This window comes from Scyliorhinus torazame, chromosome 7 (assembly GCF_047496885.1).
Source record: "Scyliorhinus torazame isolate Kashiwa2021f chromosome 7, sScyTor2.1, whole genome shotgun sequence".
Lineage (NCBI taxonomy): Eukaryota > Metazoa > Chordata > Chondrichthyes > Carcharhiniformes > Scyliorhinidae > Scyliorhinus > Scyliorhinus torazame.
Window position 1 is genome coordinate 265656559 of NC_092713.1, and position 288358 is coordinate 265944916.

Below are 288358 nucleotides of genomic sequence, written 5' to 3' on the forward strand. Positions count from 1 at the left end.
AGTTTTTGGTCTTCTGTGACCCGGCCGGTGGCCGTTCTGAGGTAGGCCTCGAAACAAGTCTGCCAGTGCTTGAACGCTGCTGCTGCGTTCACTGCGTGGGGGCTGATCCTCAGGCATTCCGGGATGATCCTGAGCTCCATAGTCTTTTAGTCACGCTTAATAAATTGTAGCGCACAAAGACTCCGAGAGACGAATAGAGTGAAGTCGATGAGGCTTTATTAAGCGTGACTGTTCCCCCGCAGTTCAGTAGTAGACTGCCTGCGGGGGAGGACTCCAGGTACTTATATTTCGCCTTCAGGGCGGAGCTAGAGGTCAACGTCCAACCAGGACCCGGGATCTGTCAGCCAATGACATCACGGCTTCACAGTCCCACATGACCCCTAATGCATACTACCACACACCCCTAATGCAGGGGTGTTAGATCTATTCCCCCATTTTACTAAACCTATTAATTTTGCCCTTACAATGACCACTTACCAGGATGTTAGCATTCCAAAATGAAGAACCACAATCTTTGATCTCACCCAAGAAGCATGGTGGTGTGTCTTCTGGATTTTTGGTCTCAACCTCATGGATTACCTTTGGGTTATCTGTGTGGTTCTAGGATTTTAACTTGTAGTTTTCCAAAGTAATAATAATCTTTATTATTATTACAGGTGGGCTGACATTAACAATACAATGAAGTTACTGTGAAAATCCCCTAGTCACCACACTATGGGGCCTGTTCGGGTACACGGAGGGAGAATTCAGAATGTCCAATTCACCTAACAGCACGTCTTTCGGGACTTGTGGGAGGAAACCGGAGCACCTGGAGGAAACCAATGAAGACACGGGAAGAACATGCAGACTCCGCACAGACAGTGACCCAAGCAGGAATCGAACCTGGGACCCTGGCGCTGTGAAGCAACAGTGCTGTTGCAGTGGAAGCATTGGGCTGTACTTGCAGGACACTGATCCCTCCTGTGAGGGCACATCAAACCGCAGCAGTGGCAAGGTCATTCTGCTGGGCGGTCAGGAATTGCTTTTCTTTACTTAAATTGTGCCTGCTGACCTGATAATCTCGACTGAGGGTAGGCTTCTGCCCCATGTTGTATTCTCTCCCCTTTGCATTGTCCTGCATTGTTCACGTAGCTCAGACAGTCTAACTATCTGGATTGCCTTGTCTTTTTTTAAAATATTTCATTGAAAATTTTTAATTTTTGGTCGACCATCACAGTACATTGTGTATCCTTCACACAATGATATAACAGTATAAGTAACAATGACCTGTTTTATAAACAAAGAATAAATAATATATAACAAAAACGAAAACTAAAACTAAATGGCAACTGCCTTGTCTCAGATAAACACTCTCCAAAAATATGATTTAACAGTCCAATATACAATTATTTATAGCAACGACCTATACATATTATACATATATATTAATAACCCTGAGACTCCTTCTGGTTCCTCCCCCCCCCCCCCCCCCCCCCGGGCTGCTGCTGCTGCCTTCTTCTTTTCCATTCCCTCTATCTTTCTGTGAGGTATTCGACGAACGGTTGCCACCGCCTGGTGAACCCTTGAGCCGATCCCCTTAGGACGAACTTAATCCGTTCCAGCTTTATAAACCCTGCCATGTCATTTATCCAGGTCTCCACCCCCGGGGGCTTGGCTTCCTTCCACATCAACAGTATCCTGCGCCGAGCTACTAGGGACGCAAAGGCCAAAACATCGGCCTCTCTCGCCTCCTGCACTCCCGGCTCTTGTGCAACCCCAAATATAGCCAACCCCCAGCTTGGTTCGACCTGGACCCCCACTACTTTCGAAAGCACCTTTGTCACCCCCACCCAGAACCCCTGTAGTGCCGGACATGACCAGAACATGTGGGTGTGATTCGCTGGGCTTCTCGAGCATCTCGCACACCTATCCTCTACCCCAAAAAATTTACTGAGCCGTGGTCCAGCCATATGCGCCCTGTGTAACACCTTAAATTGAATCAGGCTTAGCCTGGCACACGAGGACGATGAGTTTACCCTACTTAGGGCATCCGCCCACAGCCCCTCCTCAATCTCCTCCCCCAGCTCTTCTTCCCATTTCCCTTTCAGCTCATCTACCATAATCTCCCCCTCGTCCCTCATTTCCCTATATATATCTGACACTTTACCGTCCCCCACCCATGTCTTTGAGATTACTCTGTCCTGCACCTCATGCGTCGGGAGCTGCGGGAATTCCCTCACCTGCTGCCTCGCAAAAGCCCTCAGTTGCATATATCGGAATGCATTCCCTTGGGGCAACCCATATTTCTCGGTCAGCGCTCCCAGACTTGCGAACTTCCCATCTACAAACAGATCTTGCAGTTGCGTTACTCCTGCTCTTTGCCATATTCCAAATCCCCCATCCATTCTCCCCGGGGCAAACCTGTGGTTATTTCTTATCGGGGACCCCACCAAGGCTCCCGTCTTTCCCCTATGCCGTCTCCACTGTCCCCAAATTTTCAAAGTCGCCACCACCACCGGGCTTGTGGTGTATTTCTTCGGTGAGAACGGCAATGGGGCCGTCACCATAGCTTGTAGGCTAGTCCCCCTACAGGACGCCCTCTCCAATCTCTTCCACGCCGCTCCCTCCTCTTCTCCCATCCACTTACTCACCATTGAGATATTGGCGGCCCAGTAGTACTCACTTAGGCTCGGTAGTGCCAGCCCCCCCCCCTATCCCTACTACGCTGTAAGAATCCCTTCCTCACTCTCGGGGTCTTCCCGGCCCACACAAAACTCATGATACTCTTTTCGATCCTTTTGAAGAAAGCCTTCGTGATCACCACCGGGAGGCCCTGAAACACAAAGAGGAATCTCTGGAGGACTACCATTTTAACCGCCTGCACCCTCCCTGCCAGTGACAGGGATACCATGTCCCATCTTTTGAAGTCCTCCTCCATTTGTTCCACCAATCGCGTTAAATTTAACCTATGCAATGTACCCCAATTCTTAGCTATCTGGATCCCCAAGTAACGAAAGTCCCTTGTTACCTTCCTCAGCGGAAAGTCCTCTATTTCTCTGCTCTGCTCCCCTGGATGCTCCACAAACAACTCACTTTTCCCCATGTTCAGTTTATATCCTGAGAATTCTCCAAACTCCCGAAGTGTCCGCATTATCTCTGGCATCCCCTCCGCCGGGTCCGCTACATATAACAACAAATCATCCTCATACAGAGATACCCGGTGTTCTTCTCCTCCTCTAAGTATTCCCCTCCACTTCTTGGAACCCTTCAATGCTATTGCCAGGCGCTCAATCGCCAGTGCAAACAGTAATGGGGACAGAGGGCATCCCTGCCTTGTCCCTCTATGGAGCCGAAAGTATGCAGATCCCCGTCCATTCGTGACCACACTCGCCACTGGGGCCCTATACAACAGCTGCACCCATCCAACATACTCATCTCCAAAACCAAATCTCCTCAGCACCTCCCACAAATAGTCCCACTCCACTCTATCAAATGTTTTCTCGGCATCCATCGCCACCACTATCTCCGCTTCCCCCTCTGGTGGGGGCATCATCATTACCCCTAGCAGCCTCCGTATATTCTTATTCAGCTGTCTCCCCTTCACAAACCCGGTTTGGTCCTCATGGACCACCCTCGGGACACAATCCTCTATCTTCATTGCCATTACCTTGGCCAGAATCTTAGCGTCTACATTTAGGAGGGAAATAGGTCTATAGGACCTGCATTGCAGCGGGTCCTTTTCCTTCTTTAGGAGAAGCGATATCGTTGCCTCAGACATAGTCGGGGGCAGCTGTCCCCTTTCCTTTGCCTCATTAAAGGTCCTCATCAGTAGCGGGGCGAGCAAGTCCACATATTTCCTGTAAAATTCAACTGGGAATCCATGCGGTCCCGGAGCCTTCCCCGCCTGCATGCTCCTAATTCCTTTCACTACTTCCTCTATTTCAATCTGTGCTCCCAGTCCCACCCTTTCCTGCTCCTCCACCTTGGGAAATTCCAGCCGGTCCATAAAGCCCATCATTCTCTCCCTCCCATCCGGGGGTTGAGCTTCGTATAATTTTTTATAAAATGTCTTGAACACTCCATTCACTCTCTCCGCTCCCCGCTCCATCTCTCCTTCCTCATCCCTCACTCCCCCTATTTCCCTTGCTGCTCCCCTCTTCCTCAATTGGTGGGCCAGCAACCTGCTCGCCTTCTCCCCATATTCGTACTGTACACCCTGTGCCTTCCTCCACTGTGCCTCTGCAGTACCCGTTGTCAGCAAGTCAAATTCTACGTGTAGCCTTTGCCTTTCCCTGTACAGTCCCTCCTCCGGTGCCTCCGCATATTGCCTGTCCACCCTCAGAAGTTCTTGCAGCAACCGCTCCCGTTCCCTACTCTCCTGCTTTCCTTTACGTGCCCTTATTGATATCAGCTCCCCTCTAACCACTGCCTTCAGCGCCTCCCAGACCACTCCCACCTGGACCTCCCCATTATCATTGAGTTCCAAGTACTTTTCAATGCACCCCCTCACCCTTAGACACACACCCTCATCTGCCATTAGTCCCATGTCCATTCTCCAGGGTGGGCGCCCTTCTGTTTCCTCCCCTATCTCCAAGTCCACCCAATGTGGAGCGTGATCCGAAATGGCTATAGCCGTATACTCCGTTCCCCTCACCTTCGGGATCAAAGCCCTTCCCAAAACAAAAAAGTCTATTCGCGAATAGACTTTGTGGACATAGGAGAAAAACGAAAGCTCCTTACTCCTAGGTCTGCTAAATCTCCACGGGTCTACTCCTCCCATCTGCTCCATAAAATCTTTAAGCACCTTGGCTGCTGCCGGCCTCCTTCCAGTCCTGGACCTCGACCTGTCCAGCCCTGGTTCCAACACCGTATTGAAATCTCCCCCCATTACCAACTTTCCCACCTCTAGGTCCGGGATGCGTCCTAGCATACGCCTCATAAAATTGGCATCATCCCAGTTCGGGGCATATACGTTTACCAAAACCACCGTCTCCCCCTGTAGTTTGCCACTCACCATCACGTATCTGCCCCCGCTATCCGCCACTGTAGTCTTTGCCTCAAACATCACCCGCTTCCCCACTAATATAGCCACCTCCCTGTTTTTCGCATCTAGCCCCGAATGGAACACCTGCCCCACCTTTGCGTAGTCTCACCTGGTCTATCAGTTTCAAGTGCGTTTCCTGTAACATTACCACGTCTGCCTTAAGTTTCTTAAGGTGTGCGAGTACCCGTGCCCTCTTTATCGGCCCGTTCAGCCCTCTCACGTTCCACGTGATCAGCATGGTTGGGGGGTTTTTTACCCCCCCCCCCTTGTCGATTAGCCATCCCCTTTTTCCAGCTCCTCACCCGGTTCCCACGCAGCTGTGTCCCCCCCAGGCGGTGCCCCCCCGCCCATCCCACCCCATACCAGCTCCCCCCTCTCCCCAGCAGCAGCAGCCCAATAATTCCCCCCTCCCACCCCCCCCCCCCGCTAGATCCCCCACTAGCGTAGTTACACCCCCCATGTTGCTCCCAGAAGTCAGCAAACTCTGGCCGACCTCGGCTTCCCCCCGTGACCTCGGCTCGCACCGTGCGACGCCCCCTCCTTCCTGCTTCCCTATTCCCGCCATGATTATCATAGCGCGGGAGCCGAGCCCGCGCTTCCCCCTTGGCCCCGCCCCCAATGGCCAACGCCCCATCTCTTCCACCTCCTTTCCTCCCCCCACCACCTGTGGAAGAGAGAAAAGTTACCACATCGCAGGATTAATAACATAAAACTCCTCTTTCCCCCCTTTTTGCCCCCCTCTTCGCCCCCCATACTCGCCCCACCACTTTGTTTCAAACGTTCTTTTTTTTAATAACCCGCTCATTCCAATTTTTCTTCCACGATAAAAGTCCATGCCTCATCCGCCGTCTCAAAGTAGTGGTGCCTCCCTTGATATGTGACCCACAGTCTTGCCGGCTGCAGCATTCCGAATTTTATCTTCTTATTGTGAAGCACCGCCTTGGCCCGATTAAAGCTTGCCCTCCTTCACGCCACCTCCGCACTCCAGTCTTGGTATACGCGGATCACCGCGTTCTCCCACTTACTGCTCCGAGTTTTCTTTGCCCATCTAAGAACCATCTCTCTGTCCTTAAAACGGAGGAATCTCACCACTATGGCTCTAGGAATTTCTCCTGCTCTCGGTCCTCGCGCCATCACTCGGTATGCTCCCTCCACCTCCAGCGGACCCGCCGGGGCCTCCGCTCCCATTAACGAGTGCAGCATCGTGCTCACATATGCCCCGACGTCCGCTCCCTCCGCACCTTCAGGAAGACCAAGAATCCTTCGGTTGTTCCTCCTCGCGTTGTTCTCCAGCGCCTCCAGCACTTCCACACATCGTTTATGGTGTGCCTCGTGCATCTCCGTCTTCACCACCAGGCCCTGTATGTCGTCCTCATTCTCGGCAGCCTTTGCTTTCACGACCCGAAGCTCCCGCTCCTGGGTCTTTTGCTCCTCCTTTAGCCCTTCGATCGCCTGTAATATCGGGGCCAACAGCTCCTTCTTCAATTCCTTTTTGAGTTCTTCCACGCAGCGTTTCAAAAACTCCTGTTGTTCAGGGCCCCATATTAAACTGCCACCTCCGACGCCATCTTGGTTTTTGCTTGCCTTCCTTGCCGCTGCTCTAAAGGATCCACCGCAATCCGGCCACCTTCCTCTCCTTTTTTCATCCGTATCCAGGGGGGATTCCCTTCTGGTTCACCGCACAGTACTTTTAGCCGTTAAAATTGCCGTTGGGGCTCTTATTAAGAGCCCAAAAGTCCGTTCCAACGGGAGCTGCCGAAACGTGCGACTCAGCTGGTCATCGCCGCACCCGGAAGTTTCTGGATTGCCTTGTCTAGGGAAAGATCATCTTTAGCTTGGAGGAGGCAAGATAGTGAATTGTCTGCAATATCCACCCTGATTGTGTCTGGATGAGCTCAATCTTTAACTCTCCATATTCCCATCTATCTGCCAGCATACAGAAACCATTACTGAAGGAATTGACAGGTCCGCAAGGCAGTTGGACTCTGTTATTGAATTTAGCACTTTCCAATATTCTGTTGGATCTCAAGTTTAAACAAACATCCAAAGATTTTAAATCCACCTCAAATTTCCCAGATGACTCATCAATATTCTGTTGTGCAATGATGAGATCTGCAATTGAGCAAAGACGTGTGTTTACTTATTCTGTTTCTGATTTTTAAAATTTAAACCTGAAGAAATGCTGTATCTTAAAAAATATTTTCACAGAGTCACAAATAATACAGTGCAGAAGACACCCTTCGGCCCATTTAGTCTTCACCAACACACAAAAAATACCTGACCTACCTACGTAATCCCATTTGCCAGCACTTGGCCAATAGCCTTGAATGGTATAACGTGCCAAGTGTGCATCCAGGTACTTTTTAAAGGTTGTGAAACAACCTGTCTCTACCATCCTCCCAGGCAGTGCATTCCAGACCGTCACCATCCTCTGGTTAAAAAGATTTTTCCTCAAATCCCCCTTAAACCTGCTGCCCCTCACCTTGAACTTGTGTCTGCTCGTGACTGACCCTTCAACTAAGGGGAACAGCTGCTCCCTACCCACCCTCTCCACGCTTCTCATAATCTTGTACACCTCGATCAGGTCACCCTCAGTCTTCTCTGCTCTAACAAAAACACCCCAAGCCTATCCAACCTCTCTTCATAATTTAAATGTTCCATCCCAGGCAACATCCTGGTGAATCTCCTTTGCATCCCTCCAGTGCAATCACATCCTTCCAATAATGTGGCAACCAGAATTGCACACAGTATTCCAGTTGTGGCCTCACCAAAGTCTTATACAACTCCAACATGACCTTCCTGCTTTTGTAATCTATGCGTCAATTGATAAAGGCAAGTGTGACATGTGCCTTTTCATCGCTGCCCTCCCGCCTTCAAAGAGGCGCTTTTCACAGTAATGTCATTGCAGTGTTAATGTAAGCCTACTTGTGACAATAAAGATTATTATTATTATATCTGTCCATTTTACCTGTTTGTATCTTCCTGTAACCCAAGACACTCAATCTCACTGTTAACCACCTGGCCAATCTTTGTGTCATCCGAAAATTAATTATGCTATCCCACACATAGTTATCTATGTTGTTTATATAGATGACAAATAATAGGGGACCAAGCATAGATCCCTGCGGTATGCCACTGGACACTGGCTTCCAGTAACTAAAGCAGGTATCTGTCATCGCCCTCTGTCTCCTACAAGCCTTATCAAATTACCCTGAATCCCATGTGCATTGCCTTCTTTTTAAGTCTCCCATGTGGGACCTTGTCAAAGGCTTTGCTGAAATCCATATAAACTACATCAACTGCACTACCCTTATCTACACACCTGGTCAGCTCCTCAGAAAATTCAATCAAATTTTTCAGGCATGACCTCCCTCTGACAAAGCCATGCTGACTATCTCTGATCAAACCTTGCCTCTCCAACTGGAGATAGATTCTCCCTTTCAGAATTTTTTCCAATAGTTTCCCTATCACTGACGTGAGAATCACTGGCCTGTAGTTCCCTCGCTTATCTCTACAATCATTCTTAAACAGTGGTACGACATTAATTATTCTCTAGTCATCTGGCACCTCCCCTTGGCCAGAGAGGAATTAAAAATTTTGGTCAGAGCCCCTGCAACCTCCTCCCAAAGCAGCCTGGGGCACAATTTATCTGGGCTTGGAGGTTTGTCCACTTATAAACCTGCCAACACCTCCAATACCTTGTCACTCCCTATGTCAATTTCCTCAAGAACCTCACAGTCTCTCTCCCTGAGTTCCATATCGACATCCTCATTCTCTTGGGTGAAGACAGATGTGAATTATTCATTCAACACCCTACCAATGTCTGAAGGCTCCACCCACAGATTCCTCCATTGGTCCCTAATGGGCCCTACTCTTTCCCTGGTTATTCTCTTCTTATTGATGTACTTAAAGAATATCTTGGGATTTTTCTTACTTTTACCAGCCGGAGCTTTCTCATATCCTTTTTTTTGCTCTCCTAATTGATTTCTTAAGTTCCATCTTGCGTTTTCTGTACTCCATTAATGCCTCTGCTGATTTGCTCCCCTTCTACTTGTTCAAAACCTCTCTTTTCATTCTCATCCAATCCTGAATATCACTGGTCATCCATGGTTCTCTGGGCTTGTTACACCTTCCTATCACCCTGGGTAACATGTTGGGCCTGTGCCCTCCCCATTTCCTTTTTGAACGCCCCCCCCCCCCCCCAACTGCTCGTCTGTAGATTTCTCCACAAGTAACTCTTCCCAGTCTAGCTTGGTCAGATCCTGCCTTATTTCACTAAAATCCTCTCTCCCCCAATCCAAAACCTTTTTTTGCAACTTGTCTGTTTCTTCATCCATAAAATGCTTTAATTGTACCATGTTGTGGTCGCAAAGACTCCAATTTTGTGACTGGTCTGGACCTTTTGTTAGTCCCAGTGGAGTTCCAAGTGTGGAATTGTGAAGATTTTTAAAGTGTGGGTCGCCTTTAAGAGCTTACAGGCTTACAAGATGGCATAATTTTTCACTGCAAATCAATGAATTTCCCGTGCTTGCTGGTTTTGGTGGACTTTGCAAATTGGCGGCCGCATGCTTTGGGAACAAAAATATTCAACAATGCCTGCATGTGTCAGCGTCTGCACACTTGATTTATTCAGTGGTGTAATGTTGTGAGATGGGAGGCATTTAAATGAACCGCAGGCTTGCTATTTCTGGATTTGGAAAGTTGGAAGGTTCCCAAGCGTTGGATAAGTTAATTTTTGTTTCTGTTCAACTTGGAGGCCACACGTTGAGGCTTGGAGTCGGGGATCTGGATTAGCGACAGGTTTCATTCAAATGACGCCCCTGACTGAATTAATAAGAGGGTCTTCTCAGGACAGGCTACAGCCTGGAAGTTAAACGGCTTTAACTCACCTTTGAAGACTGTGAACTCTGCATGCTGAAGCTGGGCTTCCAAGGGAGATCATAAGGAGTCTTTTGCTGCCTTTAGCTTCCAGGAAAGTTTTCTGGTGAATCTACACAGCATCTGTAGCTCCAGTCGGTAGCTTCTATCAGTCCAGAACCTCTGTGAGGTTGAGAGTTTTTGATTCGGAGCTGTAATGATGTTGGAACTGTATTTGTTATAAAACGTATCTGTTAAAGAAGTCTTTGTAGCCTTCTGTATGCTTTTTTATCTTAAAAAAATTCTAATTAAGGAGCAATTTAGCATGGCCAATCCACCTACCCTGCACATCTTTGGGTTGTGGGGGTGGGACCCATGCAGACACGGTGGGAATGTGCAAACTCCAAGTCTTGTGTATATTAACAGAAAGTCTTTATTAACTATTTGGAACTATAAACAAATATATAGTTAATGGTAATATATAGTTAGTTTTACAGGAATGGAGCTATATCCATGTTTAGCTCTTAAAACATCTCTGGCCAACACCATACTGATCCTAGGTCTAGGTCATGTGCCTTCTTACAATACTTTGAGGGCAGTGCTGTACCCAGTTCCACATTAACCCTATATGTACCAGGCCCTTCGATTACATATATAAGGTATAAACAAAGGTGTATTTTATATATATATAAAAGATAAAGTATCACATCAAAGGTTACGACACATGATAAGAGCACATGATGTAGGGGGTAACATGTTCACATGTATGAAGGATTGGCTGGCTTACAGGAAGCAGAGAGTTGGGATAAATGGGTCTTTTTCACATTGGCAAGCTGTAGCTATTGGAGTGCCACAAGGACCCGTGCTGAGGCCTCAATTACTTACAATCTATATCAATGATTTGGATGAAGGATCTGAATATATGCAAGCTAAATTTGCCGATGACACCAAGATAGGTAGGTAAATAAGTTGTCAAAAGGAAGTAGTGAGTCTGCAAAGGCACATAGACAGGTGAAATGAGTGGACATAAAATTGGCAGATGGAATATAATGTGGGTAAATGTGAATTTGTTCACTTTGGCAGGAAGATGAGATCGTATACTGTTTCAATAGAGAGAGACAGCAGAACTCTGTGGTACAGAGGAATCTAGGTGTCCCATTACGTGAATCACAGAACATTAGTATGTAGTGACAGTAATTGATTAGGAAGGCAAATGAAATGTTGTTTTTATTGCAAGGGAATGGAATATTAAAAGTAGGGAAGTTTTACTGGGTCTGTACAGCGCTTTGGTGAGATTCCTGGCATGATTCAGTAGAAATAAATCTAACTTTTGGGCTTGTTTGACGGGGTGCTTCTCAGTGGCTGCAGTGCCTAGATTCACCCTGCTATTCACCAGCACTTTGCCAGTTTGTTGGGCTGTTGCTAACTTTTGGTTGGTTCTTAATTTGGCTCAATTTAATTACTTTTGCTCAAGAGTCGCCAGGTATCTTTCGACACCGCCACAAGGTTCAGAACCGAATACTGATCAATGACTTGATATACCAGTTAGTAAGTTCAAAAGCAATGCTCATTTATTTACACACAGTCAAATCTGCTCGTGCATAAACTCTACAAACTAAACTACCACGATTACGAAAGCCTATACTTAGCTTCGGGTGCCCACTCAGTCAGAGGAACAATGGCCGTTGCTCGGTTCTGAGGCTGCTGGGTTGAGCTGTTTACAGGGTAGCAACTAGGAGCGTCTATCTCGTAGCGTGCGTTGACTTGGCACTTACTTGGTCTGATGCAGCTGCTAGGCAGGTCTCTCTCTTCGGTGAGAGCCAAAGCCAAAGGAGGAAGATTCTCCCTTGGGTGATTCCTCTTATACTGCAAAGGGCTTTGTGCTCTTTTGGGTGGACCTTGAACTTGGCCTCAACTAATTGGGTCTTTCCCAATCATCTCTATCGATTTTCCTCCAATAGAGGGGTGGTTCCCTGATCGCTGGGCGTGTCCTGGTGACTGTCAGTCAGCTATGTCTTAGCTTCTTCTGGTGCCGGGGAGGCTGTCCTAACATTGTGTATCTAAATGTTTCCCTTTTGCCCCCGGAGATGGCTCATTAGTATGTAAATCGTTTGGTAGTTTCTGTCCCGTCTGAGCGTTTAAGGTTCTAATCAACAGACAGAGCTTGCACCTGCTTGTTTCTTAGCATTGTCCAATTTTCCCTGCATTCTTTGCGGGTGTCCATTTTGTAATCGGGACGTGGCCATCCCAGGTGGCTACACATCCTCCTTGTGATCCTCAATGCGAAGCGTGAAGGAATCACATTACCAAGGCGTCTTCATCCTCTGATCTCTGGGGCACCCATGCTTAGGCTCTACACTGTCCTATCCTATGCAACACAATTTTACCTAAACCATTTTAAATACATTCATTATCATAAAATTCTACGGGGCGCTATGACATTAATAGATGCATTACAGAAAAATAAAAAAACTGGAACCTCTAACTATTCTCAATAAACTATCCTCATTTAAACAATCCAAAAATACAAACAATACAAAAATAATCTAGACATTTTAAACAAAATAGCAGCACACAAATTTCTCTGGCCTGGCAGTCAGACTCAGAGGTTTACATCTCTTTATTCCATAGAATACATGAAACAAAATGGATGCTCTTTAATCCGTCCCAATGGGTTCGGGGGTCTGGTGAAATCTGAAAATGTGGGACCTAAATCTGTATACCGGGGTGCGGGAGCGATATGCTTTGTTTCACCATTTCCTGACTCTAAACGTTTGCACGACACTGCAAAGTATCACCAGCACTAAGAGTGCTTCGACTACATATGAGAGTGAGTACCAGGTGATAAACTTTTCACACCAGGTCGGGGTATTGCTAGCTGTCGCTGGGCTAGTTATCTCGGGGTTCCGTGTATTGCAGGGGGTGAGAGTCATTTACGGTTTGTGTGGTAGGGGTCAGGGGGGTAGCGTCCGCGCGCAACTGAAGGGATCCCGCTAAGATCCATGTGAACACGAAGGCTGTCTTCATCTTTGTCGGTCTACTTCTTTGCCTTCCTCTGGGGTTCGTGGGTTTCTGAGTTCTGTGAACACAAGCATAATTTCTGTTATTATCTTGCTTAAGATCTCGTATGTCTGTCTGTCTGTCCTTTATTGCCAATTTCCCTTTATCATTGGTCACCATCTGTGACTCCCTCATTTTAAAAAAAAAACGAATATTTGGACTAGATATCTAAGAAAATACTACCATACTGCAAGCCATCTCGCAGCCTGTGTGATTTACCATCCCAGCGTTTGAGGATGTAAATAACATAGGGAAGCAACCTAAGGGTTGCCAAAACCAAACAAAAGAATTTAGAATGTAACAAATCAAAATGGGGTGCGTATGGGCCGCGGCGGGTAAGAAATGGGTGGAATCCCCGGGTAGGACAGTGATCAATGCCGTATGTGCTCTACCCGAGTGTAGCTGACCAGAGGGGGGTCCTCAGGCAGGTTGGAGACCAATGCCGTTTCTCCACTGCCTGAGCAACTGGCAAGAACGGGTAAGAATGTGGTCGTCGCGGGGGGCTGCCTCACAAATTAGGAGAGCAACTATGAGTTGGGTTCTGTCGACAGACTAGTTCCTCTGAACTATTGTCTGGGACAAACTTGTTCCATTAACAAGTTTCTGGGGACAAACTAGTTCCTCTAACAGCCATTGGGCGTCAAAGGGGGTGGTGAAGTGGGGCCGTGAAAACTTTCCGAGTTTACACACAACACTTAACGATAACACTAACGAACAAACATTCAACAAACATGGTGCAGGTTCCATCAGAAAGGACACCATTTCTCTCCATCGGTTCCTTTTTTTCTCCATCATCTGGACACCTCACTGTTCAATAGCGAACAGGGTCGCAAAGGGATTCGTTTGGTGGGAGTCAGACTCTAAGTCATCATCTTCTCCCGGCTGCCAAACTCTTCTCTGTAGTAACCGTGCTAAAGCTGCTTGGGGCGAATTGGGGTCCATCTCACCACTAAACACAACACAGGCCCATTTATTCCCAAAACACCCCCCAGGAAAACAGGTAGTACACCCCAGAGACCCCAGCCCACAGACACGTGCGCACCCCTAAGGATTTATGTGGATGGCTCATCCACAGTGTTAAATGGAGAGAGAATTACCGGTTGCGGCATATATGTAGAGGACACGCAGGGACGAGCTCTAGATGAAATTTCCTTAAAGTTACCATGAGTGATCACTGTTCCTAAGTAAATCACTTTTTCTTTCAGAATCTGGGCCTTCTTGGTGTTGACTTTACAACCAATTTCTTTTAGGAGTGCTAGGAGTTCGGCGAGAAGCAAAATGTGCTCTCCCTTTGTGTCTGTCTGTAGTGACAAGTCGTCTACATACTGGACCAGACAATCGGGGCGGGAAATGTTTGCTAATCCATTTGCCAGCTGTTGGTGGAAAATGGAGGGGGAGTTGTGGAAGCCTTCTGGAAGACACGTCCACGTGTATTGTTGCCCTTGGAATGTAAAGGTGAATTTGTACTGGCACGCTTTAGCCAATGGAATGGACCAGAAGCCATTACTAATATCCAAAACCGAAAGAAATTGTGACTGGAGTCCCTGTTTGAGCATGGTCTTGGGACTCGTGGCTACGGTGGGGGTTGCTGCTGGGGTTGCTTTGTTCAGTTCCCGGGAATCAATGGTCAGTCGCCATGATCCACCCGGTTTCCTGACGGGCAAAATCGGTGCGTTGCTTGTGGAGGCTACTGGTCTGAGTATACCTTGATCCAACAAACTCTCTATTACTTTGGAGATTTCTCCCTCTGCTTCCTGGGGAATTCTGTACTGCTTCTGGGGTTTAGGGTGGGTACCTGTAACGTTCACTAAGCCAGTCAAACTGCAACAGTCGTGCTTGTGCTGTGCAAATGCTGCTTTATGTTCCTGCAGGACTGCCCTAACTTGTTTGTCTGCACTAATGGCTCGAGGGTCAAACCAGAAGTCTCCTGCTGAGCTAATCCTGTTTACATACTCTCCTACTGTGAGCGTGGTGGGGGCCCGTGCTGCCTTTGCCATTTTCCATACACACTTGTTAACTGGATCAAAAGAAAGGTTATGGGAGCTCATGAAATCGATCCCAAGGATATGTTCTGCTGTCTGGGGCAGATCAACTAAAACTACGGGGTGCTTGGTTCCGATGTTCCCTATCTGTATTGCTAAAGGGGCTGTGATGGCCTGTAAAACCGCTGAGTGTAATGGTGTCTGTTGTGGGCCACGTGTCTCGCTGGAACATCGTGGAGAAATTGAGTGTGGTGCGGGTCCCTCCTGTGTCCCAAAGAGATTCTACGGGTTGTCCCCGAACCTTGCCTGCTGCTACCGGTCTACCGGACCTGTCCCAAAGGGTGTCGCAGACCCAAGTTGGGGAGCCCGAACACCGTCAGTCGGTGCCGTTCATGTCTATACTCTCTGAACGGGCGCTAAAGCTATGGATTGGCTTTGCCCTATTCTTGTTTAGGGTGCCTGTCTGTTGGTTTCTCTGCTGCTTCTGGGGCGCGTTGCACTCTCGTGCAAAGTGTCCCAGCTGTCCACAATTATAGCATTCTTGAGGTTTTCGCTGGGGTTGGCTGTTCCTGCCCTCATTTACCCATGCGGGGTTCTGGTGTGCTTTAACTGGGTTCATTTCTGCCTGCTCTTCATCGAGTGTTATAAATTTGCCTGCAATTGATTGCTCCCAAGCGTGGAACAATTTCTTCAAAACCCATTTTTCATTGTGGACCTCATCTGAGGGGGTCATAATTTGCGCAAGCTTTTCGTCCTGCTTCTGTGGCATGGAGACTAGAATTCGGGTCCATTTGGCCATATTATCTGGGGACAAATGGGCGCGCGCTAACTCTCCAAAAACTGCGGTAAAGTGAATCCACAAACGTCCAGCAAACGCTGTGGGGTGCTCTGTCTTCTTTTGCCTACACTTATTTAGGCCTTCTACGGGGTCTCCTCTGTTGAAGCCGATCGCATCAAGATTCGTTGTGTGCATCTCTTGAAGTGTGCCTCCTCCTACATTCTGTGGGTCGGGAAGGGCTGCTACGACTGAAGGGTCGAGGCTTAAAGCTGTGAGCTTCACTTGCTCCTTTTCGTCCAGGCCGTACATGGTAGCCTGTTGTCTGACTTTTGCGAAAAATTGGTGGGGGTCTGATGTGGGAAGGAACGGTGTAATCTTTCCACATGCGTCCCGTAATTGGGTCACGGTTAACAATGCCAAGGTGTCGGGGTGCCGGGGTAGTGCCAGATACTACCATGTCCCCAAACATCCGGAGGTCTGTAATGGCCTGCGAACCCCCCCGAGGTGCCGGCATGCCTTGTCGACGTTTGTGGAAACCAATGCTAAATGACGCCCAGTTGGCGCAGCTGTTGACTCCCAAGCACCGGGTGCATACGCCTCATTCAAATCTCATTATCTGGACCAGCTCCCAGCGAGGACGTGATCCAAATCGCGCTGGATAAGCGAGACACGTGACCCGCGATCAGCCAGGCGCGGACCTCGAATTGGGGCTTTGGCGGGATTCACCTGTTGCGCCCCGATCCACACTGGGCACAACGCAGTGGCTGAATCACGCTCCTCATCTGGAATACAATGTGCAGTTTTAGTGTCCTTATTTTAAAAAGGAAGATATCTTTGCTTTTGAAGCAGGACTCATTCCTGGATGAAGTGGTTGTCTTATGGAGAAAGGTTAAACAGATTAGGCCTTTACCCATTGGGGTTTAGAGGAATGAAAGATGATCTTATTCAAATACATATGATCCTGAGCAGACTTGATAGGGTCGCTACCTAAAGGATGCTTCCTTTTGTGGGGGAGACTAAAACTAGGGAACATCGATTACAAGAAGAGACCTCCCTTCTAAGACAGAGATAAGGAGATTTTTCTTTTCTCCCAAAGGGTTGTTGGTGTGTCAAATTCTCTTGCCCAGAATATAGTGAATTTGAGAGCAGCCGAGGGTGATAATTGCCAAAATGCACTGGTATCAAGACCGGAAAAGAATCCTGTGCTGGGCCAGGCAACCAAAGACCTGCAACTGGGCAGGGCACCAGATCAGGATCTACCAGGACATTGGGGTGGACCTGGCCAAGCGCTGGGAGAAGTCCAACAGAGCCAAGGTGCACTGTATAAAAACAATGTGAATTTTGGGATACTGTACCCGGCCAAACTCTGTGTCACATTCCAGGGGGTGGAGCACTACCTCAAGGTCCTGGCGGATCAGGACAAATTTGTCCAGGAGATCGGGCTGGGAAGACAGCAGCAAAATCAGAGGTGAGAAGAATAACAGGAAAGACTAAAAGGACTTGAGACACGCTTTGTGTGGTACTGTACTGCCTCGCTCTGAACTGGGGAACCAAAATGTAGGAAGGAAGGGGTGAGGGCAGCGGAGCGCAGGAAAGGGTGAGGAGGAGGGAGAAGAGATGTCACAGGCGAAGGAAGGGTAGTCTTAAACCAACCCAGGAGGGGGACCAGGACTCGCAGGAAAGCTAGCGCCATGAGGTACCAGTGAGACCGGGTGTCCACTGTGCGTCTCCTGCCGGGGATAGAGTGCCTGGTGACAGGGGGTACACACCACCAACTGGGGGTAGTTAAAGGGGCTAATGGGGGAGGATGAATGCAGGGGGGAATAAAAATAGTAAGGGAGAGGAAGGTATGGGGGGGAAACAAAACCATAAGGGAAACAGAGGGAAAGGGGGGGGGGGGGGGGGTGGGAAAGGGCTCTGGACTTGCTACAACAGGCCACACATAGTAACAAGAAGAAAAATGGCACTGCAAACAGCCACTTTGGAGGGTCCCCAAATAAAAGGAAACCCCGGAGTGCAGGGGCTCACCTCCATGATGTACACATAGCTGGCGGCCATGTGTACATGGACAAAGGGAAACCCCGGTGTCCTGGACGGGGCACCAGTGGTCCTGTAAGTGCCCAACTGGAACGATACGGAGTTTATAAAGAAGATCATGGTGGAAATCCATGACATACTGACTAATCTTGAGAGGGGACATCAACTGTGTACACGACCCACGGACGGACTGATCAAACCCCAAATCGAGGAAAACCGCAAAAATGGCGAAAGAACTGCTTACATTTATGAAACAGATGGGGGCAGTGGACCCGTGGAGATTCATACACCGGGGGGGAAGGAGTTCTCTTCCTTCTCCCAGGTGCACCGTCGTGTATCGACTTCTTTGTAGTATCAAAAGCGGTGCTTCCAGGGATAGTGAGAACGGAATATTTCGCGATCATAATCTCCAACTACGCTCCACGTTACATGGAAGTGAGGTTGAAGATGGGCCGTGCCCAACGCCGCCTGTGGGGGTTGGTCACGACCCTCCTTGCCGATAAGGCATTTTGCGAGAAAATATCCCAGCCTATAGACAGTACATTGCCAACATCCAGATTGGAGAGGTCTCACTCTCCACGTTCTGGGAGGCGCTGATAGTTGTGATCAAGGGTGAGATTATCGCTTACAAAGCACGCAGAGACAGGTAGGAAAGGACGGCCAGACAACAATTGGTCGACTCCATACTGGAGGTGGACCGGTGATACTCCGAGGCCCTGACCATAGAGCTTCTGGCGGGAAGGAAAAAGCTCCAAATGGACTTTGACCTGTTCCCCAACAGGAAAGCAGTGCACCAGCTCCACCAGACACAGTGAACCTTTTACCAACATGGAGACAAGACTAGCCTCCGGCTAGCACCTACAAATTAAAAACTTACTCTACAAGGAGAGGACATCATACCCACAGACGCCAAGCCACTCAATGATAGAGAAACTGTTGCACATGGGTGACCTAGGAAAGGGGAATTACGGGGACCTATATGTATCCACAAAAATGTGGAGACCATTCACCAACTTGATCCGGGACCAGTTTGTAGCCAACAGCCAATAGAGCGGGGGGAAAGGGAGAGGGAAAGGGAGGGGGGGCAGACTTTCGCGAGTCAAAAAAAGAGTAACTTCATTAGTTACTAAAAAAAAGTAACTTTTGATTAGTTACTAAAAGGAAAATAATAAAGACGCCACACACATGCATGCACATATACACAAATCACCTCTCGGCTTGTCTGTGAGCCGTAGATAGTGGTATGGTGGATAATTTTGGTAGAGCTGACTTTAGCAGATTCGCAGTCTGTTGAGATACTTGGCGTGTCCCAGTGAGGGAGATGACCTGGTTCCCTCTGCGGTGTTAGCTGAAGAGGTAGCCCTGTTTCTTTCTCTTGTGCTTGCTAGACAGCTTACCTCCAGCAAGAGAATGAAGGAGGTGCTGCTTGCTTCCTCTGCTTGTCACTGGTCATCAGCCAGATTTAAACACATTTTCCCTGTGTATTCTCAGGACGGGAAGCAGTCATGTCCTACATCCATCTCAGAAAAGTTTACACATTCCGAGAGGGAGATCAGCAGGTGTTTTTGGATGTCTGATGTGATGTATGAAACAGTCTCCATTTGTCCTTACAAACCCAAATGCCTTTTGCATTTTCCATACATTTTCCATACATTTCTTTCAGGTATCTCTGTTTGAAGTGGTCCTTCACACCTCTTCAGATGTGAAATTCCATGTCCTTCCAGGAAGGTCTGTCAGTATAATGCACGTACTAATTTTCCTGAAAGTGGTCACTCTGCAGAATCAGTCATCCTTTGGTCAGTGTTTTTAATTACTTCTTTAAAAAACAATGGGGGGAATCCCGAGCCTCCGCGCCGAAATCGTGCTCGGCACGGGGGGGGGGCGGAGAATGGGCATTAACCCGAGATTGGGTCCGACGCCGCTCCCATGATTCTCCAGACCCCAGAGAATTGCCGCCAATCGCGCGCGGTTGACGCGGCGCTGGTCGGGGGCCATTGAAAGAGGCCCCCGCGGCGATTCACCGAGTGCAGCTGGCCGAGTTCCCACCGGCGTGGTTCTCTCATGGTTCCACTCGGCATGGAGTCCGCAGCCGCCCTGGTGGTGGGCGGGGGGGGATCATTCACCGGGGGGAGGGGGGTCCTCCAGGACGGCCAGACTACTAATCAGGGGCCACCCATCCGCGGGCCCGCACGATCTGGGGGGGGGGCCTATCTTCTTGGTGCCGGTCTGCGGTGTGGGTTGGCCATGTCGCACGGGGCGGCTGACTCAGGCCGCCGCTGTGCGCATGCGCGGTTACACAAGTGGAAGTGCAGGGCCCCGTATCGTCAGCCGGAGCTGCAAGGAGCACTCCGGGGCCTTGCTAGCCCCCTACAAATCGGAGAAACACCCTGGACTTTCTCCAAGTAAGGCCAGAGTGATTCACGCGTGTTTTTTCACGGGCGAGGGGGCATAACCCCATTATTGGAGAATCCTGCCCAATAGTTTTCCTTGAACAGTTCAACATTCCTGTTATGGAAGCTGTAGTGCACTTTCATGTCATTTGTTTTATATTGCTTCTGTGAAGCAACTTAGGACATTTTATAGAATCTCTACAGTACAGAAGGAGGCCATTTGGCCCATCAGGTCTGCACCGACCCTGAGAAAGACCAAGCCCACTTTCCCGCCCTATCCGTCACCCTATCCCAAAAAAACCTGAACCTAACCTGCAAATCTTTGGACTGTGGCTGGAAAATGGAGCACCCGGAGGAAACCCATACAGCCATGGGGAGAAGGTGCAAATTCCACGCAGTCACCCAAGGCCGGAATTAAACCTGGGCCCCTGGTGCTGTGAGGCAGCAGTGCTAACCACTGTGCCACCCCATGTTTATGTGAAAGGCACTATATAAGTATAATTTTTTTTTGTGATTTGATCCTGACGTTGAAGCAGCAAATGAACCTCAATAACCTGTTCAGCATGGCCAAGCAAACTGTCATGCTGGAAGCAATTTATCTATCCATCTTTAGTTCTAAAACTCTTACAAGCATTGAAGAAATATGCTATTCCAATTCTTTAAACCATTAAACTAATAAGCGATTATTATTATATATGCGCAGCGACGGCCAACTGGTGTGTAGCAGTATCTTGAAATTTCATCTTTATATTTAAGTTAGGCACTTGCATAATTTCAGTAAGAGCTTCCTGCCACAAAGTCCCACCCAACTGGAAATGCCTGCCAAGTGCAGAGACTCCACAAATGTATTTTCTGACCTGATTTCCAACTCCCCTCCCCACATGCTGATGCTGCATATTACCACTAGAACTTGGCAACTATTTTAAGGGAATCAGAATTAATTAGCAGGGAAAAAGGATTATAGGTTTTATTCCGAAAAGCAGGAAAGGCAAAATGAGCAAATAACTGCAAGGAAAATAACAATTAAATATTACAGGGAAAAATATGAAAGTTAACAGAAAGACCAAAACAAATATTGCAATTTGTTGTTTGTAGCACAATCCCTATTGTACTGAAGCAGCTTAGATTTCTGTGTTTCTACAGTGTAACCTGTGCGCTTTGACCCACCGTTTTGGAAATGTAATCTTGGAACATTGCCAACTATGCAAAGCAGCAATAATTGTCCATTCCTAGCTGCCCTGAGTATATTAAAAGTCAACCTACATAGTGTAGGACTAGAGTCACATGTTGATTGATTTGATTTATTGTCACATGTATGGAAGCACAGTGAAAACTATTTTTCTGCGGCCAAGGGAACATACGAGTGCGTACATAGTAGATAAAAAGAATAATCGACAGAGTACCTTGACAAATAGTACATCGACAAGTAGTGATCGGTTACAGTGCGGAACAAGGGCCAAACAAAGCAAATACATGTAGCTTAGATCAGATACAGGTGGGTCATTCCTCTCCTTGAAGGACATTAGTAAATCAGTTGGGTTTTTCCAAGAATCTGGCAGCTTCATGATCACTTTCTAGTGTTGGCCCACAGACACCACATTTATTGAGTTGCGTTTTATAAGCTGCCATTATCTAATTGACTTTCAACCCGCAATGAGTGGGTTTCTAGTCCTGTATCACGACCATTAGGCTCGCATATCTGGAAGTTCCGAACATGGTATCGGACTGAAGCAATCCATGGAGTGCGTTGCCACATGAGCTTCTATCAGCAGTGAGTTGTCTGAAATTCCCCTTGGCATCAAAATAGTGAGAGGTAAAGACTAAGTTGAGGTGGTTACCAATTCTCACAAGCGATTCTAATTCAGAATGAGGTGTGGAGTTCCTCGGCAATCTGGTTCTCGGGAAGTGGAATTCCCAATGTTGAGCAGAGATCAACAGGATACATTGTAAAAAAAACAATCGCTACTGAAACGGAGTCATCAGTAAAGGGCATGAAGAAGCCGGAATGCTGAGAGAAACGTGTCCTTTTGCAACATTAGCTGATACACTGAAACACCAATCCCATAGAACAGATGGAATTTACAGCTAAAAATGTTTGCCTTACAGCACAATTCAACAGGTGATTATGACAAAATCCCTTAATTTTATTGGTAATGTGTAAAAATGTGTACCTATTTAATTGTAAGAAGCAACTTTACACCAAAGTTACATAAATATCAAATTTATTTTTCCAGCTGTCAAGCACAAATTCACACTTTTTCTGCATTGGCAATAAGGCAAGGGAATTAATTTGTTATTTAGAGTGCAACATTTATTTGATTCATCATGGAAATTATTTATTTTAAACAATACATTTAACTTATCAATTATGCTAAGTATTTCCAAGGCTTTTTTATCCTCTGTATGTTCCAGAGTTTATCAAATGTTTATTAATTTAGGCACTCGAGCTTGCTAATTAGAAGTTGAGCATGAATGAAATCAAGTCAAAATGCTTGTTTGCTTAATTACCATGTACATACATTGCATGTGTTCTGTAATATAATTATTTAACAATATTGAAATGTTGCAATTTAGCAAAGATACACATGATGAACTCAAATTATTTGCCATTGATTCCACTCCCCCTTCTAAGGCAGTCCCATAGAATTCCGGATGACTTCCCTTCACTCTGGTTCAATGAGTTCCAAGATGTTCATAATGTCCAATGCAAACTTTGCTGCACACAGGGGATAGTATGCTTGAAGAGCTGGCTGGATGGGTTGTTTGGAGGTTTGTGCAGTCCCTCTTAACAATTCCGCTCTGCAATCATGAGCGGCTAGCTACTCCATAAAGCCATTGATTGTTAACTATGGGCCTTTTATAATCCAATAGCTGTATCCCTACAGGCACGATCTAACCAAAAAAACTGAGTCTGTTGTGGGCAGGAATAGCGGGATTGTTCCTGGTGCTTATAGCTTTGGGAACGACCCTGCTATCTAACGACACTGTGTTGCTATTTCAGGCCTTGGCATGGGTAAAATGCCACCCTGACAGTGTCAGCCTGGAACCCTGGCAGCGCCCCTGCCAGCCTGCTAATTCCCCAGGTGGCACTGCCAGGGTGCCTTTCTGGCAGTGCCAAGGTGCCCAAATGGCTCTGCAGTGCAAGGATGCCATCCTGCCCAGAGGACGGCCACCCAGGGGCCTCCGATTGGCAGGGTAGCCCGCCAAGTGCCGAACCACCTGGTGTCCATTTGTGGGGATCAGTGCTAATTGCCACCTGGCTGGGGTCTCCTTGGTGAGGCCGGTAGATGCCGGGTGGTCACTCGATCTGGTGTCAGTACAGCTTGGTAGGTTTCTAAACTCATTTGACTGTGCGAGACCGAGCCCCAACCATTGTGGGCAGGACCCAGATTGCAACGTCTTGCGAAGTCTGGTTAGATCCCGCGAGGCATAACAACCGTCGTGAATCCTGGGAGAGACCGGGATCTACTGGCCACTTCTGCCATAATTCCAGCAGGACACGGCCAGTAAATCGTGCCCTAGAACTTAATTACATTGATGAGTTTGAGCAAGACACACATTTCCTTCCATTCTACAAAGAAAATGTTTTGTCACACCTTTTTGAAATTTTAAACTATTGCCACACCTTTCAAATGGAGCACCCACATAGTCACATGTTCTCTATTGCTACAGATACTTCTAAGAAATATGTGTCCTAAAAATCAGGTACTTCTATATAACTGGATGGTGCATCCAGAAAAGATAAAGAATTTAGGAGACAGATACTGAGTGAGACTCAAATTTACCAGGGCTCCACCCATTGTTCCATAGAATCTATAGAATCCCTACAATGCAGAAGGTGGCCATTCAGCCCATTGGGCTTTCACCTATCCTCTGAAAGAGCATCCTACCTACATCCACTCGCCTGCCCGAACTCTATAACCCTATAACCCCACCTAACCTGCATCTCTTTGGACTGTGGGAGGAAACCGGAGCACTCAGAGGAAACCCACGCAGACAAGGGGAAAACATGTAAACTCCACACAGGCTGTCACCCAAGGTGGGTATCCAGGTTATAGGATTTCTCATGGTGAGGGGGATGGACAGCTGTTGCTTGAGACCCTTAGTAGCCTGATACTATTAATGGAAATGGAACTATCTGAAATCATTCCTACTAGTCCAACCTCATCATTGGGCAATAGCGTCTCTACAAGAGTAATCTAGTTTGTTGTGATCGCCACATTTTGTAACCCCCCCAGGAGTAACCAAATCTGCTATCTACACTCAGACCCATCTCCCTATTCTTTAGCAAATCCACATCATCCAGTCTCACACTGGGACAAATTTCTCATTTTTGTAGCGTGATATCAATGCTTTCTACTTGCTTCCTTGAAACAGAAGATAAAAGAGTCTTCGAAGCCATGGAAAGTGTCTTAGACAATTGCTAGAGTCAAAAGAGAGATCCAGGCTCCAAAGATCTTGAAAAGAAAAGATATTAGATTCTTATTATTTGTAAATATTTATGACTTATAATTAAAATGGAAGCGGAGTAACGGAACAGAGCTCGACTAGTGCACCCAGGAAAACTAAGGGTCAGCACATCCCAGATGAAGATGAACAATGTCAGTTTTCATCACTGAAGGAAATAAGATTGATGCAGAGACATCATTATTGATATGATAATCAAAAATTTGAATAAAATAGGACTGTTGAAAGATTATGATGTTCAAAGTTTTTGAAATTAACTGCATTTATTTCGTGGAATGGATATGAGCCCAATACAGTTTCTCTTTCAGTTGCTTTTCACTATTTTCTCTGCTAATTGTCTGTTCTTCAACTTTGAAATGTTTTCCCTTTTGATTTGCCATTTTAATGATAAAGGTGAAGAATATTGCTGAGAAAAAAAACAAACACAAGCTTCTCATCAGGACACTTTACAAGAAAACCAATCTAAGGGGAAAACAACAATCTGTATGTACTGGAAGCTACATACATTAATACACAGACAGAAATAATGGGTGGGATTCTCCAAAACGGCGGCTAAGTATTGACGCCGGCGTAAATACCGGAGCGTTTCAAGCCAGTGTCAACGGGCTCCTTGGCCCAGCGATTCACTTACCTGAAGGGGGCCAGCAGGGCGCCGGAGTGCTCCGCGCAGCTCTGGCTGCCGATACGGGGTCCCGCATTTCTGGCCGGGGTCCGCGCAACATGGCGGACCCACACAGCGAACCGACCCCCACAAAGTAGGCCCCCTGAGATCACGCGTGCCCGCCGATCGGTGTCCCCCGATCGCGAGCCTGGCCGTCCTGGAGGCCCCACCAACAAAGGAACCCCCACCCCCCCACCAGGGCGGCCGCAGACTCAGCCCGCAGCCGCCACTCCGAGTACCTGCCGGATGGAACTATGTTAGAACCACGCCGGCGGGAACTCGGCCAGTTGTTGGCAGAGAATTGCCGCGGAGGCTTCTTTCAATGGCCGCCGGCCGGCGCCGCGTCGACCGCGTGCGCGATTGGTGCCGATTCTCCGGTGACCGGAGTGATTTTCATTTCATTTTTTCATTCCCCAGGACAATGTCTTGACCAATCTGGGTCAAGCTCCCTAGTTTAAATTTCAAACAATGCTTGGCAGTTATCTGTCAGTCACCATCAACTGGTGCATTCTCCATGGAAATGCCTATACTAATCAGAGCTGTTATATCTGTAAAACCTCAGAGACCTTCGACCAGTTCACTTACTCAAAAGTTTTACCTAGGTGTCTTTAATAACGAGGAGGCAAACCACAAACACAAATTCAAGTTCAACAATATTTATTATGCACAATTTAGCCCTATACTACCCACAAATATAATCTAAAGGTACCCAAGCTTGGTTTATACTACCCGTAAGGATGACTTGGTAGGTCGTGGATCTGATCCGTGAGCCCCTCTGGTTCGTCGTCACGGAGGTGAGTCTCGCACGCTGTTTCTTCCTTCCTTTTCTGCTCAGTTGTCTTGATTGCCTCTGTGTGGAGTCGCCGCTCCTGATGGCAGAACATAGAACATAGAACATTACAGCGCAGTACAGGCCCTTCGGCCCTCGATGTTGCGCCGGCCTGTGAAACCACTCTAAAGCCCATCTACACTATTCCGTTATCGTCCACATGTCTATCCAATGACCATTTGAATACCCTTAGTGTTGGCGAGTCCACTACTGTTGCAGGCAGGGCATTCCACGCCCTTACTACTCTCTGACTAAAGAACCTACCTCTGACATCTGTCCTATATCTATCTCCCCTCAACTTAAAGCTATGTCCCCTCGTGCTCGACATCACCATCCGAGGAAAAAGGCTCTCACTGTCCACCCTATCCAATCCTCTGATCATCTTGTATGCCTCAATTAAGTCACCTCTTAACCTTCTTCTCTCTAACGAAAACAGCCTCAAGTCCCTCAGCCTTTCCTCATAAGATCTTCCCTCCATACCAGGCAACATCCTGGTAAATCTCCTCTGCACCCTTTCCAATGCTTCCACATCCTTCCTATAATGCGGCGACCAGAATTGCATGCAATACTCCAAATGCGGCCGCACCAGAGTTTTGTACAGCTGCAACATGACCTCATGGCTCCAAAACTCAATCCCTCTACCAATAAAAGCTAACACACAGTACGCCTTCTTTTTTAAAAAAAAAATGTTTTATTAAGGTTTTCATAAAATATCAGTAACAAAATGAAAAATATATACACCCCCTCAGAACCCCCCCCAGTGTAAATAACAAAAACAAAAATAAAGTAAACCCCGCCCCACCCCCGAGTTGCTGCTGCCATTGACCAATGTCTACCGTTCTGCCAGGAAGTCTGAGAACAGTTGCCACCGCCTAACGAACCCTTGTACCGACCCTCGCAAGGCGAATTTCACCCTCTCCAACTTAATAAACCCCGCCATATCGTTGATCCAGGATTCCACGCTTGGGGGCCTCGCATCCTTCCACTGAAGAAGAATCCTCCACTGGACTACAAGGGACGCAAAGGCCAGAGTACCGGCCTCTTTCGCCTCCTGCACTCCCGGCTCCTCTGCCACCCCAAATATTGCGAGCCCCCAGCCCGGTTTGACCCTGGAACCTACCACCCTCGACACCGTCCTCGCTACACCCCTCCAAAATTCCTCCAGCGTGGGCATGCCCAGAACATATGGGTGTGATTCGCTGGGCTCCCCAAACATCTAACACACCTGTCCTCACCCCCAAAGAACCGGCTCATCCTTGTCCCGGTCATGTGTGCCCTGTGCAGCACCTTAAACTGTACGAGGCTGAGCCTCGCGCACGATGAGGAAGAGTTCACCCTCCCTAGGGCGTCTGCGCACGTCCCTTCCTGGATCTCCTCTCCCAACTCCTCCCACTTACCTTTCACCTCCACCACCGAGGCCTCCTCCTCCTCCTGCATCACCTGGTAAGTTTCCGAGATCTTCCCCACTCCCTCCGATCCCCCCCCCCCCCCCCCCCCCCCCCCGAGAGCACCCTGTCCTGTTCTGTGCGTAGCAGCAGCCACGGGAATTCCACCACCTGCCGCCTGGCAAACGCCCTTACCTGTAAGTACCTGAAGGTGTTCCCCGGGGGGGAGCCCATACGTCTCCTCCAGCTCACCCAGGCTCGCGAACTTCCCGTCCACAAACAGGTCTCCCAACCTTCGTATCCCTGCCCTGTGCCACCCCGAAAACCCTCCATCTGTTCTCCCTGTGACGAACCGGTGGTTCCCCCGTATTGGGGTCCACACCGAGGCCCCAACTTCCCCCCTGTGCCGTCTCCACTGCCCCCAGATTTTGAGGGCAGCCGCCACTACCGGGCTCGTGGTATACCTCCTTGGAGGGAACGGCAGTGGCGCCGTTGCCAGCGCCCCCAGACTCATACCCACTCAAGACGCCGTCTCCAGCCTCTTCCATGCAGCCCCCTCCCCCTCCATCACCCACTTGCGCACCATCGTCGCATTGGCGGCCCTGTAGTACCCACAGAGGTTGGGCAGCGCCAGCCCCCCCCCATCTCTACTCCGCTCCAGGAACACCCTTCTCACCCTCGAAGTCCCTCGCGCCCACACAAAACCCATTATACTCCTGTTAACCTGCCTGAAAAAAGCCTTTGGGATAAACACGGGGAGGCACTGGAACAGGAACAAAAACCTTGGGAGCACCGGCATTTTGACTGACTGCACCCTGCCCGCCAAGGACAGCGACAACGCGTCCCACCTCTTGAACTCCTCCTCCATTTGCTCCACCAGCCTTGTGAAATTATGTCTATGCAGGGCCCCCCAGCTCCTGGCCACTTGGACCCACAAATACCTGAAGCTCCTCTCCGCCCTTTTTAGTGGGAGCTCACCAATCCCCCTCTCCTGGTCCCCTAGCTGAACTACGAACAGCTCGCTCTTCCCCATGTTGAGCTTGTACCCCGAGACATCCCCGAATTCCCTGAGGATCCTCATTACCTCCGGCATTCCCCCCACTGGGTCCACCACATATAGCAGCAAGTCGCACCATACGCCTTCTTAACAACCCTCTCAACCTGGGTGGCAACTTTCAGGGATCTATGTACATGGACACCGAGATCTCTCTGCTCATCCACACTGCCAAGAATCTTACCATTAGCCCAATACTCTGTCTTCCTGTTATTCCTTCCAAAATGAATCACCTCACACTTTTCTGCGTTAAACTCCATTTGCCACCTCTCAGCCCAGCGCTGCAGCTTATCTATGTCCCTCTGTAACTTGTAACATCCTTCCGCACTGTCCACAACTCCACCGACTTTAATGTCATCTGCAAATTTACTCACCCATCCTTCCTCCAGGTCATTTATAAAAATGACAAACAGCAGTGGCCCCAAAACAGATCCTTGTAGTACACCACTAGTAACTGGACTCCAGTCTGAACATTTCCCATCAACCACCACCCTTTGTCTTCTTCCAGCTAGCCAATTTCTGATCCAAACTGCTAAATCACCCTGAATCCCATGCCTCCGTAATTTCTGCAGTAACCTACCGTGGGGAACCTTATCAAACGCTTTACTGAAATCCATATACACCACATCAACTGCTTTACCCTCATCCACCTGTTTGGTCACCTTCTCAAAGAACTCAATAAGGTTTGTGAGACCTACCCTTCACAAAACCGTGTTGACTATCTCTAATCAAATTATTCCTTTCCAGATGATTATACATCCTATCTCTTATAAACCTTTCCAAGATTTTGCCCACAACAGAAGTAAGTCTCATTGGTCTATAGTTACCGGGGTTGTCTCTACTCCCCTTCTTGAACAAGGGGACAACATTTGCTATCTGGCACTATTCCTATAGACAAAGATGACTTAAAGATCAAAGCCGAAGGCTCAGCAATCTCCTCCCTAGCATCCCAGAGAATCCTAGGATAAATCCCATCTGGCCCGGGGAACTACCTATTTTCACACTTTCCAGAATTGCTAACACCTCCTCCTTAAGAACCTCAAGCCCTTCTAGTCTAGTAGCCTGAATCTCAGTATTCTCCTCGACAACATTGTCTTTTTCCTGTGTGAATACTGACGAAAAATATTCATTTAGCACCTCTCCTATCTCCTCGGACTCCACGCACAACTTCCCACTACTGTCCTTGACTGGCCCTACTCTTACCCTCATCATTCTTTTATTCCTGACATATCTATAGAAAGCTTCAGGGTTATCCTGGATCCTACCTGCCAAAGACTTCTCATGTCCCCTCCTGGCTCTTCTTAGCTCTCTCTTTAGGTCCTTCCTAGCTAACTTGCCAAAGACTTCTCATGTCCCCTCCTGGCTCTACTTAGCTCTCTCTTTAGGTCCTTCCTAGCTAACTTGTAACTCTTGAGCGCACTAACTGAACCTTCATGTCTCATCTTTGCATAAGCCTCCTTCTTCCTCTTGACAAGTGTTTCGACTGCTTTAGTAAACCACGGTTCCCTCGCTCGACCACTTCCTCCCTGCCTGACAGGTACATACTTATTAAGGACACGCAGTAGCTGTTCCTTGAACAAGCTCCACATTTCCATTGTGCCCATCCCCTGCAGTTTTCCTCTCCACCCGATGCATCGCATCATAATTGCCTTTCCCCCAGATATAACTCTTGCCCTGCGGTATATACTTATCCCTTTCCATCACTAAAGTAAACATAATCGAATTGTGGTCACTATCACCAAAGTGCTCACCTACCTCCAAATCTAACACATGTCCTGGTTCATTATCCAGTACCAAATCCAATAAGGCCTCGCTTCTCGTTGGCCTACCTCCATACTGTGCCAGGAAACCCTCCTGCACACATTGGACAAAAATGGACCCATCTAAAGTACTCAAACTATAGCGTTTCCAGTCAATATTTGGAAAGTTAAAGTCCCCCATAACAACTACCCTGTTGCCTTTGCTCCAATCCAGAATCATCTTTGCAATCCTTTCCTCTACATCTCTGGAACTTTTCGGAGGCCTATAGAAAACCCCTAACAGGGTGACCTCTCCTTTCCTGTTTCTAACCTCAGCCCATACTACCTCAGTAGATGAGTCCTCATCAAACGTCCTTTCTGCCAATGTAACACTGTCCTTGACTAACAATGCCACCCCTCCCCCTCTTTTACCACCTTCCCTGAGCTTACTGAAATATCTAAACCTCGGCACCTGCAACAACCATTCTTGTCCCTGCTCTATCCATGTCTCCGAAATGGCCACAACATCGAAGTCCCAGGTACCAACCCATGCCACAAGTTCACCCACATTATTCTGGATGCTCCTGGCATTGAAGAAGACACACTTTAAACCTCCTTCCTGCCTGCCGGTACACTCCTGCAACTTTGAAACCTTACGCATGACCTCACTACTCTCAACCTCCTGTATACTGGAGCTACAATTCAGGTTCCCAGGCCTCTGCTGAACTAGCACGGTAGCACAGTTGCTTTACAGCTGCAGGGTTCCAGATTCAATTCCCGGCTTGGGTCACTCTCTCTGTGAAGTAAGCATGTTCTCCCCGTGTCTGCATGGGTTTCCTCTGGGTGCTCCGGTTTCCTTCCACAAGTCCCGAAAGACATGCTGTTAGGTAATTTGGACATTCTGAATTCTCCCTGTGTACCTGAACAGGTGCTGGAATGTGGCAACTAGGGGCTTTTCACAGTAACTTAATGACGCACGATCAATCACTACTGAAGCGAGATTGTAGTCCAATTGAAGGCTTTAATGAACAAGTAGTTACCCCAGCAGCTCCGGTACAGAATGACTGCTGTGGGTGAAACACAGACTCTTATGCTCCGCCTGCTGGGCGGAACCAGCTGGGTGGTTCCAGCACTCATACTACAGTATAAGGTACATCCCACCTAGGTACCGCGATACCCCTAATATCGCCTACCACACTTCACTACAGTGTACTTGTGACAAAAAAGATTATGTGCCTTGGGTGCGTTTGTATCCCTCTTTCTTCACGCCCTTTTGCCATTTCCTCTGGCTTTCTGCCAATGAGGCCTTGGGAGGTGGTCTCAGCACCCAATGGTCGGATTGATGACCATTTGACAGGACACTTGAGCCCGTCCCAGGTGTCCCATCTCTGGTGGTGTGGGCTGACATAACCTGTTCCCATATAAGGTAACAGCAGAAACTCTGGGTGACAGAAAGTCTGGCTCGATCTGGGCTACTGACAATAGGCCTGTGCATATCAATAACGTGTGATGATTTCCTGATTGATGATTGACGGGGCAGGTCCAGACATGTTCTGGCAGCTTGTCTGTAGGTTGTGTATTCGAACTTGGCCAGTTTGAATTCCCATGGAGCAGTGCCCAATTCTTTAATTTAAAATACCCAATTTTAATCGGGCCTAAAGCTAGGCCTTGCTAGGTTATCCACAGAGCCCACTTGCCAACCAATCAGAATTCTCTTCTCAAATATGAATTGTTTTTCCCTTATACTGGAATTCTTGTGAAGTGCCCTAATGAGTGCAGAACAAAAAGCGTCAAGTATTGCTGAAAGAAAAGACGTTAAGTTCTGTACTACCGACTGGCTGAAGATAAAGAATATAATTGTTTTGTGCACATTCTGCGTATTGAATATGGCATTCTTGGAAGGTTTAACCTCAAAGTTTTCTTTGTGTGTAAAATATGAATTTGATCTAATTAGAAAGATGAAACACATGAGGGAATCACACTTTTTGACATTCAACAGTATACAGACCTGCAATCACTGAACCAAATAAATCCACATTCTGAATTCTCTCTGTGTACCCGAACAGGTGCAGACTGTGGCGACTAGGGGCTTTTCACAGTAAATTCATTGTGGTGTTAATGTAAGCCTACTTGTGACAATAAAGATTATTATTACTTGTCTATGCACCTTATTAGAAGTTTTGCATATTTCCTTCAGATTGCTCACATTCAATGTAATTGAATAAATACTTTACTTCTAAGGAAGTGACAAAGTTAATTGATGAGGGAAGGGCTGTAGATGTCATATACATGCACTTCAGTAAGGTGTTTGATAAAGTTTCCCATGGCAGGTTGATGGAAAAAGTGAAGTCGTATGGGGTTCAGGGTGTACTAGCTAGATGGATAAAGAACTGGCTGGGCAACAGGAGACAGAGAATAGTGGTGGAAGGGAGTGTCTCAAAATGGAGAAAGGTGACTAGTGGTGTTCCACAGGGATCCGTGCTCGGACCACTGTTGTTTGTGATATACATAAATGATCTGGACGAAGGTATAGGTGGTCTGATTAGCAAGTTTGCAGATGATACTAAGATTGGTGGAGTTGCAGATAGTGAGGAGGACTGTCAGAGAATACAGCAAAATATAGATAGATTGGAGAGTTGGGCAGAGAAATGACAGATGGAGTACAATCCAGGCAAATGCGAGGTGATGCATTTTGGAAGATCTAATTCAAGAGCGGACTATACGGTCAATGGAAGAGTCCTGGGGAAAATTGATGTACAGAGAGATCTGGGAGTTCAGGTCCATTGTACCCTGAAGGTGGCAACGCAGGTCGATAGATGGTCAAGAAGGCATACAGCATGCTTGCTTTCATCGGACAGGGTATTGAGTACAAGAGTCGGCAGGTCATGTTACAGTTGTATAGGACTTTGGTTAGGCCATATTTGGAATACTGCGTGCAGTTCTGGTCGCCACATTACCAGAAGGATGTGGATGCTTTAGAGAGGGTGCAGAGGAGGTTCACCAGGGTGTTGCCTGGTATGGAAGATGCTAGCTATGAAGAAAGGTTGAGTAGATTAGGATTGTTTTCGTTGGAAAGACGGAGGTTGAGGGGGGACCTGATTAAGGTCTACAAAATTATGAGAGGTATGGACAGGGTGGATAGCAACAAGCTTTTTCCAAGAGTGGGGGTGTCAATAACAAGGGGTCACGATTTCAAGGTGAGAGGGGGAAAGTTTAAGGGAGATGTGCGTGGAAAGTTTTTTACGCAGAGGGTGGTGGGTGCCTGGAACGCTTTGCCAGCGGAGATGGTAGAGGCAGGCACGATAGCATCATTTAAGATGCATCTAGCCTTCTGGGAGGTGAGTATTTAGTTTAAAAACCCTTACCTTTGCAGGAGCAGCCCTTTGGATTTCGGCGGGAGCGGTGCGCAAGGGCCTTCTGGGAGGTGAGTATTTACTTTAAAAACACTTACCTGGTCCCGTTTATGTTCTTCTTTTCTGTTTTATTTTCTATTTTTTTTAAATATAAGGCGGGAACTGGAAGTTCGACCCGCGGACTTCTGGGAAGGCCCCCCCACCCCCCCAACCAATAAATTCTGGTGGAGAGGAAACCCGAGACACTAAACGTGTAGAGTCTCCCACCCACCCTCCTCCTCTAACCTAATAATAAGACCCATTGGTGTGAGGTAAGTGCCATATTATATTATTATTATATTTTAAATGTTTTTAAATTTATTTATTTATTAACCAGATCTTGGTTAGAAGTTAGAGGGATGGCAGGGAAGGGAGTGCAATGTTCCTCCTGCAGGATGTTTGAGGTGAGGGATGTCGTTAGTGCCCCTGCTGATTTTACCTGCAGGAAGTGCAGCCATCTCCAGCTCCTCCAAGACCGAGTTAGGGAACTGGAGCTGGAGTTGGATGAACTTCGGATAATTCGGGAGGCAGAGGGGGTCATAGATAGCAGCTTCAGGGAATTAGTTACACCAAAGATTGGAGATAGATGGGTAACTGTAAGAGGGACTGGGAAGAAGCAGTCAGTGCAGGGATCCCCTGCGGTCGTTCCCCTGAGAAACAAGTATACCGCTTTAGATACTTGTGGGGGGGATGACTTACCAGGGGTAAGCCATGGGGTACGGGCCTCTGGCACGGAGTCTGTCCCTGTTGCTCAGAAGGAAAGGGGGGAGAGGAGCAGAGCATTAGTAATTGGGGACTCGATAGTCAGGGGCACAGATAGGAGATTTTGTGGGAGCGAGAGCGACTCACGTTTGGTATGTTGCCTCCCAGGTGCAAGGGTACGTGATGTCTCGGATCGTGTTTTCTGGATCCTTAAGGGGGAGGGGGAGCAGCCCAAGTCGTGGTCCACATTGGCACGAACGACATAGGTAGGAAAGGGGACAAGGAAGTCAGGCAGGCTTTCAGGGAGCTAGGATGGAAGCTCAGAACGAGAACAAACAGAGTTGTTATCTCTGGGTTGTTGCCCGTGCCACGTGATAATGAGATGAGGAATAGGGAGAGAGAGCAATTAAACACGTGGCTACAGGGATGGTGCAGGCGGGAGGGATTCGGATTTCTGGATAACTGGGGAAGGTGGGACCTCTACAGACAGGATGGTCTACATCTGAACCTGAGGGGCACAAATATCCTGGGGGGGAGATTTGTTAGTGCTCTTTGGGGGGGGTTTAAACTAATGCAGCAGGGGCATGGGAACCTGGATTGTAGTTTTAGGGTACGAGAGATTGTGAGTATAGAGGTCAGGAGCACAGATTTGACTTCGCAGGAGGGGGCCAGTGTTCAGGTAGGTGGTTTGAAGTGTGTCTACTTCAATGCCAGGAGTATACGAAATAAGGTAGGGGAACTGGCAGCATGGGTTGGTACCTGGGACTTCGATGTTGTGGCCATTTCAGAGACATGGATAGAGCAGGGACAGGAATGGTTGTTGCAGGTTCCGGGGTTTAGGTGTTTTAGTAAGCTCAGAGAAGGAGGCAAAAGAGGGGGAGGTGTGGCGCTGCTAGTCCAAAACAGTATTACGGTGGCGGAGAGGATGCTAGATGGGGACTCTTCTTCGGAGGTAGTATGGGCTGAGGTTAGAAACAGGAAAGGAGAGGTCACCCTGTTGGGAGTTTTTTATAGGCCTCCTAATAGTTCTAGGGATGTAGAGGAAAGGATGGCGAAGATGATTCTGGAGAAGAGCGAAAGTAACAGGGTAGTTATTATGGGAGACTTTAACTTTCCAAATATTGACTGGAAAAGATATAGTTTGAGTACATTAGATGGGTCATTTTTTGTACAATGTGTGCAGAAGGGTTTCCTGACACAATATGTTGACAGGCCAACAAGAGGAGAGGCCACATTGGATTTGGTTTTGGGTAATGAACCAGGCCAGGTGTTAGATTTGGAGGTAGGTGAGCATTTTGGGGACAGTGACCACAATTCGGTGACGTTTATGTTAGTGATGGAAAGGGATAAGTATACCCCGCAGGGCAAGAGTTATAGCTGGGGGAAGGGCAATTATGATGCCATTAGACATGACTTGGGGGGGATAGGTTGGAGAAGTAGGCTGCAAGTGTTGGGCACACTGGATATGTGGAGCTTGTTCAAGGAACAGCTACTGCGTGTTCTTGATAAGTACGTACCGGTCAGGCAGGGAGGAAGGCGTCGAGCGAGGGAACCGTGGTTTACCAAAGAAGTGGAATCTCTTGTTAAGAGGAAGAAGGAGGCCTATGTGAAGATGAGGTGTGAAGTTTCAGTTGGGGCGCTTGATAGTTACAAGGTAGCGAGGAAGGATCTAAAGAGAGAGCTAAGACGAGCAAGGAGGGGACATGAGAAGTATTTGGCAGGTAGGATCAAGGAAAACCCAAAAGCTTTCTATAGGTATGTCAGGAATAAAAGAATGACTAGGGCCGGTCAAGGGCAGGGATGGGAAGTTGTGTGTGGAGTCAGGATAGGCGAGATACTAAATGAATATTTTTCGTCAGTATTCACTCAGGAAAGAGATAATGTTGTGGAGGAGAATGCTGAGACCCAGGCTATTAGAATAGATGGCATTGAGGTACGTAGGGAAGAGGTGTTGGCAATTCTGGACAGGCTGAAAATAGATAAGTCCCCGGGGCCTGATGGGATTTATCCTAGGATTCTCTGGGAAGCCAGGGAAGAGATTGTTGGGCCTTTGGCTTTGATTTTTATGTCACCATTGGCTACAGGAACAGTGCCCGAGGACTGGAGGATAGCAAATGTGGTCCCTTTGTTCAAGAAGCAACTATAGACCGGTGAGCCTCACGTCTGTTGTGGGTAAAGTCTTGGAGGGGATTATAAGAGACAACATTTATAATCATCTCGATAGGAATAATATGATTAGGGATAGTCAGCATGGCTTTGTGAAGGGTAGGTCATGCTTCACAAACCTTATCGAGTTCTTTGAGAAGGTGACTGAACAGGTAAACGAGGGTAGAGCAGTTGATGTGGTGTATATGTATTTCAGTAAAGCGTTTGATAAGTTTCCCCACGGTAGGCTATTGCAGAAAATACGGAGGCTGGGGATTGAGGGTGATTTAGAGATGTGGATCAGAAATTGGCTAGCTGAAAGAAGACAGAGGGTGGTGGTTGATGGGAAATGTTCAGAATGGAGTTCAGTTACAAGTGGTGTACCTCAAGGATCTGTTCTGGGGCCGTTGCTGTTTGTCATTTTTATAAATGACCTAGAGGAGGGCGCAGAAGGGTGGGTGAGTAAATTTGCAGACGACACTAAAGTCGGTGGTGTTGTCGACAGTGCGGAAGGATGTAGCAGGTTACAGAGGGACATAGATAAGCTGCAGAGCTGGGCTGAGAGGTGGCAAATGGAGTTTAATGTAGAGGAGTGTGAGGTGATTCACTTTGGAAGGAATAACAGGAATGCGGAATATTTGGCTAATGGTAAAGTTCTTGGAAGTGTGGATGAGCAGAGGGATCTAGGTGTCCATGTACATAGATCCCTGAAAGTTGCCATCCAGGTTGATAGGGTTGTGAAGAAGGCCTATGGAGTGTTGGCCTTTGTTGGTCGAGGGATTGAGTTCCGGAGTCATGAGGTCATGTTGCAGCTGTACAAAACTCTGGTACGGCCGCATTTGGAGTATTGCGTACAGTTCTGGTCACCGCATTATAGGAAGGACGTGTAAGCTTTGGAGCGGGTGCAGAGGAGATTTACCAGGTTGTTGCCTGGTATGGAGGGAAAATCTTATGAGGAAAGGCTGATGGACTTGAGGTTGTTTTCGTTAGAGAGAAGGTTAAGAGGAGACTTAATAGAGGCATACAAAATGATCAGGGGGTTAGATAGGGTGGACAGTGAGAGCCTTCTCCCGCGGATGGAAATGGCTAGCATGAGGGGACATAGCCTTAAACTGAGGGATAATAGATATAGGACAGAGGTCAGACGTAGGTTCTTTATGCAAAGAGTGGTGAGGCCGTGGAATGCCCTACCTGCAACAGTAGTGAACTCGCCAACATTGAGGGCGTTTAAAAGTTTATTGGATAAGCATATGGATGATAATGGCATAGTGTAGGTTAGATGGCTTTTGTTTTTTGTCTTCCCATGTCGGTGCAACATCGTGGGCCGAAGGGCCTGTACTGCGCTGTATCGTTCTATGTAGACAGATATATGAACGGGCGGGGAACAGAGGGAAGTAGATCCTTGGAAAATAGGCGACAGGTTTAGATAAAGAATCTGGATCGCGCAGGCTGGGAGGACCGAAGGGCCTGTTCCTGTGCAGTAATTTTCTTTGTTCTTGTAACACTTTCACTTTTCTCAACTTATCATTTCATCATTGTCTGTTTGTGACACTTTTTGCCACAATTTCTGACACTATTGGTGCTTCTTAAATTGCAACAGTGGCCACACTTGGGAATTCCTGATGTTGTGAAATGCACTATAATGCAAATCCTTATTTTCATTTGTTACAATAGTTCATATAGGTTTCTTAACTTGTAACAAATGCCTGGTCTGGTCTTGAAGTTGCATAACCTCCAGTCATTGGAAGCCCAAGAACTGCTGAACAATCCTATCAGTTATTTTTGTAACAATTCCATTTGCGTCTGCAGCTCCTCTTTTGTTGGATCTCAAAAAGTGTGATTCCCTCATGTGTTTCATCTTCCTATTTGCATGACCATTATTCGAAAAATAGTTTAAAATTCTTAAGACATGAAAATGAACAATTAATTCAGTCAGGCCACGAGACCTGCTTCCTGAGAATTAAATAAATAATTGAGAAAGCTTGAAATATATTTTTATCTGCTTCCACTATTTCTTCTTTTATTGAATCCCCCTGCCTAATTAAAAATAAATAACAATTCTACACAATCAATCCAGTCAAGCAACCATAACTCCCTCTTACTATTTAAATAAATAATAATTTCTTTGTGATGGAAATAATGAATATATTCCCAAAGCTTCAATTTATATTTGCGGAATTGCTATTTCTAGTCAAAGGCTGTGCTAGATGGAAATAATGTTACAAATGCAAAGTTTTACAAATTGTCATGTTTTGGGACTAGGTCTTTACTTCAGGGTAAAATGGGGGGTGGGGGGGGGGGGGGAGGGGGGGGGGGGGGCGAGGATGTGACATGTTCTGAAATCTGCCTGACAACAGGCCTGGGTGACATGGTTGTTAAAGATTAAAAGGAGGCCCGGGTTGTTTGCTGGAAACAAAGTGTAAGGTACACTGGGAAACAAGGTGTTGGGTACAATGGGAGACATTGACAGCAGCATCTATGTTTACAGTGGTTCGATTGCTGGTCTCCAAAGTCCCAGGAGATGCTGAGAATGTTGGGTTATAAAGATTATGCTTTAAACTGTCCATTCACTTCTAAGATAAAGAAGTTTGGGTCTCAAGGATAGCTATCCTGCATTTCTGCATGGATAAAAGGCCCAGGTGATTCACATTTCCAAAGAGTGGAAGGATTTTTAAGATATCCCTGAAATTTATAGACACAGGGACTCTGCCAGGAACCGGAAAGATAGAGCAGCTAGAAGCCAAATGTCTCTTTGGTTCATCATGCAGGAATGTGGGCGAGAGACTGTGCTTGGAGAGAAAATACCAAATTCGTAAGGATTTGAAAAAGGCTACATATTCATCTAGCTTGTGCTGAAGGGAGAATATCCAGGAGTCACCTTGAAAGACAGTTCTGGGGTTAAAAGTTACCAGGCTGGGAAAGGAAAGGAACAGAAGTAAATCCTCAGTAACGAAGAATCACATTAGACTAGGATTGAGTACCTACCTAAGGAACAGTAAAAAGTGTAATTGTGAATTGGGATTTTCAGTTGTGTTAGAAGGTTCTGTTTGGTATTTTAAAGGAGGGGTTTCCAAATTGGGGTCTGTGGAAAAGAGCAACCAATCAAATTCAGAGATAATTATTGCAATGCAATAGGCCATTTAGAGGTAGACCTCTTGGAGCACTTGTTGCTAATAGGCTGATGAGGCATGCCTGAGGGGGGGGGGGGGTCGAGCCAAAGATGTGTGCATGAGGGAGGTTTGCGTGTGAGGGGGAGAGTGGGTGCCTGTGCGAAAGAGGAGGGTGAGTGTGTGTGTGTGAAGGACAGGGGTCAATGTGTGAGGGGGGGGGGGTAAATGTGTGTGCGTGTGTGGGAGAGAGGGTGAGTGTGTGTGCAAGAGAGGGGGGTGAATGTGTGAGTGAGGGAGGGGGGTGAATGTGTGTGTGAGGGAGGGGGGTGAATGTGTGTATGAGGGGAGGGGTGAACATGTGTGAGTGAGAGAGGTGAGTGTGAGCATATGTGCATGAGGGAGAGAGAGGTGCTTGTGTCTGATATGCGAATCAGTTTTCCAACAATCATTCTTCCCATTAAAAATGACAGGTAAATAAGAGAACATTTTAATTGTTACCAGATGACCCACTCTTCCACCCGCCGCAAGATTGCCTCGGGTGGGACGCGGACCATGTAAAGGTCCATTTACATTGGGTGGGAATTTCCAGTTGCCGGAGAATCCCGCCCAAAGTAGAAGTTGCCTACACAAATGGTGTTAGTCAATGTTGCTCCTTGTTTGCTTGCTAAAAGTTAAAAAAAATTGAAATCTTGATTTGTCATCCTACAGCTATAACTGTAAATTCAATCTCCTTTTTTAAGGTTATCGGTCTCTACAGAGATTGTAACATTAGAATCATACAATAGTTACAGCTCAGAAGACCATTCAGCCTGTCATGGTCATGCCTCTATATTTATTAAAAATACTACATATGTACACTCTGTCAGTCTGCATCGCTTGGCTTCACATTGCTACATTTTTCCCACCAATTTTTCTTTTGCGCTAATGTTTTTCCATTCTGAATTGCAATGTTAACATTTGTTATTAATTTTACCTGTAAGAACATTACAACATGAGAAATAGGAGCAGGAATAGGTCTGATGGCCCTTTAAGCCTGATACACTATTCAATAAGGTCATGGTTGAACTTGTAATGGGGAAGTGCAGAGTATTTATTACATTAGATGGACAGTATTTACCAGTTCCATCTTTCTTTTAAGCATGGGTGCTTTGTGCAGGGCATTAATGAGATATCTGTCAATTAAACATTGGCAAAACCAAAGACATTTTCTTCCGTTCCTGTCACAGGTCTGCCTTGGCCACCGATTTTATCTTTTTCCCTGGCGATTGCCACATGCTGAACCAAATAGTTTTCAACCTTGCTGTTTCATTTGCTCTTGAGCTGTGCTTTTGACCCCATATCCTCTCCACCACAAAGATCAGCTACTCCCACCTACATATCAGGTTTTTGCACTGAGTGCTGAATTTGGTGCATTTGAGTGCGATAGTGAGAGTTTGGTGACCGAGGGAGTATAAGGCTTCATTTTTATCTAAAGTTTAGTCTTTCTTTTATTTAGTTAATTAACTTAAAAGTTGCTGTTTGGTTTAAAAGAAGGTGAATTTTCAATAAGCTTTAAACTGGCTTCTACTTGAAGGCACTTGCAGCTGGAGCTTGTTAATTAGTTAATTGGATTAGGCCAGGTTTTCAGAGGCTAGATTCACAGTATAAAAGTGATCCCCTACAGTGCAGACTTTGTTTGCACTGAGTGCTGAATTTGGTGCATTTGAGTGCGATAGTGAGAGTTTGGTGACCGAGGGAGTGCTGAATTTGGTGCATTTGAGTGCGATAGTGAGAGTTTGGTGACCGAGGGAGTGCTGAATTTGGTGCATTTGAGTGCGATAGTGAGAGTTTGGTGACCGAGGGAGTTAGGTGAGGAGGGAGTAAGGTGCTCCTTTCATTTTGTTTCCGACATTTCCGCAAAGAGTGCGAAGAGAGCCAGGAGTTTACAGAAAGTGTAGCTGACTGGGAGCAGGGTCGGAGGGCGGAGATCTAGTTAGTCCACAGGGCAGCTATATTCTGTCAGGTAAGAGGGGATGGAGGCTAGGCCAGTTACATGCTCCTCCTGTAGGATGTGGGTGGTGAGGGATACCACCGGTGTCCCCGCTGACTATACCTGCGGGAAGTGCACCCAACTTCAGCTCCTCAAAGACCGTGTTAGGGAACTGGAGCTGAAGCTGGATGAACTTCGGATCATCCGGGAGGCAGAGGGGGTGATTGAGAAGAGTTACAAGGAGGTAACCACACCCAAGGTACAGGACAAGAATAGCTGGGTTACAGTCAGGGGGAAAAAAACAAACAGGCAGAAAGTGCAGGGATCCCTCGTGGCCGTTCCCCTTCAAAACAAGTATACCGTTTTGGATGCTGTTGGGGGGGATGACCTACCGGGGGAAGGCCCTAGCGGCCAGGTCTCTGGCACTGAGTCTGGCTCTGGGGCTCAGAAGGGAAGGGGGGAGAATAGAAAAGCAATAGTTGTAGGAGATTCAATGGTTAGGGGAATAGATAGGAGATTCTGTGGTCGCGAGCGAGACTCCCGGAAGGTATGTTGCCTCCCGGGTGCCAGGGCCAGGGATGTCTCGGATCGTGCCTTCAGGATCCTTAAGGGGGAGGGTGAGCAGCCAGAAGTCGTGGTGCACATTGGTACCAACGACATAGGTAGGAAAAGGGGTGTGGAGGTAATAAACAAGTTTAGGGAGTTAGGCTGGAAGTTAAAAGCCAGGACAGACAGAGTTGTCATCTCTGGTTTGTTGCCGGTGCCACGTGATAGCGAGGCTAGGAATAGGGAGAGAGTGCAGTTGAACACGTGGCTGCAGGAATGGTGTAGGAGGGAGGGCTTCAGGTATTTGGATAATTGGAGCGCATTCTGGGGAAGGTGGGACCTGTACAAGCAGGACGGGTTGCATCTGAACCAGAGGGGCACCAATATCCTGGGAGGGAGGTTTTCTAGTACTCTTCGGGAGGGTTTAAACTAATTTGGAAGGGGAATGGGAACCGGATTTGTAGTCCAGCAACTAAGGTAGCCGATATTCAGGACTCCAAAGCGTGTAATGAGGCAGTGGGGAAGGGAACACTGACAAAGGAGAGTACTTGCAGGCACGGAGAGGGGTTGAAGTGTGTATACTTCAACGCAAGAAGCATCAGGAATAAGGTGGGTGAACTTAAGGCATGGATCGGTACTTGGGACTACGATGTGGTGGCCATCACGGAAACTTGGATAGAAGAGGGGCAGAAATGGTTGTTGGAGGTCCCTGGTTATAGATGTTTCAATAAGATTAGGGAGGGTGGTAAAAGAGCAGTCACCTTGTTAGGAGTTTTCTATAGGCCCCCCAATAGTAGCAGAGATGTGGAGGAACAGATTGGGAAACAGATTTTGGAAAGGTGCAGAAGTCATAGGGTAGTAGTCATGGGCGACTTTAACTTCCCAAATATTGAGTGGAAACTCTTTAGATCAAATAGTTTGGATGGGGTGGTGTTTGTGCAGTGTGTCCAGGAAGCTTTTCTAACGCAGTATGTAGATTGTCCGACCAGAGGAGGGGCAATATTGGATTTAGTACTGGGTAATGAGCCAGGGCAAGTGATAGATTTGTTAGTGGGGGAGCATTTTGGAGATAGTGACCACAATTCTGTGACTTTCACTTTAGTAATGGAGAGGGATAGGTACGTGCAACAGGGCAAGGTTTACAATTGGGGCAAGGGTAAATACGATGTTGTCAGACAAGAATTGAAGTGCATAAGTTGGGAACATAGGCTGGCAGGGAAGGACACAAATGAAATGTGGAACTTGTTCAAGGAACAGGTGCTACGTGTCCTTGATATGTATGTCCCTGTCAGGCAGGGAAGAGATGGTCGAGTGAGGGAACCATGGTTGACAAGAGAGGTTGAATGTCTTATTAAGAGGAAAAAGGTGACTTATGTAAGGCTGAGGAAACAAGGTTCAGACAGGGCATTGGAGGGATACAAGATAGCCAGGAGGGAACTGAAGAAAGGGATTAGGAGAGCTAAGAGAGGGCATGAACAATCTTTGGCGGGTAGGATCAAGGAAAACCCCAAGGCCTTTTACACATATGTGAGAAATATGAGAATGACTAGAGCGAGGGTAGGTCCGATCAAGGACAGTAGCGGGAGATTGTGTATTGAGTCTGAAGAGATAGGAGAGGTCTTGAACGAGTACTTTTCTTCTGTATTTACAAATGAGAGGGGCGATATTGTTGGAGAGGACAGTGTGAAACAGATTGGTAAGCTCGAGGAAATACTTGTTAGGAAGGAAGATGTGTTGGGCATTTTGAAAAACTTGAGGATAGACAAGTCCCCCGGGCCTGACGGGATATATCCAAGGATTCTATGGGAAGCAAGAGATGAAATTGCAGAGCCGTTGGCAATGATCTTTTCGTCCTCACTGTCAACAGGGGTGGTACCAGGGGATTGGAGAGTGGCGAATGCCGTGCCCCTGTTCAAAAAAGGGACTAGGGATAACCCTGGGAATTACAGGCCAGTTAGTCTTACTTCGGTGGTAGGCAAAGTAATGGAAAGGGTACTGAAGGATAGGATTTCTGAGCATCTGGAAAGACACTGCTTGATTAGGGATAGTCAGCACGGATTTGTGAGGGGTAGGTCTTGCCTTACAAATCTTATTGAATTCTTTGAGGAGGTGACCAAGCATGTGGATGAAGGTAAAGCAGTGGATGTAGTGTACATGGATTTTAGTAAGGCATTTGATAAAGTTCCCCATGGTAGGCTTATGCAGAAAGTAAGGAGGCATGTGATAGTGGGAAATTTGGCCAGTTGGATAACGAACTGGCTAACCGATAGAAGTCAGAGAGTGGTGGTGGATGGCAAATATTCAGCCTGGATCCCAGTTACCAGTGGCGTACCGCAGGGATCAGTTCTGGGTCCTCTGCTGTTTGTGATTTTCATTAATGACTTGGATGAGGGAGTTGAAGGGTGGGTCAGTAAATTTGCAGACGATACGAAGATTGGTGGAGTTGTGGATAGTAAGGAGGGCTGTTGTCGGCTGCAAAGAGACATAGATAGGATGCAGAGCTGGGCTGAGAAGTGGCAGATGGAGTTTAACCCTGAAAAGTGTGAGGTTGTCCATTTTGGAAGGACAAATATGAATGCGGAATACAGGGTTAACGGTAGAGTTCTTGGCAATGTGGAGGAGCAGAGAGATCTTGGGGTCTATGTTCATACATCTTTGAAAGTTGCCACTCAAGTGGATAGAGCTGTGAAGAAGGCCTATGGTGTGCTCGCGTTCATTAACAGAGGGATTGAATTTAAGAGCCGTGAGGTGATGATGCAGCTGTACAAAACTTTGGTAAGGCCACATTTGGAGTACTGTGTACAGTTCTGGTCGTCTCATTTTAGGAAGGATGTGGAAGCTTTGGAAAAGGTGCAAAGAAAATTTACCAGGATGTTGCCTGGAATGGAGAGTAGGTCTTACGAGGAAAGGTTGAGGGTGCTAGGCCTTTTCTCATTAGAACGGAGAAGGATGAGGGGCGACTTGATAGAGGTTTATAAGATGATCAGGGGAATAGATAGAGTAGACAGTCAGAGACTTTTTCCCCGGGTGGAACAAACCATTACAAGGGGACATAAATTTAAGGTGAAAGGTGGAAGATATAGGAGGGATATCAGAGGTAGGTTCTTTACCCAGAGAGTAGTGGGGGCATGGAATGCACTGCCTGTGGAAGTAGTTGAGTCGGAAACATTAGGGACCTTCAAGCAGCTATTGGATAGGTACATGGATTATGGTTAAATGATATAGTGTAGATTTATTTGTTCTCAAGGGCAGCACGGTAGCTTTGTGGATAGCACAATTGCTTCACAGCTCCAGGGTCCCAGGTTCGATTCCGGCTTGGGTCAGTGACTGTGCGGAGTCTGCATGTCCTCCCCGTGGGTTTCCTCCAGGTGCTCCGGTTTCCTCCCACAATCCAAAGATGTGCGGGTTAGGTGAATTGGCCAATGATAAATTGCCCTTAATGTCCAAATTGCCCTTGGTGTTGGGTGAAGGTGTTGAGTTTGGGTAGGGTGCTCTTTCCAAGAGCCGGTGCAGACTCAAAGGGCCGAATGGCCTCCTTCTGCACTGTAAATTCAATGATAATCTATGATTAATCTAGGACAAAGGTTCGGCACAACATCGTGGGCCGAAGGGCCTGTTCTGTGCTGTATTTTCTATGTTCTATGTTCTATATCATCAGTTTCTCTGCCCCTGCTTAAACTGTTTCAGGAACCTTCATCCATGCTTCTGCCAGCTCCAGGTCAGAAGGCCATTCAGCCTGTCATGTCTGTGCCGCTCACTCAAAGACCCAGCTAATCCCACTTCTCTGCCTTTTCCCTGTGATTCTGCAACTTTTTCTCTCCAAGTGCTTACCCAATCCCTTTTGGAAGCCCCGATTGTCTCTACCTCCACTATACTCTCAAATAGTGCATTCAGGTCTGAACGACTCACTGTGTAAAAGATTTTTGTGCTGTTTTTGCCAATGACCTTAATTCATGTCCTCTGATACTTGATCTTCCACCAACGGGAACAGTTTCTATCTATGTGGAGTCCTGATTTTAAAGTTGTTTACGCTGGTGTTCAAATCTATTTGCTCACCCGTCCCTATTTCTGTAACCTCTTCCAGCCCTAAAACCCTTTTAAGAACTTTACGTTCCTTTAACTTTTGCTTTGCACAACCCCCACTCCCTTTATCTCACCATTAATGGCTATGCCTTCAGCCACCCAGACCTTTAATAGAATTCCCTCCCTAATTCTTGCCGCCTCACCATCCTCTTTTAACACCCTGCTTAAAACCCATTTCTTTGGTCAAGATTTTAGTCACCCATAAACATGTTCTTCTTCGGTGCAGTGTCAGTTTTGACCCAATATGCTATTTGAAGCATCTTGAATAATTTTTGTACTGAAGGCACAATATAAATTTAATTTGCTGTTGTTGAGATTATGTGGGCTGATGGACTTTCTTCATTAAAATGATCCTGCAATCTGTTGCAGCCACAGAAGTTTAAATAGTTAGCACATAGGCTCAATATAACGTACTGTGAATTGATTTCAAGTTTGCTAGAGCAATGGGCTGTAGGATGATCAAAACTTTACCGGTTACTTTCAATAAAAATTCAGGATTTCAGAAGGGCTGCTTCAAGCACAGGAACAGGAAAAGGAAATACAGTAATTATCTGGAAGCAAATTAAATCCCCAAAAGATCGAGCACACTGAAAAATCAGTTTTTGAAACTAGCTTTGCATCCACACAGGTTTGTCTTAGATTTTATGTTTCTCTTTGGAGATCATTGTCATTGGGGAGACGCCATCCAAGCATCTTGTTTGTTTTCATTCAAAGGAACTAGACCACCCACTGGTCATTCACACCAAGTTTTATGTAAACCATCAGAATAATTACTTATTTAGCTCTATTTGACTATGGATCAATTATTTATTCAACACTGTGGACAATTGTTTATATACTGAGCCAGATCATATTTTACTTATTTATTAAGACTGTTAATTATTTATGTCAAATATATTTATTAGTATCAATTATTTATATCTTAAACTAGGCAGCATGGTTTGATTTTACATATATCCCAATTTATGAGGAAATCTCTCTCAGGTGGTTACTAATAAATGAAGTCCACGGTGCTAAAGTAAAAGATGTGTTGTAATCAGTATCCATAGCGAAAAATCAGAGCAGGGATTCCAGTACTCAAGCAAAGCATCAGTTCAGCATCCTTTTAAAAATATTTTTTATTCTCCTCCTTTTTCACATTTTCTATCAGTTCAGTATCAATGTTTCAGCAAGGTTCTCGGGGTGGGGAGGACAGTTAGGAAACGGAAAGATCTGGTCAAAGCAGTGATCATTTGTGCAAGGGTATTTAGATAGAAGCATGGATGCAGTGTACCAGAGCATTCTGTGGCAATAGAATATCTTCCAATAACAGGGCCATTGGCAAGTACCTCGTGCCTGGCTACTCTAATCAATTTAACATCCACAGTTAATATTTCAGTTGTTCATTCTTGGATGTATTGTTGGCAAAGCCAGCATTTATTGCCTCGCCCTAAATACCACTGGGAAGGTGGTGATGAGCCCTCTTCTTGAATCACTGCAGTCTGTGTGGTAGGTACCCCCAGATTGCTTTTAGGGAGGAGTTCCAGGATTTGACCCTTTCTGTTGTGCATTTGAATTTTTCAACAAAAAAAAAAAGAAAAAAAAAGGAGTTTGACAAAATATCAAATTATCATGGTGGTTAGCATTGCTGCCTCACAGCGCCAGTGACCCGGGTTCGATTCTGACCTTGGGCGATTGTCTGTGTGGAGTTTGCCCATTCTTCCCCGTGTCTGCGTGGGTTTCCTTCCACAGTCCAAATTTGTGCAGGTTTGGTGGATTGGCTAGACTAAATTGCCCCTTAGTGTCAAAAAGGTTAGGTGGGGTTACAGGGATAGGGTTGGGGCATAGGCCTAGGTAGGATTGGTGTAGATTCAATGGGCCAAATGGCCTCCTTCTGCATTGTAGGGATTCTATGATCACATAATACACTTGTTCACAAAATTAGTCCATAAGATTAGAATCATAGAATTTACAGTGCAGGAGGCCATTTGGCCCATCGAGGCGGCACCGGCCCTTGGAAAGAGCACCGTCTAAGCCCACACCTCCACCCTATCCCCGTAACCCCACATAACCTTCTTTGGACACGAAGGGCAATTTAGCCGAGCCAATCCACCTAACCTGCACATCTTTGGACTGTGGGAGGAAACCGGAGCACCCGGAGGAAACCCACGTAGGCGTGGGGAGAGCGTGCAGACTCCGCACCGACAGTGACCCAAGCCGGGAATCGAACCTGTGACCCTGGAGCTGTGAAGCAACTGTGCTAACCATTGCACTGTGCTGCCCAGTGGAAATATAGATACAAAATTGGCTAAAGGACAAGGAACAGTTGTTTTCCAAAACTGGATGGTTGCATACAATGGTTTATCGAGTGGTAGGTAGTAGGACAACTGTTCTATTTGTTTTTTTTTCTTGTTGTTCCTTAATACGGTGTTTTTTAAATTATATATAGCTGAGTGGTTGCCAAGACATTTCAGAGGGCAATTGATATACTTGTGGGCATGTCACATATAGGCCAGGCTGTATGATTATGTTACTAGACTAGTGATGCAGGGTCCTCAACGGATAATCCAGAAATGTGCTGGAAACACAAGTCAGACAGAATATGTGGAAACAACATTTCAAGTCAGAAGATCTTTCATCAGAAGTTCTCTTTGCAACATACGTGATCAAAAGAGGCTTGACAGGGTAGACACCGAGAGGCTCTTTCTGCTGGCTGGGGAATGTAGAACATGGGGAGGGGGGGCCGTGAAACACAGTTGGTTGGGGAACTACGATAGTTGGCTGGGGAATCTAGAACATGGAGGTGGGGCAGTTGGCTGAGGAATCTAGAACAGGGCGGCACAGTAGTTAGCACTGCTGCCTCACAGCTCCACGGTTCAATCCCGGTCTCGGGCGACTTTATGTAAAGCTTGCACTTTCTCCCTGTGTCTGCGTGGGTTTCCTCCGGGTGCTCCGGTTTCCTCCCATAGACCAAAGATGTGCAAGTTAGGTGGATTGGCCATGCTAAATTGCCCCTTAGTGAACAAAATGTTAGGTGGGTTTATTGGATTACAGGAATAGGATGGAGGCGTGGGGTGCTCTTTCCAGGGGCGGTGTAGACTCAATGGGCCGAATGGCCTCCTTCTGCACTGTAAATTCTACAGGGGAACAGTCTAAAGACAAGTAGCCAATCATTTAGGACTGAGATGCAGAGAAATTTATTTCACTTAAGGCTTGCAAATCTTTGGAATTCTCTATCCCAGATTTGTAGATGCTCCGTCATTACGCAGGTCAAGGAGACACAGCCTGAGTGAGTGAGACACAGACAGAGTGAGAATTTGGTAATTTGGTGCAGTGCGGTAATTCGGTGAAGAGTGGGAGAAGGTGCTTTTTCCCGACTGTTTTGTTCTCTCTCTTTCTTCGGGCCTAATTTTGGGAGCCGTTCGGAGGAGGAGAAGCAGTCTCTGTGAGTATGAAAACGGTAACTTCCTGTTTTAGTTTTTTTTCTTCCAAAAGTGACGTCAGAGGGAAGCTGTGATCTGATCGGTTGATAGCAAATCTGCCCCAAATTTTTTTAAAAACACAGCTAAACTCGTAAACTTAAATTAAACTAATTAATTAATTAGTGATGGCTGGTCAGGTGATGTGCTTGAGCTGCTTGATGTGGGAGCTGGCAGATCCCATTGCGAGCTGCAGCGACCACATCTGCAGTAAGTGTTGGCTGCTCGAAGAGCTCCGGCTCAGAGTTGATGAGCTGGAGTCTGAGCTTCAAACACTGAGGCACATCCGGGAGGGGGAGACTTACCTGGACACTGTTTCAGGAGGCAGTCACACCTGTCAGAGTAAGTAGTTTAAATCCTGCCAGTGGCCAGGGACAGCAGGGTGTGACTGCAAGTCAGGAAGGTAAAGGGAACCAGCAGTCAGGAACTCAGGAGCCTCAGCCCTTGACCCTGTCCAACAGGTATGAGGCACTTGCTCCCTGTGTGGATGGCGAACAGGGCTGCAGGAAGGATGAGTCAGCTGACCAAGGCACCATGGTTCAGCAGGCCATTCAAGGGGAGGGAGTAAATAGGCAAGTTGTAGTTGTAGGGGATTCTATTATCAGGGGGATAGATAGTATCCTTTGTGAGCAGGATAAAGAGTCACGCATGATATGTTGCCTGCCCGGTGCTAGGGTGCAGGACATCTCTGACCGGCTTGAAAGGATACTGGAGAGGGAGGGGGAGGATCCAGTTGTTGTGGTCCATGTCGGTACCAACAACATAGGCAAGTCTAGAAAAGAGGACCTGTTTAGAGATTATAAAGAGCTAGGATTCAAATTAAAAAACAGGTCCTCAAGGGTCATAATCTCCGGATTACTGCCTGAGCCACGTGCAAATTGGCATAGGGAGGCAAGAATAAGGGAAGTTAACACGTGGCTGAAAGAGTGGTGTGGGAAAGAGGGGTTCCTTTTCATGGGACACTGGCATCAGTTTTGGGACAGGGGGGTACCTATACCGTTGGGATGGTCTCCACCTGAACCGAGCTGGGACCAGTGTTCTGGCGAAAAGAGTAAATAGGGTGGTCAATAGGACTTTAAACTAGAGAGTGGGGGGGAAGGGAAAGTCAGGGAACCAAGAGGTGAAGTAATCAGTGGGAAGCGTAGCTACTTAGGAATACAAAAAAGCACGAAAAGACAACTCAGGAGAGGTTACGATAGTCCCAATCCCACAAAATATGACACAGTGTATGGAAAGGCTCAGTAAACCAAGGTCCACCACACTAAGAAAACAAAAAGGGACGGTCAATAGAGAATTAAAGGTGCTATATTTAAATGTGCGCAGTGTACGGAACAAGGTAGATGAGCTTGTGGCCCAGATTGTGACTGGCAGGTATGATGTGGTAGGCATCACAGAGACGTGGTTGCAGGGGGTTCAGAACTGGCATTTAAACATCCAGGGATTCACAACCTATCGAAAAGTCAGAGGTGGAGGGGTTGCCTTGTTAATTAGGAATGAAATTAAATCAATATCACTAAACGACATAGGGTCAGATGATGTGGAGTCTGTGTGGGTAGAGTTGAGGAACCACAAAGGCAAAAAAACCATAATGGGAGTTATGTACAGGCCTCCCAACAGTGGTCAGGACCAGGGGCACAAAATGCACCACAAAATAGAAAGTGCATGTCAGAAAGGCAAGGTCACAGTGATCATGGGAGACTTCAATATGCAGGTGGACTGGGTAAATAATGCTGCCAGTGGACCCAAGGAAAGGGAATTCATTGAATGTTTACAGGAGGGCTTTTTGGAACAGCTTGTGATGGAGCCCACGCGGGAACAGGCCATTCTGGACTTAGTGCTATGTAATGAGCCAGACTTGATTAAAGATCTTAAAGTAAGGGAACACTTAGGAGGCAGTGATCATAATATGGTAGTATTCAATCTCCAATTTGAAAGAAAGGTAGAATCAGATGTAAAGGTGTTACAGTTAAATAAAGGTAACTACAGGGGCATGAGGGAGGAACTGACGAAAATCGACTGAGAGCAGAGCCTAGTGGGAAAGACAGTAGAACAGCAATGGCAGGAGTTTCTGGGAGTAATTGAGGACACAGTACAGAGGTTCATCCCAAAGAAAAGAAAGGTTATCAGAGGGGGGATTAGGCAGCCATGGCTGACAAAGGAAGTCAGGGAATGCATCAAAGCAAAAGAGAAAGCATATAATGTGGCAAAGAGTAGTGGGAAGTCAGAAGATTGGGAAGTCTACAAAAACAAACAGAGGATAACAAAGAGAGAAATAAGGAAAGAGAGGATCAAATATGAAGGTAGGCTAGCCAGTAACATTAGGAATGATAGTAAAAGTTTATTTAAATACATTAAAAACAAACGGGAGGCAAAAGTAGACATTGGGCCGCTCCAAAATGACGCTGGTAATCTAGTGATGGGAGACCAGGAAATAGCTGAGGAACTAAATAAGTACTTTGCGTCAGTCTTCACAGTAGAAGACATGAGTAATATCCCAACAATTCAGGAGAGTCAGGGGGCAGAGTTGAATATGGTAGCCATCACAAAGGAGAAAGTGCTAGAGAAACTAAGAGGTCTAAAAATTGATAAATCTCCAGGCCCAGATGGGCTACATCCTGGAGTTCTAAAGGAGATAGCTGAAGAAATAGTGGAGGCGTTAGTTATGATCTTTCAAAAGTCACTGGAGTCAGGGAAAGTCCCAGAGGATTGGAAAATCGCTGTTGTAACTCCCCTCTTCAAGAAGGGAACAAGGAAAAAGATGGAAAATTATAAGCCAATTAGCCTAACCTCGGTTGTTGGCAAGATTCTAGAATCCATAATTAAGGATGAGATTTCTAAATTCTTGGAAGTGCAGGGTCGGATTAGGACAAGTCAGCATGGATTTAGTAAGGGGAGGTCGTGCCTGACAAACCTGTTAAGAGTTCTTTGAAGAGATAACAACAGGTTAGACCAAGGAGAGCCAATGGATGTTATCTATATTGACTTCCAAAAGGCCTTTGATAAGGTGCCTCACGGGAGACTGCTGAGTAAAATAAGGGCCCATGGTATTCGAGGCAAGGTACTAACATGGATTGACGATTGGCTGTCAGGCAGAAGGCAGAGAGTTGGGATAAAAGGTTCTTTTTTGGAATGGCAACCGGTGTCCCGCAGGGTTCAGTGTTGGGGCCACAGCTGTTCTCTTTATATATTAACGATCTAGATGATGGGACTGGGGGCATTCTGGCTAAGTTTGCCGATGATACAAAGATAGGTGGAGGGGCAGGTAGTATGGAGGAGGTGGGGAGGCTGCAGAAAGATTTAGACAGTTTAGGAGAGTGGTCCAAGAAATGGCTGATGAAATTCAACGGGGGCAAGTGCGAGGTCTTGCACTTTGGAAAAAAGAATAGAGGCATGGACTATTTTCTAAACGGTGACAAAATTCATAATGCTGAAGTGCAAAGGGACTTGGGAGTCCTAGTCCAGGATTCTCTAAAGGTAAACTTGCAGGTTGGGTCCTTAATTAAGAAAGCAAATGCAATGTTGTCATTTATCTCAAGAGCCTTGGAATATAAAAGCAGGGATGTACTTCTGAAGCTTTATAAAGCATTAGTTAGGCCCCATTTAGAATACTGTGAGCAATTTTGGGCCCCACACCTCAGGAGCGGGTCCAGCGGAGATTCACACGGATGATACCAGGAATGGTAGGCCTAACATACGATGAATGTCTGAGGATCCTGGGATTATATTAATTGGAGTTTAGAAGGTTATGGGGAGATCTAATAGAAACTTACAAGATAATGAATGGCTTAGATCGGGTGAACGTAGGGAAGTTGTTTCCATTAGCAGGGGAGACTAGGACCCGGGGGCATAGCCTTAGAATAAAAGGGAGTCACTTTAGAACAGAGATGAGGAGAAATTTCTTCAGCCAGAGAGTGGTGGGTCTGTGGAATTCATTGCCACAGAGGGCGGTGGAGGCCGGGACGTTGAGTGTCTTTAAGACAGAAGTTGATAAATTCTTGATTTCTCGAGGAATTAAGGGCTATGGAGAGAGAGCGGGTAAATGGAATTGAAATCAGCCATGATTGAATGGTGGAGTGGACCCGATGGGCTGAATGGCCTTACTTCCACTCCTATGTCTTATGGTCTTTGGCTATATGCAAGGTTGGGATAGATGGATTTTTGGTCTCTCAGGGAATCAAAGGATATGGGGAGTGGGCAGGTAAGTGGAGTTGAAGCCCAAGATCAATCATTATCATATTGAATGGTGGAGCAGGCTTGGTGAGCTGTTTAGTCTACTTCTGCTCATACCTCTTGTGTTACGAATGCAGTTTCTCTCCAGATTCTGCCTGACTGGAGTATTTCCAGCATTTTCTTTTATTTTGAAAACTGTTCCCGTCATTCCTGTGTAACATACAGAGGACGTTGTCTTTCAGACGAGTTAACAGAATGCCCTGTCTACTTTTTTCAGATTGAAGTAAAAGATCCCCATGACACTATTCCGAAGTGGAGTAGGGAATTCTTCTGGTATCCTGACCAACTTTCATCCTTTACTCAGTCCCAAAAGAAGTTAACTAGAGACCAAATCCATTGCTGAGTGTGTGATACACATGTAGGCCATGATTTTCTACAGGACTACAAAATAATATCACTGCTGGAATGCCCAAGTAGGTGAAAGGGGCTATAAAAATGCAAGTATTTCTCTCCCCAAATAAAATGGATTTTCACTCAAAAATAGATTCTGCATGCAAAAATGAAGCAATGTAATGAGCCACTTTTACCGTTACTTTAAACCCAGTAGGATCAGAACAAAATGCTTGATGGCAACACAATGGTTATCACAAGAACTTCTCATACAAATTATAAGTTTGGTGATTCAATGAAGGAAGCCATAAAATTAAAGATAATATTCATTTATTTGACTTTCTTGACATTTTTGTATCCCAGCCTACAAAAGACAAGTTTATACACTTCAAAAGCATGAGCACTTTTTGTTCACATACAGCAAGTTGGATTTAGTAAAAGTTTAAACATTTCAACAGAAACTTATCCCCATTACTGCATTAGTTTCCAGAAATTCACAAGATGGATTCTACAGATTCTGTAGAATGGCTAAAAAGTATTTTCAAATGAACTCGTAATTTTAACATTATAGAGAGAATAAAATAAATCAATTAACCCACAATAATGGACTACCATCAAAATTGACTGTAGACATTGTATACAATTTACAGGTCGCCTACAAAACCTTATATCGTCCACGGTTGGTTGGCTGGTATGAGTTTTGCTGCAACAAAAAGCAAATATTTAATTTTTCAGTTAATAGACAAATGTATGACCACTAATAAAACACTGTTAATTGCTACCGTTTCCAAGCATTGCATATGTGCAAGTTACAGAATTATCTATCGTTGCCTGTTCGAAACATTTTTGGAACACAGACATTTAAGTTGCTGACAACCCGGCTTTTACCACCCTCTAAACCAGATTCCCTTTTCAAAACACCAAATGGCTAGTTCTCAAAGCAGTGAGCGTAATGAGGGGAATTTCCTCAGCTGTCAGCTATATGCAGTTTCTTGTGCAAGTGTGCATTTGTTAGAATACCAACCACAATTTTTGAACATTAGAAACAAACTCCATCCTGCATCATAAGGGAGCATAAAATTTCTAGGTGAAGGGAGGTTTGAAATTGGTCAATTCTCCTGCTGACAAAGAAAGGCAGGGAAGAGAAATTTCCAGAAGTGGGGTGAGTGCCCCAGCTACATGCTCCAGCAACTGGAAGTATGCCCGGTGAAGCTCGCCCTTGTTATGTCCACTGGAGACTATGCTCTCTGATAGGTGCCGGCTCTCCTTGTAAAGGCATCGAAAATGCAATTGCTGCCAGAAGGATCAACTATATTCCCGTTGATTTCTGGGAAAGGAATTTTTACCCCTATATCTTTGGTTCATTAACACCCTAAGGGTGTCTCTCTATTAGAACAACTGGGTTTCTTCTGGCAAGCCAGCAAGGCCCTCTCAAGAGCTTGGGCAGTCAACGGATGCAAAGTCTTGTCCTATTTTGGTTTTGGTGGCAGTGCAGAAATTTTGGGCCGGAGAGTTTAGCAGTTAGGTAACAGAAAGTTATTAATCGCTTCCCTTAACGCAAGATAAGAAGGTTTTTCATGAGAGACAAATCAATACCGGGGTTGAAGACATCAGTTTTTCCTATGACTGATGTATAGAATTTGCACCAAAGACTATTCCTACTGTTCAAATATTTTTTTTCATTGACCAGAAGGGACATTAAATCATTGTCCCTCAGCAATTTTGGATATCAACTTAGGTGCATTAACAGCCTAGAGGAGACATGAATCCTAGGGACCTTTTTTGTTACCAATTTACTTCCAACTGTGGCACTTCCTTTCGTAAAGTGCAAAGTAAGTACATTCCATTAATGAAAATAGTTACTGTAGTATTTTTAGAATGCTATGGATAAATGTAGTGTCTGGAAACCAAGTAAAATTGAAGGAGAGGGCTTACTGGGACTATCATAATTATTAGAAACACGAGAATGAGAAAGTTAAGAACAGGATAAGGAAAGCTAAAAGTATGAGGACAAGGTAAAAAACAAAGTATTCTAGAAGCCAAAAAACACACAGTATTCTGGAAGTCTATCAGTGAAAACAGAGCTATTGAAAGAAAAATGGGATCTCGGAGAGGAAGGGATTGTGAGCGCAAGATGTCATTTTAAAAAAATGTATTTCATTCGATGTGGGTATTGGTGGCAAGGCCAGCATTTGTTGCCTATCCTTAATTCCCTTGAACTGAGTGGCTTCATTTCAGAGGGCACTTAAGAGCCAACCACATTGCTGTGGGTCTGGAGTCACATGTAAACCAGATCAGACGGCAGATTTCTTTCCCGAAAGGACATTAGTGAACCAGATGGGCTTTTGTGCTAATCAATGGTAATTTCATGGTCACCATTACAGAGGCTAGATTTCAATCCAGCGTCTATTAATTGAATTTAAATTCCACTAGCTGCCATGGTCGGATTTGAAACTGTGTCAACAGGACATTAGCCTGGACCTCTGCATTACCAGCCCTATGCCACCATCACCCCATTGATTTTTACTAAAGAAAAGACAAATCCTGAAATGGTGACGAGTAATGAGCAACATGATGACACATAAAAGGATGAGGTTAGCTGAGTAGTTAAGCTAAAGGAAAGAAAGAGCTGCAGGTGCGTAGGATACATTCAAGGGCCCTGAAGGAAATGGAGATATTTCCTCCAATGCTTAATGTAATAATACTTAAGGAGGCAGTGCTGATCTGGGTAATTACAAAGCATTTAGCACATCTCACAAACCTCAGAATTTAACAGGGGATAAACATGGTAAAATGAGGCAAATGAATTTGGATATTTGACCATGACTGTAGAAAAAGCTTTGTCAAGGCACCACAGGAAACTGAAAAGTAATATTACACAGACAGAGACAATGGTGGGGGCTGGGGTGAGGGGGAGAAGATGGGTTATGAAGCGCTACTGATTTCAGCATCAGCAAGCGTGTTAAATCTTTAGCTCAAATCAAAGCAACACTTGTAACTATACTCTGAGTGGAAACAAGCTCAGTACTGTGGAAGAGCAGAGGGATTTGGGATATAAGCTCACCGGATATCAAAAGCAGCACCTCAGTTTGGTGAAGATGTAAAAATCCAATGGAATTTTAGGTGTTTAATTACAAGACATAGAATGCAAAAATTCATGAGGCACTGATAATACATAAAATCTTTACAACCTCAGTTAGGACACTAGAGAGGCGCTGTGCGCAGATTCATTAGGATATCACCTGGTAAGAAGAAATTGAAATACAAAGAAAGACGTGAAATATTGGGCGCTTTCATTAAAAGAGGAGATGGTAGGGCATTCTGATAGAAATGTTGATAAAAATGTTTAAATTGTTGAGAGGATGAAACAGGATAGATAGAAGTGAACCATCGGCAATAACTGAGGGGTTAGGAAGAGGTCATAGATGAAAGATTATATACAAGAGATTTAAAACAGAGGGCAGAAGAAACGTCTTTACACAATTGACTGTGGAATTCACTTGCAAGATTAGTTGAGATGGCAATGTAAGTCAAGATTTAAGATTAAGTTAAATAGCTAGATGAAGGAAAAGGGTTTAATGGATATGACAAAGGATGGGTAAATGTGATTAGAAGAGCGTATTTGCTTGTGTGGAGGATAAAGACTGACACAGACTGATGGGTAAAACAGACAGTTTCCAAGTTGTGTATTTCACTGTCCTTTTAATTACAAAATGCAGAATTCTTTCCTCTACTGAACTGTTCCAATCAATAAAAGTGAAACTTAACAATCATTCAGTCAATGTTTAATGTATAACCACGATAGGGTTTAGAAACAGACTTTTAAACTCACTCAAGAGATCATTTTACTGAAAGTGATTTTTGTGAATACTGGGTGGAGGGGATGAGTTTCAAAGAATTTCCATTAAGCTGCTTACCAGTCTAATGAGTTCTTCTTTAATAAGTCTTGTAATCTCAGCTTTAGCTTTCTGAACAGCCAGTTCACTGGCACCTGTTAAATAGCAAGAAAATATGTTACAAAGAATGAAAGCATATTAATAGTTTATAAAATTCAATAGCCCACAAGCCAAAATTGGAATATGCATTCTACATCTTAATGGTACATTACCATCTAATTCTAGAATGTAAATATAAAACATGCAAATAAAGCTTTAATGAAGCATCAAGGGGCATGAATTTCAAATATCAATTTTTTAAAAACAAGCAGCAATAACTGCAGTTTTTGGGCTTGATGCCTAAAGCAATGTTTTAGAATGTTACACTTCAAATACATTTCTCAATGCTTACTTTCTATAGCAAGGTAGATTTTCCGTTCGCCTTCTTTGGGCTCTTTCCCTGGAGGAAAGTAAGTGCCTCTAATAGTGATAGCAGCTTCTGAATATTCACTAATCCTCTGCAGAGCTTCCTTGGAGGTTACCTTCCACCTGGCCGTCTACAGTGTCAATTGCAAAAAATTGAAAGGCATGTCAGGTACTTAAAAATCTGTGTATGCTTATATTGTTTACATTACACAAAGGTTCTTCGTTTTTCAATTCTACTATACCTGGGCTTCAGACCAATAAAGCTTTTGGTATATTATTAGCATACTCACACTGACACCTTCCATACTGTAGGGATGCTATGATGCTATTAAAGTATCAAACCTCATCAGGAGCCCAGTTAATTTCCAACTTTCCACCCAGAAGATCCCCTCTCACCTGTGGGAAATCATTGATCTCGAGTTCTTCCTCATATCTTTTGAATGATTCCGTTTGGGCATTTTCTGGTTTCTCATCATCTTGCTTCTCTGCTGGCACATAATTGAGTTTGGCATTGATCTTCTCTGCTTTCTGCTCTGCAATTGTTTTAGCAGACACAGTTGGAGCTTGGAGAGTGCGGCCTCTCATAATAGCATTTGTAGCTTGCTGCATCACATCCTGAATTTAAAGGGGAAAATTAAATGTAATTAACAATGCAGGAAAAAAATGCAGCATAATTACTGGGAGCGCTGCAAATTCACATGTAGAATAACACAACTTATTAAGAGTCCACTTAGAATGAGGAAATGTTAAGTAAAACCATGCTCTGACCCATGGGAAGAGGGGTGAACACGTTCCTCTGGACCGGTCTTCAATTCGGTTTAATATTGTTTAGAAACAACACCCAAGATGTTCAGTCTGGAAGATCTTGTTTCTCAGTCTATATTCTAAGCCAGAGATGGTTGTTCACACAAGAGCCAGAAACCAAGACAGTACGTTAAAAAACAGAGTCCTGTTGCAATTTCTCAAGATTTATTTTGGGAGGGGGGGGGATTGAATGAAGAGTGGCTGGTCCAGTCCAATTTCTAGTCAATGGCAAACCCCAAGATGTTGATAGTGGGGGATTCAGCAATGGTAATGCTATTGATTGTCAAGAGGGGATGGTTGGATTCTCTCTTGACACTTGTGTGGTGTAAATGTTACTTGCCATTTATCAGCCCAAGCCGGAATCCTGTCCAGGTCTTGCTGCATATGGGCATGGACTGCATCAGTACCGGAGGAGTTGCAAATGGCGCAGAACATTGTACGATTATCAGCAAATATCGCCATTTCTAACCTTGTGGTGCAGAGAAAGACTCATTTTCACACAGGTACAACATTGGCATCTACCCAGCAATGTGGAAAATTGCCCAGTATGTCCTATACACAAGAAACAGGACAAATCCTACCCAGCCAATTACTGTCCCATCAGTCTACTCTCGATCATCAGTAAAGTGATGGAAGGGGTCATCAACAGTGCTATCAAGTGGCACTTACTCAGCAATAGCCTAATCATGGACACTCAGTTTTGGTTCTGCCAGGGTCATTAGCTCCTGACCTCATTACAGCTTTTGTTCCAACATGGACAAAAGAGCTGAATGCCGGAGGTGAGGCGAGAGTGACTGCCCTCGACATCAAGGCAGCATTTGACTAAGTATGGCTTCAAAGAGCCTGACAAAATTGAAGTCAATAAGAATCAGGGGGAAACGCCTCTGCTGGTTAGTCACACCTGGCACAAAAGGAAAATAGTTATGGTGATTGGAGATCAATCATCTCAGCTCCTGGACATCACTGCAGTTCCTCAGGGTAGTGACCCAGGCCCCACCACCTTCAGCTGCTTCATCAATGACCTTCCTTCCATCACAAGAGGTTATGTTCGCCGACAACTGCACAATGCTCAATACCACTCCTCAGATAACAACATAGTTAGTGTCCATATGGAGCAAGACCTGGGCAATATCTAGGCATGAACGTACAAGTGGCACTTAACATTCGCAGCACACAAGTGCCAGGCAATGACTATCTCCAACAAGAGAGAATCTAACCATCACCCTTGATATTCAATGGCATTATCATCTCTGAATCCCCCACAATCAACATTCTGGGGGTTACCATTGACCAGAAACTTAAATGGACTAGCCATCTAAATACTGTGGCCACCAGAGCAGGCCAAAGGCTAGGAATCCTGCAGCGAGTAACTCACCTCCTGACTTCTCAAAGCCCGTCCACCACCTACAAGGCACAAATAGGAGTGTGATGCAATACTCTCACTTGCCTGCTTGAGTGCAGCTCCAACACTCACGAAGTTTGACACCATCCAGGACAAAGCTTCCAACTTGAATTCTACCCCTTCCACGAACATTCAATACACCAGTGACGAACAATGGCAGGCATCTACCATCTAGAAGATGCTCTGCAGGAACTCACCAAGGTTCCTTAGGCAGCATCTTCCAAACTCATGACCGCTACCATCTAGAAGGACAAGAGCGGTAGATACCTGGAAACACCACCATCTGGAGGTTCCCCTCCAAGCTATTCCACATCCTGACTTGGAAGTATATCGCCATTCCTTCACTATCGCTGGGTCAAATTCCTGAACTTCCTCCCTAATAGCACTGTGGGCGTACCTACACCTCAGACTGTAACAGTCCAAGAAGGCAGTTCACCACCAACTTTTCAAGGGCAACTAGGGTGGGCAATAAATGCTGGTCTAGCCAGCCCCGTCCACATCCCATAAATGAATTAAAAAAAAAGCCTTTCATACAAAAATAGATTAGATTCGACTCGTATCTTTAACAGTTCTGAAACACAATTGAAACGTACAACACGGTAAATCATTCCATTGATTGTAGTTTTATAAAGCATCAATTCACTATACAGCAGGTAGCTGAACCATTATTCATTTACACCAAATAATGTGCTAAGAGGCGGATTAGCCATAAATACAAATTTAGCTGTAATCTTGGTTTGGAGCTTGCACATCACCTGTACTTTTAAAAAGTATTTGCTATAATAGAGACTAAGTAAATTTCATAGGTGGCAATTTTGCAGCTGAGAAACAAAGTCTTTTATGGTTACTAAGATTAATAAGAGTATGATAGTTGTCTACTGAAGTTCTTAAAGGAGTAAAGAGAGAGATTGGCAGTTTTCTGTCTAAGCTATTGATCCCAGTAGCATTGATCCAATGCAAAGAAAATGTTACGGTCTCACCGTTGGTTCAATGGTAGCCCTCTCCCCCAAGTCATAGTCATGGGCTCCAGCCCTACTGTAGATATTTTAGTGCATTAATCAACTTTGATTCTTCAATGTAATGCGGAGGTAGTGCTATATTTTCAGAGGTGATGTCTTTAGATGGATACAAAAGATTCCATGACACTATGTGATAGATGCTTGATGGCTGCTGTAGACATGATGGGCCAAAAGGCCATTTTCCATGCTGTAAAACTCCATGACTATTCAAAGAAGCCCCTTAACCAATATATGTCCCTCAATCAACATTATGAAAGCAGATTATCTGACTATTAACATCACTCCAGTTTCTGGTACCTCAATGTGCACAAACAGGCTTGTGTTTCCCTTATGTTACATCAGTGGTCACTACATCAATGGCAACATTTCAAAAGTACTTAATTGATGGTGGAGTGCTTTAGATTATCCAGAGGTCATGGAAGCACTATATAAATGCAAATTTTTGATCATTCTTTGGGTACAGTAGCATTGTGGTTATGTTACTAGATTCATAATCCAGAGGCCTGCACTGATGTTTAGAGACAGTAATTCAAATCCTACTATGGCTGCTGTGGAACTCAAAATACAGTTAATTTAAACAAATCTGGAATAAAGGCAAGTAACAGTAATGGCAACCATATAAGTACCAGATTGTTGTAAAAATGCATCTGATTTTTTAATCTCCTTTAGGGAAGAAAGTCTGTCATCCACACCCTTTCTCATCTATTTGTGACTCCAAGCAAAGTAGTTGACCCTCTGTCAATCTGAGGTCATCCAAACCTCTGTTGCTAGTGACCCAAGTCCTATTCTCCTATCACCTCTGTGCACATTGACCAACATTGGCTTCCTGTCAAGCAATATCTTGATTTTAAAATTCTCATCCTGGTTTCCAAATCTCTCCATGGTCTTGTCCCTCCCCCATCTCTGTAATCTCCCCCAGTCCCACAATCCTCTTGAGTTTTCCTAATCTTGCTACGTTGACTAGTCATGATCTCATCATCTGTGCCTCCAGAAGCTGAGGAACATGAGTCTACCCCTCTGCTGGTGATTGCATATAATGCTTGGCTGACTCCTCCAGGTCTCTGCTTCCTGTTCTGCTATTGAATGGAGCAGTCTTCCAGTTTTTTGCTCCTTTCCTCCTCAAGAGGTAATGTAAATATATAGTTCAATGTGCCATTCTAAATACGAGTCTTAAAATAGAAATGTGTTGACCACTTGGTAATGTGTTGCAGAATTCACAAACTTTAGTTGCAGTAATTTACAATCAAGATACCTCGGAATACCAGAAGTAAAGGCAAGCCTTTGAAGAGAGCAAGATTTTAAACAGACACCAGAAACAAAAAACGCCACTGCGTAAAAAAATTACTGCAACAAAAGTTTGTGAATTCTGCAACAACTTACCAAGTGGTCAACACATTTCTATTTTAAGAATTGCATGGAGAATGGCACATTGAACTAAATATTTACATTAGCTCTGGAGGAGAAAAGGAACAAAAAACTGAATAGACTGCTCCACTCAGTAACAGAACAGGAAGCAGAGACATGGAGGAGAGTCAGCCAAGCATTATATACACAGTCACCAGTAGAGGGATAGACTCAGGTTCCCCATAACCCAATGATGTGCAGGCTAGGTGGGTTGACCACACTAAATTGCCCCCTAATTGGAAAACAAAAAGAATTGGGTACTCTAAATTTAAACAAAAGAAACTGAAGGTTGAAAGGAGAAAAACTGTAGGAATGGTCCTTTCCTCGGGATTGTAAATTGTACAGCATAAAACTGTAAGAAACCCGAAAAGTGAGCTGCACTCAAAGTATGTTCTACCGTCTGTTCTCATGTAATTAGGCCTGATATATTCTAAATGTCTGGTGATGACATGAAGTATAAATATATTCAATATTTTAATTTAAATTGTGGCATTAGTGATTTACTGAAAAACAGTAAACAAATAGTTGAATATGTGATCCCACATCATTTGTTGGCTTACTTTTTATGAAAGGATGGCTGTTGATTCTCAGTGATCATCAAATACTTACTGCCTATTTTTTACTTATGCAACTGGTGTAGCATTCATGTGACAAAAAATAGAAGTGTGCTCTGGAAGCAGACATTCTCATTAACAGTGTGGACTGACATTGCTGTACCACAATACAAAGCAGAATATCTAATCATTCAGCACAACATGAAACACACATATTTGGGTAGATTTTCCATATTCATTCTTCAACAGTAATCTAGTTAGTATGGATCATATGCTCATTAAACAAGCTGCCACATTTATATCCATTAAAACCAAAGGAATGAAAATCAAGCTGGGTTTTATAAAAGATGGGGAATCCTTCCTGCCAGATTACTGCTCAAGAAGGTGAAAATAAAAATCTAACCCACTCAATCCCATTAAGGTAAATTTATCCTATTCACACAGAATTTTAATAATTGACAACTTTCTTTCATTTGTCCCCTGGAGATTTGACATCCACTGCAGTATGGCTTCATTGACAACCTCTGGTATCTCTCCTAGTCTTCACATTTTAATTGGCTGTCTATTCAATTTTGACACACGTTATGGCAGGTTCCAATAATGTCTCCCAGTGCATCCTCTACCTAGGATCTCTGAATAATGATCATAAGCAGGAACCAAGGCAGATTTCCCTCTGCCTAGAGGAGTATTGAGACAAAGTGCCTTTATGAAACGGTGTATGAAGTTCTGCTAGCAAGCACTTTTGCTAATTGATTTAAGATTCTGACCTCGCAACTAAGTAAATAAAACTACAATGGAAATTATTTTACACAACAAATCTTATCCATTATGATTTTTACTCACATTCTAATTCTTGCATCTATCTGACATTCCAGAAATGTTAAGTTAGCTGCTACTCCACATAAAATAGCTTGGTCTATGAAGAAGCATTAAAACTATTTTTACAAGTATTCTTTTGCATAATTTGGTTTGTATCAAGTTCTAAACCTCAATTTTATTACAAATACAATAAAACTTTATTATCAACTAATATTTCACACATAAAATCTGCTCAACTCCCCAAGGTTACATAAAGTACACTTAGGATGCAATAGTTTTTCAGTGATGTTATTTTTAGAGTGGGTAATGTAAATTTCCCCTAATCGCTATGCAATCTCCAAAGTAAATGCAAAACGGTCTTCAAAAATTGGAAGCTAATTTGTGTACGTTTTTGTTAGTGCCAGAGTGGTTTTCTTTTATTACAGTAAGAAATCACACTTGAAGGTAAAAGCAACTGAATAATTTGAAAAATTCTCTTACTTGCATGGTCATTTTTTTTGATAATAGTTCCAAATATAGCAATTTAGTTGTGAGATCAAATAACCAATTTGCCATACTACCAAAATGATGTGGCAAACGTGCTGCAACACAGATTAACTGGATGAAGGAAACAGGTCACACAAATTCAAAGAAGTGAGAAGGGAGTCACTTCATTTTAGATAAAATAACCGTGTATTAATAAATTCACAAAGTTATGCTGAATCACAGTAGCTTAAAACATTCCACTGGTTCACATTAGACATCTATTACCTGAGCTTCTGCACCGAGATTCTTCTGAGCATTGATCTTCAGTGCCAACCTCTTTGCAATCTCCAATTTCTCTGCATTACCAGCAGATGGCACTGGAACATTAGCAGCTCCTGGCATTGCCATGTCCTTTACACGCTTCTTGGAATTAAACATGCTCTCAATCTGTTCATCAATCTAAAGAAAACAAAATGTTACAGCAAATTACAGCATAATAAAATCATGATATCAAAAGCAATTTAGATGTATTCATTAATATAAATGATCAATGATGACAAAATTCAAATATGATACCAAGGTAGCTTAACAGAAGTGTGCATAGCAGCCCTTGCCCCAAATCCCAAAACCCTAGGCTTAGCTCACACTGTCTGCAATACTTACATCAACTGCAGTGTCCTCATCATCAGAATCCTGTAGGCCCAGAGCAGCTTTCTGTAGTTTCTTTCTTTCATTTGCTAGAACTTGTTCTGTCTCATCAAACTTAAAGCCTTTCCCAGAGAAGCCGCTGGACTTCTTAATAGTTTTTCCTTCCTTAGAAACACAAAGAAAATAAGTGGTTAACAAAATTAATGTGGTTGCTCCTTGTTATTCTAAAATCGGGTTAATTTCAAACAGCAATTCCATGTTGCAGAATATTAATATAAAAGGCAAAAAGACAATCCTTGAACCTAATCATGCAACATAATCACAACTACTACTTACTGCCTTTTGTTGTTCTTTGAAGTCATCCCACAATTTTTCCAGCTCAATTGGAACAGCATTTCCTGATAATTCTAAGGCTTTAATTATATCCCCCGCATAACGGACTTGATCTTCAGTAATGAACGTATAGGCATAACCCTACAAAACAATAGACAGCTACTGACAAATAGCAACTGCATTTAATCAAATCTAATACAGAGTACTTTATCAATGATCCAAGATAATTTTCAGTGTATTACTCACTTTGTTACCAGCTCTTCCAGTACGCCCCACTCGGTGTACATAATCTTCATAGTGATTGGGACAACTGTAGTTGATAACAAGAATCAGCTGTTTCACATCCAGTCCTCGTGCTGCTACTGATGTTGCCACAAGCAATCGGCACACTCCTGTCTTAAAATCATTGATTATACTGTCGCGGTCGTATTGGTCAATGCCTGCAACAAAATAATTTAAACTTTCTGCTGTTATTTTAAAGTAAACAATGTTGTTCTCAGGTTCAAGGCCCTGAAAATGAGGATGCTTAACTCTCCAACAATCAACATGTTACAATGTTTTTATAAACCAACCACAGAGCAAATGAGACAGCCATTTTATCAAATATGGCAGAACACATGCATTGTTCGTGTGGGTCGAAATGGATTGGCCATTCTAAATTGCCCCTTAGTGTCCAAAAGCTTAGGTGGGGTTATGGGGATAGGGCGGGGTCATGGGGCTGGGTAGGATGCTCTTTTAGAAGGTCTGTGCGTTCTCGATAGGCCAAATGGCCTCCTTCTACACTGTTGGGATTCTATGATCTTATGTACATAGTGCTTTTCTTTTATATCGCCACTTCCCTCAAGACCTTAATCAGTTGGGTTTGTATGTAAACATTTGGAACTTCAACTTAATTCCAAGAATATTAATTTCTGTTAATACTGCTAAAATTCAGATTTTATGCATTATCCAGTTACCAATCTGAAATAAGAATGTTCTGTAACTGTTCCATTTACTAGAAGTTCATCTCCCTTTTTAGACGGATCAAGATAGTAGAATGTCTGCAAGTTTTCCCCTCTTACTATCAATCTGCATGAAGAATTCCCCAGAAGTGCACACCATTGATTATATTCTATACAAAATTATATTGACACATTAACATTGCTTAATCTTATGAAACGTTCCCTTTCCCTCCCTAATTTCTCCCATACTACACATTACAATTTCCCACATCAATATTTTTGATTCTCAAGAGCAACACTATTACTGGTGCAAAAATCTAACAACTCACGAGATAGGAAGAACATACAAAATTAAGTTCTTAAAAATAAAAATTAGGTGAGGTATCACACAGGTCAGAAATCTAGGAGGACATATGGGCTACAATTGGTGTCTTTCTTCTTAAACCCAGATTTGCATACTTTAGGATTGAGCAAAGATATGGGGCGTCATTCTCCGACCCCCCGCCGGGTCGGAGAATGGCCGTTGGCCGCCGTGAATCCCGCCCCTGCCGAAGTCTCCGGTACCGGAGATTGGGCGGGGGCGGGAATCGGGCCGCGCCGGTTGGCGGGACCCCCCGCTGGATTCTCCGGCCCGAATGGGCCGAAGTCCCGCCCAGGAATTGCCTGTCCCGCCGACGTAAATCAAACCTGGTATTTACCGGTGGGACCAGGCGGCATGGGCGGGCTCCGGGGTCCTGGGGGGGGGGGGCACGGGGCGATCTGACCCCGGGGGGGGGGGGGGGGGGGGTGCCCCCACGGTGACCTGGCCCGCGATCGGGGCCCACCGATCGGCGGGCGGGCCTGTGCCGTGGGGGCACTCTTTCCCTTCCGCCTCCGCCACGGCCTCCACCATGGCGGAGGCGGAAGAGACTCTCCCCACTGCGCACGCGCGGGAAACTGACAGCGGCCGCTGACGCTCCCGCGCCGCATTTCCGCGCCAGCTGGCGGGGCAACAAACGCCATTTCCGCCAGCTGGCGGGGCGGAAATCCCTCCGGCGTCGGCCTAGCCCCTCAATGTTGGGGCTAGGCCGCCAAAGATGCGGAGCATTCCGCACCTTTGGGCCGGCGCGATGCCCGTCTGATTGGCGCCGTCTTTGGCGCCAGTCGGCGGACATCCCGCCGTTGGGGGGAGAATTTTGCCCCTGGTTTCTTCTATTTCAAAGGATTTACAAAGAAGGGAAGTTACAAATTTTATAAATAAGTTCAGGAACTTAATTTATTAGCAGTAAAAGTTTTACAACTGTTCTAGGAAAGTACCATATTTCCGAATTGCTTTTGAGATGGAAATATACAGCAAGGATGCACTATTTTACAGCAAGCAATTTTTTGTACAAAGATTAACATTCAGTTTCAAAAACAAATCAATACAAAACAAAGCAAGTATTGTTCATTCTAAACTCCTACTTATCCAATACTACTAACTCAGTTGGCTGGACGGCTGGTTTGTGATGCAGGGCAATGCTAATAGCGTGGGTTCAATTTCCGTACCGGCTGAGGTTATTCATGCCCTCTCAACCTTGACTCTTGCCTGAGGTGTGGTGACTCTCAGGTTAAATCACCACCAGTCAAGCTCTCTCTCTCAAAGCCATGATGTGGAGATGCTGGCGTTGGACTGGGGTGAGCACAGTAAGAAGTCTTACAACACCAGGTTAAAGTCCAACAGGTTTGTTTCAAATCACTAGCTTTCAGAGCACTGCTCCTTCCTCAGGTGAACAGCCTTCAGAACAGCGACCACGACACCACACAAATCTGCCATGGCAATCTCTGCAAGACGTGCCAGACCATCGACATGGGTACCACCATTACATGTGAGAACACCACCCACCAGGTACGTGGTACATACTCGTGCGACTTGGCCAATGTTGTCTACCTCATACGCTGCAGGAAAGGATGTCCCGAAGCGTGGTACATTGGCGAGACCATGCAGATGCTGCGACAACGGATGAACGGACATCGCGCGACAATCTCGCCTGGCAGGAATGTTCCCTTCCAGTCGGGGAACACTTCAGCAGTCAAGGGCATTCAGCCTCTGATCTCCGGGTAAGCGTTCTCCAAGGCGGCCTTCAGGATGCATGACAATGCAAAATCGGCGAGCAGAAACTTATAGCCAAGTTCCACACACATGAGCACGGCCTCAACCGGGACCTTGGATTCAGTTAACGACAAGGTTGACCAAGTTTTCCTCCTCATTGTCCAGCTCAGTGGCATTGTCGCGTTACATTCATCCCCCACCATCTGGCCTGGGCTTGCGAAATCCTACCAACTGCCCTGGCTTGAGACAATTCACACCTCTTTAAGCTGGGGTTACCCCTTCTCTCTGGACCTGTAAAGACTTAACTACCTGCAAATGCTCGCATTCAGAGTATCGTCTTGCATCTTTGACTTTGTCAATATATATATGTTTCTGGAACATACCTCTTCATTCACCTGAGGAAGGAGCAGTGCTCCGAAAACTAGTGATTTGGAACAAACCTGTTGGACTTTAACCTGGTGTTGTAAGACTTCTTACTGTGCTCACCTCAGTCCAACGCCAGTGTCTCCACATCATGCCTACAATACACATTGGATTTTGGTGGGGGTAAATGGGAACCAGTGGATTGGCCACCCATTATACACCGTCAGATTTTTATTCCCATTATTTCTGAAGAATTGCCATTGAGACTCAGAAAGTTACCTACTGATGCTCATTGAGCCTTCACACGGAGATGAAAATAGATTGTGGAAAAAAAATGAACATTGGGGATTATGTGGTACTGTACCTCCATGTAATGACATGCAGGGGTAGGCCGCCCTCATCAGGTCCTTCAATAAACCATCAGCATGCTCTTGCTTGTCCACAAACACTATAACAGAGCCAGTTTCTTGGTAATGACCCAAGAGTTCTAACAATTTCAAAAACTTGTTCTCCTCCTCTATGACAATCTGAGGGGATAAAAACAAAAATAACATGGAATTGGAGTTATTTTCATTATATATGTTCTTGGACTACAAATTACAGTTAATGACAAGGTTGACCAAGTTTTCCTCCTCATTGTCCAGCTCAGTGGGATTGCCCTCAAGGATGTGCCTGTAACATCCTCCTCATCTTCATATACACAGTGACCCATGACAACATTATTGGAAGATTTGCATTTAGGTTTCACAGGAATGTTAACAACACCCAGCTCTAACTTTTCACCAGCTGTCTCAATTATTCCACCTTCCATGACACTTTCATCAGACTGCTTGCACAGCATCTGGTCTTGGATGTACCTCAATGCATTCCAACCAACCACAGAAAGGACTGAAGCCAGCATCTTCGGTCCTGTCAAACTCTACACTGGTCAGAAATTCCACCCTAGCCCCACCCACCACTTTCTGTCTCAGGCTGTTCACAATCTTGGTGTCCCCGAGTAATGCTTCCAAATTCCTAATCTCTCTACCACAAAGACCAACTTCTGCAAAATTGCTCATCTCCCTTCACCTTAGTCCATCTATTGCTGAAACTCACACATGCCTCTGTTGCTTATAAATTTCACTACGCCAATACTATGCTGATTGATCACATATCCTCCAGCCTCTGAACATTCTGCTTCCCTCATTCTAGCTCACAAAATTACACACCCCCATCACCCCCTGCCATTCATGATCTACCACAGCCCCAGATACCATAATACCTCAAATTTAAAATTCTTCTTCTCTGGTCCTTTGTGGTCTTGTCCCTTGCTATTTCAGTAATGGTATCAGTCTCAAGTTCAAACTCCCACCCCCCCATGGGTCCTATTCATTTGGCGCCCGTCCACCCACCATTGACAGCTGTACCTTCAGCCATGTGACAGTATGCTCGGGCATTTCCTCTCTAAATCTTTTTTAAGATCCTCCTTAAAACCTTCATTTTGAGGAAACCATTGATCATCCTTCATTTTTCTCCACATGCCCTGATGAAGCGACATGGGATGTAAATCTATGCTGAAGGCACTTTATAAATGCAAATTGTTATTGTTGCAGATTATAAGCGAATAATCAACCGCACATTCTGCAAGTTATCTGTCAGTTGAATTTTTTTAGTATATTGATCAACTTTATTTCTTGTTCAATCTGCGCATGGGCCTGCAAATGTCTATGTAGCATGCAAACAGTGCACACACTGATCTTCCTATATCAAGCTTTTATGAGGAAAATTTGTCATGTCAGCACATCACAGTGAAAACACTGAAGTGAACGTTTATAGGGAGAAAATACCATTACACTACAATTTAACCTATCAAATCACTCAAAATTGGTTTACAAAAAATTCCAGCCATTACTTTTTCAACGTAATTGAAAATGGAAATTGGGCGGGGGCGGGAATCGGGCTGCGCCGGTTGGCGGGACCCCCCGCTGGATTCTCCAGCCCGGATGGGCCGAAGTCCCGCCCAGGAATTGCCTGTCCCGCCGACGTAAATCAAACCTGGTATTTACCGGTGGGACCAGGCGGCATGGGCGGGCTCCGGGGTCCTGGGGGGGGGGGGGGGCGCGGGGCGATCTGACCCCGGAGGGTGCCCCCACGGTGGCCTGGCCCGCGATCGGGGCCCACCGATCCGCGGGCGGGCCTGTGCCGTGGGGGCACTCTTTCCCTTCCGCCTCCGCTACGGCCTCCACCATGGCGGAGGCGGAAGAGACTCTCCCCACTGCGCATGCGCGGGAAACTGACAGCGGCCGCTGACGCTCCCGCGCATGCGCCGCATTTCCGCGCCAGCTGGCGGGGAAACAAACGCCATTTCCGCCAGCTGGCGGGGCGGAAATCCCTCCGGCGTCGGCCTAGCCCCTCAATGTTGGGGCTAGGCCGCCAAAGGTGCGGAGCCTTCCGCACCTTTGGGCCGGCGCGATGCCCGTCTGATTGGCGCCGGCTTTGGCGCCAGTCGACGGACATCCCGCCGTTGGGGGAGAATTTCGCCCCAGGTGTTAAACAAAATAAAAAAGAGGCATTTTACTCTAACATGACTAAATTTACCCACTGAACGTTCTTTTATGCTTTATACATTCTTCCTTAATTTTAGTTCAAGATCTCAGTTTATCTCAAACCTGAGATTTTGTTGTCTAACTTTACTTCAATGTAAAGGCAGCATTTGCAGAAGTTTGCAGTATTCAATTTGTGCATGGGCATGAATTGAGTAGTAAAGTGTGTTCCCTTATCCTGTGAGAATTTGGATTTCTTTATTATTCCCAAAAGACAAACAAACTAGAGACTGAATTCTATATCAGCTATAATGAAATTTAAATTTATTTGTTAAATCAATTGTTCACAGACAGAGAAGACTTGTTATAGCAGCTGTTTTCTTTATTGATGGAAAGAAATTTGATTTTTTTTAAATTATGAAATTTCTAGCTTTATCGTATCCCCTCTTTCTTTTAGTCAAAAATCCAATTAGAAAATGTCTCCCCTGAAAGAATTTTCAGCTTAGTGAGTTTTTCTGAAATCAAAAAACATGGAAAACTATGTAAACATCAATTGTTAAGCAATCATAAAGTAATTTCTGTACTTTATGAAAACATTATTTTTAAGACTGTTAATTTCACATTCACAAATGTAATTATGTACTAAACATCTTAAATTGGGAATGGAAAAACACGAGAAATAGGAGGAGTCTGCTCTGCTCCATCGAGCCTGCTCCGCCATTCAATAACGCCCGCTCCCAGTGTCCCTCGATTCCCTGAGACACCTAAAATCTGTCTATCTCAATCTTGTATCAAATAATAACCTTCTGAGGTGGAGAATTCTAATGATTCACAACCCTGAGTTAAGGAATTGCTCCTCATTTCAGTCCCCACATGATCGGATCCATATCCTGAGACACTGCTGGGCCACTCATTGCACCATTCTGGACAGATGGAGGCTTAATAAGAACAAGGTGGTTATGCCACATAGCATTAACAGAGCAGAAAACTGTTGTCCAACTTGGACCCCCCCCACCTCCAAAAATGTTCACAAACCCACTTTCCAGGACTTAGCTCGTGCAATCATGGGCTGTATCTTTTTTTTTTAAATTTAGAGTACTCAATTATTTTTTTCCAATTAAGGGGCAATTTAGCATGGCCATCCACCTACCCTGCACATCTTTGCGTTGTGGGGGTGAGACCCAGGAGACACGGAGAGAATGTGCAAACTCCACACGGACAGTGTCCTGGGGCCGGGATCGAACCTGGGTCCTCGGCGCCGCGAAGCAGCAGTGCTATCCAGAGCCACCGTGCTGCCCTTATGGGAGCCGTGGTTAAGTTTCCCGGACCTGTGGACCAATCTCTCAGCGTCTACCCTATCAAGCCTCTTCAGACTGTTGTATTTTCTTCTAAACTCAAGAAAATATAAGCCCTATTTACTCCGCCTTTCATCGTAGGTCAACCCCTTCATCCGGGGGGCCAATTTGGTGAATCTTTGCTGTACTGCCTCCACTACAAATATATCCTTCCTTAAATATGGAGACCAAAACTGCACATAGTATTCCAGGTGTGGTTCAGAACCGTCTGACCACTTGAACATCAGTGGCAAACTCCATGAGGAGAAAGAAAGGTCTGCAGTTGGGCAGTGGAGGAGGCCAACAGGAAGGAATAGAGGCTTGAGTGTAGCATTCCAAGGTCCAAAAGGACCAAACAGCTTTGGTCCTATTCTCCCAGGGTCCTTTTATCCACAAGGTTATTAGAATGTGCCCTTCACAGTCCATCGCAGCAATCACGTCAAATCTTGGCTCGCACGCTCCCAAACCCATTATTTTGGTTGGGCTCCAAGACCCACCGCTGCAAAGCTTTAAACATTACTGCCAGATCCTGAGTCCCACATGACCACACTTCCTCCAACTATATCCTCCCCACAGAAACAAATCCTCAAACCACACATTACCAGTCCTGACTCCAGAACATCCCTCAATTTGGGCAACACGGTAGCACAGTGGTTAGCACAGTTGCTTCACAGCTCCAGGGTTCCAGGTTCGATTCCCGGCTTGGGTCACTGTCTGTGCGGAGTCTGCACTTTCTCCCCGTGTCTGCGTGGGTTTCCTCTGGGTGCTCCGGTTTCCTCCCACAGTCCAAAGAGATGTGCAGGTTTGGTGGATTGGCCATGATAAATTGCCCTTAGTGTCCAAAAAAAAGGTTAGCTGGGGTTACTGGGTTACAGGGATAAGGTGCAGGTGTGTGTTTAAGTAGGGTGCTTTTTCCAAAAGACGGTGCAGACTCGATGGACCGCATGGCCTCCTTTCTGCACTGTAAATTCTATGATTCAATTTTCCCATAATCAGGTTTCCCTTACTCCCCAACACGCTCGGAAATCAGGATTTGCATCAGTGTTCCCACTTCTGCAATGCCCTTGGAACATCAGGATCCATCTCCCAGATTCTTCTCAGATACAGAGACTTAATCCGGTTCCATCAGACACTGGAAACCCCCTTCCTAAATCCCAGCACCAACTCTAATTATGATAAGTCCTGGAATCTTGTTAGACCTCCAGCTGTTCACAATAAAGTCATTGTTAGCTTCCTAGCATATTAAATGACTTATATATGGAGCACACATCATGCCCACATACACTTTCCATGTCACAAATTTTGATGCGCATAAAATGTAAAGTTTTACAATAGAAAGTCTCCAACTATCAAGTGGTGCAGGTTCAACTCAACTAGCTCTATTTTTCTTAGTGAGCAACTGGCCCCACCCTACTCCTGAGACCAATTTCCTGGATGAGTGCGACTCCAACAACCCTAGAAGCTCAACAATATCCAGGACAGAATAGTGTTTTGATTGGAACCTCATCCATAACCTTAAACATTCACTCCCTCCACTTTAGTAGAGCAAAGAAGGGTGCTTGGAAAAGCACCGGTGGGTAGAATTAGGGAGAATCCCAAGATATTCTAAAAATATGTTCAGGGGAAGAGGATAACCAGGGAAAGAGTGGAGCCCATTAGGGACCAAGCGGACAATCTGTTTGTGGAGCCAGAGGACATTGGGGGGTAAACAAGTACTTCACATCTGTCTTCACTCGGGAGAAAAAGAATGTAGGTACGGAATTGGCGGGGGAAGAGGTTCTTAAACAGTTTGACACAGGGAGTGAGGAGGGGGGTTTGGTGGACTTAAAGTGGACAAGCCTCCTCGGTCCGAATGAGTTGCATCCCAGGCTGCTGTGGGAGGCAAGGGAGGAAACGACAGGGGCTCTGACCCAAATGTTTAATTCCTTTCTCGTCACAGGGGAGGTGCCCGAGGATTGGAGGACCGTTAATGTGGTTCTACGTTTCAAGAATGTAGAGATAAAACAGGGAATTACATACCAATGAGTCTCACATCAGTGGTACGGAAACTGTTGGAGAAAATTAATCTCTACTTGCAAAGGCAAGGTTTGATCAGAGATAGTCAGCATGGCTTTGTCAGAGGGTGGTCTTGCTTAATGAATTTGATTGAATTTTGAGGTGTGGTGATCGGGTGTGTAGATGAGGGTAGCGCAGTTTATATGGATTTCAGTAAAGCCATTAACAAGGTCCCACCTGGGAAACTGATAAAGTAGGTAAAAACACATAGGATCCAAGGTAACTTGGCAAGTCGGATTCAAAAGTGGCTTGGTGGTTGGAGACAGGGTGGTAGTAGCTGGCTGTTTGAGAGACTGGAGGCCGGTGTCCAGTGGCATATTACAGGGATCAGTGCTAAGCCCCTTATTGTTTGTGATATATAAATAAACTACAAAGGGGGAGGGGGGGGGGGGGGGGGAAGAGATGATAAAGAAGTTTGTGGATGACACAAAGATTGGCAGTGAGGAAGAAGGTCTTATGTTGCACAAAGATATAGACGGATTGGTAAGATGGCCAGATCAGTAATATATAGAATTTAACCCTGAAAAGTACGAGGTGATGCACTTTGGAAGGAGTAACAAGACAAGGGAGTACTCAATGAATGGCAGAACATTAGGAAGCTCAGAGGGATCTTGGGATACTTGTTCATAGATCCCTGAAGCTGGCAGGACAGGTTAAAAAGGTAGTTGAGGAGGAATATGGGACACTTGCTTTCATTAGTCATGGCATAGATTACAAGAGCAGGGAGATTTTGTTGGCACTGTAAAAAAACAACTTTGGTTAGGCCACAGGTGGTGTGTGTAGTTCTGGTCGTCTCACCAAAGGTTGCCTAGGTTGGAGCATTTGAGTTATGGAGAGAGGCTGAATAGGTTTGGGTTGTTTACTTTAGAGCAGAGAAGGATTAGAGTACATTTGGTGTAGTTTTGTCAGTGCAGACAAAGGGCCTCTTCTGTACTGTGTGACTTGCTGCACACAGCAGCAGCAGTAGCTTGTACCATATACAAGATGTACTGCAACAACTCACCAAGTCTCCTTGAAAAGCACCTTCCAACTCGTGACCTCTTACCACCTAGGAGGATAACACCAGCAGAGGTATGGGACAACTACCACCTGCAAGTTTCCTTTACAAGCACATACCATCCTGACTTAGAATGATATTGCATTACCTTCACTGCTGCTGGGTCAATCCTGGAACTCCCTAACAACACCATGAGTGTACCTGCACCAGAGAGATTACAATGATTCAAGAAGGCACTGACCACCACCTTTTCTGGGCAATTTGGGATGGACAACAAATGTTTGCCGAGCCAGCGACACCCACGTCCCATAAAATAAAAAACTCCTATTGAATTCTGACCATCAGATTGTTGTGTATCGTCTCCTCTCATTTCACATCATTGTTAATTTTGGCCTAGTTTTCCCATCCCAGTTTATTCGAACATAGAAGTCCGACAGTGCAGAAGAAAGCCCTTCGGCCCATCGGGTTTACACTGACCATCTGAAAGAGCCCCCTGCCTAGGCCTACTCCCCCGCCCCAGGCCTACTTCCCCACGGACACGGGGGAGAAAATGCAAACTCCATAAACAGTCACCCAAGGCCTGAATTAAACCCAGGTCCCTGGCGCTATGGGGCAACAGTGCTAACCGTTATTCACTCCCTCCACTTTAGTAGAGCAAAGAAGGGTGCTTGGAAATTAAACCCAATTAAATTATACTGCCGCTATTTGATCTTCTCCAAACCTCATTTATCAATATCAGTTCAGCTCATTATCAAGTTTCTTCAACTTTGTTGGAAATGGTTACAGTGGTGTGGCTTCACTTAAGATGCACTAATGTAATGGTGGTAGTTTATATTTATATTGATTATATTTGTAATCCCTCAGAAACAGAAAGGTTTCACTTGGGTGACACATGGGGCGAAATTCTCCCCCAACGGCGGGATGTCCGCCGACTGGCGCCAAAGCCGGCGCCAATCAGACGGGCATCGCGCCGGCCCAAAGGTGCGGAAGGCTCCGCATCTTTGGCGGCCTAGCCCCAACATTGAGGGGCTAGGCCGACGCCGGAGGGATTTCCGCCCCGCCAGCTGGCGGAAATGGCGTTTGTTTCCCCGCCAGCTGGCGCGGAAATGCAGCGTATGCGCGGGAGCGTCAGCGGCCGCTGTCAGTTTCCTAGCGCATGCGCGGGAGCGTCAGCGGCCGCTGTCAGTTTCCCGCGCATGCGCAGTGGGGAGAGTCTCTTCCGCCTCCGCCATGGTGGAGGCCGTAGCGGAGGCGGAAGGGAAAGAGTGCCCCCACGGCACAGGCCCGCCCGCGGATCGGTGGGCCCCAATCGCGGGCCAGGCCACCGTTGGGGCACCCCCCGGGGTCAGATCGCCCCGCGCCCCCCCCAGGACCCCGGAGCCCGCCCACGCCGCCTGGTCCCGCCGGTAAATACCAGTTTTGATTTACGTCGGCGGGACAGGCAATTCCTGGGCGGGACTTTGGCCCATCCGGGCCGGAGAATCCAGCGGGGGGTCCCGCCAACCGGCGCGGCCGGACTCCCGCCCCCGCCCAATCTCCGGGAGCAGAGACTTCGGCGGGGGCGGGATTCACGGCGGCCAACAGCCATTCTCCGACCCGGCGGGAGGTCGGAGAATGACGCCCATGGTTAGCACTGCTGCCTCACAGCTCCAGGGACCCGGGTTCAATTCTGGCCTTGGATCACTGTGTGGAGTTTGTACATTCTCCCTGTGTTGCGTGGGTTTCCTCTAGGTGCTCCAGTTTACTCCCACAGTCCAAAGATGTACAGGTTAGGTGGATTGCCCATGACAAATTGCCCCTTAACTTCCAGGGATGTGAGGGTTAGGTTATGGAGTTACGGTGGTGGGTGGGTTGGATGGGCGAGTAGACATGGGTAGGGTACTCCTTCAAGGGTTCGGTGCAGACTCGATTAGCGAAATGGCCTCCTTCTGCACTGTAGGGATTCTATGATTCTAAGCAAAATTTAAAATTGGCAATAATAAAGTGCACTGCCACAATAGCAGCATTCGTTAAAAAAATGAAAATTTCTTGTCCAGACTATAGGGTTCCAGTTGGCAATACAAACCGTTCAACTGTGGAAATAAATTAACGAGTCCAACACCTACCACTTGTTGCTCAACATCAGAGCAAACGACACTCCTACTGCCTACTTGCACTTCAATAGGTTTTGTTAGTATTCGTCGTGCTAGGGCCTCCATTGCTCTGGGGAATGTAGCAGAAAACATAACAGTTTGTCGGTCTGGTCGAATGTTTTCTACTATTCGCATTACCTATAAATACACAAATAGAAATGGTGTTAATCTTTACAGCTTTTTGTCTTTCAGTAACAAACAGGTAAATTATAGTTTGGAAAGAAGAGTGTACACAATCCATCTCATGACGGCAGCAGCATCACTAAGAGAAACTGGTTCACTGGTGCGGGTGCCATTCTCCACCCCAGAGGAAGCCACTATTCAAGGGGGCAGAGACTCATAATAGTCATGGAGAGGGGGAAATTTAGGGAGGCAATCAAGCTGAGGGTAAGGCGACTGGCATCAGCCTGTGATTCTAACAAGCACCCCTACTGCTTCTCGCTCTACAATAGGAGAATTAAAAAAACTTTCATTCATCTTTTGGATGGCAGTCTCCAGTGGTCTCCAAGTCAAAGTACTGATGGTTAATTGGACAGACATGGAGAGAATGTTTTCACTTGTGGGAGGAGACCAAAAATAGTGGTCATAAATACAAGATAGTTACTGACATACGCATTAAGGACTTCAGTTTACCTAGAGAATGGTTAGAATGTAGAACTTGCTACATCAGGGAGTAGTTGAGGCAAGAAGCATAGATGGATTTAAGAGGAATCTGGATAACTGAATGAAGGAGAAAGTAATAATAAGATATACCGATCAGTTCAGATGAAATAAAATAGGAGACCATGAGGATCTAAAATAGAAGCCATGGAGCAGTTGTGGCCCATTTCTGCACATAATTTTTAAAAATTCATCAATGGGATGTGAGCTGCTTTCGTAAACCACTAGAATCTTTATGATGCAATTATATTGACAGTACTGTGGCAATAAATCAAATCACATCATTACTGTTAGGGAGGAAGTTCTAGGATTTTAGCCCAGACATGGTGAATGGCGATACATTTCCAAGTTGGGACGGCATGTGACTTGGAGGGGAAGTTGCTGCTTGGTGGTGTTCCCTTACTCTTGCATTTCTTGTTCTTCGATGGAAAGTTCTGAATTTCAATGCCATCACATATGTTGAAAAATATTCCTTTTCAGGGGAGAGCTAATCTCCATTAGGGCCCACAGGGAGAAGAGAGAGAGGAGGGAGAGGGAGAGGTTGGTGGGGGAGATTTTAAGGGTGGACAGGAGTTATGCAGAGGCCCCCGAGGAGGGGCTACTTAGGGGGCGATGGAACCTCCAGACGGAATTCGACCTGATGACCACGGGGAAAGCGGAGGCACAGTGGAGGAAAGCGCAAGGGGCGGTTTTGGAGTATGGGGAGAAGGCGAGTCGGATGCTGGCACATCAGCTTCGTAAGAGGGAGGCAGTGAGGGAGATTGGTGGAGTTAGGGATAGAGGGGGGAATACGGTGTGGAGTGCGGTGAGAACAAACAAGGTATTTAGGGACTTCTATGGGGATCTGTACAGGTCTGAGCTCCCAGCGGGGGAGGAGGGGATGCGACGATTCCTAGATCAGCTGAGGTTCCCAAGGGTGGAGGAGGAACAGGTGGCTGGTTTGGGTCGCCGATTGGGCTGGAGGAGCTGGCTAAAGGATTGGGGAACATGCAGGCGGGAAGGCCCTGGGGCCGGATGGGTTCCTGGTTGAATTTTATAGGAAATACGTGGACCTGTTGGGCCCGTTGCTAGTGAGGACTTTTAATAAGGCGAGGGAGGAGGGGACCTTGCCCCCGACAATGTCCAGGGCGCTGATTTCTTTGATCTTGAAGCGGGACAAGGATCCATTGCAATGTGGGTCGTATAGACCGATCTCGCTCCTCAATGTTGACGCTAAGTTGCTGGCGAAGGTGCTGGCTCCGAGAATTGAGGATTGTGTCCCGGGGGTGATTCAAGAGGACCAGACGGGATTTGTGAAGGGTAGGCAGCTAAATACAAATGTGCGGAGGCTCCTCAATGTGATTATGATGCTCTCGGTGGAGGGGGAAGCAGAGGTAGTGGCAGCTATGGATGCGGAGAAGGCCTTTGATCGGGTGGAGTGGGAGTATCTTTGGGAAGTGTTGCGGAGGTTTGGGTTCGGGGAGGGGTTCATCAGTTGGGTCAGACTGCTATATAGAGCCCCGGTGGCGAGTGTGGCTACGAACTGGCGGAGGTCGGAGTGCTTTCGGCTGTGGCAGGGGATGAGACAGGGGTTCCCCTTATCCCCCTTGTTGTTTGTACTGGCAATTGAGCCGCTGGCCATGGCACTGAGGGAGTCCAGGAAATGGAGGGGATTAGTTCGGGGGGGGAGGGGGGGGAAGAGAGAAAGAGGAACACCAGGTGTCGTTGTATGCCGATGACCTGTTGTTGTATGTGGCGGATCCAGTGGAGGGGATGGCAGAGGTCATGCGGATCCTTAGGGAGTTTGGGGACTTTTCGGGGTATAAACTCAACGTAGGGAAGAGTGAGCTCTTTGTGGTGCACTCAGGGGACCAGGGAAAGGGGATAGACGAGTTACCGCTGAAGAGGGCGGAAAGGAGCTTTCGGTACCTGGGGATCCAAGTAGCTAGGAGTTGGGGGACCCTGCACAAGCTTAATTTGACGCGGTTGGTGGAGCAGATGCAGGAGGACTTTAAAAGGTGGGATATGCTGCCACTCTCACTGGCGGGTAGGGTGCAGTCGGTAAAAATGACGGTCCTTCCGAGGTTTCTCTTTGTGTTCCAGTGCCTTCCCATTTTGAACCCCAAAGCCTTTTTCAAACGGGTAAGCAGGAGCATCATGGGATTTGTGTGGGCGAATAAGACCCCGAGGGTGAAGAGGGTGTTTTTGAGGCATAGCAGGAACAGAGGGAGGGGGGGGGCTGGCGCTGCCAAATGTGTGTGGCTATTATTGGGCAGCCAATGTGGCGATGATCCGTAAGTGGGTAATGGAGGGAGAGGGGGCGGAGTGGAAGGTTAGAGATGGCGTCCTGTGTGGGCACAAGCCGGAGGGCACTGGTGACGGCACTGCAGCCGCTCACGCCGACAAGGTACGCCACGTGTCCGGTGGTGGCAGCGATGCTGAAGATCTGGGGGCAGTGGAGGCGACACAGGTGCGAGGTGGGGGCCTCGGTTTGGTCCCCAATTCGGGAGAACCATCGGTTTGTCCCGGGACGGGTGGATGGGGGGTTTCGGAGCTGGCATCGGGCAGAGATTAGATGAATGGGGGACCTTTCATTGATGGGACGTTTGCGAGCCTAGGGGCGCTGGAGGAGAAGTTTGGGCTACCCCCGGGAAACGCTTTCAGGTACATGCAAGTGAGGGGCACCGTTTGTGAGGCGGCAGTTGAGGGAATTCCCGCTGCTTCCGGCACGTGGGATTCAGGACAGGGTGATTTCGGGTGTATGGGTTGGAGAAGGCAAGGTTTCGGCGATTTATCAGGAGCTGCAGGAAGAGGAGGAGGCCTCGGTGGAGGAGTTAAAGGGCAAGTGGGAGGAGGAGCTTGGGGAAGAGATAGATGAGGGTCTGTGGGCTGATGCCCTGAGTAGGCTTAATTCTTCCTCCTCTTGCGCCAGGCTCAGCCTAATACAGTTCAAGGTTACTCACAGAGCGCATAGGACAGGGGCGAGGTTGAGTAGGTTCTTTGGAGTGGAGGACAGATGTGGGAGGTGCTCGGGGAGCCCGGCAAATCACGTCCACATGTTCTGGTCGTGCCCGGCACTGGATGGGTTTTGGAGGGGTTTTGCGAGGACTATGTCCAAGGTGGTGAATGCCCGGGTCAAGCCGAGCTGGGGATTAGCATTATTTGGGGTATCGGACGATCCGGGAGTGCAGGAGGCGAAAGAGGCTGGTATTCAGGCCTTTGCGTCCCTGGTAGCCCGGCGGAGGATTTTGCTACTATGGAAGGATGCAAAGCCCCCTAGTGTGGAAGCTTGGATCAATGACATGGCAGGGTTCATCAAGCTGGAGAGGATAAAGTTTGCCTTTCGAAGGTCTGTGCAACCGTTCCGAGACTATCTCGCGGAGCGTTAGGAGGAGATCAGCAGCAGCAGCAGCCGAGGGGCAGGGGGTTCTCTTGGGGTGGCGTTTGGGTTAAGGTGTTTCCCCCCCCCCCCCCCTATTTGTGCTTTTTACTGTTATATGGGGGGTTACTGTATATGGGGGAAATCCAATGTATAATTTCTACTTGTTGTGTTCTTATTGCTTTCTTTTTGTTGGGGGGGGCGTTGTTGAAAATTTGTTGAAAAACTTGAATAAATATATTTAAAAAAAAAAAAGTAGCAGCTAAGCTGTGCCTGATATTTAAAAGCCAGTTCGTGTCTTGTGTACAGCAGTTTTTACAAGCGGTTCTCCCCCCCTCCCTTCCAGAGGCATGTTCTGTATCTCGGCTCCCCGCCCGCTGGGGGTGTTGTTCGGTGTTGGGGGCTGCCCCATATGCTTTGTTTTGTGCCTCTTTGGGATCCCTTCGCTCCCTTCCCCCATTCAGCCCTTGTCTTTTTTGTATGCCCTCCCTCGTCTTTCTCGCTCTCTTTCTCCCCCCCCAATCCCCCCTCTTCCTAGTCGCTGTTGACCTCGAACAGGTCTTGGAACAGGCTGATGAATGGCCCCCATACTTTGTGGAAGCCCTCGTCATGTGGGCATGGCTGACTGGGCCTCCCTGCACAGTTCACATTTGTCCTTCACCTCCGGGAATAACCTGCTCATTCGGGTTCTGGGTAGGTGGGCTCTGTGCGTCACTTTAAACTGCATAAGACTTAGCCTCGTGCAGGAGGTGGAGTCGGCCCTGTTCAGTAATCTCTCCAGAGTCCCAACTCATTTCCGTCCTCCGTTTCCGTCTAGTTTCGCCCAATGGTAGTCCTGCCCTGTCTACTAACCGTCCGTATATGTTCCCATAGGTCCCCCCATCCTTATTGTCTGTGTTGATTAGCTCCTTGATAGTAATCAACTATTTTCTAATAGGTAAAAAAGGCTATTTAAATGTAAATATTAAAGCCCAGTTTTAATACCCATTTTAAAATGAGGATTTCAGCACTCATAACCTCAGGCCATGACAAAACACATAACCTCAACAGAAGCACAAAAGCCTGACACATGCATAAACTAACTGTAGATTAAAACAACATTTTAGAACAAGCTATTGTTCTAATAAACAGATTTTCAAAGTCAGTTTGACATTAAGTAATAAGCTGTACCAGTAATCGAGTTCAAGGTCAAGTAAGCACCATAGCAATGTGAAGGCACCATTGTCCAGAATGTGGATAAAAGCAAAGTCAGCAGAAAACCAGTAGAAACCAGTCTTAATAATAGCACAAAATCGCATTCCATAGCATACACAAATATTCAAACATAAAACATTCAGAACTTATGTTACACATTGAGGATTGACAGTTAACCATCAAATCAAATGTTTTGATTCTCACCCAAACCAATTAGGACGACAGAGGTGTAGACAGATGGCTTCAGACTGATAAAATTCTCCTTAAATATGATGGTCCGTACGGCCATCTTTATTCCAGGATCATTCTATACTTTGATCGAACTATTCGCTATCTCTATTTTCATATTTTCACTTTTCCACTCTAACTCGTGAAGTAAATGCAAGCTGTTTTGCCGTAAGCAAGAAACCATTTCTGTATGAATTTGAAAGTTAAATTGTTCATAAGTTACTTCTCTTTAAGTCCTTTGCTAGCCGGACTTTATTGAGAATAGATTTAAGTTTCCCTCAACTGTAATCAAGTAGAGGCAATAGAAGATTCTTATTTGCATCCGAGACGTTTAACTCATATTTCTACTGAGTTTTAGTGTTGCAAGACTTCACTAGATCCGCATGGTAGGTCTCTTCAATTTGGCGTAGTTCGGCAAAAGGGGAGGAGCGCAGAGTCGGAGGAAATTGGAAGACCGAAGAAAGACCAGAAGGACGGAAGATTCAAAGACATCTATCAGAAAAACGGCTAGACCGGGGTAAGAGAACATCTTTTTCACCCATTAAAAGTCTGAATGCCGCATCAAGTAGTGCTCCGACCCCTTAGAAAGGACCTTTATTCAGACTGTTATTCAATCGGGTGCCGGTCGTTTAAACTCAAAATAACACGTGGCTGAAAGGTAAATAGTCGCGATAGTGTACCAAGATTATACATAACGTGGTTGGCGACCAAAAAATTGGGTGTAAGGCTGAATTTATGGCGGACATGACTCCTAAAATAGACTCAGAACCTTCAAATGGTAGAGAATTACATCCCACAACTTCCAAGGGAGGTCGCGCTGTACCGGATGTCTCTGTTGACGATATATTGGGAGATCTTAGCTCTTTGATTTATAGACATTTTGGACTGTCTGAAGTAGCCCCAAAAATTGAATCAAAATATGACATCCCCAAAGGGCAGTGGTCCCTCGATAACATCAAGAGGGCTTGGGGAAAAATCACACGCTCTTAAAAAGAGGAAAACGTATGAAATGGTCTTTTGCAGTAATGGCACAGCTCCGCAAACATCAAGAGACAATCGCAAAAACTAAATTAGATCATGACTTTAAGTCCACTAAAGGCCAACTACCAGCAGTTGTTGAAGAATTACAAGATGCAAAATCTAAACTTGAACAATGTGATCAGATTAAAACATTATTGGAAAATGAAACCTTTAAAGTTCAACAACAATCATTTCAAATTGGTGAATTAGAACGTAAAAATACTGACTCAGAATCCAAACTTCAACAGTTAATATCAGAAAATGATGGTCTTAAAAGTCAAAATTGCCAGTTACTTGAGGAAAAATGTACTTTGTAAAGTGATGTGGACACCATCAAATGTTGTAACAAATCACTGACAGACAAATTAACGCCTCAAAAGCCTTCAAATCTGTCTTTAAAACCTCAGCTCAACTCTCCAAAGCAAACAGCGCCACCAACAGCAAGAGTTGAAATGATTTTAGCTAAGGCCCAAGATGTACCAGCGGTATCTAAATCAAATCCTGCATTATTGCAAGCTGCTACTGACATGAAAACAATGAATACACTGATCGAAGTTCCACAGGGGCAGTCTGGCCAAATGGACTGTCTGTCTGTTCCGGGTTCAAGGACACTTTTACCTCAGAACAAACTGTTATCTTACTCTGAGACTGACCACAACATGCTGCTGGCCCCGATCCAAAAGCCTCTCATGGCAGCTTTAATTGACTGAGAGATTTAAAAAAAAAATTAAAATGTGTTTATTAAGAATTTTAAACAGAATTTTCAACCATATAAACAACCCCCCCCCCCCCCCCCGTTAACAAAAAAGAAGAAAAAACTCACCTAGCAAGACATAAACATGGCAGACTGAGAGATTTTTAAACAAGAAAAGCCTGTTTGGTTGAGCAACGAGCCTCGTGGCAAACAAAGTGTAGAACATAGAACATGGAACAATACAGCGCAGTACAGGCCCTTCGGCCCACGATGTTGCACCGAAACAAAAGCCATCTAACCTACACTATGCCATTATCATCCATATGTTTATCCAATAAACTTTTAAATGCCCTCAATGTTGGCGAGTTCACTACTGTAGCAGGTAGGGCATTCCACGGCCTCACTACTCTTTGCGTAAAGAACCTACCTCTGACCTCTGTCCTATATCTATTACCCCTCAGTTTAAAGTTATGTCCCCTCGTGCCAGCCATATCCATCCGCGGGAGAAGGCTCTCACTGTCCACCCTATCCAACCCCCTGATCATTTTGTATGCCTCTATTAAGTCTCCTTTTAACCTTCTTCTCTCCAACGAAAACAACCTCAAGTCCATCAGCCTTTCCTCATAAGATTTTCCCTCCATACCAGGCAACATCCTGGTAAATCTCCTCTGCACCCGCTCCAAAGCCTCCACGTCCTTCCTATAATGCGGTGACCAGAACTGTACGCAATACTCCAAATGCGGCCATACCAGAGTTCTGTACAGCTGCAACATGACCTCCCGACTCCGGAACTCAATCCCTCTACCAATAAAGGCCAGCACTCCATAGGCCTTCTTCACAACCCTATCAACCTGGGTGGCAACTTTCAGGGATCTATGTACATGGACACCTAGATCCCTCTGCTCATCCACACTTTCAAGAACTTTACCATTAGCCAAATATTCCGCATTCCTGTTATTCCTTCCAAAGTGAATCACCTCACACTTCTCTACATTAAACTCCATTTGCCACCTCTCAGCCCAGCTCTGCAGCTTATCTAATATCCCTCTGTAAACTGCTACATCCTTCCACACTATCGACAACACCACCAACTTTAGTATCGTCTGCAAATTTACTCACCCACTCTTCTGCGCCTTCCTCTAGGTCATTGATAAAAATGACAAACAGCAACGGCCCCAGAACAGATCCTTGTGGTACTCCACTTGTGACTGTACTCCATTCTGAACATTTCCCATCAACCACCACCCTCTGTCTTCTTTCAGCTAGCCAATTTCTGATCCACATCTCTAAATCACCCTCAATCCCCAGCCTCCGTATTTTCTGCAACAGCCTACCGTGGGGAACCTTATCAAACGCTTTGCTGAAATCCATATACACCACATCAACTGCTCTTCCCTCATCTACCTGTTCAGTCACCTTCTCAAAGAACTCAATAAGGTTTGTGAGGCATGACCTACCCTTCACAAAGCCATGCTGACTATCCCTGATCATATTATTCCTATCTAGATGATTATAAGTCTTGTCTCTTATAATCCCCTCCAAGACTTTACCCACTACAGACGTGAGGCTCACCGGTCTATAGTTGCCGGGGTTGTCTCTGCTCACCTTTTTGAACAAAGGGACCACATTTGCTGTCCTCCAGTCCTCTGGCACTATTCCTGCAGCCAATGATGACATACAAATCAAAGCCAAAGGTCCAGCAATCTCTTCCCTGGCCTCCCAGAGAATCCTAGGATTAATTCCATCAGGTCCCGGGGACTTATCTATTTTCAGCCTGTCCAGAATTGCCAACACCTCTTCCCTACGTACCTCAATGCCATCTATTCTATTAGCCTGGGGCTCAGCATTCTCCTCCACAACATTATCTTTTTCCTGAGTGAATACTGACGAAAAATATTCATTTAGTATCTCGCCTATCTCGTCAGACTCCACACACAATTTCCCATCCCTGTCCTTGACTGGTCCTACTCTTTCCCTAGTCATTCGCTTATTCCTGACATACCTATAGAAAGCTTTTGGGTTTTCCTTGATCCTTCCTGCCAAATACTTCTCATGTCCCCTCCTTGCTCGTCTTAGCTCTCTCTTTAGATCCTTCCTCGCTACCTTGTAACTCTCCATCGCCCCAACCAAAACTTCACACCTCATCTTCACATAGGCCTCCTTCTTCCTCTTAACAAGAGATTCCAGTTCCTTGGTAAACCACGGTTCCCTCGCTCGACGCCTTCCTCCCTGCCTGACCGGTACATACTTATCAAGAACACGCAGTAGCTGATCCTTGAACAAGCCCCACTTATCCAGTGTGCCCAACACTTGCAGCCTACTTCTCCACCTTATCCCCCCCAAGTCACGTCTAATGCCATCATAATTGCCCTTCCCCCAGCTATAACTCTTGCCCTGCGGTGTATACTTATCCCTTTCCATCATTAACGTAAACGTCACCGAATTGTGGTCACTGTCCCCAAAGTGCTCTCCTACCTCCAAATCCAACACCTGGCCTGGTTCATTACCCAAAACCAAATCCAACGTGGTCTCGCCTCTAGTTGGCCTGTCAACATATTGTTTCAGGAAACCCTCCTGCACACACTGTACAAAAAACGACCCATCTATTGTACTCGAACTATATCTTTTCCATTCAATATTTGGAAAGTTAAAGTCTCCCATAATAACTACTCTGTTACTTTCGCTCTTATCCAGAATCATCTTCGCCATCCTTTCCTCTACACCCCTAGAACTATTAGGAGGCCTATAAAAAACTCCCAACAGGGTGACCTCTCCTTTCCTGTTTCTAACTTCAGCCCATACTACCTCGGAAGAAGAGTCCCTATCTAGCATCCTCTCCGCCACCGTAATAGAACATAGAACATAGAAAATACAGCACAGAACAGGCCCTTCGGCCCACGATGTTGTGCCGAACCTTTGTCCTAGATTAATCATAGATTATCATTGAATTTACAGTGCAGAAGGAGGCCATTCGGCCCTTTGAGTCTGCACCGGCTCTTGGAAAGAGCACCATACCCAAACTCAACACCTCCACCCAACACCAAGGGCAATTTGGACATTAAGGGCAATTTATCATTGGCCAATTCACCTAACCCGCACATCTTTGGACTGTGGGAGGAAACCGGAGCACCCGGAGGAAACCCACGCAGACACGGGGAGGACGTGCAGACTCCGCACAGACAATGACCCAAGCCGGAATCGAACCTGGGACCATGGAGCTGTGAAGCAATTGCGCTATCCACAATGCTACCGTGCTGCCCTTAAGAACAAATAAATCCACACTATATCATTTTACCGTCATCCATGTACCTATCCAATAGCTGCTTGAAGGTCCCTAATGTTTCCGACTCAACTACTTCCACAGGCAGTGCATTCCATGCCCCCACTACTCTCTGGGTAAAGAACCTACCTCTGATATCCCTCCTATATCTTCCACCTTTCACCTTAAATTTATGTCCCCTTGTAATGGTGTGTTCCACCCGGGGAAAAAGTCTCTGACTGTCTACTCTATCTATTCCCCGATCATCTTATAAACCTCTATCAAGTCGCCCCTCATCCTTCTCCGCTCTAATGAGAAAAGGCCTAGCACCCTCAACCTTTCCTCGTAAGACCTACTCTCCATTCCAGGCAACATCCTGGTAAATCTTCTTTGCACCTTTTCCAGAGCTTCCACATCCTTCCTAAAATGAGGCGACCAGAACTGTACACAGTACTCCAAATGTGGCCTTACCAAAGTATTGTACAGCTGTATCATCACCTCACGGCTCTTAAATTCAATCCCTCTGTAAATGAACGCGAGCACACCATAGGCCTTCTTCACAGCTCTATCCACTTGAGTGGCAACTTTCAAAGATGTATGAACATAGACCCCAAGATCTCTCTGCTCCTCCACATTGCCAAGAACTCTACCGTTAACCCTATATTCCGCATTCATATTTGTGCTTCCAAAATGGACAACCTCACACTTTTCAGGGTTAAACTCCATCTGCCACTTCTCAGCCCAGCTCTGCATCCTATCTATGTCTCTTTGCAGCCGACAACAGCCCTCCTTACTATCCACAACTCCACCAATCTTCGTATCGTCTGCAAATTTACTGACCCACCCTTCAACTCCCTCATCCAAGTCATTAATGAAAATCACAAACAGCAGAGGGCCCAGAACTGATCCCTGCGGTACGCCACTGGTAACTGGGGTCCAGGCTGAATATTTGCCATCCACCACCACTCTCTGACTTCTATCGGTTAGCCAGTTCGTTATCCAACTGGCCAAATTTCCCACTATCCCATGCCTCCTTACTTTCTGCATAAGCCTACCATGGGGAACTTTATCAAATGCCTTACTAAAATCCATGTACACTACATCCACTGCTTTACCTTCATCCACATGCTTGGTCACCTCCTCAAAGAATTCAATAAGATTTGTAAGGCAAGACCTACCCCTCACAAATCCGTGCTGACTATCCCTAATCAAGCAGTGTCTTTCCAGATGCTCAGAAATCCTATCCTTCAGTACCCTTTCCATTACTTTGCCTACCACCGAAGTAAGACTAACTGGCCTGTAATTCCCAGGGTTATCCCTAGTTCCTTTTTTGAACAGGGGCACGACATTCGCCACTCTCCAATCCCCTGGTACCACCCCTGTTGACAGTGAGGACGAAAAGATCATTGCCAACGGCTCTGCAATTTCATCTCTTGCTTACCATAGAATCCTTGGATATATCCCGTCAGTCCCGGGGGACTTGTCTATCCTCAAGTTTTTCAAAATGCCCAACACATCTTCCTTCCTGACAAGTATTTCCTCGAGCTTACCAATCTGTTTCACACAGTCCTCTCCAACAATATCGCCCCTCTCATTTGTAAATACAGAAGAAAAATACTCATTCAAGACCTCTCCTATCTCTTCAGACTCAATACACAATCTCCCGCTACTGTCCTTGATCGGACCTACCCTCGCTCTAGTCATTCTCATATTTCTCACATATGTGTAAAAGGCCTTGGGGTTTTCCTTGATCCTACCCGCCAAAGATTGTTCATGCCCTCTCTTAGCTCTTCTAATCCCTTTCTTCAGTTCCCTCCTGGCTATCTTGTATCCCTCCAATGCCCTGTCTGAACCTTGTTTCCTCAGCCTTCCATAAGTCACCTTTTTCCTCTTAACAAGACATCCAACCTCTCTTGTCAACCATGGTTCCCTCACTCGACCATCTCTTCCCTGCCTGACAGGGACATACATATCAAGGACACGTAGCACCTGTTCCTTGAACAAGTTCCACATTTCACTTGTGTTCTTCCCTGCCAGCCTATGTTCCCAACTTATGCACTTAAATTCGTGTCTGACAACATCGTATTTACCCTTCCCCCAATTGTAAACCTTGCCCTGTTGCAAGTACCTATCCCTCTCCATTACTAAAGTGAAAGTCACAGAATTGTGGTCACTATCTCCGAAATGCTCCCCCACTAACAAATCTATCACTTGCCCTGGTTCATTGCCCAGTACTAAATCCAATATTGCCCCACCTCTGGTCGGACAATCTACATACTGTGTTAGAAAAGCATCCTGGACACACTGCACAAACACCACCCCATCCAAACTATTTGATCTAAGGAGTTTCCACTCAATATTTGGGAAGTTAAAGTCGCCCATGACTACTACCCTATGACTTCTGCACCTTTCCAAAATCTGTTTCCCAATCTGTTCCTCCACATCTCTGTTACTATTGGGGGGCCTATAGAAAACTCCTAACAAGGTGACTGCTCCTTTCCTATTTCTGACTTCAACCCATACTACCTCAATAGGGTGATACTCCTCGAACTGCCTTTCTGCAGCTGTTATACTATCTCTAATTAATAATGCCACCCCCCCACCTCTTTTACCACCCTCCCTAATCTTATTGAAACATCTATAACCAGGGACCTCCAACAACCATTTCTGCCCCTCTTCTATCCAAGTTTCCGTGATGGCCACCACATCGTAGTCCCAAGTACCGATCCATGCCTTAAGTTCACCCACCTTATTCCTGATGCTTCTTGCGTTGAAGTATACACACTTCAACCCATCTCCGTGCCTGCAAATACTCTCCTTTGTCAGTGTTCCCTTCCCCACTGCCTCATTACATGCTTTGGCGTCCTGAATATCGGCTACCTTAGTTGCTGGACTACAAATCCGGTTCCCATTCCCCTGCCAAATTAGTTTAAACCCTCCCGAAGAGTACTAGCAAACCTCCCTCCCAGGATATTGGTGCCCCTCTGGTTCAGATGCAACCCGTCCTGCTTGTACAGGTCCCACCTTCCCCAGAATGCGCTCCAATTATCCAAATACCTGAAGCCCTCCCTCCTACACCATTCCTGCAGCCACGTGTTCAACTGCACTCTCTCCCTATTCCTAGCCTCGCTATCACGTGGCACCGGCAACAAACCAGAGATGACAACTCTGTCTGTCCTGGCTTTCAACTTCCAGCCTAACTCCCTAAACTTGTTTATTACCTCCACACCCCTTTTCCTACCTATGTCGTTGGTACCAATGTGCACCACGACTTCTGGCTGTTCACCCTCCCCCTTAAGGATCCTGAAGACACGATCTGAGACATCCCTGGCCCTGGCACCCGGGAGACAACATACCTTCCGGGAGTCTCGCTCGCGACCACAGAATCTCCTATCTATTCCCCTAACCATTGAATCTCCTACAACTATTGCTTTTCTATTCTCCCCCCTTCCCTTCTGAGCCCCAGAGCCAGACTCCGTGCCAGAGACCTGACCGCTAGGGCCTTCCCCCGGTAGGTCATCCCCCCCAACAGCATCCAATACTGCTCTTTACTAGCAGCGCCACACCTCCCCCTCTTTTGCCTCCTTCTCTGAGCTTACTAAAACACCTAAACCCCAGAACCTGCAACATCCATTCCTGTCCCTGCTCTATCCATGTCTCCGAAATGGCCACAACATTCAAGTCCCAGGTACCAACCCATGCTGCCAGTTCCCCTACCTTGTTTCGTATACTCCTGGCATTGAAGTAGACACACTTCAAACCACCTACCTGAACACTGGCCCCCTCCTGCGACGTCAAATCTGTGCTCCTGACCTCTATACTCTCATTCTCCCTTACCCTAAAACTACAATCCAGGTTCCCATGCCCCTGCTGCATTAGTTTACATGTAATACAACTTAACCCATTAAGCACCAAACAGCTTGGAGTTGAAGTGATAAAGACAACAGCCTGGGTTTTAAACCATTTACAAGATCTATAATCTAAAACCCATTTTGTCACTGGTTTAAAACCAGAACTGTCTGTCGCTTTAAACTTGATCCTACCCAGACCTCAGTCCCAGTCTGAAACAGCAACTGCTAAAAACAGCACATCAATCGTTGCTTCTCCTCCTCCGATAATGACAAATCCGACCCCTGTACTCAAATCGGAAAAGAATTCCAGAAAAGATATGAAGTTCCTTTCTCGTGTTGAAGAAGGTAATTTTGCGAATTTCAGATTTCATGATTACAAACTGGACTCCACCGATGAAGGCCCGCCTCCTGGCTTCAGGGATACGCCCCAAGTCACGTATGACCAAAAAGTTGCTAAGAACTGTTAACTTGAGAAAATTGTCATTATTTTGAATGTTGCTTTATTAATTTTAAGAAATTAACAAATCTTGTTAGCTGTGCTTTCTTTAATAGAGCCGACAAATTCATCTACAGAAAACCAAGTTCATTCAGCACAAGATTGGTTCAGTCATATATTCAATAAGTTATTGTGTTTGATATTTTAAAATAAATGTTTAAAATTAGTTTGGAAATTAAAACTTCAGACAATGTGGAAGCTGTTTTTACAAAAAAAACCCAACTCTGATTAACAGCAAATCGACGTTTCAAGAGCACACTGTTCTAAGACAATTGATGAGCAGTAATTTGGCAGCAATCCAACTTTTACTCCCACATTTGAGTGACATATATAAAAAACGTTTAGAGATGCAAATGGCATCATTCCAAGTTATCCATCCACTATACGCCCTCTTTTTTCTGCAGGGAAATTAACCCTTTCAACAAGCATTTGTGTATAATCCAGAAGATGTCAAAGACTTGGCAATTCACATCTAATACAAAGTTTTAAAAAAACTTGACCAACCCTTTGATTACACTCTTTGGGGTTGGCTTTCCAATTGGTTGGGTGGCACAGGAATTAACATCATTTAGGGACTTTTCCTATTTTGCATATTTGGACTTATCATTTACGTACTAATGTTGCTGATCAGATACTTTGGCTATTGCATGCATTCTCATAGTGCCCCACCAATCCACATGGTTCATATTAATTCATCTACACCACTAGCCAATAACATCAAAATGGAAAGTTTCTGTTGAATTATTTACTGCATTATTATTCATTTATTAGCAAATTATTATTAATAATTTTATTACTGAATTGCATAGCCAATGTTGATAATTTTACCATTTATTACTAAATCATATACTCAACTTCAGTTATTTTACTGTATAATCATTTTATTTGTGTACATGAAATTATTATTAATTGTTTATTACTGAATTATGTAATCATGATATCAATTTTTAATCAGTATATCAATGTTTTAAGCAATACTAAGGAAAGAAAAGTTGGATCCACGCATCACGTGAAGCGCACGTGTAAGTATTACGATCTGTAAAATGTTTACCGTAATATTCATTTTCAGTTATTTGATTGGCTTTGTAAATGTTGTACCAGAACTGAATGAGAACACATTCCTTTACACATAGATCATAGAATTTACAGTGCAGAAGGAGGCCATTCGGCCCATCAAATCTAAGATATATGCTAAAAATGTCAACATTTCCAATTGTTGGGTATGCATTGCAGCCCCTACTAACTCAGGAGAAGGTATTCCTTTCTTAACTATTCCCTTTAATGCTTCAGAAATAGCAGAATGGTACATTTATCAGAGTGTCCCTCGCTCTGTAGTGGTCCGTTCTAGAGCATATTCATGTGAAAAAGGAAGGTTCAAGATTTATCTAAAGAAATTTATTAACTTATGGAAATCTGCAGGCTATCCACTAAACACCTTTTCAGGATGGCATCAGCTTAAATATAACCTGAACAAAAATCCTAAATATATTAGCCTTCCAACTAATATCAAACAAAAAGGATCAATATGCCTCACTAGTAATCACTCTAAAAAGAGATGAAAATGGGCAATAGTGTTTGTACTAATTATTTGAATGTTAATACAGCTTATAAATGTACGCAAAATTTATTACAAAGAACTGAACGGTCCTCAACAATAACAGGCATACACAACATCACAAATAACAAAACATTCTCAGATCATTGGTACTTATACTCTGCTTATAATGGAACTTATTTTATTTGTAATGACAAAGCATATTCCTGGCTCCCAAAATACTGGTCAGGATCTTGCTATTTAGGATACATAGTACCTGCCATCCATCATCTTCCTCATCTCTCTTATGTTTCAGAACCAGCCACTCAAAAGAAATAAACGTGCTATAACCTTACGAGACACAATCTATGCTAAAATTATTCCTTTTTATTGGGAGACAAGGGTTGCCAATTAATTAAATAAAGTAACAACCATCATACAATACGTAGCCAACTACACCGCCACTGCCCTGGATAGAATTTCTGACGAAATGCGAGCAATTTGAACTGTGGCATTACAAAATCGAATGGCAATTGACTATGTGCCAGCCGAAAAAGGTGGGACCTGTGCCCTGATTGGTGCGGAGTGTTGCACTTTTATTCCAGGTAACTCAAAGAAAGTTAAAGATCTGGCAGCACACATTGAAAAGGAAGTCAAGAAACTTGACTCACCCTCAGGTACCACTATCTGGGAGAAACTGCGGGTGGTTGGGACCCACAAGAATGTCCACAGTAAAAATAATCTTTTTCTTCTGTGTAGCAGGATTCATTATTTACATGAAATTCCTGGTAATCAAATGCATTAAACATCTATTCACTAAACTCAAGGGCCCAATGGTCAGAATGATTCACACTAACCCCACTGCACCACCATTAGATGAAATAGAACTGCAATATTATTGTTGAAATGTTACTGATCAATCAATTATTTGAATGTATTATCAACATATTGAATCAGTAGAATCAAATTTGATTAATTGATGCTTTATAATAATAATTCTTTAAGAATTATAATAATTTTTGCTGTAATGCTTGTAATGCAAAGCTTGCCCACTCTATTGTTGAAGATTGCAATGACAATATGAATGAGTTCCTCTTTGCGCTTTTACCTATCCTATCACATTTACTCCTTCATTTTATCTTATTGTAATATATCTCACTTAATCTTTCGATTTATCAAAGGGCAGACTGACAGTCATCAACTATTTTCAGATAGGTAAAAAGGCTATTTTAATGTAAATATTAAAGCTCAGTTTTAACACCCATTTTAAAATAAGTATTTCAGCACTCAATCTCAGGCCACGACATAACACATAACTTCAACAGAAGCACAAAAGCCTGACACATGCATAAACTAACTGTAGATTAAAACAACATTTTAGAACAAGCTATTGTTCTAATAAACAGATTTTCAAAGTCAGTTTGACATTAAGTAATAAGCTGTACCAGGAATCGAGATCAAGGTCAAGTAAGCACCATAGCAATATGAAGGCACCATTGTCCAGAATGTGGATAAAGCAAAGTCAGCAGAAAACCAGTAAAAACCAGTCTGGATAATAGCACAAAATCGCATTCCATAGCATACACAAATATTCAAACATAAAACATTCAGAACTTATGTTACACATTGAGGATTGACAGTTAACCATCAAATCAAATGTATTTGATTCTCACCCAAACCAATTAGGACGACAGAGGTGTAGACAGATGGCTTCAGACTGATAAAATTCTCCTTAAACATGATGGTCCGTACGGCCATCTTTATTCCAGGATCATTCTATACTTTGATCGAACTATTCGCTATCTCCATTTTCATATTTTCACTTTTCCACTCTAACTCGTGAAGTAAATGCAAGCTGTTTTGCCATTAGCAAGAAACCATTTCTGTATGAATTTGAAAGTTAAATTGTTCATAAGTTACTTCTCTTTAAGTCCTTTTGCTAGCCGGACTTTATTGAGAATAGATTTAAGTTTCCCTCAACTGTAATCAAGTAGAGGCAATAGAAGATTCTTATTTGCATCCGAGACGTTTAACTCATATTTCTACTGAGTTTTAGTGTTGCAAGACTTCACTAGATCCGCATGGTAGGTCTCTTCAATTTGGCGTAGTTCGGCAAAAAGGGGAGGAGCGCAGAGTCGGAGGAAATTGGAAGACCGAAGAAAGACCAGAAGGACGGAAGATCCAAAGACATCTATCAGAAAAACGGCTCGACTGGGGTAAGAGAACATCTTTTTCACCCATTAAAAGTCTGAATGCCGCATCAAATGGTGCTCCGGCCCCTTAGAAAGGACCTTTATTCTGACTGTGTTATTCAATCGGGTGCCGGTCGTTTAAACTCAAAATAACACGTGGCTGAAGGTAAATAGTCACGATAGTGTACCAAGATTATACATAACGTGGTTGGCGACCAAAAAATTGGGTGTAAGGCTGAATTTATGGCGGTTTTAGTGTTGCAAGACTTCACTAGATCCGCATGGTAGATCTCTTCACTCCTCTAGGAGCATGTCTCTCAGGGTCCTGGGGTACCTTGCCGCCTCCTTACTGAAAAAGTGTTTAATTTTGAAGTACCTCAGCTCCTGTCCCGTCAGTAGGTCCAGGTCCTCGTCAGTTCATCTAAGGTTGCAAATCTGACCCTATTAAGAGCCCCCCCCCCCCCCCCCCCCCCCCCGTTCTGTCTCCACTTTGTAAAGGTAGCGTCGAACATGGCCAGCGGAAAATTGTGGTTGCCGCAGATGGGGGCTGTCATGATATCCACATCAGCATATCATGGTGCAATCACACACACATACTGATGTGCAATCACACACAACTACACTGTGTGTAGTTGGACCAACCAACACACAAACATCGCAGCCAATCCCCAGTGAGAGCACACGCAATATAAAACAGGGAACACCACAGTTCCCGCTCATTCTACCAGGACATAGCTCAGAGCACAGAGCTCACAGCGTGCCACTCAGACATAGACCATGTGCTGAGTGCCTCACCAAGATAGTGACAGGGCTGGGTACACAGGTTAGCTGGTGAAGCACAAACCTAAACCAGCAGTTAGTAGTTGTCATTGTTTAAGACAATAAAACAGAGTTGTACCATCTACAGCCGTGTTGGGTCATTTGTGCATCGGAACACCCAACACGACATGATACCAGTAGTGGAAGCTAACCAGCGACCGTGAGACCTACCTGCACCCTTTCAGAAATCCGCCATCCTGCTCCATGGAAAACATCAGCTGCTCCGAATCGCTGGAAATCTTGGCGTCAACTGGAAGCTGTTTAAACAGCGCTTCCAGCTCTTCCTAGAAGCCACAGACAGGGAGAATGCATCGGACACCAGGAAGATCGCCCTCCTCCTCTCCACGGCGGGGCAACACGCCATCCACATCTACAACTCCCTGGCATTCGCGGAAGACAAGGACAAGACTAAATATAAGACGGTGCTTCTAAAGTTCGAGGAATACTTCAGCGTGGAAGTCAATGAGAGCTTCGAGAGCTACCTCTTCCAGCAGCGCCTGCAGGGTAAGGTTGAGCCTTTTCAATCTTACTTGACTCACCTCCGTATCCTCGCGCAGTCCTGCGACTATGAGGCCACCTGCGACTCCATGATACGGGATCAGATAGGTTTTGGGGTCACCTCGGACACCCTACGCAGCAGCTCCTCAAAATAAAGCGCCTCACCCTAGCGACTGCCATCGAGACCTGCGTCCTCCATGAGAACGCGACCAGCCGGTACTCCCAAATCCAGGAGGCCGAAACGGCACGGCACGGGTCCTACGAGGCGCAGCGGGTCCAGTCGATCGAGTTCCTCCCGGCCCGGACGAGGGCGGCCATTTCGCACGCTTTCCGAGGCCTCCCGCGCTTGTACGCGCCAAAAGAGGGGACGTTGACACAGAGGGGTGTGATGCGCAGGCGTGACGCCATGACGTGCGGCAACTGTGGCTCCGCCCACTTAAAGCGGCAATGTCCGGCCAAAGCACGACAATGCCTCCGCTGTGGCAGGATGGGCCACTGCGCTGCCTGCTGTCGAGCAACTCAACCCGCCAACTCCCAACAATTCTGCCAGCCTCGCACGGACGTGCGGGCAATTCAGCCCCCATACACTGAGTCATATCCTGACAGTATGCAGACCAGCGATACCGAAGACAGGGAGCCCTTCCGCGTTGCGGTAATCCACAAGAACCGGACGTCCCCAAGTCGGAACCACCAGCCGCTGCCAGTGCACAGCATTGATCCGGGCGATGAGTGGTGTGCCACCCTAACGGTCAACCGATCGCAGATCACATTTCGCTTGGACACTGGTGCCTCCGCCAATCTCCTCGCATGGTCAGCCTTCCAGACCTTGAAGGTTAAACCACCGATTCTGCCATCCCACTGTCAGCTGGTTGACTACAATGGAAACGTCATCCCGGCCACGGGGTCCTGCCAGCTCGAGGTTACACACAACTCACACAAAGCCACATTGTCGTTTGAAATAGTTGGATCCTCGAAGGACTCTCTGTTAGGCGCACAAGCATGCAAGATCCTCCACCACGTTCAGCGGGTACACACTCTGTCTCCAGAAGGCACGTCCGACTTCCCGGATGCAGACTTTAGGGCGCAGCTCCACTCACTCCTCGTGCACAACCAGGAGGTTTTCGAGGGCATGGGCACACTACCCTACACGTACAGAATACGGCTCAAACTCCGGCGAGCTCCGGATCTGTATCGACCCAAAAGATATGAATAACAACATTATGAGGGAACACTACCCCATATCCAAACGAGAAGAAATCACGAGCGAAATGGCTCGGGCAAAAATATTCACCAAGCTTGATGCCTCGAAGAGTTTTTGGCAGATTCAATTGGATCAGTCCAGCAGGAAGCTGTGCACTTTCAACACTCCATTTGGCAGATACTGCTACAAGAGGATGCCATTCGGCATCATCTCGGCCTCCGAAGCGTTCCATCGCATCATGGAACAGATGCTGGAGGGCATCGAAGGGGTACGCGTCTACGTAGACAACATTATCATCTGGTCCACCACACCGCAGGAGCACATCAGTCGTCTCCAGCGTGTCTTTGCATGGATACGAGATCAGGGCCTGCGCCTCAACCAAGCCAAGTGCTCTTTTGGCCAGACTGAGCTAAAGTTTTTGGGGGACCACATCTCCCGGTCAGGTGTGCGGCCGGATACCGACAAAGTGGCAGCCATCGCAGCCATGCAGCAGCCGTCAGATAAGAAGGCAGTGCTGCGCTTTCTCGGGATGGTCAACTTCCTGGGGAAGTTCATTCCTAACCTTGCCTCGCACACGACTGCTCTTCACCACCTGGTCAAAAAGACAATGGAATTCCAGTGGCTGCCCGCACACCAGAGTGAATGGGAGGAGCGAAAGGTCAAGCTCACCACCGCCCCGGTACTGGCGTTTTTCGATACCACACGGGAAACAAAGATCTCAACTGACGCCAGCCAGTCCGGCATTGGGGCGGTACTCCTGCAACGGGACGACATCGCATCATGGGCCCCGGTCGCCCATGCCCCCACAGAACAGCGCTATGCGCAGATTGTGAAGGAGTGCCTAGGCTTGTTGACCGGCATCGACAAATTTCACGATTATGTATATGGTCTTCCGCAGTTCACTGTGGAGACCGACCATCGCCCCCTGGTCAGCATCATTCAGAAGGACCTCAACGATATGACCCCTCACCTCCAGCGCATTCTGCTCAAGCTCCGGAGGTATGACTTCCAACTTGTCGACACCCCGGGGAAGGATCTCATCATCGCAGCTCTGTCCAGTGCGGTTAACACGTCGCCCGACTCGGAGGGGTTCGTTTGTCAGGTCGACGCACAAGTCGCCTTCACATCGGCCAATCTGCCGGCCACTGATGCACGTCTGGCCCACATTTGGCGTGAGACTGCAGCTGACCCCCTTCTACAGCGTGTAATGCGCCAAATGACGGAAGGGTGGTTCAAGGGGCAGTGCCCACAATTTTACAATGTCCAGGACAACATTGATGGTGTCCTCTTGAAGTTGGACCGGATCGTGATCCCACACAGCATGCACCGGCTTGTCCTCTAACAACTGCACGAAGGCCATCTCGGAGTTGAAAAGTGCAGGCGGAGAGGCTGTGTACTGGCCGGGCATCAGCGACGACATCGCCAACATGGTGCTCAAAGAAACCTTTGCTCGCCATGGAATTCCGCTCACCGTCATGTCTGACAACGGGCCTTGCTTTGCGAGCCAAGAATGGTCTTCCTTTGCTACTTCATACAACTTCACGTACGTGACGTCCAGTCCCTTGCATCCCCAGTTGAATGGCAAGGCGGAAAAGGGCATCCACATTGTGAAGCGGCTCCTCTGCAAGGCTGCTGATGCCGGATCGGACTTCTGTTTAGCCCTGCTGGCCTATCGCTCGACCCCACTGTCCACGGGCCTCTCACCAGCCCAGCTGTTGATGGGTCGCATCCTAAGGACCACTGTGCCGTCCATTTATGTTCCTGACCCCGACCATGCTCCAGCACTGCGAAGGATGCAACAACAGTGTGCTCAGCAGAAGGTGGCACATGACGCTCAGGTGACTGATCTTCCTGCCCTGGCGCCTGGAGACAACGTCCGCATACACCTACCGGAGGGTGGTTGGTCAGCAACCGCCGAAGTTCTCCACCACGTGGCTCCCCGCTCATTCCTGGTTCGCATGCCTGATGGCTCCATTCGCCGCCATAATCGGCGGGCCCTTCGCCTGGTTTCGCGCTCACTACGAGATCATGCACCGGTGCCACACCCTCCTTTTGTCCCTGATGTCGACTTCGTTGAGCTTCCTGCCACTCTGCCTCTTCCTCTCTCGCCCGTGGCCAGGCCCATTCCTCAGCCGGTGGATCCTGACCCACCCTGGAGGCGGTCAACCCAAATTCGTCGCCCACCTGAGAGACTTGACTTATGAGCCTGTTAGCACATTGGACTCACTGAATTGTTTTACAGTACTGTTAACGTGTTTCTTTCTTGTCGTTCATTGTTCCAGAAGTTCTCGCGTCGTTTGCTGATTGCATTTGTTCTATTATTGGTACAACCTCGCTGCTCTGTTGCACCTGACACCTTCCTCTGTATATAGTTTAGCCTCATGTACATGTTGTAAATATGTTGTAAATGTTGCACACACATACTCAGATGCACTCAGTACACATTTCTATTTATTAGCATGTAGGCAGATATCCTTGTGAAATAGGGGGGATGTCATGATATCCACATCAGAATATCATGGTGCAATCACACACACACTGATGGACAGGTAGTTGGACCAACCAACACACACACACATCGCAGCCAATCACCAGTGAGAGCATCCGCACTATAAACAGGGAACACCACAGTTCCCGCTCATTCTACTAGGAAATAGCTCAGAGCACAGAGCTCACAGCGTGCCACTCAGATATAGACCATGTGCTGAGTGCCTCACCAAGATAGTGATAGGGCTGGGTCCACAGGTTAGCTGGTGAAGCACAAACCTAAACCAGCAGTTAGTAGTTGTCATTGTTTAAGACAATAAAACAGAGTTGTACCATCTACAGCCATGTTGGATCATTTGTGCATCGGAACACCCAACACGACAGGGGCCATGGAGGATATCACTGTAAGGTCGAAATGTTGCCTCATTTGTATCCATATCTTCAATGCGGCTACCACCACTTGGCTGGATGTGTGCTTTGATATGGGGATGGGCGCGCTGCTGTGGCACATGCTTGGATAGTCGTTCACTTGCAGGAGGATTCCTCTAGCCTCAACCATTCCATGGTTGGCTCTCTTATCCATCCCCTCACCCTCTCAGCTGTGGCCGCCCAGTGGCAGTACTGTAGGTTTGATAAGGCGAGACCATACATGTTTTTCCTACTTTGTAGCGTTTACTTAAGAGATGCTCTCGTTCTTACCCCACCACACAAATGGCATAATCATTTTGTCTACTTTGTGGAAATAGGCCTTGGGGATAAAGATGGGTATGGATCTTAACAGGAAGAGGAACCTCAGCAGTACGTTCATTTTGATTGTCTGCACTCTCCTCGCCAGGGTAAGTGGGAGTGCATCCCATCTCTGTAGGTCCTTTTTTACTTCCTCCGCCAGGCTGGTCAGGTTCCACTTGTGGATCTGCATCCAGTCATGGGCTATCTGGATCCCTCGGTAGCAGAATTTGTTTTGGGCTAGTTTGAATGGTAGATCCTCCAGCTCTGTCCCTCCCCCGTTCGGGTTCACCAGGAATGCCTCGCTCTTGCCCTGGTTGAGTTTGTAGCCAGAGAAGGCTCCGAACTCTCATGATTGCTTTTAGGCCGTTCTGTGGGTCCGAGGCGTAGAGGAGCAGATCATCCGCATAGAGTGACACTCTGTGCTCTCTGCCTTATCTTTGTATGATGTGGAGATGCCGGCGTTGGGACTGGGGTGGGCACAGTAAGAAGTCGTATGAAAACAGGTTAAAGTCCAACAGGTTTATTTGGAATCACTAGCTTTCGGAGCATAGTTCCTTCATCAGGTGAGTGAAGAGGTGGGTTACACAAACACATATATAGACATAGCCAGGAGGAGCTGGAAGCACCAGTAGGACTGGGAGATGTCATGGAAAGTATCAGCTCCCAGCAGGCGGGGAAGGCGCCGGGACCCGACTGGTTCCCTGCGAATTTCGATAAGAAATTCCCACCAGCCCTGGCCCCGCACCTGCGGGACATGCTCACAGACTCGCTGGCGAGGGGCACCCTGCCTCCTACGCTAACACAGGCCAGGATATCGCTGATACCCAAAAAAGACAAGGACCCGTCGGAATGTGGATCATGTAGATCCATTTCACTGCTGAATGTAGGCACAAAGATACTCGCAAATGTCCTGGCCAAGAGACTGGAGAACTGCGTACTGGAGGTAGCCGTAGAGGACCAGACGAGCTTTGTCAAGGGTAGGCAGCTAACTACGAACATCAGGCGGCTGCTGAATGTAATAATGACCCCATCCGGGGAGAGAACACCAGAAGTAATCATCTCCCTCATCGCAGAAAAGGCCTTCGACCGAGTCGAATGGAAGTACCTCATCTAGGTGCTGGAGCGGTTTGGGATAGGGACAGGATTCACCTCATGGGTGAAACTCCTGTACAACGCCCCCAAGGCAAGCGTTCGCACCAACACCATCAACTCTGAGTACTTCAAGCTACACAGAGGCACAAGGCAGGGTTGCCCACTGTCCCTGCTCTTGTTCGCCCTGGCAATTGAACCACTATCGATCGCTCTGCGAGACGTGAAAAGCTAGAAGGGTGTACAAAGATGACAGTAAGACGTCTTACACCAGGTTCCACTCCATCGAGGAACATTTTAATCTTCGCATCCCCGTCGGGGGGTTCGGAGTATAGCCCTTGGTGGAATGTCACAAAACGATCAGTTGATCCCTTTTTGCTCGATTACCAGTCTGCCTCTGGTATCCTTTACCTATGCTATCTCCCTTGTGGTTGCCTGCTTTCTCAGCTGGTGAGCCAGTAGGCGGCCAGCCTTTTCTCCTGTGCTTGTCGAAGGTCCCGCGTCTGGCGGAGTTGGTGCACTGCTTTCCTGCTGGATAGCAAGTTAAAGTCCATTTGTAGCTTTTTCATCTCTGCCAGGTTTATTTGGAATCACTAGCTTTCGGAGCGTAGCTCCTTCATCAGGTGAGTGAAGAGGTGGGTTACACAAACACATATATAGACATAGCCAATGATGCAAGATGATCAAAGCTAGTGATTCAAAATAAACCTGTTGGACTTTAATCTGGTGTAAGACTTCTTACTGTCATCTTTGTACACCCTTCCAGCTTTTTGCGTCTCGCAGAGCGATCGACAGTGGTTCATTGCCAGGGTGAACAAGAGCAGGGACTCAGAGTATTTTCTGTCGACCTCCAGAATGGAGTCGATCAGTTGTTGCCTTGCCACCCTCTCTTCCCTATCTCTTCGTGCCTTGTAGGCTATGATCTCTCCTCTAATCACAGCCTTCAGTTCCTCCCAGAAGGTGGAAGGTGAGACCGTCCCGTTTCAGTTGTTTGTAACGTACTCGCCTGTGGCTTGTGATATTTTCTGCCAGAAGACCTTATCGGCCAGTAGGTCCATGTCCAACCTCCACGCGGGGTGCTGGGCACTGGGCACGACCCGTCTCCAATCTCACCTCCATGTAATGTGGAGTGTGGCCGGAGATAACTATTGCAGAATATTCCGCTCTTGCTATTCCTGGAAGCACCGCTTTCCCCACAGCAAAGAAGTCTATTCTCGAGTATGTCTTGTGGACCGGCAAAAAGAACGAGAATTCTTTCTCACCGGCGCGTAGCAACTGCAATGGGTCCACCACTCCCATCTGCTCCTTGAATGTTGCCATCTCCCTGGCCATGCCTGTCCTTTTCCCCGATCTGCGTTTCGATCAGTCGGTCAATGGGTCCTGTTGAAGTCGGCCCCTTGATCAGTCGGTGTGTGACAATGTCGGGCATTTCTGGCATGGTCTTTTTTATGAAGCCTGCGCCGTTCCAGTTGGGCGCGTACACGTTAACCAGGACTGCCCCCCATCTAGGACACCGCTGGCCATGACGTAGCGCACCCCCTCCTCCATTCCGTGAACGTCCTTATCGCAGTGAAGCTCGTCCTCTTAATAATCAATATGGCTACTACCCTCGTCCTTTAGCATGAATGGTATGTCTGTCCCACCCAGCCCTTTATTACCCACAGTCAATCTTTTTCCTTCAGATGCGTTTCCTGAAGGAAGACTATGTCGGCTTGCAGGCTTCTCAGATGGGCGAAGATTCTGGATCTTTTCACCGGGCCGTTAAATCCTAACATTCCAGGTGATAATCCTGGTGGGGGGATTTTTGTCCCCCCTGCTCCTGCGGGATCAACCATACTTACCCGGTGGACGCGCCCCTGTGCTCATGGCTTTCCCTTTGTTAGGGGGCCATCCAAAATGGCCAGTCACCGTTCTCACCATGAGGCCGGGCCCCTGCGCTCTGGGGTTTCCCTTTGTCCAAGGGGCACACAACATGGCCACCAACTATGTGTACGCCATGTGGGTGAGCCCCTGCACTCAGGGGTTTCCCTTTGTTTAGGGACGCTTCAAAGTGGCTGCTTGCAGCGCCATCTTGTTTCCTCAGCCTCTTCCTCCCCTGCCGAGGCCTGTACGATACCCAGTTCATATTTCCCTCTGTTCCTTTTGTGTCGCTTTCCCCCCTCCGCACCCTTTTGTCTGTGTCCCGCCTTCCCCACCTTCCCCTCCGACCAGGCGCTCCCTCCCTACCGAGAGATGCGCCGCGGTCCCCCTTGCATTCTGCCTTCCCGTGCTAGCTATTTTTGCTAGTGTGGTGGCCCTCTTCCCATGGCTGGTCTAGCCCCTTGCTTATGCCCGCTGACTGCCCTTTCTCCCGGATTAAACCCTCACCTGACATCCCCAATATCCACTCCTTTCCAAGACCCAGTCTTCCCTTTATAATCGGGGCGAGGCAGCACAGTCCTGCTCAAACATGCTCATTGTCCAATGAGTTTCTTGCTCTTTCAGAGTCTTTCCCTGTGCAGTTCTCATAGTTGCCGTGCCTGTCCGTTGGTTCTGATGAACTCATTCGCTTCCTCTGGGGTATTGAAGTAATGCTCCTTCCTTTGGTATGTGACCGAGAGCCTGGCTGGGAACAGCATGCTGAAACATACCCCGTTCCTGTACAGGGCCGATTTCACCTCTTTAAACTTGGCTCTGCGTTTTGCTCGTTCTGCCCAAATGTCCTGGTAAATTCTGATTCTATGTCCTTCCCAGGTGCTTGCTTTTGTTTGTCATACCCACCGCAGGATCCTCTCAGTGGAGCTTTGCAATAATCACCCTCAGCTGCTCCCCGGCCTTGGGTTTTGGTCTAAGCGACCTATGCGCTCTGTTGAGCTCTGGGGAAGCTGTCTCTCCCGACGATGTTGCCCAGCATTTGGGTGACGTAGTCCGTCAGGTCTTTGCCCTCAATGCCTTCGGGCAACCCACGATCCTGATGTTTTGTCGTCGGGACCTGTTCTCCCGGTCCTCGACTTTTCCCTTTAGGTTCACAGCGACAGGGTCCCAGGTTTGATTCCCGGCTTGGATCACTATCTGTGCGGAGTCTGCACATTCTCCCCATGTCTGTGTGGGTTCCTCTGGTTTCCTCCCTCAGTCCAAAGGTGTGCAGATTAGGTGGAATGGCCATGTTAAATTTCCCTTAGTTTCCAAAAAAGGTTAGGTGGGGTTACGGGGATAGGGTGGCGGTGTGGGCTTAAGCAGAGTACGCTTTCTAAGAACCAGTGCAAACTCGATGGGAAAAATGGCCTCCTTCTGCACTGTAAATCTAGGATTCCCCTGGGCCGCCACAAACCTTTTTACCTCCGCCTCCAGGGCAACGATTCTGTCGCTCGGTTCCGTCGAGGCCTTTTCCAGTCGAGGATCGTCCTCTCCTGGGTTGCCACTTTTTTCCCCAGCCCGCCGATTGCCTTCTGCATGGTGGCCATCGCCTCCGCTACCGTCACCTTGACCGACACCTGGACATCTATCCTGATCGCCTCCTTCATGGTTGCCAGTTCCTTCATAAGGAAACTCTTCCATCCGTCGGGGGGGGGGGGGGGGGGGGGGGGGGGCGTGGCGGCGCCGATGCTCGGATTGTTGGCCGCCCTCTCTCCTGGGTGATCAGTGCCCCTTTGACTCACAAGTCTGATATCTCGTCCGCCTGCTAGTTGTGGCATTTTGCGCCGCTTCTGCCGTGTCTCCGGCCCCTCGAGCTCCCGCTAGGTGGCATCTTTCCTCAGTTAACCTCCTTTAGTTGTTGAGGGATTTTCCCCCCCGTGAAATTTGGCCAAAGTTCAACTTAAAGTGCCTTTTGCCGTCCCGGTTCCGAGGAGAGCCACCTGATGTGCTTCCTCGCAGCACATCACCGTCACTGTAAGTCCGAAAAAATATTCTTATGTACTAGAGTTTGAGTAGTTTAGTTCATGCTCATGTTTCCCCAGGCAGTGAGTTACTAATCTAACCTCACTGGGTGTATGGAAGAGACATCGAAAAAGCAGGGAGATATTAGGTGAAAAGTTACTTTCCCTTGAAGACTCACACACACACCTAGCCATAAAGCACAAAGCAGCATTACTGAATTCAAAGTAAATAAGGCTAAATGACTTATGTAAAAACGTTACCAGCCCTGTATGTTTTGAAAGTTACATCCCAGGAGCTAAAGTGTTGAAATAAACCTAACAATGCTACAAGTTCCGAAAGACGTGCTTGTTAGGTGAATTAGACATTCTGAAGTCTCCCTGTGTACCCAAACAGGTGCTGGAGTGTGGTGATTTTCATAGTGGTTAATATAAGCCGACTTGTGACGATAATAAAGATTATTATTAATACACTCAAATATATGCTTCGGTAAATACTGCGCGAGTCAAATGTATAACTCCAAAGTGTGCAAACCAAAATCAAATTCTTTAAAAAAATCATTGAATTATGTTTAGTCGGTGAGTGGGCCCAGGGGTTTGGGAGTGGTGGTAGAGAGAGAAGGGAGTGTTTGTACAGCTATCAGTAACAAGTTAGAATGATAGAATCCCTACGGTGTAGGAGGCCATTCGGCCCATCAAGTCTGCACCGACCCTTCGAAAGACACCCGACCTATGCCTAACCCCCTACCCTATGGGGAAATTTAGCATGGCTAATCCACCTACACAGCACATCCTTGTACTGTGGGTGGAAACCGGAGCACCTGGTGGAAACCCACGCAGACCCTGGGAGAAAGTGCAAACTCCCCACAGACAGTCATGCGAGGTCGGAATCGAATCGAACCTGGGTCCCTACTGTGCCATCGTGTCGCCCCAGTTGTACCCATATAAAACCCATATAATACAAGATAAAACTAATGTCATGCACTATTATATTGGTAAATGACTGGGATAGGTGATGCTGCATAATGTAATAAACTATGAATTTCTACATGTACGTGTACAGAATAACAGGCAATGAAAGTGTTAGTTTTTGGGCACAATTAATGGAAATAATTTGTCATAACAAGCAACTGGTCATGTAAGGTGAACTACTCTATGTTACAAATACACTCTCAAATCTTTCAAAAATTGGGTATTGTTTCATTAAGCGAGCCGGTCAATCTCGCAGCATGCACACGTGCAGAATTATTTCAATGCGCTGTATTATCATTTTCTGTGCATATTATTCTTTGCACACTCATCCAACTAAGTGACATGACAACAATCAAAATTACCAAACAATATTTCCAGAAAATATTTTCTTCAAAATGCTTACCTGGGGCTCAAAACCCATATCAAACATTCTATCTGCTTCATCAAGTACAACATAGGTAACTCTGCGAAAATTTGTTACGCGACCTAAAAAAAAGCAAGAATATAATTTTAATAAGTGCTCTGCGCAAACATTCAGGAATCCTTAAATAATTTCGACTGATTTTATATACGAAAACTAAAAAAAAAACCTTCCCAAATTAAGCAGCAACTTCGTCCATATTTTCTTGACTATAATGCTGTTTTATACTTTGTCTCGTCTTCATATAGATATTACATTCTTAGGTACAGATTATACATTAGGTACAATGCTGTGTGAAAGCAGTTGCCCATGTTTTCTAACTCTTCTCTTGTATACCATCAAGGCAAGCAGAACCTGCAAAATTCACAAAACAGCCCTCTTCAAACAAACACCCATCATACAATTTTAGACTGAGATGAAGCATGGAGCCACATCAGCCATTATCTGACAAGTCTCAGCATTCACCTAGAAAAAGAACATATTAGAGATTACGCCGCATGTGTGGAAGACAGGGATTTTGCTATAGCTATTAGTCAGTATATTTTATGCTATGTGCCAGCATATCTCCTCTAGAGGCTTAACCAGTGAGGAGCTGCTGTATGCTCAATTTTATACTTTCTAAGTATCTGAATACAAGAACATTAAAACTCTAAATGGAGTGGAAAAACAACTGAAAATGTTCCAACAGTAGAGTTTATATTCTGCAAAGAATGACACATTCACAAGGAGCCACAAGCTTAGTAACAGGATACTGCACAACTTTATTATGGACCTACCTCTGATGGGTTAAGTCTTGCATGCCCAAATCAAATTTCTTGAGGAAACTTTCTCCATATGGGTCAAATAATGTTGACAGTTTAGTAAAGTGATATTCAATATCATACAGTATTTGTCTAATATTAAACTGTATACTTTCTCATGCAATCATGTTTGATATAAAACACATTAGGTGCTACAATGAAGTCATAACGAACTACCTTTAAATTCACATATACCCGCAGCAATTTCTTTTGGTATCAATGTGATTGAATTGATTTTTATTTTAAAGCACAATCATTTTGCAAGTATTTCCTGAGAAAAGCTTAAATCTTTGTAGATTTGTGCAGTCTTACTACACAGCAAGATAGAGAAGGAAACAGATTGAAGGGAAATTATTGACCACTTAGACTAAGGTTTCTTGCTATACAAAACTTCCAAAGTTGTTTTTTATTTTTCCAATTAAGGAGCAATTTAATGTGGCCAATCCACCTACCTTGCACATGTTTTGGGTTGTGGGGGTGAGAGCCATAGACACTGGGAGAACGTGCAAACGCCAAACCGACTATAACCCAGGGCTGGAAACAAACCCGGGTCCCCAAAGCCGCGATGCAGCAGTGCTAACCACTGTGCCACTGTGCTGCCCGCAACTACCCACAAAGTTAATCAAATATCAGTAAGTATCCCATGGGAATTTTACTTGGGCAAATTTCTTTCAACTTTGTATAGTTCACTGGTCAAGGCCACATATAAAATGGACCGCATCTTGAATGCAATGGACAGACTCAAAGAAACATGGCAAGGATGATTATGACCCTTGTATTTTAAGGCACAGCAAAATCAATTAACTTGTATATGTCATGGAAAGGAAAATTGAGGAAAATCTGTTGCAGTTCCTTAAAATACTGAGAGGCACAGCCAAAGGTATATGGTCACATGAGTTGAGGAGGAAATACTAAATCAATTTACATAACTTTGAATAAAAGTTTTATCTGGAAATTCATAAAATTGCAGTTTTTTGATCAGTCAGCGGGTCTTTAAAACACCATGCCCCAATTAGGGCATAATGAGTGCAAAGGAGGAGGTCTGTTCACCCTTAACAGCTCACAGATCAAGAAAAGCTTACACTTTGCTCAGGAGCACTGAACTGTCCAAAGTTTTGTCTGTAAAGTTCATTCAAATTGCTCGTGCCACAATTGGGAGATCTGTCCCACAGAGAGGTCAAGTACTGTTATACTCACTGAATTGTACCGCACAGACAATTCCAAAGACACCATCACCATTCCTGGGCATATCCTCTCTCACTAGCATGATAAACCCATCAGGGGTGATGACACGCTGGTATACAGTGAGGAGGGACTTATCCTGGCTTCAGGTGAAACATGGGCAAGGAAATCTCCTGCTGATTTCCACCTACAGGGCTAAACAATGCCACACCAATGGTTTAGGTCAAAGTTGTGAATGGTGACGGACAATTAAACAACTAGCAGGAGGAGGCGGCTCCATAAATATCCCCATCCTCAATGATGGGCGAGACCAGCACAGTAGTGCAAAAGACAAGACTGAAACCCCATTTGCAAACATCTTCAGCCCGAGGTTCTGGATGAATGATACATCTCGGTCTCCTCCTGAGGTCCTCAGTCAATTTGATTCACACCATGTGATATTAAGAATACTGCACAAGTGATGTGCCCCAACAACATTCCGGCAATAGTACTGAAGACTTGTGTTCCACAACTAGCTGTATCTCTAGAAAAACAAAGGGAGGTTTAAGGGATTTATATTTGTATTGTTAAATATTAGAAATAAGGTAGTTTTTAAGTGGGCTTAGTGTTCTGTGGAAGGAAGGGTAAACCTATAGTTAAATTCATGCTGGACATAGGTGTTTACATGTTTGGGGGTTTTGGTTTCAATTCAAATTGTGCTTCTATTGTGCGTAGAGTGGATATGGTGTGAAAAGTAAAGAAAAGATTTGAGAAGTAAAAGTTATTGCTCAGTAACCAGAGGTCACTTTCCAGAGGGAAGAGATTTCCTTTGTTCTTAGCTTAACTGGAGGCCAGGGAAGTTGGAGATAGGTCACCAGGGAATGAATATCTCTCAGCTCTGCGAGAAGAAAAGCTGGACAGAACAAGGAGACTCCAAAAAGGCAGACTTCTCAAAGAACCAGATAAAGTCCAGACAAACCAGGGAATTGGGACAGAAGGAATATTTTAGGTAGACTGAAGTTAAGGGAATACAGATCAAGAAGCTGAACAAGGTACTGGTCAGGGGAATTCAAGGGAAATGCAGTTAAGAGACAGCTGTAGTAACCAGATTTAAAGTTGTTAAGAAAACAAAGGTAGTTTAAATGGATTTATATTGGTATTGGTAAACCTTAGAAATAAGGTATCGTTTTAAGTGGATTTAATTTAATTTTTATGCACCTGGAAGAGTAAAACCTATAGTTAGATTTATGCCAGACAAAGGTGTTTGTATGTGTGGGGGTTGGTTTCAATTCCAATTGTGATTCTATTACAGAGGATTGCGACGTGACGAATAAATAGAACTCACAGGGATTGCTGAGCAACTGGAGGGCCTCGTACAGGTAAAACAAAGCTTTAAGTTTTAGTTTTAGCTGTATTTGTTGGCAGTTGGAGACAGGACCTCAGGGAGTGAACAGCTCTCAACTCTGCCAGAAGACTGGACATGACGGGAGCTGCAATAAAATACGGCTTCCTAAAATACAAACTATAGTCCAGAAAACCAGGAAAATGGAACTGAAAGAATTTTTAAGACAACTGGAGTTAAGTGAACAGGAGATCAAGATATTCTTCAGATGAATTCAAGGACGAATAAACAAAATGTTCTTGAGTTAGAGGCAATTGTAGTAACCAGATTTAAAGTGGCACAGCAGTCTTCAAAGGTAAATCAAACGTCTGATGCCATTTTAATACAGTATAGGAATAGGGAGTCAAAGCAATTGTGAGCAGTTTGCACAGCAATCAAGACAATGAAGTCCTAAAGGGATTGGTGTAAAATCCTGTGCTGGATTCTCTGTTAAAAGTGGAACAGAAGCTTTGTTTAAAAGTGTCATTTGGAAAACCTGTCTGGATTTCAGAATGCAAACCGCTAAGGGAAAGCATATTTATGAGAGAAGATTTTAAAGCATGCTTTTAGGAGTGGAGATTGGAAACGCTCATTTGGCAATCATATGTGGGGATTCTGAGGAGACATCCACAAGCATTCACTTGGGGTTCAAAGTGGAGTGTATTTTCCCACAGTCAGTTTGTGTGATTAAAAGGGACTGTGTGTTAATATGACCACTGCAGATTATCATAATCCAATTTTTGCATGTTTAATAATGGTTTTTTGTTAAAGCTAATTAGTGGTCCAGTGACTGGTCCTCCACATTTTCTAAAATCATAAAACATTACGACCTTTTGAGCTAGGGTTCCATTCAGGGATCTTCCCATCCAGTTATAACACCAACTGGGATTATTAACACCAGCTGTTCCAGCATAGCTACAACACTGGCATCCATCCAACAATGTGGGAAATTGCCCAGGTATGTTCTGTTCACAAAAAGCAGGACAAATACAACCCGGTCAATTACCATCACATCAGTCTACTTTCAATTATCAGCAAAGTGGTGGAATGTGTCACCAACAGTGCAGTCAAAAGGCTCTTGCTCAGCAATAGTTTGCTCATTGATGCACATTTTGGGTTCTGCCAGGGCCACTCAGCTCCTGATCTCAATATAGCCTTGATTCAAAAATGGAAAAAGAGCTGAACTCCAGAGACGAGGCGAGAGGGAGTGCCCTTGACATCAAGGTAGTATTTAACTAGTGTAGCATCAAGGAGCCCTAGCTAAACTGAAGTCAACAGGAATCAGGGGAAAATTCTCCACTGGCTGGATTTATATCAAGTGCAAAAGAAGATGGTTGTTGAGGTCAATCATCTCAGTCCTAGGCCATCGCTGCAGTCATACAGAGTAGAAAGGAAGATGGTTTTGGTTGTTGGAGGCCAAACCTGTCAGCTCCAGGACTGAAGCCATATCCCATATGCAGGAACACCTGGACAACATCCAGGCCACTAAGTGGCAAGTAACATTCAAGCCACACAAGTGTGGGGCAATGATCTTCTCCAACCAGGAAGAATAGAACCACATTCCCATGACATTCATTGCATGACCATCACCACTATCAACATCCTGACCGTTACCATTGACCAGAAACTGAACTGGACCAACCATAAAAATAAGAATGTTTCACAGCATTTCAGGTGTGCTAAGTTCCGTGACATCCAACTGGCAGGATACGCAACAGCGTCATGGATTGCGTTCACAAATTCACTTGGAAATTCAAGGGTAGCACGGTACATGAAACAGGATTTTCAACAAAATGAGCTCAGCTTCGCATTTATCTAACTGGGAATAGAGCTTTAAAAAAATTTTTTTTTTTTTTAAATTTAGAGTACCCATTTATTTATTTATTTTTCCCAATTAGGGGGCAATTTAGTGTGGCCAATCCACCTACCCTGCACATCTTTGGGTTGTGGGGGTGAAACTCACGCAGACACGGAGAGAATGTGCAAACTCCCCATGGACAGTGACCCAGGGCCGGGATTCAAATCCGGTTCCTGAGCGCAGTAGGAAGCAGTCTGTGCCACGTGCCGCCCTATGGGAACAGAGCTGATAGATCATAAAGGATCCAGTCTGCTAAGGCTGATGGAAAAGGCAGGTTTTTAACAGTTTAAGACAACTTACCAGGACTGGATAGCAGAGATACAGGAATGGTTGGATAAACTGGAATTTGATAAATTATTTTTAAAAGATCAAAGAATGGTTATTTCGAATGTTCAACTCAAATGATTAAATTGGTTGCTAAAGTACATGTTTGGGTACAGTGATATACAAAAGAAAAATAGAAAATAGGGCAGGCTATTCTGCCCTTCAAACCTGCTCTGCCATTCACCATAACCGTGGCTGATCCTATATCGCAGTACCATACTCCCACACACTCTCCATATCCCTCAACACCTTTAGAGTCTATCTATTTCCTTCTTAAATATATTTAGCGATTTGGTCTCCACAGCCTTCTGTAGTAGAGAATTCCACAGGCTCACCACTCTCTGGGTGAACAAATCACTCCTAATCTCAGTCCTAACTGGCCTGCCCTGTATCCTGAGACTGTGACCCCTTGTTCTAGATGACCCCCCCCCCCCCCACCCCAAAGCCAGAGGAAACATCATCCCTGCATCCTGTCTGTCCAGCCCTGTGAGAATTTTATATGTTTTGATCAGATTCCCTCTCATTCTACTAATTTCCAGTGAATACAGGCCCAGGCGACCCAGTCTCGCCACATACTGCCTGCCACCCCAGGAATCAGTCTGGTGAACATTTGCTGTATTCCCTCTATGGCAAGTATATCCATTCATAGGTAAAGAGACCAAAACTACACACCATACTCCAGGTGTGCAGGATATATGCATTTTGCCAGGATGGAAGAGTCAATTGCTAGGAGACATAAGTTTAAGGTGCGAGGGGGAAGGTTTAGGAGATGCGCGAGTCAAGTTTTCTTTTTTTTTTTTTAAACAGAGGGCGGTGAGTGCCTGGAACTCGGTACCAGGGGAGTTGGTGGAAGCAGATATGATAGCGACGATTAAGAGGCATCTTGATGAATACATGAATAGGATGGGATTGGAGGGATATAGACTCCGCATGTGCAGAAGGATTTAGTTTAGACAGGCATCATGATCAGCACAGGTTTGCAGGGTCGAATGGCCTGTTCCTGTGCTTTACTATACTGTGTGGTCTCACCAAGGTCCTGTAGAGCTGTATTAAGACATGCTTATTCCTGTATTCAGGCACTTTGGCAATGAAGGCTAACACTTTTGCCTTCCTAACTGCCTGCTGTACCTGCATGCTTGCTTTTCGCGACTGGTGTACTTGGACTTCAACATTTCCCAATTTAAGGCAACATGGTGGCACAATGGTCAACACTGCTGCCTCATGGTGCCGGGTTCGATTGTGGTCCCCGGGTCATTGTCTGTGTGGAGTTTGGACATTCTCCCAGTGGCTGCGTGGGTCTCACCCCCACAAAGCTAAAAGATGTGCAGGGTAGGTGAATTGGCAGTGCTAAATTTCCCCCGAATTGGGTACTCTATTAAAAAAAAACACATTTCCCAATTTAAATAATACTCTGCCATTCTGTTTCTTGGTCTGAAGTAGATAACTTCACACATATTCACGTTATACTACATCTGCCATGAATTTACTCACTCACTCAACTTGCCCAAATCACTATGAAACATTGCAACATCTTCTTCACAACTCACATTTCCGCTATGTCATTGTCAGCAAAACTTGGAAATATTACTTTTGATTCCCTCATCCAAATCGTTGATGAATATTGTGGATAGCTCAGATCCAAGCACTGATCCCTGTGGGACCCATTAGTCACTGCCTGCCATTTCAAAAAAAGACCCATTTATTCCTACTTTGTTTGCTAACCAATTCTCAATCCATTCCAGTATATTACCCCAATCACACGGGCTTTAATTTCCTCGTGTGGGACCTTATCAAAGGCTTTCTGAAAATTCAAATACACCACATCCACTGGTTCATCCTCATCTATTTTACCTTCATCAAGTCCAGTGTTCTTCAAAGTCGGGGGTGCGACCCGTGGGTGGGTCGCGTGCGGGTGTCGGAAGGGTCGCAGTTCCGTTGTCCGCGTGCACTGATCGTGCAAATCTCCGTGCAGCAGCCGGCTTTTCATAACGCCGGCTGCAAGTGGCCGCGAACATGTTTTTAAAAAAAAAAATTGGCTGCATTGCGCATGACGATCGGCACGCATGCGCAGTGCGGCCGCTATTTTTTTTAAACGGTTGCAGCTTTTTGTTTTACAAGTTCTGTAGTGGTTTCTAATCATTTATTTTATTCATTTCATTTATTTTATTTTTTTTACATGTTCGGGGGGGGGGGGTTTATTCATTTTTTTCATTTATTTGGCTCATTTAATTATTATTTTTTTTAATACAAGTTCGGGGTGGGGGGGGGGGTTTATTTGATCAAATTTTACAGGAAAAAAATTCAGAACTTTGGACAAATGGAAACTCCATACTTTCCGACACAAGAAGACTTCACCTTCATCCAACAGGTTCCATTTGAGGAGCGTGTACGAGTGCCAAAGGGACCCAAAACCATTTCCTCCATTTTTGTCAGCAGCAAACAAAGTAAGAGAAAATGGTGGGTCGCGCAGGTCGGCCGGTGTGGGTCGCGAAGGTCAGCCGGCGTGGGTCCCGAAGGTTGGCCGGTTGGTAAAAATGGGTCCCCGGAAAAAAAGTTCGAAGAACACTGATCTAGTCTACAAGTTATGCCCTCAAAAAACTCCAGTATGTCAAACAGGATTTCTCTTTCATAAATCCACGTTGAGGTTCGCTAATCCCACTGATATTTTCTTAGTGCCCTGTTACAGCATCCTTTATAATAGACCCTAGCATTTTCCCTACTAATGATAGTAGGCTAACTAGTCTATCATTTTGTGTTTTCTCCCTCCCTCCTTTTTTTAAATAGCAGGGTTACATTTGCCACACTCCAATCTGCCGGGATTGTTCCAGAACCTAAAGAATTTTGGAAGATGACAACCAACGCATCCACTTATTTCCACTGGTACCCTTGGCTGTAGATAATCAGGCTCTGGGGATTAATTGACTTTCTCTATAAATTTCTCCAGCACTATTTTTCTAGGAACTCTAATTTACTTCAACTCCTCTTTCTCACTGGGCCCTTGATTCCTTAGCATCTCCAGGGAGCTTTGTGTGTCTTCCTCCATGAAGATAGAACTAAAGTAGCTGTTTAAGTGCTCTGCCATTCCCTTGTTCTCTATTATAAATTCCTGTTTCGGACTGTAAGGGACATTTGCCTTCACTAATTTATTTTAATATACTTATAAAAGCTTTTATAGTCTGCTTTTACGTTACTTGCAAGTTTACGCTCATATTCTATGTTTCCTCTCTTCGTCAATCTCTTGGTCTTCTGTTCTTATTCCCATTACTAGGGCTTGCTACTTTTTCTCGCAACTTCATATGATTCCTTTTTGGATCTAATACTATCCCTAATTTCTTTTGTAAGCTATGGTTGGCCTGCTTTTCTTGTTGCATTTTTGCTTCAGAAAGAATGCATAACTGTTACAATGAGTACATTCCTTCCTTAAGTATTAGCCATTGCCTATCCACCGTCATGCCCATTAATAAAGTTCCCCAATTTATCTTAGCCAACTCACGCCTCATACCTTCGTAGTTTCCTTTGTTTAGATTTAGCAGCCTAGTTTCAGATCAGACTTGTTCACTTCCATCCAAAAGAACTCTTATCATGTTATGGCCACTGTTCCCTAAAAGACCCTATACAGCAAGATTATTAATTAACCTAATTAACTAATTAAATTGCACATAGCAAATTTCTGAAAAATGTTCCCTGGTTGGTTCCTCAACCTACTGGTCTAAAAAGAACATCTTGTATACACTCCAGAAATTTATCTGTCACAGTACTGCTGCTAATTTGATTTGCCCAATCTATATGTAGATTAAAGTCACCAATACAGCAGCCTTGTTACATGCATCTGTAATTTTGTATTTGATGCCATTCCCTCCCTTAGCACTACTATTTGGAAGCCTATGGACAACTCCCATTATGTTTTCTGCCCTTTGTTGCTTCTTAGCTTCACCCAGACGGACTCCACATCTAGACTGCCTGAGCCAATATGCTCTCTCACCATTTCACTGATTTCATCCTCAACTACAACACCACCCCACCTCCTTTCCCTTATTCTGTCCTTCCTAAATATAGAGTACTCTTGGAGTTCCCAGCCTTGGTCAACCTGCAGCCAGGTCTCTGTAATCGTAATCATATCGTACCCGTGTGCACAAATTTGTGCTGTTAATATGTCTACCTTATTGCGAATGCTCCTTACATTTATTTCCCAGCTCCCATTATTCGGCTTTCAGGATCTCATTCCTCTTCTTACCTACGTCTTTGAAGCCAACATGGACCACAATCTCTGGCTGTTCACTCTCCCCCTTTAAAATGTCCTGCAGGCGCTAAATAACATCCTCGACTCTCGCATCAGGGAGGCAACCCATCCAGCGGATAACTCGTATGGAGAGGTGGTCACACCACAGGTTCAGACTCCACAGGGAGGAAGGGAATGGATGACCACAAGGCAGAGCAAGAGGGCTAGGCAGGCAGTGTAGGAATCGCTTATGGCCATTCACCTGCAAAACAGACATACCGTTTTGGATGCTGTTGAGGGGAATGACCTCTCAGGGGAAAGCAGCAACAGCCTAATTTGTTGCACCACGGTTGGTTCTCCTGCAGAGAGGAGTAAAAAAAGTGTGGGAATGCAATAGTTATGGAGGATTCAATTTATGGGGCATAGATAGGCGTTTCTTTGGCCACAAACAAGATTCCAGGATGGCATGTTGCTTTCCTGGTGCTCGGGTCAAGAATGTCTCGACGTAGTTACAGGACATTCTGGAGGGGGAGGGGGAACAGCCAGTGGTATACTGATACAAACAACTTAGGTAAAAACAAGGATGAAGTCCTAAAAGCAGAATAGGAAGAAAGTTGAGGAGTCGGACGTCAAAGGTTGTGATCTACTAGTGCCATGAGCTAGTCAGAATAGAAATAGCAGGATATATTGGATGCATATGTGATGTGAGGGGGAGGGTTACAGAGGGACCGGTTCTGAAGGAGGTGGGTGCAGTACAAACTGAACGGGTTACATCTGGGGATTACTACCAGTGCAACGTGCTAGTCAGAATAATATTGGAGGGTATATCGGATGAATACGTGGCTGAAGAGATGGTGTGAGGGGTAGGGTTTCAAATTCCTGCATCGGGACCGGTTCTGGAGGAGGTGGGACAAGTACAAACTGGACTGGTTACACCTGGACAGGACTGGGACAGATGTCCTTGGGGGAGTATTTGCTAGAGATTGGTTGGGGAGGGTTTAAACTAAAATGGCAGGGGGATGGGAACCTATGCAAGGAGTCAGGGGAGGAGGAAATCAAAATCAAAAACAAAAGGCAGAAAGGAGAATAAGAAAATTGATAGGCAGAGAAACCAAGGGCCAGATTCAAACAGTCACAGAGAACAATAGTGGGAACAAGTAATGTTAAAAAGTCAAGCCATAAGGCTTCATGCCTTAATGTACGGAGCATTCGTAATAAAGTGGATGAATTAATTGTGCAAATAGATATAAATGGGTATAGTCTGGATTACGGAGACATGGCTGCAGGGCGACAAGGGATGGGAATTGAACATTCAGGAGTATTCAGTATTTAGGAAGGACAGACAAAAAGGAAATCGCAGTGGAGTTGCATTGTTGGTTAAAGAGGAGATGAACACAATAGCGAGGAAAGATATGTGAAATCTTATGGGTAGAGTTGAGAAACACAAAGGGGCAAAAAACCCTGAATGGGGGTTGTAAAGAGACTCTCAAAATATAGTGGTGATGCTGGGAATGGCATTAAACAGGAAATTAGAGACGCGTGCGAAGGAACATCTGAGCTTTTTGGGTGACTTTAATCTGCATATCGATTGGGCAAATCAAATTAGTCACTATACTGTAGAGAAATTCCTGGCGTGTACGTAGGATGGTTTTCTAGATCAATATGTTGAAGAACCAATTAATTAGAGAGCAGGCTGGATATTATGTATGATTAATTGGCAGTCAAGTTGTGCGAGACCCCTTGGGGATGAGCAACATCATATGATAGAATTTTTCATCAAGATGGAGAGTGATGTAGTTGATTCTGAGACTAGGATCCTGGATCTAAATAAAGGAAACTCCGACGATATGAGACGCAATATAGTTCAGATAAATGTGAGGTTATCCACTTTGGTAGCAAAAACAGGAAGGCAGATTATTATCGGAATGCCCACAAATTAGGAAGAGAGAATGTGTAACGAGACCTGGGAATCCTCGAACACCATACACTGAAGGCAAGTATGCAGGTGCAGCAGCCGGTAAAGACGACAAATATATGTTGGCCTTCACTGCGAGAGGATTAGAGTACAGGAGCAGGGATGTCTTGCTGCAACAAGGCCTTGGTGTGGCCACACCTGGAATACTGTGTGCAGTTTTGGTCTCCTTATTTGAGGAAGGATGTTCTTGCTATTACGGGAGTGCAGAGCAGATTTTTCAGACTGATTCTGATTCCTGGGATGGCAGGACTGATGTACGGGGAGATATTCAAGTTGGTTAGGATTGTATTCAGACTCTCTACAGTGCAGAAGCAGGCCATTTGGCCCATCGAGTCTGCCCCGACCCTTGGAAAGAGTACCCTACCTGGGCCCATGCCCCGACCCCATCGAACCTTCTGGATACTAAGGGACAATTTAGCATGGGCAAGCTACCTAAACTGCACACCTTTGGACAGCAGAATGCCAGAGCACTCGGGGAAACCCACGCAGACACGGGAAGAAAGTGCAAACTCCACAAAGCCACCTAAGACCGGAATTGAACCAGGTTCCTGGTGCTGGGAGGCAGCAATGCTAACCACTGTGCCACCGTATTTGCTTGAGTTGAGGAGAATGAGGGGGGGGGGGGGATCTCACAGAAACCTATAAAATTCTAACAGGACTAGGCAGGGTAGATTGAAGAAGGATGCTCCTGATGGTGGGGGTGTCCAGAATAAGTCACAGTCTGAAGATACAGGGTCGACCATTTAATACTGAAATGAGAAGTTTCTTCACCCGGAGTGGTTGGCCTGTGGAATTCATTACCACAAAAAGCAGTTGAGGCCAAAAATGTGCATGCTTTCAAGAAAGTGTTAAATATAGCACTTGGGGCGAAGGGGATCAAATGGGTGATGGGCGAGAACAAAGAACAAAGAAAAGTACAGCACAGGAACAGGCCCTTCGGCCCTCCAAGCCCGTGCCGACCATACTGCCCGTCTAAACTAAAATCTTCTGCACTTCCTGGGTCCATATCCCTCTATTCCCATCCTATTCATGTATTTGTCAAGATGCACCTTAAATGTCACTATCGTCCATGCTTCCACCACCTCCTCCGGCAGCGAGTTCCAGGCACCCACTACCCTCGGTGTAAAAAAACTTGCCTCGTACATCTCCTCTAAACCTGGCCCCTCGCACCTTAAACCTATGTCCCCTAGTAATTGACCCCTCTACCCTGGGGGAAAGCCTCTGACTATCCACTCTGTCTATGCCCCTCATACTTTTGTAGACCTCTATCAGGTCGTTGTAGACCTCTATCAGGTCGCCCCTCAACCTCCTTCATTCCAGTGAGAACAAACCGAGTTTATTCAACCGCTCCTCATAGCTAATGCCCTCCATACCAGGCACCATCCTGGTAAATCTCTTCTGCACCCTCTCTAAAGTCTCCACATCCTTCTGGTAGTGTGGCGACCAGAATTGAACACGATACTCCAAGTGTGGCCTAACTAAGGTTCTATACAGCTGCAATATGACTTGCCAATTCTTATACTCAATGCCCCGGCCAATGAAGGCAAGCATGCCGTATGCCTTCTTGACTACCTTCTCCACCCGTGTTGCCCCTTTCAGTGACCTGTGGACCTGTACCCCTAGATCTCTCTGACTTTCAATACTCTTGAGGATTCCACCATTCACTGTATAAGAAGGCAGGATCAGGATACTGAATTGGATGATCAGCTATGATCATAATGAATGGTGGAGCAGGCTCAAAAGGCCGAATGGCCTCCTCCTGCTCCTATTTTCGATGCAATATACTATCCTGATGTCACGTCTGCAGCCACAGAACATCTGTTCCCTTTATGATAGAATCTCCGACCACTATTGCTCTCCCATTCTTTTTCTCCCCCCACCCTGAGCAGCTCAGCCACTCGTGGTTCCTCGGAGCTGGCTTTTGCTACATTCTCCTGAGAAACCACCTTCCACAACAGTATCCAAAACAAAAATCTGTTAGAGGAGGTGACCCTAGGAGACTTCTGCATTACCTGCCTCGTGCTTCTGTTCTGTCTGGGGTCACCCATTCTATTTCTGCCTGTGCACTCTTTGCCTTTGGTGTGGCCACCTCATTGTACATGCTATCTACCAAGATCTCTTTATTGCAGATGCTCCATAGTAACTCCAGTTGCAACTCCAGCTTCAAAATGTGGATTTCAAGTAGCTGCAGAAGGAGACACTTCCTGCACATATGGTTAGCCTGGGTACTGGAAGTGTCCTTGACTTCCCTTGCATAAGAGAAGCATTCCACATGGTTGACCTGCCCTACCACGACTTACCCTTCAATTGCTTCCTTTACTTTTAGTTCCTCTACTATAGGGGCGTTAGAAATACTCACAAGGTCCTACTTACCAAGGCTGTCTCTCCCCTTTCTGAGGAAAGGTAGAGAAGGAAAGGATCACCTGGCTCCCTCCTCACCAAACTCTCTCGGTCACCAAATTCCAAACAGTGCAGAAGGAGGCCATTAAGCCCATCGGGTCTGCACCGACCCTCTGAAGAGCACCCAAACCTAGGCCCAATCCCTCACCCTATCCCTGTAACCCCACCGACAGACAATTTAATATGGCCAATCCACCTAATTGCATATCTTTGGATTGTGAGGAAACCGGAGCACCCGAAGTTAACCCATACAGACACGGGAAGAATGTGCAAACACCATACATTAGCCTGAGGTCAAAATCGAACCTGTGTCCCTGGAGCTGTGAGGCAGCAGTGTTAACCACTGTGCCACCGTACCACCACTCCCCCCAACTGAATCTAGCCTCTGAAAACCCATTTATCTAAGTAACTTGCAGCTGCAGGTTGAGCCTATATCAGCCCTGTTTTAAAGATAAGACTAAAACCCATCTTCTTCCAATTCAAAGAGCAACGTTTAGTTCATTGCTAAATTAAAGATTAGACTTCAGATAAAAATTAACCCTTAATTTAATACATGAATTCCCTCAGTCACCAAACTCCAACTATCACACTACTGCAGTCCAAGCAGCATTCCAGCCATATCTTGTTCCATGCTTTTATGATAATAATTGATGCTGCATTGCCCTATCATTTTATAATTTCATTCTCTACTAAATTTAGGGCTGACAATTAACTAACATGGTCGAAGATAAACATTGAACCTATTCAGATCCTAAAATGAAAATGTATCAAGAAGTGAAGAATCTACTTGCTGTGTAGTAAGACTAAGGAGAATTTAAAAAATTGACCCAAATTAGAATGCTTTGTCTTGGAAATCAGTTTGCTGTTGAATATCTGGAATTATAGCATGTGATTTATGTTTTTTAGATACAGAAGTGCACTGATTTTAAGAGAAATTGTCTATACTGAAAGTGAGATTCTGCCCTGCATCTGAAACAGGACCTATCACTCAACAACAGCAGTAAGATTCCTCTGCAGAACCCAGGAAATGATTGTTTGAAAAACACTGATGCAAAGACTTTCTTTGCAGGGGGAGGGAGTAACAAAATGTGTGCTTAGTTAGCGTCAAATCTGTAAAAGCATCAAAATGCATATTGCCTAGAGGATGCTTTCTCCAGAATTAATTCCATTTTGCATCAGTAGAGCCAGTCACTTAAATGACAATCGCCTAGGCTCTACAAAGAAATCCTTCACTGCTTAAAAAATTGTTAACTGTGGAAAACATAGAGGATATCTTCTCCTTTTGAAGTGCTTCCCCAACATTCCGCTTTAAGGTGGCTTCCATGTATGCTTAACAGTCGCTAAATGATCAAGTGTACAGTATGGCAAGTGCTCAGCTATTTACAACTCCCTTTACTTACCATTATTGGCTGCAAGCATGTCTATCATGCGGCCCGGTGTGCAAACTATAATTTCTGCTCCTCGCTTTAGTTCAGCAATCTGGATTAAGAAATGAAACATATTTTTAAACATGTGAAGATAAACAAGTCGCCATAAGTTAAGAAAGAATTAGGATTCGATCAGTCATTCAAGTTGGTCTTGTTCAGAAGTTTCTAGACTTACTACTGTTAGCACACAAACAAATTTACCTATGAAGCGACATTGTCCAGGGACCTCTGGGTGGCGTAATGTAGGGGAAGACACGCACGAAGCGGCTCTTTCTAGAGTACTGCACGTTTTGCCCTTTTCTCTCAGTATCAGGAGTATTTTCTTTTGAAAACCCACATAATTAATGGGATAAGGATTCCATGATTGAAATGCCCAGAAAAGAAAATGGACAGCAGAGGTTCGTTGACGGAGACGGAGGCCCCTCAGAGTTCATCGGCAGATAAAATGGTGGAGGCAGCCTCTGGGGCTCCGGTCACTTCACTAATGGCTGAGGTGCTTTTGAGTACCTTGGTGAAGGAATTTAATAAAACACTGGCAAATTGTGTCAGAGGACCTCTGGAAATCAACGGAGGAGGCCTTGTAACCCTTCCGAGGGGTCTAGAGAAATCAATGAAAGCCCATGGAACCACGATAAAGGATATGGAAGTGGTCCTTTCGAGACACAGTGATCAGATTGCCTCACTGGAAGTGGAGGTGTCTTTGGTGTCCGAAGTGAATAAATCATTAAAGGCCAAGATGAATGATCTCGAGAATCGATCCAGGAAGCAAAACATTTGAATTGTGGGGCTGCTTGAGGAGATGGAAGGCCCAACGCCCACGGAGCTAGTCACCGTCAGCTGTTATGGGGGTCAGTTAAGGTTTTTTTGGGTTTAAAGTTAATATGTGTTTTGCTTTTATGTCTCTTTCTTCTATTGTGTAATCTTGGTTAATTGTTTTGGATGATTTTGCTTAATATTAATTTTTTAAAAAATAAACATTTTTAAAAGAGACATTGCTCTGGGAGAGATTTAAAACTTCATGAAATCATATTTGTAATAATTTTATAGAGGGAAGCATATCCTACTAAATTATTACATCATTCAAAATGGGGTAACTAAGTTATTTGTACAGTTGCAATGTTCCAAATCCTGAAGTTGTCCAAATACCAGATACTTTTAGAATGTTCCATGCATCAATTTTAATGGAGTAAAATTAAAAAACAAAATTATCTGAACTATTTGCCTCGGCACAGTGTGGCTCCAGGGTAGTTATTCCCTTTGCCACTTCACGTACTACTGCATCCCGTGTCCAAAGTGACCCTTGACCCCACCGGACCCACTTGATCCGAACTACCCAATGCCTGAAATGCCCAACCTGAAATCTGGCAATATCCAAAATCCTGCACAGACTCCATTCCCAAGATTGCCAGATTTGAGGGACTGTACCTATTGTTGTGCAGTTTTGAGTCAAACCTCACACAAGCTTACGAATTAGGCGGAGTAATAGACCACTCGGCTCTCGAGCCTGCTCCGCTATTAAATAAGATCAGAGCTGATGTGATTTTAACTTCAACTCCACATTCCTACCTATCCTTGATAACATATGCAAACATACCAATATTCCGAGAACCATTTCACCATCAAGATATCAATATTTCAACCCCCAGAAAAACAGTTAAAATAATAGTGATAAACTTACCCCCTGCCAAGTAATGTACTTGATTATACAAGGTGGGGACATTAAATTCAGCCTGAGGTTTCTACAAGAATACAATTACTTAGCTAAAGCAATAAATCTAAGGGAAGAACTCATAAGCTACCTTTCACTCAAAACAAACCTAACTACACAATTAATATTTTTAGGAATTATCAATAATTCTTTATGGATTTTTAAATAACATTTCAGATCGTCAATGCTCCCCTCTCCCAAGCTAGACACCTATGCTCTCAAAGACCTAAAAATAACTCGTTTTTCCCCTCAAGTCTTATTGCGGCAGCTGGTGTTCTGATCTGGACCACTGTCCCCACACAACTTCTCAAGCTCAAAATTAACCTCCAGTATCCAGCAGTTGTAATTCACTATCAGCAAAGGGGCAATGCTGAGCATTAAGTTGTCAAATAAGCACCGAGAATCTCAAATACCTAAAGGTGGTGGCTCGAACTAGGAGGCGATCTATTGAATGGTTATTTGTTATGAAATGATACCTCAATTAAAAAATAAAAGACAGTTGACTTTATGCATGGATCTACTAAATTATAATATTGTAGTGTATTATGCCAGGACATTTCCCTATTGGTCAAACATTGAAGTTGCAATACCACAAATCAGAGTTTCTACATCCCTAATCTACATAAAGTCATTGCATAACAAATTTTTGATCGTTGAGTAATGTGGGAAATGAAGACAGGACCCATGGATTAAAAAGCAAAACACTGCAGATAGTGGAAGAATTTAAAAAAAACAACAGAAAAATCCTGGAAACATTCAGCATATCAGCCAGTACTTGTGGAGAGGAAGATAGGATTGACATTTCAGGCGGATTATCTTCCATCAGAAGTAGAAGGCAGCACACCTGAAACATTAGTCCTACTTTTCCTCCATGCTTGCTGCGTGACCGGTGTTTCCAGCATTTCTTGTTTTTATTATAGCACTGATCGACTATGGTTATCAGCCGGAAAAGATTAATTACTTACAACCCTAATAACTATAAACATATTTTCAAAATCTTTTGAATGTAATTTTAATTGCTAGAATGCTGAATCTCACTACATTAGGATCTGTCACAACAATTTGACTCCAATAAGTATATGTCATGTTTCAGCATTCAGTGGGTCTTGGGCTCAATTCCAGGTCTCCATTGAGTTAGGTGCAGGTGGTGCACAGGGGCCTCATGAATTACTGCTTTCAACATGGAACAACGAAAGTTAGCAGAAAAGAATTACCTGTTCACTTATTCCAGTTCCACCATAAACACACACTACCCTTAGTCCAAGTGCTTTTGAGAACTTCTTGCATTCTTTGGTAATCTGCAGGGCTAACTCACGGGTTGGGGTGGAGATGAGTGCTAAAAAGAAAAATGTAAATATTTGATCATTGCAAAAGCATATAAAAATGCTAATGGCTCATAAAATAAATGAGGACAGCCAATTCTGGACACATCATGATTAGCCCATATGTTCCTATTCACTAATTGTTTGCCTAGTAATGTACAGTGATTTTTTAAACTATCATTCTGAAGCCAACTGGTTTATAGTAAGGTGGCTTTTTCTGTTTTTGAACAGAACATAACTTCCCCATCTTCCAGATTTCCTATCTTCCGAATTAATTAATTTTTGAAAATTAGGGCTTCTCGTACTTCAAATCATTTATCTCACTTGGTGTTCTGGATTGTATAATCCCATCCTACCCAGGAATTTAAATATGCCATAATAACCCTTTTAATATAATTTCCTTTTGCTCTTCCCATATGCTTGCTCTTCCACAGATCAGCCCAAGTAACAACAAGTAAGTGGGAGTGCCTTATACGATGCACTATTCTGGCTTGTAGATCAGTTGTAGTTTTCAAAGCAAAGAAAATATTTAATTTAATGCTATGGTCTCTATGGGTGGGACTTTACATTTGGGATCATAAAACAAAACTCGCCATGAAATGTAGTATTAGCCATTGATGAAAACTGCCTGCATGGTTGGCCGTCATAGCGAGAGGATGTGAGTATAGGAAAAGGGATGTATTACTGCAATTGTATAGGGCGTTGGTAAGGCCACAACTGAAATATTATGTGCAATTTTGGTGTCCTTAACTGAGGAAGAATGTTCTTGCCATGGAGGGAGCACAGCGAAAGTTTACTAGGCTGATTCCTGGGATGGCAGAGCTGTCATATGCAGGGAGATTATATTCATTGGGGTTTAGAAGAGGGAGAAGGGATTTTATATAAAATCCTAACAGGATTAGACAAGGTAGATTCTGAAAGAATGTTCCCAATGGTGGTGGTGGAGTACAGAACTAGGGGTCATAGTTTGAGAATAAGGAATAAACCTTTTGGAACGGAGATGAGCAGAATTGTTTTCACCCAGACAGTAGAAAGTCTGTGGAATTTACCACAGAAAGTAGTTGAGACCAAAACAGTGTATAATTTTAAGAAGGCTCTTGAATTTGATGATCAGCCATGATCATAATGAATGGCGGAGCAGGTTTGAAGGGCCAAATAGCCTACTCCCGCTTATATTTTCCATGTATGTTTCTATGTATGGTGGATATAAAGGGGGTTGCTGTTTTGTTGTTGTTACAGGACAAATTCAAATCATAAGACAATAAATCGGTGAAAACTATGATTTATGCATACCCTCATTTATTAATGGCATTAGATCAATTAGTATTTTCATTTTATATGAGTCAATTGTTGCGTTTCTTAACAAAAATGAATAGAAAAAATAAAGAACAAAGAAAAATACAACACAGAAACAGGCCCTTCGGCCCTCCAAGCCTGCGCCGACCATGCTGCCCGTCTAAACTAAAATCTTCTACACTTCCGGGGTCCGTATCCCTCTATTCCCATCCTATTCATGTATTTGTCAAGATGCCCCTTAAACGTCACTATCATCCCTGCTTCCACCACCTCCTCCGGCAGCGAGTTCCAGGCACCCACTACCCTCTGCGTAAAAAACTTGCCTCGTACATCTACTCTAAACCTTGCCCCTCTCACCTTAAACCTATGCCCCCTAGTAATTGTCCCCTCTACCCCGGGGAAAAGCCTCTGACTATCCACTCTGTCTATGCCCCTCATAATTTTGTAGACCTCTTTCAGGTCGCCCCTTAGCCTCCTTCATTCCAGTGAGAACAAACCAAGTTTATTCAACCTTGCCTCATAGCTAATGTCCTCATACCAGGCAACATTCTGGTAAATCTCTTCTGCACCCTCTCTAAAGCCTCCACATCCTTCTGGTAGTGTGGCGACCAGAATTGAACACTATACTCCAAGTGTGGCCTAACTAAGGTTCTATACAGCTGCAACATGACTTGCCAATTCTTATACTCAATGCCCCGGCCAATGAAGGCAAGCATGCCATATGCCTTCTGGACTACCTTTTCCACCTGCGTTGCCGCTTTCAGTGACCTGTGGACCTGTACACCTAGATCTCTCTGATTGTCAATACTCTTGAGGGTTCTACCGTTCACTGTATATTCCCTACCTGTATTAGACCTTCCAAAATGCATTACCTCACATTTGTCCAGATTAAACTCCATCTACCATCTCACCGCCCAAGTTTCCAAACAATCTAAATCCTGCTGTATCCTCGGACAGTCCTCATCACTATCCGCAATTCCACCAACCTTTGTGTCGTCTGCAAACTTACTAATTAGATCAGTTACATTTTCCTCCAAATCATTTATATATACTATGAACAGCAAAGGTCCTAGCACTGAACCCTGCGGAATACCACTAGTCACAGACCTCCAATCAGAAAAGCACCCTTCCATTGCTACTCTCTGCCTTCTATGACCTAGACAGTTCTGTATCCATCTTGCCAGCTCACCTCTGATCCCGTGTGACAGTCTGCCATGAGGGACCTTGTTCAAGGCCTTACTGAAGTCCATACAGACAACATCCACTGCCCTACCTGCATCAATCATCTTTGTGACCTCCTCGAAAAACTCTATCAAGTTAGTGAGACATGACCTCCCCTTCACAAAACTGTGCTGCCTCTCGCTAATACGTCCACTTGCTTCCAAATGGGAGTAGATCTTGTCTCGAAGAATTATCTCCAGTAATTTCCCTACCACTGACGCAAGGCTCACCGGCCTGTAGTTCCCTGGATTACCCTTGCTACGCTTCTTAAACAAAGGAACAACATTGGCTATTCTCCAGTCCTCCGGGACATCACCTGAAGACAGTGAGGATCCAAAGATTTCTGTTAAGGAAATACACTGCAAATTGGTGGTTTACATAAGTCACCTGTTGGATCTAGCTTTGAACTGTGTTTTTTTTCTATAAAGCATTTGTTTTTGTAATATGCTATTTTATTTATTTTGATAAGTGTTTACCCGTACGATTTATGGATGCATAGGTGCACATGACAATCCATGTACTTAGCACATTGCGTTGTTTTTAATCTTCTTTGGTAGCAATGTGATGTGTAACATTGTTTCTATAGAAGCATAGAAACGTTATGGTGCAGAAAGCGGCGATTTAGCCCATCGTATCTGCCAGCCAAAGAAAAAGAAACTAGGTGCTCATTTCCCAGCACCTGGTCTATAGCCTTGCAGATTACAGCACTTCAAATGCAATTCCAGATCATTTTTAAATTAGTCCAGCACTTCAACTTCAACCACCAAATTAGGCAGAGAATGAAGATGAAACCAGGAGAGTTGACCAGCGTGAACTGGTGGATGTGGTTTATTTAGACTTTCTAAAGGCTTTCGACAAGGTCTCACATAACAGATTACTATGTAATGTTAAAGCGCATGGGATTGTGGATAGTGTCTTGAGATGGATAAAAGTTGGTTAGCGAACTGGAAGCAAAGAACTGGATTAAATGGGTCTTTTTTCCGATTGACAGGCAGTGACTAATGGGGTACCGCAGAGATCTGTGGTAGGACCTCAACTGTTCACATTATATATTAATGATTTTGACGAAGGAACTAAATATGTTATCTCTAAATTTGCAGATGATATAAAGTTGGCTGGGAGGGTGAGCTGTGAGGAGGATGCAGAGATGCTTCAGCGTGATCTGGACAGGCTGAGTGAACAAACAAAGAACAAAGAAATGTACAGCACAGGAACAGGCCCTTCGGCCCTCCAAGCCCGTGCCGACCATGCTGCCCGACTAAACTACAATCTTCTACACTTCCTGGGTCCGTATCCTTCTATTCCCATCCTATTCATATATTTGTCAAGATGCCCCTTAAATGTCCCTATCGTCCCTGCTTCCACTACCTCCTCCGGTAGCGAGTTCCAGGCACCCACTACCCTCTGCGTAAAAAACTTGCCTCGTACATCTACTCTAAACCTTGCCTCTCTCACCTTAAACCTATGCCCCCTAGTAATTGACCCCTCTACCCTGGGGAAAAGCCTCTGACTATCCACTCTGTCTATGCCCCTCATAATTTTGTATACCTCTATCAGGTCTCCCCTCAACCACCTTTGTTCCAGTGAGAACAAACCGAGTTTATTCAATCGCTCCTCATAGCTAATGCCCTCCATACCAGGCAACATTCTGGTAAATCTCTTCTGCACCCTCTCGAAAGCCTCCACATCCTTCTGGGAGTGTGGCGACCAGAATTGAACACGATACTCCAAGTGTGGCCTAACTAAGGTTCTATACAGCTGCAACATGACTTGCCAATTCTTATACTCAATGCCCCGGCCATGAAGGCAAGCATGCCGTATGCCTCCTTGACTACCTTCTCCACCTGTGTTGCCCCTTTCAATGACCTGTGGACCTGTACTCCTAGATCTCTTTGACTTTCAATACTCTTGAGGGTTCTACCATTCACTGTATATTCCCTACCTGCATTAGACCTTCCAAAATGCATTACCTCACATTTGTCCGGATTAAACTCCATCTGCCATCTCTCCGCCCAAGTCTCCAGACAATCTAAATCCTGCTGTATCCTCCGACAGTCCTCATCACTATCCGCAATTCCACCAACCTTTGTGTCGTCTGCAAACTTACTAATCAGACCAGTTACATTTTCCTCCAAATCATTTATATATACTACAAAGAGCAAAGGTCCCAGCACTGATCCCTGTGGAACACCACTGGTCACAGCCCTCCAATTAGAAAAGCATCCCTCCATTGCTACTCTCTGCCTTCTATGGCCTAGCCAGTTCTGTATCCACCTTGCCAGCTCACCCCTGATCCCGTGTGACTTCACCTTTTGTACTAGTCTACCATGAGGGACCTTGTCAAAGGCCTTATTGAAGTCCATATAGACAACATCTACTGCCCTACCTGCATCAATCATCTTAGTGACCTCCTCGAAAAACTCTATCAAGTTAGTGAGACACGACCTCCCCTTCACAAAACCGTGCTGCCTCTCACTAATACGTCCATTTGCTTCCAAATGGGAGTAGATCCTGTCTCTAAGAATTCTCTCCAGTAATTTCCCTACCACTGAAGTAAGGCTCACCGGCCTGTAGTTCCCGGGATTATCCTTGCTACCCTTCTTAAACAGAGGAACAACATTGGCTATTCTCCAGTCCTCTGGGACATCCCCTGAAGACAGCGAGGATCCAAAGATTTCTGTCAAGGCCTCAGCAATTTCCTCTCCAGCCTCCTTCAGTATTCTGGGGTAGATCCCATCAGGCCCTGGGGACTTATCTACCGTAATATCTTTTAAGACACCCAACACCTCGTCTTTTTGGATCACAATGTGACCCAGGCTATCTACACCCCCTTCTCCAGACTCAACATCTACCAATTCCTTCTCTTTGGTGAATACTGATGCAAAGTATTCATTTAGTACCTCGCCCATTTCCTCTGGCTCCGCACATAGATTCCCTTGCCTATCCTTCAGTGGGCCAACCCTTTCCCTGGCTACCCTCTTGCTTTTTATGTACGTGTAAAAAGCCTTGGGATTTTCCTTAACCCTATTTGCCAATGACTTTTCGTGACCCCTTCTAGCCCTCCTGACTCCTTGCTTAAGTTCCTTCCTACTTTCCTTATATTCCACGCAGGCTTCGTCTGTTCCCAGCCTTTTAGCCCTGACAAATGCCTCCTTTTTCTTTTTGACGAGGCCTACAATATCACTCGTCATCCAAGGTTCCCGAAAATTGCCGTATTTATCTTTCTTCCTCACAGGAACATGCCGGTCCTGTATTCCTTTCAACTGCCACTTGAAAGCCTCCCACATGTCAGATGTTGATTTGCCCTCAAACATCCGCCCCCAATCTATGTTCTTCAGTTCCCGCCTAATATTGTTATAATTAGCCTTCCCCCAATTTAGCACATTCATCCTCGGACCACTCTTATCCTTGTCCACCAGTACTTTAAAACTTACTGAATTGTGGTCACTGTTACCGAAATGCTCCCCTACTGAAACATCTACCACCTGGCCGGGCTCATTCCCCAATACCAGGTCCAGTACCGCCCCTTCCCTAGTTGGACTGTCTACATATTGTTTTAAGAAGCCCTCCTGGATGCTCCTTACAAACTCCGCCCCCTAAGCCCCTGGCACTAAGTGAGTCCCAGTCAATATTGGGGAAGTTGAAGTCTCCCATCACCACAACCCTGTTGTTTTTACTCTTTTCCAAAATCTGTCTACCTATCTGCTCCTCTATCTCCCGCTGGCTGTTGGGAGGCCTGTAGTATACCCCCAACAGTGAGTGAGTGGGCGAATGCACAGCAGATGTAGTATAATGTGGATAAATGTGAGATTATCCACTTCGGAAGCAAAAATAGAAGGCAGATTATTATTTGAACGGGTGTAAATTAAGAGAGGTGGATACTCAGCGAGACCTTGGTGTCCTCGTGCACCAGTCGTTGAAAGTAAGTGCGCAGGTACAGCAGGCAGTAAAGAAAGCAAATGGTATGTTGGCCTTCATAGCTACAAGATTTGAGTATAGGAATGTTTTATTGTAATTGTATAGGGTGGTAGTGAGGGCAAACCTTGATCATTGTGTGTAGTTTGGAAGACCTTTTCTGAGGATATTCTTGCTCTGGATGGAGTGCAGCGAAGGTTTACCAGGCTGATTCCTGGGATGGCGAGACTGCCATACGAGGAGAGATTAAGTCGGTTAGAATTATATTCATTGGAGTTTAGAAGAGTGAGAGGTGATCTCGTAGAAACTTATAAATTGACAGGATTCGACAGGTAGATTCAGAATGGTCCCAATGGTGGGGCAGTCCAGAACTAGAGGTCATAGTTTGGGGATAAGGGGTAAGCCGTTAAAGATTGAGGTGAGGAGACATTTTTTCACCCTGGAGGGAGGCGTGTCTGTGGAATTCATACCACAGAAAGTAGTTGAAGCCAAAATGTTGTGCAATTTCAAGGAGGAATTAGATATAGCTCTTGGGACTAAAGGGATCAATGGATATGGGAGGGGGGGGAAATCAGGGTATTGAATTTGCTGACCGGCCATGATCATAATGAATGGTGCAGCAGACTCCAGGGCCTAATGGCCTTCTCCTGCTTCTATTATCTATGTACGTTTTCATGTAGGATTCTAGATGTCTACCCCCCTCACCGTGAAAAAAATGATTTTCCTCACGTCCCCTCTAATCCTTCTACCAATCACCTTAAATCTGTGCCCCCCCCCCCCCCCCCCCCCCCCCCCGTTAATTGATTTTTCAACCGGGGAAACGTGTCTTTCCTGTTTTTCTTAAAACTTCTCAATTTACAGGCCATGCATTTTGCTTGAAAAAGTAAAATTAGTCAAGTCAATGGCAAGAACAAGAGGTACATGTAACAATTGAATTTCAAACTGAATCAGCATATGGGGATTTGCATAATTTTGATTCTTGAATGCAGCGCTCTGGCATCTGTGAGGACACAAGACTAAATACTCACCAACAGGACCTTCCGCTTCCTCCAGCGGCCTCTGATCCATGATGTGTCGGAACATAGGTAAAAGAAAAGCTATCGTCTTCCCACTTCCAGTTTTAGCGATTCCAATTACATCGCGTCCACACATGATGGCAGGAATTGCCTGTGCTTGAATTGGTGTTGGCTTTTCATATCCTTGCCTAAAATCAGAAAACATTACATTTTTCGTCCTATGTAGAGAGAGCACAAATGCATTTATAAAATCATTTCAATGGTTTAACGTTTTAGAAAATACTCACTTTTTCAATGAACTTAATATCTTCATAGAGATTCCACATTGCACCCATGATTTAATTGGTTTTGGACAGCCTTTACCACGTACTGCAATTCCCTCCAACTCCAATCTGTAGGCAGTCACTTCTGTAAAGCAACACAAAAGCATGAAACTGCAAGAGTACAGTCATTTCATCATAAAAATATTTATGCTGGAAATCTGAAATAAAAACTGGAAATATTCAGTAGGACAAGCAGCATCTGTGAAAAGAAATAGGACGAACATTTCAGTTTGAAGTTGATCCTTCAATGTCTTTCTCAATTTCCTGACCTCCGTATAAAGAGTTTTAGGAATGTTCTTCTACTTTAAAGAAGGCATTGTATACATGAAAATTGTTTGTACAGCAGTATATCAGATCATGTGTGAAAGGGGAATCATGTTTAACCAATTTATTGGAGTTCTTTGAAGAAATAACATGTGCTGTGGATAAAGGGGAGGCTAGATGTGCAGAACTTGGATTTCCAGAAGACATTTGATAAGGTGCCACATAAAAGGTTATTGCAGGAAATCATAGAATCATAGAAGTTTACAGCATGGAAACAGGCCCTTCGGCCCAACCAGTCCATGCCGCCCAGTTTTTACCATTAAGCTAGTCCCAGTTGCCCGAAATAAAAGCTCATGGTGTAGAGGGTAACATAATGTTATGGTTAGAAGATTGGTTAGCTAACATGAAACAGAACAAGTATTTAATTGGGTTGTCTGGCTAGCAAGGTGTAACGAGTGGTGTTCCACAGATATTAGTCATGGGCCTCAATCTTTTACAATTTATATAAATGATTTGGATGAAGGGATTGAAAGTATGGTTGTTAATTTGCTGATAATGTGCTTTCCAACTTACCTTTGTGTTATGAAGAGGACATAAAGAAGCTACAAAGTAATATAGATAGGTTAAGTGAGTGGGCAAAGATCAGGCAAATAGAGTATAATGTGGGAAAATGTGAAATAGTACATTTTGGTAGGAAAAATACAAAAGCATATTATCTTAATGATGAGAGATTGCAGAGCTCAGATGCAGAGCCGCTGGGTACAGCAAGTAATTAAAAAGGGTGGTAGAGGAAAAAAAAACAAGGAATTGTAGGCCAGTAAGCCCGATCGTGGGGAAAATTTAGAATCTATTATCAAAGATTCTATAGCAGAGCACTTGGAAAACAGTGGCAGGATCGGACAGTCAGGATGGATTTATGAAAGGGAAATCATGCAGCATGGTAAGCACTGCTGCCTCACAGTGCCAGGGACCCGGGTTCAATTCCGGCCTTGGGTGACTGCCTTTGTGGAGTTTGCACTTTCTCCCAATGTTTCCTCCGTGTGCCCCTATTTTCTCCCACAGTCCAAGGATGTGCAGATTATGTGGATTGGCTGTGCTAAATTGCCCCTTAGTGTCCAAAGGTGCAGATTAGGTGGGGTTACAGGGATAGGCTGGGAAAGTGGGCCTAGGCAGGGTACTCTGGTTGGTGCAGACTCAATGGGCCGAAAGGCCTCCTTCTGCACAATTCAATGATTCATTCTATGCTCGACAAATCTCCTGGAATTCTTCGAGGATGTAACTGATAGAGTTGGTGAAGGGGAGCCAGTGGATGCGGCTTATTTGGACTTTCAGAAGGCTTTCGACAAAGTCCCACATAAGAGATTGGCGTGTAAAAGTAACGTACATGGGATATGTGGTAGTGTATGGAGATGGATAGAAAACTGGTTGGCAGACAGGAAACAGAGTAGGAATAAATGGGTCTTTCTCAAATGGCAGGCAGTAATTAGTGGGATACTATAGGGATCAGTGCTGGAGCCCCAGCAATTCATTACATATATAAATGATTTGGAGGAGGGTACTAAATGTAATATCTCCAAATTTGCAGATGACACAAAGCTGGGTGGGAGGGCGAGCTGTGAGGAGGATGTAGAAATCCTTCAGTGCGATTTGAACAAGTTGAGTGAGTGGGCAAATGAATGGCAGATGCAATATAATTTGGATAAATGTGAGGTTATCCACCTCGGTAGCAAAAATAAGGTGGCAGATTATCTGAATGGCCATAATTTAGGAGAGGGGAATGTGCAACGAAACATGGGTGTTCTCCTACACCAGTTGCTGAAGGTAAGCATGCAGGTACAGCAGGCGATAAAGAAAATAAATGGTATTTTGGCTTTCATAGGAAGAGGACTAGAGTTCAGAAACTGGGATGTCTTGCTGCTGGGATGTCTTGCTGCAATTATACCGGGCTTTGGTGAGGCCACAACTGCAATAGTATGTGCAGTTTTGGTCTCCTTATCTGATGAAAGCAGTTCTTGGTTTAGCGGGAGTGCAGAGATGGTTTAGAAGACTGATTCCTGGGATGGCAGGACAGACGTATGAGGAGAGGTCGAGTCGGTTAAGATTGCATTCCCTGGAGTTCAGGAGAATGAGGAGGGATCTCATAGAAATCTAACATTTAACAGGACTAGATAGAGTAGATGCAATAAGGATATTCGCGATGGTCGGGGTGTCCAGGACCAGGGGGTCACAGCCTGAGGTTATGGGATAGACCGTTTAAGAACAAAGAAAAGTACAGCACAGGAACAGGCCCTTCGGCCCTCCAACCCTGTGCCGACCATGCTGCCCGTCTAAACTAAAATCTTCTGCACTTCCGTGGTCTGTATCCCTCTATTCCCATCCTATTCATGTATTTGTCAAGATGCCCCTTAAACGTCACTATCGTCCCTGCTTCCACCACCTCCTCTGGCAGCGGGTTCCAGGCACCCACTAACCTCTGTGTAAAAAAACTTGCCTCGTACATCTCCTCTAAACCTTGCCCCTCGCACCTTAAACCTATGCACCCTAGTAATTGACTCCTCTACCCTGGGAAAAAGCCTCTGACTATCCACTCTGTCTATGCCCCTCATAATTTTGTAGACCTCTATCAGGTCGCCCCTCAATCTCCTTCGTTCCAAAGAGAACAAATCAAGTTTATTCAACCTCTCCTCATAGCTAATGCCCTCCATACCAGGTGTCATGTGAGAGTACCTTTAAGAACTGGATGTTTAAGCAATGTACCTTTAAGAAAATAGTGATGTCATAGAGTGGGTGGAGCTCAGCTCAGTTCAGCCATTTTGAAGTTTCAGTTTGGAAAAGTGCCTGGCTTGTTTTGCTGAGAGCAGTTTAAAAGTGCCTGGCTGTTTTGCTGCGAGCAGTTTAAAAGTAGAAAGCCAGTTTGAGACAGCAGCTTGAGAAGTTCTGGTTTGCTGTGATCTGCTTGCAGGGAGAAAGCCAGGTTTGAGAAAGCAGCTTGGGTGTGTCTGTGTGTTCCCAGAGAGTTTGCAGGAAGAAAGCAAGGTGCTGGAGCGGAAGTCAACCAAGCTAATATATCTCTGCCATTCTACAGAAAAAATATATATCCTTTAACCTGATGTGATACTGTTTAAAGGTGCTAAGTCTCTTGGAAGTTTGAAGGAACATTTTAAGGAGTTATTTACTGTTGCAATATTTTCTGAGTTATCTTTGAAGTAAGGGGTGTTAAGAGATCCAACGTTTATTTAAGATGTTAAGTTGAGTTCATGGAATAAACGGTGTTTGTGTTTAAAAACCCACGTGTCCATAATTGTAATCCCACACCTAGGGAAAAAGCCATGTGCTAGGAAAAGCAACAAATCCATTAAAGGGAGAGGTTGGTTGAACTCCATGATACATTTTGGGGTTCTGAAAACGCCTCGCCCATAACCAGGCAACATCCTGGTAAATCTCTTCAGCATCCTCTCTAAAGCCTCCACATCCTTCTGGTAGTGTGGCGACCAGAATTGAACACGATACTCCAAGTGTGGCCTAACTAAGGTTCTATACAGCTGCAACATGACTTGCCAATTCTTATACTCAATGCTCTAGCCAATGAAGGCAAGCATGCCGTATGCCTTCTTGACTACCTTCTCCACCCGTGTTGCCCCTTTCAGTGACCTGTGGACCTGTATACCTAGATTTCTCATTTAAGGCGAGGTTGAATTTCTTCACCCAGAGAGTGGTCAGCCTGTGGAATTTGCTACCGCAGAAAATAGTGAAGGCCAAAACATTACATGTTTTCAAGAAGCAGTTAGATATAACATTGGGGGGGGGGGGGGGGGGCGCATGGTGGCGCAGTGCTTAGCACTGCTGCCTCATGGCGCCAAGGACCCAGGTTCGATCCCGGCCCCAGGTCACTGTGCAAACGGCACACGGACATTCTCCCCGTGCCTGCGTGGGACTCGCCCCCACAACCCAAAGATGTGCTGTGTAGGTGGATTGGCCATGCTAAATTGCCTCTTAATTTTAAAAAAATGAATTGGGTACTTAAAAATATATAACACTCGGGGTGAAAGGGATCAAAGGATATGGCGGGGAAAAGGCGGATCAGGCTATTGAGTTGGATGATCAGTCATGGTCATAATCAATGGTGGAGCAGGCTCAACGAACGAATGGCCTCCTCCTGCTCCTATTTTCTATGTTTGTAATAGAATGTCATGGTTTATTGCGAGGGGAGCAATATAAATAATTGAATATAAAAGTTATGGTTCAGTTGTACAGGGCATTGGTCAGACCACATCTGGAAAATTGCATACTGATCTCCTCCTTGAAGTAAGGAGGTAAATGTGTTGGAAACAGTTAACAGGAGGTTTACTAGACAAATACCTAGAATGGGTGGGTAGTCGTTATGAAGGTTGGACCAGCTAGGTTGGTATCTGCTGGAGATTAGAGGAGTAAGAGGTGACCTGATTGAAACATACAAGCTCCTGAGGGTGTCATGACATGCTGGATGTCTCCATTTGTGGGAAAATCTAGAACTAGGGGATCACGGTTTAAAAATAAGGAGTTGTCCATTTAAGACAGAGATGAGGAGAAATTCTCTCTCTCAAGGGGGCACGAGTCTTTGGAACTCTTCCTCAAAAGGAGGTAGAAGCAGTCTTTGAACACTTCAAAGACGGAGGTAGATAAATTCTTGATAAGCAAGGGGGTGAGGGGTTATCGGGGTCGGCAAGAATGTGGAATTGAGGATATCAGAACAGCCATGATCTTACTGAATTGCAGAGCAGCTCAAAGGGGCTGAGTGGCCTACTCCTAATTCATTTGTTCTCTGCCCAAAGGCAGGTCCTTGGCTCATTGTCTGCTGCTACTTCATCCGCAACTGTTTTCTTGGCAGTTTCTGTCAGTGGTGGTTTGCCTCTGCCTTCTACTCACAGAAGCAGGGCAAGGAGGCTGTCCCAATTCTACCCCAGACGAAATGGGAATCAAGCAGCATATTTTAAAACAATGCTGGTTACTTTCTGAAGAAAGATGCAGCATTAAGAGCATCATGATAAATAGCAATCTAACTAACCAGAACACAAATTACAACTGAAGAAAGGTCAAATTGTGCATGATGTCATATAGTCAGGGTTTCATAGAAACAAGAGAAAGATATCATCGGGTACTTCTTAGCACTTGAATAAATTGTCATTGAAGACTACGTAATTTTGATGGCAAGGTTTGTTTCAGTTAATTAGTCTGCTCATATAAATTAAATTTGACATGTTATTTGTTCCTTTTGCAAATCAAAAAATGTTACAGCAGCTATTGTATATGAACCATGGAATTAATTTAAATTCAGTAAGTAGTTTACAGTGGTATGATCTAATTCATAGAACTATGTCAACAGGCTTGCAGGGTAAACCATCTTTACAGGTGCAAAAGAAGCCATGGTCACCATGTTTGCAATATAGTTAGTCTCATGAGCGAGTAGGATACTAGAATTTAATTATAGGATGCCATCTTGAAAAAGAACAAAAGTCCAAGATGATCTGTAAAGCAGCAAAAAATGTGTTAGTTATAATAGTTAATTTACTCTGAGATGGCATTAGAGCCCTTATATTTATCTTATCCCATTAATCTGTTTTCAATAAATATTTATATTTAAACTATGTGGTCTTTGAATTTGAAGTGCTGTGAATATAATGTAATGCAGTAATGGGCAACCCAGGCGAGTGAGTGCATCACATGAGTGGCCCTCTTTCATCTCAGTGGGCCGAAAGATTGAAATCAGGCTTGTTCACCAACCATGAATAAAATTAAATATATTTAATACAAGACAAATGTTTCATAAAAAGTTATAGAAAATGTATAATCATTTATATATGAATAGAATGGGCATCAATGTCAAATGATAAAAACAAAATAAATATTTACACTTTGGACGCAGAGGGCCCGCATGGCTCTCATAGTCAATGTTGTGTGCAATCAGCCCTTGCTTTATATGCGTAGCCCTTCAGTCATACCGGTTGGAAAAATAACTATGCAGACTGAAATCAGTGGAATGTAGCATCCCTTCATGTGGGCAACGGTCAACAAAATGTCTCATGGGCCGCACTCAGATCTTAGATGGACCACATGTGGTCCCTAGGCCGCAGGTTTCCCAACATTGATGTAATATGATCAGATGATTGCAATGTGGTAGAAACAAATGTTATGTGACAGCCCTGAACTTTAGTTCTGTTATACAGTGATAACAAATATGGCCATCAGCAACTGCAAATAGGAAAATAGGAGAATGTTAGTTTCTGCCCCATTGTAATCATTTGATCATGCAATGTCTCCCCAACCCACCACACAGTCCAGAAATTAGTCTCACCTTGGCCTATGAGTTGAAACTGGGGAACCCCAATCACAGATACAGCAGATGTTCACCTCCATATCCAATGAATTACCAACCCTGCACCCTAGATAAAGAAAAATTGTACCATCCCATTTCTGCCTACCCACTTCACTGCCTCCCATTGCCGAGAACAGCTCCCTCCCCCGCCCCCTACCCGAGAACGGCTCCCTCCCCCGCACCTACCAAGAACAGCTTTCCCCGCTCCCTCCCGAGAACGGCTTGCCCCACCCCCTACCGAGAACATCAATCTTAACTGCTCCATACTTTTAAACTCTTTTCCACCACCAATTCCACACTAAATATATAAAGTCAGCCTGCCCCTCTCTTTGACTTTAAAAAACCTGATCTAAAGCTCGTCATCCCCTCACCTCCACAGAAAACAATGAGGGTTATTCCTAGTTCCGTGAGCAGTAATTCATTCCCATCCAATAAAAAACACTCCAACCACTGAGAAACAACTTCTGCATCTTCTAGCTTCTCCCTCAAAAGCAATCAACATGCAACAAAAACTTACCCTCTATTCCTCCTTCTCCCGGAGAAGAAAACTTCTTTGTATCAGTCCCCACACTACCCCAGGAGATGGAATTTACTCTTGACCCACAGCAGCTCCCACCGAGGGGGCAATTGGCTGTGGCCAGGTGCCAGCCAACCAGAATACTGGATCTGGTCTTAACCTTTTGTGTACAACATCATGTGATGCTGACTAGCAATATACAAGTTTTACATATGGTACTTAATTTGTCTTTTTTTATCCTTACATTAAGTGCAAGAATGTAATCATAGAGCCAAGCGTCAGATATGCCATGTTTTACATGATGTGGAGATGCCGGTGTTGGACGGGGTGGGCACAGTAAGAAGTCTTACAACACTAGGTTAAAGTCCAATAGGTTTGTTTCGATTCACCCGAGGAAGGAGCTGTGCTCCAAAAGCTAGTGATTCGAAACAAACCTGTTGGACTTTAACCTGGTGTAAGACTTCATAGTGTTTTACGCGATATTAAACTGAGGCTCACTACCACATGAAGGATACCATGGTATCATTCAAAGAAAAGCAAGGAAGTCCTCCCTGTGCACAGGTCAACATTTATCCTTCACCCAACACCACTTAAAACCCCCCCAGATTATCTGGCCATTTATCTCACTGCAGAATGTAGCACCTTGCTGTGTGCAAAGCAGTTGCCACAGTTGCCTACATTACAAAAGTATCTGCACTTCAAAAAGGCACACAGAAAGTGTAGATAATAATAATAATCTCGGTGGAGATCTAAAAAGACCTTAGGATCTAATTATCCATAGATAATTAAAATGTCATGAAAAGGTACAGAAAATCATCAAAAAGGCCAACGGAAATCTGCCCTTTATTTCTAGAGGACTATAGCACAAAGACGTAGAAGTCAACCTACAGCTATGCAAAGCTCTGGATAGACTATACCTGCAGTACTGTGAGCGGTTCTGATCACCACACCTTAAAAAAGTGTTATACTGGCCTTGGAGGTAATGCAGCGTGGATTTACTATGATACCAAGATTCTAAAAGTTAAATTACGAGGAGAAATTACGCGAACAATACAGCACAGGAACAGGCCCTTTGGCCCTCCAAGCCTGCGCCAATCACATGTCCTATCTAGACCAACCGCCTGTATCCTTCTATACCCTGTCTGTTCATGTGTCTATCCAGATAAGTCTTAAAGGTAGTGAACGTATCTGCCTCAACCACCTCACTGAGAAGTGCATTCCAGGTCACTACCACCCTGTGTAAAAACAGTGCCCCGCACATCTCCACTGAAACTTTCCCCCCTCATTTTGAACTTTTAATTGTCATTTCCGCCCTGGGAAAAAGCCTCCCTATCTATACCCCTAATAATTTTATAAACTTCGACCAGATCGCCCCTCAGCCTCAGTCTCTCCAGAGAGAACAATCTCAGTTTATTCAATCTCTCCTCATAGCTAATACCCTCCATACCAAGCAACATCCTGGTAAACCTTTTCTGTACTCTCACCAAAGCCTCCACGTTCTTCTGGCAGTGTGGTGACCAGAATTGGACACAGTATTCCAAATGTGGCCTAACGAACATTCTATACAACTGTAACATAATTTGTGAGCTTTTATACTCGATACCCCATCCTATGAAGACAAGCATGCCATATGCTTTCTCTACTACCACTTCCACCTTTGCTGCCGCTTTTATGGATATGTGAGCCTGCACGCCCAGATCTCTCTGTGTGTCTATGCTCCTGATGGTTCTGCCATTTATTTTGTAGCACCCACCTGAATTGGATCTATCAATTCTACAATACTACAGTTGAATTCCGTGGAATTTAGAAGGTTGAAGGTTGACTGATTGGCATTTGCAATATATTAAGAGCAACAGGTAGGGTAGATAGAGATAAACTAATTGGAGTGTCTAGGACTTGAAGAGTGCATTCAAAAAATTTGAACCAGACCGTTCAAAAGTGCAATTAAGAAACTTCTACATGCAAAGGGTGGTAAAAGTTTGGAACTCTTCCACAAATAGCAACAATGCCAAATCAACTGTTAATTTTAAAACTGAGATTAATAAATTTCTGTTAACCAAAAATACAAAGGGATATGGGATATTGGAGTTAGGTTGCAGTACAGCCATGGTCTCACTGAATTGCAGGACAGGCTAAGGGCTAAATGGCCAAGGCTTGATCCTATATGCTCCTACATTATGGCTATAAAGCACTTCAGGATGTGCTGAGAAATTGAAAGTTGCTGTGATATGCTGTTTTGTAGGGATTGTCACTTGATTTCTAAGGCAGCTGGGGCAAATGTAGTTTTCACCTTTTCAATTTTGACTGGTTTACTGGTTCCCACACACCCTCTCTAGTTCAGCCTGAAGCTTGCTGCCTGTGCCTAGGCACCGATCCAATCTATCCCTGGTTTGTATTAGAAATATTTTCACTCGGATAGTTTCATGTCCTCATTAAGTATGCTCATGCTTTGAGCCGGTTGTCTTGCCGCCTGCATCTCCCACTTGAATGCTTCCACTTATGAACTCGCCTACCCACCATTCACATTTGAGTGCAGCCCTTCTGCCTTCAGAAACCTCCTTCCGAGCATTAAATCAGATAGAGTAACAATTAAGTTTTAAAAAAACATAAATCTTTTGAGTACTTAAAAGTGAGTATATTAGACAAATCATTGTTGCAAACAGATGAAAATGAGAAGCACGAAGAGGCCATCAAAAGTGCGGAATCTCAGTCTCTACCACAAGCAGCATGCAATCTCAAGGGAGAGGCAAAAGAACAGATTAAAACTAGTTTCCAATCAGGGGGAAATTAAATCTGGAAAATTATTCTCTGCCCCTCCACTCTGGGCAACCCATAACTAGTCTAGGAGACATGTTGATCATGCTTATATTATCTTGTATTTCATCTACCTTTTAGAAGATGTAATCTCTGCTCAGTCAAGAAATGGACCTGCTCACTTTTGAAGGTATGCAGAGTCAGCACTCACCTCACGAGCCAGCAACTTGCTCTGTAAAAAGAACCGCCAATCATCTAACCTATCCTTGTGTAATTTAAGACACATAACTCTAAATGCCTTAGCAAACAAAGAGTCTTCTTACTTAAAGAGGCTTTCCCCCCCACTTATCTTTCACATTATTGCGGGTGGGTCAACAAAATCTTCTATGGGGGTTTGTTTTTATGATTACTGGGACAGCAAAGCAATATGTCCGCCAACTCTTTGTGATCAATGGCACAGACGAGTTCCCAGTAATATCTTAAATCTCTTGCATATGGCCATACTTCCTGTCACTACTGAGCTTACTTGCACAGTGTGACAACTTTGAGTTATGTTTTTATTAAGGTTGTATCTGTTCAAAAAGAAGCAGGGGTGTTTCCTAGTGTCCCGGTACAACATTCACCCCTCAAGTAACACCACCAGAACAAATTGTACTGTTATTAATGAACGTTGGTAGCCGATCGCTATTTCAGGATCAACTGTAGTCATCAGGTGAAGTGGAATTTAAGAGCAGAGGATATATGGACCAGGGGATACAATCATATCCATTCTAAATTTAAACATTGTCAAAATGATTATAAATTCCTTAGTCCATATTTAGAATGGAGACTGCCAATGTAAACTTGTAACATTAGTATGTAATTTCTGTTGCAGCCAAGTCCTTTTTTATCAACTTATCACTGTTCATAATCAATTTCCAAAAAAAACCAGAAAGGAAAACATGGCATGATATTCATCTCAGCTGTAATGCCACCTGTTAGCATTGTAAATACTAACCGTCTGCAGTCATTTTGGCGAGTTCAGGAACTTCAACGTAAAAGTTCTTTCGATATGATTCATACTCTATTTTCCCATGATCCACAGGTTCCAGTAGCTTCCTCTGTTTAGTCTGATACCCTGTAAGTGCAGTCTGAAGGTCAACTTCCTCCTCCTCTGAGGAATACTGCTCAGTTTAAAAAAGACAAAATGACTAAATCAGAGAGGACTTTAAACTGGAATTATATTTGAATTTCAAGTTGCAAACACACAAAAAAATCTCAAATGTTTCCAGCGTCCTTTTTCATTACCTCCATTGCATCCTGGTCATTCTCCATGAGCTCTCCTTTCTTTTTCTCCATTTCAGAATATGGTTTTTTGGTAGTCACCACAGTCATCACTTTCATTACAGTTGCACCCGATTTCTGGAAATAATAAACACCATATAATTACAAGTGCTGAACATAAATACGGTGAGAAATAATGAAGAAATGCTTATAACAAAGGCCGCATCATTCATCTAACTAACTAAATTTGCGAGAGCCTGAAACACTAATCAGTGATGTTTTTGTCACAAATTATATAACATGGTATAAGGGTGTAGCTTTCAATGTATCTCAATGGCTTGCAGTGGAATGGGCCGCTCATTGGCAACTGAGAATTCTCCTCCATGTAATGAGTTTTCTATGACCCCATTGGGTAATCCAGTGGATCAATTGAGTATTTTCCAATTTAAAAGGGAGATATCTTTTTTTTTCTAAATCAGTCTGGCTCCTGAAACAACAACTCCACTAATTTCAGAACTGCACAAATAGTAAATTCTATCAGGTACTACACTGCTGCCTCACAGCTCCAGGGACCGGGTTCAATTCCAGTCTCGGGTGACTGTGTGGAGTTTGAGTCCCAGTGTCTGTGTGGGTTTCTTCCGGTTTCCTCCCACAGTCCAAAGATGTGCAGGTTACATGGATTGGCCCTGCTAAATTACCCTTTAGTGCCCAAAAGGTAGGGTTACGGGTATAGGGTGGAGGCGTGGTCTTAAGTAGGGTGCTCTTTCCAAGATGGGATTCTGCACTGTAAATTCTATGATTCTACGATTAACCCATCTGTATCGAAGATCCACGGTATATAAAATCAATTGATTGTGCTCAATTGCATCTTAATGGTTAATGCAAAACCAGACCTTGGTTACTGCTGATCTTCTGACAAAAAATCTTGAAGATAATAATAATCTTTATTATTGTCACAAGTAGGCATACATTAACACTGCAATGAAGTTACTGTGATAAAAGCAAGATAATCAAGCTACCATTGTAGTTTGAAAAGCATCTCATGATGGAAATTATTGCATGCAAAACAATTTCTAATTTCATTGCAGTTATTACATAGAATGATAACATCATAGTGCCATTTAGGAATAAAAAGGCCTTTCCCTATTTTGCCTGATAGGCAATCATCCTGGAGTTTCTCATCTGGTACGAGTTGTGCTCTCTGCACCACATTTCTCTGGACTACATCCAATGTCTATCCATATTCAACTGAAACTTGCAGCCAGGTGAATAAACTGTTTTTAGGATCTCCACATAAGAGGTGGAACCAAGTTTCCATGAAATACTTCATCGGAAGTTCCAGAACAACCAACTCAACTGTAATTTTTTGCAGGTAGATTTCCCTAAAAGGTAAAGAAGTATTTTCTGCCAACAATAATCTGGGAAAGCATTTGCAAGTTGTTGAGTGGTTAGGAGTATCACTAATAATACCAAATACTCTTTGAGAGTGAGAGTTTCTAGAAAAATAACATTACTTTTTCACTTCCTCCTTTTACACTTCCCATGTTAAATTTCTTCACTTCCTCCTTTATATCTTCCATGTAAGCATCTAATGGGTCTAATTCTTCATTGTCATCATCTCCTTCTTCTTTCCTTTCACCCTCTATGATTTCATCTTCATCATCTGTCCAAATAAAAGAAGAAATTCAACGTTAAATCACAAATATGGCCAAGGGCAGCACAGTGGCTAGCATTGCTGCCTCATGGCGCAGAGGTCCCAGGTTTGATCCCGGCTCTGGGTCACTGTCCGTGTGGAGTTTGCACATTCTCCCCGTGTTTGCGTGGGCTTCGCCCCCACAACCCAAAGATGTGCAGGTGGATTGGCCACGCTAAATTGGCCCTTAATTGGAAAAAAAACTTAATTGGGCACTCCAAATTTACCTTTTTTTAAAAAATCATAAATATGGCTAACCGTATGCATACATCAGTTAATGAAGTGGTTTTTTAAGAAAATACTTTATTCAGGCATTTATAATTTTAACACTTTTAAACAGAAGGATCTAACAAAGACAAAAACCCCACAGTAACATCGCCATTCACCCCCAAACTATCATGGTCCATGTACATACTCCATCTCACGGTCCTCCCTTCATTGGTGTTCCGACCCTTATTCGTCACTTCCATGCGAACCTCTGTACCGAACCCCTTCAGGCGAATTTGATTATCTCCAACCTGAGAAACCCCGCCATGTCACTAACCCAAACACCTGACTTCAGGGGCTCCGAATCCCTCCATCCTAGCAGAATCGGTCTCCGGGCCACCGGGGAAGCAAAGGCCAAGACGTCGGCCTCTCTTTCCCCACCCCCGCCCCCCCTGGGCTCCCAGATCTTCCGACACTCCAAATATCGCCACCTCTGGACTCGGAGTCATCCTCCTCAGACATGATATCCGCAAATCGCTGCCAAAAGCCCCTCAACCTCGGACACCCCAGAACATGTGCACATGATTCGCAGGACCCCCCCACATTGCCCACATCTGTCCTCAACTTCCTCAAAACACCTGCTCATACGGGCCAGTCATATGAACCCTGTGGATCACCTTAAATTCGATCAGGCTATGCCTGGCACACGACGAGGACGCATTAACTCTCCGCAGGGCCTCCTCCCATAACCCAACTTCTAACTCACCTCCCAACTCTTCCTCCCACTTCCTCTTCACCTCCCCGAATTGGGACACCTTCCCACTCCATCAGCTCCTTATATATTTCCAAGACCTTCCCCATCCCAACTCCTGTTTTTGACATCACCTTATCCTGTAGCCCCCTTAGGGGGAGGCGCAGGAAGCTCGGGACCTGCCTCCAAACAAAGTCTCACACTTGCAAGTACAGGAGCCCATTCCCACCTGGCAACTCAAACTCCTCCTCTAGCTCCTCCAAACCCGGAAAGCCCTCATCAATAAAAAGATCTCTGAATCTCTCAATCCCTGCCTGCTGCCACCTCCTAAAGCCCCTGTCCACCCCCCCCCCCCCAGGAGCGAACCGCTGGTTGTCACAGATCGGCGACCACACTGATGCCCCCTCCAGCCTCCATTGTGCTGCCTTCATTGTCCCCACGCCCTCAGGGCTGCCACTACCACCGGGCTTGTGGAGTACCGAGCTGGCGAGAACGACAAAGGTGCAGTCAACAAAGCCCTCAGGCTTGTGCCCTTGCAAGATGCCGCCTCTACCCGCTCCCACACTACCCACTTCCTGACCATCGATATGTTAGCCGCCCAGTAATAGTTGATAAAGTTCGGAAGAGCCAGCCCCCCCTGCCCGCGCCCCCGTTCAAGTAGGACCTTCTTCACCCGCAGGGTTTTCCCGGTCCAAATAAAACCCAAAATCGCCACATTCATCTTCCGAAAAACGCCTTTGGGATGAAAATTGGGAGACACTGAAATACAAACAGCAATCTCGGAAGGACTGTCATTTCCACAATCTGTACCCTCCCCATCAATGACAGCGGGAGTATGTCCCACCTTTGGAAGTCCCCTTTCATCTGCTCCATTAATCTACCCAATTTCAATTTGTGAAGCTGACCCCAGTCCCGTGCCACTTGAATACCCAGGTACCTAAAGCTCCCCCCCACCACCTTGAACGACATCTCCCCTAATCTCCTCTCCTGTCCCCTTGCCTGAATCGCAAAAACCTCACTTTCGCCCATATTCAATTTATAACTTGAGAACTAGCCAAATTCCTCCAACATCCCCATAATCCCTGCAATCCCCCCCAAAGGGTCCGTTATATAAAGGAGCAGATCCATCCGCACAGAGCGAGGTCCTGTGTTCCAGCCCCCCTCGGACTATCCCCCGTCAAACGTTCGATGCTCGCAGTGGCATTGCCAAAGGCTCTATGGCCAGGGACACCCCTGCCTCGTCCCCCAACATAAGCTAAAATATTCCGACCGCACCGGATTCGTCCTTACATTTGCCACCGGTGCCTGATGAAGCAATCTGACCCAATCCACAAATCCCTGCCCGAACCAAACCGTCCCAGGACCTCCCATAAATATTTTCACTCCAACCAGTCAAAGGCCTTCTCAGCAACCATGGCCACCACCACCTCGACCTCGCGCCCCTCCATAGGCATAATTATTACATTTAAGAACCGCCTAATGTTGGTCGCCAGGTGTCGCCCCTTAACAAACCTCGTCTGGTCCTCCCCTATTACCCCCGGGACACAGTCCTCGATCTGTGTGGCCAGGATCTTTGCCAACAATTTAGCATCCACATTTAGCAAGGAGATTGGTCTATATATACGACCTACAGCTTTCCAGATCTTTATCTTGTTTCAAGATAAAATAAATCGATGCCTACGATAACGTCGGGGGGGGGGGGGGGGGGGGGGAAGAGAGAGAAGGGAAGCACTCCCAATTCCTTTGACTCATTGAAAGCCTTTAACAAAAGCGGCCCCAGCAACCCGAAGTTGATGAAGTATTGACCAGTCAGGGGACACCTGGTGACGGGAATGTGCTGAGTAGTCGCACATCAGGTGGCTCTCCTCCCAAAAACAGGAGCTTTTACCCAAAATAGCCCACTTAAACAGGGATGAAAAAGTACCCTCTCACCCTAGCTAATAATACTACAAGAGAGGGTGTTGAACAAATCCAGGGGTCGTAAGACAACAGGAAATGGAAGAAACAAGCGGCCGAGATGGGCAGGCGGCGGCTACATCAGAGCGATAAGAATCGGCAAGCCGCACATGGAGTTCCCCCCCAGATGGCAATGGAAGATGGTCCTCTCCAGGGAACCAAGGGAACATAGGGAAGAGACAAAGACAGATAGCCAAACTGCGGTCAGGCTGGCAGTCGCGGAGGCCATGCAGGTGGTCCTAGACAAGGCAGAGAGATGGCGGGAAGCCCAAGGAAACACCATTAAAGAATGAGAAAAGACTCAACAGACCAGAGCGACTGGATCGCCACTCAGGAAATAACGAGGTTGATCGTGACGCAGGGGAGTCTAAAGGGGAAAATAGGGGGTGAGGAGAACCAGTCACGGTGCCAAAACGTAGTTGGCCTACCAGAAGGGTAGAGACCAAAAGCAGAGACCCCACAGACTTGTGGCCCAGATGCTGGGAAACCTGGTGGAAAGGGACAGATTCCCCAACCCGGCAGAAATAGACAGGGCCCACAGGTCGCTCCGGCCAGAACCAAGGGTGAAGAGCAGCCAAGGGTGATAATTGTCAAAATGCGCCAGTACCAGGACATGGAAAGGATCCTGCGCTGGGCCAGGCAGACAACCTGCAACTGGAAAGGACACCAGGTCAGGATTTTCCAAGACATTGGGGCAGACCTGGCCAAGCGGCTGGCAGAGTTTAACAGTGTGAAGGTGGCCTTGTACAAGAGCCAGGTCAAATTTGGGATGCTGTACCTGGCTAAACTTTGGGTCACATTCCAGGACAGGGAGCGCTTCTTCACAGCCCCTGCGGACAAGGACACATTTGTCCTGGAGAAAGAGTTGGGAAAACAGCAGCAGAGACAGCGGTGAAGAGGATCACCCAAAAGGACTTTAATCAGCCTTGGACTGCATTGCCGAGCTTTGAAGAAGGAAACTAAAGCGTAGGAAGGGAGGGGTGAGGGTAGCGGAGCACAGAAGACGGCGAAGAGGACGGCAGGAGGGGAAAACAGATAGCAGGTGAAGGGTAGACACAAGGCCGACCCCAGGAGAGCAGCCACCACACTAGCAGTAAAGCAAGCATCAGGAGGTACGAACGAGACGGGGCCACGTCGCATCTCCTGCAGGGGAGTGAGCACCTGGCAATGGGGGCGGGGGGCAGAGAATTAACAGGAGAGGTGTGAAAGAGGGGCAGGAGGGGGCGAAGGCAGAGGAGAAACATAGGGACAAGGGTAGTAAGGGCATTAGGCTGGCTACAACAGGCCACACATGGTGACGTGGAACACAAGGGCACTGCAAGCAGCCACTTTGGAGGGACCCAAAAAAAAGGGAACCCCGGGGTGCAGAGGCTTCGCCACATGGCGTACACATAGTTGCCGGCCATGTTGGGTGGCCCCTAGACAAAGGGAAACCCAGGAGTGCAGGGCCCAGCCTCATGGTGAGAACGGTGACCGTGGGATTTTGGATGGCTCCCTAACAACGGGAAATCCCGGATTGCAGGGCGCATCTACAAGGCAAGTATGGTTATTCCTGCAAGGGACGGTGGGGGGACGGGGGTGTCAAAAAAATAAAAAAACATCAGGATGGTCACCTGGAACGTCAGGGGACTCAATTGCCCAGTGAAAAGATCCAGAGTTTTCATCTACCTGAAAAATCTGAAAGCTGACATAGCCTTCCTCCAAGAGACACATCTGAGGGAGAGGGACCGACTGCGGGTAAGGACGGGATGGGTGGGACAGACCCACCACTCCTGCTACAGGACGAGAGCCAGGGGAGTAGCCATACTGTTAAATAAAAGTACGATGTTTACTATGAAGAGGACGGTACGCCACGGTCAGCGGTGTCTTGGAACAGGCACCAGGGACGACACGGAGTTTATAAAGAAGACCATGACAGAAATCCCCAACGTCAACACATTCCGTCTTCATTGGGGGAGGGAGGGGGAAAGAGAAAGAGAGAGAGAGAGAGAGAGAGGAATCATAGAATTTACAGTACAGAAGGAGGCCATTCGGACCATCGAGTCTGCACCGGCCCCTGGAAAGAGCACCCTACCCAGGCCCACATCTCCATCCTATCCCCATAATCCAGTAACCCCACCCAACACTAAGGGCAATTTTGGACACTAAGGGCAATTTAGCTTGGCCAATCCACCTAACCTGCACATATTTGGACTGTGGGAGGAAACCAGAGCACCCTGAGGAAACCCACGCACACACGGGGAGGATGTGCAGACTCCGCACAGACAGTGACCCAAGCCGGGAATCGAACATGGGACCCTGGAGCTGTGAAGCAAATGTGCTAACCACTATGCTACCGTGCTGAGAGAGACTTTAAGTACATACAGGACCCACAGACAGACAAGTCGAACCACAAATCAAGGAGTACCTCTAATATGGCGAAAGAACTTGGCATATTCACGGATTCATGGGAGCAGATGGGGGCAGTCGATCCATAGCGGTTTACCCACTCAAGGGAGAAGGGGTTCTCCTTCTTCTCCCAGGTACACCGGATTGACTTCTTTGTAGTGGGGAATCTGTGTTTCCAGGGATAGTTGTAGTGGGAAAGTAAGTGCAGAATACTCCGCGATCATGATCTCCGACTACGCTCCACATTTCATGGATGTGAGGTTGGAGGGCTGTGCCCAATGCTCCCCATGGTAAGGCATGCTGCGAAAAAATATTACAGGCCACAGCCGAGTATATTACTAATAACCAGAAGGGGAGGTCTCATCCTCCATGCTCTCTGAGAGGTGCTGAAGGCTGTCGATCAGGGGAGAAATTATTGCTTACAAAGCACAAAGAGATGGAGAAGAGAGGGTGGCTAGGCGACAGCTAGTCAGCTCCATACTGGAGGTAGAGTGGCAATACTTCAAGGCTCCGACCATAGAGCTCCTGGCGGAGAGGGAAGCTACAAATGGACCTTGACCTGCTCTCCACAAGGAATGCAGTGCACCAACTCCGCCAGGCACAGGGACCCTGTATGAGCACGGAGACAAAGCCAGCCATGCTGAGAAAGCAGGCAGCCACAAGGGAAATAGCCCAGGTCAGAGACAAACTAGTAGTGGAGCTGGAAATGTCAACGAGGCATTCAAAGACTTCTACTGGGGCCTGTACACCTTCAAACCCCCTGCAGGGAACTTGGGGATGAAACAGTTCCTTGTTCAAATGGACATACCAGTTGTAGGAGAGGATAGGAAACGGGGGCTGGAAGCACCACTAGAACTGGGCGAAGTCAGGGAGAGCATCAACTCCATGCATGCAGGGACTAGACGGATTCCCAGCGGACGTCCAAAAAGAATTAGTGTCAGCACTAGCCCTGCACTTGTGGAAGATGTTCACAGGCTCGCTGGTGAGAGGCACCCTGCCGCCCACAGTAGCACAAGCCTCAATCTCACTGATACCCAAAAATGACACAGACCCAACAGAATGATCCATTGGCCAAAACCCTAGCCAAGCGACTGGAGAACTGCGTACCAGAGGTGGTGGCAGCAGTCGGGCTTTGTCAAAGGTAGACAGCCAACATCGAACATAAAGCGCCTGCTGAACGTGATAATGACCTCACCGAGGGAGAGAATACCGGAGGTGATTATCTACCTGGACGCAGAGAAGGCCTTCGACAGAGTCAAATGGAAGTACCTCACAGAGGTACTGGAGCGGTTTGATTTCTTGGTGGCTATCATACGTCACTGGACTCTGGTTTTGCTCTTCCCACAAACTGAACTACTGTCCTTGTATCAACTCTACTAAAGACCATCATAATTTTAAAGACCTCAATTAGGTCACCCAGGGAGCCAGTTAGCTCAAAGAAGAACAAAGAGAACAAAGAAAAGTACAGCACAGGAACAGGCCCTTCGGCCCTCCAAGCCCGTGCCGACCATGCTGCCCGACTAAACTACAATCTTCTACACTTCCTGGGTCCGTATCCCTCTATTCCCATCCTATTCATGTATTTGTCAAAATGCGCCTTAAATGTCCCTGCTTCCACCACCTCCTCCGGCAGCGAGTTCCAGGCACCCACTACCCTGTGTGTAAAAAACTTGCCTCGTACATCTACTCTAAACCTTGCCCCTCTCACCTTAAACCTATGCCCCCCTAGTAATTGACCCCTCTACCCCGGGGGAAAGCCTCTGACTATCCACTCTGTCTATGCCCCTCATAATTTTGTAGACCTCTATCAGGTCGCCCCTCAACCTCTGTCGTTCCAGTGAGAACAAACAGAGTTTATTCAACCGCTCCTCATAGCGAATGCCCTCCATACCAGGCAACATCCTGGTAAATCTCTTCTGCACCCTCTCTAAAGCCTCCACATCCTTCTGGTAGTGTGGCGACCAGAATTGAACACTATACTCCAAGTGTGGCCTAACTAAGGTTCTATACAGCTGCAACATGACTTGCCAATTCTTATACTCAATGCCCCGGCCAATGAAGGCAAGCATGCCTTATGCCTTCTTGACTACCTTCTCCACCTGTGTTGCCCCTTTCAGTGACCTGTGGACCTGTACACCTAGATCTCTCTGACTTTCAATACTCTTGAGGGTTCTACCATTCACTGTATATTCCTTATCTGCATTAGACCTTCCAAAATGCATTACCTCACATTTGTCCGGATGAAACTCCATCTGCCACCTCTCCACCCAAGTCTCCAAACAATCTAAATCCTGCTGTATCCTCGGTCAGTCCTCATCACTATCCGCAATTCCACCAACCTTTGTGTCGTCTGCAAACTTACTAATCAGACCAGTTAAATTTTCCTCCAAATCATTTATATATACTACAAACAGCAAAGGGCCCAGCACTGATCCCTGCGGAACACCACTAGTCACAGCCCTCCAATTAAAAAAGCATCCTTCCATTGCTACTCTCTGCCTTCTATGACCTAGCCAGTTCTGTATCACCTTGTCAGCTCACCCCTGATCCCGTGTGACTTCACCTTTTGTACTAGTCTACCATGAGGGACCTTGTCAAAGGCCTTACTGAAGTCTATATCGACAACATCCACTGCCCTACCTGCATCAATCATCTTTGTGACCTCTTCGAAAAACTCTATCAAGTTAGTGAGACACGACCTCCCCTTCACAAAACCATGCTGCCTCTCACTAATACGTCCATTTGCTTCCAAATGGGAGTAGATCCTGTCTCGAAGAATTCTCTCCAGTAATTTCCCTACCACTGATGTAAGGCTCACTGGCCTGTAGTTCCCTGGATTATCCTTGCTACCCCTCTTAAACAAAAGAACAACACTGGCTATTCTCCAGTCCTCCGGGACATCACCTGAAGACAGTGAGGATCCAAAGATTTCTGTCAAGGCCTCAGCAATTTCCTCTCTCGCCTCCTTCAGTATTCTGGGGTAGATCCCATCAGGCCCTGGGGACTTATCTACCTTAATATTTTTCAGTTGATTCGATGGCTAGCATGCGAGTCAGGATAACATTAACAGGGTGTAACAGGGTGAGGTTAAATCCCTGTTCTAGCTGAGATGGACTTGGGGCCTGCCTTCTTGGCCTGCTCTGTAGTTTAAAAAAAATTGGTGATCCTCCAATAATTGAGGACGCTGCCTGGAGAGGAACATTGTCACCCACAAGTCTTGTTCACCCTTTTCTGTTAAGTTAAGGTTGCATTTCGATTATCCTCTATCCTGGTAAACTTTTTGCACCCTCTCCAGTGCCTCCAAATCTTTATTAAATATGGCGACCAGAATGGCACACACGACTCCAAATGTCCTCCAAGGTTTGATAGAGGTTCTCTAACTTTTAATTATCGCCCTCTAGTAATGAGGAAGGTCGGATCACGGAAAACACCAATTATCTGGTCGTCGCGATCATCACACGTCGCCTAGATCGAGCTTGGAAGATCACACTATTGGTTTACAAATAATTTCCAACACGCACGGAGGAGCTGCACTGGTCAGTGAAAGATCTTGGGTGAAGGCGATATTTGAAAAAATGAATATTGCTGGCATGAAATCCCAGTTTGAAGAGATTCCAAGAAATGTTCCATGTAGCAAGTACTGGTGTGACATCTGCAAAGTAGCTTGTGTATCAGCTCTGAATCTTCAGGAACACATTCGGGGGTATCAGCACAGAAAGGTTGAACAAATCTTAAAAGAAACATTGGGTAATAAAGTGGGCACACCTACAGCTTCCGCAATGAATAGTGGTTGTGATACAAGAACCTTTGACATAGAACATACAGTGCAGAAGGAGGCCATTCGGCCCATCGAGTCTGCACCGACCCACTTAAGCCCTCACTTCCATCCTATCCCCGTAACCCAATAACCCCATCTAACCTTTTTTGGTCACTAAGGGCAATTTATCATGGCCAATACACCTAACCTGCACGTCTTTGGACTGTGAGAGGAAACCGGAGTACCCGGAGGAAACCCACGCAGACACAGGGAGAACGTGCAGACTCCGCGCAGGCAGTGACCCAGCAGGGAATCAAACCTGGGACCCTGGCGCTGTGAAGCCACAGTGCTATCCACTTGTGCTGCCCTAACGATTACCTTTTGTCTCGGAATGCTTAATTGGGCTCAATTATGTTATTGAATACCTGCGGGATGGGGGAAGAGACCCAATGCACATTATGTGACTTTACAAGTTACTTGCGCATATTTGTTTCGCACCTTGGTGGTATCAAGCACAGAATGAATTACATGTCAAGGGAATATCCTGAGATGATGAAATGGGATGCAAATAAACCAAAAGCAAGAGGACTTGTGCCTTATTATTAAAGAAATATTAGATTTGGTTGCAAAATTTAATACCAAGTTAAATAATTGCTGTGGATTGGAGGCAGTCTAAGTGAGGCAGCAGTACTTAACACATAGAAATATATAGGACAAAATTTAACCAAACCAGTCCAAATTAACATTTATCATCCATGCAAGCAAATAATTCAAATCATCTTTACCCAACATATCCTTTTAACCTCTTTTCTTTCCTCCACCTATCCAAATTAATTTTGAATATTTATCTAGTTTTTACCTCAAACACTAAACCTGGAAACATTTTCCAAATGAGATGTTCAAGCAGTAGTTTATCTGTCTGCTCAAGTTAGATTCAAAAAGTTCCCTGGCACTAGCTGAAGTAGAGTTCTCCCAATGACCTGGCTAGCATGGATCCCTCAACTGATACTAATAAGTCTTCAACCACCACTATCAAAAAACAGATTAACTAATCGTTCACCCATTTCCATTGGTCGTGGGATCTTCCTGTGCATAAAATGGTTGCCATGTTTGCCTATGATGCAACAATAGTCACTACAATTCAAAGTAATTCACTGCACGATGATAAAAAAACAAGAATTTTACCATCATCATCCTCAAGGCTCCACTTTTTGCCCTGTTTCATCTCTTCAAGTTCTCTTTTTATTTCACCAAGATTTTCAACGACCTTTTTGCGTTGTTCTTCCCTCCATTTTTCAACTCGTTCTTTTCGTTTTCTCATTTCTTCCTCCAATTTGCTTTGTTCAAAATTCTATTAGAATTCAAGATATTTTGAAATTTAAATGTAATTAAGTTCATCACGGCAGAGAAACCTATGCAGGTAAGCCATTAGCCTTTTCTTTGTAAATACAGTGTCATCTAATTAGTTAGCACTTTCCAAATGTGGATAATTGGAATCGTGATATAACTAATTGCATTTCTGAATATGTAAATAAAACGTGAGTAATTGGGATTACCCATTGGGCATAAGATTTTAATATTCACATGAGGTATAAAGGGGATGCAGGAACTGACAGACCTGGGGGTATATGTGCACAAATCATTGAAGGTGGCAGGGAAGGTTGTGAAAGTGATTAAAGCATACGAGATCCTGGGCTTTATAAATGGAGGTACAGAGAACAAACACAAGGAATTTATGATGTACCTTTATGAAACACAGTTTTGCTGCAACTGGAGTTGAGTCCAATGCCATGTACAACAGAAAATATTTCTAAAAATGGTTACAGGGATGAGGGACTAAGTTACATGGAGAGATTGTAGAAACTGGATTGTTCTCCTTTAAGAGAAGGTTGAAAGGAGAGTTGATGGGGGTGTCCAAAATCATGAGTGATCCAGAAAGTAGAGAGAAACTGTTGCTGTCGATGGAAAGTAAAAAAACAGATTTAAAGTGATTGGCCAAAGATGATCTAGATTGAACTGCCGGAGGGAATTGGAGACAGACTCAAAATTGGCTTTCAAAAGGCAATGGATAAGTGCATGACAAGAAAAAAAAAAATCACATGGCTCAGGGTAGTGGGACGAGTTGAGTTTTATAATATAATATTCTTTCTTGTCACAAGTAGGCTTACATTAACACTGCAATGAAGTTACTGTGAAAATCCCCTCGTCGCCACATTCCGGCGCCTGTTCAGGTACACCAAGGGAGAATTCAGAATGTCCAATTCATCTAACAAGCACGTCTTTCAGGCCTCGAGGGGTGAAGCCGGAGCACCCGGGAGGAAATCCACACAGACACAGGGAGAATGTGCCGACTCCGAAAAGACAGTGAGCCAAGCGGGAATTGAACTCGGGACCCTGGCGCTGGGAAGCAACAGTGCTAACCACAGTGCTACCACGCTGAGTCGGCACAGACATAATGGACCAAATGACCTTCTTCTGTGCGTTAATCATTCCATGATTCGTTGTGTGTCTGTGGTTAAAATAACAAGGTCAGGCTAGTGATTCATCATTGCTTGTATGTTTTATTTCTATGGTCACTTGCTAAAAAGGTGTGAGACAGTTGAAAAAGGGAAGACTGCGGCACCGTGGAAATGCAAACAACATTGTATGGACAGAGTTGTCATCATGGTCAGCTCAATCAATTGACATAAACGCTTCAGGTCAGAATACAGCAAGTCCAGCAATAAAGAGCAGCTCCAACAGTGCATGTCACAGCAAAAGGACAAGCAGCATTCTACCATTCTGAATAGAGGGTAGAGGTAGGATTGGCACATGATGGCACAGTGGTTAACACTGCTGCCTCCTAGCTCCAGGGACCCTGGTTCAATTCCAGCATCCAGTGACTGTCTGTGTGGAGTTTGCACTTCCTCCCAGTGTCTGTGTGGGTTTCCTCCGGGTGCTCGTTTCCTCGCACAGTCCAAAGCTGTGCAGTTTAGGTGGATTGGCCATGCCAAATTGCCCTTTAGTGTCCAAAAGGTTAGGTGGGGTTACAGGGATAGGGTGGAGGCGTGAGCTTAAGTAGGGTGCTCTTTCCAAGGGCTGGTGCAGACTCAGTGGGTTCTGCACTGTAAATTCTATCTCACGTGAATCAACATTTTTAGCAAATACTCTGATGAAGTTAAAGCGCTGCTTATAACTGCTGGATAAAAACCTTGATTCAGCTTTTAGATGTGCTGTGTCTGATCAATTCAAGCTAGAATCATGAACTTTGGTAAAAGGAGAAAAAATAGAAAGGTTTGTACAGAATAATCGTAGAATTGAAATTCTGTGAGTTCTCGGTGAACCGAATATCTAAATTTAACACACATGACCAAAAGAGTGTCTCTGCGGCAACATTTATAACTCACCAGCAATTTAGAGTTAATAATCCAATTGTGAGTTTAAGCCCTGCTCCAGAAACTTGAGCACATAATCCAGGATGACATTTTTAAGCAGAGTCCTTAACTATCAGAGGTGTCATCTAATGGACGAGAATCTGTATGCTCTCCCAGATCTACGCAAAAGATCCCAAAGCACCATGCAAAGAACAGTCGGAACTTTACCTGATTAATTCCTCAACTAACACCAAAAGCTGATTAACTGACCATTTATTTCATTGCTGGTGTTTGCTGTGTGAAAACTTGCTGCCGTGCTTCTTTACAATACAACAGCGAGTACACTCCAAAAGTACTTCATCAGCTATAAAACACTATGGAACACCCTATGGTTGTGAAAAATGCTATTTAAGTTCTTTCTATCTTTCACTTACACTAACATCTTTGTCATCATCTTTCTCCTCCTTTTTCTTCTCTTTGATGGCCTCGTTGGTCACTTCTACACGGTCTTTCGATTTTGATCTGAAAAATGCACATAATGTAAGTCCTTGATATGCGAGGGATCAGTCTGATGTGAGCAACCTTAAACTGAAACAATTTCAACATTAGTAATTTCCATCGGCACTGGCAGCTTAATGCCGCCTTCATTTAATGGCCAATCCAGTTTCTTGAAGGAATTTTGTACTCAATTTAATAAAATAATCAAACTAAAGACAGAAAACGTCAGAAATATTCAGAAGGTCGGGAACAGTTCAGGGAAGAACAGAGATAATGGGCATGATTTCTCCATCATGTTACGCCTGGCGCCGAATGCAATGTGCGAGTCCCAAAATGGGCTTCATGCAGTGTGCTGAATCGTGTGCGGGTCACCCAACACACGGCACGTTCTGGTTTACACCCTCGCTGGGCTGATCAAGATAATTATATCGTATGGCTAATTTGAGGGCGAAGTCTCCCGGGAGTCACTGGCCACACTGGCAAGGCGTCACCCAGGTGCCGATTAATATTGGTCTCCATAGAGGCCAGGCAGAATGGCCACTTCTGGGGTCTCAGAGGCCACTGGAGCTCCTCGGGTGGTCGGAGACACGGCAGGGCACTGGCAGTGCCCCAATGCCCACAAGGATGAATGGATGTGGGGCAGGGTCAGGGGCATTGCAGGGGTCACATTGTCAGTGGCATTGCAGGGGTCACATTGTCAGTGGGTGAGAGGTGTGGGGGACCCTCAAGCTCACTTTAAAGTTGGGGCATCCTTTCAAAATGGCACCCCGATATCCAGGGAACCAGTCTAGCTGGCAAGCTTAGTTCCCCACTGCAGATTAAAATTAGAAGTATGGTATTAACCGGTGAGAAATTCCCCAAGCCGCCAAAAAATTAATAAATGTGGTAAATACCACCCAAAAAGCCGCGGGAAACACCCCACCAAACCTGCCCAAAAGAACACTCAAGTCATTTTTTGGGTGAATTGCACCCGATGCTTCAGGTCATTGAAATTTTATGTCCTGATGAAAGGTTGACAAAGTTACCTTGGTCTGTCTCTCTCTGTCTTCCCAAGAAATTCTGCCTGTATAAGTATTTCCAGCATTTTCTGCCTTATTCGGTTTAGTATTTCCAGCATTTTCTGTTCAGACTTTCAGTATCCAGGATACTTTGCTTCCATATTAATAAATTATGATTTCACCCACCTGCATCAGTGCTCCCAAGTATAGCTCAATGTGAAATAAAGCCCCCTTATTCCAGAAGTATTTTAACTTTGTATAAAACATAGCTTACCACAGAGAATTGGAAAACATTAGTGCAAATTAATAAAAATTCTGAAAACAACAAATCCAGGATTTATTCACCAATGGGATTAAAAATAAGGGGCACGATTCTCCAACCCCCCCCCCCCCCAAACTACCAGATCGGAGAATCGCCAGGGGGGTGCCGCGAATCCCGCTCCGACGCCGGCTGTCGGATTCTCCGACGCCGGCTGTCGGATTCTCCGGCACCGGTTTTCGGGCGGGGATCACACCGTGCCGGTCGGGGGCCGTTGGCAGCGGCCCCCCCCGGCAATTCTCTGGACCCTGATGGACCAAGCGGCCGCCCATTTTCGGCCAGTCCCGCCGGCGTGAAATGGACATGGTCCATCACGGCGGGACCTGGCTTGTCGGCCGTCTACCGGAGTCCTCGGGGGGGGAGGCATGGTGGCCTGGCATCGGAGCCCACCGATCTGCGGGCAGACCCATGCCGTAGGGGCACTCTTTCCCTCCGTGCCGGCCTCTGTCGGGCCCCGCCATGGCTGGCGTGGGGAAGAAATCCCCTTCGCATGCGCAAGAACACACCAGCTGTTCTGTGCATGCGTCGGACCACGGCGGCCTTTCGCCACCGGTTGGCACGGCGCCAACCCCTCCGCCGCCGGCCGAGCCTCCGGAAGTGCGGAGGATTCCGCAACTTCCACGTGGCCTGACGCCGGAGTGGTTCACGCCGTTCTTGGCGCCAGCGTCGGGCTATCCCACCGATTGCAGGAGAATCCCACCCAAGGTCTCTAAAACCTCTTGTCCCAAGAACAGTTTTCTGTGCTTGTGCTATTGTACAGAACAGCCATGCAGTTCTGTGAAAACCACCTACATCAACTGGAGCATTAGAACCTGTGTGCAACAGCATTTCTCACAACTATCATGCTGTGCATGATTACCTATTTAATGCCAACTCGGAGTGTTTGGCAATAACTAAGCTAAAACTGACCAAACCCATTCTACATAACACTTGTAAATTCAATGGAAGAGCTTTTATAGCCAATGGAAGAGATTTTCTAGATCCAAACTAGAGTTCCAGCAGTGAAATGTCAATGTCTCAGGCAACCGATCTTCCAGGAAATTCTGTTGTAAGCCCCAATTCATTATGAGTAGGTTAGTTGGTGGTGGGGAATACTGGTGGTGGGGAATATTGAAACTAAGATTGACAATGCTTTCACCAAACAACTTCCAGAGGAGTTTATAGGAGCAAGAATCTAGTGAATTTCCACACCTGCCTCAAACCATTACTTTTTAGAAAATATTTTATTGAAGCATTTGTAATTTTCACAGTTTGACACATTAACATTTCTTAAACAACCGCGTGGGCCGACACATGTAAAAAGAAAACTAAAAAACATATCCCCTACTGCCCACGCCCTATTTCCGAACTACCCGTATACGGAGTTCCCTGTCCTTATCTAACACTGCCATGCCTCCTATTTTCTTCCCCCCCACCCCCCTTACTGCTGATGTTCAATTTTCTTTGAAGAAGTCGATGAGCGGTTGCCATCTTTGGGCGAACCCCTGAGTTGATCCTCTCAAGGCGAACTTGATTTTTTTCCAGGCTGAGAAACCCTGCCATATTGCTGACCCACACACTCGACTTTGGGGGCTCCGAATCCCTCCATCCCAGCAAATTCCGTCTCCGGGTCACCAGGGAGGAGAAGGTCAGGACATCGGCCTCCCTCCCCCCCCCCTTGGCCCCCGGATCATCCGATACCCCAAATATTGCCAGTTCTGGACTCGGGGTTATCCTCCCTTCCAGGACTTCTGACAAAACATCCGCAAATCCGCCAGAATCCCCTCCACTTCAGACATGCCCAGAACATATACACATGGTTAGCTGGACTACCCCCAATTCTATCCTCCACCTCCTCAAAAGAATCAACTCATCCAGGCTACCGTCATGGCGGCCCTGTGGACCACTTTGAACTGGATCAGGCTAAGTCTGGCACAGGACGAAGATGAATTAACTCTTTTCAAGGCTTTTTCCCACTTTTCCATTTCCAGCTCTCTTCCTAGCTCCTCTTCCCACTTCGCCTCCCTGATTGGGGCCCCCTCCCACTCCATCAATTCCTTGTATATCTCCAAATTCCTCCCCTCTCCAACCCCCGTTTTTGACATCACCTTATCCCTCAGGGGGAGGCGAGGGAAGCTTGGAACCTGCCTCCGGACAAAGTGCCGGACCTGAAGATATCGGAACCCATTCCCACCCGGTAGCTCAAACTCCTCCTCTAGTGCCTCCAAGGTCGTAAAGCCTTCCTGGATAAATAAATCCCCAAATCTCTCGATCCCTGCCTGCTGCCACCTCCTGAAGCCCCCATCCAGCCTCCCCGGGATAAACCGGTGATTGTTACAAATCGGAGACCACACTGATGCCCCCTCCAACCCATGTGCTGCCTCCATTGCCCTCACACCCTTAGGGCTGCCACCACCACAGGGCTTGTAGAGTACCGAGCCGGCGAAAACGGCAGGGGCGCCGTTAGTAAAGTCTCCAAACTCGTGCCCTTACAGGTTGCCGTTTCCACTCGCTCCCAGGCCGACCCATCCCCCATTACCCACTTCCTGACCATCGATATGTTGGCCGCCCTATAATAATTAATAAAGCTCAGGAGGTCCAGGACCCCCTCCATGCAACCCTGCTCCAGGAGTGCCCTCTTTATTCTCGGGGTTTTCCCTGCCCACTCAAACCTGTAATCACCAAAATAATTTTTCAAAAAAAAGCCTTTGGGACAAAAATCAGAAGGCATTGAAAAAAGAAAAGCAGTCTTGGGAGGACTGTCACCTTCACCGTCTGGACCCTTCCCGCTAGCGTCAGCGGGAGAAAATCCCTTTTCATTTGGTCGACTGCTTTGCCCAGATTTAACTTGTGGAGCTACCCCCACTCTTTAGCCACTTGAATCCCTAAATATCAGTCTCCTTTCCTGTCCCCGCGCCTGGATCACAAACATCTCACTCTTTCCCATATTCAGCTTGTAGCCTGAAAATCACCCAAATTCTCCCAGTACCTCCATGATTTCGGTCATTCCCCCCACCGGGTCTGTAACATAAAGCAGCAAGTCTCTCCGCCCCGCCCCCCCTCCCCCATTCTCCGCACTCTATGCTCTAAGGGCCATTGCTAAAGGCTCTATGGCCAGGGCAAACAGTAATGAGGAGAGTGGGCATCCCTGCCTTGTCCCTCTCCCGAGATTAAAATATTCTGACCGGATTCAGTTGGTTCTCACATTTGCCGCTGGGGCCTGATATAACAGCCGGACCCAGTCCACAAATCCCTGCCCGAACCCAAACCTGCCTAAAATATCCCATAGGTATGTCCACTCCACCCGGTTGAAAGCCTTCTCCGCGTCCATGGCTACCACCACCTCAGTCTCATGCCCCTCGGCTGGCATCATTATAACACTGAGAAGCAGTCTAATATTAGACGTCAGGTGCCTGTCCTTCACAAACCCCGTCTGATCCTCACCTATTACCTCCGGGACACAATCCTCTATTCTGGTGGCCAAGATTGTTGCCAGTAATTTGGCATCTACATTTAAAAGGGAAATTGGTCTGTACGATCCACAGTTCTCCGGGTCCTTGTCTCGCTTCAGGATGAGAGAGATTGATAGCGTTGTGATAGCGTTGGGGGAAGCATTCCCAACTCCTTGGATTCATTGAAAACCTCGACTAACAGCAGTCCCACTAGCCCTGAAAACGTTTTATAAAATTCCACTGGGAATCCGTCAGGTCCCGGGGCCTTACCCGATTGCATTGCCCCCAATCCGTCTATCACTTCACCGAGCCCAATTGGGCCCCCCCAAGACTTCCACCAGCTCCTCATCTATCTTCGGGAACTCTAGCCGCTCCAGGAATTGGTTCACTCCCTCCTCTCCCGCAGGGGGTTTCCGACTCATACAAACGGCTATAGAATTCACGGAACACGTCATTTACCGCCCCTGGGTCCTTCACTACTTTCCCCCTCACATCCTTAATTTTCCCGATCTCTCTCGCCACCTCCTGCTTCCTCAGCTGATGTGCCAACATCCTGCTAGCTTTCTTGCCATATTCGTACACTGCCCTTTTACCCTCCTCAGCTGTCCCTCCGCCTTGCCTGTGGAAAGGAGCCCAAAATCCATTTGAAGTCTCTGACGCTCCTTCAGGAGCTCCTCATTTGGAGACTCCGCATATCTCTTATCCACACGCAAGATTTCTCCTACTAGCTTGTTGAGCTCCACCCATTCAGCCCTCTCCCTATGGGCCCGAATCAAAATATATTCCCCTTTCAATGCCTCCTACACCACCCCTGCCACGGTCTCTCCCGTGTCATTGGCTTTTATATACCCCCGAATGGCCTCCCTCCCATATCTTATCGTCTGCTAACAGCCCTGCACCTAGCCTCCACTGTGGGCGCTGAGAGTTTCCCATGTTCACCTCTAGGTCTAGCCAATGTGGCGCATGGTCCGATACTACGATTGTTGAATACTCTGAGTCCACTACCTCCGCTACTGTTTTGTCCAATATTTTTTAAAAAATCGATCCTGGGGTACACCTTGTGCACGAGAGAGTAGAATGAATATTCCTTGCTCCTTGGCTTCTCAAATCTCCACGGATCAGCACCTCCCATGTGCTCCATGAACCCCCGCAGCTCTTTCGCCATTGCTGATACCTTCCCCGACCTAGAACTCGACCGGTCCATCCAAGTATCCAAGACCGTGTTAAATTCACCCCCCAAGATCAACCGATGCAAGTCGAGGTCCGGGATTTTTCCCAGCATCTTCCTAACAAACGCGGCGTTGTCCCAGTTTGGGGCATATATATTCACCAGCACCACTGCCATTCACTCCAGTTTCCCACTCACCATGATAAATCTGCCTCCCGGGTCTGTCTCCATTTTACCCACCACAAACGCCACCCTTTTGTTAATCAGGATGGCCACCCCCCCTTGTTTTAAAGTCCAATCCTGAATGAAACACCTGCCCGACCCATCCTTTATTCAGTCTAAATTGATCCCCCAGCTTCAAGTGTGCCTCCTTTAACATGGCCACGTCCGCCTTAAACTGTCTCAAGTGTGCAAACACACGGGCCCTCTTCACCGGCCCATTCAGGCCATGAACATTCTACTTCACCAGTCTGATCAGGGCGGCTCATGCCCCCCCTCCCCTGTCGATCGGCCATGACCTTTCCTAGGTCAGCCCATGGCCCATACCTCCACAGATCCGCCCCTCGGCGGCAACCGCCATCTCGTCTCCCTCTCCAGCCTCCTAGAAGGCCCCTAATCGTCAGCAGTAACCCCCCCCCTTTATTTTCCCTTTTTTACAAACACAAACAAAAAGGAAGAAACCGTACCTTAGTACATACACTGAAAGGTCAAAGTTAGATAACTCAGGAAAAAAAAAATCTTCTCTTCCCGGTCATCGGAACTCAAGTTACAGTGCACCCACAGAACTTTTTCGCTACCGACCAGTTTTCTCTTTTTATTAAGTCCTTATGGGTCCCCCAGGTGGTTGTCTTTCATAAAGCCCACCACTTCTTCCGGCGAGCCAAAATATAGTTCCCGTTCCTCGTAGATTACCCAAAGACGGGCTGGGTAGAGTAGTCCAAATTTTATTTCCTTCACATACAGCGCCGCTTTAACTTTATTAAAACTCGCCCTCCTCTTAGCAAGCTCTGCTCCCAAGTCTTGGTAGACACGGATCTCAGCTTCTTCTCATATGAACCGTTTCGTCTCCCTAGCCCATCTCATGATGCGTTCCTTGTCCAGGAATCGGTGTAGCCTCATCACCAACGCCCTCAGGGGCTCACAACCCTGGGGCTTGCGCATAAGTGTCCTGTGAGCCCGGACCACCTCCAACAGCCTGTGGAACGCCTCTGCCCCCATCATTTTCTCGAACATCTTCACAACATGCACACCAGCATCCGATCCTTCCTTTCCCTCTGAACGTTCTTCCTGCGGGAACGATTCTCCAGGTCTTCCACCTTTTCCAGCAGCCGCTTTTGCCGATCCTGTAAAATGCCAATTTGCAGTGCCTTTCCAGTGGACTGCTCCTCTTGTTCCGTCGCCTGCCCCTGTAGCTTTTGGATCGACTGTCACCTCCTTCACTGCCACCTCCATCCGGTCGACAGCCTCCTTAAATCGAGGCTACCACCTTGGTCAGGTCCTCAGCACACGGGCGAACTTCTCATCAAGGTATGTAACCAACTAATCCATCGACCATTGAGCCGACAGGACGGATCTCGCTTCTCTGCCATTACAGCAATCAAGCTCAGATCCTTACTTCCAACCAACTTCTGATTCCTTCTTTTGCGATTATTTTCCGAGCGTAATTCCATAGGATAGACGTCGCCTTCTCCTTCTCTCACTTTTATCCACTTATGTTAGAAAACGTTTCTGTGAAAATCCAGCTTAAAAGCCGTCAAAAAACCACCAAGAGCTGGAGCTGTTAAAAGTGCGACTGTTCACACCATAGTTGCCACCGGAAATTCCCTCAAACCATTACTACCAGAAATATTCAGCTTAATGATATTGTCCCATTTCTACCCCATTGTATTTTTCAAATTCTTTCATGGGATAAGAGTGTCGTTGCCAAGGCTAGTGTGCGGCTAGTTCTGGAGTACAAGTCTTCAGTACTAGTGCGGAATGTTGTCAATTGCAGCCTTTGCAGTATACAGTATCTGCTGTCTTTTTTTTTTTTAATATCATGTGGAGTGAATTGAATTGGCCGTAAACAAGCGATTGTGATGCTGGGAAATTCAGGAGGATGAGATATCAATCATCCACTTGGCCCCTCTGGCTGCAGAATTTCATCCTCGTCTTGTGCGCTCATGTGCTGGCCTCTCCCATCATTGAAGATGGGGGAGTTTGTGGAGCCTCCTCCCCTGGTTTGTCGTTTAGTTGTTGTCCACTACCATTCAAGACTGGATGTGGCAGGCTTGCAGAGCTTTGATTTGATTGGTTGGTGGATCAGTTAACTCTGTCTATCACATGCTGCTTCAGCAGTTTGGCATGCATATAGTTGTGTTGTAATTTCATCAGGTTGGCATCTCATTTTTAACAATGCTTGGTGCTGCTCCTTGCATGCTTTCCTGCACTCCTCATTGAATCTGGGTTTATCCCTTAGCTTGATGGTAATTAACGTGGCAGGCCAAGAAGTTACAGATTATGGTTGAATACAATTCTGCTGCTACTGATCGCCAGCAATGCCTCACAGATGCCCAGTTTTCGGTTGCGAGATGTGTTCATAAGCTATCCCATTTAGCATGGTGGCAGGGCCATGCAAAATGATGGACGGCATTCTGAGCGTGAAAATGCGACTTTGTCTGCACTAGGATTGTGTTACGCCTACAAATACTGTCATGGACAGATGCATCTGTAACAAGTAGATTGGTGATCATGTAGTTTCTTCCCTCTTGTTGCTCATCTTTGGTTCCTTCAACACCTGCCACAGGCCCAGTCTAGCAGTATGCCCTTTAGAACTAGGCGAGCTTAGTCAGTTGTGGTGCTACCAAATCACACTTGGTGATGGGCATTGAAGTGCCCCATCCAGACTACATTTTCATTGAATCACTCGAGTGCAGAAGGAGGCCATTCGGCCCATCGAGTCTGCACCGACTCTCTGAAAGAGGAACTACCTAAGCCCACTTCCCAGCCCTATCCCTGTAACCCTACCTTACCTTTTGGCACTAAGGGGCAATTTAGCATGGCCAATCCACCTAACCTGCACATCATTGGACAGTGGATGGAAACCGGAGCAGCTGGAGGAAACCCACGCAGATACGGGGAGAACGTTCAAACTCCACAGACAACTAAAGGCCGGAATTGAACCCGGGACCTGGCGCTGCGAGGCAGCAGTGCTAATGACTGTGCCACCATGTCCTTTTTTTGTGCTTTCCTTCGAAATAGTGTTCAAGATGGAGGGACATCAGATAAGTGGGTGGTGTTCGGTAATCAGCAGGGGGTTTCCTTGTCCATGTTTGACTTAATGCCATGGGACTGAAGTCAACATTGAAGACTCCTGAAGCAATTCCCTCCCTATGAATACCTCTGCTATCATCTCTGGTGGCTCAGTCTTGTTGATCGGGCAGGACTGGTGTCTGGGACACTGTCTGTAAGATATGATATTATGAGTATGACTATATCAGGCTGCTGCTTGACTAGTATGTGAAATAGTTCTCCCAATTTTTGCACAAGTCCCCAGATGTTACAAAGGAGCGCTTTGTAGGGTCGTTTGTCAGGATGTGATGTTGCCATTTGGCTTTATTTTTTTCCAACTTTTCTCGAGCAGTTTAGTATAACTTAGTAGCTTGCCAAGCCTTTTCAAAGGACAGTTCAAAGTCAACCACATTGCTGCAAGTGTGGCGTCACATGTAGGCCAGACTGGCTGTGGATGTTGAATTTCCTTTCATAAAGCACATTAGTGGACCAGATGTTTTTTTTTTAAATGACCATCTGATAGTTTCCTGGTCATCATCATCGCGTCTCGCTTTTAATTTGAGCTTTATTAAATAATTGAAAGCTGTCAAGGTGGGATTTGAACCCATGTCCCCAGGACATTACTAGAATCACAGTAAGAAACCTGTGACACAGTAAGAAACATAATATGCATCAGGCAAATGATTCCCCAGAACTAACAGAATGAGTGACAGACTCACGTTGTGAATGATAATGAAATGTTTCCATACACCGTCACCCATTGTAACTTTTACAGGCCAGGACCAATATGATTTCACTGGCACACGTTAAAACTAGCAGGTAGAGCAACAAAATATGTTCAAAGTTAAGTAGTTATTAAAAATATACAATTAACACTTTTATAAATTACCAAATAGCTGGGATATTGAATCATCAATACAGCTCTTTGATTTAAGCTAACCATTATTTAGCTCAGTCCAACTGAAGGAATATAAGCCCACATGTACATGGGTTTTGTATCTAAATCCACTGCAATTTCAACTAAAGAGTAGACTTTAGTTTTCAATTGCTTAATTTGATATTCTAAATGGTTATATAATACCCATTATCTTGTGAGCGAATACCTTCTTTCCTTGCTCTTACTGCGGCTTCGAGAGCGTGGTTGGGAGTGTGATCTACGGCTTCTACCTCTGCTTACTGATCGGCGTTTTTCTCGACTGCGGGATCTCCTCCTCTCTCGACTCCTGGATCGTCTACAAGATGGAAGTGTTTTATTTTAATGACTGGAAAAACAAGAGTCAATCATCTTAGCACAGTTCTTCACTTAATTAGTTAGTCAGGTGCAATTACAACCTGGTGGGAATCTGAATATTTCAAACGATTTAAACTGGTTTTGGACAGTCAAACCTAATGCGTAGAGATATATATATCTTTCTTAAACTACAAATGACTTTCAATTTAGCGGTGCATTAACTACTATCACATGCAAATCTGCTTACAGGCAATGTTTTCTATCTTTCTCAACCCACTGCGTACAACAGGACCCAGCTGTAGAAACATATTAACCATACATTTTCAATACTGAACTGCATTGAAGTTATTTCAAGAGCAGCAAAAACCTGAATTTAAGTTAGAAACAAAATATATCCAAAACGGTATAAAGATGAAAGTACTTGTATTTACATATAGTCATTTGCAATTTTAGGATATTAATACAATTCACAGCCAACAAAGCACTTTTGATGTGTATTCACCATTGTAAAGTAGGCAAATGCAGCAGTCAATTTGCACTTGGCATGGTCCCACAAACAGCAATGAGATAAATTACCAGATCATCAGTTTTTTGGTGATATTGGCTGAGTGATAAATGCGGGCTGGGACACTGGGATAGATCTCACTGTTCTTTGAAAAATGCCATGGGATTATTTATGTGTATCTGATGGAGCAGCCAGGGCCTCAGTTTAACTACTCCTCAAAAGAAGGCACCTCCAGTAATGCAGTATTGTGATAGACCGTGCTGATGTTTCAAGCTAAGTTATGTGTTTAAGTCTCTAGAATGGTGACTGAACCCACAACTTAAGTTGAGAGGCAAGAGCACTACCATGGAACCAAGGCCAACACCTCAGCCCAGATCATGCAGTAGTAATTCTGGTGAAACTCAGTGTTTACTATCATTACTCTTTTGAAACGGACAGAACCCTCTGGAGTCTTGCATGTATCCAGTTAAGTGCAGAAATACTGAAGTCGCTGTCCGTGATTCTATGCCTGTCCCTAGTGTGCACTTTTGGAAGACCCCAGACTGCAAACATGAAGAAATCATTGAAGTGATTAGAACTTGCTCTTTTATGCTTTCAGTCTTGACATAGAAGCCCTTGAAAAAGGTATACCTTGTGGAAATAGGTGGAACTGGGTTTTTAATTGTATGCCAAGTTCAGAATTACTGCTGAACAGCCTCACCGGCCTCAGAAAATTCCATTTTTTATGTTTGTGGAATGTCATTACAGTAAAGAAAAATCAAATTTACTTCCTGGTTTGCTGTCTGTGAGAATATTTCAATGTGATTGGCTGTTTATCCTGCTTGATGACATCACTGTTGCTGGATGCCTGGAGATCCCCTTGACTTGGCACCAGATTAAAACTGACGCTGGGAAAGGGGAACTCCACGCCACAGAGATCAGAAGATCTTTGTAGGCAGCTTTTTTCAACATCAGCGGTCAGCTAACCACAAAATCTAGGCCCTAATGTTAGGTCAAAGTTTAAATTGCTATCTACTCACTTTGGTATGACCACTGGCATTCTGCATCTCTGTGGTATTCTGTGTAAGATAAAATTAAATAAACAATTGGGAAAAAAGTGTAAAATAACACAGTCAAAACCAAGTTATATTCAGCTTTACATCTTGCATTGGAATTTCTAAAATGGACAGAAAACAGTGCTGCCGCTTTCTGTTTTACCGATTTGGGGCAATAACCACATATTTATATTGCACATCTGTTTTAAGGTGTTTGGTGATATTTTCTAGGTTCCTAAAATTATGGAATCCTCTTAATTATACAGCCATACTGCAATGCAAAACATTTGAACAAAAAAAAGAAACAGGGACAATCACCAGGCGCTACTCTGGTAACTGCCGACTTCAGGGCAACATTGGTATTGGTTGGGTTGCCGAACAACCTCTTAGTCAGGGATGGAGCATCAGATATGTTGACCCCCAAAAAATTACTGCAGGAAAGAAAGAATCATCTATTAAATACCACCAATCGCAAGCCTAAGTTCATCAGATGTTATTTTAATCACTGTATAAACGATAACCTGCAGTGTTCTATCACAGAAAAAACAGATTGGGCACATTCTACACTACTAGACTGATTTAAGGAGCACAATTAATCCTTGACAGAGCATGTGCACGTTAATACATCATAAAATGTGACATTCATATAAACTATGTTTATTTCAATATTGTTACCAATGTTTATTGAATATTATGAATGTCCCAGAACATCCTGTTCTAAAAAAAGAACAGAGCACTGATCAAAGCACTCTACAATGACACAAATTAAATAGCAATCTATGTCACAGTCTAGTAAAACATACACTGAGATATTCATCATATTCTCAATGAAGGCTGCTGTTCCCAGAAGATTGTTTTTTCTAGTAATGTAAGCCACTGTTCTGGTTCAAATAAAACCCCAAAATTCTAGTATTAACAGCAATAGTAGAGCTGTGGTATAGATTACAATAGATGATTGGGTAGAAATAACTGCTCACTTCAGTAACCCTAAGCAACAACAAATTGTATAGCTTATAGGATTAGTAACTATATTGTACATACATATTTATAATTTCACCATCATCGGTCAATCTGAGTATTTAAGTATCAATTTGTTAAAAGCAAAAGATGCTGAAAAGCCAGTCAATAATAACTTATATAGCTATCATCTCACCTACTTCATCATATCAAATTAGACCAAGGGATAGGCACACAATAACTGGATCTTTTAATTTGGATATCTTAAAATAATACTGACACACAATGCCCTGTATGTGCATATTGCTGGAAATATTAAATCTGCCACTGTTCAAAAGGTCACTTACTACTTTACAACTTAAATTAACATTTGTGACTTAGTAAAAACAAAAGGCACAGATAATCACATAGTTAAATTCTTTAAATTGGAAAACCCAAAAGGAAACTCAAGAAAGCAATGGAAAATGATTGGTCACAATTTAAGAAGAATAAATGTTGAAGTAAATGATGAGAATATATCACAACTAGAGTAAGTTGCTTATTGAAGGTAGTGTCCACTAACAGGCTATTTCCCCGTTCCATCGAATATTTTGCCACGGTCAACACCAAGTTAATTTCAGATTTCCTGCTGGTATGTGTTCTAAAATATCTAGACTGGAGTTATTAGCTAACTTGCTTATTTAGTCAGTCAATTCTAAAATATATATGATATATAAAAATTAGTTTTTCAGCTATTACAATGTGGTGGTGATCCTTCCCATCACAATAAACAAAAACGACTTACTCATTTTACAAAGCTCTAACATCCTCACCTGAGTCGTTTTCTTTCCCGTGATCTTGACCGTCTCCTATCCCGACTACGAGAGCGATCCCTTCGCCGATCACGTTCTCGACTGCGTGAACGACCTCTGACATCCCCAAGTTTGGACCGCTTCTCAGCAGGTGAACGACTTCTGGAGCGACTCCCAGAACGCCCACGCGATGCAGATCGCTTCCGATAATGCCTTGAGAAATGATAAAACTTGGATTAAACTTAGCTTTCACAAAATAAATACGGATAAGAAGGAAACTTTGGTCATCCTTGGGTTATCTATGCAGAAAGGTTGCCACCTCCTGAAATAAATCTCAAGTGAAGCTCTCTCCATTCCCCCCTTCGTGTCAGCAAAAGACTAGCTGTTGGAAAATCCTAATAGTTCACTCATACGCTTTAGATAAGCAAGTCCGCCATTCTGTGCAATACTGGCCTTTAAAGTCGTCTGGGTCAGTCAGCTATTTATAAACATTTTATTGAGGTATTTTTGGTATAGAAACAACAACAAAATAAACAAGATACATGAAACCATAAACATAGTGCAAAAATCGTTTACCTTTTGTACAGGTCCCACCCTTATTACCCCCCTACACTAACCAAAATGACTCCCCCCCGCCTGCTGACGATTAAATTTCCGCAAGGAAGTCGACGAATGAATGCCACTTCCGGGTGAACCCTGACAGTGAACCTCTCAAGGCGAATTTAATTTTCTCCATACAGTGAAAGCTAGCCATGTCCGATAGCCAGGTCTCCGACTTCGGGGGCTTTGGGTCCCTCCATGCCAATAGTATCCGTCTCCGGGCTACCAGGGAAGCAAAGGCCAGAACACCTGCCTCTTTCCCCTCCTGAATTCCCGGATCTTCCGATATCCCGAAAATCACCACCTCTGGGCGCTTGCCCCCCTTGTTTTTAAAACCTTGGACATGACGTCCGCAAACCCTTGCCAAAATCCGCGACGCTTTGGACATGAGCAAAACATGTGGACATAGTTCGCTGGTCCTCCCGCGCATTTTGTGCACCTGTCCTCAACCCCAAAGAATCTGCTCATCCGGGCCACTGTCATGTGAGCTCGGTGCACAACCTTAAATTGTATCAGGCTGAGCCTGGCACATGTTGTGGGCGCGTTGACTCTACTCAACACGTCTGCCCATAAACCATCCTCTATCTCACCTCCCAGCTCCTCCTCCCACTTGTGCTTCAGCTCCTCGGTCTGCGTATCCTCCGACCTCATAAGCTCCTTATAGATGGCCGAGGCACTCCCCTCCCCTACCCACGCTCTGGAAATTACCCTGTTCTGAATCCCCCTCAGCGGTAGGAGCGGGAAGGTTGCCATCGGTTTACAAAGGAAGTCCCGCACATGCAAGTATCTGAATTTGTTTCCCCTCGCCAGCCCAAACCCCCAGCCCTCATACTCGGAAAGCTCCCCTCTATGAACACATCCCCCCATCCTCTCAATCCCCGCTCTCCGCCATACCCTGAACCCCCCCATCCATACTCCCCGGGGCAAACCGGTGGTTATCACAAATTGGGGCCCAGACCGATGCTCCCACATGCCACCTCCATTGGCCCTAAACTCTCAGGGTCGCCACCACCACGGGGCTGGTGGAGTACCGCGCCGGTGGGAGCGGCAGAGGTGCAGTTACCAATGCCCCCAGACTAGTGCCGTTACAAGAAGCCGCCTCCATACGCACCCACGCCGACCCCTCACCCACCACCCACTTCCTGATCATGGCTATGTTAGCCGCCCAGTAATAATTGCTAAAATTTGGCAGCGCCAGTCCGCCCTCTCCCCGGCTCCGCTCAAATAGTCCGAAGTTGTCCTGTTCGTCCACACACTTGCCACCGGAGCCTGATATAACCTGACCCAGTCAATAAAGCCCTGCCCAAATCCAAACCGTCCTAGTACCTCCCACAGATAGTCCCATTCTACCCGATCAAAAGCCTTTTCTGCATCCATTGCGATCACTACCTCCACCTCCCTACCTTCCGGGGGCATCATGATCACATTTAACAGCCTTCTTACATTGGCCACCAACTGCCTACCCTTAACAAACCCGTCTGGTCCTCCCCAATAACATCCGGAACACAGTCCTCAATCCTGGAGGACAAGATTTTGGCCAGCAACTTGGCATCCATATTCAGCAGGGAGATCGGCCCACACAGCTCCGGGTTCTTGACCCGCTTAAGAATCAGCGAAATCATTGCCTGTGACATCGTCAGGGGCAGCACCCCTCTTTCCCGTGCCTCACTGAACATCCTCAACAACACTGGCCCCAGTATCCCCGAGAACTTTTCATAGAACTCCACTGGGTACCCGTCCGGCCCCGGGCCTTACCCGCCTCCACTATCTCTTCCAGCCCAATTGGGGCCCCTCTACCCACTCTCCATCCACCGTTGGGAAATTCAGCCCCACCAAGAAGCGCCTCATCCCCCTCTGGCCCCGTAGGGGGTTCCGACCTGTACAGCCTGCTGTAAAAATCTCTAAACGCCTTATTAGTCAGCCACTTATATCAAATCGTTTCAACTACAATGGTCCATAAAGGTCCACCACCAAATTTCACAGTGGACCAAACATGGGCAATAAATAGAATCACAGAATCCTACTGCTCAATTATTCAACCTGGAAAGCACTATCCAATTAGATCCACGTCCGTTCAATTCCCACAACTGTGAAAATTTTCCTGCTTCAAGCATTTTTTCAATTCCTTCGGAATATATTTACCAGGCTTCCAAATAGCACATTTCAGATCATAAGAATTCTCTGCATAAGAATACCCATACCCCACTCCCCTATCCCGATTTGAAGATAATTGTCAAAAAAACAAAATTCTCTGATTACCGAACATCCTGCAGCTTCTACCGATGCTATTAAATCCTTCGAGCTTTGAATACCGTATTAAATTATCCCTCATCTTGCTCTATTCTAAAAGGAGAAAAATCCAAATTATCTAGTCACTCTAAGTGCCTCACCCATAGCCCCATAAAACTTTTGCTTATATTCTTTTTTTTTGTGCTCAATACCTGTAATTATAAACTCCAGGATCCTGTATACATTTTTTTTTTAAGCCTCAAATTTCCCTGCCACCTTAAAAGATTTGGATATATGAACCCTCAGATATCCCCATTGTTGTGTTTTAAAGTTGTACCATTTAATTGACATTGTTTCTACTCATTCTTCCTTCCAAAACACTTCTCTGCATTAAAATTAATTGGCAATGGTTCTATCCATTGAATCAGTGTTAAAGCTTAACTGCACTCCCAAATGCTGTCATCAGCAAGCTTTGAAATTTTGCCTCTTTTAACCAAGTTCGTATTGTTTATATCAAAAGGAATTTCAGCCCTAATAATGTTGCTTGGGCACTTCCTTCAGTCTGAAAAATAATCATTCACCACTAATCATTCCTACCTGTCGCATAGATAATTTTTTGTCACCACACTCATGCCCCTTTAATTCCATAAGCTTAGGCTTTGCTACCAAGTTGATTTTGTGGCACCTTATGAAAGCCTCTTAGAAGTCCATATACACATCAACTGTGCACAATCTTTATCAACCCTCTGCATTATTTCAATCAAACTTGTCAAATGTAACATGCTTTTAACAAATCCAAAGAAGAATTCCTCCACCCCCTTGCCCAGTATATTGTTTTCCCCGTTCAGATCACACATTTCTTAAGTTTGTTTGCAGATTTGAACCTCCACTGCTTTCACACTACTTGATGGGCTGTAGGATTGACTTTGATTTGATTTATTGTCACATGTACCGAAGTACAGTATTTTTCTGCAGCCAAGGGAACGTACACAGTACGTACATAGTAGACAAAAAGAATAATCAACAGAGTACATTGACAAATGGTACATTGACAAACAGTGATTGGTTACAGTGCGGAACAAGGGGCCAAACAAAGCAAATACATGAGCAAGAGGAGCATCAGGCGTCGTGAAGAGTGTTGTTACAGGGAACAGATCAGTCCGAGGGAGAGTCATTGAGGAGTCTTGTTGCTGTGGGGAAGAAGCTGTTCCTACGTCTGGATGTGCAGGTCTTCAGACTTCTGTACCTTCTGCCTGATGGAAGGGTCTGGAAGAAGGCAAAGCCTGCGCGAGAGGGGTCTCTGATAATGCTGTCTGCTTTCCTGAGGCAACAGGAGGTGTATACAGAATCAATGTGAGGGTGGCAAGCTTGTGTGATGTGTTGGGCTGAGCTCACCACACTCTGCAGTTTCTTGCGATCTTGGGTCGAGCAGTTGCCATACCAAGCTGTGCTCAGCCGGATAGGATGCTCTCTATGGCACATCTGTAGAAGTTTGTGAGAGTCGATGCAGACATGCCAAATTTCTTTAGCTTTCGTAGAAAGTGGAAGCGTTGTTGGGCTTCTATGACTGTTGCATCAACGCAAGTGGACCAGGACAGACTGTTGGTGATGGTGACCCCCAGGAACTTAAAGCTATCGACTCTCTCCACTTCGGAGCCATTGATGCGGGGGGAGGTTCGGATACACACAGCAGTATAACTGCTCCTTGACCCCAATCAGACAGATTATGGTTTTGAATCCTGAAGCACCTCATCCTTTTACAGGGTTATAATATTCCCCCTCCCTTTTTCCTTTCTATTTCTCTTAAATACATAGTAGGATGTTGAGCTCCCATTTCTACACTGGTTTAAACTTTCCATTACTGACACTGTATCACTTTGCAAGGCAACGTATGCCTGCAGCTCCACAACATTTGTCATGTTCCATGCATGTAAACACATGGACTCCATACTTACCTTAATCTGCTTTTAATTTATCCCTCCTGATTCCACCACTGTTTGTCTCTCCAAGTCTTCTGTGCACCTTGTTTCTCCTGTCATGCTTCACCTTGGTTGTCCTCCCCTTGCCATAGAGTTAAAATTCGCCCACTACCCCCTCCCACAACAGCACTAGTTAATTTCCCCACAGACATTGGCCCCAGCCTGACTGAGACGCAAACGGTTTGCTTATACATATCATTCCCAAACCGAGAATTGGTCCTAATGCCACTTTACAAGGTAATCTACCTTGAATCTACATAGACAAATTAGTGGGAGAAAGCCATTCAGCCTCTTGAGCCTGTTCTGCAATTTGATAAAATCATGGCTAATCTGTATGTGGCTTCAACTCCACTTTCCTGTCTACCCCCATAGTGTAAATTTAAGCCTACTTGTGACAATAAAGATTATTATTATTATCCTTTGACTCCCTTGTCGATCAAGAATCGATCTAACCTAGCCTTTAAAATATTCATTGACCCTTTCATTGACGCAACAATCTGCCCTGTTCTACCCACGTCAACGCTACGACCAAGAAAGCACAGCAGCGCTCATACTTCCTCAGGAAACTAAGGAAATTCAGATGTCTACATTGCTCTTACCAATTTTGACAGATGCACCTTAGAAAGCTACATCACAGCTTGATATGGCAACTGCTCGGCCCAAGACCATAAGAAACTACAGAGAGTCGTGAACATAGCCCAGTCCATCACGCGAACCCACCTCCCATCCACTAACTCCTTTGATACCTCCAGCTACCTTGGGAAAGCGGGCAGCATAATCAAAGACCCCTCCCATCCAGGTTATTCTCTCTTCCATCTTCCATTGGGCACAATGTACAAAAGTCTGAAAACACGCACTAACAGATTCAAAAACAGCTTCTTCCCCACTGTTACCAGATTCCTGAATGACCCTCCACGCATCTTCTCTATTGCGTAGCACTACACTTTGTATGCATTACCCGATGCCTATACATTTGCATTGTGTATTTATATGTCCCATGTTTTTCATCTATGGAACAATCTGCCTGGACTATACACAGAACAATACTTCTCACTGTACCTTGGTACATGTGACAATAAATCTAAAATCGCCACTACTCTCTGGATAAGAGAATTCCACAGACCAATGGCTCTCAAGAGAAAACAATTCTCCTTATCTCGGTCTTAAATGGGAGACCTTTTATTTTTAAACTGTGTCCCCTAGTTCCAGTCTTGCTCACAAGAGGAAAGCATCCTCTTAGCATTTACCTGGTAAAGTCCTGTCAGGATCTTCTATGTTTCAACAAGATCACCACTCATTCTTCTGAACTCTAATGGGCATAGGCCCAACCTTTCCTCAATATAACCCTTCATCCCAGGTATCTGTCAAGTGAACCTTCTCTGAACTGCTTCTCATGCAATTATATTCTTTCTCAAGTAAGGAGACCAAAACTGTACACTACTCCCGATGTGGTTTCAACAATGTCATATATAATTGTAGCAAAACATTTATTCCATTCCCTTGCAACAAATACCAACATTCCATGATCCTTGCACTGATCCTTGTTGCACTCCACTAGTTAGTTTGCCAGTCTGAAAATTACTCATTTATCATAGATTTCATAGAATTTACAGTGCAGAAGGAGGCCATTCGGCCCATCGAGTCTGCACCGGCTCTTGGAAAGAGCACCCTACCCAAGGTCAACATCGCCACCCTATCCCCATAACCCAGTAACCCCACGGGCAATTTTGGACACTAAGGGCAATTTATCATGGCCAATCCACCTAACCCGCACATCTTTGGACTGTGGGAGGAAACCGGAGCACCCGGAGGAAACCCACGCACACACGGGGAGGATGTGCAGACTCCGCACAGACAGTGACCCAAGCCAGAATCGAACCTGGGACCCTGGAGCTGTGAAGCAATTGTGCTATCCACAAGGCTACCGTGCTGCCCCATTCTTATTCTCTGCTTCCTGTTAGCTAATTTCTATCCCGATAAATGTTTCCCCCTACACCATGAGCTCTTATTTTGTGTAGCAATATCTGATGTGGAAGCTTATCAAATGCCTTTCGGAAATCCAAGTACACCATGTCCACCAATTCCCTTTCATCCACATTATTTGTTACTTCCTCAGTCAAACATGATCTTTTCTCTACAATTTCTCCACATAGAATCTCTACAGTGCAGAAGGGGAATCCCTACAGTGCAGAAGGAGATCATTCAGCACATCTGCATCGACCTGCTGAAACAGCATCCTACTTCGGGTCAGGCTCCCATCTTATTCCCATAACCCAGTAACCCCACCTAACCTTTTAGATACTAAGGGGCAATTTAGAATGGCCAATCCACCTTACCTGCATATTTCTGGACTGTGGGAGGAAACTGGAGCACCCGGAGGAAACCCACGCAGACACAGGGAGATAGTGCAAACTCCACACAGAGATCATCACCCGAGGCCAAAATTAAACCCAGGTCCCACTGTGAAGCAGCAGTGTTAACCACCGTGCCCCACCCCCCACCACCACAACAGTTGAACCTACTTTACGCAGCCTTGTCAGTGTAATAACTTCAACAACATGGAATTTTATATTTTCTGTTTGGTTTTGGTAGCATTAGTATAGTGGTTATGAAATTCGGCAGAGCTGGGATTGGGTCCCAGAATTTACTAACAGTAAGGGAAAGAGCTTTAGATAAGCGATATAGAACAGTAAAGTCCAGGGGGCGGGTGAGCAAAGTTAGGTATGCGTGTGCAAACCTGGTCCTGAGGCTTTGGATCTCAAAAGGATGGATATTGTGGGGTTGGAGAACTGGGAATGCAATCGGAGATATGGTTGACCTGTGGATTCCTGCGGTTTGACAGCATGAATGGCTTTGGGGAAAGGGGGAACAAAGCCTGAAGATATGGTAGATACTTGTGCCATAAAATAAGAGATGGAGAGGGTAAATGGGTACAGCCAATGAGACCACCCTTTGGCTAGTGCAAAATCAAAATATGTTGTTCAAATGTTTTGGCTTGCTTCAGTTAAAGTGCAGGGAATTAACCATCCTAACTTTTAAAGTACCTTTCTAGCTCTGACAAAAAGAATATTACATCACCCAATGTTGAACTTCGTACAAATGGGGGCTGACAGTCACCCATTTGTGTATTCTCCAGTTTTTAAACATTGATTTAAATGTCTTCAATCAAGCAATGCCTTTGATGTATACATACACCACCTTTATCAACGACCATGTAAAATAATCAAAATTTCAAGTAAGAAATTAGTACCATCTGATTGCAAACTAAACAAAAATAACTGTCTTTATTTCCCTGCAAGTTAAATTAGTAATGCATCGAACATCCTTGGAGGTTGGCGAGGTACAAAAATAAAGTGCTCCCCCTTCCAAATCTTTGTTTTGAACATGACTTTTGCTGACATACATCTTTAATGTCCTAGAACGTAGAAGTCTACGCTCAAGTAGGGATAATCTACTGGCAATTAAATAAAGATTTAGCATCATCTAACTGCTAGTACTTGATTTTTATCCATTTCCCAACTTTGGGACCATCTTGCATAATGGAAACAAACAGCTCTCTAAAAGACTTGAAATGAAATGAAAATCGCTTGTCACAAGTAGGCTTCAAATGAAGTTAGTGAAAAGCCCCTAGTCGCCACATTCCGGCGCCTGTTCGGGGAGGCTGTTACGGGAATTGAACCGTGCTGCTGGCCTGCCTTGGTCTGCTTTCAAAGCCAGCGATTTAGCCCTGTGCTAAACAGTCCCTATACCCAGGTCCCACTGTGAAGCAGCAGTGTTAACCACCGTGCCCCACCCCCCACCACCACAGCAACAGATGAACCTACTTTATGCAGCCTTTATACTGTTCTAAAGCTCTTTCCCTTACTGTTACCCAATTCTGGGACCCAATCCCAGCTCTGCCGAATTTCATAACCACTATACTAATGCTACCAAAACCAAACAGAAAATATAAAATTCCATGTTGTTGATTTATATAGCACCTTCCATGAGTAGAGAACATCCAAAAATATTTTACGGTCCACAGGTCAACTAAATCTCAGTACAATTGCGGTCTCCAATTTGTATACATCATGCTCCCAGAAACAGCAATGTGATAATGGCCTGAATTTGTTTGTGTTATTGATCGAAGGCAAATATTTGCCAGGACACCGGGAGGCTATTCTTTGAAATAATGCCATGGGATTTTTATGCATCCATCTGAGAGAGCAGACAGGCCTCATCCGAAAGATAACATCCGTGTCGGTTCTACAGCACAGCCTCAGCTTCGATGTGTGCGCTAAAGTTTTGGAGTTGGTCACGAACCCCACAACCGTGCGCCTCTGACGTGACTCACAGCTGACGAGGTAAGTTGCAGTTACCAAGTTGTTTCATCTGTGGGACTGAGCAAGTGAGCCACGACTGATTTTCCAAAGATATCACACCGTTCCCAATCCCGGTTTCGTTTTCGCGCGCTCCTTAGCTGGTACAGGAGGAGCAGCTTGGCTAGATTTTCATCCGAACTAAAGTGAGAGCACGTTCCCCATTCCCCAGCGTCCTGGCCAAGATAAACTTGCTCAGGACACATCAGGAATCCGGAGCTCCCTTTGGTCACTCAGTGAGACAACAGGTGATGCTACACTGACACACTCATACGTGGAGGAGACAAATGCAACTTCTCCAAATCGAAGTGATCTGGATGTGTGTGTGTGTGTTTTAATGTCGTTTGCTGGAGTAAGGCCGCGGAGAAAGCGCGTGCGGTCGGTGATTAATCGGTGCAGAGGGCCGGCTGGGTGACTACCCGGGCCCCGAGGCCTACTCCATCGGGCAGGCCTCTCTCCCTCCCTCGCCGCCGACCGCGCTGCCCGCCATTGAGCGCCCGCAGCTCGCGCGCATGGATCTTCACCTGGATTCTCTGCCCATTCCTGACGGTTAAAGACGACAAAACCGCCAACTCTCCTCCTCCGCCACAATCCCGGGGGCTGGAGTGAGCGGCAGGAAGGGAGGAAACAGCAGCGGCAACCACCCGACTCCCGGCACCAGCGCCCTCAGCCGCCCGGAGGCTTAAATGTCAGTGCCTCTCTCATTGTGACGAAGGGGACAATTGGCATTCCGAACAGTCGACGACAACAATAACAAATATTTATATAACGCCTTGTTTCCTTCTTGATTCTCTTCCCGCTCCAACAGGCAGGAGGCGGACAAAACACACGCTCCTTCGAGAAACTTTTTTTTCTGGAACAGGTCGCTCGCCAGCGCTGTTGCCAATAGTATGATAAAGTAATAAAACTTCTCAAGGCGCCTCGCAGGAGCATTCTAAAACAAAATAGGACACTGAGCCGCATAGGAGATATTAGGTCAGATGACCAAAAGCTGGTCCAAGATGAAGGTTTTAAGCAAGGTAGGGAGACAGGTGCAATTGGGGTATTCCAGAGCTTGGCGCTGAGACAGCCAAGGACACAGCCACCCATGGTGGAGTAATTAAAATTGGAGATGCTCAAGTAGCCAGAATTAGAGAATGCAGACATCTCCAGAATTTGGGGCTCGAGGAGATTAGAGGTAAGGATGAGGTTTTAAAATCAAGATTCTGTTTGACTGTTAGACAATGAACAGGGGTAATAGGTGAATGGGACTTTGTTGTAGATTTAGACATAGGCAGCAGAGTTTAGGATGACCTTGTTTACAGAGGATGGAATATGGGAGACAAGCCAGGAGTCCATTGGTATAATAATTACCTTTATTAGTGTCACAAATGGGTTTACATTAACACTGCAATGAGGTTACTGTGAAAATCCCCTAGTCGCCACACTCCGGCGCCTGTTGGGGTACACTGAGGGAGAATTCAGAATGTCTAACTCACCTAACAAGCACATCTTTCGGGACTTGTGGGAGGAAACCCACACAGACATGGGGAGAATGTGCAGGCTCCGCTCAAACAGTGACCCAAGCCGGGAATCGAACCCGCGTCCCTGGTGCTGTGAAGAACAGTGCTAACTACTGTGCTGTATAGTCAAATCTCGAGGTAACAAAAGCATGAATAAGGGTTACGGCAGGAGATTAGCTGAAACAGGAACAAGTTCAGCTGATGATCTTAGTGATGGCATGAATATGAGGTCGGCGGTTGCCAGGCCTCCAGGAAGAGCCTGGGGCCTCCAGGAATTGAAGATTAATCGCCAGTGCACCACTGTGCAACCCTGGGAAAAAAACCATAGGGATATTAAAAGAGATAGTTTTAAAAAAACATTTGGGCCGGCACGTTGGCACAGTGGTTAGCACTGCTGCCTCACTGCACCAAGGAACCGGGTTCGATCCCGGCCCCGTGTCATTGTCCGTGTGGAGTTTGCACATTCTCCCCGTGTCTGCATGGGTCTCACCCTCATAACCCAAAAAGATGTGTAGGGTAGGTGAATTGGTCACTCTAAATTGCCCCTTGATTGGAAGAAAATAATTGGACACTCTAAATTTAAAAAAAAAACCATTTCTTTCAATATTCTTCATTACCAGAAATAAAAGTATTGATAATGGGGAAAAAAGGCTGTTTGCTTCACAGTCAAGCATCATCTTTTTGAGACCCTTTGTTCTTCAATCGCCATCACAAGGGTACACGCGATGGCTGACAAATGGCTGGATCATAGTGGCAATTTATGTGATGAACCCTCCAGGAATACATTTAATCACAGTTTGTAATCATAATGAGGTTGGAAACTCATCTCAAGATCAAATATGGCACCAAGATTATGAACAGGCTGGTTTAATCTCAGACTGTTCCCAGAGAGAGGGATGGAGTCAGTATGTAGTGTTACGATCCAGCAGATGTGAATTGCTGCGCAAACCAAACCCCAAAGGGAAACTTGGCCCACATATCATAACCATTTTTTTGGTATTCTGACAATGAGAAGAACAATCTGAATTCAAAAAAACACAAGTTGCAGTAACTCTTTGGGGATTTTAAGCATTACATTAAAACATTTATTAACAAAAGAAAACTTCAACACACAAGATTAAAGTTACACAGCTAAAACTATTTCATAGAACATTCCTCAAAATAACCTATATCTCACAGTAGGGGACTTTGACAAGAGCCATTTCGGTACAGTTGCAGGGGCAGAAATCTGATTGGAATCAGCATGTAAAAGAGATCCCAGAGTGATATTTTTAATCTCACTTTGACTGTGCCCTGACCAAATTTAGCTGGCAAGGTAGAGGGTGACAGTGCAGATGGAAATGATGGGAAATGGAGAGGGAAGGGATTGTGCAAGGACAGGAGGGAAAGAGTAAAGAGGAAATTGCAAAAAGATGAATAGAGAGAGGATGATAAACAGGGAAGTGGTGAAGATAAAGGGGAAGGACTGAAGATGAACAAGGAGGGGGTGAAGATGAATGGAAAGATTAGAAGAGGGGCAGAGAAGCAAGAGTAAGATGTCAGAAATGATGGGAAGGGTTACAGGAACATCGTGGAATGGAAGACGAATTGGGGATGATGCAAGTGCAACAACGGCGTAGTGGAACTGAATTGGGGCACAATGCAGAAGAAAAAGGTTGAAATCTGGAAAAAAGAGGATAGAAGTGAGTGGGAAGGGGAGGTGACGGGAATAAACAGGAGATGGTGAAGAGAGAGAGAGAGAGAAGAGTGCAATAGATGAAGGGAAGGGGTTGTGGAAGGACAGGGGAAAGAGTGAAGAGGAAATAGGGTGAAGATAATAAAAAGGGAGGGAGTGGAAGATGAATGGGAAGGGGTGAAGAAAATGAGGAAGAGCTGAAGATAAACAAGGAGGGGATGAAGATTAATGGAAAAGTCAGAAGAGGGGGCAACAAAGCAAGGTGAAGAGAAAAGGAACTGGAGGAGTGAGGAGGAAAATGTTCAAGATGGGTTTAAGGGGGAGGAGAGATGAGATGAGGAGAGGGCAGTGGGAGGAGGGAGTACTTAGGGTTAAATAGGTCAGAGACGGAAAGGGAAGGAAGGAGAACAGGGAGTGCAGATGTTAATTCTATAAATTCAGCTTAAATATACATAGGTGGGGGCACTCATTGAATAATTGTACATGCATAAAGAGATGCTTATAGACAACTGGTGATGGGTTGTAGAGTTAGGAGCTGTACATATGTAATGTTTTACTTTGTGATTAAATCTAAAACTGGTGAATGATTGACTCTGGTCTCCAAATTCACCAACTGGCTGTCAGAAGCTTAAGATGAAAGAAGGAAAGGCTTTGAAGAGGGGAGGGAATGGAGTCCGATTTTTCTACTCCTCAGACACAGGTCCAATTTCTATCTCTTTTAATGTTTCAAACCTGTTTTCTAATCTTTAATAACTGATTGGACATTTTATTCTCTATGAAGTTGGTGTGAACCACTTTTTTGGCTGCTCAGTTGGCTGTACAGGAATACTCTGATTGAAGTAGTAGATACGTCCCAGAGAACTACTACTTAAATCAAAGCTACTCACTTTGAAACAAATTTTCCCATTTAAAAGTTTGTTATATCAGGAGTTGTGCCCAGAATCTATGAACATAAAATAAACAAAAGACAATGTATGTAGATGAATCATCTACATTCCCAGTTATGTGGAAAAGAACCAAAGAGAACAGGATTTGTGTTTCCTGATGGCTCTATAACCGTTAACAAGTCAAGGAGTCACTGCTGCTACACATGCCACTAATCCGGATGTTGATATCTTCCTCCGCTATTGGACAGTATCTCAGCCGTCTTCTTCCCACGGAGCCAGTGACCACTCTCAAGGTGAGGGGAGCGCTGCTCAGCATCATTTTCCTCATGGCGCTCCGATTCACCATTGTGCTGGTGGTCATTTGGCTGGAAGCAATCAGATTTGGAGCTACCAGGCTCCTGGTCAACCTCCTGGGGCTCCACTCAAAGAAGGAAGTGTTCGAGATGTCTGACGAAGATTCTGAGTGGCCTTGGACTGCCTTTCCACCGGCGCAACTGCTACCATGGAACGTATAGAACCCTCAAAGCGGATGCAGCCAAAGTGTTGTTGGCTGTCGATGGGAGACTTGAGGCCAAGTGTGAGCTGGGGGTGAGGAGTAGCCTCAGAGCCATGGGAGTGCCTTGTGGAACCTTCCAGGGCAACTACTTTGGTATGAGGTAAGCGGTCTGCACAACAAATAAATCGGTTGTCATTTCTTAACAACTTAATAAAAAAACAAAGCTATTTGAGGCTACTTATAATGGGGTATGAGAGTAGCTATAAACTGACGGGGTGGCAAGGGATTGCGATCGATTCTGAATATTGACTGTGAATGCCTGAAAGGAACAACCAAAAATCACCAAAGTGAAATAAGAGCAGAGCAGTGACACAATTAGGATTGAGACCATGTGTCCCACCGTGTGAAAACATTGCTGAGGGCAGACATGTCATCATTGTGCAAACTGGCAGGTCATCAGCTCATGAGCTTGTGAGCCAAGTTTGAATCTCAGATCGTGCACAGTCTTTTAATGAGTTATTTACAATCCATTACCCAACTGACTGGAATCTGAATTCCCAGCTTTCAGAATGACACGAGGTCTCGGTGTCACCAGACAAATGAGCAGACACTCAGTTTGGAACAGTGTACATGTATACAAAAAAAACAAGTTTTAATTATTTCTCATTGAAGTTTTGTATTTCTTCAAGCTGTTATATCTTAATTCTGTTTGCGAGTAACATATTAAAAATACATTGGAGAACTGGTTACAATGAAGAATGAATTTTACAGAGTAGAAATTGAACTAATTATTACATTCAGAGCTCATTCTGTATTCTGTAAATGTCTCTCCCTTTGCTGTAACTAATTTCAAGTTACGTGTATGGAAAGTAAAAAAGATTAGTTTCCATGTCTCATTCTTCCCATCCAGCTATATTTTCATGTGTATTTTATTATCTAGTCACCATTTCTCTTCATCCTAATTCGGTTTAAATATATTGGGCTAAATTTCGATTCGGAGGTGTGGGCATCATAATGCAAGATTGCCCCATGCATAGTCGAGATGATGCAGGCATTAAGTAAACTTCATGGTACCTGCTCATCTCACTGATTGGGTCGTGCAATCCATTGGGATTGTTGAGATTGTTCTCGCTGGAGTTCAGAAGAATGAGGGGGGATCTCAGAGAGACTTATAAAATTTTAACGCGACTAGACAGGGTAGATGCAGGTGAGATGTTACCAATGATGGGTGTATCCAGAACCAAGGGTCACAGTCTGAGGATTCAGGGTAAACCATTTCGGACAGATATAAGGAGACATTTCTTCACACAAAGAGTGGTGAGCCTGTGGAATTCATTACCGCAGGAAGTAGTTGATGCTAAAACATTGAATATATTCAAGAGGCGGCTAGATATAGCACTTGGGGAGAATGGGATCAAAGGCTATGGGAAGAAAGCAGGATTAGGCTATTGAGTTGGATGATCAGCCACGATCGTGATGAATGGCAGAGCAGGCTCGAAGGGCCAAAAGGCCTCCTCCTGCTCCTATCTTCTGTGTATCTATGTTTGTATCCAGCTCTGCGCAGTCAATCGGGGCTCAAATGTGCATGAGATTAACACAACTTGCAGCTATCCAGCACTTCTTAAAGGAAGCCTGTCCCTCTTAAAGGGGAGGTGCCCTTGAGCAGTAGCAACTGATCATAGAATCATAGAACTTAGTGCAGAAGAAGGCTATTTGGCCCATCGTGTATGCACCGGCCCTTGGAAAGAGCACCTTACTTAAGCCTACACCTCCACCCTATCCCAGTAACCCCACCAAACCTTTTGGATACTAAGGGCAATTTAGCATGGCCAATCCGCCTAACCCGGACTTCTTTGGACAGTGGGAGGAAATCCACCCAGACACGGGGAGAAAGTGCAAACTCCACACAGACAGTAACCCGAGGCCGGAATTGAACCTGGGACCCTGGAGCTGTGAGGCTGCAGTGCTTGCCACTGTGCCACCCGCTGATGGAACTGTGTGAAAGGCTTTGAGAAAATGTCACTATCAATGCAGCATCAGACCGGAAAAAGGGCTTTAAGGTTCTCTGATATGGCGTGGGATGCCTTGGTTTAGAGGATTGAAAGGATGAGAGAGGTTATGTGACTGCAAAGGGCCAGGAAGCCCTGCAGGCACACTCTGTGATGGAAATGGGAGCATAAAGTGACATTTCAGAAGTCCAGCCCCGAGGACCTGGTTGCAGTGCCGGAAAAAGTTCAACGATCTCACATCAATGACCAAGATCAGAGAATGTATGTTCCAATGACATCTCTTATCCATCAAACCATTAACTTCTCACACTGCTCATTGCACCGCAACTCCATTACCCAACCATTAGCAATCTTTACCATGCCGAGCATTCAGTTGCTGCACTCACTCTTGCACACCTATCAATGCTGCCACCCTCACAGCCATATCGTCCTGCTTCTATATTGTGATAACCCTCACAAGGAACATCGGGATCACTGAGTAAGCTCCTTGTGGGCGAGTGGAGGCATGTCCAATTTGGGCTTGCTCATGGATCCTTTAAATATAGCCAGACCCAGACCGGCAGTTCCCGATAGTCCTGGGCTCTGAGGGTTTTTTTGTGTGCTGCGGTAATCAGTTTAAAATAAACCAGTTTGGCCTTTCACTGCACGCTTCCTAGAATTATTACATTGGCAACGAGGATCAAACACGGGCTTCTGAGCAGCCTTTTCGAAACTCCCTGACGACAACTCCAGTAAGAAACAAAGCAAAAAGAAAAACCTGGTGCTATCGAGCCATTCTTGATCATGGACAATCAAGCCCCCCCCACCCCACCCAGGTGAATTCTGTGCCCTAGCCAACCATTACTGCACTTCCTAGAGTCTAACATTCAAATTACGTGCCCTTCAACAAGAATTAAAATTTGATCATTTATTTATTGTGCCAGCTCCAATGCCCCAGCCTCTCCTGCTTGGAAGGATGTGTTTCTTTGAAGATCATGCTTCTGGAATTCCTGGTCATTTTCCACAGGAAAGATCTAGATTGGAATTCTTTTTAATGTGCGTTGATATTAAAGCTCATGTAAAGTGGTTGTACTCACAGGACAGCAGAGTTTGAAGGTGGGTAACGTACTGAATTTGAATGGGTCATTTGAAATGTTGAGACAATGAAAGATATTGGTCTTAGAGGACAGCAAGTGAGAGATCCTGGACATACCGTTAACTCTGGAAAGGTTGACTAAGGCCCTCGAGTCCTTTGAGAAAAGTAAAGCTCCCAGAAGTGATGGCTGAGGTATTTATTTGGCTTTGTGAGACTGGATTGGTCCAGACCTGCTGGGGGTATACGAGAGTATGCTTACAGCCAGGAGCATGTCAGACTCCATGAAGAAAGGCATTATTGCCCTCATGTATAAGCGGAAGAAGGAAAAGGTAGAAATTAGAAATTGATGACCCATTTCATTGTTGAACGTAGGCTATAAAATTCTGTCCGAGTCATCGCCAGTCGGGTCAAGTCTGCTTTGGAGTCAGTGGTCAACCTTGAACAGACCTGCTCTGTACGCAGCAGGAAGATCTCTGATAGTCTCACGCTACTCACTGATACGACCTGCCGCATTAGCCTGAATCAGGAGAAATGCCTTTGACAGAGTATCACACGCCTACATGATGGATGTGCTGTCCAAAATGGGATTTGGGGACTTCCGGTTGCGGCTATGCCTAGGTAGGTCGCACGTTCGGCAGCTCCCGCCGGGAACGGACTTTAGGGCTCTTCAGAGGGGCCCCGACGGCAATTGTTCGACGGCTTCCAGTGTGGGAAGGTGACAGCAAGGTCCCCCCGACATTATATAGATTGGACCAGGAGTGGAGCGGTTAAAAAAGTGATCCTGGTGCAGCGAAAAGTGCGAGGGAAGAAAAGCAAGATGGCGGCGGGTGGAGACCAAGCAGCGTGGTCGCAGGAGCAGCAGGAGTTTCTTAATCACTGCTTTGAGGAGCTGAGGACAGGAATGCTGGCGCCAATGAAGGCAGCGATTGAGAAGCTTGTGGAGACCCAGAAGGCCCAAGGGGTGGCGATCTGGGAGGTGCGGCAAAAAGCCTTGGAGAACGAGGACGAGATCTTGGGCCTGGCAGTGAAGGTGGAGGCGCACGAGGCGCTGCACAAGAGATGGGCGGAAAAATTTGAGGACCTGGAGAATAGGTCGAGAAGGAATAATCTTCGGATGCTGGGTCTCCCTGAATGAGTGGAGGGGCCCGATGCTGGGGCATATATGAGCATAATGCTCAATTCGCTGATGGGCGCGGGAGCTTTCCCGAGGCCCCTGGAGCTGGATGGGGCTCATCGGATCCTGGCAAGGAGACCCAAAGACAACAAGCCGCCAAGGGCTGTAGACTTCAACATGGAACCCATCTGGGTTCCACCGCTTTATGGACAGAGAGTGTGTCCTGAGATGGGCCAAAAAAGAGCGGAGCAGCAGGTGGGAGAACACAGAGATCCGAATTTACCAGGACTGGAGTGCGGAGGCGCTGGTTTTAACTGGGCTAAGGCGGTGCTCCATCGGAAGGGGGTGAAGTTCGGGATGCTGCAGCCAGCGCAATTGTGGGTCACGTTCCAAGATCGGCACCACTATTTTGAAACGCCTGATGAGGCATGGAACTTTATCCAGACTGAAAAGTTGAACTCAAACTGAGGGTTTGTCGTGGGCGGATGTTTACTGTGTTTACTGCGTTTGGGGAATGTTCTTCTTGTTTGAGTGCTGGGTGGGGATGGGTGAATGGATTTGATGTGGGGGCTGTGGGAGAGTGTGGGCGTCGATGTTGTAGGGGCAGGGCCCCACGGAGGAAGAGGGGGGGGTGGAGGCCCGGGGATGGGGAGTTGGGGTAAGGCCGCAAAAAGGAGCTGCGCCAGAGGGGGCGGGGCCGGCTCAGGAAAGCGCAGGCTTTTCCCCGCGTTAGGGAAGGATGGGGGTGGGGCCGGGGAGGAAGGGCGGTGCTGGAGAGGGGCGCACACTGACTGCCAAGGGGTGGGGGGATTCTCACACTGGGGGGTCGATAGAATGGCGGGAGAGGCCGGGGTCAGCAGGGGTCAGCTGACTTACGGGAGTGTCATGGGGGGAGCAAAATGGCTAGATGAGGATCTAGCGGGGGGGAGGGGGGGAACTGGGTTGCTGCTGCATTGGCCAAAGGGGAGCTGGAAGTAGACGGGATTTGTGAAGGGTAGGCAGCTAAATACAAATGTGCGGAGGCTCCTCAATGTGATTAGGATGCCCTCGGTGGAGAGGGAAGCGGAGGTAGTGGCAGCTATGGACGCAGAGAAGGCCTTTGATTGGGTGGAGTGGGAGTATCTTTGGGAAGTGTTGCGGAGGTTTGGGTTCGGGGAGGGATTCATCAATTGGGTCAGGCTGCTATATAGAGCCCCGGTGGCTAGTGTGGCTACGAACCGGCGGAGGTCGGAGTACTTTCGGCTGTACCGGGGGACAGCATATCCGACCTGGTGAACAGGATCGAGCAATACAAGGTCTTCTCCACGGTGGATCTCAAGTCCGCCTACCATCAGCTACCCCTCCGCACTAGTGACCGCAAGTACACTGCCTTCGAAGCAGATGGGCGGCTCTACCAATTTTTAAGCATTCCCTTTGGTGTCACTAATGGGGTCTCGGTCTTCCAACGCGAGATATACTGGAGAAATTTTCGGAGGTTGGTATTATGGTCCTGCTGGTCATGGTGACGTTATCAAGATACGGGAACGTTGCGCGTAAGCCGTATCGGTCAACCATTCGGTCCATCTCGCGTTGGAAGACCGAGACCCCATTAGTGACACCAAAGGGAACGCTTAAAAATTGGTAGAGCCGCCCATCTGCTTCGAAGGCAGTGTACTTGCAGTCACTAGTGCGGCGGGGTAGCTGATGGTAGGCGGACTTGAGATCCACCGTGGAGAAGACCTTGTATTGCTCGATCCTGTTCACCAGGTCGGATATGCAGAGGAGAGGGTATGCATCCAGCTGCGTAAACCTGTTGATGGTCGACTTCCGGTGACGGCGGGCAGGAGGCAGCCGCGCGTTGGAGGGCTCCCGTTCGGGAACGGCATTGTCGGGGGTTAATGCCCGGTCCTAGGGCCAGCGAAGGCAGTAAAAGTCGGGAGACAGCACAGAGGAGGGGAATGTCGAAGACCAGCAAAAAAACGGCCGTGAAAAAAGCAGCTGAAAGTCTGTCGGGGAGTGGAAAGGTCACCGCGGGGTCAGTAAAGAAAATGGAGGCTGGAGCACCAGGGGAGGCCGCATTGCTTACGGCTGAAGAAATAACTAAGGTGATGGCTGCGGAATTCGAAAGGCAGTTTGCAAAATGCATGGAGATGGTGAGGAAGGAGATGAGGGAGGTTTTGAGTGCGCTGGTGGAGGAGGCGATTTCCCCGGTGATGACGGCGGTGGCGAGCGCAGTGGCGGAGGTGCGAGAGCAAGGGGAGGCGCTGAAGGAAGTGGAGGAGACGTTATTGCAGCACGGTGATCGACTTGCCTCGATGGGGAAGGAGATGCGGAAGGTGATGGACATTATCAAGGATTTGCGAGGAAAAATGGAAGACCTGGAAAACAGATCCAGACGACAGAATTTGAGGATTATGGGGCTGCCCGAAGGAGTTGAAGGACCGAAGCCGACTGAGTATTTTGCCGCAATGCTGGCAAAACTATTGGGGGAGGGGGAGGATCCCTCCCGATATGAACTGGATCGGGCTCATCGGTCGTGGAGGCCTGTACCAAAGGCGAGTGAGCCGCCAAGGGCAGTGACTCTGTGCTTCCGTAGGTACAGTGTGAAGGAGAAGGTCCTGAGCTGGGCCAAGCAGAAGCGGGTGGTGCAGTGGGCTGGAGCTGGTATACGTGTATACCAGGACTTTACGGTGGAGCTGGCGAGCAGGCGGGCTGCCTTCAACCGGGTGAAGAGGGCACTGTACATTAGCAAGGTGCAGTGCAACATTGTATATCCAGCGAAGCTGAGGGTGACTTATAAGCTCAGGGACTTTTATTTTGGAACGGCAGAAGCAGCGGAGGAGTTTGCGAAGGCAGAAGGACTGTGGCAGAACTGACAAATTGAGAAATGGCCATGTGCCGATGTAACCTCATGACTGTATTTTCTTCTTTTTTGTTTCACTGCGTGCGGGTGTAGGGGCTAAAGGAGCCAATGTTGTATATATTTGGACAAGGGAAGGGATGGGACATTCACTCGAAATTAGGGCTCTTTGGGGTGTAGGTGGATATGCGGGGTTTGTGTGCTAAAAGGGGACCTTTGGGCTTTCCTAGGGCCGGGCAAGGGGGAAAGGGACCCGGGCGGGGGCCTCCTCGCTGGCCGGTTTAAGCCGGCCAGTGAACGGGAGTGAGGTGGGGGGAGGGGCTGCGGCCATCGGAGCCTGGCAGAACAGGGTCCGAGTGGTCTAGCCGGGGTGGAAAGTTGGGGGGAAGGAACCGAGGTTGGGAGGAGGAGTTTTACAAGAGGCAGTGGACGGGAGGAGCGGGAGACTTGGGGGGCGGGGGGGGCGGGGGGGGTGTACAACTCTTGGGTATCATGTACGGTACTCTTTCAGAGGCTGGATGGCGTTGAGTGTAGGGGGGCGGGGAGGGGGAGTGGGCTCTAAAGGTAAATGGTGACCATGGGCGGTCCTGGACTCCTTTTCCTTTTTCTCCTTTGTTTTTTGTTTCCACCGTGGGAGGGTTTGGTTTATCGGATGCATATATTGACAGGTGGGCCGTTGTTTGGGGTGGTGGGAGGATGGGATCATTGGTATTGTTAAGGGGATTGATTTTGTATTTGTTACCATTTACTGTTTGTGGTTGGGGTATAAATCTTTGAATGAAAATGTGAAAATGTAGAATAAAAAAATATTTTTTTAAAAACCTGTTGATGGTCTGACTGTAGTCAATGACCATCCTATGTTTCTCCCCGGTCTCTTACCACCACTACTTGAGCTCTCCAGGGACTGTTGCTAGCTTCAATGACCCCTTCCCTCAGTAGCCTTTGGACCTCTGACCTGATGAAGGTCCGGTCCTGGGCACTGTACCGTCTGCTCCTGGTGGCGACGGGTTTGCAATCCGGGGTGAGGTTCGCAAACAGGGAAGGCGGGTCGACCTTAAGGGTCGCGAGGCCACAGACAGTAAGGGGGTATAGGGCCGCCGAATTTAAAAGTGAGGCTTTGCAAGTTACATTGGAAGTCCAACCCCAGGAGTGTAGCCGCGCAGAGGTGCGGCAGGACATAAAGGCGGAAATTGTTGAATTTCCTGCCTTGGACAGTGAGGTTTGCTGGGCAGAACCCCTTTATCTCCACTGAGTGTGATCCGGAGGCCAGGGAGATTCTTTGGTTTACAGGGTGGGTAACAAGCGCACAGCGCCTTACCATGTCGGGGTGTGTAAAGCTCTCCGTGCTCCCAGAGTCGATCAGGCAAGATGTCTCATGGCCGTTGATGAAGATCGTCGTTGTTGCTGTTGCGAGTGTCCGAGGTCGATTTTGGTCCAGCGTCACCGAGGCCAGATGGAGCAGTTGTGGGTTGTGATCGGGCAGCATGTAGTCGGCTGTGCTGGGGGCCTGGGGCCCCATCCAAGATGGCGTCTCCCATGGATTGCACGTGGTGGTCGGAGATGGACAAAATGGCGGTGGGGATGGAAAAAATGGCGGCGCCCATCCGTCCAGCATGGCGTCCGAGGGGCAAGATGGCCGCGGCCGTGGGTCGGGCGTGGCCCTAGGATAGGGGGGTGGCGGTGAGTGCTGGCCGCCTGGGGCCCGAAGGGAAGGTTGCCGCGGCGGTCCGGAGTCATTGGAGACCATGGCAACGGCTCGTGCTTGACAGACCCCCACAAAATGGCCCTTCTTGCCGCACCCTTTGCAGGTGGAGGTGCGGGCTGGGCAGCGCTGGCGGGGGTGCTTCGCCTGCCCGCAGAAGAAGCAACGGGGCCCAACGGAGCTAGCGGGCCATCTTACAGCGCAGGCCTGCGGTAACACGGGGAAGGTCAGTGGGGCTGCCGCTGCGGGATGCCACGAAGCCCAGGGGACCGTCGCGCGGTCGGGCGTATAGGACTGCGCGTTTCTGGAGGCAACATCCATGGACCCTGCCGGGGCCCGTGCTTCTCTCAGTCCCAGGGTGTCCTTTTCTAAATGTCTTTGGCGGATCTCTGAAGAGCTCATACCTGCTACAAAGGCATCCCGGATTAGACGTTCCGTGTGCTCGCTGCCCGAAACTTGCGGGCAGCCACAGTTTCTGCCCAGCACCAGTAGCGCATGGTAGAAGTCCTCAGCGATTCCCCGGGGCTTTGCGTCTAGTTGCAAGCAGGTGACGTGTGTAGACCTGGTTTACAGGGTGTATATAATGTCCGTTTCACAGTTCGATCGCATCATCATAGTCCTCCACCTCCTCGATGAGGGAGAAGATTCCAGGGCTTACTCTCGAGTGCAGGAGATGCAGTTTCTGTTCTCCTGAGGGGGTGCCTCCGGCCGTCTCGAGGTAGCCTTTAAAACACGCCAGCCAGTGCTTAAAAATCGCAGCCGAATTCTCCGCATTGGGGCTGAGTTGTAGACACTCTGGCTTGATTCGGAGATCCATTCTTTCAGCTTAAGAGTGCTCGATTAAATTGATGCACGATCAATTAAACTCGAAGACGAGGTTGTATCATAACTGAAGGCTTTAATAGACTAGATCTGTTCCCCAGCAGCTTCGGTACAGAATGAGGGCTGCTGGGACGGCACCTGTTCTGATACCCCACCTGTCATGGCGGAGCCACATACCAAACAGCCAATGGTAAGCTGCTAGGCTTACCCAATGGTCTACAGCCTCTCGGGTACTGCAATACCTGATACTACCGCAGTGACGAGGCCGTTAAATCTTGCGGGAGGCTTCTCGCAAGATTTACGATGCTCATTATGCCTTGAGATCTAACGAGATCTTGCGATGCATCACGACCTGGATGTAGCCCTCAATGGATGGGATCCAGATTTGTATATTCAAATGAATAGTTAGTCTGACTTGAACATATCTACGCTGGAGTTATCCAAGGCCCGGGATCGAACAGCCTCGCCACGGAAACCCTGCTGTGGCGCTGTTTAGCACTGGTTTCCAGCACTGTTTAGCTCTTGACCAGGCATAATGCACTTGGGCGGTGGGGATGGGGGGGAACGGGGGGGGGGACCTGTGGGTCTCCGAGGTGATCGGAGGTCCCCAGGCAGTCGGGCCCTGGGAAGGGTGGTACCCTGGCACCACTGATCTCACCCCGGCACCTTGGCACTGCTGCCCTGGCATTGCCACGCTGGCACTGCTGAGGTGGCACTAGTGGGCTGGAATGGGCACTGCCAGGGTGGCAGAAACGGATAATCCCATCCCATAACTTTTGTCTGCGTAAATACATTTCTCTTCTCTTCTGTCTGATTGTTTTGCCAACTGCTGATAAAACAATGCAGCACGCCTTTGGATTATCAGGCTAGATGAGAAGCTCAAATTGTGGGATAAGGCTTGAAGACATAACCTTTCTTACTCCAAGATTGGGAGAATCTTATTGAAACTTACAGGATACTGCGAGGCCTGGATAGAGTGGACGTGGAGAGATGTTTCCACTTGTAGGAAAAACTAGAAGGAGAGGACACCTTCTCAGACTAAAGGGATGATCCTTTAAAACTGAGCACAGTACGAAGTCTTACAACACCAGGTTAAAGTCCAACAGGTTTGTTTCGATGTCACTAGCTTTCGGAGCGCTGCTCCTTCCTCAGGTGAATGAAGAGGTCTGTTCCAGAAACACATATATAGACAAATACAAAGATGCCAAGCAATGCTTGGAATGCGAGCATTAGCAGGTGATTAAATCTTTACAGATCCAGAGATGGGGTAACCCCATGTTAAAGAGGTGTGAATTGTACCAAGCCAGGACAGTTGGTAGGATTTCACAGGCCAGATGGTGGGGGATGAATGTAATGCGACATGAATCCCAGGTCCCGGTTGAGGCTGCACTCATGTGTGCGGAACTTGGCTATAAGTTTCTGCTCGTCGATTCTGCGTTGTCGTGGGTCCTGAAGGCCGCCTTGGAGAACGCTTACCCGGAGATCAGAGGCTGAATGCCCTTGACTGCTGAAGTGTTCCCCGACTGGAAGGGAACATTCCTGCCTGGTGATTGTTGCGCGATGTCCGTTCATTCGTTGTCGCAGCGTCTGCATGGTCTCGCCAATGTACCACGCTTCGGGACACCCCAGTCCAATGCCGGCATCTCCACATCATGGCTTTAAAACGGAGATGAGGAGGAATTTTTTCAGCCAGAGGGTGGTGAATTTGTGGAACTCTTTACCACAGAAGGCTGTGGAGGCCAATTCACTGAGTGTCTTTAAGACAGAGTTAGATAGGTTCTTGATTAATAAGGGGATTAGGGGACTTCCGGGTGCGGCGATGACCAGCTGAGTCGCACGTTTCGGCAGCTCCCGGTGAAACTGACTTTTGGGCTCTTGATAGGAGCCCCAACGGCAATTTTGACGGCTAAAAACACTGTGCGGTAAACCAGAAGGGAATCCCCCCTGGATACGGATGAAAAAAGGAGGAGAAAGTGGCCGGATTGCAGTGGATCCTTTAGAACAGCGGCAAGGAAGGCAAGCAAAAACCAAGAGGGCGTCGGAAGGTGGCAGTTTAACATGGGGCCCTGAACAACAAGAGTTCTTGAAATGCTGTGTGGAAGAGCTCAAAAAGGAAATGAAGAAAGAGCTGTTGGCCCCGATACTACAGGCGATCGAAGGGCTAAAGGAGGAACAAAAGACCCAGGAGCGGGAGCTTCGGGTCGTGAAGGCAAAGGCAGCCGAGAATGAGGACGACATACAGGGCCTGGTGGTGAAGACGGAGATGCATGAGGCACATCAGAAACGATGTGTGGAAAGGTTGGAGGCACTGGAGAACAATGCAAGGAGGAACAACCTGAGGATTCTTGGTCTTCCTGAAGGTGTGGAGGGAGCGGACGTCGGGGCATATGTGAGCACGATGCTGCACTCGTTAATGGGAGCGGAGGCCCCGGCGGGTCCGTTGGAGGTGGAGGGAGCATACCGAGTGATGGCGCGAGGACCGAGAGCAGGAGAAATTCCCAGAGCCATAGTGGTCAGTTTCCTCCGTTTTAAGGATAAAGAAATGGTCCTTAGATGGGCAAAGAAAACTCGGAGCAGTAAATGGGAGAACGCGGTGATCCGCGTTTATCAAGACTGGAGTGCGGAGGTGGCGAGAAGGAGGGCGAGCTTTAATCGGGCCAAGGCGGTGCTTCATAAAAAGAAGATAAAATTTGGAATGCTGCAACCGGCAAGACTGTGGGTCACATATCGAGGAAGGCACCACTACTTTGAGACGGCGGATGAAGCGTGGACTTTTATTGTGGAAGGAAAACTGGAATGAGCGGGTTATTAAAAAGAACGTTTGAACAAAGTGGTGGGGCGAATGTGGGGGGCGAAGAGGGGGGTTAAAAAGTGGGGAAAGAGGAGTTTTATGTACTAATCCTGCGATGTGGTAACTTTTCTCTCTTCCACAGGTGGTGATGGGGGGAGGAGGGGAGGTGGAGGAGATGGGGCGTTGGCCATTGGGGGCGGGGCCAAGGGAGAAGCGCGGGCTTGGTTCCCGCGCTATGATAATCATGGCGGGAATAGAGAAGCAGGAAGGAGGGGGCGTCGCACGGTGCGAGCCGAGGTCACGGGGGGAAGCCGAGGTCGGCCAGAGTTTGCTGACTTCTGGGAGCAACATGGGGGGAGTAATTACGCTAGCGGGGAATCTAGCGGGGGAGGGGGGGGGTGGGAGGGGGGAATTACTGGGTTGCTGCTGCTGGGGAGAGGGGGGAGCTGGTATGGGAGGGGATGGGCAGGGGGCACCGCCTGGGGGAGATACAGCTGCGTGGGAACCGGGTGAGGAGCTGGAAAAAGGGGATGGCTAATCGGCAAGGGGGGGGGTAGGAAGCCCCCCAACCCGGCTGATCACGTGGAACGTGAGAGGGCTGAACGGGCCGATAAAGAGGGCACGGGTACTCGCACACCTTAAGAAACTTAAGGCAGATGTGGTTATGTTACAGGAAACGCACCTGAAACTGATAGACCAGGTTAGGCTACGCAAAGGATGGGTGGGGCAGGTGTTCCATTCGGGGCTAGATGCGAAAAACAGGGGGGTGGCTATATTAGTGGGGAAGCGGGTAATGTTCGAGGAAAAGACTATAGTGGCGGATAACGGGGGCAGATACGTGATGGTGAGTGGCAAACTACAGGGGGAGACGGTGGTTTTGGTAAACATATAGGCCCCGAACTGGGATGATGCCAATTTTATGAGGCGGATGCTAGGACACATTCCAGACCTAGGGATGGGAAAGCTGATAATGGGGGGCAGATTTTAATACGGTGTTGGAACCAGGGCTGGATAGGTCGAAGTCCAGGACTGGAAGGAGGCCGGCAGCAGCCAAGGTACTTAAAGATTTTATGGAGCAGATGGGAGGTGTAGACTCGTGGAGATTTAGCAGACCTAGGAGTAAGGAGTTCTCGTTTTTCTCCTATGTCCATAAAGTCTACTCGCGAATAGACTTTTTTGTGCTGGGAAGGGCGTTGATCCCGAAGGTGAGGGGAACGGAGTATACGGCTATAGCCATTTCGGATCACGCTCCACACTGGGTAGACTTGGAGATAGGGGAGGAAACAGGAGGGCGCCCACCCTGGAGAATGGACATGGGACTAATGGCAGATGAGGGGGTGTGTCTAAGGGTGAGGGGGTGCATTGAAAAGTACTTGGAACTCAATGATAATGGGGAGGTCCAGGTGGGAGTGGTCTGGGAGGCGCTGAAGGCGGTGGTTAGAGGGGAGCTGATATCAATAAGGGTACATAAAGGGAAGCAGGAGAGGAAGGAACGAGAGCAGTTGCTGCAAGAACTTTTGAGGGTGGACAGACAATATGCGGAAGCACCGGAGGAGGGACTGTACAGGGAAAGGCAAAGGCTACATGTAGAATTTGACTTGCTGACTACGGGCACTGCAGAGGCACAATGGAGGAAGGCACAGGGTGTACAGTACGAAAATGGGGAGAAGGCGAGCAGGTTGCTGGCACACCAATTGAGGAAAAGGGGAGCAGCGAGGGAAATAGGGGGAGTGAGGGATTAGAAGGAGAGATGGAGCGGGGAGCAGAGAGAGTGAATGGAGTGTTCAAGACATTTTATAAAAAATTATATGAAGCTCAACCCCCGGATGGGAGGGAGAGAATGATGGGCTTTTTGGATCGGCTGGAATTTCCCAAGGTGGAAGAGCAGGAAAGGTGGGACTGGGAGCACAGATCGAGGTAGAAGAAGTGGTGAAAGGAATTAGGAGCATGCAGGCGGGAAAGGCCCCGGGACCGGATGGATTCCCAGTCGAATTCTATAGAAAATATGTGGACTTGCTCGCCCCGGTATTGACGAGGACCTTTAATGAGGCAAAGGAAAGGGGACAACTGCCCCCGACTATGTCCGAAGCAACGATATTGCTTCTCTTAAAGAAGGAAAAGGACCCGCTACAATGCGGGTCCTATAGACCTATTTCCCTCCTAAATGTAGATGCCAAGATCCTGGCCAAGGTAATGGCAATGAGAATAGAGGAATGTGTCCCGGGGGTGGTCCACGAGGACCAAACTGGGTTTGTGAAGGGGAGACAGCTGAACACGAATATACGGAGGCTGTTAGGGGTAATGATGATGCCCCCACCAGAGGGGGAAACGGAGATAGTAGTGGCGATGGATGCCGAGAAAGCATTTGATAGAGTGGAGTGGGATTATTTGTGGGAGGTGTTGAGGAGATTTGGTTTTGGAGAGGGGTATGTTAGATGGGTGCAGCTGTTGTATAGGGCCCCGATGGCGAGCGTGGTCACGAATGGACGGGGATCTGCATATTTTCGGCTCCATAGAGGGACAAGGCAGGGATGCCCTCTGTCCCCATTATTGTTTGCACTGGCGATTGAGCCCCTGGCGATAGCGTTGAGGGGTTCCAAGAAGTGGAGGGGAGTATTTAGAGGAGGAGAAGAACACCGGGTATCTTTGTATGCGGACGATTTGTTACTATATGTGGCAGACCCGGCGGAGGGGATGCCAGAAATAATGCGGATACTTGGGGAGTTTGGGGATTTTTCAGGGTATAAATTGAACATGGGGAAAAGTGAGTTGTTTGTGGTGCATCCAGGGGAGCAGAGTAGAGAAATAGAGGACCTACCGTTGAGGAAGGTAACAAGGGACTTTTGTTACCTGGGGATCCAGATAGCCAAGAATTGGGGCACATTGCAGAGGTTAAATTTAACGCGGTTGGTGGAACAAATGGAGGAGGATTTCAAGAGATGGGATATGGTATCCCTGTCACTGGCAGGGAGGGTGCAGGCGGTTAAGATGGTGGTCCTCCCGAGATTCCTCTTTGTGTTTCAGTGCCTCCCGGTGGTGATCACGAAGGCTTTTTTTAAAAGGATCGAAAAGAGCATCATGGGTTTTGTGTGGGCCGGGAAGACCCCGAGAGTGAGGAAGGGATTCTTACAGCGTAGCAGGGATAGGGGGGGGCTGGCACTACCGAGCCTAAGTGAGTATTATTGGGCCGCTAATATTTCAATGGTGAGTAAGTGGATGGGAGAGGAGGCGGGAGCGGCGTAGAAGAGATTAGAGAGGGTGTCCTGTAGGGGGACTAGCCTACCGGCTATGGTGACAGCCCCATTGCCGTTCTCACCGAGGAACTACACCACAAGCCCGGTGGTGGTGGCTACACTGAAGATTTGGGGACAGTGGAGACGGCATAGGTGAAAGACTGGAGCCTTGGGGGGGTCCCCGATAAGAAACAACCATAGGTTTGCCCCGGGGGGAATGGATGGGGGATATGGAATGTGGCAAAGAGCAGGAATAACGCAACTGAAAGATCTGTTTGTGGATGGGAAGTTCGCGAGTCTGGGAGCGCTGACCGAGAAATATGGGTTGCCCCAAGGGAATGCATTCAGGTATATGCAACTGAGGGCTTTTGCGTGGCAACAGGTGAGGGAATTCCCGCAGCTCCCGACATAAGAGGTGCAGGACAGAGTGATCTCAAAGACATGGGTGGGGGATGGTAAGGTGTCAGATATATATAGGGAAATGAGGGACGAAGGGGAGACTATGGTAGATGAACTAAAAGGGAAATGGGAAGAAGAGCTGGGGGAGGAGATCGAGGAGGGGCTGTGGGCAGATGCCCTAAGCAGGGTAAACTCGTCGTCCTCGTGTGCCAGGCTAAGCCTGATTCAGTTTAAGGTATTACACAGGGCGCATATGACTGGAGCACGGCTCAGTACATTTTTTGGGGTGGAGGATAGGTGTGCGAGGTGCTCGAGAAGCCCAGCGAATCATACCCATATGTTTTGGTCATGCCCGGCACTACAGGGGTTTTGGATGGGGGTGACAAAGGTGCTTTCAAAAGTAGTAGGGGTCCGGGTCGAACCAAGCTGGGGGTTGGCTATATTTGGGGTTGCACAAGAGCCGGGAGTGCAGGAGGCGAGAGAGGCCGATGTTTTGGCCTTTGTGTCCCTAGTAGCCCGGCGTAGGATATTGCTAATGTGGAAAGAAGCCAAGCCCCCGGGGGTGGAGACCTGGATAAATGACATGGCAGGGTTTATAAAGCTAGAGCGGATTAAGTTCGTCCTAAGGGGGTCGGCTCAAGGGTTCACCAGGCGGTGGCAACCATTCGTCGAATACCTCGCAGAAAGGGGGGGAGGAGGAACCAGAAGGACTCTCAGGGTTGTTAATATATACTGTATAATATGTATAGGTCGTTGCTACAGATAATTATATATTGGACTGTTAAATTATATTTTTGGAGTGTGTTACTTGTGATAAGGCAGTTGCCAATTAGGGTTAGTTTTCATTTTTGTTATTTATTATTTATTCATTTTCTGTTTATAAAATAGGTCATTGTTATTTGTGTTGTTATAATATTGTGTAAAGGATGCACAATGTACTGTGTTGGTTGACCAAAAAGTTTCAATAAAATATTTTTTTTTAAATAAAAAAATAAGGGGATTAGGGGTTATGGGAAGAAGGCAGGAGAATGGGGATGAGAAAATATCCGCCATGATTGAATGGTGGAGCAGACTCGATGGGCCGAGTGGCCTAATTCTGCTCCTATGTCTTTTGGTCTTATGACATATGAGTACTACCATTTTCCTAAATTTATACTGCTACATTACAGAGCTCCGCTCCATGAACGTGACAGATATCAGACTGGTGCTGCCAGTTTACAATTGAAACTTGGAGTTTTATAGCATCATTGCAAAGGTAGTGGGAGCATTATTTGACCTAAGTCTTTTATGGCATACATGATTTGAAGTGCGATGCCTGTAATATGAATTGTTCCATTTGCCAGTGCTAACCTTGATGAGTAGAAGACATCAATGATAAATAGCCACCCACACAATGCAGTGACACTATGCTTCAATGGGTAAATTAATTTCCTGGCTTTCTTTGAAAACTTTAAAAGTTGGTATAAACCATGGTCGTACTTATCTTTTTGTCAATGCTAAACAATCAAAACTTTTCCAAACACCATGAAAAAGGGAGCATCACCCACTAGATGGAGGCATTAACTTATATAACTGTGCAAGGTGCTTGATGGACAAGCCACAGCTTCTACTTGGACTTGTTATATCTCAATCTGAAATAATCTGGATACAGTGCCTCAGAGATTTAATGATCTGGAAAGGCCAGGGAAGATCAGTGACATGACACTTTTCTGATGCCAACTCCCACACTCTGGCCAGGATTTTCTGCTCCTGCTTGTGTTGGGCAGGTTCGGAGACGGGAGCGGAAAATATAATGAGAAGTGCAAAGTCGCGTTTCATGTCAGCATAAATGCGTGACGTGATCGCCCCCCCCCCCCTCCCACGCCTCTTCAGTGACGGGGTTTGTTTCCTGATGTTGAACCCCCAGAAGTGCCCACTCAGTGACCATGTAGGGCCCAGGCAGTAGTGGGTGGGGCGGGGGGGGGGGGGGGGTGTTTCCAGGGTCAATTGGTTTGGTCACTGTGCACCTTTAAAATTAAATATGGTGCCTGCTCCTCGCATTTATAAGTTTCTGGCGAGCAAATCAGAGGCAGACCTGCTGACAACACGTAATGGGACCTATTACAATCCCAGATCACACCCAACAGTTTATTTTTGTAAGACTGTGCGGAAAGAATGATTCGCTCCAGGAGTGATTGCAGAAAAAATAGGGCTTTGGTATTTATTATGAACACAATATTAAGCGTTTTAACTTCACACCCAAAAAAGAACAGCTTACAATTACCGCTTAACACTACTACTCAATTTTGGCTCTTAATCGAGCCGAAAAATCAGCATAGCATATACGGATAGTAGTATTTGCTACTGGATTCTGGCTCATATTAGAATCCCTTCAGACTCTGGATTGGTTAGATTTGTTTATTGTCATGTTTACCGAGGGACAGTGAAAAATATTTTTCTGCGAGCAGCTCAAACAGATCATTTCGTACATGAAAATAAAACAAAGTAAAAAGAAAATACATAATAGGGCAACGCAAGGTACACAATATAAATACATAGACACTGGCATTGGGTGAAGCATACAGGAGTGTAGTATTAATCTGGTCAGTCCATAAGAGGGTCGTTTAGGAGTCTGATAACAGTGAGGAAGAATCTGTTTTTGAATCTGTTTGTGCGTGTTCTCAGACTTTTGTATCTCCTGCCCGATGGAAGAAATTGGGAGAGTCAATAAGCTGGATGGGAGGGGTCTTTGATTCTGTTACCCGCTTTCCCCAGGCAGCGGGAGGTGTAGATAGAGTCAATGGATGGGAGGCAGGAACATGTGATGGATTGAGCTGTGTTCATGACTCTCTGTAGTATTTTGTGGTCCTGGACCAAGCAGTTGCCATACCAGGCTCTGATGCAGCCTGATAGGATGCTTTCTTTGGTGCATCTGTGAAAGTTGGTAAGAGTCATTATGGACATGCCGAATTTCCTTAGTTTCCTGAGGAAGTGTAGGTGCTGTTGTGCTTTCTTGGTCATAGCGTCGACGTGGGTAGACCAGGACAGATTATGGGTGATCTGCATCCCTAGGAATTTGAAGCTGTTAACCATCTCCACCTCGGCCCCGTTGATGCAGACAGGGTGTGTACAGTACTTTGCTTCCTGAAGTCAATGACCAGCTCTTTAGTCTTGCTGGCATTGAGGGAGAGATTGTGTTGTTACACCACTCCACTAGGTTCTCTATCTCCCTCATGTATTCTGGCTCGTCGTTATTCGGGTTCCGACCCACTATGGTCATGTCGGCAGCAAACGTGTAGATGGAATTGGAACCAACGTTTGCCACGCAGTCGTGTGTGTAGGGGGAGTATAGTAGGGGCTGAGTACGCAGCCTTGCGGGGCACCAGTATTGAGGACTATTGTGGAGGTAGGCTGTTGTTTATTCTTACTGATTGTGGTCTGTGGGTCAGAAAGTCGAGGACCAGAGAGGAGCCAAGTCCTACGTTTTGGAGTTTTGATATGAGCTTGGCTGGGATTATGGTGTTGAAGGCGGAGCTGTAGTCAATAAATAGGAGTCTGATGTAGGAGTCCTTGTTGTCGAGATGCTCTCGGGATGAGTGTAGGGCCAGGGAGATGACGTCTGTTGTGGACCGGTGGTGGCGATATGCGAATTGCAGTGGATCTAGGTGTTCTGGGAGTATGGAGTTGATGTGCTTCATGACCAACCTCTCGAAGCAGTTCATTATGACTGGAGTCAGAGCCACTGGACGTTAGTCATTGAGGCACGTTGCCTGGTTCTTCTTTGGCACTGGTATGATGGTGGTCTTCTTGAAGCAGGTGGGAACCTCGGAGCAGAGTAGGGACAGGTTAAAGATGTCCGAGAAAACACCTGCCAGCTGGTCCGCACAGGCTCTGAGTGCACGATCAGGGATCCCATCCAGATAGTCCCCTTCCGAAGGTTCACTTTCAGGAAGGCCGATCTGAATTCTGAAGCTGCGGTGGTGGGTATGGGTGTGATTTGGGCTGCTGGGGCACTCGGCAGTCATCGATGGTTTCCTGCTCGAACCAAGCATTGAATGCATTCAGATCATCAGGGTGGGGTGCGCTGCTGCGGAGATACTGCTTGGCTTCGCTTTGTAGCCCGTTATGCTATTTAGACCTTGCCACAAACGACGAGAGTCTGTAACGCTAGTCTGTGACTCTAACTTGGTCTGATACTCTCTCTTGTCATCCCGGATGGCTTTGCGGAGATAGTACCTGGATTTCTTGTGTAGGTCAGTGTCGCCTGACTTGAATGCCTCAGGCCTGTCCTTCAGTAGGGAGTCAACCTCCAGATTAAGCCATGGTTTCCGGTTGGGGAATGTACGTACTGCTTTCTTTGGCACACAGTCGTCCACACATTTGCTGATGGAGTCTGTGACGGTGGTGGCATACCCATTTAGGATGGTCGCTGAGTTCTTAAATATGGACCAGTCTACTGTCTCCAAGCTGTCACGTAGGAGCTCAGGCTTAATATATTCAAATAGTTGCTTCAACTGAGTTGTTTCACCCTCTTCCTCATTTTCAGACAAGACTGCGCTGATTTTAAAATATTATTACTTTTTTTTAAACTATTCTACTGGGAAAGAAAACTGCCTTTACTAATGGTTAAAAAACAAGGTTTGCCAGATCAGACTTCACTTCCAAAAACCTTCCTCCAAAGAAATTTCTCTTAGCTCCACCCAGCACTAACATCATCTCCCCAAGCTAAAAAACAAATTAACTTTCCAGGGACTGAATGCATATGAACTTGCCAGGGACTTCCCCAGTCAAACCATTATTCATTAGCCCAGATTGAAAAACACATTCCTTTGTTAGTTTCACCAACTGGATGCTAAAACCACTCAGGCCCTGCAGAACAGGAGTATTTTTAAAAAACCATGGCCATTGCAGTCAAACACACCCCAAACTTTAAACCCTTGAATTGCCCAATACATTTATAATCCAATTATCCTAAACTCTTTCAATCTTCAGAAACCCAACTTTTTCTATTGCAGTCCCAGACTATATGACGGAGAAAGATGGCATTGCTATCGGCAGCTTCAACGGCATTTTTCACGCCCAAACATTGGCCTTTACCAATATCTGGGAAAGTCTCGCCTTCTGACTTTCCTAGCATTCCTCAGAATAACGCAGCTTGCAGCACAACTCATTTCTTTCTCTTGAGGCACCTCCTCAAATTCCCATCCGAACAACCAACACTCACTCCCAGCTTATTGCCATCTCACGCGGGATCCCTCAGAGTGAGCTCCCACACACATTCTCATTCCATCCTCAATGCACATTCCATTTCTCACTCTCTGCTTTCTCTTATCGCAGGAGAAGGAGCGTAGAATGCAGAGAGAGACCCAGAACCAGGAGTGTACCTGTAACCATTGCCACATTGACGACTGCCGAGGAACAGGCTCCAGACATCGGCAAGATAACATATTCTACGGATATCAGTGATCGATCGAGAAATGACTGCATTAAATGTCATGTTGCCACTTGGCACATAAAAGACACTCATGCTGAATTGATGTCACTAATAACTGCACAATGCATATATATCACTATATCAAGAAGAGCAATGGTCCCAACACTCTTAGCACTACTGTTTACATGCTTCCAGTTTGAAGTTAATTATTACGTCTACTTTCTGACCTTCAACAAACTTCCTATTCTGTTGTGATGTTTATTTTGGTAGCAAGTAACTTAATTATATCAATAATCCTCCTATTCAGCATGGTATCAAATGCTTTTGAAATTCACATTCACAATATCTACCACACTTCCCCTAGAAATACATTCCATGATTTCCTCAAATTTGTAGAAATGACTTACCTTTTTCAAATTCAAGCAGTCCTTAATTAGTCCATGTCTTTCTAGGTGGATTATTAATTTTATCCCATATCATGACCTCGAGAAGCCAGTATGCTACTTATGTTAGGTTAATTGGTCTATAGTTACATGCATCTCTTTGTCTCTTTACCATTGGAATGTAAGTTCCATTCCCCCACTTCTCTTAAACAGAATGAATAAGGCACATCCACATTTTTAAAATCATACATAACAGCAATTCACAGTGCATTGGCCAGCCTAAAGCGCATGACAGACTGAAATGGAGGAGCAACAATATGCATAAGTGACTCTCATCTGATTTCCTGGACTTCAGATCCACTTTCCATAGTGGAAAGTAACTCTTTCAACCAGAAAATATGCCCCATCACTCCAGAGCAAACAAGGAGTGGTTGGGCTCATCCACCATTTGTGAGCCTTACCTTGAAGGCTGATAGTTGAATTTTTAAAAAAGTTCCTTTTTCTGTCTGTCTCAGGGAGTGTACTTCAATTAAACATCAGATGAAAAATTTATCAGAGGGCAGCACGGTAGCATTGTGGATAGCACAATTGCTTCACAGCTCCAGGGTCCCAGGTTCGATACCAGCTTGGGTCACTGTCTGTGCGGAGTCTGCACATCCTCCCCGTGTGTGCGTGGGTTTCCTACGGGTGCTCCGGTTTCCTCCCACAGTCCAAAGATGTGCAGGTTAGGTGGATTGGCCATGATAAATTGCCCTTAGTGTCCAACATCGCCCTTAGTGTTGGGTGGGGTTACTGGGTTATGGGGATAGGGTGGAGGTGTTGACCTTGGGTACGGTGCTCTTTCCAAGAGCCTGTGCAGACTCGATGGGCCGAATGGCCTCCTTCTGCACTGTAAATTCTATGAAAACCAGGATCTGACCCTCTGTAAAATCTTGTCCCCTCTAAGAACATTCTCTCCTTTTATCTTCTTCATCTTTGTCTTTACGAAATGTTTTCTGAAATCATTCATAGAATCAGTGCTTGATACCTTTAAAACATAGCAATATTCAAAAGCTGAAAGCTTTTATAGGATAGTACAGTTCTTTTCCAGAACTTTTTCCATGCAAAGTAATAAATTAACTTCTATTGCAGGAGTGTTACCTGGTGATTAAAAGTTGACTTGTCTGCAGTTTACATACCAGTGAGCAGTTATTTTAAAAACATTTGTTGTTGGGATGTGGGCGTCCATCCCTAATTGCTCATTAACTGAGTGGCTTGCTAGGCCATTTCAAAGGGGGGCAATTAAGAGTGAACTGCATTGCTGTGTGGGTCTGGAGTCACATGTGGACCAGACCGGGTAAGGATGGCAGATTTCATTCCCTGAAGGGACATTAGTGAACCAGATGTTTTTTTAGGAACATGGCTTCATGGTCATCATTATACTTTTATATGGTCTCTGGAATACTAATCTAGTGACAACACCGCTACACCACCACCTCCCATGGACTTCATATGTGATAGAGTTATAGTCCACTCTGAACTGTACTGAAATTTTTCAAAAAGAAAAAGTACTGAAAAACGATAAATATTTTGGCTACGTAACACAATGACAATACAGCGTAAAATGATGGAGGGATATTCAGCTCCCAGCTGCCATGGCAGGTTGCAATTCCTGACAGAGGCTGGTGGAAACTGAATTGCATCCCGCTAGTGGGATGGAGGTGAAGGCCTGATCGGAATCGCCTGTGCCGCCAGTGGGAAATCACGCTGGTCCAGAACAAGTCTGGTCTAAAGTGGCATGTAAATGTTGGCACTTATCTTAAGAAGGACTGGGGCAGCCTGTGGAGATGAGGAGAAGATGGAGACCTCCAGTGGTTACACTTTTAAAAAAAAATACTTTTATTGAAGTATTTGCAACATTTTTATAACAATAACAAAAGCAATAATGTTTTTAAAAATATATTTTATTGAAAATCTTTGGTCAACCAACACAGTACATTGTGCATCCTTTACACAATATTATAACAACACAAATAACAATGACCTATTTTATAAACAGAAAATGAATAAATAATAAATAACAAAACTGAAAACTAACCCTAATTGGCAACTGCCTTATCACAAGTAACACTCTCCAAAAATATAATTTAACAGTCCAATATATAATTATCTGTAGCAACGACCTATACATATTATACAGTATATATTAACAACCCTGAGAGTCCTTCTGGTTCCTCCTCCCCCCCCTCCCCCCACCCCCCTCCCCCCGATCCTGGGCTGCTGCTGCTGCCTTCTTTTTTCCATTCCATCTATCTTTCTGCGAGGTATTCGACGAATGGTTGCCACCGCCTGGTGAACCCTTGAGCCGACCCCCTTAGAACGAACTTAATCCGCTCTAGCTTTATAAACCCCGCCATGTCATTTATCCAGGTCTCCACCCCCGGGGGCTTGGCTTCTTTCCACATTAACAATATCCTGCGCCGGGCTACTAGGAACGCAAAGGCCAAAACATCGGCCTCTCTCGCCTCCTGCACTCCCGGCTCTTGTGCAACCCCAAATATAGCCAACCCCCAGCTTGGTTCGACCCGGACCCCCACTACTTTTGAAAGCACCTTTGTCACCCCCATCCAAAACCCCTGTAGTGCCGGGCATGACCAAAACATATGGGTATGATTCGCTGGGCTTCTCGAGCACCTCGCACACCTATCCTCCACCCCAAAAAATTTACTGAGCCGTGCTCCAGTCATATGCGCCCTGTGTAATACCTTAAACTGAGTAATACGCTTAGCCTGGCACACGAGGACGACGGGTTTACCCTGCTTAGGGCATCTGCCCACAGCCCCTCCTCGATCTCCTCCCCCAGCTCTTCCCATTTTCCTTTTAGTTCATCTACCATCGTCTCCCCTTCGTCCCTCATTTCCCTATATATATCTGACACCTTACCATCCCCCACCCATGTCTTTGAGATCACTCTGTCCTGCACCTCTTGTGTCGGGAGCGGCGGGAATCCCCTCACCTGTTGCCTCGCAAAAGCCCTCAGTTGCATATACCTGAATGCATTCCCTTGGGGCAACCCATATTTCTCGGTCAGCGCTCCCAGACTCGCGAACTTCCCATCCACAATCAGATCTTTCAGTTGCGTTATTCCTGCTCTTTGCCACATTCCATATCCCCCATCCATTCCCCCCGGGGCAAACCTATGGTTGTTTCTTATCGGGGACCCCCCCAAGTCTCCAGTCTTTCCCCTATGCCGTCTCCACTGTCCCCAAATCTTCAGTGTAGCCACCACCACCGGGCTTGTGGTGTAGTTCCTCGGTGAGAACGGCAATGGGGCTGTCACCACAGCCTGTAGGCTAGTCCCCCTACAGGACGCCCTCTCTAATCTCTTCCACGCCGCTCCCTCCTCCTCTCCCATCCACTTACTCACCATTGAAATATTAGCGGCCCAATAATACTCACTTAGGCTCGGTAGTGCCAGCCCCCCCCCCTATCCCTGCTACGCTGTAAGAATCCCTTCCTCACTCTCGGGGTCTTCCCGGCCCACACAAAACCCATGATGCTCTTTTCGATCCTTTTAAAAAAAGCCTTCGTGATCACCACCGGGAGGCACTGAAACACAAAGAGGAATCTCGGGAGGACCACCATCTTAACCGCCTGCACCCTCCCTGCCAGTGACAGGGATACCATATCCCATCTCTTGAAATCCTCCTCCATTTGTTCCACCAACCGCGTTAAATTTAACCTATGCAATGTGCCCCAATTCTTGGCTATCTGGATCCCCAGGTAACGAAAGTCCCTTGTTACCTTCCTCAACGGTAGGTCCTCTATTTCTCTACTCTGCTCCCCTGGATGCACCACAAACAACTCACTTTTCCCCATGTTCAATTTATACCCTGAAAAATCCCCAAACTCCCCAAGTATCCGCATTATTTTTGGCATCCCCTCCGCCGGGTCTGCCACATATAGTAACAAATCGTCCGCATACAAAGATACCCGGTGTTCTTCTCCTCTAAGTACTCCCCTCCACTTCTTGGAACCCCTCAACGCTATCGCCAGGGCAAACAATAATGGGGACAGAGGGCATCCCTGCCTTGTCCCTCTATGGAGCCGAAAATATGCAGATCCCCGTCCATTCGTGACCACGCTCGCCATCGGGGCCCTATACAACAGCTGCACCCATCTAACATACCCCTCTCCAAAACCAAATCTCCTCAACACCTCCCACAAATAATCCCACTCCACTCTATCAAATGCTTTCTCGGCATCCATCGGCACTACTATCTCCGTTTCCCCCTCTGGTGGGGGCATCATCATTACCCCTAACAGCCTCCGTATATTCGTGTTCAGCTGTCTCCCCTTCACAAACCCAGTTTGGTCCTCGTGGACCACCCCCGGGACACATTCCTCTATTCTCATTGCCATTACCTTGGCCAGGATCTTGGCATCTACATTTAGGAGGGAAATAGGGAAGCGATATCGTTGCTTCAGACATAGTCGGGGGCAGTTGTCCCCTTTCCTTTGCCTCATTAAAGGTCCTCGTCAATACCGGGGCGAGCAAGTCCACATATTTTCTACAGAATTCGACTGGGAATCCATCCGGTCCCGGGGCCTTTCCCGCCTGCATGCTCCTAATTCCTTTCACCACTTCTTCTACCTCGATCTGTGCTCCCAGTCCCACCCTTTCCTGCTCTTCCACCTTGGGAAATTCCAGCCGATCCAAAAAGCCCATCATTCTCTCCCTCCCATCCGGGGGTTGAGCTTCATATAATTTTTTATAAAATGTCTTGAACACTCCATTCACTCTCTCCGCTCCCCGCTCCATCTCTCCTTCCTCATCCCTCACTCCCCCTATTTCCCTCGCTGCTCCCCTTTTCCTCAATTGGTGTGCCAGCAACCTGCTCGCCTTCTCCCCATATTCGTACTGTACACCCTGTGCCTTCCTCCATTGTGCCTCTGCAGTGCCCGTAGTCAGCAAGTCAAATTCTACATGTAGCCTTTGCCTTTCCCTGTACAGTCCCTCCTCCGGTGCTTCCGCATATTGTCTGTCCACCCTCAAAAGTTCTTGCAGCAACCGCTCCCGTTCCTTACTCTCCTGCTTCCCTTTATGTGCTCTTATTGATATCAGCTCCCCTCTAACCACCGCCTTCAGCGCCTCCCAGACCACTCCCACCTGGACCTCCCCATTATCATTGAGTTCCAAGTACTTTTCAATGCACCCCCTCACCCTTAGACACACCCCCTCATCTGCCATTAGTCCCATGTCCATTCTCCAGGGTGGGCGCCCTCCTGTTTCCTCCCCTATCTCCAAGTCTACCCAGTGTGGAGCGTGATCCGAAATGGCTATAGCCGTATACTCCGTTCCCCTCACCTTCGGGATCAACGCCCTTCCCAGCACAAAAAAGTCTATTCGCGAGTAGACTTTATGGACATAGGAGAAAAACGAGAACTCCTTACTCTTAGGTCTGCTAAATCTCCACGGGTCTACACCTCCCATCTGCTCCATAAAATCTTTAAGTACCTTGGATGCTGCCAGCCTCCTTCCAGTCCTGGACTTCGACCTATCCAGCCCTGGTTCCAACACCGTATTAAAATCTCCCCCCATTATCAGCTTTCCCATCTCTAGGTCCGGAATGCATTCTAGCATCCGCCTCATAAAATTGGCATCATCCCAGTTCGGGGCATATACGTTTACCAAAACCACCGTCTCCCCCTGTAGTTTGCCACTCACCATCACGTATCTGCCCCCGTTATCCGCAACTATAGTCTTTGCCTCGAACATTACCCGCTTCCCCACTAATATAGCCACCCCCCTGTTTTTCGCATCTAGCCCCGAATGGAACACCTGCCCCACCCATCCTTTGCGTAGCCTAACCTGGTCTATCAGTTTCAGGTGTGTTTCCTGTAACATAACCACATCTGCCTGAAGTTTCTTAAGGTGTGCGAGTACCCGTGCCCTCTTTATCGGCCCGTTCAGCCCTCTCACGTTCCACGTGATCAGCCGGGTTGGGGGGCTTCCTACCCCCCCCCGCCCCTTGTCGATTAGCCATCCCCTTTTTCCAGCTCCTCACCCGGTTCCCACGCAGCTGTATCTCCCCCAGGCGGTGCCCCCCTGCCCATCCCCTCCCATACCAGCTCCCCCCTCTCCCCAGCAGCAGCAACCCAGTAATTCCCCCCTCCCACCCCCCCCCCGCTAGATCCCCCGCTAGCGTAATTACTCCCCCCATGTTGCTCCCAGAAGTCAGCAAACTCTGGCCGACCTCGGCATCCCCCCGTGACCTCGGCTCGCACCGTGCAACGCCCCCTCCTTCCTGCTTCTCTATTCCCGCCATGATTATCATAGCGCGGGAACCAAGCCCGCGCTTCTCCCTTGGCCCCGCCCCCAATGGCCAACGCCCCATCTCCTCCACCTCGCCTCCTCCCCCCATCACCACCTGTGGAAGAGAGAAAAGTTACCACATCGCAGGATTAGTACATAAAACTCCTGTTTCCCCACTTTTTAACCCCCCTCTTCGCCCCCCACATTCGTCCCACCACTTTGTTCAAACGTTCTTTTTAATAACCCGCTCATTCCAGTTTTTCTTCCACAATAAAAGTCCACGCTTCATCCGCCGTCTCAAAGTAGTGGTGCCTCCCTCGATATGTGACCCACAGTCTTGCCGGTTGCAGCATTCCAAATTTTATCTACTTTTTATGAAGCACCGCCTTGGCCCAATTAAAGCTCGCCCTCCTTCTCGCCACCTCCGCACTCCAGTCTTGATAAACGCGGATCACCGCGTTCTCCCATTTACTGCTCCGAGTTTTCTTTGCCCATCTAAGGACCATTTCTCCATCCTTAAAACGGAGGAATCTCACCACTATGGCTCTGGGAATTTCTCCTGCTCTCGGTCCTCGCGCCATCACTCGGTATGCTCCCTCCACCTCCAATGGACCCGCCGGGGCCTCCGCTCCTATTAACGAGTGCAGCATCGTGCTCACATATGCCCCGATGTCCGCTCCCTCCGCACCTTCAGGAAGACCAAGAATCCTCAGGTTGTTCCTCCTTGCGTTGTTCTCCAGTGCCTCCAACCTTTCCACACATCGTTTCTGATGTGCCTCATGCATCTCCGTCTTCACCACCAGGCCCTGTATGTCGTCCTCATTCTCGGCTGCCTTTGCCTTCACGACCCGAAGCTCCCGCTCCTGGGTCTTTTGTTCCTCCTTTAGCCCTTCGATCGCCTGTAGTATCGGGGCCAACAGCTCTTTCTTCATTTCCTTTTTGAGCTCTTCCACACAGCATTTCAAGAACTCTTGTTGTTCAGGGCCCCATGTTAAACTGCCACCTTCCGATGCCATCTTGGTTTTTGCTTGCCTTCCTTGCCGCTGTTCTAAAGGATCCACTGCAATCCGGCCACTTTCTCCTCCTTTTTTCATCCGTATCCAGGGGGGATTCCCTTCTGGTTTACCGCACAGTGTTTTTAGCCGTCAAAATTGCCGTTGGGGCTCCTATCAAGAGCCCAAAAGTCCGTTTCACCGGGAGCTGCCGAAACGTGCGACTCAGCTGGTCATCGCCGCACCCGGAAGTCGTCAACAAAAGCAATAATAATAACATAAACATCACCATAGTAAAATAGACATTTCCCACCCAACCCCTTCTATACATCCCTCAACCATATTGCACCTACCCCCCCCCCCCCCCTCGGATTGCTGCTTCTGCCGACATTTTAATTTTCCCCGAGAAAGTCACGACCGGCTGCCACCTCCGAGAGAACCCCAGCATTGACCCTCTCAAGGCAAACTTTATTTTCTCCAGCCTGAGAAACCCAGCCATGTCACTGACCCAAGTCTCCACACTCGGGGGCTTCGAGTCCTTCCACGTTAAAACGATCCGTCTCCGGGCTATCAGGGAGGCAAAGGCCAGAACGTCGGCCTCTTTCAGCCCCTGAACTCCCGGATCTTCTGATACTCCAAAGATCGCTACCTCCGGACTCGGCACTAGCCACGTGTCCAGCACCCTGGACATTGCTTCAGCAAAACCCTGCCAAAACCTTCTAAGCTTCGGGCATGCCCAAAACATGTGGACATGATTTGCTGGGCTTCCCGCACACCTCTCACATCTATCTTCTACCCCCAAAAACTTGTTCATCCTCGCTGCCATGTATGCCCGATGTACCACCTTAAACTGAGCCTGGCACATGATGAGGAGGAATTAACCCTGCTTAGGGCGTCCGCCCACAGACCAGCCTCTAACTCTCCCCCTAACTCCTCCTCCCACTTGCCCTTCAGTTCCTCCACAGGGGTTTCCTCTGCCTCCAACAACTCCTGATAGATATCCGACACCTTCCACTCCCCCATCCAGATACCAGAGACTACTCTGTCCTGTATCCCCCGTGGCGGCATCAGCGGGAAAGCCAACACCTGTTTCCTCAGAAAGTCCCGCACTTGCAAATATCTGAAACCATTCCCCGGCGGCAGCTTGAACTTATCCTCCAGCACCTTCAGACTGGGAGAACTCCCATCTATGAATAGATCTCCCATCCTTCTAATTCCTGTTCTCTGCCAGCTCCGGAACCCGCCATCTATCCTGCCTGGCGCGAACCTGTGGTTATTGCAAATCGGGTCTAGACCGCGCCCCCTCCACCTTCTTATACCTCCTCCATTGCCCCCAGATCCTCAGTGCCGCCACCACCACCGGGCTAGTGGAGCAACGGGCCGGCGAGAACGGCAGAGGTGCCATTACCAATGCTCCCAAACTAGTGCCTTTGCATGACGCCGCCTCCATCCGCTCCCATGCCGACCCCTCCCCCATTACCCACTTCCTAATCATCGCTATATTAGCCGCCCAGTAGTAGTTGCAGACGTTCGGCAGCGCCAACCCACCCTCCCCCCCCCCCAACTGCGCTCTGTGGTAGTCACCACTGTTGTATTATATTGTATATACTGGTATTACGGCAAGGCCCCTGTACTACAGGTACGGGGGTAGATCCCTGCCTGCTGGCTCCGTCCAGTAGGCGGAGTATAAATGTGTGTGCTCTCCGAACAGCAGCCATTTCGCCAGCTGCTGTAGGAGGCCACACATCTCTGTGTAATACAGCCTCGATTACCCTCTACTCTTGTCTCGTCATAATTGATAGTGCATCACGCTCCAACAACATTTTCTTCACTTGCGGGTTTTATTCGCCGACACAAAGCCCAAAATAATCTTGTTCACCCGCTTGAAAAAGGCCTGAGGGATGAAGATGGGGAGGCACTGAAAAACAAACAGAAATCTGGGGAGGACCGTCATTTTCACGGTCTGTACCCTCTCCCCCAATAATAGCCGGAGCATATCCCATCTTTTAAAGTCCCCTTTGATTTGCTCTACCAGCCGGGTTAGGTTAAGCTTGTGTAGTGCCTCCCATTTCCGAGCCACCTGTATTCCCAGGTAGCGCAGGCTCCTCTCTACCATCCTAAACGGCAGCTCCTTCAGTTTCCTCTCCTGCCCCTTTGCATGGATCACGAACAATTCACTTTTTCCCATGCTCAACTTATACCCCGAAAACCTGCCAAATTCCCCCAAGATCTGCATAACCTCACCCATCCCCTCCAATGGGTCCGAAATGTACAAGAGCAGATCGTCCACGTAAAGCGAAACCCGATGCACCACCCCCCCCCGAACCAGCCCCTGCCAATTCCTTGATGCTCTCAGCGCCATGGCCAACGGCTCTATAGCCAGGGCAAACAGCAACAGGGAGAGGGGGCACCCCTGCCTCGTCCCTCGGTGTAGCTTAAAATACCCCGACCTCAGCCGGTTAGTGCACACGCTCGCTACAGGTGCCTGGTAGAGCAATTACACCCAGTCAATAAAGCCCTCACCAAAGCCAAACCTTCCCAGCGTCTCCCACAGATACTCCCACTCCACCCGATCAAAAGCCTTCTCCGCTTCCATCGCTACAACCACCTCTGCCTCCTCTCCTTCTGAGGGCATCATAATTACATTTAAAAGCCTCCGGACGTTAGTATTGAGCTGTCTACCCTTAACAAATCCAGTTTGGTCCTCCCATATCACCCCCGGGACACAGTCTTCAATCCTAGTGTTGATCTCCAAATTTCTTTCTCTGTCAGTCTGGCCTCAATAAAAGTTGAGACGGATTCGCACGTAAACAGAAGTTATTTATTTAGCTTGCAAGCTTAATCATCTTACAGAAATGTAAGAGACATCCAGCCTCTTTCATTCCAGAAAACGACTGAACTAACAGACAAAGGGATCTCTGCAAAATCAGTTCAAATGGTATCAAGTTTCACATACTCGACGGACATAGGTCAGCCTATGTCCCTCCTGACCTGTTCGATCTATTCTGATTGGCTCACTTCCAATCCCTTTCTCTGGCCCCTATCAATGAAGCATCACCCTCATAGACACACCTCTTCCTGCTTTTTCCATGCGGTCTCAAATTCCTTTGTCCCTAACTGCAAAAATCAAAGTGGCTTATTTCTACATTACATTAACTAGTAACTCTAAAGTAACTATTTTATATCACATTCGTCATTCCCTCCTTTTATCATTCCATGATAACCGAACTATCCAATCTATAGCTACGGTTCCTCATCTAAAAAGATTCGTCGCTGCATTTCCAATTCCTGTCTTAGCCCCCCTTCATCTGCTTCACCCTCATGGATTTTAACAGTTAAATTTTTTTCTCGGTGATTGGGGCGGTGATCTGATCCAGTGCACCCAGCATTCTACCCATCACACATTTAAGGATGGCCAGGCCCACAAAGATGCAGCCGATAGCTACCACTAGATACATGGCCATATTTATCAACCAGTCCTTCCATCCTCCAAATCCCCAGTTACCCCAAGAGTCAGGATCCTGCATCCCGTCCAAGTGATCCCGTATGCGATCCATAAATTTAGTAATGTTAGCAGTCAAGTCCTGAATCCCCATAATACACTTGCCCTGTACTATGGCGCATACCCCACCCTCACGGGCCAGAAGATAGTCAAGAGCATACCGGTTGCGTAAGGACCTCCCAGTAGCCCAGTTTATCCAATTTTGAAATGCCCATTCGGGCCGCCCAGCAATGCAGAAAGCCCTATTCCCAACAGTGATATGAGAGACATTCGCCCAGCCACAAAGGAGCTGGAGGCCAGCGTTCAATGGAACGCAAGTGGTGCTATAACAAACGCATTGGCCAGACGCCTGGGTGATATGGCACCTCCTGTCCGTACAGGTGGGAAACAGACATGTTATATTTGTGTCCACCTCTACCAGCAAACAGCCATATCCTTCACTGCTGAAGCAATTCTCGTACGACCGGGAATCCCTATTGGGAGTGAAGTGGCTAGGTATGTACGCCCTCCACCGTCGCAGCCTATCGTACTGTGAATGGGAATTATCCCGAGGGAGGGGAAGGCAAATAGCCGGTGGTGCTGAATCCGGATCGTAAGGAAGAGTGACTTGCTCGGGCAATGGCTCGGAACGCTGACAATGAACCACCGTTTGGGGAGTGCCCCAAAGCGGTGAAACAGAAAATAACCTAGACACCGCTGCGGGGTTTGGGTAGCAGACAACCCGTCCCTGGCCATACAGACGGTGGTAAATCTGGTAGAAGAGATTCATACTACCCGGGTTTTCCTCAGTTTGGCCTTTAATTAACTTAAGTGCATCTCCCGGTAACCTACGTTCTAGCTGTACTTCCCTTCTCACACGCCCCGTCCTCTCTCTAGTCCCTTTCTCTTTCCAATGGTCTCTTCCTACACTCTTCTGACAGCCTGAGGTTACCTTTATTGTACCACTTTTAACACATCCAAAATCAAATTTACATGTATTCCAAAAACAAGGCAATGTCCATATAATGTTCCCTTCCCATCGCCGGGGCCGGTGCAGCTGCTTCATGACTCCCGCATTCTCCTTAACTTTGATGACCTTCCATGAGTCGATACCATGTCCTCGTATATGGGGGCAGTGAAGAACATCACCTGTGCATAGGTGATGTATCCTTGTAGATTGGTTGGGGCTACACAGATACATAATATTCCCCTTTTCCATGTCCATCGCCAATAACACGCCAAGCGAAGTGAGGCCAAATATCAGACAGACGATGCGTAGCCACTCCATCATGCTCCACACCTGTAAAATAGCACTGGAGAAGGGAGGCAGGTTAGTATCCGACCTTTTACAGTAGTGGAGATGGGCTCAATTTACAGTGATGTAGGTGGACCCAAGCACTTCGCCCCTCCACTTTAACTGCTGTGGGGGTGGTAAGGAGAACTTGGAAGGGCCCGTCCCACCGCGGCTCCGACCCCTTCCTAGTCCAATTTTTGACCATTACATAACTACCGGGCTGGACTGAAAGTGAGCTAGGTACTGGGCAATGGCTCGTGAGCCGCGCGGACTTGGCCATGGAGTTCCTTGAGCACTTGCGTAAGGGCTAGAACATAGGTGGTCATTTCCTCAGTCATCTGATGAAACTGAACCCGTCTGGGAACCTGCAGGCTCCAGGGAGTTCTAAGAGGCCTGCCATAGAGAATCTCGGCGGGAGAGAGCCGGGCCGGTCCCGCAGGTGTAACCCGCAGCTGGAAGAGGGCAACGGGGAGCAACTTAAGCCATGTCAGTCCCGTGTCTGCTCTTAATTTAGCCAATTTAGTTTTGAGGGTCTGATTGTGTCTTTCAACCACCCCGGCTGCCTGTGGTCTGTAAGCACAGTGTAACTGCTGGCGTATGCCCAACTTGGAGCAAAACTCCTTGTTAATTTGTCCAATAAAATGAGGCCCATTATCAGAACTTAACTGAGCTGGTATACCGTACCGGGGAATGATTTCCCTCATCAAGACTTTAACCACAGTAGCAGCTTTACTATAGATAGTCGGATACGCCTCAACCCATCTGCTGAACACATCCACAATGACCAAAACATATTTATAACATTGACACCTTTCCAACTCAATGTAATCCATTTGGAGCGTCTCAAAGGGACCACTGGGCAACGGGGTTTGCCCCTTCCCACAAGGGATACCTTTTCCGGTGTTATATTGCTGACAAATCAAACACCGATTACTGATACTTTGGGCCAACCCCTGCATTTTAGGGTGCCACCAAGTGTCCAGCAACAAATCACTAGTCCCCCGAGCCCCACAATGAGTTGCAAAGTGTACACATTCGATGACCCATAAAGCCAGTACATCAGACATACAAGTCTGATGTGCAGGCGTGGTCCATAAAGAGGAAACAGAATCATATGTACAACCTAACCGTTTCCACATTTGTTTATCACTCTCAGGAGCGTCCTCCTGTAACCTTATGACGTCTTGGATGGTTGGCATTGGCTTGTCAGAAGCAGACACATTCATAGTAGATCGTTTAGTCTGACTTAACATTTTAGGCACCATCACTTGCTGAATTTGTGCGGCTGTGCGCGCTGCACAATCTGCTCGTTCATTACCAACGTCAACTGGGGTTGTACCATTCGTGTGGGCAGCACATTTAATAACGGAAATCTGCGCTGGCAGAAGGAGGGCCTGCAGTAGGTCATTAACTAAACCCCGGTGGGATATTTGACCACACATAATCATGTCAGGTTGTTCTGACGAAATGTCACTCAAATCGCCCCTTATTGTGGTAGTTTCCTGAATCAAGGCTAAACAGTCGTGGCCAGGTGCGTCTTCATGGACAGGGGGACCACTAAGAAAACAGGCTGGATTGATAGTGGTACAGTATTTAAATGTCAGACGTGGATTGTTCAAAAGGTATATCTCATACCTATTCTGACGAGCTGCGGTAAGATGCTGACCATTCGCCCCATATCCCTGGCATGGTACTGGTCATGGACCTGACGTGTAATATGAGGGCTTACCGAAGCTGACTGTGGCCATAAATGTGGTGATATTGTAACAAAATCGGCTGTACCTTCTTTTCCCGTGACTGTGGCTGTAACCTTGACTGGCCATTCGGTCTCAAGTAATGGCCAGTATTTGTCCTCCAACTCCCTGTTTCGTCCAGTTCTGTCATAGGCCAGGGTAACGTGATGCAGTGATAGTGGCTGTTCAATGTCTAACGTCCACCACTGGGGGGTGATAGAAATATAGCACTGTTGTCTCATCCTCCTCTTCGCTGATCCACCCACCCAAAGTCACTATATTGGAGCTCCTGCTGGTAAACTACCATTTCTGCCGCTTGTTGGGATCGCAGATCATCCTTTTTCATTACATACTCAGTCTTAACCTTTGTAACTGAGCCTCCTTCTTGGCCTACACCCTCCTTCCAGTAAAATCTGACTGCCCTTGCCATCTGGGAAGGGTCGTTCTCTGTCCAATTCATGTTATTACATTTCACAGCAGTAACCACAGAAGGTGGTAGGCAATGCATTAACATAGCACAGTATTGAGGGGAATTCTGACCATTTTGATACAGCAAATCGCCTGACTGCCCCCGGTAGATTTCATTAAAACGCCCCAGACATTCCTATGGCTCATCAATCTTCCTAGGTTTTAGGTCTAAGATAACAGAAAGATTTATGGGCCTTTGAAATGTGCTATTCAACGCATTCAAGATCTGTGTCCTTCTTTTCTCTATTTGCTCTCTTTTTTTTTTAAAACTTAAAAATGTTTGAAAATTCAAATTGAATTACTGCAACTTGCAAGCTTAGCTCTGATCTCAACTCAGAACTAAATTTACAATTTGCTTAACACAAACTTGTATAACATTTACAACTTAATTATTTCTTTATCTTAACAATTTTTTCTTTTAACAAGTTTTTTTTTTTCTGTTACATACACATAAGTATTAGCAAAATCAACTATCATAAGTATTAGCAAAATCAATTATCATCTTCAGATTGACACTTTTTAAAATGGTGTCCATGATCTTCTTTAAGTTTCTATTAATCTCCAGATAAAATGAGATAAACCTTATTTCAAGTAAGTAAAATTTAAGATTCTGGCAATTTCAATCAATTGCTTTCGAAAATAATAACTTTTATCAAAGAGGTGGAGAAACCCACTGGTTTCCTTTAATTAATTCAAAACGTAACTTTGCTGGTGTTCACTGACTCAAAGGAAAGGTATCCGATTACACTGCAGACTGTTATCTCAAGGCCTGAGTGAGAAGCACTGTCTGTTTTCAACTCCGCCTGCTGCTGTTAACCCTTTGAGAGACTTCTGCTTCAACCTCACAATCTCAACTAGACCTCGGAACTTTACAGTCCAAGGAGACAATTTTAGCTTAATCAACTATATATTTAAAACACTCACACATAGAGTTGAACCATCTTCAGATTTAAAAACAGTTATACTGGACTGAACCCCCATCTATTGAAGTCCCATCAGCCCCTGAACCCATATAATAGACTGAACCTTTATTATTTAAAGTCCCATCAGCCTCTGAACCCTAATAATAGACTGAACCTTTATTATTTAAAGTCACATCAGCCTCTGAACCCCGATAATAGACTGAACCTTTATTATTTAAAGTCACATCAGCCTCTGAACCCCGATAATAGACTGAACCTTTATTATTTAAAGTCCCATCAGCCCAAAACCCTAACCCAAGCCGAAACAACAATATGAAATCCCATCAATTAAAGTGCTAATCCCCAGACTGACCTGTGATTTCGTCGAGGCGGTCTTTCTGTGCCAACCGCGAGTGACCAGACTAATCAGACGATAAGAAGAGGGGAACAATCAATGCTGGTCGTTTTCCATTTCTACATTGAGGGCCCTTTGTTCCCGTCCTCCTGTTCATAATCAGTCTAATTCTGATTTCGCAGTTGGAACAGGATCGCCCAGAGAAATCCCGGTTTTCGGCACCAAATGTTGATCTCCAAATTTCTTTCTCTGTCAGTCTGGCCTCAATAAAAGTTGAGACGGATTCGCACGTAAACAGAAGTTATTTATTTAGCTTGCAAGCTTAATCATCTTACAGAAATGTAAGAGACATCCAGCCTCTTTCATTCCAGAAAACGACTGAACTAACAGACAAAGGGATCTCTGCAAAATCAGTTCAAATGGTATCAAGTTTCACATACTCGACGGACATAGGTCAGCCTATGTCCCTCCTGACCTGTTCGATCTATTCTGATTGGCTCACTTCCAATCCCTTTCTCTGGCCCCTATCAATGAAGCATCACCCTCATAGACACACCTCTTCCTGCTTTTTCCATGCGGTCTCAAATTCCTTTGTCCCTAACTGCAAAAATCAAAGTGGCTTATTTCTACATTACATTAACTAGTAACTCTAAAGTAACTATTTTATATCACATTCGTCACTAGTGGCCAAAATCTTAGCCAGCAGCTTGGCATCTATGTTAAAAAGCGATATCGGCCTATATGACCCACATTGCTTCGGAACCTTCTCTTGTTTAAGAATGAGTGAAATCGAGGCTTGCGACATTGTTGGGGGGATTCCCCTCTCTCTAGTCTCGTTAAAAGTCCTCACCAGCAGTGGGCACAACATCTCTGAGAACTTCTTATATAATTCTACCGGGTAACTGTCCGGCCCCGGTGCCTTGCCCGACTGCATGCCCTCCAGTCCTTTAACAATTTCCTCTGCCTCAATCGGGGCCCCCAGCCCCTCCACCAGGTCCTCCTCCACCCTCAGAAACCTCATCTGATCAAGGAATTGCCTCATCTCTTCTGCTCCAGCCGGGAGATCCGACTCATATAATTTGCTATAAACTTCTTTAAAAACTTTGTTCACCCCCCCTGGGTCCAAGACCATGTTACCTTCCCTATTATTTATTCTCCCAATCTCCCTGGCTGCCTCTCTCTTCCTAAGCTGGTGCGCCAGCATCCTGCTCGCCTTTTCCCCATACTCGTAAACCGCCCCCCTTACCCTCCTCAACTGCTCCACCGCTCTCCCCGTGGTCAACAACCCAAACTCTGCCTGCAGTTTCAACCCCACATCTAGTCTCCACAACGGGTGCTGCCCTCTCTCCTCACTCAATCCGCAAATCCACCCAATGCGGGGCATGATCAGAGACTGCAATTGCCAAATATTCCGTCCCCACCACCTTCGGAATTAGCGCCCTGCTCAGAACAAAGAAATCAATACGGGAGTAAACTTTATGGACATGAGAAAAAAATGAAAACTCCTTCGCCCTCGGCCGCTCGAATCTCCACGGGTCTACATCCCCCATCTGCTCCATATAACCCCTCAATTCCTTTGCCGTGGCAGGTCTCCTCCCAGTCCTGGATTTTGACCGGTCCAGTTCGGGATCAATGACCGTGTTAAAGTCCCCCCTCATGATTAGGCCATGAGACTCCAAGTCAGGGATCCTGCCTAGCACCCGCCTCATAAATCCCACATCGTCCCAGTTTGGCGCATATACGTTCACAAGCACCACTCGTACACCATCCAACTTCCCACTCACTATAATATATCTACCACCCTTATCTGCCACAATTCTTCCAGCCTCAAACACCACTCGCTTACTGGTCAATCTTGCTACCCCCCTGGTCTTTGAGTCCAGCCCAGAGTGAAACACCTGACTAACCCAACCCTTCCTCAATCTCGCCTGGTCTATAATCTTTAGATGTGTCTCCTGAAGCATTGCCACGTCTGCCTTCAGCCTCTTTAAATGCGTGAAAACGCGAGCCCTTTTGACCGGCCCATTCAAACCTCTCACATTTCCCCCCCCCCTCCCCCACAACAGCACCCGAAACCCAATCCCCCAGGTCAAGCACCGACTTAGCACTTGCTCACCCCCCACCATGCTTCTGAGAGTCAGCTGACCCCGATAACGCCCGCCCCTGGTGCCAATCAGTCTGACTCCCTATTGTTCGAACCCCTCTCCCTACCATTTAACAACAACGCATTCCCCAGTAAGTAAACAACCTCAAGTAAAAATAAATTAACATAAACCAATGCAGAAACAATCGCTTTAAACAAAACCCAACCTTCCACAAAATAGCACCAACTTCAGGGCCCCCTCCCCCTCCGCATCAAATCCTTGCAAAACAAAGCGCCCTCAAACCACCACCCCAGCCCAATAATTAACCCAAAATTACATACAATCTTGTTTGAAAAGATACAAAAATTACGAACCACCGCCACATAACTTCTTCGAGACTTAAGTGTCCTTTAAGACGTTTCTAATTTCTTTTCTTTGATAAATGTCCATACATCATCCGGTGTCTCGAAGTAAAAGTGCCGGTCTTCGTGCGTAACCCACAGCGCTGGATACAGCATCCCGAATTTCACCCCCTTCTTGAAGAGGATCACCTTCACCCGATTGAACTCAGCACGTCTCTTGGCCAGCTCAGCTCCCAGATCCGGATAGATGCGCACCTCGCTGTTCTCCCATCTGCTGCTCCGCTCTTTCTTGGCCCACCACAAGATGAGTTCTTAGTCCGAAAAATGGTGGAAACTCACCACCATGGCCCTCGGCGGGTCATTCACCTTAGACTTCCTTGCGAGGGCTCTGTGCGCTCCATCCCCTTCCAGGGGCTGAGAAAACGCCCCGGGCTCCATCAGCGTCTCCAACATGCCCGCCACATATGCTCCCGCGTTCGACCCCTCAATTCCTTCAGGGAGGCCAATCATCCTTAGGTTCTGCATCTGGACCTGTTCTCCGGGTCCTCCAGCTTCTCGTGCATTCTCTTGTGGCGATCGCCTAACACCTCCACCTTGTGCTCCAGCACGGTTAGATAATCCTCCTGGCTGGATAACTCCAGCTCAATCTCTTGTATCGCTTTCCCTTGGGCCGCCTGATTCAATACCATTTGATCAACCGATGCCTTGATCGGGTCCAACGATTCCTTTTTCAGCTCAATGAAACAGTCCTCAAAGAACTTCACCTGTTGCTCCTTAGACCACTGAGCCATCACTCCCTGGTCCTGGCCCTCCGCCATGCTGCGCTGCGGTACCAGCTCCGACTGCTTCACTCTATCAGGGCTGAGTCTTTTCACACGGCAACTTCTAGTCTAATTAGCTATATACCGGAGAGGGAATCCTTCTTAATATTGTCCACTTCACCGATCTATCCCATAAAGTCCGACAAAAATCGGGGAAAAAGGTCCGAAAGTCCGTTCCAGGCGGGAGCAATCGAATGTGCGATCTACTCCGTGGCCGCCACCGGAAGTCCAGTGATTACACTTGGAACACCACATGGAGCAGTGGGTGGGTGGATCACTAACCATGTGGATCTTCTCTGTGCAGCAGCACTGAGGAGGTGGTTGTTCTGGGCAGGGCAGCCTTGCCCAAGGATCTTCAATCAGAAAATTCTTCCAGGGCTTGAATTTTCAAGCTGCAAAATATTTTATATTATAATTGTCAAATACTGAGGGTCAGATTTGTTGTGATTGCATCTAAGCTTTCATCTGATAAATTGCAGTCATCAAATTTGCCCATCAGTCTTATTTTAGGTGCAGAGCACATTTGTGTACTTTTCGAGTCTAAAGTTCTAAGTGCAAGCTTTGATTGCTCCTCAATATCGTAAGGATGGATAGAAAATCAGGTCCCAATGGTAAACAGGCAGTATTCTACACTCACTGCCTGACTATAGTAAGGTTTAAACATAGAACATACAGTGCAGAAAGAGGCCATTCGGCCCATCGAGTCTGCACCGACCCACTTAAGCCCTCACTTCCACCCTATCCCCGTATCCCAATAACCCCTCCTAACCTAACCTTTTTGGTCACGAAGGGCAATTTAGCATGGCCAATCCACCTAACCTGCGCGACTTTGGACTGTGGGAGGAAACCGGAGCACCCGGAGGAAACCCACGCAGACACGGGGAGGATGTGCAGACTCCGCACAGACAGTGACCCAGCGGGGAATCAAACCTGGGACGCTGGCGCTGTGAAGCCACAGTGCTATCCACATGTGCTACTGTGCTGCCCCAAACAAACTAACTATAAATTCCCTTGGCACACAGGGGCAATAATTGCACTTATTTTTGTACAATGTAGGACTGTTCGGCTAATCACAAAAGGTTCTTCAAAATAAAGTGTTGTTTGGAAATATTAGTTCTGATCTTCCTTGATATAAAGTGCTTGAGTGAGGCAAGCATGACTTCTGATACTAGAAAACGATAATCTGAATGCTGATTTTATCTGGATAAAATGAATAACCAATTTAATACACTGCATGATATTAAAATGAAAAAGGGGTGGATCCTCCACTGCCTGATACTGGCAGTGACAGTCAGGATCAGGTGGAGAATTTGCATTGTGCTAAAAACAGATTGGAGCCCCCCCGTTGCAATGCTTTGGTTCCCTAGTGGCACCTGCAGTGCGGTACATGCCTCGCGCCAGCAGCTCCATGCAAAACCGAGATTTGCATTGATTTTAATATGATTAACGGGCTGGACACAGGATGCTCCACTGCGATGCTTCGCTCCTCTGAGGCAGGAGTCACGCGTGCATGATTTGGTGCAAGTATTTACAAGTGGGGTCCAGGGACCATGGCTGCTGAGGGGGAGCAAGAAGATGATAACATTCTCAAAACCTTTCGGCCTTGCTGGGGGTTATCTGCCCAGACCGCAGGGAATAGTGGGGAACGACTGGGTAGCAAGTGCATGGACTGTGGGTGTTCCCCCTCGGGATTAGGGTGGCCTGGCTGAGATCCCCATTGCTATATTATTTAATTTAAAACCATCCCCTAGCTGCAACTTACAGGCTCCTGGCTGTTCACACTGCTGACTGCTCACAGGAGCCGGTATAATGGCAGGATTCCTCTGCTGAGGAGGATGAGGATGGTTTCCAGGAAGACCTGATCTGGAGCTGGAGCTGGCATGGCAGGCCGCTTAGTGTGTGATCCAGGGCTGCTGTACACTGGACAACCTCATCCTCCCCTGATTTACCAACTAGGAGGCCTGGCCACCATCAGCTTCACTGCCCTGACCCATGACGGTAGCATGGTGGTTAGCACAATTGCTTCACAGCTCCAGGGTCCCGGGTTCGATTCCCCGCTGGGTCACTGTCTGTGCGGAGTCTGCACGTTCTCCCCATGTCTGCGTGGGTTTTCTCCGGGTGCTCCGGTTTCCTCCCACAGTCCAAAGATGTGCAGGTTAGGTGGATTGGCCATGCTAAATTGCCCTTAGTGTCCAAAATTGCCCTTAGTGCTGGGTGGGGTTACTGGGCTATGGGGATAGGGTGGAGGTGTGGACTTGGGTAGGGTGCTCTTTCCAAGAGCCGGTGCAGACTCGATGGGCCGAATGGCCTCCTTCTGCACTGTAAATTCTATGTAATTCTATGTAATCTCTTTCCCCTCCCTCCCCCATTTCAAGCCCCCCCCTCACCACCCCCTCCCCTTCACAGAATCCATCTGCCCCTGAACCTCTCAACCCTTCCCTCTCCCTTAGTCCTTGACTCTACTTTCCCCTACCCTTCCATCCCTTCCCACTACCGCAGCTCCCCCTCCCCCCACTTTGAGGGCCCTACCAGCATCACCACAGGGTGTTGGCCCTGGGTTGGCAGTATCCGCGTGTCTTGTCGCTGTGAGATGAACGCTGCTGCTCCTCATTGTCTGACAAAGTCTGACTCCTGTCTTCAGGATAACATACCAAAGAACAAAGAAATGTACAGCACAGGAACAGGCCCTTCGGCCCTCCAAGCCCGTGCCGACCATACTGCCCGACTAAACTACAATCTTCTACACTTCCTGGGTCCGTATCCTTCTATTCCCATCCTATTCATATATTTGTCAAGATGCCCCTTAAATGTCCCTATCGTCCCTGCTTCCACTACCTCCTCCGGTAGCGAGTTCCAGGCAACCACTACCCTCTGCGTAAAAAACTTGCCTCGTACATCTACTCTAAACCTTGCCCCTCTCACCTTAAACCTATGCCCCCTAGTAATTGACCCCTCTACCCTGGGGAAAAGCCTCTGACTATCCACTCTGTCTATGCCCCTCATAATTTTGTATACCTCTATCAGGTCGCCCCTCAACCTCCTTCGTTCCAGTGAGAACAAACCGAGTTTATTCAATCGCTCCTCATAGCTTATGCCCTCCATACCAGGCAACATTCTGGTAAATCTCTTCTGCACCCTCTCTAAAGCCTCCACATCCTTCTGGTAGTGTGGCGACCAGAATTGAACACTATACTCCAAGTGTGGCCTAACTAAGGTTCTATACAGCTGCAACATGACTTGCCAATTCTTATACTCAATGCCCCGGCCAATGAAGGCAAGCATGCCGTATGCCTTCTTGACTACCTTCTCCACCTGTGTTGCCCCTTTCAATGACCTGTGGACCTGTACTCCTAGATCTCTTTGACTTTCAATACTCTTGAGAGTTCTACCATTCACTGTATATTCCCTACCTGCATTAGCCCTTCCAAAATGCATTACCTCACATTTGTCCGGATTAAACTCCATCTGCCATCTCTCCGCCCAAGTCTCCAGACAATCTAAATCCTGCTGTATCCTCAGACAGTCCTCATCGCTATCCGCAATTCCACCAACCTTTGTGTCGTCTGCAAACTTACTAATCAGACCAGTTACATTTTCCTCCAAATCATTTATATATACTACAAACAGCAAAGGTCCCAACACTGATCCCTGTGGAACACCACTGGTCACAGCCCTCCAATTAGAAAAGCATCCCTCCATTGCTACCCTCTGCCTTCTATGGCCTAGCCAGTTCTGTATCCACCTTGCCAGTTCACCCCTGATCCCGTGTGACTTCACCTTTTGTACTAGTCTACCATGAGGGACCTTGTCAAAGGCCTTACTGAAGTCCATATAGACAACATCTACTGCCCTACCTGCATCAATCATCTTAGTGACCTCCTCGAAAAACTCTATCAAGTTAGTGAGACACGACCTCCCCTTCACAAAACCGTGCTGCCTCTCACTAATACGTCCATTTGCTTCCAAATGGGAGTAGATCCTGTCTCGAAGAATTCTCTCCAGTAATTTCCCTACCACTGAAGTAAGGCTCACCGGCCTGTAGTTCCCGGGATTATTCTTGCTACCCTTCTTAAACAGAGGAACAACATTGGCTATTCTCCAGTCCTCCGGGACATCCCCTGAAGACAGCGAGGATCCAAAGATTTCTGTCAAGGCCTCAGCAATTTCCTCTCCAGCCTCCTTCAGTATTCTGGGGTAGATCCCATCAGGCCCTGGGGACTTATCTACCTTAATATTTTTTAAGACACCCAACACCTCGTCTTTTTGGATCACAATGTGACCCAGGCTATCTACACCCCCTTCTCCAAACTCAACATCTACCAATTCCTTCTCTTTGGTGAATACTGATGCAAAGTATTCATTTAGTACCTCGCCCATTTCCTCTGGCTCCGCACATAGATTCCCTTGCCTATCCTTCAGTGGGCCAACCCTTTCCCTGGCTACCCTCTTGCTTTTTATGTACGTGTAAAAAGCCTTGGGATTTTCCTTAACCCTATTTGCCAATGACTTTTCATGACTCCTTCTAGCCCTCCTGACTCCTTGCTTAAGTTCCTTCCTACTTTCCTTATATGCCACACAGGCTTCGTCTGTTCCCAGCTTTTTAGCCCTGACAAATGCCTCCTTTTTCTTTTTGACGAGGCCTACAATATCACTCGTCATCCAAGGTTCCCGAAAATTGCCGTATTTATCTTTCTTCCTCACAGGAACATGCCTGTCCTGTATTCCTTTCAACTGACACTTGAAAGCCTCCCACATGTCAGATGTTGATTTGCCTACAAACATCCGCCCCCAATCTATGTTCTTCAGTTCCCGCCTAATATTGTTATAATTAGCCTTCCCCCAATTTAGCACATTCATCCTCGGACCACTCTTATACCACTGTCCACCCGGGGATCCCTGCATGTGTGCTGGCAAATCCTTCTCACGGGCCCATATTTCTTGGTGGGGAGAGGGTAGTGGTAGTGTTACTGGAGGTGGTGAACGGTTAGGGCTCATTCACTCATAATACAATGATGGCTCACACTGCTGCCCCCATGTGCTGCCACCTCTTGGTGAGGGTGTCCCCATTTGGGACGTTCATGTGTCATGGGCACTCTGCCCCCACCTGTCCCACCCGGCCGCCACACAGTACCCGGCCCCAGCCCACCCTTCACACCCGTGAGACAGAGGTTAGTGGCGGATTAGACTGGTGGTGCAAAACATTGTTTAATTGTGTGTATTTACAATAGGTGTGCCCTTATCCCTAACTATCTTCTATCCACTATACCCATGCCAACTTAAGTGACATCTGTCTTTGTAATCTTACATGGCCTACCTCTACATGTTTCCCAGACAGCACATCAGAAGTGGAATTGGCCTGCTGTTTGTCCCGCCCTCTGACCTGTGATTCCCTTGGCTTGTGCCCCCTGTATGGGCCCGGCTGACTCGGTTGTCACAGGTGACAATGTGTCACTCTTGTTATAGTTCCAGTATTGGGGTAGCATGTTTAAATCAAAACTAATTTATTTTACACGACTTAACTTGATTAGGTTTGCACACTTTACTGAGTAACAGATAACAAAATAATAGAACTGAATCAGTGATACAGTAATTAATAATCTCTCTAATATATAAACTACGCTCTAACTCAACCTCACACTATCCTTCTACATCAAGTTCTCCATCAGCTTCCCCTAGCATGCCGAGAGACGCAGCCTTTTCTAAGATCACTCAGTGATACCATCTATTGTTGATGTACATGTAATCTCTCTTGTTCATCTTTTACTATACTTGGACTATACATATCATTACACCCCTGTTCTGCCTGTTGCCCTTGAAATGCACCAGTGTCAGTTGGGGGGATTTGGAAGTGCTGAGGTGCTCCAGCACCTCCCCTGTGGGATTGGTCAGCATAGGCCCCATCACTTCCTCCTCCCTCAGGGTGCTAGCTTGCCCCCAGGTTACTCCATGGGATGGAGTTAAGGCCAGAGTGAACATTGGAGGCGCCACCTGGTGCTGCCAGTCATGGAGGCCCACTCTTGTCTGAGCCATGATCTCAATGGCCTCAGCCATGGGGCGCTCAGTGAGTGAGACATGTCCCTCACTGCCTCTGTCATATCCCTCTGTGACTGGCCAAGGTAAGTCAGTGCTCACAATATCCTCTGCTTGGATGTGACAATTAGCCTGTCTTCGCAACCACGGGAGATTTCAATTCAGTCTTTTTCATTTTTCTCCCCTTTCAAGTGTCTCTGCTTGTATTTCTTTGAAAAACACATGTCTCCCTTAAGAAGTTCAATAGACCCTTGGGTAATTTGGAACTGTAATGCATCGTTGTGACAGCACGGAATTTGTCAGCACTTGCATTTGTATTTCATAAATGCTGTCAATGAATAATGTAAAAAATGATTTATTGAGGTACCTGGAATGAAACAAGGTAACATTGATTCTTAAACCAGAACTTTGAATGTTCCAAAAGCTTGAGGCAAGGTTGTAAATTACAGCACTGCATGTGTAACAAACAAGATACAAATCAGGTGATAAGCAGTATCCATCCTGAAACCGGGAATTTCATACAGACAAAACCTTTCCATAAAAAGATAGATGTGAAAAGCTGGAATAAATATTAAAATCAGAGGGGACCAGACTTGCCTAAAAGAATCTGTGCAAGTGGTCAGCACGGTGGCGCAATGGTCAGCACTGCGGTCTCACGGGGTCGAGGACCCAGGTTCGATCCCAGTCCTGGGTCACTGTCTGTGTAGAGTCTGCACATCTCGCCCGTGTCTGCGTGGGTCTCACCCCCACAACCCAAAAATATGTGCAGGGTAGATGGATTGACCACACCAAATTGCCCCTTAATTGGGAAAAAAAATTGGATACTCTAAAAAGAAATCTGGGCAAGAGACCAAAGGAAAAGTGAAGAAAAAAAATCATGATTTTATGAATAATTAACTGCTAGTTTTAAAGGGGAATCTTTGGAATTCTAATAGCTGACAATTAGGGTGATTAACACAATACTGTTGCTGAGACTGTGATGGGTCCACATTTAACTCATAAAATATTTGTGCTCTTTGCATACTGAAGGAATGTTTATCAGCTTTTGCGCTTCTGTTTTGTTATCTGTACAATGTCAGTAGACAAGCTTCCATTTACCATGCATTGAATCGTTGAAGCTGTCCCTTGCTTAGAGGATGGCGTCTACTCAGGGCCACAAGTTTCTGCATTGGATCTTCATGTGACTGAACAGGCCAATTCTCAACCCACAGATCTTTTGACACATGGGGCAGGATATCCCAAAAGGTTGTGCGCTCCAGAGTGCAGGATTTGCTTCCATTTCTTTCTTTCTCTGTTGCTACTCTACAGAATGGCATCTAATGAATAATTTTATTGTGAAACAAAATAATGTGATATTTCCTGAAACAAAGAATATGATGTCGTGGATCTGCAGTAAGACAATTTAACAAGGCATGATAGGATGCAAAATGCCCAACAACAGGCAGAACTCGCAGTGTCGAGATTAGCAGGCATCTAGACTGAGTCAGGTGTGAAACACCCTGGGCGGGATTCTCTACTCCCACGCCGTAGTGCCCACGCCGTCGTGAATGCCGTCGAGGTTCACGATGGCGCGAAACGGTCCCGATCCCGATTCAGGCCCCGACAATGGGCTAGGATCGGGGCCGCATCATCTACACGCGCCAGGCCTTGTCGCCGCGTAAAGGCGGCGCCGCATAGATGACGCGGCCGGCGCCGCATAACTGGCGTCACCCGCGCATGCATGGTTGCCGTCCTCTCTCAGTCCGCCCCGCAAGAAGATGGCGGACGGATCTTGCGGGGCCACGGAAGGAAGGAGGTCCTCCTTCAGAGAGGACGGCCCGATGATCGGTGGGCACCGATCGCGGGCCATGCCACATTTGAGGTACCCCCGGTGCAGGATCCCCCCTCCCCACCACCCGCAGGCCACCCCCCCCCCCCCAGCGTTCCCGCGCTTTTCCCGACGGCAGCGACCAGGTGTGGACGGCGCCGGGGGAAACCCGCCGTTTTGGCCTGGCCGCTCGGCCCATCTGGGCCTGAGAATAGCGGGGGTGCCGGAGAATCGCCATTTTGCGTGTCTCCGGCGATTCTCCAGCCTGCGGCCCGCGGAACTCGACGGGGCCGTTCCTGCCGCTTGGGAGAATCGCGGGAGGGCGTCGGACCGGCGTCCCGGGAAATTTTGGCGGCCCAGGCGATTCTCCCAACCGGCGCGGGAGTGGAGAATCGTGCCCATGATTCGTGGAAACAGCTTAACTAGACAACTGAGAGATCAGTGGAGATATACACATGCTAATTTCAAGAGATAGGGGGCGGGATTCTCCGAGCCTTCGCACCGAAATCACGATCGGCGCAGGGGCGGAGAATAGGTGTGGACTCCGAAATCCGGCTTGACGCTGCTCCCGCAATTCTCCAGTTCCCGGAGAATCGCCCTAAATTGTGCGCGCGCGGTCTACGTGGCACGGGTAGGGGGCCATTGACAAGAGGCCCCTGCGGCGATTCAGCGAAGACAACTGGCCGAGTTCCCGACGGCGTGGTTCTAATCACGTTTTGCCTGTCGGGAACGGTCGACGGCGGCTGCGAACTCAGTCCGTTCCCGCCCTGGTGAGGGGGATCCTTCACCGGGGAGGGGCTTCACAAGACGGCCAGGCAAGCGATCGGACCGCATGATCTGTGGGTGCACGCGATTTTGGGGGGAACCTACATTCATGGTGCCACTCCGTGGGCTGAGTCCGCCATGTTGCGCGGGGCGGCTGCCACAAGACGCCGCCGTACACATACGTGGACTTCCCGCCGGAAGTGCAGGGCCCCGTATCTGCAGCCAGAGCTAGGAGAAGCACTCCGGGGCCCTGCTAGCCCCCTGAAAATTGGAGAATCACTCTGGATTTTCTTAAGGAAAGTCCAGAGTGAGCGCCCGCGTTTTGACGCTGGTGTGGAGACATAGCCCCATTATTGGAGAATCCCGCCGAGGGAATTTGAGAGAAGCAGACCACCAAATACACAGAATGAAGAATTATAGGGGATAAAATAATATAATTGTCAGCACACTATCAGAAGCAGGGAGGTCAGTTTAGACCTAACAGCCTGAGAGACCAGTCCACAACTCACAGCCAGGAGGCTAGGCCCACATAATTCTTGGAGCCAAGGCCATGCAGAAACCTTCATACAGGGACAGTGTAAATATCTGCACAGGACCAGCAAAAGAAGTTTCCCAGACTTGATTATCAACCCTGTATGGTTTGGTAACTACAAGTTGGATTTGACTTATAGATTTATTTTATGTGAATGTTGTTCAGGGCAAGGGGACGTCTTAAGAAGTTCAGAGATTGTAGATATATTTTGGAACAAAGGGTACGCTCTACATAAACGGGGTTTAGTGATCCATATACTTAATTGTTCCTGAGTATTGTAGTCCTGTTAGTGTGTATTTGGCTTTTATTTAACTTAATAAATAGTCTTCAATAATTATTACACAATGACTGGGCTGGTTCTTCTCACTGGGTTTTCATGTAACTCCTCACACCATTCCAACAATAAAACTATACACCCTCATGGTTGGTGTTTCAAGTTGGATTACCCTTACAAATATCATCAGCATGGTTTGTGACAATGGGCTAAAACGTTGATACAGTTCATTAATGGGCATGGGGTTATTAGTCATATTCTTGGGCAGGGGGGTTGGAGAGGGGGAAATGTGCACTTTCCCCTCCTTCACCCATTTATTTAACTGGCAGCCAATGGTTTTTACATGTTTCATCTTTGTGTCTAGTGATGTTTGATCTTGAGTTTCATTGACTGACTTCTTTTTAGAACCAGAATTCATCTTCACGAGAGAAAAAGAGTCAATATAATGTGTAAACTGAATAAATGTCATCTTTTATGTCAATTAGTTCGAGTTTTCATTTCTCGAAAGTGTGGCTTCTGCTATATTTGTATATATTTTCAATCTAATCACTTGTTCTTTTCCCAAATTCAATAATATTCTCTTTCATGTTCTTTCTCTCATTTGGTTTTCTCTTTCACTGCTGCCTGATCGATTAACATTTGCAGCTTTCACTGAGGTTGTATTTGCATTGAGCCATCTCTGTTAGACAGTTAGTCACAACCCTTAAACATAGTTAGCCGTACCCATTAAACAGTTAGCCATGCCCGTTAAACATAGTTGACTACCCAGGAAGGAGGTTCAGAGCTTCCCGATAGTGCTGCCCTCCACATTGATGGAGGAGGTATTGACGGCAGGGGAATTGGAGAGAGGGGTGGTATCGGCTATTTGTGGGAAGATTTTGGGGGAGGACAAGGTATCATTGGAGGGGATTAAAGCAAAGTGGGAGGAAGAGTTAAGGAAGGGTATGGAGGATGGGCTGTGGTGTGAGGTGCTCCAGAGGGTGAGTACCTCAACCTTGTGTGCGAGATTGGGGCTGATACAGTTGAAGGTGGTACATAGGGCGCACCTCACAAGGACGAAGATGAGCCGACTCTTTGAGGGGATGGAGGATGTGTGTGAGGAACCCTGCTAACCATGTTCACATGTTTTGGTCCTGTCCAAAACTGGAGGGGTATTGGAGGGAGGTCTTTAAGGTCATCTCGGGGGTGATGCATGCGAGGTTCGAACCAGGGCCCCTAGAAGCCATATTCGGGGAGTTGGATCAGCATGGGCTGCAGGCGTCAGGGGCAGATGTCGTAGCCTTCGCCTTGCTGATTGCCCGGAGGCGGGGCCTGTTGGGGTGGAGGTCAGCTTCTCCGCCCTGTGTCTCGACATGGTCGAGGGCCCTGCTGGAATTTTTGATGCTTGAGAAGGTGAAGTTTGAGTTGAGGGGGAGGATGGAAGGGTTCTACATTTCATGGGCATTGTTTATCATGGAGTTTCAAGAATTGGATGCCATCGAACATTAGGGGAGGAGGGGGGGTTGATGTGGTAAACCACTGTTGTACATATATTAGGAGATGTACGGTAAGACCCTGTTCTACAGGTACAGCTGTAGTCCCTGCCTGATGGCTCTGCCCAGTAGGCGGAGTATAAATATGTGTGTCCTCCGTGCAGCAGCCATTTCGCCAGCTGCTGTGGGAGGCCACACATCTGAGAGTAATAAATCCTCAGTTGTATTCAACTCTCGTCTTTGTCCAATTGATCATGCATCAATTTATTACTCTAATCATCAAGCCGGATCGCCTGCAGCTGGATCCGCAATCAAGCGACGCCAAAAAGGACTTTCAGCACTGGCTAGCTTGTTTCGAGGCGTACATCAGGTCTGCACCAGACCCAATTCCGGAAGCGCAGAAAATACAGATACTGTACTCGAGGTTGAGCTCCAACGTCTTTCCTCTGATCCAGGACGCGCCGAACTACGACGAAGCCATGGCGCCCAGCGGACGAACACGCTCTTCGGCAGACACGTATTCTCCGCTCGCTATCAGCTTCCTGGTGAGTCCGTAGAAGATTTCTGGCCTGCCTTAATTCCACTAGTCAGAGACTGTGACTGTCAGGCCGTTACGGCCACGGAACATTCAAACCTTCTTATGCAGGACGCTTTTGTTACGGGGATTGGGTCAGACCTCATACGCCAGCGACTTTTAGAGGGGGCCACGCACGACCTCGCAGAGACAAAGAAGCTAGCGCTTTCCCTGACGGTCGCCTTGAGCAATATTCAGGCATACACCCCCAGCCGCGCGGCCCACCCCTCCTACGCACCGTGGACCCCACAGACTGCCGTCCCAGCAGGGGCCTTACCCAGCCAATACGCCTGTGCTACGTGCCAACCAGCCAACCCTGGGAGTCCCCGATGTTACTTTTGCGATCACCAAAAACACTCCTGCCAACGCTGCCCAGCCCGCGCTGCCCTTTGTAAGGCCTGCGGTAAGAAGGGGCACTTCGCCACGGCGTGCCAGGCCCGCGCAGTCGCCACTATCGCACCGTCCCCCCTCGTTTACACACAATGGGCGCCGCCATCTTCGCCTCCCCGGACCACGCGCAGCCAGTGGGCGTCGCCATCTTTTTAAACCCCCGCCACGTGCGGCCAGTGGGCGCCGCCATTTTGTCCACCCAAAGATCTCCAGGCGCCGCCATCTTTTTTAAAAAATATATATATTTTATTCGAGTTTTTTGGCCAAACATAACAATACGTAGTGTTTCTTTTACACAACAATAAAGCAATATAAATAGCCGTGGCCAGTTTTAAACAAATAAATAAATAATATATATAAACAAAAACAAAAGAAAAACAAAACTAAATGGCAACTGCCTTGTCCAAAATAAATACTCTCCAAAATTACAGTCCGACAGTCCAATATTCAATTACATATACCAAATACCTATACATGTACAATAACATCCCTGAGAGTCCGTCCGATTCCTCCCCCCCCCCCCCTCCCCCTCCCCCCTGGGTTGCTGCTGTTATCTACTTCTTTTCCATTCCCTCTATCTTTCTGTGAGGTAGTCGACGAACGGTTGCCATCGCCTGGTGACCCCCTGAGCCGAACCCCTTAACACAAACTTAATCCGTTCTAACTTTATGAACCCTGCCATATCGTTTATCCAGGTCTCCACCCCCGGGGGCTTAGCTTCCTTCCACATTAACAATATCCTGCGCCGGGTTACAAGGGACGCAAAGGCCAACACGTCAGCCTCTCTCGCCTCCTGCACTCCCGGCTCTTCTGCAACCCCAAATATAGCCAATCCCCAGCTTGGTTCGACCCGGACCCCCACCACCTTCGAAAGCACCTTTGCCACCCCCACCCAGAACCCCTGTAGTGCCGGGCATGACCAGAACATGTGGGTGTGATTCGCTGGGCCTCTCGAGCATCTCGCACACCTATCCTCTACCCAAAAAAATTTACTAAGCCGTGCTCCAGTCATATGCGCCCTGTGTAACACCTTAAATTGTAACAGGCTTAGCCTGGCACACGAGGACGATGAGTTTACCCTACGTAGGGCATCCGCCCACAGCCCCTCCTCAATCTCCTCCCCCAGTTCTTCTTCCCATTTCCCTTTCAGCTCATCTACCATGATCTCCCCCTCGTCTCTCATCTCCCTGTATATGTCCGCTACCTTACCGTCCCCCACCCATGTCTCTGAGATCACTCTATCCTGCACTTCCTGCGTCGGGAGCTGCGGGAATTCCCTCACCTGTTGCCTCACAAAAGCCCTCAATTGCATATACCGAAATGCATTCCCTTGGGGCAGCCCATATTTCTCCGTCAGCGCTCCCAAACTCGCAAACGTCCCATCTACAAATAGATCTCTTAATTGTACTACCCCAGCTCTTTGCCATGCTCCAAATCCCTCATCCATTCTCCCCGGAACGAACCTATGATTGTTTCTTATCGGGGACCGCACCGAAGCTCCCGTCCCTCCCCTATGCCGTCTCCACTGCCCCCAAATTCTCAATGTAGCCACCACCACCGGGCTTGTGGTGTATTTCTTTGGTGAGAACGGCAACGGCGCCGTCACCATTGCTTGCAGGCTAGTCCCCTTGCAGGACGCCCTCTCCATTCTCTTCCACGCCGCTCCCTCCCCTTCTCCCATCCACTTACACACCATTGAAACATTGGCGGCCCAGTAGTACTCACTTAGGCTCGGTAGTGCCAGCCTGTCCCTACTACGCTGCAAGAATCCCCGCCTCACTCTCGGGGTCTTCCCAGCCCACACAAAACTCATAATGCTCTTCTCAATTCTTTTGAAAAAAGCCTTCGTGATCACCACCGGGAGGCACTGGAACACAAAAAGGAATCTCGGGAGGACCACCATTTTAACCGCCTGCACCCTACCTGCCAATGACAAGGACACCATGTCCCATCTCTTGAAATCCTCCTCCATCTGCTCCACCAACCGTGTTAAATTAAGCCTATGTAATGTACCCCAATTCTTGGCGATCTGGATCCCCAGGTACCGGAAGTCCCTTGTGTAGCGCACAAAGACTCACGAGAGACGAATAGAGATGATGTCGATGAGGCTTTATTAAGCGTGACTTGTTCCCCGCAGTTCAGTAGCAGACTGGCCTGCGGGGGAGAACTCCTGGTTCTTATACTCCGCCTTCAGGGCGGAGCTAGAGGTCAACAGCCAACCAGGACCCGGGATCTGTCAGCCAATGACATCACGGCTTCACAGTCCCACATGACCCCTAATGCATACTACCACATTCACCCCTTGTTAAAAATGAACCCGGCGGGGTGGTGCTTCGTATGGTGGTAAGGGTTTACAAGGCTGGTCCTGGGAGGAAAACTTTTGCATGTCATCACAGTATGTACAGAGTTTTTTTTTTTGTTTTGAACTATTTACAGTAAAAGGGGGAAAAGGAAAGAGTTCTCGTTAAAGTCCACAACATTGTAGTGTTACATCGATGCCACGAGTCGGTCGGGCGGTCTGGTCATCCTTGTCGATCGCCTCGGCCCCGGTGGTGGTGCTTGTTCCCGGGTTGTCGTCTCCGGGAGCCTTACGGTTTCTGCTTCAGCTTCACTTCTGGTCGGACCTGGGAGGAGGACCGATCCACCCGGGAAGGGGGCGCTCGCGGGGTGCGCCGGTGGCAGGGAGGGGGTGATTGGTGTCGGGGGGGCGTGCGTGTTGCCGGCGGGCGCCAGATCTCGCAGGGAGACCGTGTCCTGTCGGCCGTCGGGGTACTCCACGTAAGCGTACTGCGGGTTCGCGTGGAGGAGGCGAACAGGTCCGACTTGTGCGCCCGCACATGTTTTCGGGGCAAGATGGGTCCTGGGACCGCCAGCCAGGTCGGCAGCGACGTTCCAGAGGAGGACTTACTGGGGAAGACAAGGGGGCGCTCATGAGGCGTTTGGTTAGTGCTAGTACACAGTAGCGACCGGATGGAGTGGAGAGCGTCCGGGAAGACCTCCTGCCACCGTGAAACTGGAAGGTCCCTGGACCGTAGGGCCAGTAGGACGGTCTTCCAGACCGTGCCGTTCTCCCTCTCTACTTGCCCGTTCCCCCGGGGGTTGTAGCTGGTCGTCCTGCTCGAGGCTATACCGTTGCTGAGCAGGAACTGGCGCAGCTCGTCACTCATAAAGGAGGACCCCCTGTCGCTGTGGACATATGCGGGGCAACCGAACAGTGTGAATATGGTGTTAAGGGCTTTAATGACTGTGGCCGCTGTCATGTCTGGGCAGGGGACGGCGAAGGGGAAACGGGAGTACTCGGCCACCACGTTCAGGAAGTATATGTTGCGGTCGGTGGAGGGGAGGGGTCCTTTGAAATCCAGACTAAGGCGTTCAAAGGGACGGGAAGCCTTGATCAGGTGCGCACCATCCGGCCTGAAAAAGTGCGGTTTGCACTCTGCGCAGATTTGGCAGTTCCTTGTGACTGTACGGACCTCCTCCACAGAGTAGGGGAGGTTGCGGGACTTTATAAAGTGGTAGAACCGAGTGACCCCCGGGTGGCAGAGGTCCTCGTGGAGGGTTTGGAGGCGGTTAATTTGTGCGTTGGCACATGTGCTGCGGGATAGGGCATCGGACGGCTCGTTCAGCTTTCCGGGACGGTATATGATCTCATAGTTGAAGGTGGAGAGCTCGATCCTCCACCTTAAGATCTTGTCGTTCTTAATTTTGCCCCGCTGTGCATTATCGAACATGAAGGCTACCGACCGTTGGTCCGTGAGGAGAGTGAATCTCCTGCCGGCCAGGTAATGCCTCCAATGTCGCACAGCTTCCACTATGGCTTGGGCTTCCTTTTCCACTGAGGAGTGGCGGATTTCTGAAGCGTGGAGGGTTCGGGAGAAAAAGGCCACGGGCCTGCCCGCTTGGTTAAGGGTGGCCGCTAGAGCTACATCGGAGGCGTCGCTCTCGACCTGGAAGGGGAGGGACTCGTCGATGGCGCGCATCGTGGCCTTTGCGATATCCGCTTTGATGTGGCTGAAGGCCCGGCAAGCCTCTGTCGACAGAGGGAAGGTCGTGGTCTGTATTAGGGGGCGGGCCTTGTCTGCGTACTGGGGGACCCACTGGGCGTAATATGAAAAAAACCCCAGGCAGCGTTTTAGGGCTTTTGAGCAGTGCGGGAGGGGAAATTCCATGAGGGGGCGCATGCGTTCGGGGTCGGGGCCTATTATCCCATTGCGCACTACATATCCCAAGATGGCTAGCCGGTTTGTGCTAAACACGCACTTGTCCTCGTTGTATGTGAGGTTCAAGGCTTTAGCGGTCTGGAGGAATTTTTGGAGGGTGGCGTCGTGGTCCTGCTGATCGTGGCCGCAGATGGTTACGTTGTCGAGGTACGGGAACGTGGCCTGCAACCCGTGTTGATCAACCATTCGGTCCATCTCTCGTTGGAAGACCGCGACCCCGTTTGTGACGCCAAATGGGACCCTTAGGAAGTGGTATAATCGCCCGTCTGCCTCGAAGGCTGTGTACTTGCGGTCACTTGGGCGGATGGGGAGCTGATGGTAGGCGGACTTGAGGTCCACGGTGGAGAAGACCTTATATTGGGCAATCCGATTGACCATGTCGGATATGCGGGGGAGAGGGTTCGCATCTAGCTGTGTGTACCTGTTGATGGTCTGGCTATAGTCTATGACCATCCTTTGCTTCTCCCCTGTCTTCACTACTACCACCTGTGCTCTCCAGGGACTGTTGCTGGCCTGGATTATGCCTTCCTTCAGTAGCTGCTGGACTTCGGACCGAATGAATGTCCGGTCCTGGGCGCTGTACCGTCTGCTCCTAGTGGCGACGGGTTTGCAATCCGGGGTGAGGTTTGCAAACAAGGATGGGGGCTCAAACTTGAGGGTTGCGAGGCCGCAGATAGTGAGTGGGGGTATTGGGCCGCCGAATTGAAACGTTAGGCTCTGCAGGTTGCACTGGAAATCTAGTCCCAGTAATGTGGGCGCGCAGAGTTGGGGAAGGACGTAGAGCCTGTAGTTTTTAAACTCCCTCCCTTGCACCGTTAGGGTCACTATGCAGAAGCCTTTAATCTGTACGGAGTGGGATCCTGCAGCTAGGGAAATCTTTTGCGCACTGGAACGGATGGTCAAAAAACAGCGTCTTACCGTGTCGGGGTGGATGAAGCTTTCCGTGCTCCCGGAGTCGACCAGGCATGGTGTCTCGTGCCTGTTTATCAGCACCGTTGTTGTCGTCGTCTGGAGCGTCCGGGGCCGTGCTTGGTCCAGCGTCATTGAGGCCAGACGTGATCGTAGTGCTTGAGCGTCTTCCTCGAACCCCGTGGAGCCGTCGACACTGGGGTCCGTTGTTGCCGTCCAAGATGGCGGCGGGGGTGAACAAAATGGCCGCCCCCATACATCGCACATGGCTGGGGGGTCACAAGATGGCGGCGGGGGTGGACAAAATGGCCGTCCCCATGCGTCGCACAGGTCTGGGGGTCCCAAGATGGCGGCGCCCCTCCTCCCCTCGTGGTGGCCGGGACCCAAAATGGCAGCGCCTGCGGGTCGCACATGGGGCGCAGGGGGGGGTTGGAGAGCGTCAGAAACGCGCAGATCGCCTTGTTCTCCGGGGACAACGGTGGCCGGGACCCAAACTGGTTGCGCCTGCGGGTCGTACATGGGGCGCTGGACAGCGGTGGCCGGGACCCAAACTGGTTGCGCCTGCGGGTCGTACATGGGGCGCTGGGGGGGTTGGGGAGCGTCAGAAGCGCGCAGGAATCCTTGTTCGCCGGGGACAGCGGCGACCTCCCGGGACCGGCACACAGCCGCGAAATGGCCCTTTTTCCCGCAGCTCTTACAAATCGCTGCGCGGGCCGGGCAGCGCTGCCGGGGGTGTTTAGCCTGGCTGCAGAAATAGCAGCGGGCTCCCCCGGGGCGACTTGGTGTGTGAACCGCGCAAGCCTGTGGGGTGGGGGGGAGGGGGGGGTTTGTCGCGACGGGGGTCCACGGAGCCCAAGGGGCTGCCGCGCGGTCGGGGCCGTACGCGTGGGCGTTTCGCGCGGCCACATCTAGGGAGGCTGCAAGGGCCCGTGCCTCTGAGAGTCCTAGCGACTCTTTTTCTGAAAGTCTTTGGCGGATTTGGGAAGAGTTCATACCAGCCACAAAAGCATCACGCATCAACATGTCCGTGTGTTCCATCGCATTTACCGGCGGGCAGCTGCAGGCCCGTCCCAAAATTAGTAGCGCGGCGTAGAATTCATCTATCGATTCTCTGGGACTTTGCCGTCTCGTTGCGAGTTGGTAGCGTGCGTAGATCTGGTTCACTGGGCGAACATAGATGCTTTTTAGTGTTGCGAACGCCGTCTGGAAATCCTCTGCGTCTTCGATGAGAGGGAAAATTTCCGGGCTTACCCTCGAGTGCAGGACCTGTAGTTTCTGGTCTTCTGTGACCCGGCCGGGGGCCGTTCTGAGGTAGGCCTCGAAACAAGTCTGCCAGTGTTTGAAAACTGCTGCTGAGTTCACTGCGTTGGGGCTGATCCTCAGGCATTCCGGGATGATCCTGAGCTCCATAGTTCTTTTAAGCACGCTTAATAAATTGTAGCGCACAAAGACTCACGAGAGACGAATAGAGATGAAGTCGATGAGGCTTTATTAAGCGTGACGTGTTCCCCGCAGTTCAGTAGCAGACTGGCCTGCGGGGGAGAACTCCTGGTTCTTATACTCCGCCTTCAGGGCGGAGCTAGAGGTCAACAGCCAACCAGGACCCGGGATCTGTCAGCCAATGACATCACGGCTTCACAGTCCCACATGACCCCTAATGCATACTACCACACCTTGTTACCTTCCTCAACGGTAAATCCTCTATCTCTCTGCTCTGTTCCCCTGGGTGCACCACAAATAACTCACTTTTCCCCATGTTCAGTTTATACCCTGAAAAATCCCCAAACTCCCCAAGTATCCGCATTATCTCTGGCATCCCCTCCGCCGGGTCCGCCACATATAGCAACAAATCGTCCGCATATAGAGATACCCGGTGTTCTTCTCCCCCCCAAGTACTCCCCTCCACTTCCTGGAACCCCTCAGTGCCATGGCCAGGGGTTCAATCGCCAGTGCAAACAATAACGGGGACAGAGGACATCCCTGCCTCGTCCCTCTATGGAGCCGAAAATAGTCAGACCCCCGTCCATTCGTGACCACGCTCGCCATCAGGGCCCTATACAGCAACTGTACCCACCTGATATACCCATCCCCAAAGCCAAATCTCCTCAACACCTCCCACAAATAATCCCACTCCACTCTATCAAATGCTTTCTCGGCATCCATCGCCACCACTATCTCCGCTTCCCCCTCTGGTGGGGGCATCATCATTACCCCTAGCAGCCTCCGTATATTTGTATTTAGCTGTCTCCCCTTCACAAACCCAGTTTGGTCCTCATGGACCACCCCCGGGACACAATCCTCTATCCTCATTGCCATTACCTTGGCCAGGATCTTAGCATCCACATTCAGGAGGGAAATGGGCCTGTATGACCCGCATTGCAGCGGGTCTTTTTCCTTCTTTAGGAGGAGCGATATCGTTGCCTCTAACATAGTCGGGGGCAGTTGCCCCCTAGGCGCCGCCATCCTGTCTCCCCCACAGCGCATGGGCACAACCATCGTTCCGGGACCCGTGCCTCCCGGTCACCCCATCATCCGACACCAGCCACGACTCACCTCGGTCACCATCGACCAGTCTCGCCCGCAGAACTTGGCCACAACATCGATCAGCGTTAAGATCGATGGGCACATGACCTCTTGCCTACTGGACTCCAGGAGCATTCAAAAGCTTCATCCACGATGCCAACCTTGCAAAATTCCTCCACACCGCCACTCTCCTAAACCTCACCTATAACAAGGAGAAGTGCGTGTTCAGCACAAACCACTTAGCCATCCTCGGCTATGTGATCCAGAACGGACTTCTGGGGCCCGATCCCGACCGCATGCGTCCCCTCATGGAGCTCCCCCTTCCCCACTGTCCCAAGGCCCTCAAACGCTGCCTGGGGTTCTTTTCATACTACGCCCAGTGGGTCACAAACTATGCGGACAAGGCACGCCCACTCATCCAGTGCACCCATTTTGTCCTGACGGCCGAGGCTCAACATGCCTTCGACTGTGTCAGAGCCGATATCGGCAAGGCCGCAATGCACGCAGTAGACGAGACGCTGCCCTTTCAAGTGGAGAACGACGCATCAGACGTCGCCCTAGCCACCACCCTCAATCAGGCAGGCAGACCCGTGGCATTCTTTTCCCGCACCCTTCATGCTTCTGAAATTTGGCACTCCTCTGTCGAAAAGGAGGCCCAAGCTATCGTTGAAGCTGTGCGGCATTGGAGGCATTACCTGGCCGGCAGGAGATTCACACTCCTCACTGACTAACGGTCGGTAGCCTTCATGTTCAATAACAGACAGCAGGGCAAGATCAAAAATGATAAAATCTTGAGGTGGAGGATTGAGCTCTCCACCTGTAACTGCGAGATTATGTATCGCCCCGGCAAGCTCAATGAGCCCCTAGACCCCTATCCCGAGGTACATGTACCAGCGCACAAATAGACCGACTCCGAACCCTGCACGACAGCCTTTGTCACGCGGGAGTCACACGGTTGTACTATTTCATAAAGGCCCGTAATCTGCCCTACTCCCTCGAGGAAGTACGGACAATCACCAGGGACTGCCAGGTCTGTGCGGAGTGCAAACCGCACTTCTACCAGCCGGACCGTGCGTGCCTGGTGAAGGCCTCCTGCCCCTTTGAACGCCTCAGCGTGGATTTCAAAGGGCCCCTCCCCTCCACCGACCGTAATACGTATTTTCTCAGTGTGGTCGATGTGTACTCCAGATTCCCCTTCGCCATCCCATGCCCCGACATGACGTCTGCCACCGTCATGAAAGCCCTCAACACAATCTTCGCTCTGTTCGGTTTCCCCGCCTACATCCAGAGTGACAGGGGATCCTCATTCATGAGTGATGAGCTGCGTCAGTTCCTGCTCAGCAGGGGTATCGCCTCCAGCAGGACGACGAGCTATAGCCCCTGGGGAAACGGGCAGGTAGAGAGAGAGAACGAGACGGTCTGGAGGGCTGTCCAACTGGCCCTGTGGTCCAGTAATCTCCCGGCCTCCCGCTGGCAGGAGGTCCTCCCCGATGCACTGCACTCCATTCGGTCACTACTGTGCACCGCCACTAACGACACACCCCATGAACATCTCTTTGCCTTCCCCAGGAAGTCCACATCCGGGGTGTCGCTCCTGATGTGGCTTGCAGCTCCAGGACCCGTACTCCTCCGTAGGCACGTCCGACTCCACAAGGCGGACCCGTTGGTAGAAAGCGTGCAGTTGCTCCACGCGAACACCCAGTATGCCTACATAGCGTACCCCGACGGCCGCCAGGATACTGTCTCCCTCAGGGACCTGGCACCAGCAGGTTCCACACACACACACACCTCTGGCCGGCTCCACCCCCCCCACCCCTCCACCGGCGCTCCCAGCAGCAACCCCCCCAGGACCATCCGTCCTCCCCCTACCCACTCCCGAGGATGAAGAGGATTTCGGCATGCTCCCGGAGTCACACGAGGACCAGACCAACATTGGAATCGCCGCCACCACTGCGTCGCTCCAAGCGGCACATCAAGGCCCCGGACCGACTAAACCTATAACTGGTTCGGGACTGTCTACCCATTGGACTTCAAAAGAATTTTTTTTTTTGCAGTACTGTGCATTCAACTCAAACTTGCTGTATATAGTCCTCCACCATCCCCGCCGGACTCAATTTTAACAGGGGGTGAATGTGGTAAACCACTGTTGTACATTTATTAGGAGATGTACGTTAAGACCCTGTACTATAGGTACAGCGGTAGTCCCTGCCTGCTGGCTCCGCCCAGTAGGCAGAGTATAAATATGTGTGTCCTCCATGCAGCAGCCATTTCGCCAGCTGTTGTGGGAGACCACACATCTTAGAGTAATAAAGCCTCAGTTGTATTCAACTCTCATCTTTGTCCAATTGATCATGCATCAGTTGAGTGTATTGTTTATTGTTTACCATGTATGGGGTGACTGTGGATTCTCTTTTGGCCTTTCTGGTTTTGTATTTGGATTGTATGGGGGAGGGTTGGGTTTCTGTAATGAAGGGGATGCTGGTTGGGGGATTGCTATTGTATTTGTTATTGTTGGTTGTCTTTTGTTGGGTGTATAGTTGATGAAAAAGTGGAAAATGAGGAAAATAAAAATATTTTTTAAAAACGCAGTTGACTACATGTAAAATATATGTAGAGGGATAAAGGCCAAACAATATCAGATGTGATAAAGGAGCCCCTGGCTTGACAGGGAATCTATGTTAAAGCTGCTGAATTTTGTTTTGTTTTTGTGGATGAGTGTGTGCTAGTGTGTTATTTTGGTAACAAAATTAAAACTGATGTGTTGTGGTAAGCAATGCTTGACAATGCATCCTGTTATTTGGATTGCACACATTAACAATGTGTGTTGGTTGCTGCCATCGAGACTCCCACCTTTGATGGTCAGTAACTGTCACCCGGCGACAACCCAACTTGTTGGTGGCGTTGAGGCCTCAATCTGAGGAAACGCACCGGGATGTCTGTTTGGCACGGTGCAGCTCGCTGGCCAGAATTAAAAGAGTTCAAGGGTTCAAAATCGCAGAGGCCTCTTCACTTCTAGGCTGGCCTGTAAGCTCCACCAGTCGACTGCCAATAATTCAACATTCACGCCCTCAATGCTCTTGGCTACAAGACCCTCCGCATCTTTACAATAATTGGTGAAGATGCACGTATCAAGGTAATAAAACAGTATCATAGGTTATGTAATTAAAATAAAACAGCTGAAGCATATTTCCCTTGAAGTGTTCCCCCGACACATGGAGTTGTTCTGACTCATTCAAAATGGTGGGCTTTGAAGGCAGAAATTCCAATCTGACATTTACAGTCCTTGAGGCCTTCCTGAGACTCCAGCACAAATTGCACCCAGATATTCCAGCACACTAAATAAAAGATTATCAGAAGTTCACTGGAAAAATGATGCAGTGCAGAACTTTCCAAAGGCCTTCTTGTGAATTCTTTTGATTCCATTGTGCCCATTCTCTGGTGGCATTGACAGGTGTAGCTGAGCAAAATAATTACCACATTATCAGGGCAAAGGGAGTTTATCAACAACACAAAGTTGCATTTATGGAGGGTCCAGGATGGGAGGTCAACCAGGCAAACTTTGGAATAGGTAAGCCTGAAACTGACTGAGACTTGGATGAGTTTCAGCAGCAGATGAACTGAAGCAGGGAGTGAGTTGGACAATGTTACAAAGGTTAAAGTCGGTAATCTTTGTGATGTAATGAATGTGGGGCTGACAGCTCATCTTGAAGGGAGAAAGGACACTGAGGTTGTGAACAGTCTGTTTAAACCTGAGAGGATAGCTGGTGGGAAGTGGATATTCCAGAGGTCCAGATTTGCACAGCCCTTTGTGTGACTTCATTTCCAAATAGCCGAGTTTTAATTTGAAGATCACACTCTCTTGTTCTCGAATTTCCCCACCAGCGGAAGTAGTTTGTTTGAGCATGATTCTCAGGCCTCGTTGTGCTCGAGCGAGAGCGCAACGAGGCTGGTGAGTAGCGGCAGAGGTCGAAAGCAAGAACCACGCCAGGCGCCATGCAACTGGCCCGTTCTCGTTGGCAAAATTGGGATCCATCCGTAGCGTGACAAGAAACCAATTATCACCACTTAAACCCTATCTCCAAACAATTAACGGGAGCGACCCTATATCCATGGCCTCCTGTGATTCAGCAGCCTCCCCAGCAAGTGCTCACGCTGGCACCAATTTGTGCTCCTTTTGAAAAACGTGAACCTGGCAAAAGGGCTTCTGTGGAGAGCCGAGAAGGTGAGTAGCCATCTTTGCTCACAGGCAAAGAGCCCGGGGATGCTGGACTTGCCGTCCCAGTGCTCAGCGGGGGTGGGGGGAGGACCGTCGCCTGGGGGCACCCTCCTCAGGGGTGGGCTGCCATGTGAGGGGGGAGGGGGAGGCGCTGGGGGGGGCAATCGCGCATGGCACCAGCATGCCAACCCCTGGATCGTGTGTACCCGTTCTGGGAACCACCCTAGCCTCTGACCGTCTGCCCCACAGAACACCCATAAACCCCACCTACTGCCGAAGCCTCTGGCCTTGCAGCTGAAGGGTATTGCTAATAGGGAATTGCCGATCATGGCTAAGTGAGCACTTCACATAACCCAAGTGGATTCCCTCGGGTGGGGGCCATGTAGCATGTGGCAGTCATTGCCTAGCATCCCAACCATACCTTGATGCCTGGACACTGTCCTTGAACACTACGGGAGCCAACATCCGAACACTCAGGGGATGGGACACAGCTCCGGGGACATGTCCACGGCCGGAGGGTGGTTGAGTACTACGAGGAAGGGAAGGTGTCTGGAGAGATGGGGTTAGGCTGCATGTCAGAAGAAAGTGACAGAGGCATCATACCTCTTGTAGTCAAGAGTGTTTAATGTGTCACAGGTGTCCAATAATGCCCCACTCTCCCGATGGTGACGCCCCACTCACCCCCCCACCCCCTACCTACCGCCCCCCCCCCCGCCCTCTCCACCCACTCTCCCAGTGCCCTCAGTGATCCTCAACGCGCTTCGCCTTCCTTCCTCTACTGCTATGTCTAGGTGTGTTTCCAGGATGCACACCTGAAGTGGAGGCAGACAGCTGCTTACCACGTCCGTGGCCTTCGATGCCCCTGGCAGGCGTTCTGTGGAGCTCTGGGGCCAGAGGGCTCCGGAGCACCTGTTGACGGCACATGCACAGCCGTGCTGCCCTGTCCCGTGTACTGACTTTGAGGTGGGCTTTTGGAATGGATTGGATTTGGATTTGTTTATTGTCACGTGTACCGAGGTACAGTGAAAAGTATTTTTTTACGTGCAGGTCAAACAGATTATTTTGTACATGAAAAGAAAAGAAAATACATAATAGTGCAACACAAGGTACACAATGTAAATACATAGACACGGGCATCGGGTGAAACTTATAGGGGTGTAGTATTAATCAGATCAGTCCATAAGAGGGCCGTTTAGGAGTCTGGTAACAGCGGGAAGAATGTGTTTTTGAATCTGTTAGTGGGTGTTCTCAGACTTTTGTATCTCCTGCCCGATGGAAGAAGTTGCAAGTGTGAGTAAGCCGGGTGGGAGGGGTCTTTGATTATGCTGCCCGCTTTCCCAAGGCAGCTTCATCAGAGGGGTGGAACTCGGGGGAGTTCCATGGGACAGGTCCAGGTTAGCATCCAGCGCCCTCTCCTCCTGCTCGGTGGGGTTCACCTCGGGATGGAGGGGCAGCTGCCCCTGCATCATCTGGCTCTGCCAGCCCTGGTGGCTCCCCGATGACTGCACCATCATGTCAACGCCCTCGGCAATGCTCCTCAGTGATTGGGCCATGCTCTGCAACACCTCGACAATGCCCACCTGCGACTGGGACAAGTTCTGCAGCGCCTCAGCCGTTCCCATCTGAGGGTGGGACATGTCCCACAGCACCTCATCAAGGTCAGCCTGGTACTGGGTCGCATCCTCCAGCGAGGTGGACATTCTATTGAGGCCCTCAGCCGTGGCCATCACTGACTGCGCGACGTCTTGGACACCTTCACCAATGGTGCCGACGTCGCTCCACTGCGGTCACAACCGAGCAGTGTTGGCCTTGGTGCCACGCATTGGCGGCGATGTCTTCTGCATCTGTAGCCTCTGGGACTCCTCTAATCGGCTGTGGACCTCCTACTGAATGTCCCGGCCTCACCCTAAAGTCTCCATCAACACTGGGTAATCCTTTTCAAGAGACCCAGCTGGGACCTGGAATCCAGCAGACCTCCTCCGACTGCTGTCTCCCCTGGGGGTTCCTGCCTCCATCTGATATACATCAAGAGCTGTGTGGTGCTCATCAGATTGTGCCCCCGAAGCCTGTCCACTGACGTTTCCCACCCCGAGGTGTGTGTATCTGTGCTGGTGGAGGGTGGGGATGACAGCTCTGAAGTGATTGTGGCACCTTGGAGCTCTCCTCTGAGGTGTTATCATGGGAGGCAGGTGAGGGGGCCACCTCGGATGGGCTGGCGCTGTCAGCTGGAGAACCTGCGGCAGAATGGACATGTGGTCAGTGGGAGGGATGGGTCAGTCAGTAAGGCAATGACCAATCATGTGTGACAGGTCCTCTGGGTGGGGCCCAGTAGATCATTACTTCTGCAATGTCCGCCGACCTCCGCATTGGTGACCGCTCAGTCCTTGGCCACCCGAGTCATTTCCATGGCCTGTTGCTCGGAGATGGTGAGGATTCATATGTCTGGCACTCCCCGCCAGTATGGGCCCTCTCCTGGCGATTGTGGGAGAGCTTCTCCTGCGAAGTCACAGAGAGGGCATTGTTACCCACACACGTGGTGCACAGTGGTGGGGGGGGGGGGGGGGGGGGGAGGGGGGGGGGCGGTATGAAGGAAGGGTTGGGGGTGTTGAAGGGAGGGGGGGTGAAGAGATCGTTGGTGGCCCCATGGAGATTTGGAGGGTGGATGGGGTTATTGGTGTCAACTCACCCATGCTGCCCGGTGTAGGCCATTGGCCTTCTTGCGACACTGGAGGACAGCGCTCCTGGTCACACTCCTCAAGCTCACGGCCACAGCAACCTTGTCCCAGCCTCACTGGCTGCCCCGTGACTCACCCTCTAAGACCCTTGGGGAACAGGTCATCTCTCCTTGCCTTCACCGCATCGAGGAACCTCCCCTGGTCTGCATCCCTGAATCCTGGGGCTAGTCATCTCGGTGCCATAGCTGCGAGCTGAGTGGGGCTGGCAGTGCAAGTGCTGTTTAAGTGCTGCTTGACCTTGTTGGCTGGGGGGGGGGGGGGTCGAGCACTGGGGGGGTGGAGCGCTGGTGAGCCGATCCTGGCGAATCCGCTGCCAGCCTTCATTTGCAGCAAGAAGCCCATGAGGCCTTGTTTTTTTATAAATTTAGAGTCCCCAATTATTTTTTTCTAATTAAGGGGCAATTTAGTGTGGCCCATCCACCTACCTGCACACCTTTGGATTATTGGGGCGAAACCCAGGCAAACACTGAGAGAATGTGCAAACTCTACATGAACAGTGACCAGAGCCGGGATCGAACCTGGGACCTCGGCGATGTGAGGCAGCAGTGCTAACCACTGCGCCGCTGTGCTGCCCTTCATGGGGCCTTGGAAGTGCACCAATTAATGTTGAATAGCATTGCTGGCCTCGACGGACCGAGTGGCAGGAAGCTCGCGGCAGTTCCCGCTCGCTACCACACTTAGAATACTTTCCGGAGAATCGTCCCCTTTGTAGCTACCCTTTTGAATCCCTTTAACATCTTAAACACCTCAGTTAAATCATCCTTCAACCATCGAAGCGTAAGGAAACACAGCTGACGTTTATGCAACCTAGTATGGGGATCGTATTGAGGTCCGAAACAATTCTTTCATTTGTCTCAAAATTTAAATGCAGGAAATTGCAACTCGTCTGTGACTGAGTGTTGGACGAGCAGTCTGACAAAACAGAAGCTTGGAAGGGTTGAGAGAGGTACATAGAGGTAGTGGTCAGTGTCGTCAACTTAAAAGTGGAACTTGACCCCAAATGTTGTGTGACTTTGTCACGAGGAACCATATAGGTGAGTGGAAGATGAGCCAAGGTCAGATCCTTGGGAGAATTCAGAGATATCAGAGCTGGAACAGAAAAAGTATCAATTATTAGAGAGGCTTTTGCTACGAATGGATAAGGAAGAATCGAACCAATTTCCAGCTCATGGCTGGCAGGCTGATTACACATACACACAAGTTCTTGTGCACACTATAAGGAATAAATGGTAACTACGAAAGTGATGCACTATCAATTACCACAAAGACGAGAATAGTGCAACAATCGAGGCTTTATTGAGCAAGATGTTGTGCCTCCTGTAGCTGGAACCAGAATGGCTTCGGAGTAGGTGGGTGCATCCCGGATGAGGGGAAAAATGTCAGGGCTCACCCGTGAATAGAGGATTCGGAGCTTCTGCGAGTCTGAGGGTTCCTCAGCGGCTGTTCTGAAATAGCTTTCGAAACAGGCTAGCCAGTCGTCAAAGGTGGACGTGGCGTTGGCTGCTTGAGGGCTCAGCTGCAGGTGATCAGACTTGATGCGGAGATCCATCGTTTAAAAACTCTTGCTCAATAAACTGATGCACTATCAATTACCACAAAGACGAGAGTAGTGGAATAATCAAGGCTTTATTGAGCAAGATGTTGTGCCTCCTGTAGCTGGAACTAGAATGGCTGCAGCACTGGCGAGCACACACATTTATACACCGCCTACTGGGTGGAGCCAGCAAGCAGGGATTTATCCATGTACCTCTAATATACGGGCAGTGCCGTAATATATGTAATATACTACTAGTGGTGACTATCACATTAAGTGCGAATGCAACCATTGGACTGAATTAATTTAAAGTTTCTGACACTGGATTCCACATCAATGTTTAATTTCCTTGTTAACCTTCCCTTGTCCTCTGAGAAATAGAGATGATTGCAATTAATTTTAAACATTTGCAAAGTTTCCTTCCTCCGCTGAGAGACCCTTGACTTCAATACCGTCCTTTTGGGGTAATGATGAAATGATTGCTCTCTGATAATTTCTCATTACAGAGAAAGTCTTCTTTTATTTGAAAAATCCAGTCAAGCTTTATGATGCCTGAGTCTGTGAAAACACTCCCATTGAATGCTAGGAATTGCTTCCAATCTAAACAGTTTTGGACTGAACGCAAGGCCCCAATATTTATTAGGAAGGAGAGACGGTGAAAGGGAGTGTAGTTATGTGAAGTACATTTACAAACCCAGGCACACGGAGATCCTGACGTCTTTAACAACCGAATTGCTTCTCAGCCTTTTGGCTACGATTAAGTGTAGGATCAAGCCCGAGATCAGGTGTAATGCCTGTTCGTGTCAGCTTGGATCTAGTATGTCACTCTTGTGGGGACCAGGAATTGGATTCAATTTGAACTTCAATTGGCTTTTGGAACAAGCAAGGAGATGGATTAAGGGCTTGCCTTGTCCACTCTGTAACTCTGAGAAAGGAATAACATTAAAAAAAAAAGACAATCTCAATTTAGTTTTTTCTTCTGTTTCCCACCTGACAACCAGCCAGATTGGCAAGCAAGTCCAGGAATGGCACAAGGATATCTGCCACCTTAGCCAAACCTCCAGCCTGGCACCTCCACCCCACCTGCCCTGCACCATCGCCACCACAAGTAACTTTCAAAAATGTATATAGTAAAATGGTTCCATTCTCACACAACCCCTATATTTTCTTTTATTTAAATGCTTTTATTGATGTTTTTACATTTATACACTGTACTTTCAACAAGGGTATATGCATTGGTTACAATTTCAAGACATTTCCCTCTTTATCAATCCACTCTCCCCCCCCCCCCCCCCCCTCCCACTGCCCCTCCTTTTGTTGTTTCAGGGTCCTTTCCTGGGTCGCTTATTAGACAGTGGGTAGTTATGTTCTATTTATATGTGTCCACTCCCACCTTTTGTCGAGTGGCCCCACCCCCTTCTCAATCCCCTCCCCCTACCTCGCTTTCAGCATTTCTTTGCGGGTTCAGATTCTTGAGGCCTTGTTCTGACCCCCCCATTATATGTTACGGCTGTTTTCTGGTCCACCCTTCCTCTCTCTCTGGCCTCACTCCCCTTCCCCTCCCTTTCCCATCCGTTCCTTGCTGTCTCGTAGGCTCCCTGCCCCTCCCTCCCCCCACTCTATTGGCTGTTGGCCTTGGACAGGTCCTGGAACAAGTTGGTGAATGGCCTCCACACTTTGTGGAAGCCTTCCTCTGACCCTTGGATCGTGAATATGATCTTCTCCAGGTGGAGAAATTCCGACAGATCTGCCAGCCAGCCTGAAGCTGTGGGTAGTACTAATGATCGCCAGCCGAGCCAGACTCTCTCGTGGGCAATTAGGGAAGGAAAGGCAAGTCCATCGGCACTCTACCACGTGAATAGTTCTGTCTGGTCCAATACTCCGAAGACTGACACTCTCGGGCAATGCTCCACCCTCACCCCCATTGCCTCGAAGAAGTCTGAGGCATGCCCAGAATATGTGGGCGTGGTTTGCCAGGCCTCCCTGGCACCATTCACAATTGTTCTCCACCTCCTGGAAAAGCCTACTCATTCAGATTCTTGTCAGGTGTGCTCTGTGCACCACTTTCAGCCACATGAGGCTTAACCTTTCACATGAGGAGGTGGAGTTGGCCCTGCTCAGTGCTTCACTCCAGAGTCCCCACCCTGTATCTGTCCTAGCTCTTCCTCCCATTTTTCCCGTGTTTCATCCAGTGGGGAGCGTGTTCTTTCTAATAGTCGTCATCCAGGTCCCTGCATTTTCCCCTCTCCAGGCTGTCTGCATCCAGTAGCTCCTCTAACATTGTGTTTCTCGGGGTCTGAGGGGAAAGTTCTTAACCTGTAGATGTCGGAATTTGTTTCTGTTAGGTATCTCCCAACCCCTATATTTTCTAATTGATTTCAATCCACTGTTTGGAAAAGTTCTTTCACTCAAGTGAACTTGAAAACACAATGGCCAGGATTCTCTGCTCTGAGTTCGCCCTGCCGCTGTTACCAGCGAGAATGGTGAATTTGGCGCTCAGCCAAAACTCCTTCACCGCCGAGGGACCAGCGAATCCCACTGGCAAGAACCAACGGAGAGTTCCAGCTAATGTCGATCCCGGCTCTGGGTCACTGTCGGTGTGGAGTTTGCACATTCTCCTCGTGTTTGTGTGGGTTTCACCCCCACAACCCAAACTTGTTTGCACTGAGTGCTGAATTTGGTGCTTTTTAAGTGCTATAGTAAGAGTTTGGTGACCGAGGGAGTATAAGGCTTCATTTTTATCTACAGTTTAGTCTTTCTTTTATTTAGTTAATTAACTTAAAAGTTGCTGTTTGGTTTAGAAGAAGGTGAATTTTCAATCAGCTTTAAACAGGCTTCTACTTGTCGGCACTTGCAGCTGGAGCTTGTTAATTAGTTGATTGGATTAGGCCAGTTTTCAGAGGCTAGATTCACAGTATAAAAGTGATCCCCTACAGTGCAGACTTTGTTTGCATTGAGTGCTGAATTTGGTGCTTTTTGAGTGCTATAGTAAGAGTTTGGTGACGAGGGAGTTAGGTGAGGAGGGAGTAAGGTGCTCCTTTCATTTTGTTTCTGACATTTCCGCAAAGAGTGCGAAAAGAGCCAGGAGTTTACAGAAAGTGTAGCTGACTGGGAGCAGAGTCGGAGGGCGGAGATCTAGTTAGTCCACATGGCAGCTATATTCTGTAAGGTAAGAGGGGATGGAGGCTAGGCCAGTTGCATGCTCACAATGTGGAACTTGTTCAAGGAACAGGTGCTACGTGTCCTTGATATGTATGTCCCTGTCAGGCAGGGAAGAGATGGTCGAGTGAGGGAACCATGGTTTACAAGAGAGGTTGAATGTCTTGTTAAGAGGAAAAAGGAGACTTATGTAAGGCTGAGGAAACAAGGTTCAGACAGGGCATTGGAGGGATACAAGATAGCCAGGAGGGAACTGAAGAAAGGGATTAGGAGAGCTAAGAGAGGGCATGAACAATCTTTGGCGGGTAGGATCAAGGAAAACCCCAAGGCCTTTTACACATATGTGAGAAATATGAGAATGACTAGAGCGAGGGTAGGTCCGATCAAGGACAGTAGCGGGAGATTGTGTATTGAGTCTGAAGAGATAGGAGAGGTCTTGAACGAGTACTTTTCTTCTGTATTTACAAATGAGAGGGGCGATATTGTTGGAGAGGACAGTGTGAAACAGATTGGTAAGCTCGAGGAAATACTTGTTAGGAAGGAAGATGTGTTGGGCATTTTGAAAAACTTGAGGATAGACAAGTCCCCCGGGCCTGACAAGATATATCCAAGGATTCTATGGGAAGCAAGAGATGAAATTGCAGAGCCGTTGGCAATGATGTTTTCGTCCTCACTGTCAACAGGGGTGGTACCAGGGGATTGGAGAGTGGTGAATGTCGTGCCCCTGTTCAAAAAAGGGACTAGGGATAACCCTGGGAATTACAGGCCAGTTTGTCTTACTTCGGTGGTAGGCAAAGTAATGGAAAGGGTACTGAAGGATAGGATTTCTGAGCATCTGGAAAGACACTGCTTGATTAGGGATAGTCAGCAAGGATTTGTGAGGGGTAGGTCTTGCCTTACAAATCTTATTGAATTCTTTGAGGAGGTGACCAAGCATGTGGATGAAGGTAAAGCAGTGGATGTAGTGTACATGGATTTTAGTAAGGCATTTGATAAGGTTCCCCATGGTAGGCTTATGCAGAAAGTAAGGAGGCATGGGATAGTGGGAAATTTGGCCAGTTGGATAACGAACTGGCTAACCGATAGAAGTCAGAGAGTGGTGGTGGATGGCAAATATTCAGCCTGGATCCCAGTTACCAGTGGCGTACCGCAGGGATCAGTTCTGGGTCCTCTGCTGTTTGTGATTTTCATTAATGACTTGGATGAGGGAGTTGAAGGGTGGGTCAGTAAATTTGCAGACGATACGAAGATTGGTGGAGTTGTGGATAGTAAGGAGGGCTGTTGTCAGCTGCAAAGAGACATAGATAGGATGCAGAGCTGGGCTGAGTAGTGGCAGATGGAGTTTAAAAAGTGTGAGGTTGTCCATTTTGGAAGGACAAATATGAATGCGGAATACAGGGTTAACGGTAGAGTTCGTGGCAATGTGGAGGAGCAGAGAGATCTTGGAGTCTATGTTCATACATCTTTGAAAGTTACCACTCAAGTGGATAGAGCTGTGAAGAAGGCCTATGGTGTGCTCGCGTTCATTAACAGAGGGATTGAATTTAAGAGCCGTGAGGTGATGATGCAGCTGTACAAAACTTTGGCAAGACCACATTTGGAGTACTGTGTACAGTTCTGGTCGCCTCATTTTAGGAAGGATGTGGAAGCTTTGGAAAAGGTGCAAAGAAGATTTACCAGGATGTTGCCTGGAATGGGGAGTAGGTCTTACGAGGAAAGGTTGAGGGTGCTAGGCCTTTTCTCATTAGAACGGATAAGGATGAGGGGCGACTTGATAGAGGTTTATAAGATGATCAGGGGAATAGATAAAGTAGACAGTCAGAGACTTTTTCCCCGGGTGGAACAAACCATTACAAGGGGACATAAATTTAAGGAGAAAGGTGGAAGATATAGGAGCGATATCAGAGGTAGGTTCTTTACCCAGAGAGTAGTGGGGGCATGGAATGCACTGCCTGTGGAAGTAGTTGAGTCGGAAACATTAGGGACCTTCAAGCAGCTATTGGATAGGTACATGGATTAGGGTAAAATGATATAGTGTAGATTTATTTGTTCTTAAGGGCAGCATGGTAGCATTGTGGATAGCACAATTGCTTCACAGCTCCAGGGTCCCAGGTTCGATTCTGGCTTGGGTCACTGTCTGTGCGGAGTCTGCATGTCCTCCCCGTGTCTGCGTGGGTTTCCTCCGGGTGCTCCGGTTTCCTCCCACAGTCCAAAGATGTGCAGGTTAGGTGAATTGGCCAATGATTAATTGCCCTTAATGTCCAAAATTGCCCTTGGTGTTGGGTGGAGGTGTTGAGTTTGGGTCGGGTGCTCTTTCCAAGAGCTGGTGCAGACTCAAAGGGCCGAATGGCCTCCTTCTGCGCTGTAAATTCAATGATAATCTATGATTAATCTAGGACAAAGGTTCGGCACAACATCATGGGCCGAAGGGCCTGTTCTGTGCTGTATTTTCTATGTTCTATGTTCTATGTGCACAATAGGTGGATTGGCCACGCTAAATCGCTCAATTAGACAAAAATGAATTGGGTACTCTAAATTTATTTAAAAAAAATTAAATTTCCTGCTTGATTATTGGCGAGGTTCTGACTCTCATGCACGCAAGCCGACCAAAATATGGCGCGAACGCATGGTGACATCAGGACGCAGGCCTGGTGTCTTTTCGTGCGATTTCATGCCCGCCCGAGCAATGTACAATTCTGGCTTTTCTGACGCCTCATGTACAATAATGTCCCCATAAATTCATGATAAATGAAATTAAAACATTATTAATAATGTTAAAGTTAGCCAGAAACAATGGGGCACCATCACAGTTTCAGACTGTGTTTTGAGTGACGCACTCAATCCAATCTGGTGAAATGTTAGCTGGTTAATCTTTAACTTTCGGCTTTAGTCAAGTTTATTTAGAGCAGCTAAATTTGAAGCTTCAAATGTTACCAACCTGTGTTTGAGGTTCACTAGCATGGTTAATTTCTCAAACATTTATTGAAATATAAAGCACATTTTAAAATCCGAGCACGATTATGGCGGTACATCTGAGATTAGTTGAATTCGCTAAGTGTCTGGTTGAGCTCAATGGAGCCTGGAAGCAGGCACCTTGTTTAGCTGACTGAACCAGTTGTCAGGACAAAGTTTGGTGACATAGGGATCTTGCATAGCTACACAGCTGTCAGGTGTTAAAAATGGTGCTATGTTGGTGGTGACATTGAGCATAGATTGGAGGCATGCAATGCAGTTTCTACCATGTGAAGTAAGCAACTAGAATTCGATTTATTTTTCCAGTGCTCATGAGCCCATATAATTGATGTGCCTTTCACGTGTCCAAAACTAGAGTTCCTGCTTTTGAATCTACCTGGAAAATCAGGAACAATTAAAGAAATAGGTGCAATGAGCTTTGGTACAAGATGAAGCAGAATTAATTACAAAAATTATGATTTCACTGAGTAGTTGAGCTGGACATGGGCCTGTCAACTGCCAAGCAGGAAAACAAGTACCAGACTTTTGAAGCCTAGGGGCCCTTGGGGATGGTCCCCGATAATGATGAATTTTGGGTAGGCTGCAGATTAGGGGTTGAGGGGAATTGGCCATGATCATAGTACGGGCCAGAGACAAGCCCCAGTTAGCAAAAGCGAAACCTCAGGTTTTCTTGACAGGCTGGGATCGCTGCTCCTATCCCACAAGGAGAGCTACAAAAAGCATTCAAATACTGCAGCTGCCAGATCCTGCCTCCCTTTTGCTGCCGGGATTCCTGAGCCTGCACATTTGGATTTAAATAAGACTTTCCAATGTAGGGGACTCCTTTAAATATATTAATGAAGGGCCCAACCTCTTGCACGCTTCAAAACCCAGCGCAGTATAAATGACACCTGGCACAAGTGAAACATGTTCCTCAATTGATAAGAGTTAAATCTCCTTTCTGATCTTCTCTTTCTCAACATGGGATGTGGGAGGAGGGTAGTATAAAGGGCTAATGTTAAATATGCAAATATGTAATCTACATTGTCAGAGATATAGGTTAACACGACAACTGAGCATGGAGAGAGATAGCTCCATGTGGAGCCACGTGCTGAGTCGGTATTGTACATAGTTAGTCTAGTGTTTAATAGAAGGTAAAGCTTTCCAACAGTCGAGCCTCCTGCCTCCTGTAAATCCAGATCCACGACTACCACATCTGAGACTCTGAATGATAATACCAGATGGTGGTGATAGAAAATACAATGAAAGGAGCAAAAGGTGAAGAGCCAAAAGACCATAAGATATAGGAGCAGAATTATGCATTCGGCTCATCGCGTCTTCTCCGCAATTCAGTCATGGCTGATATGTTTCACATCCCCATTCTCCTGCCTTCTCCCCATAACCCCTGATCCCCTTATTAATAGGGGCTGGTTTAACACAGTGGGCTAAACAGCTAGCTTGTAATGCAGAACAAGGCCAGCAGCGCAGGTCCAATTCCCGTACCGGCCTCCCCGAACAGGCGCCGGAATGTGGCGACTAGGGGCTTTTCACAATAACTTCATTAACTTGTGACAATAAGCGATTATTATATTATATTAATCAGGAACCTATTTATCCCTGTCTTAAAGACACTCAATGACTTGGCCTCCACAGCCTTCTGCGGCAATGAGTTCCACAGATTCACCACCCTCCGGCTGAAGAAATTCCTCCTCATCTCTTTTTTAAAGGATCGCCCCTTCAGTCTGATGCTGTGCCCTCAGCTTCTAGTTTCTCCTGCAAGTGGAAACATCCTCTCCACTTTCACTCTATCTAGGCCTCTCAGTATTCTGTAAGCAACATGAAGAAGCAACATGAGAAATGACTGAAGGACTGGTATAGCAAGAGAAAATCTTGAACCGAATTCCAGAGAAGGCAACAGTAAAAGGAAGATATGGAAAAAATTCTACCTTTACCTGAGTGCTTCAACTCCGAGGAAGGCCCAGATCAAGCTGTGAAGTGGCAGAACTGGTGTCACAGATTCTCCAGGTACAAAACCCTCTTCTAGAGGGATGGTGCAGACACGATGGGCTAAATCGCTTCCTTCTGCACTAGGAATTCTATAAGCCAGCTACATGACTAGCAAAGACAATGAGCAAGGAACATGCCAGTGCTACTCTACGCCATAGGCAGTTGTGCAGAAGATGTAATAGTCAGTCAGGGCATAAATAAAATCACAACATATGAAGAAGTTCTCAAAGCCTTTGATACTTACTTTAATCTTCAAAAGTGCACTATTACAGAGAGCAAAATTCAATAGATGCACCCAAAGACCGGGAGCATAGATTCTTTTGTTAATAAGTTGTATTGATTAGCTAAGAACTGTGGCTATGAACTATGAAACATTATTGGATTTTCTGCAGTCGAGGGAAAGTTTGACATTATCCAAGGCTAACAAGGCGGATAGATGATAGAAAGCAATTTTAAAAAAATTCGAGGCTAAAAATAAATCTCATGGAGATAAATGGCTGATACAGGCCAGTGTGTAGTGCATAGGAGTTGTAGCGCACCTACACCCCAACAGAGAAAAAGTAAAGAAGGTGTGGTAACCACCATTTTTCAGTGTTCCCACTGTGGTAGGAAAAGGCTGCCACTGACGTGAAGACTGTACTGCCAAAAATGCAGAGTGCCATTACTGCAAGAAGAGAGGCCTCTTTAAATCAGCTAACCACAGCTAACAGCTCTTAATGAAACAATTTTTCCGGGTTTGGTCACACATCTCCTATTTCAGCCTGCTCCCCTGAGTGAAAAGTCTGACCTGCGGGCGGACATTTGTAAAGGTCAGGTTCACAGAGCTGGGAAATCTCCAGTCCCTGTACTCCCCCACTCCGGGGATGAAAATCAGGACCATTAATCACAGAGTCCCCTTGGTCACCATTCAAAAATAAAGACCACCCACTCCCTCCACAGGCGCTTCCAGACCTGCTGCATATTTCCAGCATTTTCTGCTTTTATTACATGACAAAACCAAAGAACACACCAGTGAAGGAGCAACATGTGGCCAATGTCTCTGCTTCCATTCAAGTAAAGGCAAACACCTTTCAACATCTCAGTGTAGCCCAAGGCTCGGCTGGAAGTGAGGAGGTCCATGTTCGCTGCCATTATGGCTGCAGAGCTCAGTGCTCAACGAGAAATACAAGCTCTCACAGCAATCTGCTTGAGTAGATTACAGAATAGCAGAGATTCCACCCCCAGGGAATGCCAGTAGCTCCGTGGAGCACAGATCTGACATCCTCTCAGGATGACAGCATTTGTGCTGCCCTTACTGCCACTCTGCTATTGCCCTTGCTGTTCTTCTCGGTCAACCTGCCTAGATTGCTGCCACCCTTGCCAAGGTGGTGCAGTTTGAAGCCGGGTACTCGGTGCCCAGAGATACTCGAGTGCTTCCAGCAAGGCCAACTGCAGTCTCCCCTGATGAAGGTTAACAGACTTTCACCAGGCATGCTACAGCCACTGGTGTAGAACTGCAATGGAGTATGAAGGCAGGCACCTTAAAGATGCTTCATTTATGTTTGCATAATTAATTGTGAATTTGGAAAAAGATATTGCTGAGGAGTGAGTGGTCTTTATTGTTGAATGGTGTGCAAGGGGGCTCTGTAGTGAACCATCGCAGATAGTGGCAGCACTACAGAACCAAATATTGGGCCCTTTGTATTCTCCTCATGGCTTACCTTCCTTACGATCCATAGACTCCCTACAATGCAGAAGGAGGACTTCAGCCCATCGAGTCTGCACTGACCCTCTGAATAATCACCCTAACTAGGCCCGCTCCCATGCCTTATCCCTGTAACCCCACCTAATCGGCACATCTTTGGATTGTGCGAGGAAACTGGAGCACATGGAGGAAACCCATGCAGACACAGGGAGAAGGTGCAAGTTCCACACAGACAATCCATGGCTGGAATCGAACCTGGCGCTGTGAGGCAGCAGTGCTAACCACTGTGCCACCATGCCTCCCCTAGCTTCAACCTAGTTTTTCAGCAAACCTGGATATATTACACTATTTCATCCGAGTCATTAAAATAAATCATAAATAAGAGGCCTCAGAACTGATCCTTGCAGAACCCCACCAGTAAGTTTGCAAACTTGAAAATGCCCCCTTTATTCCTACTCTGTTTTCTGTCCTTTAACTAATCCCCTATCCATGCTAATATATTACTCCAAATCCCATAAACTCTTATCTTGTGCAGCAACCTTTTGTGCACAGCAACCTTTTGTCTCGGCGTCTTATCGAATGCCTTTTGTAAATTCAAATATACTACATGCACTGGCTTCCTTTATCTAATTATATCATCTTAAAAATCCAAAACCTTTGTCAAACACAATTTCCCTTTCATAAAACCATGTTGACTCTGCCTAATCATATAATGATTTTCTAAGCGCCCTGTTGCCACTACCTTAATTATGGATTCCAAAGGTTTCCCAAATATTGATATCAGGTTAACGGACCTGTAGGATTGTGTTGTTTTATTCCCTTCTGTTGCATTTGCCAATTTCTGATCCACGGGGACCATTCTTAGATCTAGCAACTTTAAACAGTCAACCTCTCCACCACTGGTGCACAGTAGCAGCAGTGTGCACCATCTACAGGATTCACTGCAGCAACCCGACAATCCATTCACACCTACGACCTTTGCCACCCAGAAAGACAAGGGCAGCAGATACATGGGAACACCGCTACTTACAGGTTCGCCACCAAGCCACACACCATCCCAATTTGGAATTATATTGTCATTCCCGTCACTGGGTCAAAATCCTAGAACTCCCTCCCCAATAGCACTGTGGGTGTACCTATGCCAGATGGACTGCAGCAGTTCAAAAAGGCGCTCACGACCATTTCTCAAGGGCAATTAGGAGTGGGCAATAAGTGCTGGCCTAGCTGTAATGTCCACATCCCATCAACATTTTTTTAAAGGGTTTGCAATCTTATCTTAAGAGGTACAGTCTTCTTTAATTAAAGCTGAGGATGTTGTTAGCATTGTTTGTTCATGTGGGAGACTTGCCCAATTCTGTCAGTGATTGAAGGGTCACCCACCCATAAATGGTTAACGGGACCCAGGAATTATAATAGCCCAGGCCTGACGCTGATAAGATCGTGGGGTTTCACGCACCCTACACGCAACACACCTGGACTGAATAAAGATCAGCCCTGGAGAATTTGTGTTGATATTTTAGTAATTTAAAACCCATAATATTTTCTCACTAACTGTATCAGAATTAATGAAAACGATGTTGGGCAAGACATGAATCATGTTAAAACAGATTCTGAGTCAGAACACATTATGAATCGAGCATTTGTGTTGATGCCAGTGACGCATTTGAAATAATTTATGGTAATTTCAAATCAACTTGTGTCAGTGTCATATTTGGAAGCATTTTGATCTCATCACTCATTTTGACTCACTGAGAAATATCGGTCCAATCTATCCTTTAGCTGATGAATGAATAAATGAAAGGACAGATCAAACATTACAGTGACACTGTGGAGCGGAACGTTTCATTTACACCTACAAGCATTTCTCTTTTTCTAAATCACACAAATTTTAACTTGCGTTTGATTGAAATGCATATCCGTTTGACCAAAATTTGAGATCAATTCATCTTAAACAACTCTTAATAAACAAGAAAGGCACCTCTCCCAGTTCTAATTTTAATTTGCATTCCTCCTTATATAACTGATACAAAAGAGTACTTACATATCATTTATTGGAGTGAAATATTCAGCAAGAAGCAATTTACATAACCTTGGCTGTGAATATTTGAAAAACGGTGCAAATCAGTTTCAATTAAGTTTTCACAAGGACCCCCCTCCAGCTATCAGCCAACCTCCATAAAGATTCACTTCCTCAAAGGTATTGGTGTGGAATTTCCAAGGAGCGATCTGCAGGAGCTTATGGAAATTAGCATTTGGTGTTTAAAAAAAAGCCATTGGCAGGTGAGGATAGTTAATCGGTTAAGTAAGGAACAGTGCTTAGATGATACTGAAATCGACTAACTTGCTGGCGCATGACACTGCTGTTTTTCTGTCACTTTTCAAGAATATTCACTGCAGATGTCGTTGGCAGAGGCAGCAAAACAAGAGTCAAGGTCTAAAAATGACTATTCACATTAATTATGTAGAAAATCAGGACCATTGTGAATTATTTTCCAATATGTCTAAAAAATGTGTCCTTTGCAAAAAAGAAACACGCACAGCCCAAAGGCAAAGGACTTTCCATGGGGAGAAATGGCCATCATTTGTGTCCTCAGTAGGCATCGGAAGGAACCTCTGCAAGTCCTGGGTTAATAATATCAGGATCTTCTGGAAGATGAAATTGGAGGGGAACCGATGGGTTCATGTTGGTGATGTGGTGGAGCCCTTCTTGTCTCCCGACATTGTGAATGCATAAAAGACCTGTTGTAAGCTCAGTCACAGAGCATTTGATGTGTGTGAATGATAGAGGCTCGTGACATCCTCAGCCACCTCAAAAATTGTGTCTCCACATTTGCATATAGCTGCGGTATATTCAGTTGTGTGCTAATGTTTGGCATTGCACTGGCCCCTGGTTGCCAGCATCCTACACTACTTGATTCTCTGCTGTCACACTCAGTTATACATAAGAAAATAAGAACTAGGAGCAGGAGTAGGCCATCTGGCCCCTCGAGCCTGCTCCACCATTCAATGAGATCATGGCTGATCTTTTGTGGACTCAGCTCCACTTTCCGGCCCGAACACCATAACCCTCAATCCCTTTATTCTTCAAAAAACTATCTATCTTTATCTTAAAAACATTTCATGAAGGAGCCTCGACTGCTTCACTGGGCAAGGAATTCCATAGATTCACAACCCTTTGGGTGAAGAAGTTCCTCCTAAACTCAGTCCTAAATCTACTTCCCCTTATTTTGAGGCTATGCCCCCTAGTTCTGCTTTCACCCGCCAGTGGAAACAACCTGCCCGCATCTATCCTATCTATTCCCTTCATAATCTTATATGTTTCTATAAGATCCCCCCTCATCCTTCTAAATTCCAACGAGTACAGTCCCAGTCTACTCAACCTCTCCTCGTAATCCAACCCCTTCAGCTCTGGGATTAACCTAGTGAATCTCCTCTGCACACCCTCCAGTGCCAGTACGTCCTTTCTCAAGTAAGGAGACCAAAACTGAACACAATACTCCAGGTGTGGCCTCACTAACACCTTATACAATTGCAGCAGAACCTCCCTAGTCTTAAACTCCATCCCTCTAGCAATGAAGGACAAAATTCCATTTGCCTTCTTAATCACCTGTTGCACCTGAAAACCAACTTTTTGCGACTCATGCACTAGCACACCCAGGTCTCTCTGCACAGCAGCATGTTTTAATATTTTATCATTTAAATAATAATCCCTTTTGCTGTTATTCCTACCAAAATGGATAACCTCACATTTGTCAACATTGTATTCCATCTGCCAGACCCTAGCCCATTCACTTAGCCTATCCAAATCCCTCTGCAGACTTCCAGTATCCTCTGCACTTTTTGCTTTACCACTTATCTTAGTGTCGTCTGCAAACTTGGACACATTGCCCTTGGTCCCCAACTCCAAATCATCTATGTAAATTGTGAACAGTTGTGGGCCCAACACTGATCCCTGAGGGACACCACTAGCTACTGATTGTCAACCAGAGAAACACCCATTAATCCCCACTCTTTGCTTTCTATTAATTAACCAATCCTCTATCCATGCTACTACTTTCCCCTTAATGCGATGCATCTTTATCTTATGCAACAACCTTTTGTGTGGCAACTTGTCAAAGGCTTTCTGGAAATCCAGATATACCACATCCATTGGCTCCCCGTTATCTACCGCACTGTTAATGTCCTCAAAAAATTCCACTAAATTAGTTAGGCACGACCTGCCCTTTATGAACCCATGCTGCGTCGGTCCAATGGGACAATTTCCATCCAGATGCCTCGCTATTTCTTCCTTGATGATAGATTCCAGCATCTTCCCTACTACCGAAGTTAAGCTCACTGGCCTATAATTACCCGCTTTCTGCCTCCCTCCTTTTTTAAACAGTGGTGTCACGTTTGCTAATTTCCAATCCGCCGGGACCACCCCAGAGTCTAGTGAATTTTGGTAAATTATCACTAGTGTATTTGCAATTTCCCTAGCCATCTCTTTTAGCACTCTGGGATGCATTCCATCAGGTCCAGGAGACTTGTCTACCTTTAGCCCCATTAGCTTGCCCATCACTACCTCCTTGGTGATAACAATCCTCTCAAGGTCCTCATCTGTCATAGCCTCATTTCCATCAGTCACTGGCATGTTATTTGTGTCTTCCACTGTGAAGACTGACCCAAAAAACCTGTTCAGTTCCTCAGCCATTTCCTCATCTCCCATTACTAAATCTCCCTTCTCATCCTCTAAAGGACCAATATTTGCCTTAGCCACTCTTTTTTGTTTTATGTATTTGTAGAAGCTTTTACTATCTGTTTTTATATTCTGAGCAAGTTTACTCTCATAATCTATCTTACTCTTCTTTATAGCTTTTTAGTAGCTTTCTGTTGCCCCCTAAAGATTTCCCAGTCCTCTAGTCTCCCACTGATCTTTGCTACTTTGTATGTTTTTTCCTTCAATTTGATACTCTCCCTTATTTCCTTAGATATCCACGGTCGATTTTCCCTCTTTTTACCGCCCTTCCTTTTCGTTGGTATAAACCTTTGCTGAGCATTGTGAAAAATCACTTGGAAGGTTCTCCCCTGTTTCTCAACTGTTTCACTATAAAGTCTTTGCTCCCAGTCTACCTTAGCTAGTTCTTCTCTCATCCCATTGTAATCTCCTTTGTTTAAGCACAAAACACTAGTGCTTGATTTTACCTTCTCACCCTCCATCTGTATTTTAAATTCCACCATATTGTGATCGCTCCTTCCGAGAGGATCCCTAACTATGAGATCCTGAATCAATCCTGTCTCATTACACAGGACCAGATCTAGGACCGCTTGTTCCCTCGTAGGTTCCATTACATACTGTTCTAGGAAACTATCGCGGATACATTCTATAAACTCCTCCTCAAGGCTGCCTTGACCGACCTGGTTAAACCAATCAACATGTAGATTAAAATCCCCCATGATAACTGCTGTACCATTTCTACATACATATGTTATTTCTTTGTTTATTGCCTGCCCCACCATAATGTTCTATTTGGTGGCCTATAGATTACTTCTATCAGTGACTTTTTCGCCTTACTATTCCTGATTTCCACCCAAATGGATTCAACCTTATCCTCCATAGCACCGATGTCATCCCTTACTGCTGCCTGGATGTCATCCTTAAATAACAGAGCTACACCACCTCCCTTACCATCGACTCTGTCCTTCCGAAAGGTTTGATACCCTTGGATATTTAACTCCCAGTCGTGACCATCCTTTAACCATGTTTCAGTAATGGCCACTAAATCATAGTCATTCACGATGATTTGCGCCATCAACTCATTTACCTTATTCCGAATACTATGAGCATTCAGGTAAAGTACACTTATGTTGGCTGTTTTACCTCTGTTCTGAATCTTAACACCTCGATCAGTAACCTCTCCTAAGTTATATTTCCTCTTAACCTTTCTCCTAATTTTCCTTGTCGTCGAACCCATATCTTCCTGTAACAACCTGCTTACCATTAATGTTTTCACTTCCCGTTTTATTTCTTTTAGTATTCCTGGTCCTATTCACTGAACTCCCTTCAGTCACTGTACCTTGTACTGTCGCCCTTTTTGATTTTTGACTATGGCTTCTTTGCCTTACACTTTCCCCCTTACTGCCTTTTATTTCTGTCCCTGTTTTACTACCTTCCAACTTCCTGCATCGGTTCCCATCCCCCTGCCACATTAGTTTAAACTCTCCCCAACAGCTCTAGCAAACATCCCCCCCTAGGACATCGGTTCCAGTCCTGCCCAGGTGCAGACTGTCCGGTTTGTACTGGTCCCACCTCCCCCAGAACCGGTTCCAATGTCCCAGGAATTTGAATCCCTCCCTCTTGCACCATCTCTCGAGCCACGTATTCATCCTTTCTATCCTGACATTCCTACTCTGACTAGCTCGTGGCACTGGTAGCAATCCTGAGATTACTACCTTTGAGGTCCTACTTTTTAGTTTAACTCCTAGCTCCCTACATTCAGCTTGTAGGACCTCGTCCCGTTTTTTACCTATATCGTTGGTGCCTATGTGCACCACGGCAGCTGGCTGTTCACCCTCCCCCCCCCCAGAATGTCCTGAAGCCGCTCCGAGACATCCTTGACCCTTGCACCAGGGAGGCAACATACCATCCTGGTATGCCCTGCCCTTATTGCCCTGACCGCTGCACATCTCGGCCCTGGGCCACCCTCTGCCAGTTCCTCCACAGGGGCACCAGAGCTAGCACAAATGCTGGGTTGACTTGACCTGTCATCATGTCTGCTTGAAGTGATTTGTGAACAAAACGATTTGGTCAGCTTACAACATATTCTTTGAGGCCCTCCCTCGCATCCTGAGCATTTTGCCCAAGGGGAAATCCTATAACTAGTCAGGGGCACACCTTGCCCTCCATCACTTACCGTCATTAATACCATCTTGAGGATCACTGCCAAGAATGCTTCCTGTTGTTGCAGCCATGTGCATGAATATTAGTGCAGTGATGCTGGAAATGGAACATGACTGTGGACCCTCCCTCAATCACTATTGAGCTTCCCTCCATCACCCTCGAGCCCCAGTCTGTCACCCTTGCCTTGTCCTCACATATGTTCCAGCCAGCCCCTTATCTGCCATGACCAGTTATCATGGATCCATGATTACCCCCCTCCCACCCACCCCCAGCACAGTGGCACATCCCACCCCACCCCTGTAATCCTCAACCTGCCACCTATCATCCTCGGTTTTTCCTCTATAATCATTGAGCTTCCCAAAGTTACTCTCAATTCTCAGGACTTGCTCTCCACAATCGGTCTGAAACTATGGTCTCCAATAATGAAGTTCCCTGCATGGTCCAATACCCTCACTCTATTCCCCCTGCGAGATCATAGGGCTGCTACATCCCTCCCTTCCTTGGTCAGTGGGAGCTGCCCTTTAGTGCATATTCTCGTCCTTCTCCTGACATTGTTGGGATTTTGGTTGAATGAGAACCATGGATCAGGCAGCAATGCTATTATGTTTGGAAGTTATTATTAAGTTGACCGTAGAGATGAGAACATATCTGACCATGCTTCTCATTCCTTTAACTCATGATTATTAGGGTGTCCCTTTTCTTGGCCAATTGTGCCCACTATTAACTCCACCCACCCAAAAGAATCCTCCTTCCACTTTGAAGAGCTGCACTTTTAAAGCAAATGCATTTCCAAGACGTTTATGAAATGGTGCGTGCTACCTTTCAAAATCACTCCACCGCCTTCTACCCTCTCCCTGTCACCCACCAGCTTCCATTATTACCCTTGGCCCACATTCCTCTCTCCTCTGCTACTCTGAGCATCACCCATTTCCATTTACCCTATTACCAACACCCTTCATGTGCCTTCTCTCCTCTCTGAGCCTACATTCACTACCATTCCCATGTCCACCCTGAACCCTAATCCCTCCCTCCATCCACACCACCTGTTTTGTTAGTATCCATGAGCTCCTCAATACCCGTCAGTGATTGCCACACTGCCGCATCCCAATACCCACAATGTGGTTGTTCAATCTGCCACGCAGCACACTCAGTTGGAGCCCAGGATCCCACCATTGACAGTGCCAACCCAGCCCTTTGGGATCACCAATCTCCGACCAGACCTGCCCAGAAATCCCCCCATCACACCACAACACAACCACACGATGACATGAGGCCCTTCCCTCCTCATGTGCCTGTATCCTTGCCTCTCCTGCCCGCCTCCCTCTCTCCCTCCTTTCCTTGCCTCAGCCAGCCTCCCCCCCCCCCCCCCCCCCATGCTTTCCTCTCTCGCTGCTTTGGACCCCCACAGTCCTTCCCTGCCTCCCTCCCTCTCTCAGACAGCCCTGCCCATGCCACTCAGACTGTGGCTTCCCACCCACCGTCCCGATTTCCCTTGGTGTTTTTTTCCCCCTTGCAATGGCAAAACTGTGAACTTGCAACAGATTTAATTAACGAGCCAAAGCGAATAAGGGTAGCCACACATCTAACACTACTGGCGGATGGGAGATCTGCTGCAACTTGTATTCCAGCCTACCTTTTATCAACAATGAACAAAGAAAATAGATGGCAGAGATATTAAGTGTGCTGCATGCACACATTGAACCCCAAGTGAACTTAACATATGAACACTATGTATTCAACACTAGAGCTCAAGGTGAAAAAGAACCCATTGAACAGTGTGTGATGACAGTATCACAGCTTGCAGAATCAGATGAGTTTGGGAAACTAAAAGCTGATCTGCTTAAAGATAAAAATATCTTAAGCATTCAAACCCCTCAGTGCAGGGATTTACAATGAAACACACTGTGCCTATGCACAGAGATCCCAAATGAGAGGGACCCCAAAATGATGAGTGAGTCTCTCACAACCAATCAACGACAGAACTACTTTTAAATGGCTTCCAGAGTTGACATGTCAATCACTCTGCTGAGCCAATCACAGAGGAGGGGGCAGTTCTTTCCGAACACAGTCACCATTCAGGAAAATATTGGGTGAGATTCTCTGTCCCACCGCACCTACCGGCAGCGAGATTCTCCGACCTGGCAGCCGGCCAATGTAGTTTCCCATTGTGGGCACCGCCATGCGGTTGGAAAATCTGCGGGCGTGAGTGTGCTGCCGGTGAAACCGAGGAACACGCCGATGGAGAATCCAGCCTGTTATCTGTGCAGCTTGTGCACTTGCATGGCGAGGAGCATGGCCAGGGATTCACAACCTATCGAAAAGACAGAGAGGTGGGCAGAGGGGGCGGGGTTGCCTTGTTAATTAGGAATTAAATTAAATCAATAGCACTAAACGACATCGGGTCAGATGATGTGGAGTCTGTGTGGGTAGAGTTGAGGAACCATAAAGGCAAAAAAATCCATAATGGGAGTTATGTACAGGCCTCCTAACAGTGGTCAGGACCAGGGGCACAAAATGCACCACGAAATAGAAAGTGCATGTCAGAAAGGCAAGGTCACAGTGATCATGGGGGACTTCAATATACAGGTGGACTGGGTAAATAATGCTGCCAGTGGACCCAAGGAAAGGGAATTCATTGAATGTTTACAGGAGGGCTATTTGGAATAGCTTGTGATGGAGCCCACGAGGGAACAGGCCATTCTGGACTTAGTGCTATGTAATGAGCCAGACTTGATTAAAGATCTTAAAGTAAGGGAACACTTAGGAGGCAGTGATCATAATATGGTAGAATTCAATCTGCAATTTGAAAGAAAGAAGGTAGAATCAGATGTAAAGGTGTTACAGTTAAATAAAGGTAACTACAGGGGCATGAGGGAGGAACTGACGAAAATCGACTGGGAGCAGAGCCTAGTGGGAAAGACAGTAGAACAGCAATGGCAGGGGTTTCTGGGAGTAATTGAGGACACAGTACAGAGGTTCATCCCAAAGAAAAGAAAGGTTATCAGAGGGGGGATTAGGCAGCCATGGCTGACAAAGGAAGTCAGGGAATGCATCAAAGCAAAAGAGAAAGCCTATAATGTGGCAAAGAGTAGTGGGAAGTCAGAAGATTGGGAAGGCTACAAAAACAAACAGAGGATAACAAAGAGAGAAATAAGGAAAGAGAGGATCAATTATGAAGGTATGCTAGCCAGTAACATTAGGAATGATCGTAAAACTTTCTTTAAATACATTAAAAACAAACGGGAGGCAAAAGTAGACATTGGGCCGCTCCAAAATGGCGCTGGTAATCTAGTGATGGGAGACAAGGAAATAGCTGAGGAACTAAATAAGTACTTTGCGTCAGTCATCACAGTAGAAGACATGAGTAATATCCCAACAATTCAGGAGAGTCAGGGGGCAGAGTTGAATATGGTAGCCATCACAAAGGAGAAAGTGCTAGAGAAACTAAAAGGTCTAAAAATTGATAAATCTCCGGGCCCAGATGGGCTACATCCTGGAGTTCTCAAGGAGATAGCTGAAGAAATAGTGGAGGCGTTAGTTATGATCTTTCCAAAGTCACTGGAGTCAGGGAAAGTCCCAGAGGATTGGAAAATCGCTGTTGTAACCCCCCTGTTCAAGAAGGGAACAAGGAAAAAGATGGAAAATTATAGGCCAATTAGCCTAACCTCGGTTGTTGGCAAGATTCTAGAATCCATTGTTAAGGATGAGATTTCTAAATTCTTGGAAGTGCAGGGTCGGATTAGGACAAGTCAGCATGGATTTAGTAAGGTGAGGTCGTGCCTGACAAACCTGTTAGAGTTCTTTGAAGAGATAACAAATAGGTTAGACCAAGGAGAGCCAATGGATGTTATCTATCTTGACTTCCTAAAGGCCTTTGATAAGGTGCCTCACGGGAGACTGCTGAGTAAAATAAGGGCCCATGGTATTTGAGGCAAGGTACTAATATGGATTGACGATTGGCTGTCAGGCAGAAGGCAGGGAGTTGGGATAAAAGGTTCTTTTTCGGAATAGCAACCGGTGACGAGTGGTGTCCCGCAGGGTTCAGTGTTGGGGCCACAGCTGTTCTCTTTATATATTAATGATCTAGATGACGGGACTGGGGGCATTCTGGCTAAGTTTGCCGATGATACAAAGATAGGTGGAGGGGCATGTAGTATGGAGGAGGTGGGGAGGCTGCAGAAAGATTTAGACAGTTTAGGAGAGTGGTCCAAGAAATGGCTGATGAAATTCAACATGGGCAAGTGCGAGGTCTTGCACTTTGGAAAAAAGAATAGAGGCATGGACTATTTTCTAAACGGTGACAAAATTCATAATGCTGAAGTGCAAAGGGACTTGGGAGTCCTAGTCCAGGATTCTCTAAAGGTAAACTTGCAGGTCGAGTCCGTAATTAAGAAAGCAAATGCAATGTTGTCATTTATCTCAAGAGGCTTGGAATATAAAAGCAGCGATGTACTTCTGAAGCTTTATAAAGCATTAGTTAGGCCCCATTTAGAATACTGTGCGCAATTTTGGGCCCCACACCTCAGGAAGGACATACTGGCACTGGAGCGGGTCCAGCTGAGATTCACACGGATGATCCCAGGAATGGTAGGCCTAACATACGATGAACGTCTGAGGATCCTGGGATTATATTCATTAGAGTTTAGGAGGTTGAGGGGAGATCTAATAGAAACTTACAAGATAATGAATGGCTTAGATAGGGTGGACATAGGGAAGTTGTTTCCATTAGCAGGGGAGACTAGGACCCGGGGGCACAGCCTTAGAATAAAAGGGAGTCACTTTAGAACAGAGATGAGGAGAAATTTCTTCAGCCAGAGAGTGGTGGGTCTGTGGAATTCATTGCCACAGAGGGCGGTGGAGGCCGGGACGTTGATTGTCTTTAAGACAGAAGTTGATAAATTCTTGATTTCTCGAGGAATTAAGGGCTATGGAGAGAGAGCGGGTAAATGGAGTTGAAATCAGCCATGATTGAATGGTGGCGTGGACTCGATGGGCCGAATGACCTTACTTCCGCTCCTATGTCTTATGGTCTTATGGTCTAATACAGAGTGAGGGAAAACCTGTGCCCGACGGGAATGGTCATTGTGATGCATGGCAGCATTCAACGTACAGCGTTCGGGTGTTCAAATTTGAGAAAGCATGAAACCCAGCAACTGCTCCATGGGCATGGCTGGAATTGGAATGGCACATCTGAAAGTCCCAACCCCGGATGGCGGGAGCCAGGATGGCATCTGTTTATCCCCCTCTACTCCATCCCTACTCCATCGCCTCATCCTTTCCCCATATACCCTCACTGATTATATGGAAGTGAATGCATGGGCGGCATGGTAGCACAGTGGTTAGCACTCGCGCTTCACAGCTCCAGGTTCGATTCCCGGCTTGGGTCACTGTCTGTGTGGAGTTTGCACGTTCTCCCCGTGTCTGCGTGAGTTTCCTCCGGGTGCTCCTGTTTCCTCCCACAGTCCAAAGATGTGCAGGTTAGGTGGATTGGCCATGCTAAATTGCCCTTAGTGTCCAAAAGGGTTGGGTGGGGTTGCTGGGTTACAGGTATGGGGCGGAGGTGTGTCTTAAGTGGGGTGCTCTTTCCAAGGGCCGGTGCAAACTCGATGGGCTGAATGGCATCCTTCTGCACTGTAAATTCTATGTCTACGTCTATGTGTGTTTATGGGAGACTTGTTTATATCTAGCCTCCTTCAACAGTGAAATCCCTCACCCTAGCACTGGGCGAAGACCAAAACAGTCCACTTGAAACCTGCATTCCCTCAGAAAGAACAATAATGTATATGAATGGATCAAAGCTGCAGATAATTTTTACAAGCTGTCAATCACAGACCACTACTCGAAAGCTTTGAATGGCCTGCAGATACAGGCACAGCTGCTTTCCTTCGAGGAATGGACGCATGGAGCTACAAGGTGAGTATTACAGGCATAATGCTTCCCGTTGACCCTGTCTGGACTGCTCTCTAGCTTCCAATCAGAGGTCCCTCTTCTGGGGTGGGGTGCAGGGGATGGGGGACGGGGGGGGGGGGGGGGGACAGGGGGGGGGGTTCTGTGTGGGGGGAGGTCTGTGTGGGCTGGTTGTGTGTGTGGGTGTTTCTTTTACGCAGGGGTTTCCCCCTATTAAGTGGGTCTCTGTGAGGGGTTCCCGTATTACAGGGGCTCAATTACAATGCCCAAGTCACAGTTACACATGATATTGCATGCAAATTTGTCTTTTGTTCATTAGAAAAAGGGGGATATTTATGTCTTTTGTTATGATAGGGGTATATTTGGGTTTTGAAATGCAACAGCATCATACTGCCTATCTGGTTTGTTATAGTCGTGTGAACTCTGCCAGGAGGGAAGTTCTCTGTAAGCTGCCATTTTAGAATAGAATTGATACAGTGCAGAAGGAGGCCACTCAGCCCATTGAGTCTGCACCGACCCTCCGAAAGAGCACCCTACCTAGGCCCAATCCCCCACTCTATGCCCATAGCCTCATCTAACCTTTGAACACTAAGGGGCATTTTACCATGGCCAATCCACCTAACTTGCACATCTTTTGACTGTCGGAGGAAAGCGGAGCACCCAGAGGAAACCCACACAGACACGGGAAGAATCCGCAAACTCCACTATAGACACAGTCACCCGAGGTCGGAATTGAACCTAGGTTGCAGGCACTGTAAGGCAGTAGTGCTAACCACTGTGCCACCACGCTGCCCAGTTTAGCAAAGACTCACACTGCGAGAAACGCGAAGAAACATTGCTGTCTTTGAACTCAAAACTGATTCCAATAGTTGACATATCGATGTAACAGTGTAAGAGGAAAAGTGCAGCCTTCTCAAAAACAGAGGACCAGTTCATCAAGACCTCTGAACCTTGTGGCAATGAGTGCTCGGGCACTGCCTACTCACATTGTGTTCAACTTCCTTAAGTTGAGGTACAGATATGAGCCATATATCTAAATAAATGGCAGAAAAGGCTGGTGGCACTGAATAACCTATCCCCGTTCCTACATTCCTTCATGTATTACTCAACATCATCCTCCTCAAAGAACATCGCTGGATCATGACTTCATTTTGCACAAGTCCATTAAAATTCTCAACAATATTTCCACAAAATAACTTTATATTCTCAGAACCAGCAACCTTTTAAATGTGCTACAGAATGAGAATGCTATACGACCTTATTCACTATCCATTCTCAGCTGTGGGGCATGCGTACTCAACACAGCTTCCAGTAGCAGCTGTTTTCAGAGATGCTAAGTGGGTAGAAATGCAAGAAAATCTCAGGAGGCCATGCCCCACACTTTAATTAAGCGTGGCGGTGTGCATTTCCAAATTAGGAGAACAAGGTCACAGAAGAGCCATGAGGGAGAAGTCAGGGAAGCCATTTGTCAGTGTGGATATTTGGCAGAGGGTCTGTGTCCCCTTCTTAATTGCCAGACTGCCAGAAGAACACTCAGAAATGAGCAAACAAAATTCTGTCATTTGGATAAACATTGAACAAAACTACGGCAAAACTACTGTCAATCACAGCCACACCTTAAGCCAACAAAACAAGGCAACTAAACAAAAAGATATATGGTAGGTACTGAAGTTTAATCATATCTGGCTTTCACACTCATAATTTCTGAACTGTTTAAGGTCAGTGACACATTCGGTGGAGGGGTTCTGTTAAAAAAGGTACAGCATGTCCTGGATACAAAGTCCAATTTCCCACCTGTGCTTTGCGATGGACACCCTGATGGACCATTAAAAACATTGAATGACAGTTGTCCAATTTTACAACTGAGACTGAAACATACCAATAGGTAATGGTTCCCCCCAAATAAGATTACCAACTACAGTTAGAGAACTTTACTATTGTGCTGATGCTGTACATTCATGGGACAGTAGCACACAAAGCCACTGACTGCAACTTGAAGAAAATTGCACGTTAATTCCCAATTTCTATTCCAAGAAAACTGTTAGCTTCCAACCTTTTGTCTTTCAGATGAAACCTTAAACTGAGGCCCCATCTGCCTGCTCCAGTGGATCTATAGAATCACATGCTACCATTTTGAAGAAGAGAAAGTGATTTATTACCAATGGCCTCGCTAATATTTATTCCACAATCGACATCACAAAACAATAATATCTGATCGTTATCATGTTGCTGTCTGTGGGCTTTGATGTGCACAAGGTTGGCTGCCGTGTTTCCTACTTTACAGCACTGACTACATACGTACATATGGCCTCTCCAGCCTGCTCCGCCAATGAATAAGATCATTATTGTGGCTTCAACACCAACTTCTGCCTACCCCTGATAACCTTTCACACCCTGGTTAGTCAAGAATCTACCTATCTCTGCCTTAAAAATTTTCAAAGACCATTGCTCCATTGTTCTTTGGGGAAGAGAGTTCCCCTGAGAGAAGAAACGTTTTTTGTCTCCAACTTTATTGGGAACGTGGTATTTTAAAAGTGCAGGCTTGCAGGCCACAAAGGTACACAACAAACAAGTGTTTTTTATCAGATGCTATTTACACATAGGTTGCCAGATTACAATGACTGTTAGCCTGCCCAGACTGCCTCTGACGTCATCAATACATCACGTGATTGAACTCTTAAAGTGATCCTGTTTCTACTTGGAACAAACATGAATACACAACAATTTCCTTCCCCTTTATATCAGAGGTTCCTGCAATGAAACACAGTATAACGTTTTTTAAAAATTTAGATTACCCAATTCATTTCTTCCAATTAAGGGTCAATTTAGCGTGGCCAGTCAACCTACCATGCACATCTTTGGGTTGTGGGGGTTGTGTTGTCACCACTCATGTATATATTGTATATATAGGATGTTGATATAGGTGCTTTACGGTAAGGCCCCTGTACTACAGGTACGGGGGTAGATCCCTGCCTGCTGGCTCCGCCCAGTAGGCGGAGTATAAATATGTGTGCTCCCAGTACAGCAGCCATTTCGTCAGCTGCTGTGGGAGGCCACACATCTCAGTGTAATAAAGCCTCGATTGCATCCTACTCTCGTCTTTGCGTAATTGATCGTGCATCAGGGGTGAGACCCACGCAAACACGGGGAGAACGTGCAAACTCCACACGGACAGTGACCCAGAGCCAGGATCAAACCTGGGACCCCGGCGCCGTGAGGCAGCAATGCTAACCACTGCGCCACCGGAAACACAGTATAATGTTAACAATCAAAATTCACAATATGTACAATTAGCAAACACAACAGTCAATAAGTTAGACGTTTTGGAGGACGTTGATTCCTGTGTGGTTGTCGGAGAACCTCAGGCGCCTGCTTTTTCATGTTCACTGTAACTTCCAGTGTTTTTGGTTGTGCTTGTACGTTGTCGGTTGTTGCCTCAACTGTAGTCAACGTAGTGTTTGGAGGTTGACTCAGCGTTGAAGTGTCCTCAACTAGGGTACCATCAGGGTGGTGCAGTGGTTAGCACTGCTGCCTCACGGCGCCGAGGACCCGGGTTCGATCCCGGCCCCGGATCACAGTTCGTGTGCAGTTTGCACATTCTCCCCGAGTCTGCGTGGGTCTCACCCCTACACTCCAAAGCTGTGCAGGGTAGGTGAATTGACCACGCTAAATTGCCCCTTAATTGGAAAAGAAAGAATTGGGCACTTTCAATTTATTTTTTAAAAACTGGGGTACTCTCTTCCACAGTTGTTTCTGGGATCGTCAGGTGCCCAGGAATGTCTCGATCTTCACTTGGCACTGGTTGTTGCGGAACCACGGTTGACTCTGGGCATGATTTTCCAGCTTTGTTACATTCTTGCTCAAGCAAAACGAGGCTGGTGAATAGCGGGAGAGGACAAAAACGAGATCCGCGCCAGGCGCCAAACAGTTTGCGATGCAACAGGCCCGCTCCTCCAGGCGAAATCGGGATCTCGCCGTGGCGTGACAAGAAACCAATTATCACCACTTAAGCGAGAGCTACCCCTTATCCAATGGCTTCCCGTCATTCAGTGGTCTTCCCAGCAAGTGGTCACGCTGGTGCCGATTAGTACTGCTTTTTAAAAACGTGAACTTGGTGGAACGGCTTCTATGGGAGTTGAGGAGGTGAGTAGCCATCTTTGCTCACAGGCAAAGAGCCCATGGGCACTGGGCTGGTTGCTCTTGTACTCGACGGGAGGTGGGGGTCCTTTTACAGGGATGGGCTACCATAGGAGGGTGGGGGGGTGCTGACGGGAGGCAACCGCACGTGGCACCACCATGGCAACTCCTAGAATCATAGAGAATCATAGAATTTACAGAGCAGAAGGAGGCCATTCAGCCCATCGAGTCTGCATCGGCTCTTGGAAAGAGCACCCTACCCAAGTCCACACCTCCACCCTATCCCCATAACCAAGTAACCCCACCCACCAGTAAGGGCAATTTTGGACACTAAGGGCAATTTTAGCATGGCCAATCCACCTAACCTGCACATCTTTGGACTGTGGGAGGAAACCGGAGCACCCGGAGGAAACCCACACACACACGGGGAGAACATGCAGACTCCGCACAGACAGTGACCCAGCTGGGAATTGAACCTGGGACCCTGGAGCTGTGAAGCAATTGTGCTAACCACAATGCTACTGTGCTGCCCAAATCGTGAATCTCGTGAATCGTGCATACCCATTCCGGAGGCAACCATTGTCCCTGCCCGTCTGTTCCAACGACCATCCATAACACCCAACGACAGCCGAGGCCTCTGGTCATGCAGCTGAAGGCTATTGCAAATAGGGAATTGCCAATCTTGGTTAATTGAGCACTTCACACAACCCAAGCGAATTCTCATGTGTGGCCACGCCATGTAGCATGTGGGAGTCATTGCCTAGCGTCCTAATCAGACCGTGCTGCCTGAAAAACGTACCTGAACACTACGGCAGGCAACACCACACAAGCAGCAGCCAAACCCGAACACCCAGGGGATGGGACACAGCTCCGGGTACATGTACACGGCTGGAGGGTGGGTGAATGCCACAGGGAGGAGGCCAATGCCCGGTCCAGTTGACGTTGTGAGAGGGTGTCCTAGGTACAGGGTCTTGGGCCCGGTGAGGGGGGCACACTGTGACTGGGACAGGGTGTTCCGGGTAGGAGGTTGGGGGGGGGGGGGGTTCAGTGGGGGAATGGAGGGTCCCAGGGTGGGAGCGACCACTATTTGGCAGTCTAACACCCTCTACCAATGCCTTACAGACATTGAACGCTAGGGCAGGGATGTTGGACGCAGAGGTTGACCCAGTTGTGCTGGCGCCACGCGATGCGGACAGACGCCAAAGAAGGTGGCGGCAGCAGCAGCGTCTGCAGATGCTCGAGGCAGCGGCCCATATGCTGGATATCAGGCCAGGAAGAGACCCCGGGGGGGGGGGGGGGGGGGGGGGGGGGAATCCAGCGATGGCCCAGGGTGTACAGGCGTCACTGATCCTTTCAACAAATAAGGGACAGCGCATGCCGCAGGAGGCTCCGCCTCAACAAGGAGACAGTGAGACAACAGTGCCATGTCCTCGTGGACTTGCTACCACAAGGAGTAGGAGGACACCCGTTCCCAATGGCCGTCAAGGTCACTTCAGCTCTGAACGTTTATGCCATGGGATAATTCCAGGGCTCGAACGGGGGACCTGTGTGGTGTCACACAGCTCACAGCCACAGGTGTATCCGGCAGGTTGCGAATGCCCTGTTTTCCCGGGTGGAAAACTACATCACCTTTCACATGGATGAGGTGCAGCAAGGTGCCTGGGCTGCAGGATTCTCCGCCATCGCTGGGATGCCCCAGGTCCAGGGGGTCATAAATACAACGCATGTGGCTCTGCACTCACCGGGCCATCTGGGATGCCCTATGTTAACAGAAAGGGGTTCCACTATCAACATACAGCTTATGTGCAACCACCAGATGAAGATAATGGACGTTTGCGGATGCTTCCCAAGAAGTAAGCACAACAGCTACATCCTGGAGCATTCAGTCATCCCTGCCCTCGTCTAGGAGCACCCCAGGATGGGCGGCTGGCTTTTGGGGGATAAAGCGTATCTACTGAGGACCTGGCTAACGACGGCAGTACAGCGGCCAGAGACTGAAGCGGAGACCCAATACAACGAGGCCCGTGTGGCCACCAGGGCTGTCTTGGGCGGTGCATCAAGATGCGGTTCTGATGCCTTGTCCGCTCCGGTAGCGCACTGCAGTATACCCCCCGGAGGGTCGACTGCTTTGTGGTGGTCTTCTGTGCCCTCCAAAACCTCGCACAGCAATGGGGTGACGAGCTCAAGGTTGCTGACGAGGAACATGTGGCCACCTCCGAGGAGGAGGAGGATAAGGGGGCACCGAGGATGATGAGGAGGTGGCAGACCAGCAGAGGGAATGGGGGAGGACACCCAGTGCCAGTGGCCATGAAGGTGAGGGTCGTCCTGAACTTTTATGCCACTGGCCCCTTCCAGGCACCGAGTGGGGACCTGTCCGGGATCTCTCAGATCTCGGTGCACAGGTACATGTGCCGTCACAGAGGCCCTCTGTGCCCAGTCGGCAGAATAAATCCACTTCAATGTGGACCGAGCCCACCAGGCTGCCCGGGTGGCGGGGTCGACGGGAGGGGCAGCACGGTAGCACAGTAGGTAACACTGTTGCTTCACAGCTCCAGGGTCCCAGGTTCGATTCCCGTGTGGGTCACTGTCTGTGTGGAGTCTCCACGTTCCCCCCGTGTCTGCGTGGATTTCCTCCGGGTGCTCCAGTTTTCTCCCACAAGTCCTGAAAGACGTGCTGTTAGGTGATTTGGACATTCTGAATTCTCCCTCTGTGTATCCGAACAGGCGCCAGAATGTGGCGACCAGGGACTTTTCACAGTAACTTAATTGCAGTGTTAATGTAAGCCTACTTGTGACAATAAAGATTATTATTATTATTATGTCCCGAGTCGAGGGGATGCATGGCCCCCTCTGAGCACCTGCAGTTAACAGGCTGCTCTACACAAAGCAAAAGGGGATCCACTCGATGAATGTGCAGCTGATATCTGACCATCAGATGCGCATCATGCACGTCTGCGCCTGATACCAGGGCAGTGTGGATGTCTTGCTGCCATCCTGTTGGCTGGGATGGTGTATGTGGGGCGTGAAGTGTCTACATGCAGCTGCAGCTTGTCAGCCTCCTGAGTGTCAATTGCAAAACCGGCGAATGCGGCACCGCTTCTCATTGGAATCGGTTGTGTTCTGCGTGGCGCCGGTGCTAGACTCTTAATAGTCGGCATCTCGGTCCAGGTGTGGCGCCAGCTTTGCTGTCAAGGAAGTCCATGAATCCTGAGTCGACGTCAAGACTTAATCTCAGGAACGAAGAATCCAGCCTGTTGTTTCTTTCTCCAACATGCATGTTCGCAATTTACCACAATTTTTGCATTTTGCATCTTTTCACCAGCAATCAGTTGCTGTGTGTCCAGGTTTTGGCACATGAATGACAATTTTGAACCTATGTTGCTGTTTGAGTCTCAGCCAAAATTTTGTTTGCCTGGGCAAAGTATTCAAATCTCTCAGTGTATGAGCTCCAGTGCTCTGTGCTTTTATCATACCGCCTCATTGTGCAAAAAATCTCCCACCATTTTTACCACGCGAAGGGCTTACATAAGCACAAATGTGCCACGAAGGTTTTAGCACTACCTCACCTCTTTTTCTCTGAAACAAGGAAATCCTGAGCTCAGTCTGTTTCTTTCCACTGCACTCAATTAATTTGTTACTTTTACTTGCTACTTACAGTAGAGGGAGCACTTGAGCACTGCTCCAGAATGTTCCGAGCAGAGCACGTGGCAAGCTTCTTTTGATGCTGTTTTCATTGAAATCTTTGTTTAAATTTCGATTTCTTCGATGGGTGCTGCTGTTATTCAGCACCCCTAGGTTTCCAGCTTTGATGGAGCCAAGTTTTTAACTTCTTCATTATTTTTGGATGTCGGCTGATGGATCGACGATTTTTCTATATTGTTTTCTTCTCCAGGAGTTTGCCAATGTGGTTTTGACCTTCTCGTTGCCAGTTTACTTTGTGGTATTTTTAAAGTACAGGCTTGTCGGCCACAAAGGTACAAATCAAGCAAGAGTTTTTATTCAGAAGTTATTTACATACAGGCTGCCAGATTAGACTGACTGTTGGCTCGCCCAAACTGCCAATGGTGTCATCAGTATATGACGTGATCAAACTCTTAAAGTGACCCTGTTCCCAGTAGCAACAATATGAATATACAACAGGGTGATCCTGTAGGCTGGATTCCTCGTTTCTGCGGCTACATGCCGCGCCGGTCTGGAAACTGGCGGTTTACGACGCCAAAAGTGGCGCCAAACCCTCATCAATTCCGGGACCGATGAGTGGCTAGCAGCTGCAGTGGGTATAACTCCTAGCTCCCGCGGGCAAAAATAGCCGGAGTGGCCACTGTGATGGCCTGCAGCGGTCAGGCCATACAGCATGGCGTTGGCTTTACCCGGACGCGACCTGCCAAATACGGCCTCACTGGACAACCTCTGGACATCCTTGGCTACCCCCCACCAGCCCTCACGGAAGCTCCCCCCCCCCAGTCAGCAGCATGGCTCCCAGCTGACTGTGGCTTTGCTGAACACAGTCTGCGGCTGCCATGCTGGGTTCCCGGTCGCTCAGACCAGACGTCAACTGCGAGGTCGGGAACTCGGCCCATCGTGGGTGGAGCATCGGGGGAGGGTCTTCCG

At 46.8% G+C, this 288358-nt stretch overlaps 1 protein-coding gene across 1 annotated transcript; it reads right to left on the reverse strand.

The window, feature by feature from the left end:
• Positions 1-54540: 54540 nt before the first annotated feature.
• ddx46 (DEAD (Asp-Glu-Ala-Asp) box polypeptide 46) lies at positions 54541-184594 on the reverse strand. The gene is made up of 24 exons (XM_072512407.1): positions 184441-184594; positions 174772-174963; positions 172988-173026; positions 171336-171464; positions 160983-161070; positions 158381-158546; positions 147958-148106; positions 146468-146581; positions 146178-146343; positions 135258-135378; positions 134983-135158; positions 127415-127536; positions 124466-124544; positions 108930-109012; positions 78365-78529; positions 69716-69878; positions 66223-66416; positions 65980-66117; positions 65659-65808; positions 65281-65454; positions 58925-59143; positions 58515-58659; positions 58145-58218; positions 54541-54930 (listed from the first exon to the last, which is right to left on the reverse strand). Exons 1-24 carry the CDS (start codon positions 184455-184457, stop codon positions 54883-54885), a joined length of 3111 nt encoding a protein of 1036 aa, XP_072368508.1. The 5' UTR covers positions 184458-184594; the 3' UTR covers positions 54541-54882.
• Between the last annotated feature and the right edge of the window lie 103764 nt (positions 184595-288358).

Bases quoted from the DNA above. Each gene is read 5' to 3' on its own strand.
- ddx46 (XM_072512407.1), bottom strand. The intron at 148,107-158,380 runs GTAAAATTCTTG...TTATTTGGACAG, and splicing joins GAGCCTTGAGGATGATGATG to ATGATGAAGATGAAATCATA. The intron at 127,537-134,982 runs GTGAGTATTTAG...TTTTCTTTTTAG, and splicing joins GGAAGCGGAAGGTCCTGTTG to CACTCATCTCCACCCCAACC.